Source organism: Ictidomys tridecemlineatus, chromosome 3 (genome assembly GCF_052094955.1).
Source record: "Ictidomys tridecemlineatus isolate mIctTri1 chromosome 3, mIctTri1.hap1, whole genome shotgun sequence".
Lineage (NCBI taxonomy): Eukaryota > Metazoa > Chordata > Mammalia > Rodentia > Sciuridae > Ictidomys > Ictidomys tridecemlineatus.
The window spans coordinates 17,104,800-17,354,679 of record NC_135479.1 but is presented as its reverse complement, the minus strand read 5'-3'; the positions used below and the strand labels follow the sequence as shown (position 1 = coordinate 17,354,679).

The window sequence follows — 249,880 nt, the reverse complement described above, 5'->3', positions numbered from 1 at the left end:
TGTGAAACATCTTCATCTCCCCAAAAGATCTGCTATAGCCATTAGAAGTCGAGGTGCTACTTCTTAAGGAAAATGAAAGGCAGCAACTGGCAGAATATGTTCCGGATAAGCCCCACCTCAGCCCTGCAACCTCTTTTTGTTGTTTCCTTCTCCTGTAACTTGGCTCTGAATGAGTCGCCCAGCTCCAACCTCACCCCACCCAGATAAAACCCCAAACTAAGAAAAAGAAGCCCTAGCCCTCTCCAGCCTTTAAATTAAAGCAAGTCAGCTTATAAATCAATTAGCAGCATTTAATCCAACTGCTCAGAACCAGACACCATGGGTGAAGAGGCTGGAGATGCAGTCAGAGGTCTCGGCTGCCAAGAACAGCCTCCAGTGGCCCAGACAATAAGGGAGATGTATTTTTTCACATCACAAGAAGTTTCAAGGCAGGACTCTTCTGAGGGCATTGATTTCTCAGCAATGGAGTCAGAGACCCAGTTTCTTTCTTTTTAAAAAAAAAAATTTTTTGTTTATTCTAATTTGTTATACATGACAGCAGAATGCATTTCAATGCACAGAACACACAGAGAGCACAATTTTTCATGTCTCCGGTTGTACACAAAGTGGAGTCACACCATTCGTGTCTTCATACATGCACTTGGGCTAATGATGTCCGTCTCATTCCACTGTCTTTCCTACCCCCATGCTCCCTCCTTTCCCTCCCTCCCGTTTTCCCTATCCAGAGTTCCTCCATTCTTCCTATGCCCCAACCCCCATTATGGATTAGCATCTATGAATCAGAGAAAACATTCGGCCTTTGGTGTTTGGGGATTGGCTTACTTCACTTAGCATGATATTCTCCAGCTCCATCCATTTACCGCAAATGCCATGATTTTATTCTCTTTTAATGCTGAGTAGTGTTCCATTGTGTATATATGCCACAGTTTCTTTATCCATTCATCTATTGAAGGGCATCTAGGTTGGTTCCACAATTTATCTATTGTGAATTATGCTGTTATAAACATTGATGTGGCTGTGTCACTACAGTATGCTGTTTTTAAATCCTTTGGGTATAAATCAAGGAGTAGAATAGCTGGGTCAACTGGTAGTTCCAAGAGACCCAGTTTCTTTCCCACTCTTTGCTCTGTCTTCCACTGCTTCATCCTCAGACAGCTCTCCTCATAGTCAAAGGATGGCTGCTGCAGCTCCAGACCTCCTACCCAGACAAAACAATGTCCAAAAGCAAGGAAGAAGGGTGTCTTTTATAACATCTTATTTTAAAGTCCCAAAAAAACTCTTCCCAGAAATTCTCTTATACACTCCAGCTGACCTCTCCTCATGTTTCACTGAGACTACTTGGGATTTAATGTCTAAGCCAGGTGGAAGAGGAATAGATAAAGAGCAAACTGGGGGCCTCTGCCCGTCTGAAGAAACTAACCCTAAATAAAGTCTTTGCCCTCTTGAGGCTCAGAGAGGAACAGCCGATAGTCATAACAGCATGGAATGGAGGACTCCCTATCACTCAGCTCATCCCAGGAGTCATTTCAGACAAGGCAGTCGCCACTCCATTCAATAGGCAACGTGTGTTATCATACCCATTTTGCAATTGAGGAAATAGGGTCAGAGAGGTTACGTAGTGTGTCCAGTGCCACACAGTAAGAGGCAAAACTGGAATTTACTAGAATTGTGGTGCGATTTGTGGGATCTGAGGCAACCACTCAGAGGGGGGTCTCTCCAGCCAGCTCTGTGAAGCTCCATTTGGGTCTCACCTGGACACTGAGGCAGAGGCGCAGAGGAGGTGGCCCTGCTGGGATGTGGGCAACCCCAGGCAGGTGTCCCTGGTTTGCCCAAGGACCTGCCCATACCTGTGTCGGCCGCAGGCCTGTGGGTCTTGCAGGTGAGTCAGCTCTGACCTTATTGCCAGCCCCCTGGACTCCCATCCACGAGTCCAGGCTCCCAGGACCCAGGGCCAAAGCTGGGTCAGCCGGGGCTGCCCCTGGCCATCCTGGTCTGTGAAAGGGAATTCGTTAGCAGAGCTCTGACAAGTGCAAACCAGGGCACGAATGGAAAAATTCTGCGCCATTTCCCAAGATAGCATCAGGCCAGTTGTATCCCACCAAAGTCTCCCCACTAAGAAAGAACCTTCAACTCTTACCTCAATTTTTAGAAACATTTATTTGATTGTCCAATGAATGACTGTCCCCAGCATATGGCAAGCTCGTTGCAGGCCAAACCTGGGCTTGCATTTGCTCATGAGGGCTTACCTGGTAAGGGGCTGCCTGGGCACCGAGCCTCCGTGAATGAGCCATCCTCCGGCATAACATGCTAACTGCGTGCACCAGTGACTGATGAAGGCGTAGACAGACTCCTGCAGGAGGGACCCGTTCATTCCTCCCTGGAGCTTCACCTGCAGCAGGCACACTGTCAATGTTTGCAGGTGACAGGAAAAACACAGGCATTATCCGGCCCACAGAGGCCAGGCAAAGGTGTGAGGGCTAAGCTTGGCTGAAGCTGCAGACGAAGGAGATCAGAGATGTCCCCTAGCCCTTCTTGGGTTGCCCCTTCCTTCTCACTCCTGCTGATGTCTCACTCACAGGGCGGCACTGAAGGAAAACCCAGGAGCTTGTGTCCTGTCCAAGAGACACCACAGCAGCCACACACAGCCACACAGAGGTCTGGACTTCCTTAGCCAGGATCACACCTAAGCTAAGAACGGGGCTTGGGTCAGAGTCCCAAAGGCCTCAGACAGGTCAGCCATCTGTGGGGATCAAGGTTCTGAGATAAGGGCAGGAGAGGGGGGTGTGGAAGAAGACTGAACAAGAGCAGAGAGAGGGAATGCAGCGTGGTTGGTGGTGGGGGTGCCCGTATGAGAATGACTTTTAAAATATATATATATATAAATATATATATATATATATATTTTAGTTTTAAGTGGACACAGTATCTTTATTTTACGCTTAGGTGGTGCTGAGGATCGAACTCGGTGCCTCAAGCACGCTAGGTGAGCACTCTACCACTGAGCCACAACCCCAGCCCCCCTCCCATAATGACTTTTTGATGGACCGTCAATCCCTGATCTCTCCCCACTGAGGCATGCAGGCCTCATCTTACCCTCACCTGACTGAGGGTAGCTGGGGTGGGCAGGAGTTCTAGGGGCTGAGATCTACTCCAAGGAGGGCAATGAGGACCCTGGAGGACCGTAAGGAGCACAGACCTGTGGTCCTCCTGCCTGAGACCTCAGTCCTGCCTCCTGGCTAGGCCAGTCATCAACAGTGTGTACATGGGACCACTGTGTGTGGACCCTACTCTAGGTGTTGGGGGGGTTCTGCAGCCTAATGGAGTTTAGATTTCAGAACAGGAAATGGGCACCGTATGGCAGTACGTCTGGTACATCATACATGTGATATCGAGTCAGTGTAAGGGGCTATGACGGGAAATAGAGCTGGGCAAGCCACCCAGAGTGACAGGGAGGGGGCACTGCCAGGAGTATGTTGGACTCCCCTAAGGAGATGTGGAGGTCAGTCTCAGGCAGGGATGTCAGAGATTTTCCTGGAGAAATCCTTCGGGAGAAGGCTTTGGTCGCCTGAGGAGGGACCACTTGGCTGCATGGAGGGAGAGATCGGAGCTCAGTCCTCAGGTCGAAAGAAGAAAGAAACCCAATATTTCTTACTCACTCTCTGTGGTCTGGCATTCTGTTCTCACTTAACGCTGACGACTCCCTGAGAGATGGAAAGTCTTATCTCCGCTTCCCAATGGAGGAGAGCAGGCTCCCAGAGGATGGGCAGCCACAATGGTGCCCCATTTTCTTTCTGTTGCTCACCCCCTTCCAAGGACTCAAGTTGCTTTCCAAAATTCTCTGGTGACCTGGGATCGACTGAGACAGACAGGGAGAACTGCTGTCACCTGTGGTCCTAGGGTCAGGGTGGGCCCAGGCCATGAAAGACTGGTGACGGGACAGCTGTTCTCAGGTTCCAGCATCTCGGTGGAAAGTCAAGGTTGTCAATGCTGGGCAGAGGCATCCTGTCGTCCCTGCTTGCTGGTGCCAGAGCCAACTTGGGTCACCTGGGCCTGAGTCCTGCCTCTAGGGTCTTCTGGGCCCTCCCAAGGGAACCACCTGGGCAGGGAGGGGAGCCAGAAGCCACACACACCTTATCCTCAGCTAAATTTTGGATTGTTGTGGAGATTTAAGTTACTCACTCAAGAGGATGCCCACTTAACCAGGATCCCCAAAGATTCTGACAGCTCAGTACCAAAGGCACCCACTACCCGCTGCATAGAGCAGGCAGCGTAGGACCACCTCGCTTGCCTGCTGACTTCCCGCCTCACTATCAACTCCACCGCCAGGGGGCGTGCCAGGGTGGCGCGGGAGAGGCAGGGAGCCCTGGAGAAGATACCTGTTTGCCTTTGTGTGTTGGATTTGTCGCTCACCTACGTTGTGCTTACCTGGTGCAGGTCATGGGTTTCCTGCATGTCCAGGACTCTACATTTATGCCAGAGAAGGGAGTTGGACATCACAGAAATCTTGTCCAATTCATTTCTGTGCCCACCACTCACTGTGGTCCTCCTGCTTCCAAGGTGCCCACTATTGTCCAACCTTGCAGTGACCTCCAAGGAGCTGGTTTAAAATGTTCTGGAGCCCTTATAGCTCTTAGCAGAAAGTTCAAAGCTCCTCTCTCCGGGTGAGCGGTCTTGGAGACCCCTATGCGCCCCCCTCGTGGTGTTCCCGTGAGTTCCTGTTGCAGGCCTTGGGACCTGGGCACTTGCGGTTTTCCTCGCCTGCAGTGTCTTTTCCTTCTCCCTTCATCCTCCCTAGGCTGGTCGGCTCCAGGCTCCAGCTCCTCCATCGCTTCCCCCCATATGCTGCCCCCAAAGCCCCTGGGGATATTCCAAGCAAAAATGAATGGCACAGTCAGTGCCTGGATTGGCGACTTCCTTCTCCCTCCCAGCGACAGACGGGTAGCCCTTTGAGGGCGAGCGGGCCTGGCCGCCGTATTCTTTGTCTTGGAGGTGCCGCGGCAGGGGGGTCCGGTGGAGCGGCGCTGAATACGCAGCCAGCGGCAGACTGCACGCCCCGGGGAGCGCACATCAAAAGGAACCACAGGCCAGCCACAGAGGTGGGGGTGGGATGGGGTCCCCATCCCAGGTCTAAGTTCCACGCCATTCACACGTTCTACATAAAGTGCTTCCTACGTGCTACCTTTTTGCTCCCAGATCCCCGGGCCCCTGTTGCCTTCTCAGCCCCCATTCAAGAGACCACCCTCCCATTCGGGGCGGAGGCCTCCGGGTACACCGCGCTGACTCCTCCACCCCGCCCACCCTTGCTGGCTTTGGAGTGGATTTAACTCTTTCTCCACCAAGTGCAACCTACCTTGAGGTTCGGGGCGCCTATTAGATGTTTCCATTTGTGACTCGTGGCTCAGGGGCGCTCTCCATGCCCGGGGAAGGGACCATACTTCGGTTCCCACCGGCAGCGCTGGGCGGGCAGAAGGAAGGAAATTAAGCTTGTGTTGAAGGAAGGACACCTGGCAAGGGAGAGGAAGGGGCTTAGGAATCCCCTTCTCTGGGGAACTTTCAAGTGGAGGGAAATCCCCACACAGGCCTCCATTCTCCCAGCCTCCTGCCGACATGCCTTCATCTGACAGGTTCTAGTCCTCTCTGCCTCTATTCCCCAGGCTTCTGGGCCAGCAGGCTCCTGGATTCACCCTCTCATCCATTTGTTCCTTGCCCACTGAACACCAGCTGGGTGTCCACAGTGTTCCAGGCAGCCCAGAAGAGGCATCTGGATATACACAGCCCTTCATGAAATGACCAGTTTTGCCAAGGCCAGCCAGGATGGCTTGCTGGGCATATCACAATCAAACCACACACCACCTAGAGCCACTGGGATCTTGTGCTCTTGCTTCCTAGGGCTGGCACTTGTGGAATATCTTGAGGCCCTAAATCACTCCAAGAGCCCATCTAGTTCAGCCCCTGCCTTCCCACTACATTGCATCCTCGGTGGTGTCTTGGTGATCAGGGAAGGCAGTCTCCCCAGCTCTCAGAAAGTTGGTTATGGGGCTCTGAAACTCCCCAGGTGTTTTTTGATTGTTTGTTTTGTTTTGGGCAGAATTTGCACTCCAACAGGCAGCTCTTTTCAGAAAACCACCTGGAAGCCATGGGAAAGACAGCACTCCTCCAGGTAGGTTCTAACAGGCTTTGATCCATGAGGGGTATGTAGAGGGCTCTCTATTCCTGCAGCCCTGGTTCTGGGGTTCTGCATTCTGCAACAACGGCAAGCCCACTACCACCTCCTTTGCAGGTGAATCTGAAACGGGGAGCCTCAGAATCAACCCAGCCCTTAGGGCAACTGTGGAGATGCCCGTCTCTGCAGCTTCCACCATGCCCCCTGCTCTTTAGTAGGTTCAGGAATTTTCATTCCTTGCTGCTCCTGGGCCCTCTCTGTCTTTCCCCTTCTCTTTTCTTCCCTTTCTTCCTTCTGTTGGTAGCTCCTCCCCCCCCCCATCTCTATTTTTGTCTCTCGGGCTTCTATCTCTCCACTTGGTCTCTCCCTTTTCTCCCCTTCCCTCCTCTCTTTCATCTCTCCCCCCACCCCACCCCCTCCAGTCAAGCACTGGGTTAGGAACGCAGCAGAATCCGTGACAAGCCCAGGCGGCTCTCCCGACCCTTGGTGCCCCCAGGGGCCAGTTCCTTGCTCTCCCCGCACCAGGAGCGGCCCTGTGCGGAGATTGGGCCAGCAGCAGTGGGTTCGAACTGTGGATACCAGCAGCCCAGATCAAAGACCAGGAATGTCTTGTCCTCCTCCTTCAGCCTTGCCCCCAACCCCCCAGTCCCAAGGAGAGCTCACCATTCCCAGCCTGGGCAGGATTCAGGTGGGCTTCTTCCCTGCCCTTTCTGCCAGAGTTCCCTAAACTTGCCTGCCTCTCATCGGCCATATTTCCTTCACCCCCAAGTCAGGGCTGCACCAGAACCCTGAATCCTCCCAGAGCCCCAGAGAAGGGGTTAGGTGGAATCACCCAGGTGATGGGATGAGTCTCCCAAATCTCACTTCGGCCTGAGACCTAATTCCTCAGCTCTGGAGAGGAAAAAGAGGACCCTCCGGCCCTGCAGGAGAACTGGAAGGATTCCCCCCCCCCCCATTGGGAGGGATGGGGTATTCGGATGAATGTGCTGTCAGCTCAGGATAAGAGCTTAATCACCAAACCCCAGGATACACCTCCCCATCAGCAGAAAGGCCCAGGGATCAGGACCGGAGAGTTGGACTGAGAGGGGGGTCCGGGAGGCTCCCAGTAGCTCCTGGGCAGGGCGGCCACGTTTCAGTGACTCCAAAGGGTTCGACCTCAAGATCCAAAAGAGGCTGCGGGTCGGGCTTCTGAGGTCGGGCCTGAACGCCTTGAGGAGGAGAAAGTGACCCGACTCCGCGAGCAGGAAATGCAACTGGCCGCTGGTGTCAGTTGCAGGAAATGCAAAGGCAGCAGGAGGTCCCGATACCAATCTGATCCCTGACAAAAGACTCAAATGACACTCGGCTCTGTCCCCCGGCGCCGCCCGCAGCCAGACCTTCGAGCTTCCGCGGACTCTCCCGCGTGCCTCTCGGACACCCGGGAAGCGACCTCCTGCGGCCGGGTGGCGGGGCCGGCTGGCTGGCCCGCGGGGCTGGGAAGGCTGGAGACTGGGAGGGGTTGCATTTCCCAATCTCTGGTCCTGACCGCCCGAGCTGGGGTTCTGCAAACATCCCTGTGCTTTCTACTGTCGATTCCTCGCGGGCCTAAGTCCCAGGGGATCACGGCCTCCCTACTGAAAATGTGCCACTCTGTAATGCCCACACCAACCCGTCACCACGTGAACGCGGGGTCGGTCAGAACTCGAGCTCCCTAAAGCTGACTTGCGGGGGATTGCGGCCGTCCCAGGCCAAGAGAAAGTCCGGCGTGCCGTGTCCCCTCAAGGCCCCACTGTGTCCGGGGCGCGGGCTTTGCCCAAGTTTGCTGGGCGATGCCCTTCCCGGAGCCGGAGTTGTGGGCCGGGCGGGAGGGGCGCGTGATTGACAGACTGAACTACAGACTCATCTCTTACCTTAGGCCGCGGGCGCTGATTGGCTGCTCGCTGACATCCTCAAACCCGGCTGCTCCGCGCTGGGCTCGGGAGGGGGGCGGCTGCGGGTGGAGGTGCGCTTCTGACAAGCCCGAAAGTCATTTCCAACCTCAAGTGGACTTTGTTCCAACTATTGGGGGCGTCGCTCCCCCTCTTCATGGTCGCGGGCAAACTTCCTCCTCGGCGCCGCTTCTAATGGAGCCCCACCTGCTCGGGCTGCTCCTCGGCCTCCTGCTCGGTGGCACCAGGGTCCTCGCCGGCTACCCAATTTGGTGGTAAGACTCGCCTCTTGTCTGCCCGCGGCCCGATCTCTCCGCCGCGCCCGGGGGAGGTGGGGGGCGCTGGTTCGGGGGTGGGCGGCGGCAGGGCTGGGGCTCCTTTCTCCTTGCCTCTCTCCGGTCCCCCAGCTGCCCACCCCTCCTGGATTTCTGCTGGTGTCGCCTTCAGAATCCAACTCCTGGTTTCTCCGATAATCACCATTTTCCCTGCTACCCGCCGCAGAGGCTGGAGGACTTTCCCCATCTCTGAAGGTCTCTCATTTATGATTCCGACCCTCCACCCATCCCAATCTGAGGGTGGCTGAAGACCCTCCATTTGCTTGCAGTTGGGTTTCTGGAAATCCAGCGCTGTCCCTGGGGCCCAGCCACTCCTCTTCTCCATTTTGGGGTCTTCATGGGCAAAATCATCCTGTTTCTTCATTGCCACCCTACCTCCGCAGCTCCTTGGTCAAGAGATTTCCCCACAATAACCCCCGTTTGCCTTCCTATTTCAGACCCCCAAAAGCTGCCCAAAGGGGTCCCTGGGGCAGAGGAGTGGGGGGATTTCATCAGATCCTCCCCACTCTGCACTAGATTAATTTTGAGCTTCTGAAGTGAATATGGTATTTGCTGATCCGAGATGCCATTGAATTCGGTTGTATTCATTTCTTGCCTGACCACCCTAGCAAAAGGGGGGCTCCTTGAAAATGTAGTTGTCTGGGAGGGGTAGGCTTGTTGTTCTTTGACCAAAAACCAAATTCTCCATGTCACATTTGTTCCTTTTGGAAAACCGAGGGCCGAGGAGAAAGGGAGAGGGAAAGGAGAAATCTGTCCCTGAGAAATGCGGATACAAAAGGCATTTTAGTAAATAAGACTAGGGAACCGGGCGCAGGCAGGGCTTGGGGGCTGTGTGTGTGTACCGAGGGACTGACTAGGGAATAAACAGCCTTTTGGGAGCCCCAGCTCTAGGGAGTCCCCTTGTTTTCCAAGCCGCCCCATCTCCACTCCCCCCTTCTGCAGGTCCCCGGGGGCCAGCGGGGAAGACACTGAAACCAGTTCTCTAAATTACACCCCGCCTCTCCCCAGTCTCCAGCCCCCTGCATTCCGGAAAACTTTAATTAAAGAATCTTCCCCTCCTGGACTAGGAGGGACTCGGCCTGGGGGTGGGAGGTGAGGAGGAGGAATTTGGGATCTGTGAGGAAGAAGGGGGCTGTGGCCCCTGAGGTGAAAGTCAGAGGGACGTGCCGCCAGGGTGCAGTGCTGCCCGCATGCCCCACTCTCCCTACCTGCCACCTTGAGCCAGGAGCAGAGCCAGGGAGATTTGGGGGCCACACCCTGAGTCTTTTCCCAGTTGTTTGGGGGTGGCAGCATTTGTGTCTGGGTGTTTGGGGCCCCCAGGAAGAAAGGAGGGACAGAAGCAGGAAAAGGGTTATAGCCAAGGGACTCTATTTAGAGGGTCCCAGAAGTTGCCCAGCCTGTCCTTCTCTGTGGCCTTGGGCTGGCCTGAGGCCTCTTGTACAAAAAGAAGCCCACAGGGTGGCCAGGGCAGCCAGGGATTCCAGGGCGGGGGAGGCTGCTTCACTGGCCATTCTTGACCCTCTTTCCATGCCTGGGCCAAGGCCATGCTGTTCTTGGCCTTCTCAGAAGACCCTGGCAGGGGAAGGGAGGGAAGAGCTTGGCGCCCCAGAGGTGGCAGGGACTGCAGGAGAGAGAGCAGGCTCCCTGCCCTGTGCACTGGAGGAAGGCACTTCCCGGGGCAGTGCTGAGGGGAGGTGGTGGTGGTGGGTGTCCGAGTGTGATGGTGTCTAGGGGGCATCTGGATAGGGCCCACCCAACAGACAGAAGCTGTGGGAAAACATGGAAGGTCAAGACATGGGCCATAAGGTAATGCTAGACACCGGGGGCAGACACGCTGCTTTGTCTGAGCCAAGGAGAGATTTTGTGTGTGAGTGTGTGTGTGTGTGTGTGTGTGTGTGTGTGTGTGTGTGAGAAAGAGAGGGGGGGGGTGGGCAAGTTCAAGTGGACCCATGTGCTTGTCAGTGCCTGTGGCACCTATGTGTGTGTGTGTGTGTGTACGTGTGTGTGTGCATGTGTTATGGATCTAGGACCCTATGAAGTGTGTGGTCACTAGTGTGTCTGTGTGTGTAGGAGTTTTTGTGCCAGAGACTGGAACACTGTGCATGTGGAATCGTGCAGGGTGTGCCTGGGGGATCCGCGGCCCGGGACGGGTTATGCTTGTGTCTCTGCATACAAGTGTCAGCAAGGGGCTGATTTTGGGATCCATGTGTATATGTGTGTGACACACAGAGAGAAAAGTCTAGAAGTATCTTTGCCCATGTAAAGGTCAGTGCCTGTTTGTGCTTGTGACGCTGTGCATGACTGTGTTGGTGACTGGGTTTGTGAGTATGGTTCCCGGGTGTGCGCGCGCACATGCTTTCACAGCAGTGTAAAGGGGAAGCCCCACAAATGTCTTTGTGTGTGATATCAGTGCTCATGGCCATGACCTGATTGTGTTTCTAAGTAGGAGAATGAGACCTGTGTCCGTAGCTGTGTGAGTGTTGTGGCTAGGTCAGCTTGTGATCCTGTCCCCAAGTGACAGTGATGTGGCTGGACTCATGGCTGTGTGTCCGTGGACGAGTTTGCAGATGTCTGACCTGTGGGTATGAGCGACACCTGAGCTGGTGTGCATGTTGGAGATCCGTTCTTCTAGAGGGAAGGTCCAGCAGGAAGCCAAGGTCTCAGGAGGTGGCTATAGGGCATAGCTGACCTGGGATCCCATGCTGGGGTGGGGGGACAATGTTCTTTGACATCAGCTTCTCCAGTCTGCTTGTGGACTGCGGTCACTGGCCCTGTTCTCTGAGGTAGTTTGATCTTGGGGTGGGGGTAAAGGATGAGTCCCCTTCTTAGGGCTGGGACTGGAGAGTGGATGAGCCTCAGATTCCTGATCCCACTCTGCCCCCAGGCAGTCAGATTCCAGACCTTTGAGGATGGAGGCCCCTGGTGGCCTGCCCTCTTGGGCTCACCTAGCACAACATTCCCCAAGAGGGATTTACAGGGAAGTCACTTAGCTGGGATTTCTGTCCTTGCCATCCTCGGGAGGGAATCCCATTCTCAGGCGCCTGCCTTGTTCAGGCCCCCATTGAGAGAGGGTAGACATAAGGGGCCCCCCGACAGATGCTTCTGAAAGGAAGTGGTATGCTCCAGGCCCTCCCAGCCAGGTAGTTGGGGGCACTGGGACAGGAAGCAGTGACAGCAGCTCTGATTTCTAGAATTCTCCTTGTCAGTTCCAGTTAGTGCCTAGTGGAGAAACTTGTCTTTCTTCTCCTTATTGGGGGAAAAGGAACCTACCTTCCCAGGGCCCAGCCCAGTCCCTGCTGCGTTCCAGAGCAGACACCCTGATGGAAGAGGCCTGGGCTGGGTGGGGTCAGTGGCTCACCTAGCTGTCACCGTCACTCAGGGCCACGACCCCTCACCCCACCTGGCTTGGAACTGTCTTCTCTTCTTTCACCCAGGACCACCAGCACACCCTGCCTGGAAGCTTGAGGGAAGGTGTTTTGCTCAGGACACAGAGTGAGCTGGAAAATAGGCCACCAGGGTTTCACTCCACCACCCTGCCCCATGCCCTGCCTCAGTTTCCCCGTGTTTCAGATGTCCTGCTGCCTTCCCCATCGACTCCCACCCCCACCTGTCTCTCAGAGGCTTGTGAACATGTTCAGTCAAACCCCGTGGGGGTCAGTGGGCTGGGCCCAGGGAGGCACCTGGAGACTGCGGGGGAGGAAGGCCCCAGGCCAGGTGTTAACACTTGTAACAGGCAGGAATTACAGCTGGCTGGGGCTGGGGCTGGTGAGGAGGAGTGAGGCTGGCTGGAGGCTGTTGATCCCACAGACAGACAGACAGACAGACAGATGGGCAGATACGAGATCGGATGGCCAGGGTTGAGCAGGGTGGTCTCTCTTCCAGGACAGACTTTGCCCTGGAGGGATGTGGCAGGTGGGTAGAAATGAATGCAGGTCCCCTGGAAGTGAGTTCATGGCCCTCCTGCCCACCCTACCCCCCATGGTGGGAGGGGCTTTGGGGTCCAAAGGGAACAAAAGTGTGGTTAATCTGTTGGTATTCTTCCCATGGGATCACATTTTGCTTAGGAAAGAAAAAAAGGAGGAAGGGAAGGAAGGAAGGAAGGAAGGAAGGAAGGAAGGAAGGAAGGAAGGAAGGAAGGAAGGAAGGAAGGAAAGAAACAGGTCAAACAGTAAGAATTCTGGGAATAACAGCCTTGGGAAAACCTTCTTCAATATATCGGGGCAAGGATGGATGAAGGGGCAGTTGTCAGGGCAAATTCTCTTTAGAGGCCAGAGGTGAGCACTGGGTAGAGCCTGAGCCCTCTGTTCTTAGCATTACCCCATTTGCAAGTCGGGGATCCTGAGGGTCTGGGTCTGAAACTTCTTCCCTGCAATTAATTCTGCCTGTGGGAAGACCTTGGGGGACCAGAAGAGGCAGGAGCTGGACCTGGGTGCCAAGTCCTTCAGCAGGTACTTGCCACAGCAGCAAACCCAGGCAGACCTTCCTGTACCCACACTCTCTGGCATCTGGGTATCTGCTCAGCCACTGAGAAGTTGGAGACTCTGAGGCAGACAACACCAGGTGGAAATCCCCAGAGAATAGACTCCGCCAGGCTCACGTGGCCCGGCCCACTTGCTGCAAGCTTCATACTAATAGATACTCATGGAACTTTGGGCAGATGTAGAACTAAGAAGGTGGCATGGCAATGGGGCGGCGGGGGGAGGAGCTGTGACACTGGGGTTTGTTTTCTCTAGACCTGGAAGATCACTCTTTGGTCTGGGTAGAGGACAAGGAGCCTGGGGACCGGGCAGGAAAGGTGTTTTTTCTTAGAGGTTGCAGCTACCAAGCCCGTCCAGGGAAAGGGTGAATTTTGGGGCCTTGGAATGGAATGAGGTGAGCCAGGCACTGAGAAGGACCTTTTCCCACCACCCTACAGGAGCCCTCTTTGGCTCACCTAGCACAACATTCCCCAAGAGGGATTTACAGGGAAGTCACTTAGCTGGGATTTCTGTCCTGGCCATCCTCGGGAGGGAACCCTTCCAAAGCCTGGGAGGAGAGAAAGACACTGTCACCTCTCACTGGGTAGAAAGAGGAGGTTGCCTAACACCCTTCTCAGACTGGGCCATCCGGACGTCACATCACTCATGGTGTCTGAATGACAAAAATGGTTGTTGCTAGGAGTGGAGAGACCCCTGAGTTTACCACCCACTGACTGTGTGACGTAGGATGAGTCCCTGTCCTTCATCCACTTCAAGCCCCTGTCTCCCTTTGGGCTTCTTTTCTTTTGACCACAAGGAAAGAAAGAGGGGTCCCTGCAGCTTCTTAGCATTACAGGGCTATGATGTGGACTAGACTCATTGCCGGGAAGCATGGGCTTCCACCACAGATGCCACACACCTTCTATCTCTGCAGCTCCCTCTGATCTACACCCCAAAGCTGCCTGCTCCCCTGCAGCCACCCATGGCATCTGAATGACAGAAATGGTTGCCACGCTAACCTGTCTGCACTACCAGACCTGCCCCAGACATGATTCTCTGCAGCCAGCCTGTTCCGTTCCCATCCAGCTTCTCCTTGTACTACCTGGATAACCTAGGGCGAGATAACCTCTCCGTACCTCCGTTTTCCCAGTCTGTCAAATGAGTCTAGTGATTGCCGCTACCTCACAGGGTTGTGAAAATCAAATGCAGGAAACACATGTGAAGGTCTTAGAATGATGTCCACTGTGCAGGAAGTACTATGTACGTGAGAGCTATTTTCACCCCCGGGGTCCGCAAAATGTTGGCTAATTTAATTCCTGGATCTAAACTTGCCTCTCCCAATCAGCCCTCCCAGACTGGCCCTACTTTGGTTATTTTCTGCTTAACTTCAGAGCCAGCTTGGCCACAATGCTTGGTACAGGTGACCACAAGCCTGTAGCTTTATTCTTAAGTTGAAGGAGCGTGGTCAGGCTGACTTAACCTCAGCTCCTTGACTGCCTAGGAAGAGTAGGGCAGGGTGGAGAGGGCTGTGGATCCTCCCTGATCCTCCCCTGACCCCACAGTCTGCTAGACTCTTGTGGCCGCTGCTACTGCAGCTGAGACCTGGAGCCTCCTCGGGCTGGTCCTGGACAGGTGGGAGGCAGGCTCCCTGGGGAGTGGCACCCAGCTGCTGGAGCAGCCTGAATTGAAGTTGCTGCTCCAGGAGCTGAGGATGATTCAGAATGTGATTTATAGACGGAAGGCAGAAAGCTTGGCTCCTGGCAGAGGTCTGCTGCTTAATTACATTCTTGGGGGGGGCAGGGGTGGAGGTATGCGTGGGGCTGTAGTAGGGGAAAGACTTCCACCTCCTCCCTGCCACCTCGTCCCTGTGCTGTCCCAGCTCCAAGCAGGGTCCTTTTTTAATCCTGCTGCCAGAGAGGGAATTCCCCGTTCTCAATGAGAGGCCAGACAGAGCACAGGGAAGGTGGGAAAGAGGGGGGCGCAGAGGCTCCTCTGGGACTCCCCTTGGCAGTCTGCATGGACCTGGGTTGGAGAACAGGATGCTGGAAGAATCACTGGGTCTTCACCATGCTTCCGGGCAGGTGAATAGTTGACCACCTGGGCAAAGGGTTTCTAGAATCTTCCAAGTATGGCAACTCTCCATTTTCTGTTGCTGCCTGAGGGCCTTCCTTCAAGTTCATACCTTTTCTGCTTCTTAATTCTCAGTGGACCAAAGGGGCTGGACATTAAATCCCCTGTGTGGGGGCTGAATCCCAAGTGTTGGTGGTAGGTGACTTGTCATATGTGAGCACAGTGGCTGACTTAGATTCACAGAGGTCCTCCAGGAAGGCTCAGCCTTGTACCAGAGGGGAGGAACTTTCCTGTCCCCATGTTAAACTATTATCTCAGGGAGCCATGACAATTCAACGGGCTCAGTCTACATCACCAGTGGGCACTGCTGACAGGCAGGCCCCCACTCTGTGGAGTTACTTGCTGTTACCACTGACCCGGGTGGGGACACTCTAGTGGTTCTTCAATCCCATGGCCCTGAGCTACGCTTTGGAACTCAAATGCTTCACTTCTAGTTCCTGAGGCTGGAAAGGTGTGGGGTGGGCAGGAAAGAGGTTGCTGAGGCCCACAGCATCTATTTATCTGTTTGCAGTTGGGTTAGTACAGCTGGGAGGGGTTGGCAGGGGTCAGGATGGGGACACTAGACAGCTCTCCGGTTCCCCCTGAGGCAGACCTGCTCAAAATGGCCTCATTATGTGTGTGGAGTAAATTCCAGAAATGTCAGGCACACCCATACGTCTAAGGGAAGGATGGAGACCCAGAAGCGTGCTCAAGACAAGGGCAGGCAGCCTTGAGGGGTGGAGGTTTCCGGGAAGGGAGTCAGGGGACCTGAAACCCGGCTCTGCCACCAGAGCAGATGTGATGTCAGATAATTCCCAGCTTCCCTGGGCCTCAGTATATAGGGGAGATGGACAAACTGCTGGCCACGAACTTGTACCTCAAAGCTATGTTTTGTTGTCCAGTCATTTAGATTATCTCCTAGTGTGCGGGGTGGAGGGGGGAGGCAGTCATTGAGGGCCCATGTCAGGGCAAGGTGGAAGGTGTGTGGATGAATGAGTGCAAACCACTAAAGCTTCCCTGGGCCTTAGTTTTCTCATCTGTGAAGTGGGCCAGAGCAACACATCCTCCCTGTCCGCAGGGCTGGTGAGAGCTTCAGATGGAATCATCTTCATACCTTGAGAAGGGTCAGTTCTTTCCAGAGAAGTCAACTGTCATTGCTACTCCTAAAAACAGGAGTAAGATTGAGCCCCTACCTGGCGAGGGTGCTAAGTATAGACACAGCAGGACCCTTTGAGCTTTTGGGCTTGAGGAGCTGGTTTTTCCAGCAGAGGAGCAAGAAATGGGTCAAACTGGGGAGTTCTCTGCTCCTTCTTATAGGGTTGTAGGGCTAAACAGGGAGCGCCCAGGAGAGGGAGCAGAGGCCTCAGGTTGGAGGCCAAGAGGTCTTGGGGCATGACTGGGTGTCCATCGGGGCATGGGGCTTGGTGAACCTCCTGGCCTGATGCAGAACCCACAGGCCTGTCCCCAGCTGAGCCAGATACGGAGTGGGATTTTCAATCAGGGATGAGCGTGAAGGGCTGGTAGCTGAAAGGGCTCTTCTGAGGCCTGTGGTCATTGGGAAATCCAAAGGAGAGGATAAGACCAGTCAACCCAGAGAGAGACCCAGGTCATTGCCTCAAGTTGGGCTGGAGAAATTGGGAGGTCTGAATGCACGTCTGTGTGTGGGGAGGGGGATGGGAGCAACAGGACCCAGTGCCCAGGTCTGAAGGAGGGCCTTTCTGCAAAACCTGCCCCTGGGCACAGAGTCCCACTTATCTGCCAGAGCCAGCTGGGCCAGCGAGGAAAACCAATCTCACGGGGCCTGTTAGGAATGCAAATAGGGGCTTGTGTCAGTGCAAGTGAACAAGCATCCCTCCTCCCGTCCAGCTCCTCATCACTTATCTTCATCACGGATTTCTGAGGGTGTCACAATCTCCCATGGCTCCCCACCTCCTGTCTGGCACGGAGGCTCCCTATGCTTTGGCCTATACCTACCTATGCAGTTGTGCTCTGCATAACCCCTCTGAAGTCCCCCAACATCTCACTTCAACAGGAAATAACTGTCCTTGTGCTTATTCACTGAACTTCTTCCTCCTCTTGTCTCTGACTTTGAAAGGCTGTTGAACTTGGTCCCCAGGTTGACCAGGGATCCGGCTGCCCTGCTGAGCTCAGGCCCAGTGTGGCTCAGGTCATGTAGCTGCCAGCCCTGAACTATGGAGGGCACCTAGGAGGGTCGCCCATGTCGAGGGGACCGTTGACCTGGGCAAGCTGCTGTCCCAGAAGCTGAGATATCTCCAAGATCTCAATTCCCCTGGGTTTCTTTCTTCCATTTGCAGATATTTTCTATTGGTGTTGTATTATTATTATTATTATTATTATTTTACTGGCTCACATTATGCTTAAATGTCCAAGCCCTTAGTTTAAAGATTCCAGTTTGCAAGACTTGTTTCTCCTCCCAGGAATAGGTCAGTCTGTTTATCGACCATGTGCTATGTGCCAGTCCGTCGAGCTCTGGAACCTAAGTCCCTCCATCTTAGAGATGAGGAGTCACATCCCGTAGCCTGTACATGGTAAAGGAAAGTTCTGAGTCCATGTCCTTTTGGCCCAGATCCTTTTCCTTCCACCACCATTCAGGTTGAGATGGACTTCTTACTTGAGGTAGGAATTTGCTTATTCATCTAGTACCCTGTTCCCCAAGGGATAGTTTTGAGGCAAGATTCTACTTGACCTTCAACTTCAAGGCTTCTACTTCAGGTTTATGGATACTGTTTATGAACCTCTGGCAGCTATCTTATTTGGGGCTATGCACTAGCCACAGGCAAACTTTCCGCATGTCATATTCTGTCCTCTAAGTGGGATCGTGAACTACTGGCAGTAGCAGCCATGTGAGTATTTCATTGCCCTTGGAATGAAGATGGGGTGCCCTTGGTCAAATCACTGCTTCCTGGGCCTCTGTCTTCTTATTTATGAAACAGAAGAGAGATAGAGCAAGGGCCCTCCATGGGTAGTTCTAGCTAGAGGCTTCATTATTCTTCTTGGTTCTTTTGGCTTCTTGGCATCTGGTCTCTATCACACACATGCCAAGATGCACCTCGACAGAATCATCTTTCTCTCCCAAGTCCTATTCTCATCTTAGCATCTCTGATAAAGCTGATCTTTCTCTTGACTTTTGCAATTTGAAATCTAGCTTGTTTTCTCCCCAAGGAACTCCTTTCTGATGAAGCATGTTTACATCCTGGCTGTTGGAAAGCCGCAGCCAAGTACACTGTTGGCTTCTCTGTGCCTGGTGTGTACATGGACATGGTGGACACTCCAAAAATATTTGTTGTCTATGAACTGAATGTTTTCTGCCAGTTGTGTCCAGTCTTTTCTGGAAAGAGGCAAGACACACGAGAGAATTTAAAAACAAAAAAAAATTTTTTTTTTTTTTCTCTATCAAGGAATTGGCTCTGAAGGGATGGTTGGTGTTGGGAGAATTCCAGCCAGTTGTTTTACTGTCCAACAGCTTTCCCCCAGATCACAGAATCCTCGACCTCAGGGGAGTCACCAACTTTACTTTCCTCCACGATCTGCTTCATTCTAACCCTCATCTTCCTCCCAGGGATCTCATTTCTGGCCATGCGATGGTCTTCCTGTCCCCTGTCTTCCACCACACCTGGCTCTTTCTACCTTCCTTTGCCTTGAAAGCTCTTGCTGGCATTTTGCAGGTGACCCAGGAGTGCCCAGGTAGCATTCAAGTCTCTCCAGGGGGACTGCTCTTGCTCCCAGCAGCCGTGGTGACAATTGCTATCCTGTAAGGCTGAGGAGTGGGCAAGGAGGAGGAGGAGAGCAGAGGAGCTGGGCCCAAGATCATTGCCCCTGGTTACCTGGCCCTCTCTACCAGCCCAGTCTCTTCCCATTAGCAAAACCCTAGGTGGGGCCCGGGTTAGGCCTGGGAGTTCCATCAGCGGTTGGAGCCTCAAGGAGGAGCAGAGGAGAGCATCCAACCAGGGGACCAGGCCAGCTTCTGCTATCCACCCAGGAGAACATCTCACCTCCTCGTTTCTCTCCTTGGGTAGCTCCCTGAAGACCACCCCACCAGGCCCTTCGACTTTAGCAAAGAGAATGTCTAATCTCAAAATGGGTGGTTCTCTATCTTAACTGAAGCTTCTGCAGGAAAGAGATTCTGGAGTTTTCCAAGGATGGAATCCATGACTTCAACACCGTCCTTGAAATAACTTTAATATATTGAACCCAGGGCCTCACATGCACTGAGCAAGCGCTCTCCCACTGGACTACAACTCCAGTCCTTTTTTTGTAATTTTATTTTGAGGCAGAGTCTCACTAAGTGGCCCAGCCTGGCCTCAAACTTGTAATCCTCCTGCTTCTGCCTTCTGAGTAGCTGGGATTCCAGGCGTGAGCCATCACGCCTAGCTGAAATCAGCATTTTCCCTTCCAATTTGCTTATGAGAGCATTGAGCTTGGAGGCTTGTCCAGGGTGGGATGGAGCAGGAGATGAACAAGCTGTAGGATCTCCCATGTTACCGTTTTCTAACATGCACTCCACAGAGAACCTTCTAGGTGACAAGGTATTTCACCAAGATAGGAGGACAGAATGGTTTTTTAACTTTTTCTCCAAAAAGCACACAACTCATAAGGGTCCAGGTCAGTGAGTTTATATATATATATATATATATATATATATATATATATATATATATATATATATATATTATATCATATATATTATATATATTATATATGACAGAATATATTACATTTGTTAACCTGACATGAAACTTAAATATTGGAGACTTGGTGAATAAGTCTTGGTTTAATAGCCCCACCCCAGGTCCTACACATGTTCTCAGGCCAGTCAGATGGGAAAGCAGGTTTGGCCAGCATCTGCCTAGCCCAGAATCCTAAAGGAGTCCTGCTCCCCCCGTTGCTATGGTGTGATATGACGTCCCTACCTTGGCAGGTGCCTCTCCTGCCCATCAGCAACACGGCCAGCTCCTTCTCAGCTTGTGGTCACTCTTACCTTCAGATCCCCTTCCTGTTAAACTTGAACCTTGTCTTATTCATTCTTAGCTGTAAAGGATCTTCCACTTGTTGGTCAGTTTTGTCATTTTTAAATGATCTAATCAGAAATGCATTCAGGTAGCAGATATGACCATGTTGTCCCCTGCTCCCCAGGCTGGACTCCAGGTCCTGCACCATCCTGCCCCTGCGTGACTCTCCGTCGAACTCTCCCCAGCCCCCAAGCCTGCCCTCCAATTCACTTTCATTTGCGTGGGTAACAGGTTGGGCTCTGGGGACCGCAATCTTGAGTTCTGCTTCTGTTTTTATAGCTGGGTGACCTTAGCCTGTGTGAGGCTCAGTTTTTCTGTCTATAAATTGGGGATCACGAGGGCAACTGTGAGGATTAAAGGATACAACACACATGAGACAGACAAGGTCTGGCGTCTACATCGTGAGTAATCCGCCCATGCGCCATCATTAATCTGGTTGTACGGTTGGTACAACTCTTGTTCTAGAGCTCAGCTCCAGGCCTTTGCCCCTGCCCCTCTCTGGAAAGCCTCTCTGGACTCATGTCCATTCTTCAGAGCACAGTTAGGTACCACTTCCTCTCTGCAGCCTTCCTTCAGCACCCAGCCCAGCTCAGCCTCTCTCAGGAGTCTCTGCTCCACTGACTGGACTGGAGTCACGTGCAGACAGGACCAGGTTCTCAATCATCTCTGTATCCACACGACGAAGCAGAGCATGCGGCTCATGGCTGATGCTCAAGGACAGGTCCCAGGATGAAAGAACACTGCTGAGAGTCACCTGATGGACCGAGGCGCTGTCTTTCTGCCCTGGCTGATTTCCATTGCCTCTTTGAGGACTTGCTCCCCTGCAAGAGGGACTGGCCCTGGGCATGTTTTTTTTTTTTCCTTGTGTCCCTAGTTACCTCCTCAAGGGCATCTCTCTTGTCTTCGCAAGGAGAGGGTCAGCCCCTAGGGGCAGGGATTCTACTTGTGTCTGTGTATTCCTGGGGAGCCCTGCACGTCAACCCAAGTGTCGCAGGAACAGAGTCACCCAGTCTGTGGGTAGGTGGGCCCATGAGTCAGGCTCCTTCCCAGGAAAGCTCCGGGGCAGGCTCAGCTGGTTCTCACTGCCTGAACAGCATCTTCTCCCTCCACCATCTCCCAGTGGGACCAGCCCTGAGCGTCCAGCCTGTGTGCTTGGGAGATGGCATGGCCTTTCAGAGAGAGGGGTGCTCTGGGCCCCAGAGACTGGAACTTTGGGTGGTTACTTAAAAATATCTGAGGGAACAATTCTTCCTCTGCACAATGGGGGTGAAAATTACACTCTCAGGGCAGTTGTGAGGATGACCGGAAGTCACTCACAGGGACTGAGTGGAACATGAGTAGTCGAGGGTAATCTGAAGGTCATTCCAGTGTAGCGAGGATTGTGCCAAGTCTCTCCCAGGCCAGGTTTCTGTAGAGCAGGAAGATCTGAATTCCTTCAAAGCCATGTGATTGATGTTGGTTTGTCTCAATAATTAACCTATCTGAAGACCAAAGTGGGGGAGGGGTGTGGGGCAGGAGTCTGGTGGTTCAGTGGGAGCCACTGGCCTGACCTTGGGTCCTGTTGTCCTGTTTAGCCAAAATCCTCACAGGGGCCTCTGGTTCTTGGGAAGGGAAGGGTAAATCAGATGTGGTGGCTTCAGGGATTTTACTGGGGTTCTGAGGACTGGTCTGTGCAGGTTTAATATGGCTCTAGTTAATGGCTGAGACACTGGCCATTTCAGCCCTGCCGAGCAGAGTGAGTAAGACTGGCAGGGGTTTCTGGGAGGCGCAGGTCACTGTGTGCATCCATCTTTCAGGTGAGAGAGGCCTGCTGACCTGCAAGGAGGAATTTCATGGGAAGGGCCAAGGGCATGCAGGTGGATGGCTGATATGCACCTTCCGTAGACACCAGCTGCTCTCCTCCAAGATGGCTAAAAATATTTTTTATTATATAATACTTGACACTCACAAGCGAGTAAACACACCATATATAGGATATAAAAACAAGATGAAAACTTGGACCTTCCCAGTCCTGAAGAACCAGAATACCTGTGTCTGTCCACGGGCTCCTCCCGATCCCAGCCTCCACCTCCTCCCAGATGTGAGCACATCCTGAATTTTGCACATTTGCTCCTTTGCTTAATAGTCTGGAATAAATGTCCAAAAACTAATAATAGTATTCCCAGATAAAAGAATGCCTAACTGTATTTTTTATTTTGCTTACTTTTAGCGTTGAAGAAATGGAGTTTTCCTGTATGTGGTGTTCTGTGATTAGCTTTTCCCTCTATGCGTTAGAGTTGTAAAGTTTCGCACTGTTATTGCATCTTTCTCTAGTTCCTTCATTATATAATAGTCCATTACTAGAATATTCCACCATCTGTCTGGTCCATATCCTGTTCATGGACATGTGTCTCTCAGTGCACTTGGGGAAGAGCTGTTCCTGCCTAGAGCAGACCCATGGGTCATGGGGTGTGTAAATGGTGGGTGCCCCTCTTCACAAGTGGATGCCACACTGTTTTCTAAGTAGTGATTCCATCATTCCTCCACCTGACCATGACCTTCCCAGGATTTTTCAAAAATCCAGCTCAGAGCTGCCATCATCCTGGGTCTGTTCCCAGCCTCTCTTCTGCTCTCCTGGCTCTTTTGCATACCTTTTGGGTCAGAATGTGACCTCACAAAGTGTGTGACTTGCAACATCGGTCTCATGTAATCCTGCTGAGAAAAAAAGATCTGGGGTCAAATAAATTTAGAAATTGTCACCTGCTCTTGGGAGCCTCTTGGTGCTTACTGCGCTCATTGAAATCTTAGTGGCACAGAGGGGCTTGTTAGGGTGACTGACCCCTGTTTTCATTTGGTCAACCTATTTTCCAAAAGTAGTGAACCCCAGAGCCTTTTCTTCCCCTTAGGTATAAACTCTCACCCATTTGGAAAATGTGGTCTAGAAGATGCTTCTGTGTCTTTCATGTTTTACTCTGTCCTTGGGGTCTTATTTTTCTTAGCAACCAGGCTGTGATCATTTCAACTTTTTTTTTTTTTTTAATTCCTCCTATGTGAACTAGCTCAGTCCAGATCCCCCATCCTAGAGGGACTTGAGCTGAATTAACGAACTTAGGCCTGATGCTGTTGGCCATTCTATCAGTTCTCTTGCTGAACCCCCTCCACCAGGAGGCAGTCAGAAACTGGGGACTTTTCAGGCCCCTGCTGAGTTTTGCACCCTGGTGACACCTGAGGCTGCCTGATCAGCATCAGCTCCTCTGCACCGCATTTCTGTACAGGAGGTGAGGTCAGTAGGCAAGATTCCCCACCAGGCAAAGATGCTCATGAGCCGAAAGAGCCAGAGAATCTAGGGGAAGGAGGCTGGCAAAGGGAAGGAGTCCTCAGGAATCTGTAGACTGATTGGTCTTTCGAAAGTCTGACTATGTGAGAACCTGTTAAGGTATTGAAGTCTTTGTTTGTTTGTTCTCCACAGTGGTGTAGTTTCTGCTCACAAAGGAAAGTCTGAATTCCACAGAGATTTGGAAGAACTCTATCTCACAGTTGGCGCCTCAGGCCCATAGTAGGCTGGGCCAGATGACCCTGAGGATGCCTTCCAGTCTGACAATCTCCTGTCTTGGGGACTTCCTTCAGGCCCAGGCCCACAGATGGTCCTCACTTCACTACTTGACAGGGGGACTCCTTCCTTCTGTGCCCCTTGTGTTTTGCATTGTGTCAATGTCTCCAAAGTGCCCTGCTTCTTTTTTTTTTTTTTCCCTCTGAGGGCATGAAAAATCTCAGAACACATCTTTTGAAGGCTACCCATTCTCCATCCTGCTCTGTGTCCTCCTTCTCTTGGTCTCCCCTGCCCAACCAGCATGGTTGTAAGCTGGCTGGCCCCTTGCTAACCTCCTGCTGCCTGGTAGAGTACACCCTCCTCTAGGTTGAGGTCCATGAAAATGTCTTCGATATTCCCATCATGCCCAGTTCAGTGCAGAGCACACAGTGGGTGCTAAATAAATGCATTCTGCTGGAATGAACTGGCTATTACCAGAGCATGGGATCTAGACCAAAAAGCAAAAGAGCAACGGTACAAAATATGAGCTCAAACTCTGCCTCCACTTCCTGACTTGAGTTCTCTTCTGAGCCTCAGTTTCCTCATTTATGAAGGGGAAACAGTATTTACCTTCTGGGCTTTTGAAAAGACCAAACAAGGTGCTGTATGGGGAAAATCAGCAAAAAATGGAAGGTACCAGAACAGGACATCAATCCCACTGACCTCTCTTAGGAGCTCAGTGTGCACATTGATCAACATCTGCTGGGTTTGGCATCTTGGGAGAGGTCTTAAGAATCCCTGTCCCCTGGAATTCTCTGTGGTCACCTGAATTTACATACCCTGACTCAAACACAATTCCTCCACCTGTAGGAGAGGAGTCTCTTCTTCCTCTGAGGATGCTTTGGATGTAGGTCTGGCTCTGAGACACAGAGAAATAAACACCAAGTGGGAAGATTTGTGCCCACATTGAAAAGTAGAAAGATGAATGGGCAGGGGTCCCGGGGTTGGGATTTAGAGGGCTGTTAGCCCAGTGGGCAACCTGAGCATCTCAGCCCTCACCAACAGGCCTCAGGCAGATCTCTCACCTCAGCACCACCATCTCCCAGCCGCATGGCCCCAGACACATTTCCTGTTCTCTCTAACCCATGTCATCTGTCAAATAGGGATAATAACGTCACTGGGTTCTTTGGCTAATTAAAGGATATATTCTATGTAGAGGGCTTTACGTGGTACCTGGCACGTAGTCAGGCCTCAATAAATGTTAGTCATTATCAGGAATAATAACAGCCGTCCTGAATGCCCTGGAAAATAGGTTCCCTCACTCTTTATTTACAGCAGAGTTCAATAAATAATTTCTTCATGACCTTATTAACTACTGTGTACCCAAACAAACACACCCCATGTTTTCTTATTCACCATTGAGTGTGTACCTGTGAAAGTATTCCCCTGGATTTCATTTATAGCTCTGAGTGTCTCCATAAAGGTGCCCCCATTACCTCATCTCCCTGGGTTTTGTGGGCACCTCCTTCTGCCTGTGGTGACTCTGGCCTTCCCTCAAGCCAGAGCGATCCCTGAGAGAGTAATTGGCTAGTCTGTGCTGATATTCTGACCCTCATGTTGAAAGTACGCCCATTTGTACAAAAACGGGTAATCAAAAACTTTGATTTTAAGTGTGTGTGTGTGTGTGTGTGTGTGTGTGTGTGTGTGAAAGAGAGAGAGAGAGAGAGAGAGAGAGAGAGAGAGAGAGAGAGAGACAGAGACAGAGAGAGAGACAGAGAGGTGTTGATTTGTCTTTCCTACCCAAAGTGTGTTTACCCCAGAAGAAAGGCCCCTCTACTTTTGTAATGAGTATGAATAAAGATGAGACTGAAAACAGAAACTCTCTGGGGCACCAGCCCTCTGCTGGGATGTGCTGGCTGTTTGGGATGACAGTGGGCAGGGGTGAGGGAGTAGGAGGTGAGAGAACCCACTGGGAGGAGGTGAGTGGACAGGAAGGGCTCAGCAAGAACAAGGGACCATTTTATGGTCAGCCAGAGGGAAGGAAAGGTCTTGTGGGGTTGGGGGAGTGGCTATGGGCAAGAGACTGAGAGAGATGTGGAACCTCAGTGGGAGGAAGCCCTGAGACCTTGAACCCTGAGAGCATCTGCCAGCATCTTGCAGATCTGCTCAGAGTTTCTTAGACTCACAAGCATATAGGTCCCATTGCAAGGCTAAGGAAATGGGGTGGGAAAAATCAGGGAGGAGGGAAAAGAAGGCCCAGAGAACCAGGAGGAAGGGAAGATTAAAGGCCTGAGCAGGGGGTCACCAGACAATGCCTTGGACTGGTGGAGGAAAGGATTTCTTTTGAAATGTATTTTTTTATCTTGTCTTTCCAATGGATGGTAGTGTGCATTTTGTAATGCACATAAAATATGAGTACAAGAGGCCTGTGTGTGATTTATACCTACGTGTATGTAAATGAGGGGCATGCCCAAACACTTTTTGCTCATGTGCTGCTGATCAAAAACATTTTGCTGCTGTGGCTGTAAAGATGGAGATGGAGAGGCCAGGAGAAAGAGAACTAGAAAACAACCAGGGGTTGGAAAAGGAGGGAAGGGCTGACCTGGCTATTTAGAAAGGATGCAGTGGTGCTGGGAGCAGGGGAGGCAGCCAGGAGAAGCCAGGCTGAGGACCCCAGGTGCCGGTGGGCAGGGCTCCAGCCTTGTCTTGTGCTGCTTCTCAACCTCGCCTGCTCCTTAAAATGGAGGGGCTACATAGACCACCGGGCGCCTAGACCATTTAAATCCGTTTTGAGGGTGGGCATTACTTTTAAGCTCAGCCAAGACAGTTCCCATGCAGCCTGAGCTGGGAACCGGTGACTGGTCCCTCTGAGGGCTGGAATAATGAAGTCCTGCTTGGGTCTGCAGAGGCCGAATAGGGGTCCTAAGAGCCTCTTGAGTGGCTGCTTTCACCACCCAGCACCGGTGACAGGGAGTCCCCTTGAGAAGAAAGGACAGAGGGTGTGAATGTAGGGACATTGCAGAGGAAACACTGCAGAGGAACTGGCGACAGGGCCCGGGGACTAACGAATTGGGGGTGGGGGTGGGGCGAGGGTGCGAAGGAAGATGTTGAGGCTCGCTCGGGAACGGGCTGGGAGGGAGGGCAGCCAGCGCTTTGAACTTGCGTGGAGCCTCCCTAAGGAGGGCGGGGGAAGTCCAGGTGCCGAGCAGGGCTGCCTTCACCTGCGTCCCAGCGCCGTGGGGGGACGAGGCGCAAGGAAGACCTCCTGGGAATGTGGTGGAAATACCCACCTTGAAAGGCAGGGAGCGGAACGTTGCCCTGAGCGCCGGGTGTGGCTCGGACCCCCACGGGCCGCCAGCCCCGCCGCCGCCGCCATCCGCCAACTCCTGCAGCACGCACCTGCCGCTGTGGGTGCTGGGGCCGCCCCGGGTCCTAGTGGTGGCCAGCAAGTCGGCCACCGCCGGAGGCCATGGGTTCGAGCCCGTGCGGGTGCCATTAGAAGTCCCTACAAGTTAGAGGTTTTGTGGATGTCCTCCAAAGTTTCATTCTGAAAAACGTTAACCAGGGCTGGGATGTGGCGCAGTGGTAGAGCCTTTGCCCCACATGCCTGGAGGTCACATGTTCAGAGCCACCGCACTGCAATATTAACGACAACGACGACAACTAGAAAAAAATAAACGGTACAGGAGGAATCAGACATTTCCTGGTGCAGTTTTGCAAACATTTTGGCAGAGACTTTTTTTTTTTTTTTTATATTGCTATAGTCTCTTTCCTCTGAATACTTACATGTATTCAGTTTGTTTTGCCGAACAATTTGAAAGTAAATGATAGTGGTGATCCTCGAATTTCCAAAATGTAAGGATGATTCCTGACCACCTGTGATCACCAGGAAATTATTAACGATTCTTAATAATTCAGCTTTCCAGGCTGGGGTTTTGGCTCAGTGGTAGAGCGCTCACCCGGCATACACGAGGCACCGGGTTCCATCCCCAGAACCACAAAAATGTAAAATAAAGATATCGTGTCCACCTAAAACTAAGAAATAAAATAAATATTAAAAAAAGAAATTCAGATTTCCCCAGTTATCCACCCCCCCATATCTTTATGGGGGATAACTGATTCCAATTATTTGATTGTTATGTCTCAATTTCATTTTACTCCAAAACAGTTCTCCCTGGGTCCCTACGCTTTAAAAATGACGCTGGTGGTTTGAAGAGTTCCCGCCTGTAGTCTTTCAGAACGTCCACCTTTCTGAAATGAGCCAACTGCTTCCCCACAATGTCATTTGATTTGTCCCTCTATTTGTCACATGTCCTGACAACTGAAAGTGACCTCTCCAAGTGGGTCGGAGTCAGACTAAACATCTTTGGCTAGTGAGCTTTATAGGGGCGTTGGGTACCTCATATTGCGTCACCTCCTATCCCCTTGTCACTCCTGGGGGAGGTTTTTAATGAGTCAGCTTCCTGGACTCCTCCCCAGATGGTCTGGTCCAGCAGGTCTGTCGCTGGAGCCCAGGTGTCTGGATTTTTCAAAACCACCCTGAGTGGTCTGGCTGCTGAAGCTCACCACCTGCCTCCCTGACCCTGGTCAATGAGCGTCCTTGATCCCTCAGAAGGCATAGTGTAAGGGAATGGGTGGGACAGTAGGGGTAGGTGAGGTTCTCGGGACTCCAGCCCTGGTGGTCACTGCTATCTGGGTGTGAGGCAGGGCAGGCAGCATCTAGGTCTCCCTAGGGGAGGAGGATGGGCCATCTCAGACAGCTCGAAGCCTTCTCTTGAAGCTGGGAGCTCCTGTGAGACCAGGAGTGTCCCCACACAAAACTCTGGCTTCCAGAATCCAGCACAGGGCCTGGCCCAGTGTAAATGAAGATACACAGCAGGTTAGTGGCCCTTCGAGGAGCCCTGGGGAACCAAGCAGTAGGGTTCTCTGTGCGTTCTACTGGGCTTCTCAGAAACAAAGGATTTCCAGCCCAAAGAGCAGCTGTGTAAAAAGACCCAGGCAGGACACTGCCTGCTGTTAGGGTGGCAGCCCACAGGGTCTGGGAGATGAAGAGAGGCCGGGGTGATCGGGTGGAGCCACTTGGTACTGCAAAAAGAGGCAGGGAGGCCCTCACAGGGTCCTGCACCCATTGGTGAACCAGGCACCCAGCTCAGTGTCTACACACAAATGAAGGAATTTCTCCTCTCAAAAGATTCATCCTTAGTGGAGAAAGAGTCAATGGACAATTCAATTGAGCACGTAAGTTTATCCTGGAGGTAGGCATAAAAGCTGGAGATGGGGCTGGGGCTATAGCTCAGTGGTAAAGTGCTTTGCCTCACCTGTGTGAGGTTCTGGGTTTGACCTGGAAACCTGCAGACTAGGCATTTCAGAAAAAGCAACCTGACCCTGTAAGGCTCTCATTTCCTCGTCTATAAAAGAGGACACTAACTCCTGCCATATAAAACTCGAGAACTGGAGGGCCAGGAAGTGGTATAAAGTTAAAATGAGCTAAAGATGATGCAAATATGAGTTTAGGAAGATTTTAAATTAGGCTTCAGTTGGTAGAGTGGGAAGCAAAGGAACAAAGATATCTAAGGAGAAAAAAAAAATGTCTAAGCTGAACTTGACTTCAAAGCCCAGATCAAATGTCAGTTCTCTGAAATCCCTTCTCCCAGCTCTTCTCCCCTCAGCACATAACATGCAAGTACTAAATGAAGCCCCAGTCCTCAGATGGCAGGTCTGGGAGGGCTCCAGAAGGATCTGTCCATGTGAAGGAGATAGAGCTCTGGCTGGGAGTCAGACACCTGAGCTGTTCCCTTGCATTACCTCTAACCTGATGAAAAACACCTGGGCCTCAGTTCCCCACAAGAAACTGGACTAGATGGTGCCCAAGGTCCATCCATCTTTGCCATTTCAAAGCTGTGATGGAATAACTGGCATGTGTGGCCTTTACAAAAGCCTTCTGGTGCCTTTCCAGGCCACTTTCTATGTCCTACCTACCCTCCTTCAGCTAGCCAGAGGCCAGCAAGAAAACCTGCTCAGGCAGAGATTTCTATTCAACAGGTCTTTTTTTTGCCTACTTACTTGTACCCAATGAGACATGTAGTCCTACCAGGGTTTCTGGAATGTTCAGCATCTCTCCATTAGAAAGACTGGACTGGATTGGAGGAAACTAGGAGAGAGTCATCAAATCTGATGGGCAGGAATGTTGTGACCCTGAGCATGTCCTTGGTCCTCAGTGCCTCCTCTGTAAAGAGGCCTGACTGCTCACCTGTGGACTGCTTGGCAAAGTGGAGAAACCCACCAGCTCTTGGCCTGCACCCTTAGGAGCTGTGTCCCCAGTACATGCTTGAAGAGCTGTGGTCTTGGCGTCTCCCAGGGAGACCCTCTGCGGGTCCAGGGTATGAGGCGTCTCCTGGCCCTGCCATTTCAATCCTCCAGACAGCCTGGGCTGCCCTTTTCTCTGCCCCCAGTTGAGTCTGGGTGAATCCTCTGGAAGCTCTCTCTAGCTTGTGGTATAGGGGATCTTCAGGGGGTCCCTGTGGGGGACCAGGCAGAGCCCCTTCCTCCTCCTTTCCCTAGTCTTTCTCCTTCACGACTACTGCTCTGGCCCCTTCCCCATTCTTCCCCCCAGGTCCCACCCTCCTTCCCTCCTCCCCAGGGCCCACCATCCTGCTCTTACCCCCACCCCCCCCAATTTGGCCAAAGGGGACAGACAGTCCCTCTCTCCCTCCCTGCTCCACTCTCATTAACTCCACTTTCCTGTGAGATGGGGGGGGGGGCTTCATGCTCACAACACCACAAAAAACAGGTTTAAACATTTCACAGGTTTCAACATTTTTCAGACCGCCTTGTCTCATCTTATCAGTGCAGGAGCCGCAGGCCAGGCCGGGAGCTGTTATAGAGATGTGGAGAGCAGAAGCCCAAGCATTCCAGCCGGGCTGCCGCCCCCCACTCCACCCTCCCTTCCCTTTGCTTCCCAAAGAAAGGCCTGCAGGACGCCCCTGGATAGAGGCAGGGCTGTGACCAGCGCCTCCTGCTGTGGGCAGGGGTGGGGGGTTCTGCCCACACCCTTCTCTTCCTGCCAGGGGTTGAGACCCTTCTGGAACTGAGGGGTACATGGCTTCCTCTAAGGGCCCCATTGGCCCTGAAAGGGACTCTCTACAAGTTGAGGGACACAGGGAGTTAGCAAAGTCACTCACAGCGTCCCTGGGCCAGCAGGGCCAGTGAGGTCCATGGGAAAGCCCAGGGAGGGCGGGAGGGCGAGCTGTCCCCTAACAGGCTCCCGTGGCCTGTCCTCGCAGGCTGCTCCCCTACAGGAAGGAGTGGCTTTTTATTTTGGTTTTCTTCATGCTTGTGACCGCTGCTCTGGAATATTCTTCTTTCCCTCCATTTTCCCTGAAGCCCCTGCCTTCCTGTTCCTGTCATGGTGATCTTGGTGACACGGTGCAGGGTGAAACACCCGGGAAGGGCTGGACAAAGCCCAAAGGCCCAGAGTTCAACCAAGTCAACCTAAGGGTCAGACCACACCCTGGTCCCCAGGCCAGAGGGCACCGGGGCAGCTCATGGTCGGGGAGAAGTCAGGGCTGTAGTCAGAGAGGTGTCCCCACAGGAGGACGGGCTGGGGACTAACAGTTTAGGACCTGCCAGAGCTCTCGCCCAGTGAGAATGCAAAGTGGCAGAGGGACAGAGAAGAGGAAGGGGAGGGCAGGGTGACTGCACACTGACTGTGTGTCCCCTGGGAACCTGTCAGGAATACCAGGAAACGGGGGGGAGGGGGGGGGAGGCTGGGTTACACTAACTGCGCCTCCTGCGGAGTTTCAGGGGTGCTCTCTCCACCTCTTAGCCCAAGGTTCTGGTCCACGGTGTGAGGTTCAGGCCCCTGAGGCTGGACCAGCCTGCCAGGGCCTCCCCGACTTGGCATGTGGTATCTGCTGCCCCACCGACTTCCAGTTGGCACAGCGTCCCCGGGGGCCCAAAGGGAGATCAGGCCCGAGTGTCATTCTGCTCTAGCTCCTGGTCAGAAATCCCCCAATCTGTTTATGTCCAGCCTCTACTTCCTCTTGGCTGTAGCTCTGCCCCTCCCCACTGTCTGGACACAGGTGTCTGCAGGTGTCTCTGCAGGTGACTCTGCAAACTTCCTTTCATCTTTGTTCTCAAAACTGCTTCGTGGGCTGGGGATATATCTCAGCTGGTAGAGCTCTTGCCTTGCGTGCTCAAGGCCCTGGGTTCGATCCCCAGCACCCAAATAACCAAAAAACAAAACCAAACCTGCTTCTCATGTTCCCAGCCTTGGTTGACACCCGGTCCTCCTGGCTCAACGCCTTCATTACACTTTCCTTTCCCTCCTGTGTCCCTGATCCTAATTGATGGCTTTCCTTCTGTTCCTAAAGCCACTGTTCTGAGAACCTAGTCCGCCCAGCTGCACAATGGGCTCCCCCCAGACCAGTGACATCTGGGCCCCTGTGTGCTTGCAATGTGCTGCCAGCACCAGGACTCCCAGCTTTGCCAGCCTTTGGTCTCCAGTGCCAACCCTTTGTCCTTTTTCACAGGTGACTAGCAGATCAATAGTCCAAAGTCCACCTCGGGAAGCTTCAAGGGCTGCCAGAAGGCCTGGTGCACCCCACCCTCTGCTTCTCTGTATGGCTGGAGCTGGTAGCTGGGGCAGTGGGGTGGGGGGCGGGGACCAACCGCTGCTCCCTTTTCTGCTTCCTGGCCTGAGGCTGTTCCCCTGTTGGGGGTGCCTGAGGGACCCCTGACCACCTTCACCAGCTCTACAGCTGCTCCTGATCATGGCAACTGGGGCCCCCTCCGGGAGATGGTGCCCTCTTAGTGTGGCGGTTACTCAGCTTGTAAGTGACAAGAGTCTTGAGATTCTTACTCACTGATGGCACCCACAGTGCCTGGACCTACTAGGTGCTCCCCCAAAGTCGGTTGGTCTGTTCCTGACGGATGCCTCCAGATCTGGACCTCATGGGGCATGGCGTCACTCATCCCCATGTTCCTGGCACCTGGAGCTCTGCCAGATTCGGGGTCATCACTCAATAAGTGCCAGTCAAGTGAACAGACGGTGAGTGAATGTGTTCACCAAGGAAAGACTAACCTGCTCTGTAAGGCCAGGCCCTTCCATTTGTGGCACATGTCTGCGTCCTTGCTGGGCCCCAGTCTGATGGCTAGCACTCAGTCAAGCTGGGACCCCAGCAGGAGACCTGGGGCCCTGTGGCTCAGCAGGCCCTGACATTGCTCCTGCCTTAGCTTAGCTCTCTTTCCTTCTTCCCTCCTTCCTCTTGCCAGAGATAGGGACCACCCGAGGGCCCCTCTGTGGCTGTGGAATGAATAAGCCAACAACGCACATAAGAGAGGTCCTGAGCTACCTCTAGTTCTCTGATGACACCCTCTGTGGGCCACCAGGCCAGAGAACCACATGAGCCCCTTTGGCTCAGAAGCGACTCCCTCCCTTAAGATCGTTTTCAGATCCCTCCGTCCTGCTGAGCTATCAGGAAGGGTGTAGACCTGTGCTTGACACACACAGGGCCCACCTGTGCTCCAGACAGGACCAGTGGAAGGCAGCCTGGGAGACTTGAGTGAGTGCCCTCTTCTCACTTTCTCACAAGTTTCTTGCCAAGGCATCAGAGTGAGTTGCCCAAGTACCAGGCCCGGGGCCTGTGGTGTCAGGGGCAGCTAGCCATGCTGCAGGGTCCACCAGGCCCAGTGCCCTCCCTGCCCCACTGACATGGGTGTCCCTGAATTTGTTGAGCTCGTCCATCTCTAAATGGCCTCTTGACCAAAGTGGAAAGGTAGCATGGCCTTAGTTCCAAGGCTGACCCTTGGCTCTTTAGTTCCTGCCGATTCCTCAAGACTTTTCTTCCGTTTTTGGAAGTATCCATCTTGTCCCAGGTCAGGATGGAGTCCCTTTGGACCCAGGAGCAGGTTGGGCCTCGGCCCAGGATTGCCTAGGATCCAGCGGGTGGAGCACAGCACACGGGGCCACCGTGGCCACCGTGGGCCTAGGGAAACAGCATGGTTCCTGCAGGAGAGACAAGTGACCACAAAGGAGGGCTTTCCAGCTCCCTCCCCTTTAGCACCCAAGAAGTGATTTTGAGAGAGACTAGGTCTTTGGATCAGAATCTATGGTGCCCTCTCTTTGGCGCTGGCAGAGATGATTAGGCCTCCCTGTGGGAAAAGGAGAGGGCACGGTGCCCGTGTTTCCATGAAAAACATCATGGGTGGCCGCTGGGCCATGGAGCTCACCCCAAGACTGGGGAAAGGAGAAGGGGAGCCCCGGAGCCTTTCTGGGTTGCAGCCCTGGGGCCCACCTTCTAAACCCCTATCCATACGGGGACCACAGGTGGCACCTCCGTCCACTCTGTGCCAGTGCTAGAGAAGCTTCTGAGAAGATTTTATCATCCCCTAGGTTAGGGGCCTGGTGGGTCATAGAAGGGTGCCATCTGCCCCCAGGGAGGGAGGATGTTGCAGGAAGAAGAGCCCGGATATCATTTGAGAATCCTGACTTCTATTGTTGCTCTCTCCATAGCCAGCTGTGTGACCCAGGAAAATGACACGCTGTCTCTGGGCCTCGATTTTTTTCATGTAGAGAAGGAAGGGATTAGACTTGATCCTTGGCTTTCCAATTGTATCCTGCAGAGGGGCCCTAGTTTGGGGCCAAAAGGGAAATTGAGGGAATCAGGTAGATACCCCTCCTCTTTTTTTTTTTTTCCTATTTTAACCGTTTTTAAGTATACAAATCAGTGACATCAAGTACTTCCCCAGGTTATGTGACCATCACTCTATTTCCAGAATTTTGTCATCCTTCCAAACAGAAACTCTAGTCTCCCTGCCTTCCCTCAGTCCCTGGGACCCTCTAATCTCCTCCTGTCTTATGAATTTGCCTGTTCTAAACATTTCATACAAATGGAGTCATGCCACCTTTGGCTTTTGTGACTGGCTCACTTCACTCAACATTTTCAAGGTTCATCTGTGCTGTCACGTATTTTGGAACGTCATTCCTTTTTATGACTGAATACAATTCTGTCACGCGTGTCTACGGCAGTTCCCTTCATCTGTTGATGGACACGGGTTGTCTTCACCTTTTGGCTACAGTGAATAGCTTGAGTACTAGCGTGCAAGGATTTGTAAGGGCCTCCATCTTCATGTCTTTGAAAAAATATGTAGCTATAGATATAGATATGGAATTGCTGGACTCTATGATTATGTGGGTATGTGGGATTGGGGATTGATCCCAGGGGCATTCTACCACCGAGCTATATCCCCAGTCTGCCTATATCCCTATTGAGACAGGGTCTTGCTAAGTTGCCTAGGCTGGCCTCAAATTTGTGATCCTCCTGCCTCAGCCTCCTGTGTTACTGGGATTAATGGATGCATAGCACCACACCTGGTGCTATGATGATTTCTTCTTCTTCTTCTTCTTTTTCCATGCAGTGCTGGGAGTTGAATCTGGGTCTTGGCCTTCTCCCACTGAGCCACTCCCCCAGGCCTATGATAATTCTGTTCAACTTTTTGAGAAAAGGGCTCCTCTTCGTATCTGTTTTCCATACGGGGACGAGGAGGGTGGTTGGGTATGAGCCCATTTGGAAACAAATGGCCAACAAACAAGAGAGAACCTGAACTGGATGATCCCCGGGGTCCCTCCAATCTCTAAAACTCTATACTGGAAGGTTCTAAGGTAAAACAAGCATATAAAAAGTATTTTTTAAAGAACCACCAACTTTGGGTGCAGGGGAGGCTACCCAGGTGGGTGAAGGACTCCAGACCTTAACGGGTCACGGAGCGGAGTGTGGTGACAGCAGCACAGTGCGAGGCCCATGCAACGCATGGCCAGCGTGCCCTCACGGCTCAAAGACGCAGAATCTAGTGTCAGCAACGCCAGCATCAGGCCAGGCAGCGCAGACACCATGGGGTTCTGCTCAGTGTCTCACTGGATGTTGTAAGTGCAAGTCAATCCCACGCCTGCGCCCACCTGACTTGTTCTGTTGAATGTTTTGTCTCTGCCTTGTGCTCACCGGGCAGATCCACCCCCCGCCCTCTGGCCACAGAAGGTGTCGGTCCATGTAGTGACAAAGAACTGGGGTGACAGGAGTCTGATAAGACCAGGGGACATGTTTTAAGTCTGGCCTATTTGACGGGGGCCATTTCACCGTGGAGGTCAGCATCGAGGTCTCCAGCAGCAGCAGCCTGTGGCTTGCTGGCACCTGCTGCCCATCTGCCTGGCTGCCTGTGTCCATCCTGGGTCCAGCTGGGCGGTGGGTGGTTGGGGTGGAGGATGAACTGTCCCAAGGGAAAGGCCACAGGGCCCTTGGGCAGGGCAGGACAGGGGTTGGGTATAAATAGCTCGTGGCCCAGCTGGGAAGGCCTGGCAGGGCCCTCTGCCTCCCCCTCAGCAGCTGCTGGTGCCAGGCAGGTCCTCAGCTCCCTTGGGAGCCTGGCCATCATCTTAGATCCTAGCTTGGGACTTCCTTAACGGCCCTGGGGAGTCTCGTCCTGTGTGTAGGTGGCACCTCCGGATGCCTGGAGCCTGGGGAGTGGGGGGCACGTTCCTCTCCTTCTGGAGTATCAGCAAGTGGGTATCACGTGCACAGCCCCGTGGAAGGCCAAGTGTGCTGGGGTGTGTGTGTGGGGGGGGCTTGGCCGAGGAGACACACCCCTCCCTATCCTTGGGGCAGTTCCACTAGCCCAGGCAGATGAAATTGGAAAGAAATCACTTGAGCACTTTGTGATAAGGTTTGAACATGGAACAGAAAACCTACAGAACAAGGAGAGGTTACTTCTGGCTGGGAGCCTGGGAGAGTCTTTAGAACGGAGGTGACCCAGCAATCTGGTTTTGAAGAATGGGGAAGATGTTGGCCCAAAGGGTGCAAAGGTTGGGGTGGTGAAGCCCCAGAGGTGGGAAGCAGCAGGTGAATCTGATCATAGCCCCTCACGGATGGGTAGGAAGCTTTGAGGGAAAAGAGGCTCATTGTGTTTCCTCCCCCTCGGGGCACGTGTGGCTAAGGTAGAATGTCACACGCAGCAGTGTGTGGCCAGGAGCTCAGGTCAGGGGTGGCGCGCGTTTGGGGAGGCAGTGATCCTGCAGAAATCAATCCCATGGGCCACAGCTAAATCTTCATCCCCAGGGGCCCTTGCTAATTACAGGCAGGATGTCCAGATCCGAGTTGGAACTTTCGAGTGGAGCCTCCTGGGAATGTCCTCATGCCCTTTGGTTACCTTTAACACCCAGCCAGATCCTGAAGGTCTTTATCCAGCCAGCCCTGTCAAGACGGCAATGCTGGGGACGGGCCTTTGCTTTGATCCAGGGCGTCCTTCCCAGGGTAGATGGGAAGGGGATTTGGAAATTCTGATGTCAGAGGTTCATTGATGGGAAGAATGTGGTTGGTGACAAGGCAGGGACACACAGTAACTGACCACCATTTCTGGAGGGCTTCCTATGTGCCAGGCACTGGATGATACCATTCACTCCTCCCCCATTAGGTCTATTTTGCAGATGAAGAAACTGAGGCATGGAGAGGAAATTGCTTGAGATGAGCAGACTGGAAGTGGCAGGCTGGATGTGACTTGTGGCAGCCTGTTCCTGGGCGCACAGTTGGTTGGAGCTGGGCAGTAGGGAGGAAGCAGGGTTCGGAGGGAAGAGGGAAAACAAACCGGGATGGTGAGTTATGGGACGGTGCTGTGCCAAGCCCACTACCCCGAGCCTTCCTTCGCTTTTCTTTTCTAGTGGTGGCCGGTTGCCCCTGCAGGGCAGGCTGGACACTGGACATGCTGGTCAGGAGCGCCAGGATGGATTTGATCTGGAGGAGGAGGCTCAGTTCTGGTGCTTCACAGTCCTGCAGATCCAGGCAGATTACTTAGCTCCCTGGCCTCCGTTTCCTCATCTATGAAATGGGATGATGATGGTGATGATGCTGACATTCCCACCTCACCTACTTGTGAGGATTAAATAAGGCAACAAACACAAGCACCCAAAACCGTCTGGCCCAAGGTGGGCACACGACAAACCACAGATATTTTATTGCTCTGGTTATTACTGTAAATGGAGTGGGGGAGGATGACCTGCAGCGCCCTGTCAAGCGCTGCATGGGCCACATGCCCATCAGGGACCTGGGCGCCCCTACTCAGCTGTGGGCTCAGGGCTGAGGCCCATGGTGCAGACAGGTAGGCCCAAGGCCATCCTCAGCCAAGAGGCAGGGTGGTAAGCCGTTTGCCCTCGGGTCTCTGGAATCAAGCAGCTGGGTTCCAATGGGTGACTCCCCCCCACACACATTTTTTATTGATGCATTAGTAGTATGTAAAGGTGGACTTTGATGTTCTTATGTGCACACAGTGTACTATAATTTGGTCAATATCATTCCCCAGGATTTCCCCTTTCCCTCCTCTCCTCCCTCCCCCTGGTTCCTTTCCTCAATTCTACTGATCTCTCTTCATTTTTTTTTTTTTAGTTGTATATGGACACAATACATTTATTTATTTATGTGGTGCTGAGGATTGAACCTAGTGTCCCACGCATGCGAGGCAAGCACTCTATCCACTGAGCCACACCCCAGCCTTCCCTTCCCTTTTAATAAGATCCCCCCATCTGTCTTTTCTTTCCCTCCTCTTTAGCTTTCACATATGAGAAAAAAAAAAAAATCTGACCCTTGACTTTCTGAGTTTGGCTTATTTCACTTTACATAATGTTCTCAGGTTCCACGGCTCTCTAGTTGTTCTGTGGTCTGGGCTAAGCCGTCGGTGAAAACAGGTCTGCTCGTAACGACCCTACTCTGTCTTAGGTTGTTATAAGGATTAAATGAGGTTTACCCAAGGAAAGGGCTCAGCCTGGCACAGAGGAAGTCGGTAATTAGCCATTATCAATGACAAGCCACAACTTCGGGCTCCTCCTTCCTTCTCTTTGAAAGGGCTCCGTGGTTGAGATCACATCAGTGCCACCATCTGAACTCCCAGACTTCATTCCCTGGTTCCTCCTCCAAGTTAAATCAGTGGACTAAGGAGGGCCGGCTTCTCCCCTTATGACTGAGCCCAGAGGCAGCCCAGGGCGGATAGGCGCACACCTCTGGGGTCCTGGAGAGCCCCTTTCCTTAGAATCTCTGTCAACTGACCGAAACCAGGAGCTAGCCCAAGGTCAAGGGAAGGATTGGGGAAGGCGGCAAACAGCATAATCTGAGCTGCCACAGACTTGGCACCAAAATGCCTTGGGGGAACTCATTCCTCTGCGAAGCCCCGTTTCTGCACCTGGGAGAGGAAATACTCCTCTCACTCAAGAACTGACCGCGTCTGTGGCGTCCAGAGTGCCAGGCACATAGCAAGAGTCCCTAGATGGCAGATGTTGGGTTCTTCCTGGTGCCACGCCCAGAAAGCTTTTGTGTGCTTTTTCCTGACCCACCCCTGGGGTCTTCTCCGGGACCCCCTTTCTCGAGGCTTGGTAGGTGATGGACTCAAAAGAAGACAGGACTCCTGGCTGCTCCTTCTTCCTACTCACTCTGCCCCCATCACAAATGACTGATCCTACTGATCCACTGAGACCTACTGATCATTTTCTTTGCTTCTCCCTCAAAATGTCGTTTCTGCTGTTCCTGTGCTGAGGGAATGGTGGAGATTCCCACAGTTCCTTGGCTTTCTAATATATTCTATTTGCCTATCCACCCTTTCCCTACAAGACTCTGAAATTCGAGAGGTTGACAGGATACTGATTGAAAAATGAGGGGCGAAGACTGAGGTGGCTTGATTCATGTCATCTAGTATTGGGTGAGAGCTGAGGTCTAAATAGCCCAGGTGAGAGGAGAGGTGGCACACTGTTAACTTCCAGGGAACTGGAAAGATGGTCATGTATTCCCTGGGGAGTCACAGGCAGGAGTGAGGCTGAGCATGCAGCCTCTAGGGAAGAGGCTGACGAGCACTGCAGCGGTGTGTGTGTGTGTGTGTGTGTGTGTGTGTGTGTGTGTGTTTGTGTGTACATGTACACATGTGTACTGACTCCCTGCTGGGACTGATGCTTCTTTGATTTTTCAGAGATAAATTGGGGTCAAATGAGCCTCTGTGGTTTCCTCTCTTTAGTTTTGGCTTCTTTTCCAGGAATCTCTGGAAGTTTCCATGTGGCCCCCAAATTCTGAATTCCCAGAAGAGCGCAGAGTCAGACCCCTTCAACACCTGTCAGGGAAAAATGGGTCCAGATCTGGGTCCCCAATTCCATCTTTCCACTCCAGGGTCCTTTCTGTGGCTATGATATGTCTATGCTAGGAGCTGACATTGCTTGGATCAGAGCTCTGCCCTTTGAGGGGCAGTGTGCTCCCAGGAAGCCAAAGGTGGCACACGCAGATGCCAGGTTTCTTAGGGCCTTAAGTTGAGGCCCACAGGCCCTCCATTCCTCCACCTACCCCAGAGGGTCATGAAGTGAAGCCCGTGCTGGGCCATGTGCTTTGTGTCTACTGTGCTACCTCCCTCTGTCTGCCCACAGGTCACTGGCCCTGGGCCAGCAGTACACATCTCTGGGCTCACAGCCTCTGCTCTGCGGCTCCATCCCAGGCCTGGTCCCCAAGCAACTGCGTTTCTGCCGCAATTACATCGAGATCATGCCCAGTGTGGCCGAAGGTGTGAAGCTGGGCATCCAGGAGTGCCAGCATCAGTTCCGGGGCCGCCGCTGGAACTGCACCACCATAGATGACAGCCTGGCCATCTTCGGGCCCGTCCTGGACAAAGGTACTGTCTCCAGGCCAGGTGGGAGGTGGGTGAGGCTCCGGGGAGGGGTGTGGAAGGCATCAGGACCCTCCTACCTCAGGGTGCTTCAGGTTTGAGTGCAGTGGAAGGCAATAAAACTGGTGATGACCAGTGGCCTCCATGGAAAGTGGGAGTGGGTTGGGTCCTCCTGAGCTGTCTCCAAGTCCCGCCACAACTTTCTCCAGTGTTGCTGGGGGCTGGGCAGCCCTCGGATGCTGCAGGATCCAGGAGATTTGAGGGCAGGCACTATGAAACCCTGCAGCCTTCCTTCCTGTCTTGCACAGCAGGTACTCCAGGCTTTGATGTGGACATTTGGGACATTTCCTTAAGGCTGTGCTAAGTGCTATGCAAATGCCCCTTTGGGGAGGGGGTGGGGCTTTGCCACCCCACAGGGAAGTCCTCAGGAGCTGAGGAAGCTGCCTGGTGCTGAGCACATTTTATTGCCCCCAGGTATCCCCTGAGAGTTTCTGTTAGTCCCATGCCCTGCAAACTAGATGCGCCCACAAACCACGATGGGCACACTGGCCTTTAGGTAACTTTCCAGCAGTCTTGTAACCTGGGGTTCTAATTGGCTGTGCTTCAGGTGGTTAAGAGTAAGGTGATTTGAGATTGAACTTGGGGGTCCCAATTCAATGGAGGGAGGGCTGCGTGGGACAACTACTCCCAATAAGGGGCCTTTGGGTCTCTCTGGCTCTGGGCAAAAGATGGGCAATTCTTGGAGGAATTGCAGAGTCCAGGAAATTAGTAACTAGCTGAGCCTTGCCGTTCAACTGGAGTTTTCCCATCCAAACTGTTCCTCTCCTTTTAGAAGAAGGCATTGAAAGCTGCATTTACACCAGAAAGAACAGGTATCCGAGTGCCAGTCCTCAGGGTGCCCAGTGGCTGGATGGGGGTGGGGAGACTGACTACTCCCATTTTTTTAGTGTAATACCCCTTTACCTATGCCTCAGGTGCACAGGGTCTATCAGACCTACAGGCACAATGTTGGCTAATATCACCGGGATAGGAGGGTAATTAGCAAATCAATGGATGATGATGATTCTGTTTACGCTTCTATTACCAAAGCTAATTATTCCTTGTTTAGATAAAAGGTTTGGCCTCTAATTGGGGCCAAGTGGCTGCTGCTTGCATTTCAATCCCGATCTCGCTCTCACCGGCTTCCGCTGCCCCACCTTGGGCCAGGTAGCGCTTAATCAAACAGCCTGGCGTCGCGACGCGCTCCCCAACCTTCTGATTGCTCTTCCCGCTGCGGACATTAGCCGGTGAGAAGCGGGTCTTTGAGCTTTTGGCCCGCTCACATTGTTTGACGTTCTAAATCACCTTTGTGGGTCTGGCACATGCCTTCGTCCCTAAACTGCGAGGGGGCGGGTTTGTGTTGCGGGGGCAAAGAGTGTAGGTCAGAGATGCTGGGACTTTGATGAAAGCGGTGGGGTGAGTCTCCGGGAAGCACCCACGCGCCCCCGTGCCTGGCGCGCGGGCGGTGAACCCGGGCTCCAACCTGCCTCCACCCCACGTTTGAACACCGCCCCCCCCCCACACAAAAAGTTTGCACCCGTTGGCAAGCCCGCGGCCTCCGGCTATGTGGGCAGCCAAGGTTGAATCTCTGCCCACCGCCTTGAGATCCAGGCGACCTAGAGTCCAGCTGCTCAGGGCGCGCGTCGTAGGTGCCAGCCCCGTGCAACCCCAGGGTCTGGGCTGGTCCGGAGGGGAGCCCTGGGGCTCCCGGTGAAGGCCGAGAGGAGCGGCCCGGAGGGGCTGGAGGGGTCGGCGGCCGGAAGGGACGAGGCCGCCGTGGTCGGGTGCTGGCCGCAGCGCGGGAGCCCGAGGCCTCTGTCCCTGCGCAGCTCGAAAAGGGCGTGAGCGCCGCCCCCCGCCGCGCCCCGGCCGGGCCCGCCGCGGCCGCCGCGCCATTCACACGCCCTCTGGCCACTCGGCGCGGAGCGGGGGCGGGGGCCACCGGCTCAATGGGGATCGCGCGGCCGGCGCCGGGGCCGGGGGCGCGGCCCGGCCGCGGGAGCCGCCCGTTGCTACGCGGTGGCGGCCGGCCCGGCGGCCGGGGCCCGGCGGCCGCATTATGCGGGTAATGCGGTGTGACACCGCGCGAACAAAGGCGGATTGAGCGGCCCAGCGGGCCCCGCCGGACGGGGACCGGCACAGCGGGGCTGTCAGCGCCGCTCCCAGGCTAATCCCCGCCCCGCCCCCGCCGCCCCCGCGTTCCCGGGGCTGGGAACCGAGCGCAGCCCGGGGCCGGGCGCCGCCGCCGCCGCGAGAGGCCGCGGGCCGCCGGAAGCCAGGGGCACCCGCCCGCGAGCTCGTCCTCGGCCCCCTCCCAGCGGGCGCCCAGGCCCGGAGGGTCGGGGATGGGGCGGCGGGGCGCCTGAGGCCGGGATGGACTCCGGGGCCCACAGTCCCATGCCGCGGCCGTCGGGTTCGATGTGTGGACTCGGGCTCGCACTCCCTGCTAATTGTTGGTGCCAGTGGACGGGCGCTTGCTCTGCAGGTGGCCCTGGAGGGTGTCGGGCCCCGGGGAGGCAGCCATGGCTTCAAGGGCTACTTTCTCCTCTGTGGAGCTCCATCGCCCCCAGCACTCTGGACCGTAGTCGCGGCCTAGGAAAGGAGGCAGGAGTTCTGGCTCCGCGGCCGGCCTCCTGTCTTGCCTCCGGTGCAAGGTTGCCCGTCCCCTTCCCCCTCTAGGGTCCTCGTCTACAAGGAGAGAGATGTTGGACTGCAAGTCTAGCAGCCCTCTGCCTCCCTAACCATCAGCGTCCGAATCTATAAAGTAGCCTTAAGAACATTAAAATGGAAAACAAACACGAAGCGCAGCATTTGTGCATACCCAACATTTGAAAGTGCCTTGTATCAGGGGACACCCCTGAGAATTACCCGTGGGGCAGAGCCAGAGTAACTGACCTGTGCCCAGTTATGGGAGGCTCTTGACCTTCTCAGTTTAAAACCTTGGTTTTGGGGTGGGGGTAGGGAAGGGAGAGGGGAAGACGGACGCACCAGTCCCCCCCCCCCCCCCCCCCCCGTCCTGGTGATAAGGCAGGGAGAAGCTGTACCCATTTTACAAAGGGTGTAACCGAGGCACAGCCAAAGTTTCAAACGTCTGCCAAGCACATGCAGGTGGGAAATGGGTGGCTTGGGTATGTTTAGGCTCAAACTGTCCTGGAGCAGAGGGCTCAGGACTGTGCTGGCTTGTCTGGAGTTTGGGAGGGTGAAAGGCAGGTGGCCAGGGGCAAGACAGCATGGCTACCTTACCCCCTCAGCGCCCGCCAGGAGCTCGGTTTGTACAGTCTGCTCTGCTTCGTACCAGCACTGGAGGCCCTGGGATTCAGGTTGCTCATTGGAAAGTTGAGGATACCCACAGGGTCTTGACCAGACAAAGAGGAGGTTAGCAAGGGCACCGCGGTTCCTCCCTCTTCCTTAGCGGCTGGTGAGCTCTTAAAGGCTCCACTTCCCAGCCTCTTCCTCCTCCTGGCTGGGGAGGTGGAGGCAGGGCTGGTGCATCCCAGGCTCGGACCTGAGCCCTGCCTCCCTACATCCTCCCCGCAGCCACCCGCGAGTCTGCTTTCGTGCATGCCATCGCTTCAGCCGGTGTGGCCTTCGCTGTCACGCGCTCCTGCGCCGAGGGCACCTCCACCATCTGCGGCTGCGATTCTCATCATAAGGGGCCACCTGGTGAAGGCTGGAAGTGGGGCGGCTGCAGCGAAGACGCCGATTTCGGGGTGCTAGTGTCCCGGGAGTTCGCAGACGCGCGTGAGAACAGGCCAGATGCGCGCTCGGCAATGAACAAACACAACAACGAGGCAGGCCGCACGGTGAGCCGTGGCTGCCCTCGCCCCAACCCTGCTGGGATCTCACCTGGGACCCTAGTCTTGCCCTTGGCCTGGCTTTGACCCGTTCAGAGGCCCTGTGCATCTGGCTCCCCTTTCCCTTTGGCCAGGCTTGGCTCCCAGCCACACCCCACAGCCACCCATTCTGTCCACCCTCCTTCCTCCTTGGGCTGTTCTTGATCTCTAGGGGATGAGTCCGCTGGGAGGTGTGGTCACCCTATAGGAGCAAGTACCCCCAGCTTGGGTGTGTAGTTGTGGAGCTGTCTTGGAATTCTGCCTCCATCCTTTCCTGTGGGTGTATGACCCCAGGCTAGTAAGGAAAGCTCCCAGCCTCAGTGTCCCTCTCTGTTTAATGGGGATAACAATTCCTATTTCCTACCACTTTGAGAAATGAACTGTCATGTCTGCTTGGGGTGTGATGAGGGAAAGCAGAACCTTCAGATCCATACCTCAGTCCCCATCCAGTCTCTTCCTGGCGCAGAGTAGTAAAGGAGGCTGGGAGAATGTGGGTGGGTGGGCAGAGTGGGAAGGTGCTCCTGGATGGGATCAGTTTGGGAGCCAACTGCTACTCCTCTTCCCCAGACCATCCTGGACCACATGCACCTCAAGTGCAAGTGCCATGGGCTGTCGGGCAGCTGCGAGGTGAAGACCTGCTGGTGGGCCCAGCCTGACTTCCGTGCCATCGGGGATTTCCTCAAGGACAAGTATGACAGCGCCTCAGAGATGGTGGTGGAGAAGCACCGGGAGTCCCGAGGCTGGGTGGAGACTCTCCGGGCCAAGTATGCGCTTTTCAAGCCACCTACCGAGAGGGACCTGGTCTACTATGAGAACTCCCCCAACTTTTGTGAACCCAACCCAGAGACGGGCTCCTTTGGCACCAGGGACCGGACTTGCAATGTCACCTCCCATGGCATTGATGGTTGTGATCTGCTTTGCTGTGGCCGAGGCCATAACACGAGGACGGAGAAGCGGAAGGAGAAGTGCCACTGCATTTTCCACTGGTGCTGCTACGTCAGCTGCCAGGAGTGCATCCGCATCTACGATGTGCATACCTGCAAGTAGAGAGCCAGGTAGGGCTCAGGGGCGGGAAGGGGACACTTGAGCTGCCCGGTCTTTTTTTGCTCCATCCATAGCCCTTTTTATTTTTTTGAGACAGGGTCTCTCTAAGTTGCTGAGGCTGACCTAGAACTTGCCATCCTCTTGCCTCAGCCTCCCGAGTCTCTGGGATTTCAGGCATATGCCGCCTCGCCCAGCAGCCCATCCCATTTATGAGCCACCCAAGACACAAAAGTTCCCACAGCCAAAATTAGAAGCCAGGACTTCCCAAGTTTCAGTAGAAATGGTTCTTGGACAGCAACTTGGTGGATTATATAAAGCACAGATAACCAAGTAGGCCACAAGCAACTGATTAAAACTCTTTTATAAATTAGTAAATTATGAGCCAGATGAGATTTTTGCTTGGCCACTGGCCTTCGTTACTGAGCCCTTGTGGAGTTAGAAGAGAGGCACTATGGGTTTGGGAGCTGGGAGACCTGATGTCTGGCCCAACTTTGTTTCTAACTTCCTGTTCTTTTACTTCTTGGGCCTCATTTTTCTTGCTATCAAATGAGGAGGTTAAAATACCTGAAATAGTGGGCCGAAATCTCTTTTAACTGGGGTAGAAGAGATTTGTACCTACCTTGAACTTAGAGGGCAAGTTTTTGCACAAACATGAACCCTTCCAATGTCAGGGAGGTGGGTGGGGAGTGTCGGATAAGCCTGACAGATCTGAAGCTTGGGTGGAGCGGGGAGCACGCTGCTCATGGAGTTTATGGATGATGATGATGGGGAGGAGGAGGGATTCAAGTTCAGAGTGACTACGATGAGTAATCAAGGGATCAAAGGCTGGTGGACTGTGTTCCCAAGCTTCCCAGAGGTGGTCTGCTTGGGAGGCCTCATGCCCTGGCCCTCGGACCCATAGGACACCAGGATAGGTCACCACGGATGCAGAGTGGTCCTGGAGCCTTGGCCTGGCAGGTTTCTAAGGCCCGAGAGGCCTTTCTTCCTCTTCTCTCCTGAGAAGGGCTCTGGTACATAGAAGCGTGAGCATAGGCTTTGGGATTAGGCCCAGCCCTGGACAAGTAACCATGTGACCCAGACAAGATCTTCCTCATCTGTCATCCTCCCCAGAGGTGCCATGAGCAGCAGGTAGAAGAACACCGAGGACAGTGCAGGGTCAATTGAGAAGCACTTGCCTACTTGGTCATGGCTTCCAGGGCAGGTTTGGGGGAGAGTAGCCCACTTGGTGCCAGGTGCCTTGGAGCTGGTGTGCTTGTCTGTGCTGTGTGGGGCTGGGAGCGGGATGGGAGGTACCTGACATCATGGGGAATAGCTCGGTTGAGAGGTGACCCTCTTCCCAGGAAGTCACTCTGGGAAGGTCAAGTTATGCCCTGACAGGGACAGAGCCCAGGAAGGCAGCCAAAGGCATGACCGTACTTGGCATCAGGATAAAAGCAGTGTGGGGAGGGGAAGAGGACAAAGGTGAGCTCTGGTGCCACCACTTGCCAGCTGTCCAACCACAGATCCCCAGCTTCCTCATTCGTATGGTGCTGGTGATATTGGGGCCGAACCCAATTTATAGGAGGCTCAAATTAGCTAACAGATGGGAATGCTTCTCTGAACACACCACTAATGAAGGGTGATAAACACTCTCAGAGCCTTGACACAGGGCAGGCATTGTGCAAAGGAATGGCAGCATTACTTTGGCAGCCTCATTTACTGCTTTGCAAAACGATAGAAGAAGAGTCAACGAGGAGGAGGACTCACTGGCCAGCTGTAGCCTGTCGAGGAGGAAGGAATGTTTGAAAACCACAGTGACCAGCTTCTGGTGCTCACCAGGGCCAGAGGCAGCCTCTATTAAGTGAGACATAGCTCTGGTGATCCTGAGAAGAGGCTGTGGGGTCAACAGGGTTTCAGGACACTAGATTGGATGGGGCCCGAGAGGGCCCTTGGTCAGCCTGCCTGTTTCCCCGATGGACACAGCGAGTTATGGCTGCGGCGAGGCCACAGCAGCAGTGCCCAATCCCATTGGTGGCTCCAGGGGGCAGGGCGCAGCTCTGTTCCTGTCCTTTGTGGCAGCCAACATCTGCCAGGTGAGGAAGGAGGAGTTGTGTTGGCCCTCAGTGTCCAGAATATCCCCCAATTCCACGTTCTCTACTAATACCTACCCTATGAAGAATAAAGTGTGGCTTGGTGAGGACACTTTCCTGGCATTCAGAGGCCCTGAGTTCATCCTCTGCACCACCACCTCCCCCTCCCCACACACAGAAAAAAACAACAAAGTAAAATAAAATCTGTGCTGTTCATCAGGCCTCTTTTCTCCGCACATTCTTAGTCCCAGGCCCCCCTACATGGGGACAAGTACATAACATTTCCCACTGTGGTGGCTTTTTCATAAACAGTTGGCTTGTCAGGTGATCCAGGCAAGCTCTTTCGCTCTCTCAGTCCTGTTCTCCTCATTGTGAACTGAGCCACGTCTCTCTGGACCGTCCCTTGGACTCAACCATGTATATGAAGAGCTTGGTCCATGGTCCTGTGTTCCTGAAGAGGCAGCTGAGATTCCCAGGCCAAGCAGAGTGACCAAGAGTGGCTTTTTGCTGCTTGGTTTGGAGCCACAGGCCAAAGATGAGCTGAGTCCTGGTTATTTCTTCCCATCCTTTCATCCATGTGGACGCTGCTGTGTGCCCAGGAGATAAACTGACAGGAACCACAGGGGACACAGCCTCCAGATTTCTCTTGGCTACCCTGTGAGTGTCGGCAGTGCAGGTAGAAAAGGTAATCATAGAGCCACACACCCGCTTCACACTTGGGGGAGAGCCCCAGTCACATTGGCTTGGTCCAGGAAGGGAAAAGACCTGCCTGGGTCCTTCCTGTGAGGTGAACACTTTTCCTATCACTCCTAGTTATGTCCAGTGCCTCCAGTTAATCACTGGTTGGTACCTTAACACTGGTACCACAAGTACCAGATTTAGTCCTTATAATTCCCACGTTGGGACCACAGTGAACTAGAAAGACTCTGGACATGTCAGGTGGCCTGACCGACCCTAGGCCCTGGGTCTGTCGCTGACCTGCTGTGGGACTTTGGGCGTATCCTTGTAATCCTGCTGAGCCTGTTTGACCTCTGTAGAGTCTGGTCCTGGCCCTGTCAGCCCCCGGAAGAGCTGAGGGTTGGCTGGGAATGCTTGTGAAGTGGCGTGGTGCCTCCATGCTTTGTGAGATAGAACTCCACAGGTGAGTGAAGTGCACGTACCCCTTGGTGCACGCACGGGAAGGAATTATGCATAGTTAGACTCTCTGCCATTTGGACAGCTCATCATCAGGCTACCTAGTGCCACACAGCACTTTGTGTGTGGCACTTGCACAGCCTGGGAGTGGACTCGAGGTTGGGGACCAGCACTCAGATGGGCAAGTTTCTCCATCTCTGCACAAGGCGAGTTCCTGCACTAGGGTGGTCACCTGGCCTCCTGGTGCCCAAGGCCCTCAGCTGGCAGTGGAGACATAGGATTTCTGTGTCCTCCCTCCCTCTGGCAGGCTGGAGGTCTGAGCATGGGGAAGCCAGGGCCCCTCCTCTCTAAGCATAAGTGTCTAGATCTCCTGTCATTGCCTCTGATCTTTGCACCCCTAGGGGTGTCCCTCTGGGAGAGGAATGAGGTTTCTGACTCTTCCCATTTGTTTTCCCAAAGGACACTGGGAAGGGGTAAAGTGTGCGGCTGGGCGGATTCACCGAAGTCCCACGGGAAGCAGGACCTAGAGCCGGCCAACCCTTGGCATGCGCCAGCAAGGAGCATGGACTGTTGCCAACTGCACGTGGGAAGTGACCTGGACCCCGCCAGTCTGCCGATGGGAGGCGCTCCCCCCTCTCCCATCTTCACATTTCTCACCCTGCTCTGGACGGTGTGTGGTTTTTACAGAGGGGCTTTCTTTTTAGTTCTCCAGGGTCTGGTAGGAACAGACCCGAGGCTTACCTTTGCACATGTTAAAGAAAATAAAAATGAAAAAAAAAAAATCTACTCCAACAGAACAGGCTGGGCTAATGCGAGCTCTCGGCCTGGTGGGAAGGACATGAGCGTGGGCAAGAATCTGTCTCCAAGCTGCTTCTGATGGTGACATTCCAAGATGCCTGTGAGGTGGGAGTTACAAAGTAGGACAAACCCCTGCAGTCTCCTTTTCTGTCGACTCCCATTCAAATCTGATACACTTTCACATTCTGATAAAAGCCATAGGTTTAGCTAGGATGGAGTGGTGGGGAGGTCCCGGCGATCGTTAGAGGAGGATTTTGAGTTTTGAAGAACTAGTTCTGGTGCCCTGGTAAGCTGTTTGAAGAGCAGCCGAGTTCTTCTCAGTCTCACTTTCTCTATAACCCTGTTCTGCACGAGAGGCCGTCAGATCTCAAAATCTTTTTCTACCATTCTGCACTTTCCATCGTTAATGCAGTAGATTTTTTTTTTTTTTTTTTTTTGGGTAGTGGGCATTGTAAATAGGTCATGTAGGGAGGCAAGTCTTCTCCAGCTCAAATGGCTTCCTACAGCAACAAGCAGTGTCTTTGGAGGGGACTTTTCAATCCTAGCCCTGCTCACCTGCAGATTCTCCATAAAAAACAATTCCAGGTAGAGCAGAAGGACTTCAGGTCATCAGAGAGAGAGAGATAGAGAGATATCAGGGTTTCCTCTCTAATCAGACCAGGTTCTCCTGCCACCTTCTCTTTATGGTCTCCGTGAATAAACAGAAATGCAGAGTTCTTTAACGTGGCTCTTCCCTGTTGCCTGCATGTGAGATAGCATCAACCCTTATGGTTTCAAGGATCTAGATTAGGTGTTCAAAGCGGGCAAGCAGTCACTTGCTCCCGGGGGGAGATCCCCCAGCAGAGTGCTCCTTGATGCACACCAGTCCTGGTGAGTGTCCTGGAGGCAGCGAACCAAATGGAAGCAGATGGCTTTGACAGTCCTGATCAATCCGGCGACTCTCTTAAGGAGAATCACAACAGGGAAACAGAGCAAAATAAAGATGTGTCTTTCCTTTCTCCCTCTCTCTTGGGTCTATCTAACCCTCACCTAAGGTACCTGGTCAGTGATTCCCGGTTTGTGCAGGCAGGCTTTCCAAACTGTCATCTTAAAGCCTGCCTGGCCTTTTGCACCTGCCGGCCATGAGCCCTGCTAAAGAACCACATCCCACCCCTCTAGAGTCCCACACGCTCCTCCCCATCTCATCTTAGACTGAAAAGTTTTAAATCACATCAACCGGTTAATGCTTGCTTTATGTGCGAATATTTCAGCAGAATGGATACAAATTTTTAAAACAGTCTTTTCATATCTATGTATTCTATATTAAAAGTGATAAAGTCATGTTTTGGGGACGTATTCAAGTAGCTGACAAGTAATTATTTAATAATAGTTCATGAGTGCATTGTAATTATTCTCGCTGTAGTCAGGTCATAGTATCCAACGGAAATTTCCTACCAACCTGCTGTATCCAAAGTTTTGTAAAAAGTTGTAGAAGTTGTTGATCTTTTTGATTTTATATTCAAAAAGTCTCTTTTTATAAATATTATTTATTATACAATGTATATACCTTTGAGTTAACTAAGATTATATATTATATAAATATATATATATTTGGAGAAAATATATTTCATCATGCAGTTTTTTTCTGTTAAGCCATTAAAGAGAAGGTAAACAAACTTAAAATGGATACATTGTACCATGTGTGGAGTTTCCAGATTCATGCTCAGGTCAAGAATATGACATTCTGAATGTGGTAGCCTAAGCTAATTAAGTGACCAAATTAAGATCTTCTATTCTCTAAGCAAGATCTTCTGCGATGTCATGAATAGTAGGTCTGATCTACTTCAGGACTCTCTTAAGGGCTTATTTTGCTGTAAGTCAACTTCTATCAAGGAATTTGGGCTGAAATTAATTTCACTGATTCAAATATTTAAAAAAATTTTTTGGTTATAGATAATACTTTATTTTGTTTACATATATATAATTTTATGTGATGCTGAGGATGGAACCCAGTGTCTCACTCATGCTAGGCGAGCAATGTACCACTGAGCCACAACCCCAGCCCAGATTCAAGCATTTTTGATGTACACATTAATGTCCCAGATATTCCTAAAAGAAGTGGCCCAAGGCCAGCAGATCAGGGGGCTGGATACTGCTTTAATTCTTTCCTCACCATATTTTCAACTCCATTTGTTGGAGTTTGCGCAATTGAAAATGTAACTTGACTGGAGATGGCCCCGTCCTACTAGTTCTCCTGAAGAAGCCAAGCTGTAGAAATAGTAGGTTGGCCAGCAAGAAGAAATGGTGTGTCCTGGGCTCTGGGTGGTCGGGAACAAGTGTCACTTGAAGTTGTAGGCTAGTTTGGGCAGAAGGACGAACAGGTGGGTATGTTCCAGGGAAATGGTTTTCTCTCCTTGGACTGGGGCTTCCAAAGGACTCACCTGAAGCTCCCAAGTTCTGAGTTTTCAATGGCAGAATGCTTTCACTCAGTTTTATAATATACAGTCCTTTAGTTTCAGACCTGCCCGTAAAATGCCACCTTCAGTTTGTTAGGCACATTGTTTGAGAATAGCTGAATTGTTTTTTCTCTCTCTTCATCTACCTCTATTAGGAACAAATGTTACCTCACTTCATAAAAACATAAAACCAGGAAACCACTGTCTACTTTGGGCAGTGGAAATGGGTTGTCTGTGCCCCCCCCACACCTATTATTGCTATTTGTTGTTGTTATTATTTTGGAAGCCTGAGGATCAAGTTCAATGTGCACTCTACCACTGAACCACATCCCCAGCTCGTTTTTAAATATTTTTGAGACAGGGTCTCACTAAGTTGCTAAGACTGGCCTCAAACTTGAGATCCTCCTGCCTCAGCTTACTGAGTCACTAGGATTACCGGTGTGCATCACTGTGCCAGGCCAAATCTCTTAACTTTAGGAATGGCCACTCAAAGTTCATGAACTTCATACACATACACACACACACACACACACACTCACACACACACACACGCACTTAGTTGTAGATGGGCACAATATCTTCATTTACCTATTTTCATGTGGTACTGCAGATTGAACCCAGTGCCTCATGTGTACTAGACAAGTGCTCTACTGCTGAGCTATATCCCCAGCCCTCAAGCAATATTATTTTATAAAGAAAGAAGGGAAGAGTGCATGAGTTTAAGGAGGAGGTAGAAATATAGGCAAAAGGAGAGAAGGTAAGGAAGTAGAAAAAGTTGAGAAAAGCAAGGGGAACCCTGATTGTGGGATTATTCTAGATGTATCTCCTTCAGTCTCCATGTGGCCCTGGGTACGTGGACTTGTGCTGATGTGGCAGCTGCTTTACACACAAGGAAGGTCAGTTCAGCTAAGTACGGATGCTCTGCTGTCCTCACTTCTGGCTAAATGGAGAACTTTCTAAGACCACCAATCACTCTCACAAAAGAGTGTGGCAGAGTCAGTCATGTGGAGACTGTGTGCTGGGAAAATCTCAAACCTGAGTACTCCTTGCAAATTCCATCCTCGCCTACTTGGGATTCGAGACAATCACAGGTGCTATCTCTGCATCTCAAAACCATGGTGTCCGTGTGGCACACGCCCTCTGTGGGCTCATCCCTGGGATCCAGTCTCGGCACAGTCTGCCAGCTGATGAGAAACTTTAGATCGTTTTGCAATAACTTCTGAAATTTACATGCTTTTTTGAACTCTCAAACACACCTAGCCTAGTCACTTCTTTGAAGAGGCTGCAGACCAAGTTGCCAGGCAAGGAAAACGAAAGCCTGCCTCTGCCGCTGCCCTGTTCAGGCTGGACAGGTGATCAGAATGGACTCAGTGCTTTGGCAAGGCTTCTGACCAGGATCTGATTACTATACACATTTGAATTTATTCCACGATTTTGTGATACATGGCCAAAACTTAGAGGGCTGACTATTGAATAATTTTTAAGCTATAGAAAGACAGCCTTAAAGCAAAACTTATATTGGATATTAACTACAATTAGTTTTTTTATTAAATTTTTTTAAAAAAGTATCACCGTGAAGATGTCAAAATCTAATAAGGATAAAATACCCCTTTCCCCCTTTTAGTGACATCTTTTGGCAGCCCAGTGGCTGCTTAAGCCACCCACAGGCAATGGCCTCCAAGGCAGTGGCTGGGTGGATTCTGCCTGTGTTCACCAGCCATGCCGCATACCCACGCACTTCCAGAACCCACCTTCTGAAGGCAAGGTGGGGACCAGCCGGCCTCAAGGTCCTCCCCTCTAAGGTCCTGGGGAGCTAACTCTGCTGCTGAAGTTCCTGCTGATTTTCTGAGCTACCCCTTGCCCTAATCTGGGCCAGTGTCAAGCATCAGGGATCAGCCTGGAACATAATAGCTCAGAAAAAAAAAGTAAAAACCATGAAGGACACCAAAATGACCCACGGAAGAAATCTCACTGAGGGTGCTGGGGTGCACATCTCACAGGAAGGAGCAGTTCTAACAGAAACAGCCTTCTCTGCTCTGGTTTCTTGCTAAAATTTGTTTACGGCTCTATTTTCCAAGATAAAATAAGCGTAAAGCACAAGTATATAGGTTCTTGCTGTTTATCAGCATTTTGGTATGCTAGTGATCTCTTTTTCTTTTCAAATAATTGTACTAAATAAGAGATTTTTAAAACAAAAATCCTCTACCTCCTTTGGCTAGCTGTAATAAAATAGAGAGGTTTCTTTTTGGACCTCCTTCCTCTTCATAAGCGTCTGTCGGATATTGTTTTATATGAAATACTGTCTACGAACATTTTCAAGTATATTTACTCTTTATTGCATTCCTTCATTTGCATTAAACAATATAATATTTATCTTTTTCAATATAGTTTTGGACAGAACACAAAGACATTATCCTTATTTAACAAGAGACATAAGTTAATACAATGTGTGCTGCTTCTCGGGAGGAGGGAAGAGGCAAGATGGCAAACAGGTTGGGGATTCAGGACATGGGCCACCAGGGATCACAAAATTCCACAATAAATCCACTGTCATAAAAGCCACAAAATGAGCCAGGGATGAAGACTCAAAACAAAAGTATACAGAGAACAAGATTTGGAGATGATTGGCCTTCTACTTGCCACACCCAAGTGCCACTGTGGCAACAAACTGGTCAGAAGTGGTGGCTTCTGACCACCTGTCCTCGTGTTTTAAGCAGCAGTGGGAGAGTCGTGCTCCATATGTCTCATCACCATATGTGATAACCTAATTAAATTCCTTCCAACTCAGTGATAAGACAAGTCACCCTCAAAAGGACTCAACGAGTTCTCCTTCCCTTTGGAAGAAGCGTGTAGAGGATGAGGGAAAGGATCAGACGGGTGTTCAAGGGCTGAAGGGAGAGGGTGAGGACGTGGCTTATTTCTCTGGATAATAGTGTTTTATTTGCATGCTAGATAGTAAAGATAATTTAAAATAAAGGAAGGACAAATTCTAAGTAAGTCATTAGGCTAAGGAAAAGAGAAAAGTGGTGATACTAATAAGCCTTTTATATTATCCTAAGGAATTGACCCACTTAGAGTTGGACACTAATTAGTGCTGAGAGGTTTGTAAATTACTTTATTTTAATAATTCCTTTCTGTTTAGGGGTGTACATTTTTCCATACATATCTTTCATAAGTTTTTAACAACATCTTCTGAGTGGTAATAATTAGCATATATCTTACCACAGAGCAAATTAATTATATCAAGGGGATGTCACAGCCACCACAGTGACAATTGGACTTTCTAATAAGAAAGATCTCCTGATTGCAACTTGAAAATATCCCTGAAAATGATTAAGAACAGCATCTTAGATATTCAAAGCCCTGTTTCTTCAGGCAATAATAACCAGTTCCATGGGAATACCTTTAACCAAATACCAATTACCGTTAGTGTAAGCGTAGGGGAGTTGTATAGAGTCCCAGAGAACCCACGCCTCTGCTCACTGCTCTTGTTTTGCATGCAGAAAGTCGACCTTCTAACAAGGTCAAGTGTTGTCCTGCAACATTTGTTACCTTTACTAATAGTTTTCAGGTGGTACGGAGCTTCAAATGTGTAGTGTGCACAAATACAGTATGGCTCCCACACAGACTCTGAGTAAGAAGGAACCACCTCAGCTCGGGGGAAGGTAAGCACAGCATCTTAAGCAGATTTACACTTTCCACAAAAACACCAGAATATCTCAATAAGCATGAAGAGGGGAGTGTTTTTGCACTAATCATGCAGTGAGTGCAGGTTGAAGGTAGAGAATGTTTCACTTAGTCCAGTATCTCCAGCAAGATGAGTGAAGATCCCAGGCCATCTTCACCTTGGTCATGTCCCTTGGTCACCGTGTGTTGCAAAGAGTCCATTTTCAATCAAAGTCAAGAGGGCTACTGCAAAAGAAGCACCAAACACATACACATAAAAACAGATGAGCACCTGCAAAAAGCCATTCATAATGGAATCACTAGCAGCTTCTTAATGTTTTTGCTACATTTTCCACTATGCATTTGCTATAGAAGGGCAACTGACAAAAGAAAATGGTCACAACTCCATGCATTTAAAAACAGGTTCCAATAAATATGTACCATCAAGTTTTTCCCTGCATTGTGACAAGGTAGTTTTGCGAAGCAGGACAGGGAGAGCAAACCAACAGAACAACCAACCTCCTTGCTTGGTCTCTCATACCTACAACACAGTGAAGAATTCTAATAAATGAAAACAAAGTTATATTGGAAAGAAACTGTCAAATTCATATGTACTGTATGCAACTCTTAAGTAGTTACTGGGATTTGACAGAGTGAAGTTTAGTCTGTAGTCTTAAGTGCTGTGTGTACTTACGCTCCTTCTTCTCTCAAGAGGGCCAAGAATTTTCTCACGCGGTATTCAGGATCCATCTAAATACATCAGAAGAAATAAAGAAGACAAGTTAATGGTGCCTTCTAACAACTATGCACTTACTTCATGCCAAGGAAATGCTTGGTTTCATACTTCCAGTAGCACTCTGCTGACTCACAGGAATGTGTCAACTGCTCCTTGACCACTGTTCTGATGCACAATAAAGCAGATTATATCATTTAGGAGAGTGGGATTTCCCAACATGGAGAATGGCTGAGTGCTGGGTTCAAATGACCTGATCCAGGGTCATTCATGGTCACCTCAGCCAAGTGCTCTCTCAGCTGGTGCAGCATGGGGAGGCACAGCACACCTGTGAGGCATCATTGTGAACCAGACGGTGGTCAGTCCAAGCAGTTCAAATGACATCCAATTCCCAGGACTTCTCTAAGGCATAAAAGTCTCATTAGATAACCCAAATATGGCTTATTAACTCTATGTCAATCAACCATTGAGCTTTTCTTAGCCTCAGTGCCCTTGCACAGTTTCTTCTTTGCAATTAATGGAACAGTTGCACTACAAATAAAACAAGAATACCGCTGACTCTGATGCGCTCTCTAGGTAAACTCTCTCTCAGGGACCTAGAATATGTCATGGGTCTAAGGAAAGATGGCAGGGTTCTGATTCAGGTGTTGGTTCAGGTTGTTGCTATTAATTATCTCTCCTGGTTTTCATTTTATATTCATATGTATAGTAATTTGTTAAAATATATTTTATTCTTATTGGTCTATCAGAGATGTGAAGTTATCTAGATAACAATCATTAAAAACATCCTTTAATTCTTTAAGATGGATTTTTTATTGTAAGAAACACACCTCACTTTTAAAACATGTTCTAGGACAGAAGTCTATTCCCAGAAGGGAACTCCCTACCCTCCAGGAACGGTTTTCAAATGCTCAGTGCAGCTGTGGGCAAGTGTGCAATTGGATTCCCCCCTCCAAACACTTAAAAAAAATTCTCTTCTATCCCAGAAAAACATTGAACAGAAGTTTCAAATGTATCAAAGTTAAGAGGTCAGACTACAAAGGACTAAGAAAAAGTGTGAATAGCTAACAAAAGAAACATTTTTCCTCTTTGGGAATAGAATTACATATGAATCAATTGTCAAGTTCTTAAAAAAAATGGAACTAGCTGGAGCTCAGTTGTAGTCAGTACTTGCAGGTCTTTGCCCATTAAATATATTTAATATGTGTGAGCAACGACTTACTGACTTGCCTGTAGCTATGGAATTAAAAGTCAAGAGAAAGGGAGGAAAAAAGTAATCTAGATAAATGACTTTATTCCCTCAGGTGACATCCAGTCAGAGCAGATCCTCAGCACTGTGCAAGTTTTAACAGAATCATGCTCGGGGAACAGAGAGGGAACATGACTTACATTCTGCTAAACTACATGCCTCTTCACTGGGGCTCAGTCTCTCTAGGCAGATCTAAAGAGAAGTCACTCAGCTGCACAGAATCCATTTGACATGAAGGGGCTCAAACTTGGAGGCCTATGAAGTGTCAGTCGCTGAAGATTAGGCCTGAGCGCCCCACTCTCACTTTCTACCCCACATACATAAGAAGCATTAACTTGATCACTGACCTCAGGCATTAAAGGAAGAGGAAGAGAAGGGGGCTGGGGTGAAAAACCCACAGAGTTTCTTCTGTGCAATTATTGAAAAAAAAATTGAGTTGAAACTAGAAGAAGAAGAGGAGGAAGAAGAAGAGCAGAGCTGGCTTTCCAACAGGTTTGTCTTTTTTCAAGGAAAGTGCCAGTACACCTGTATGGGAACCTTTACCAGAAATAAGCTTCAGCAAAGTGCTTGGTCTGTGACTCTAATTTATTGCTCATAATGGAAAATAAATTAAAGTTTCAGTAGGCTGAACTTTAGGTTTCTAAAAACCACAAAAATATTATTTTAAACTAAGCTTATCACAAAGGATTAAAAAGTACTCACTTCATGTTTCTGATTTGTTATTGCTCCAACGGCCCCCTCTGGATGTAACTGAGAAGCTGAACTCCCGCTCTGCCACCCCCTCTCACACTGGTGGATGGGTAAGACCCCTCAGCAATGCGCCATGCCTATAGCATTCCACCCAGGACCGGAGATGGAATCATGCATTCATTAAAAGTTAACTGAGCACCCTACTCTGTTTAGCTCTGTTCCAGGGCTTTAGATAGTGCATCTGAACTCACTTAGCTTGGTAGGGAGAAACTGATCTAGTATGTCAGATGAGGGCCAGGAGACAGGATGGGCATGAAGCATGGAGTTCCAGAAAGAGTAAAGGTAAGTTGCCAATAGTTGTGAGAAAGTTCCAAAGAAGTTTCATCTGTTTCTGCCCAGGAAGCAGAATGGGGCTCAGTTTTCCATGAGATCCTAGATGCTTTAACCCTATAGTAGTTTGCATGAAATTTCTAGGAGTCCAGTCAGGGAAAATTATACACAGCCCAAGTCCACTCTATGCAATGCAACCCACCTGTTCTTTACAGAAGTCTCCCAGGCCTCCTCTCATATACATGCAGTAACTTACTGATTTCTGATGATAGCACATTCTTCCTCCATCACTAATTGGCTATGTGATTTTGACTAATTTGCTGACAACCTGAGTGATACACAGCTTTCTTAAAACAAGAGGGCAGCAGAGCAATTGCTATTTTTTTGGTGGTGCTGGGGCTTGAACACAGGGCTTCATGCATGCCATGAAAATACTCTATCACTGAGCTATATCCCCTGCCTAAAAATCACTCTTTGAAGTCCTTTCTAGTTCCAAGATCTAGTGATTCCTTAAATTAACAGCTTGAGTTCAGAAATAATATCAGAGAATTATAACAAATGAATTAAAACCTTAGTGAAGGAAATATTAAAACCTCTTGGATCTGGTGCATGGTAAGGCACGCCTGTAATCCCAGTGACTTGGGAAGTTGAGGCAGGAGGATCACAAGTTCGAAGTCAGCCTTGACAACCTAATGGGGCCCTAAGCAACTTAAGAGACCCTGTCTCAAAATAATAAATAAAAAGGGCTAGGTATTTATTTTAAAAATAAAAAATAATAAGTGGCTCAGAGGTAAAACTGCCCCGGGTTCAATCACAATCTCAGAAACAACAAACAAATAAAAAACTCTAGGTGTATGGTGAACTTGTTTCTCTGGATCATGTGGAGGAAGCTCCTTACCTGCAAGGACATCTCGATCAACATCAGTAGCTTCTTGATTCCTATCCAGACTTTCTTCCCTTTGACTTGTTGTGCAATTGTGGTGCGTTCCTTATCTTTAAAATTGCCCAAAAGCTACAAAACAATAAACAACAATGAAGTCCCTCTAACATCAACAACATTAATTAATTCTCACATTCATCCTGAAAAGAACAGTGGTAGGAAACATCTGACTGAGTTAAGCTGATAGGATTCCCTCCTATTTTAAAACCAGTCTGACCTTCCTGAACCCATTAGGTACAAGCACAAAAGCAAAAGCTGGTATCTTAAACCCTGTTTGTCTTTGGATCTCCATTGTTACTCAGAGATATGTTTGCTGGGGAAAAATAGCTCCAATCCATAATAAATACAAGTTAAAATTTTTAGCATTCCTTTCTGGGAATAATCTGTATGTTGTCAAAGCAGACTAGATTTAATTCTCTTGCCCAGCCCTGCCACAAAAACTGCTCAAACAGGCAACCTGGAAACATTTGTCGTAAGGATGATTTTGTTGGGAGCACGCACGCACCATGGGTGGGGAAGGCTGTGAGAGCTTATGGCCTCCACCACTGCTCAGCAACTTGCTAAATCACCTTTTCCAACAGATCTCGTCAAGTCATCTGTGCACATTAATATTAACCAAAGGTTTACTGCAGCATGTATTTTTTTTTAAAAAACTAAAGACTTTATCATCCTCAAAAAATTTCAGAACATTTCCACATTATAAACTCATTAGGAAACTTCTTTTTATTTCTGTAGCTTTTTTGAAGTTTTGAAGGCTTTAATTACTGTTCCAATCTACTAAATGCAAGGAAATGTGCTGATGGCCACTCTAAATAACCAGGTTTTATATGCAATGATTATCTTACTCCCCACCTTACAGCTTCACCCATCCAAGTCCCTGGTCATGGACTGTGTATGCATTCTATGCCTGTGGGGCGCAGAGTAACTCATTCCTGCAGTGAGTGCTCTGCCTACCCTGAGGAATGGGGAATTAATGCCCTGATACTTGTATTCCTCTTCTTCCTCTAATTCCTGAGAACAACTGAAGGTACTATCTCAGGGTTCCATGTTCTAGGTTAAGTTAGAAACCAGACACCAGGTATTCTAGCTGTGTACCCCTCAGCATGATCACCAGCCTCAACTCCTTTCTTAAAAACAGAGTGTAACCCATTGACTCATTTTCACCTCCAAAGCTTCCAGTAGCTGCTCTCCAGTAGCAATGTTGGGCACGTGGATGGTGGTGCTGAAGGCATTAAGCATTTCCATTTCCAGAAGGACATCTTTGCGGCTAGTGGTCCCAATGATAAGAAGCTTTCGGCCCTGAACACAGGAAGAAAATGTGTTGGAATGCACAGGTTAAGACTATTTAGGAAACTAGAGTACTAAAGACTGAACAAAATGTGCAAAATCTATTTATTTAGTTGTGCAAGTGTGAGTGCTTTGGCCCGAAAAGAAAAGATCAGGAGTTCCCTCATGAAAATCTGAAAAAAAGATGTCTACAACATGATTCAAAAACAGCATCTAAACATCTTCTCATTCACAACAGTAAAACAATGGATCGTTAAATCAGAGAGACATGCAAACTGAACAGAAAGACACTGAAGTGGGTGTCTGAAATTCCTTCCTCAGAGACAAGATGGCACTATATGGTGAGAACTGGGGGAGAAAATGAATGAATAGAAAGTCGGTATCTGCGGTTTAACAAGGCTCTATTAGGTTTTCTAGAAGAAGCAGGGTATGACAGTTTACATGTGAGCAACACTTAACTGTGAAACGCAGAGACTAAGAGTTCTACATAACTGTCTCATTTAACATTTTTAAATCTCATTTTTATTTTACCAAGATTACGTGAAAAAATTTTAAAAACCATGCCAGGCTAGTGCCACATTTCTGACTCCCCTCTCCAAGTCAATCATTTCTAGCTCCCCTAGCCTTTTTTCTTGAATTTGCTCTCTTCTCTTTTGATAGCAAGGTGCTATTTTTAGATTTTTGTGAAATACCATTTCTTGATGCCTTACTATGGGAGACGGGGCTTTTCCAGTTACTTGTGCACACTCCTCCCACTGCTTAAAAATATCAGGTGATTTGAAATTTGGGTTTCTTTTCCCTCCTGGTGTCCATTGTCTTCATGGTTCAATCTGAAATGCTCACTCTGTACATGTGCTATACATATGTAGTTCTAGAACTTTCCTCCTTCCTCTGTGAGATCTCCCGTGTCCTAGACTTCCTTCTCTTCATTTATTTCCCCTTTTCTGAGGTGCAGATACCCAGAAAATTCCAGAGGAAAGTTGCATAAAAGGTAAAAGCGTAGACATTACATTTCTGGAAGTTCTTTATTCTGCCCTTTTCTTTTCTTTTTCTGTTTCTACTTGAAAATCATATACCTTGAAATGGGTCTTTCTTTACTCATTTTGCTGGCACTAGATGAGCCCTTTCTCAAGTGGAAATTCTAATCATTCGGTTCGAGGAAATATCTTGGATGGTTTATTTTCTCTGTGACTCACCCTTCCCACTCTCCATTGGGAACCTCCACGAGTTGGATACTGACCCTCTAAGACAAATCTAATTTTTTTTCTTTTTGTTTGTTTTTTACCTCTGGTTTTCATTTCTCTAATATTTTGGGGGTTAACATTATCTTCTAATCTTTAAAATTCTTTCTTGTTTCCTGAAAGCTTTCCTTTTTAACTATACCCTATTATATTTCCTTCTTCTCTTTATTGTTATTATTGTTTTGCAGCACTGGGGATCTAAGCCAGGCCATCCTGCATACCAGACATGCGCTCTACCGCTGAGACACACCCCCAGCTATTCACCCTATCCTATTTCCCAGGTACAGTATCTTATTTTAGGTCTCTGTGAATATTGTAGATTTTTTTTTAAAGTCTTCCTCTGTTCCCTGCTTTGTCTGTTTCCTCTGAGTTCCTGCTCCCCTACTTGTTTCCTGGAGGCTTTCCTCAAGCATCTGGTGATATCGGGCAACTGTTCAGTTAGGCTAATAACTGGAAGCTCTGTGTTTGAGGGCCTCACTCCAGGAAGGTCAGGAAGACTTGGTTGATTATTGTGGTTCTCTCAATGATCAGTATGTATACATTTTTCCCAGAGAAGAGTATTCCAGTATCCTTCCTGAGGGCCACCAAGCCTTGATACCAGCATGCTGGAAGTCGATGGGTCAGGGGTTTGAGAACCTCGCCATTTAAGGCGAGGAGACTACCACTTAATCCTATTTGCTGTATACTGTCTCTTCAGATCAATTCTCATTTAGTCTTCCTGTAATCACACAAATTAAGTACCAGGACAATTCCCGTTTCACTGATGAAGCTATTAGTCTCGCAGATATAAGTGATTTGTTTAAGGTCATATAATTAATAAATGAAGGAGCCATAAATAGATACCAGATCAAATTGTATGCTTCTGCTCTTCATGAAGAAAAACACATTTTAAAAGGTTTGCTTAGAAAATGGAAGATAAGTAAGTATTAAACTTATATGAATTATACTCTTCTTTCTTCTTCTTTTTCTTCTTCTTCTTCTTTGAGTGGAGACTTGAACCCAGGGCCCCCTTCATGTGTGGCAAATGTTCTACCATGGAGCTGTACATCCTATTTATTTCATGAGTACTATATCTCATTTTAGATTTCTGTTATTATTTTTTTTAAAAATTATAATATATGTGGATTTATGGTACATACTCAGACCATATATTAAACCTATTTGTGGATCTTAGAAACTCAGGACATCAATATTACTGTGCTAGTAGGGAAAGATCTTAAGAAACCAAAGAGCAGATGCCAAATAACTTGTTTGGATTTGTGAACATTATCTCATTAGTGTCAATAAGGCATGCTACCCTTTCTGAATGTATTTGCTTATCTGTGCAAGGAAAGAACAGGGTACCACCACGAACAAACCTTTAAGAAACCCAGTCAGGGTTCTCTGGTACAATCAGCCATTGGTATAATAGATGACTGCAAAGATTCTGAGATGGAAGTGGTCTGTGAAATATACAGATTAAAGGCTAAGCATTAACAATATTCAACCAGCTAAAAATCAAATGCTTAAAAACAAACATTTACCAAGTTCCTAGATGAGAATGGAATGACTATATAGAGGGAGACAGATACAAAAGGAAACCACAATGCAGTACAGAAAGGCACAGTGTCATGCGCAGTGATGTCAGGCAGAGGGAAGAAATATGTGGCAGAGAAAGCGGCTTTCTCTTGAGGAGCTAGGACCTGGATTAAAATGATGAGTGGGCTGATTAGGAAGAGGAAGGGGAAGTATATTCCAAGCCCAAAGTAGCAGAAATATAGACACTGGGGTGATTACAAACACGTAAAGACATGTACATTTCTACTATAGCAACATAAAAATGGTGGCTATTTTTTTTTACTCAAAAGTTTTTTTAATTTTTTTGTTTTTGTTTTGTTTTGTTACCAGGAATTGAATTCAGGGGCATTTGATCGCTGAGCCACATCCCCACTCCTTTTTTGTATTTTATTTAGAGACAGGGTCTCACTGAGTTGCTTAGTGCCTGGCTTTGAAATCGCAATCCTCTTGCCTTAGCCTTCTGAGCCACTGGGATTATAGGTGTGCATCACCATGTCGAGCAAAAGTTGTTTTTTTTGTTTTTTTTTTTTAAATACTAAACTGTAATGGCAAGCTTGGGAACACATCCCTGAAGGCTAACAGGTAATAAATGTACCATGTGCTGGTATATTCTCATTTCAAAAATAGTAATAATAATAATAATAATTATTATTTGAGGTAAAGGTTATTGAACCCAGGGCTTTGCACATGCTAGGCAAGTGCCCTACCCCTGAGTTACATTCCCAGCCCTTTTTATTTTATTTGGTATTGAAGACTGAACCCAGGATGCTTACTACTAGCTACATCCCCAGTATTTTCTTTCTTTTCTTTTTTGTTTTTTTGAGACAGGGCCTCCCTAAGTTGCTTAGGCTGGCCTCAAACTTGCAATTCTCTTGCCTCAGCCTCCAGATTGCAGGCATGTACCACTGTGCCTGACTTATTATTTTTTGAGATGGGGTCTCTCTGTGTTGCTGGGCTGTTCTCAAACTTTAGGGCTCAAGTGATCTTCTCACCTCAGCCTCATTACAATTAAACATAGATGATACTTCTCTTTTCCCTTAGGTTTTAACACCCCACAGTTCTAATTCAAACTCTCTCATCGTGTTCTCTCTGGCAGAGGACAATGTATGGCCCTGAGGAAGAATCTTCTTGCTCATTACAAAAGCTGAAACTTTCTCTCACAGTAGTAACAGTGACTACACTCTTTATAGTGTTGAAAGATTGGGAAATGCACAGCAACTTATAATGGAGACGCTAATTTATGTTTTGCTTTTCTTCTTGTTTAACAAGACTGCAAACACTGCAAAGAGGTCACGACCCAGGCAAGTTCAGGCCTTGACTTACAAAGCATCATCTTTAAGAAAACACCGAAAAACATTACTGAATAATTAAGTTGTGCTGGGTCATTTTGTATATTAATTAGTGGTAACGCTCAGATGGAAGCTTTCTCATGAAGAAGCTGCTCTGAATGCACTCACGCTAACAAATGCCACTGGATAATGTGACTGGATAATGTGACGGGAAAAGCCAGCAGTAGCACGCAATGGGGGTGCAGCTCTAAACAGGGCTCGACCTAAGATGGGAGATTCATCTTGTTCATGTGTGGCTACTGGTCTTAAGTCCACAGTGCCCAAACATACCCCTGATAGAAAGAAGAACAGCAGTGATAATTTTTTTTTTTTGGGAAAAAAAAAAAGTCTCACCCAATATATTCATTATTGAGATTAGCTAGTCCTGATGCTGTAAAGAAAAGACCTCAGTAAAATGACTATCTGCCAATAGGATTATGATAAACATTGTTCCAAGGTTAAATAAGTATTAGTTAACTAATTCTCAGTTCCATATGAATTAACTCAGGTGAAAACATTACCATGAAAAAGGCAGGGCTCAGTTAGGTGTTGATCCTTAAAAAAAAAAAAAAAAAAAAAACCCACTTCTTTACAGGATGAAGAATGAGCAACATCTAAGCCTTTTGCCACACAAAGGACTAACCAGATAATCCACACCCTTTCAGAGGTCTTGCCCATTGATTGGCCCCAATAAACTGATTTGTAACAAAAGTTCATGTGGAAGAAAGCTCCCCCCTCCAAATAAAAATACCACCAATATAATACCGCAGTGAAATGGAAGGGCTGATTTCAACCTATGAACAAAAGTAAAGTCAGTTATGCAGAAAAGAAAGGCCATTCTTTCCATATCATTCAATGCTGAGCAAGTGTAATACACCCTTGGTAAGAAGAATTAGCTGAACAATTGGAAACCCTGAAGTGGATTAAGAATCGAGTTTAAAAGTGCAACTCAAAACTGCTGTATGCTGTGGGCCTTAAACTTTGTGTTCTGATTATTAGAAACTGATGCTTTTGAAAACGAGAGTGAAAAATGACAGACTGCTAAGAATTTGTAAATGAGAGTGAAAAATGACAGAATGCTAAGAATTTGTAAACTTAGTAAAAGATAGAATTGACATTAGTTGATCGAACCATTAGCAAAAGTTTCCTCTTTTTTAGGTACTTATGGAATTAAAAGATTTGGTGGGTACCTTCAAAGTGTTTACCATTTAGCTGGGAAAATGTGTAAGTATTCAGTGGCTACTACCAAGGAACATATCAACAAAATGCAAAACCATAATGGCTGCAGGGACAAAGCCACTGGGAGTTTCCTGGAGTAGGGTTATCTAGGAAGAGTCCTGTAGTGGTGCAGAGCCGCTGGCAAGGCCCTCTAGGAGAAGGCCAAGTCCCCAAAGCTACTAAATCCCAGGTGGGTGGTGCAAACAGCTGAGCTAGAGCACCAGGGGGAGGGAAAGCCAAGTCTTTTTGGAGAAATAAGAAGGGGGCAGCCAACAAAAGGAAGACCCAGAACACCTAACTAAGGAAGGAGATTTAATATAAAAACCAACAGGAAATCAAAGAAAGTCCTTGAGGAGGAAGAACTGTGATGGAGAGAGAAGCCTGGCAGCTGCCTGCAGGATGGCCCCCTTCTCCAGGCCTGGGAGGAAGCTACTGCCTGATGCTGCACCAGTTCTGAGTGAGCATCCCCAGGGAGGAAGCTGCACCTTTAAAGCAACATCTTACACAAATAAAGTCCTTTTAATGCAAGCCTAGGGAGGGGAGAAAGCAATGGGGGAGAGACAAGTCCCCTGATAAACAGGGGGCTTGGTGCAGTGGAAGAAGTGCAGGCCCCATCATTCACAGTGTGTGATTGGGGTTAAGTTAACTTCTTATCCTCTGTTCCCTCCTCAGCCCCAAAAATGGAGTTTAACAACTCCTACTCGTGAGCTAGAGCACGAGGTGAAGGATGCTGGGGAGGGGGCTCTTTGCCATAACTGTCAGAACAGGCAAGAATGAAAAGAAGCGAAAGTTGACAGGGATGGTCTTGAAAGAATCCTGAAAAATCACCCTCCATCTGGGGTATTAAGATCCAAAATGTGAGGTCAGGTGAGTGAGCAACGGGACCTCTGAGAATTCTCTTCCAGAGAATGGAGCAAGTGATATGCAAAGCACTTCTGCCAGAGGGCAAAGGTTTGTGTGTGCTGGAAGACAGACCTCCAACCTTCAGGTGAGACTCAGGAGAGACCTTCAGCTTCCGGTTAAATGCTGGGTAGGAAGGAGTCATGGAAGTGGGGGTCTGGGGGGCCTCCCTAAGAGGCAGCAACTTCTCGGGAGAAATGAGTTCAGAGTAACAGCCAGGAGGAAGATCTTCTGGCAAAAGGTACTTCCACCCACCATTTATTCTGGCTTTAGCCTTGCAATGGGAATTTCTTATATACATTTTTTTAGTTTGTATTATTCACTACGGAGACTTTTAGAAATACTCTGGCTGACCATAGTGCTTCACTGCATTTATTTACATGCCTGAATCTAGTTTCTAGTCTGTCTCCTTCCTGAGGGTGGGAGCCTCGCCTCATTCTGTGGTGTCCTTGCTGTACTCAGCTCAGTGCGCCTGACGCAGAAGGTACAGCATGGTTTGTGTGCCTGGAATGCTCTTCAGCTTTCGTGTCCACATGGGCACTTCCCCCAGTCAAGGATCTGCTTAAGGTCAGCTTTTCTGAAGACCTACTCAACATTGTCCCCATTCAAAACTGCAGCCCCTACCCTTCCTCTCCCTTTGTCCTGTTCTTTCCCCCAAGTTAAGAATTACTTTTTTTGTATATTATGTACTTGACTCACTCCCTGTATTTATTGTAATTTCCTGCAGGTCTTCCTTCAGGAGGCCAGGGCTTAGGTCTGGTTTTACTGATATGTTCAGGGCGTGCACTGAGCCTTGTACAAAGTGCAAAGTTAATAAGTATGTGTTGAGTGAGTGATGATCCCAGTGTAGGTTTCCAGGTACGAGATCACTCCTTCATTGTTACATTCTTTCTTCTGGCCCTAGAAAAAGGTACATTATATCAAGTGTTCAAAAGGAAAACATTTACCATTTCAGAGAGCCTACATCTCTGAACCCCAAGCATCAAATGCTATGATAGCAATAAGTTTTAAAGAAACTACTCTAGAATGAATGGCATGTGTGCTTCATTCACCATATAAATTGATGCCGAAGGCTGTTGTTATATCCCTTTCTTTTGACTAGCTATTGATTGCATAATACAGTCTTCTCTAACAGAGGGAAGGGAAGATTCATGGGAAACTATTAACTTAAGCTAATGAAATAAGTATTATTAAGTGTCTTCTACAATTCTCGTTTTCCCTAAACCAAGGGAAAAGATTGACTAACGTTAAGAACAACACAGAGGGGAGTGAGGTGTAGCTCAGTGGTAGAGCACTAGCCTAGTGTGCATAAGGCCTTGGGTTGTATTCCCAGCATCACAAAAAACCAGCCAGGGGAATTATGAGGGAGAAATGAGGCTTCTCTGCATGTCTTGCCTGCATTTTTCATTTCTTGCTCAAATGTCTGTAACTGCTGCTGCTGTTTCTTCTTTTTATGGAGTTAAATGTTTCAGTTGAATACCAAAGGAAGGATGTTTCAAATAAATCATGCTACAACTAAGCAGACAACTACACTTAAACTCTCCATTAGATTTTACCCTGAAGCAAATTCTTAGTCTAACTCTTTGCAACCATCCTCCTGGTGCTGCAAGGAGAGCAGAGGAGAAAAAGAAGGGGAATTTGTGGTGCAGATGGGAAATGAAATGAGAAACTTAACCTCAAATAATCTTAAACATTTACTATAGGCAGAGTGGATTACTCTGTGATATTAAAGAACATTGAGTACCAATTTATGAAAAAGACTGAACCATCAGACTTTACACTTGGGACAGTTCTTAATGACTGCCTTATTTTTTCCTTTGTCCCTTTCCTCTCTCCCTCATCCTCTCATTTTGTAGTCAAGGAACCAGGGGTGAGAAGTGAAGGGATCTGAGGCTCTTACATCAGATGAGGAGATGAGGAGATGAAACTAGAGTTCAGACCTTGCTAGTATTTTCACTGTTTCTGTGTCCATTGTTTTCATCTGCATAGCATAAGTTAGTTAATTTTTGAACTGCTGGGAATCAAATCCAGGGCCTCAGGCAAGCTAGGCAAATGCTCTATCATGTGTAATTTTAAACTCATATCAGCAATGGCTGGTCTGTCTGTCCCCCCCCCTCTTTTTTTCTGGTTCCAGAGATTGAACCTAGGTGCACTTAACCACTGAGCCCCATCCCCAACCCTTTTTTTTTATATTTTATTTTGAGTAGGTCTTGCTGAGTTGCTTAGGGCCTTTCTAAATTGTTAAGGCTGGCTTTGAACTTGCCATCCACCTGTCTCAGCCTCTTGAGCCACTGGAATTATGGGCATGTGCCACTGTGCCCAGCCTGATCTCTTTAATTATGAGTTTGGGAGATGTATCACTAAAAATGATGACTTTAGAGCTCTAAGGAGAAAAAGCTAAATAGGTTAAAAAATTAAAATTGTATGACCACACCATAGTCTTCTTAATGCGGAAAGGACCAATTTTGTTAAGTGCTTTTTCTCACCAGAAACTTAATTAAGATGACCACAGATTAGTCAGCCAGCCCAAACTCTCTAATCCACAGACTGTTCCTACCTATCTCAGCTTTTAGCTTGGTATGCCCCGAGTTAGCCCTGATGCTCTAATCAGGTCTTCTTTCTAATTTATTATTTCTATCTCTGTGATTTTTATCCACAGCATTCCTCTTTATTACAAAATCTTCCAAGAGTTTTCTACCAATTATTTCATCAAAACTTTCCTTCTTTCCACACTCTGTCCTCATTTAACCCTACATAACCCACCATACTCCTTTGGTCCCAACCTTTCAGAACATGGATTCAATGTATCCAGTGATAATACTGTTATCAGGGGATCAACTTACTAAACAATTTCAACTATTCAGAACACAGACAAAAAAAAAAACAACAAAACAAACAAGAAAAAGTAAAGCCCTCTTAAGGTTGAAAGATCTAATGTGAGGTTCAGGTAGCTTTACTCAGTGACTTGTCCATTAGGCACAGTGTCTAGGCCCATAAGACTTCACGGGGCCCACAAAACACTTTAATTTCTCTTAAAATCAGAAGCGCAGAAAAATCCAAAATCTTTAGGTTGAAGATGTTTTACTATAGTAATACATTAATCTTTATATCAATAGAAAATATCATTTAAAATATTTTTCAAGGGGGCTGAGGATGTGGCTCAAGTGGTAACGTGCTGGCCTGGCATGCGCAGGGCACTGAGTTCGATCCTCAGAACCACATAAAATAAAAATAAAGATGTTGTGTCCACCGAAAACTGAAAAATAAATATTAAAAAATTCTGTGTCTCTCTCTCTCTTTAAAAAAAAAAATATCCTTTTCTTTGGGAAAAAAAAATTTTTCATGGACAAAGGGGCCCATGAAAATCACAATGTAGCTTGTTCATACAGCAGCCCTTGGTTCTCATTACTGTAGAAATGGCACATGTGTCCTGGTGGCTGCCCTTCTTAGTTCATGCACATGGAAGCAGCAAATTAGAAGAGGGAATTGTCATGGGGAGGCAGACTGACACACTCACATAGATTCTGTAGTAAGAGCTGATAGCAAGATCATTAAAAAAGAAAAACGGGGGCTGGGATTATGACTCAGTGGTAGAGCGCTTGCCTAGCACATGTGAGTCACTGGGTTCAATCCTCAGCACCAATAAAAATAAATAAATAAATAACATTCAAAAAACTGAAACACAGGGTCTCCCTAACAACTGCCATGGCACAAGTCTATCCATTCCAAGTCCTTAGTGGGTGCCAATGACTAAAGGAACCCAAGGTTGGTAATGATGATCTTCATTCATTAACAAACTGTTTTTATACTTTGTTTTTGGCACCAAAAATAGATGCAACAATTCTTTCCTTTTTAAAAAGACTAAATTTTAACAACATTTGATATTTAGTCATTAAGAAAAAAACAAAGCCTCTAATGTCTTATAAATTCCTATTTTCCCTCAAATAAAACTAAGCTTGTCATATGAAGACTAAGGTAGTAACTGTACATAAAAAGCATCCTCCAGCTCCCAAGTATCACTCTGTATGAAAAGAACAGAAATGTGCTAATCTGGGTACTGCCACATGTCCAATATCCAGGGCTGCATAGCCGGAATCTCAGCAGGGCACAGCTGCCCCGACAACATTTCCCTTTTATTAGGCTTTCAAGATCTGGATCAAGAACTACTTTTTGTGAAACATTCTCAGGTAATATTCCACTGGAACTGTTTAACGTATGAAGCCTAACTACATCCATCATGTTTTTACATCTTTTCTCCATGCTGGTGGTCACAGGGACACCAGTTACCCTCTACGTGAATCAGAAAACAAAACTCAACAAATCCCTAGGTGGATAAATTAGAGAACAGAAATCTAGGTGAATTCAGCCACCCTTGCCTCTGTCCCCCAAATCTCAGCACTTTTGTAGGAGCAAAAACGTACTTCCTTACCTCTTTCTCAGGACTAGGGTTGCCAGATAAATCCTTATGTATTAATATCTTTCAAATATTACATGGGATATGCTGACACTAAAAAAATTTTGACGTCTTTCTGAAATTCAAATTCCACTGGGCATTCTCTATTCTCATCCTGTAAATCTTGACAACCCTGCTGGTGGCAGATCCAGTCCTGCACCAGGATGAACTGTTGGTATGAGCGAGATGTGGGCTGGATGTTGATCTCTACCTGCCACTTGACTTGTGTACATCTCGTGTACAAACTGCACCAAGTGAACAGGTGTACTGGATTTCGAGCCCTGGTCCATCTTTTCATCTTTGTATTTCTATAGTGTAGAGTAAAGGCTTACTAAACATACATTCTAAAAAGGCAGATGTTCCTTAAAGTAATAATTTAAAAGAAATATTCTGGACTAAAAAAATTCCCCATTCTCCCTTCCGGAAACTTATAATTGTCACCATTTATCCGGGTCAACATTAGTCACACTGGCACTCAACCACAATAGGTTGAGACTGGAAGCATGGCACCCAGCTGAATTCCAGGTGGGTTTCCAAGGGCAGGTGTGATAGTCATGAGGCACTCTTGCCACCTTTACTTTCCGGATCACAGGGTATCTTATAGGCATCACATTAAATTAGTTTTAGAAGAAAAACCAACTATTAGAAATATATGTTACACATGGACAAAGTTTAGATACAAAGTGGACTCTAACTCCAGGGGGCAAACTAAAATTTAGTAGCAAAGCAATGGGATTAAAGAATTTTGACAGTTGTGCTGTTGAGTTAAAAATAAACATAACTGGATACATATTAAGTTTTCATATTAAGGTAACACATGCTTATAGTAGAAAATTTGTTTTTTTTTTTTTTTTTTAAAGAGAGAGCGAGAGGAGAGTGAGAGGAGAGTGAGAGAGAGAGTGAGAGAATTTTTATTATTTATTTTCTAGTTCTCAGCAGACACAACATCTTTGTTGGTATGTGGTGCTGAGGATCGAACCTGGGCCGCACGCATGCCAGGCAAGCGCGCTACCGCTTGAGCCACATCCCCAGCCCCGAAAATTTGTAAAACATTGGAAAACAATAAAGCAGAAAAAAAATCACCTATAATGCTACCATCTAAAATAGAGCAGTTGTTTTCAAGATGAAGAAACAGAACTTCCTTTTACTTTCAATACCATTCTTTATAGCATTTATTTTTTGTATATGTTTAAAAATGAACATCACATGTACATAATGTATGCACAAAAATATTGTGATTGGCTCATTTTTTTTAACTTGTTGGGGGTATGTAATGAGAAAGTTTGGAGGCCAATTGATAAAAAGGCAATTACAGGGCTGGGGCTGTAGCTCAGTGTAGAGCGCTTGCCTCGCACATGTGAGGCCTGGGTTTGATCCTCGGCACCACATTAAATAAATAAACAAACAAATAAGTAAATAAAGCTATTATGTTCATCTACAATTAAAAAATTTTTTAAAAATAAAAAGGCAATTACAATAAACCATCCTGGCATATATCCTCTAGTCCTTTAACTGAAATCACACTGTCAGAATAACTGGAAACTGAAGTGATAGGCGATTGGATAGTATACGTGCAGTTTCTGACACAGGTTTAGTTTATACAGACATGGGACTACTGTGAGCTAGGTGACCACAGAGCTTCCCATAGTACCCCTGTCACTTAGCACTGCTCCTTCTCTTGCCTTTCTGCCATTACTGTTCTCATTCCAGCGTCTGGCTCCCTGCTCCAGGGCTGGCTAAGGGAGGGTCTGGAGGAGCTGGGGCAAAGGAAGTGGCTGGGCTCTTCCCTGTGACTTCTGGGGGCTGGCTTCATCAGCAGCACATCTCTTTTGATGGGCTGCTTACTTTGTTGCCTTTTTTTGTGTGCAAGGAGTTAGTTTTCTAAAATTAATAATAAACTAATCACTGAGTTGTGCTTTGCAGTATATGTAAAAAACCACAATGAACATTTACTTAATTCTCACAACTAAAATAAACAATTTGGAAGATTGTTCCTACTTTACAAATGAGAAAATTGAGACTCAGAGGTTCAATGATTGGATTCAAATTCAAGTCTTCTGATTTTAACTCTCTCCTCTTATTTACATGCCAGTGACAGTTCTATGTGCATGCAGTAGAGATCTACCATCTTCAAAACAGACATTAACTAATATTATCTACATTGCTTAAATAGGTTAAAAATAGGTGGGGGTGAACTCGGCAGATTTTTTTTCTGCTTTATTGTTTCCAGTGTTTTACACTTGTTAGAGGGCACTCTTTCTACTCCTTAGTGTAAGAAGTAGGGCTGCCACAATGAAGTGGTTACAGACCAAGTTGTAACTTTAAAACATTAAGTTCTAGTTCCACCTACATGCCAATACACACAGAAATAGTGAAGGATTGTTCTGGGCCTTTTATAAGTTTTCTCTCTTACCCCATTGCTATTATGCACATATTACATAGCATAAATCCTAGGGAATCTCCAAAGATCTGTGTTCTTACTTCAGGTATAGGAAGATGGAAAAGAAACTATAAAGTGACCATTTAGTTGCACTTGGAGTCAGGAGAAAAGAGCTGTGGTTATACTCTATAAGTCGTTGCAAGGGAAAGGAAGGAGGTGGGCCAGTCTCAAGGCTGAGGACAAGTGTGACTAGGGAGTATCCTCAGGGATCTCACTATGACCATGTCTATGCTATTGAGCTCTGAAATTCCTGGGTCTCCCCTTTATTCTTCCCTGTATAACAGAAATCCCCAATCCCGGTATCAGAGTATTTGTCTTAGGAAGCTTGTAAGTCTCACTGAATGTAAGATTGGGAGGCAGGGAGTCCCATGTTTCTTTCCCTGGTATTACACATAAAGGAAGTGGGGCACTGGAAATTGAAAGTCTAAGTTCACTTTCTATGGAAACTTGCTTTGAATAGCAGTTATATTCTTCAGTCATCCTATTTTACAAACTGAAAAGGTCCTATAGACCATCTACAGGCATCTCTTTTCTTTAATACCTTATACATGTGTAGTCCACAAGCTTACAAAGGCCTTCACTATATCATAGTTGACCCTCAATAGTAGGTAAGGCAAAGAAATACACTTTGTAGATGAAGAAACAGATGCAAATAAATTAAGGGACTAGTTCAAGGCAATAAAGCCAGGAGATAGGTGAGCTAAGACTTAAACTCAGGTTTCTTGACCCCCAATATAAAGAGTGGGATCTGTCACTTCATGATACCATAGAGTACTAGGAGAGTGTAACCAAAGCTTTCTAAACATGACATTCTGGCTGTGAGAAAATATTTTGTCTTGACACTATCAACACTTCTCTGAGATTCAGATATTTTGAATTATCTGAAAATAGCATTTATATGCCATGTATATGTATCTTATAACTTATTTTGATATGCATTAGTGCCTATTATAAATGTGCTCTTCCAAAACCAAAACAAGCCAAACCAAATTCTTTTCTTAAAAAAATATTTGCTGATTTCACTTAGCAGATGTTTGTAGCAATGTTTTATAAAAGGATTCTTCTTTTTTTTTTTTTTGATGTATTAAAATTTGTCTAGGGCTCGGGATGTGGTTCAAGTGGTAGCATGCTGGCCTGGCATACATGAGGCACTGGGTTCGATCCTCAGCCCCACAAAAAAAAAAAAAAAAAAGGATATTGTGTCCACCTAAAAAACTAAAAAATAAACATTTTAAAAAATTGGTCTACATATATGTGTATTATAAAAATATGCATATATCCATATATATAGAACTTTCCAAGAAAATATGCTATACTAACCAAAGTAAACCTAAAGAAATTTTATAAAATATAGTAGCCATCTAACTTCATTGACTCATTGACTTAATAAGTGGGAAAACTGGGCCACTGTCAATCATCACATATTTTTTTTAAATAAAAAATGAAGTTCAATGCAGAAGTCACCACATCAGTGATTACAATTAATGTGTCTGGCAAAATGACTAACCCTCTTTCCTAAAGTGGTTATATATCTTATTGAGTCATATTGTAGTCATTAGCCAGAGTTAATTTTAAACAGATAGATGCAGAGATACTCATGTTTAGGCCTGCACAATTTGGAGTCTCTTCATTATCTGCTTATTTCACTAAAGCAACCCAAAGCCTGAAGAGTTGCCTAATATTACCAAGACTTCCTAATAACATATATGAAGTAAGACTGTACAAAGATGTCACAAAAGTGTCACACAGAAAGCAGCCTGTCTACACAGTGGTGATGTTGAAATAAAACTCATATTTGGAGAAACAAATATGTCTGCCTAGTTGAGCCCCCCCCCGCCACTAGTACTCTACAGTTTCCTACTGGCTCACACATTATACCTTCCCCAGCTCTAAACCTGTTTTTTCTTACTTATTAGGCAATATTATTACTAGGTGCCAGAGCAGTGAGGAGGTTTTTTTCAACAACTTTATAATTAAAACAACAAACAACTTTAAGTTCTGAGCTCTTCTTCAGTAATACTGCCAGGGATTTCAAGTAATATTCTTCTTTTGTAGAAGTGTAAGTTTCCAGAGTATTCTACTGGTATGCTGCCAATGAGGGATATGTGGATTAAAATAGCCACTCCTACCAGCTGAGGGGAAAGCAGGGGGTCCTGGGGTGGCTGGGCCAGTTTTGGGTGTTCTTGCCAAATTACCCAAGTATATCATCAGATGTTATCTTTTTCTATGTATAAAAAAGTTAGAAAGCACTGAAAAAGGGTTGGTTCTCCATAAACTACCAGATTATTCTGTTATATTCAGATGAGGTCTTCCACTTTGATTTCTACCACTGCCAAGAATACCCAGAATCAAATAGTCAAGTTAAAGGGTTTTGACTATTCCTACACTTGTAGAAGAAACTGGAAAGTCACATCATTTTAAGTCTGAGGTGCCCCTTTTTGGGCAATTTATTTTGCCTCAAAAAAAAAAAAAAAAAAGTGGCAGAAGAGACCCATGAGGGAAATAATAAAGCCCTGGTGCTGCTGGCTACAGGATCTACCTGGCCTTCCCTTCTTACTGCTGCTTCTTCCTTGACATTAAGACCGAGGCTTTCATCCTCCTGATCTGGAAAAGCACATCCCCCTCAACTTCCATAAATCTGCAAAACTTGAAAAGAGCCCCAGTGTCATCAAGTAAAAGAGAAGGCTTTAGGAATCTCATGGAAGGAGGGGTGTCTTCAAGCCTCTCACTGCTAAGCCGGACATTTCCTAACACTGGACAAATTGTACGTCCAGCTCAGGGAGGGTGAACTGCAGTGGTCTTTTACCCTCCAAGCCAATTGTTAGCTTTTCACAGGAATCAGCAGGGAAGCACATGTGAAACCTCTGTGTGCCGGTGAGCGCCCCCATGCCTTGTGTGACTCTGCATGTAGATGAAGCAGGCCGGGAGCTTTCTGAGCTGCTGCTGCTGAGTTCTCAGAGAAGCCTTTTCTCCGGCTGGGCTCCCTGCTGGGACAGCCCTTTTCAATTTTTCTATCCCCCCTCGATCTCTTCTCCTGCAGAACACAGGGAAACTTGATTGAAATAAAGACCTAGGGAACATGTTTTATTTTCTCCTGTTCAATCCATTTTAGAAAAGCTTTTAATTGGTTTTAAAAAGATGCTAAACAAAATGTGATGATGTTTTTCAGTCTTCATGAACTATGGATACCACTTTTTATACTTTCAAAGGGCTAATAAATCAATCATGAAATTAACTCTCCAGCTAAATTTAAAGCAAATCCACTGAATACCAGGTTCATTAAAAATCTATGCATTTACTTAGAAAAATTTAAAATTCAAAGAAAATTATCCTAGTAACTGAAATCTGACTTGAATTTTTAGTTCTACACTGAAAATCCAAGAGCAAGGCAATCACAAAGGGAAAAAAGGAGGGCTTGTGAACCAGTTTTAATAAGCCAATTTACAAGAAGGGAGGGGTGGGGGAGGGGTGGAAGTGGAAAAAGAGAATATCTTGATACATAACAACATAGTGCCCCTGGAGGGATTCTTTTATTTGAGCATGTGCACACATGCACACACAATTTTTCTGTGTGAAAGCTAGATTTACAACAAATGCAACATTAAGGATAACTTAATGTGACTGATATGATTGGTGTATTGTAATCCATGTACAGTTCTCTTTTTAAAGAAAAATGCCCACATCTTTTGTTTTCTTGCCAGTGGTAAATAATAGTTTTCTACCTTTATGCACCTTATAACATTCAGATGCATATATATATTTTAAACTGAAAACATCTGAAAAACCTACGTGATAATGGACTGGTGAAGTGAATCCTCCCACTTTAGAGTTACAAACATTTTTGATATTAGATCAGCCTGAACATTTTTCCTTTATTTTCTTGAGATAATATAAACTAATTTTACAAAACAACATGATACGGAAAAGACATTCTTTATTTTCTTAAATATGTTCCAATTAAAAATATTACAAATATTAATTTCTCCTGCTACTTATACCACAGGTCATCTTAGGCAGACCAGGTCAGAGTGAACAAATTCTAGATTAATTCCTTTAAAAGAGAATCCCTGCCATTTCCCATCACTAAGGCAACCAGATCTCTTGCTCCTATGTTTCCTATATCCTTTCTCTTCAGTCCTTAGAGAAGTTTGTTCCACATCCCTTTTTAATGATCTAATTGCTGTTTCTAACCAAGCTGAGCCATGTACCTTGGATGCTCACCCTTCACTTCTAACTCTCCATATAATTCTCTTTTCATCATTGAAGTAGCATCTGAAACCATATTTTAAAAACTGTGACCAATTTATTGAGATGTAATTCACATAGCACACAACAAACAGTTTTTAGTATATTCACAGATAAGTGCAACTGTCACCATAATCAATTTTAGGATATTTTCATCAGTCCAAAAAACAAACTCCCTACCCACTGGCAGTCACCTCCTAGTCTCCCCATCCACCTCTCTCAGCCCCAGGCAGCCACTAATATACTTTCTGTCTCTATAAATTTGCCAATTCTGAGCATTTTGTATAAATGGAATTGTATAGTGTGGCCTTTGGGACTGGTTTCTTTACGTGTTTTCAAGGTTTGTCCATGTTGTAGCACATTCAGTACTGCATTTTTTATTGGTAAATAGTATTCCACTGTAGGGATACATTAGATTTTATTTTATTTGATGAACATTTGTATTGTTTCTACTTCTTTTATGAATAATATTACCATAAATATCCATATACAATAATTTGTATAGGCAAATGTTTTCTTTTTGGGTACCTACCTGGGAGTGAATTGATGAGCCATCTGCTAACTTGATGATTAACCTTTTAAGGAATTACCAGATTATTTTCCAAAGACTGCACAATTTTTACATTCTCACCAGTAGTGTTAGATGGGTGTCAATTTTTTCATCGTATTATTATCTGACCTTTAGACTAGATCCAACCTAGTAGGTATGAAATGGTCCCTCACTGAATTGGTTTTGATTTGCATTACCCTGATGATGAATGATGTTAACTCTTTTTGTGTACTTATTGGCCATTTGATCTTTACTTATTTTTTAATGTTTCTACTTTAATCATACCCTGTTCTAAATATAAACTCAAACAATACTAAAACACTTAAGCCCACCAAAATGAGAAGATATAAAAATTTATATTTAATAAGATATATTTTTTGTTGAATAACTTACTCATGAAACATATATGTGTAAGTCTCTATGCCAGATGTGAGATTTAAAAGCATAAGATAATGTTCCTTAAGAATCTTACAATTATTCTAATAAATATAAAGTTCTTAAGTTTTTAATCAAAATTTAAACATTTTCTGTTTATTTCTATATTAGAATCTATTTTGGATTACAAAAAACTTTCAGCCAGAAGATGTATCTTATTTAAATCAAGGTATGTAGGATTTAACCATGTAAAGAACAAGTTGTTCAAAATAGCATTGAAAATTATTTTTCCTTCTCCCAAGTGACTCTTAGCATATTTTTTAAATAAAAACCTGAATATTACAAGAAATAAGTTTAAGTGCCCAGAAGACATTTTTTTATTCTAATAATTTTAAATATGTTAATTTCATTAAAAAAAAGATTTTTGAGGTTGTGATACCTACATAGGTATTGGGTAGAAATTATAATTAAAAATTTTTAAATTTGTTCTAATTAGTTATACATGACAGCAGAATACATTTTAGAGATTATTGTTGTTTCATCAACCTTAGACATATTTACATATTTATAAGAATATTGAAGGAATCAGAAAAGGGAAAAATAGAGTCACTTCTCCAACTTAAGCCTTAGTATAAGCTCAAATTCCAGTACTGGGAATAATGATTTATGGAACGAGGGTTTAAAAATCCTCCCACAGTGCATATATGTAGCAAATTTTCAAGGTTAGATTTCTTTCACTACTTTAGAAATTTTTAAAAATTCCCTCAATCTAGAAAATCAGGATAGTCCTTTATCCTTAAATGTAAAATATACATACACATTATTTTAACTGTTAAATTAAAAATTAGATTCATCAACTTAACATTAAATATTTTCCCTATAGATATATATATTCATGTACAAAATTCCCATATAGACACTAAGATGTTTTCCAAATTAATGCTTAAGCCTTTTGAATATGACTTGATTGGCATTTTGTCAAGGTTAGGGTTAGGGTTAGGGTTAGGAGAATCAATCAAGAGAATTTATCTTGAGACATAACCAAACATGCTCTGGCAGCCCCTATATAATTACAATATTTAACCAACCTATAAAGATTGGTTTAAATTTGTTAAGCTAAGAAAATCACCAGTCTCTAGTAGCCACATCAGTAGAAATGAGCCTGACTATAATATCATTCCTTAAAAGTACCATGTGACTACAGAAGACTCTTACAATGATGACTCAACATCTGTAAAAGTTAAAAAACAAAACAAAACAAACAAAAAGCCTTGCCTATAGTAAATAAACTTAAAAGCCCTCAAATAAAAACTCTCAAGTGCAACAAACAGGAACACATTTTGAATCCCTTCTACATTAACATCATCATCTCTCTTGGGAGGTAGAGTGGGAAAAGATGTAGAATATGTTGGAGAATTTATAAAGCACGAAACAATACTAACTGAAATTGTCAGATTTTGATATTTTAAGAATTGGAAAAGAAAAAAAATCAGTTAATAATATAATTTACCGTTAGACAGAACACCTCTGGTATTCAGAGTAGGGCTTTTTTATTTGTTTTTTTTTTTTTTTTGGTTCCCTCCTTCAAGGGGAAAGGTATCCAGGTGTTTTTAACAAACATTTCTAAGAAATTGCTGCAAACCATGGCAATACAGATGACCTTCAAAATCCTTTCAACAACAGAATTTTATGTTTATGACAACCTGGCTTATTCAGAAACAGTACACCACTAAATGGAATTTACTGAAAGAGACTGTGAAAATATTCCTTATTATTATTATTATTTCTTTTACCTGAGGAGGTGCCTTTTTCAGTAACACAAGAAGAGCCTGTAATACCAGATTAGAAAATCGGGGGCCAATGGGGACATAATCTGGAAGAGAAACATGGTTATGATTAGGCATCTTATACACATTTACACACATCAAAATGTTCTGATTTTTCTACATCAAGAGTAAACATCATCCTAAGTAACAGGCAACTATCTATAATAAGAAAAAAATACCTCTAGTAACCTAAATGCTTAAAATGTCACATAAGAACACTTTTCTGTACATTTTTTCAAAACAAGCAAACTAAAAACTTCTAAATATCCATTCTGAATTCAGGTAGACATTTTAGCTGGTTTTCAGAATTTTTTTTTTTTTTTTTAAGGGGAAAGCATCCAAGTGTATTTATCGAGCATTTCTAAGAAACTGATGCAAACTATGGCAACACAATAACTGAAATGATGGTGATGAAGACTGGCCTCAGATGACTAAAGAACTAAAGAAACTAGTACTTTAATGGGCTGGGGTTTTAGCTCAGTGGTAGAGTGCTTGCCTCACATGCACAAGGCCCTGGGTTCAATCCTCAGCACCACATTAAAAAAATAAATAAATAAATAAAAAGATATTGTGTCCATCTACAACTAATTAAAATTTTTTTTTTTTTTTTTTTTTTTTAAAGAAAACTAGTACATCAAGATTCGCATAGTGGCTGAGGTAGGAGGATCCTCAGCAACTTACGGAGACCATCTCAAAGGAAAATAACAGGGCTGGGGTTGTAGCTCAGTGGTAGAGTACTTGTCTAGCATATATGAGGCACTGTGTTCGATCCTTGGCATCACATAAACAAATAAAATAAAGGTATTGTGTTCATCTACAGCTAAAATAAATATTTTTTAAAAAGGTAAAATAACAAAAAGGGCTGGAGATGTGGCTCAGTGGTTAAGCCCGGTATTGTGTTCATCTACAGCTAAAATAAATATTTTTTAAAAAGGTAAAATAACAAAAAGGGCTGGAGATGTGGCTCAGTGGTTAAGCCCTGCTGGGTGCTATCCCCAACCCCCCACCCCCACCCCAAAAAAGACTCAGTATAAATGGTACTTCTTTAGCTGTCTCTGAGTATTATATATTCAACCTAGACCTGGGCGTAGAGCTCCCAGTAGGCATCAGCCTCCTGATGTCAAAAGCGATCCCTTTGTTTTAAAATATCCAGAACACATGTGCATTTTCTTTGCATTAGTTTTTGCTGATATATGTTATAACAGACAGGCAGAATCTTATTTATTTTTCTGAGACCCTAGTAATTCTAGCACAGTAGTAAGGGTTCAGCAAATGCTTGTTGAATAAATGAACAAACATGAACAGAAAATAACTATTCATACAAGTGAAAATATACTCAGAGGGCACACATTCCTGACATAGTGGTGTTGCTATGACCACACATCTCAATTGTGTTTAGATAAAGGAATTTACACAGAGCTATGAGTATGTGCCTAAAAGCTTTTAAAGAAATAATCCTATAAACTGGGCTGAGATGTATCAAACATTGCACACCAAAACCAGGTCATCAGATAAAACTATCAATTTAAGGAGACTTCACGGATACCTGCTTTTGCTTTATGACAAACACTGTCAAAACTTAAAAAAGAAAAAACAGAATTTAATGCCAAGTCTGAAAATCATGGAGAAAACACAGTAAGAACAGTGAATCTGAAATCATGACTATACAATTATGGAAGGTTAATCAGATGTTGGGTAGTATTTTCAGATGTTTATTAAGTCACCAGGTGGGTTTTTTTTTCAATGGATTTTATTATTCTATTCTGATCCACTGTTATAATTTATGCTAGATTGATTTAATTTTACAATGAATAAAATGTAACAGTACAAGAATTTTCTGGCAATTACTATGTTGAGTGCAGAGACTCAGTCTTACTCATCTTTGTGTCCCATAGGACTGCACTTCAACATAAAAGAGGTTTAATAAATATTTTAAAAAATTACTATAGAGCACTTGAAACTTTCGGAATGTTTTCAACATTCATTTTCCTATTTTTGTTTTCACAGTTACTCTGTGGTATTAGCATAGAAAGGATTATAAATTATATTGTAAGAATAGAAACGGATGTACAGAGAGCTTACAACTTCTGCCCAAGTATTCTAGCAAATTTGTGGGTTTTACTACAATCCTAAACTCTTCTTTCTTTCATTCTGTCAAAGTTTACAAGTGGACTTCTGAGTTATAGGCATCTCAGAGATAGATACTGAATAGCAAATATATCACCCCCCAAAATACTAATAATTTATTATGAAGGACACACTGTACAAGATAGAAAATAACATGAAACGTGGGTCCTTAAAAGAAAGCAGTTTATAACAGAGTAAAGGTAACAGGCATTTTACCATGAATGAATATTATGACTGACAGTAGACACAAGAAGTAGAGTTATATTTCCTTGTATGATGAAGAACAATATTTCTCTTGCCCTAAAGTTTATAAATATCCATTATTTGACTCTTAATTTTTTGACACGTCAGCTATAAAGTGGCAAAGAGAGTACATGGCCAAAGTTATGACTCACCTAGCAATCTCTCAATGTCATCCACAACCACACAACTGAGTTGGGATTTGTATGCATCATCAAAGATCTGGAAGAAAACAGAACCATTTATTATCTCACTGCCTTCCATAATTATGTCAATTTCCAACAACATTAAATGTAGTCAATTCCTGAGCAAACCTAAACAAAGCACAGTAAAACACCAATACTTCAGATCACAATAAATTAGAATTTAGTAGATTATAGGATTTTAGAACTGGAAAAAGACTAAGGTCCAAAGCAATTAAATGACTTGCCTGAGATAACACAATTGGATCATGGCTACATAGAGATTAGATTAAGGCTGTTTTCAGCACTCAGAGCTGCAGGTGTCACACCCGGGCATGCCAAAGGACAACTGATCATTAATCAACTAACAGATCCTATCATGTTTATCAGTTGGTCTCTCATATCTTCCAGGAGCATGGCTTCAGTGTTGTAACTCAAGTGCTATATGGAGCCACAGTGTGGCCCTGTTAGGCAGGAGTAAAGTTGAAAGACCAGAATCACATCAACTCATGTCAGATCATAATGGTAAAACAGTTTACAAGAGAATTAAAACTTGGTTATGAGTCAGGCACAATGGGGCATGTCTGTGGTGCCAACTTAGGGAGGATGAGGTAGGAGGATCAACTGAGTCCAGGAGTTCAAGACCAGCCTGGGCAACAATCCACCCCCCCACCCCCCCAAAAAAAAGATGGGTATGAAGGATCAGATAGATATACCTATAAAACTAGACAAAAGACAAGAAGAGTACATTAAGACAGCCAAAGAAATGCAAATTAAAACAATTGTGAAGGAAGTTATATTCTGGCAAAGACACAGCAATTTCAAAGCAGTAAGATAAATTAGTTTTTGTATCAGTTGAATATATAAGTGCCCACGGCCTCAAGAACAGCCCTTTTGAAAGAGATGGTGGTTCCTAGTTCAGGAACTGTTAGTGGGACTTAGTGCATCCCGCTTGAGTCACGAGTTAGAACTAACTTTTGCATCCAGCCCAATCTCTCTGGCTGAAAACCTTTGTGCACAAGATGGCAAAGCCTGCTCTGGTTCCCACCTGCATCTTGCTTGAGGTATCATAATATTCCTTTATCCTTAGAAGATTTAGAGTTAGGTAGAGAAATAAAGTAAATTAAACACATAATACTAATATTTTTTATATTAAGTTGAACGAGTGCCTCATTACATCTTTCCTGGCATAAATACCAACACTAATTTCTGCCTCCAGATATTTAATCAAGTGGAACCCTCTGGTGGAAATGTTTTCCTTTGCTCCCTCCTCATTACCTCTCAATCACTGTCCTGCTCTTCATCAAAACCTCATCTATGCTGTTTCCTTAGCTACCTGTTTCCCTACTGGATTGTAAGGTGGATAAAAACTTCACTTTGCTCATGCTGTCTCTAGTACCCAGCCCAGAACGCTTTTCAGTAATGATGTTGGCTCAACAGGTTGGATAGTTGAACCAACACAAGTTCTAACTCCATCCTGCCCAAAGTCATTTGTCTCTCTTCTCTTTAGAATCAGTGTTTCGTACATTGTGAATGTATTACAGACTCACTGTATTATTCCTTGTATAATACTGAATTGTTAGCACTCAGAAGGTTAAGTACTATTAATTATTTCTGTATCCTCATATCACTTATCATGATCCTTACCAGAAAATAATCTACAAGTATTTACTAAATGAATAAATTCAAACTTATGCATTATAAATTCAAGTAGAAATATCAAGTAAATAGTTGGAGATGTCTGATTGAAGTCAGGGTATGGAGATCACTCTCTGGGAAGTGATTGCTGAAATCAAGGCAAGGGATAAGATCTTCAAGGAGAAATGGTAGAGGAAAGAATACAGGACTAAGAACTTATAAAATAAGAAGTTCTGCCATATTCATTCATTCATTCATTCAACAAATATATTTGACAAGCTTCCCCCACTCATAATTGTATGAGTGGAAATATATCACTTTCTAAAAGAAATTAAGAGTCACTGAATGATTCACCATATTTCTTTTCCTATCTTGGCTCTCATGAAATCACAGGTGAGAAAGAATCTCTACTAGCTTGAGTCTCTAAGAAATTACAACGAGAAAAGCTCACCTTCTAAGCCATGACAGACATGTAGCATGAGTAAGAAATAGTCACTTCATTGTGTTAAACCACTGAGTTTTAGGGCTTGATCATTATGGTAGCATAACTCAGCCATCCTGACTCATAAAGAAACTCAGGGAGTCAAGGATGGTATCTTCAATTTAGAAAGTGACACATAAACTGAGATCTGAAGGATGAATATGAGTTAATTTGTAGAAAAGGGGGAAGAAATTACTCTAAAACAGGTGAACTTGGCAAATGAGTGAGCATAATGAGGAGAGAGAAACAGAGGTCAAGGATCCTTCCTGGTTTGGCAAGTGAAATGAAAAATAACATGGAGAAGTAGATTTGGGAATGGATCATGAGCACATATGAAGAACAAGAAGAGAACAGCCTTTAATCTTCTCCCCCCAAAAAGGGAAGAACGGATGAGAATAGGATATTTCAGTCTCTTGATACAAAATGATGGCTCCTTTTGACTTTGAGCTGGGGAATTCAAGATACTGGGAGAGTCTGGCAGTAGCTCCATTGTAGTTACTTGCTAATTTTTGAAGATTAGGCCAATATGGCATCCAATGTGGTAACTTACAAACTCAGGGGATTTCAGGGAATCCCTTAAAATGATGCTTTGCTTTTCAAAACATTTTTCATAATTATACTATAAGTTCTGAGGCAAGCATATAGTTCTGTCATCAGACTGTGAGATTATGGATTAGAGCCACAGGGGCCTGAGAGACCAGGGTCTGGCTTGTTGCAGTAATCCTACATTTTTTCTTGAATCAGCCTTTTTTTTTTTTTTCTCAAAACAATGTATAGCTTATATGGCTACAGAGACCTTATTCAGGACATTTCTGGGATCTATATTGATGATAAATTGCTATGTGGTATATAGTCTTACCAACTTATCTCAGATATTATAATTCATAAAGCATTACAAATCACTTCGTAGTTGATTGCCTGGGCTACCTAAAATATTTTAGAAGAAAAACTCCTATGGTTGTCATTTAATGTAAAGTAGTGGGGGTCCTGTTGTTGTTGTTTTATAGACAGCAGTCAGTGCACTAATTACTACTCCAGAGAGAGGAGCACTCATAGCTAAGTCTCTTAATGTGCTAAGCATGACAAAGGCAGTGCAATTCTAGTCGTAACTTGACCAATCTCAATGACTGGAACTCTTCTGGGAAGTGACTCTGCTCTAATTTAAATATACATACCCACACCCCTTCCACGTATATTCTCTTCCTTATCTAGTCCCTAGTGGAATATGAGGTCATCACTCTTCCCTTAGGTCCATGATTTCTGTCTAGTCTCCTCAGAAACTCATGGATTCCTGGCCTGAGGCCCCAGCAGAATGATCACTGAGACTTAGATTTGATGGGCAAGCACAAGAAATTAGATGCCAGACTAAAGTCTAGTGATAATATATGCATACTGAGCTGAGAGACTCTACCACCACTTTAGGTAGTAAACCACCAAAGGAGGAGGTACTGAAAAAAAAATGCAGAAAAAATAATATTGTGGACTGGCCCAGTCAGAATACCATGACTTGCCACTGGTAATAACACAGAACAGACAGACATGTGGTGCCTGCACCAGATCAAAAGATGCCACCTAGAGTGCCAAGGAGGGCTAAGCTGGAGCTGGGCGCTGTATGTTACAGATGCTTTGAAAAATTCATCTATGTATGATCATATAAAATTAATCTATGTATGATCATATAAAATTAATCTATGTATGATCATATGTATGACCATCTTAGTTTTATCAGGGAGTTTCCTATAGAGCTAGTAAATTTATCACTATATATATATGTTCTTAGAGTCAAGTACGAAATCTGAAAGAAAAGATTAAAGAAAGAAAATGGGAAGAGTTGAAGAAGGAATAGTGGGAAAAAGTGGCATCTGTCGGCATGGAAATGATGAGGCCTATTCAAAAGGATGAAGACAATCTTGAGAAAACAGAATCTCATGGTCTATTTCTCGCTGTGCGTGTGATGAGATTGCCACTGTTAAAACCCTCTGGTACTACTTCTCTTGCTTGCAAAGGCAGATAACATAAACCAGACTCAGGGGTCATAAGAGACAACCTAGAACATGGGGAACATGAGCTCAAGGCAGGAGTGTGTTGGATGTGCTCTGTAAGCACTGAGTAGCAGAAGTGGGCTCCTGCCATGGAGAAACTGGGGACAGGTCTATAAATGGTGCAGGACACTCTTAAGACAGAGTCCACTCCAGGAATCTTCAAATGCACTACAGCCACCTGTGAGTAGGGGAGAAATGGCAGCTGCAGGCTCTGGAGTCTACATGAATGCGCACCTGCATTTGTTCCATGTTAATCCCAGACTTTCAGAATCACAAGCCACAGAGCAAAGTGTGTTCCAAGTAGATTCCAAAATCCGTTTTCTCTAACTTCTTTGTGCTCTTAGGTAAGTGAAGCCAAGTTCTCTGGTTCTTTTGGGGGCTGAAAGAGTTCATCTCAACTTTGGAGCAGTTGGCACAAAGTTAGCCAAACCTAGTTAGTAGCAATCTGATGATAGTAGGAATCTAATGGCTTAGAAAATCCCTAATGTAGTAAATCTGTCAGCAATTAGTTGAAAGCATACTCTAATCATATTTGGTAGCATATAAAAACGTAAATGAGCAAATTTAAATGGGTGCCATCAGTGATAATCTCTAGTTTCTAAAAATAACTTGGGAGTAAACCAAGCAAACATCAGCTGTCTTCTAATGAAATTGCCTCAGGAAGTGGACCTAAACTTTTGGCAAAGCACTAAAGCTTCTTGGATGACCTTAAAATCCCTTATTTGTTCTCCCTGCTTTTCAGGAAAAAAAAAAAAATCTTACATTTTCATATAACATGAACCTCAGAGTGAGTATGCTTAATAATATAAAAAGTTACAACAAAGTCTGAAAGTTTGGCACCATCCTCCTTTATATGCTAAACAGATACAAGTAAAAAAAGACACAGTTCATTAAACAAAAGGAACCACCCCCCCCTCCCCCGCCCCAACCCAGCCATACAAGGACCTGTAGTCACTTCCGGAGTATCCACATCTCTGGGCTAAGACATGCAAAAACTACAACAAATCAGCTACATGATATATTAGGATGTTAACCAAAAACATCCAAATTCTGTTGCTTAGTAACTGCTGTCAAAAGATCCAATTTCCAGCTCTGCTCTTTGTATAGACTAAACCATGAAAAGAGGAGGATTAGGCACCATGATTCTGTTCTGTGCAGACTACAATTTGCAGTGGGATTTACAGAAGGATATTCAAAGAAGATTATTTCTTTCTTGCAAAGCTAGTGGAAAGGAAAATTTCTTCCATTAATTTTCAATCCTTTGAAAATAAGACTATACCATGTTATTAATGGATGTAGTTTTAGAAATCACTGATATTTTAACTTAATTTTGTTCAATTTAGTTGTATACAATTATTCTATTTCATCTTTGTACTCATTGCTTACTTAGAAAGCATCAAGATTAGATAACTGTTAAAATCAAATTCTGTTGCTTTGTTATTTTTTTTCATTTAATGTTACTAATAGAACTGGCAAAACAGATGTTTTCAGATATTATGCAAAAGTGGATAAGAGAGTTAAAATTTAAAAGCAGAATGAAGTTTAGGAATCAAACATAAAATGGGAGAGAAAAGCAGTATCTGTGAGTTCTTCGAATCTCTTAATGGAACATATGGTATTTCCCCTCCCCCCACAAATAAGGCTAATATCTCATATGTACTTTGTCAGTGATGAGGAGTTTATCTGTGGAGAAAGGATTTATTAAGCAAATTGAGAGAAACACATGGTCAATTCTAAACTAATTGAGAATAAACTACTTTCATGTATTTTTACACCATTTGTGAAAAAGAAGCAGTAGCATAATTACAATAGAATCTCACATTCTCATTAAAGCAAGCCTAATGGCCTTCTCCACTATCCCACACTCACCTCTTGGTTTGAGTAATAAATGCTCATAAAGATACTCTATGTCTTAACTAATTCAGACCACCCCTCTTCAACAAAAATTAACATGTTAAATTATTTTTGAGTTGCACAAACTATTGTCATTATAAAATATTTGAAAAATCTTTAAAATTGAACAGTTAATCATTAAAATGTAGCTGAAGAAATACTTCAGGGCCAACTTTTTGTCTAACAAACTAGCAAAAAAAATTTAATACTATCAAGTGGGGTGCAAATCCTAAGAACTCATTCTCAAATGACACAGCTGCAAGTGCAAATTAGTACAACTTTCTGAAGAAGTGGACTTTATAAATCATTAGTATATTTACATAAGAATTGTAATAACAATATGCATAAAAATCCTTCAAATATTAATATTTTTGCCTTAGCAGTCCCAATTCTGAGAATTTACACTAAGGAAATAATCAGAAAGTATGTATAATAAGTAAAAACAATTGCTATACTTTATTGAGTACATATTATACGTTACAGGTACTCAGTGTTACTTTACATAAATTACCATATCATTTAATTCTCATAATAACCCTAAGAAGCAGCTATGAATATTACCTTCACTCATAGCTGAGAAAAACAAGCTTATAAGGTAAGGAACTTGTTCAAGGTTATAGAGTAAAACTCAGATCTATGTGAATCCTAAGTCCAAATTCTCACTTATAACATGCTAATATACCGAAGAAAAATCTAATAAGAAATAGTGGTTTCTCTAGGTTGGTAATTCTATAGAATATTATTTATAATTGTGAAAAACCAACCTGGGTCAACCTGGATACAACTTAAATGTGCAACAAAGTGGGACTATTTAAAGGGTTACTATATAGCTATTAATTTAACATAACATCGAGATACATTTTAGTGATATTTTTAAAAGTTCTTAATATCTTGAGTGAAAAAAAATCAGGTTTAAAGCAGTATATTTCCCCAGGTGTGGAGGTAATCCCAGTTATTCAGGAGGCTGAGACAGGAGGATTACAAGTTTGAGGCCAGCCTCAGCAACTTAGTAAGACTCTGTCTCAAAATAAAAAATAAAAAGGGCTGGAGATGTAAATCAGTAGTAAGTTAGTAAGTGCCCTTGGGTTCAATCCTCAGTATGTATGTATGTATGTATGTACGAACGTTATATATATATATATATGAATGAACGAACGAACGAATGAATGAATAATAGTATGTCACTGGATGTGGTGGCACAAATCTGTTAAATCCCTGCTACTTGGGAGGCTGAGGCAGGAGGATCATAAGTTTGAGCCAGCCTGAGGCAACTCAGGGAGACTCTATCTCAAAAGAAAATAAAAAGGAATAGGGATATAGTTCAGAGATAGAGCACTTGCCGAACATGTGCAAGCCCATGGGTTCAAAACTGCAAAAAAAATTAAAACCAACAAAAAACAGTATGTTCAATGTGATCCCCAATACAGTGTGTGTGTAGAAAAAAAGAATTGAAGAAGATAGGTATTTATGCTTTTCTGTATTTTCTAAATTATTTTTGTAATTAGGAAAAGCTATATTTTGGGGGTAGCACTTAGAAGGAAAGAAATATTTTCTCCAGGATGATAAAACATTATAAATCATTTGTGCTCTGAAAAAAAAAGTTAAAAACATTTTCTTCCCACTGAAAATGTAGAGAGGAGAACAGTGGTGGGAAGTAGACTACAATAACTAAAGAATGGCATTTATATTTCATTTTCAAAAACAACTTGGAAGACTGAGCATCTTTAGACTGGTTTGAGCCCTCAGGCTTTTGTCAACCTATCATTAGGTAACAATGTGAAAGCTATTTGCAGGGAAAGATTTTGTAATATTTCTAATATATTTTTAAGACACCTATGCTTCATTCTTTTTTCTGTTCTGAACTTTAGTTACAGGGAATCATATTTTTCCCCCTGAGGAAAACCAAAAAGTCTAATGTGAATTTATTATACTGCTGAAGCAGAAATAATTTTTGTAACTTTAAGAGTACATGGATGATCCAGACAGTGAATCATGAATTGAAATGATTTTGAATAAGCTTGTATAGACACTTATTTTTATATTCTTTAGCCTTCTACTCATCTAAAACTCTACCTTGAAAGGCTTCAACAATTTAAAGATTAAATCATAAGTTATTAAGCCATTAATTTAACCATTTAAGCCTCTAAAATCAGCATATATTACCTTCCCCCCTCAAGTCAATTTGCAAGAGATTAAATTAATAAAAATGATAATATCTCACACTCACAAAGAAGCTTTGATCTGCAGAAGCCTAAAGTACTTTTTAAAAACTTTATAGAAAAACTAGGCCTATCCACCCACATCCCACAGTACATCTGAGGTAGAAGCTGGCAGCTGGTGAAAAGCAATGGAGCGTCTGCAGGGAAGACTACCACTTTTGAACAAGCACAGGAGCAGACAGTGTAGGGAAATGCAACAGAATTAGCTTCTCAATTAAATAGGGAAATTCAAAAGGCTATTATTTAAATTTTCACTAGGAGTGGCTTAAGGGAAAATAAAAACCAGAAAATAAGGACTGGAAAATACCTTAGTGGTAGACAGCTTGCCTACCATGCTTCAGGTCCAGGGTTTGATCCCCATCACTGAAAAATAACAAAGACAGACAGACCCCACCTACTCTCAGGAGTTACTAGTCATGTTTATTTTCTGCAGATATTCCTGAGAAGGACAGATACTACTCAGAAATAGAGTGAACTATGATAGTCTGAGGTCTTTCCATGGCTGGCAACTTTCCTCTCTCATTCACACCCAATTTGAAAGATCTTTATATAGAATATTAACTATTTTGGGGGGGAGCATTCTGGGGATTGAACCAAGGACCTCACACATGCTAGGCAAGCACTCTATCACTCAGCTACACCGCCAGCCCTAGAGTATAAATCTTGCCATTTCAGGGCTTGTGGCTCAGAATCTGCTTCTTCTATCTACTGCAAGTACCCATCACCAACAATTTTCTGCAACCTACAAAAACAAGAGACTAACTTCTTAAACTTCGATTTGGAGGAGTCTGGGATTTTGGAATGGGTTTTTCCTTTTTAGTCCCTTTCCTAACAAAAAACTAAAGCACTTCTACCATCTGGGGTAGGTTAGAAGTGAGGGCCTATGAGTAAGATCAAAGAACACCCAGAATCATGTTTAGTAGGCAGCACTCAGTTTTCAGGATTTTCTTCCCCATGTCTTTTACTTTTATCAATTCATATGAATAAAAGATCAAGCATAAAAAAGGTTTAAATCAAAGAAATACTTTAGTTGGATATAAAATATAATTTCCTCACTGTCTGTTTGGTAGGATGTCAAATTAGCCTACCAATGACAACATTGAAACATTGACTACCAAGTGAGACAAATAGGTAGAGTCTTCATTGTGAGACTTTCAAAAAGGTGTTTTGTTTTGTTTTGTTTTTGAGCAGTAGTCTATCTTAGATAACCTGCTTGTCACTTTCTTGAATATAAGAGAGATGGACCAGATGATCTTAATGTCCTTTCAGCTCTAGGATCCTATTCGATGTTGTTTTAGCTTCACTGATGGTTCAAAGTAGCCATATTAAGAAAGTGTTAAATGGGGAAAAGAAGATTGAGGACTGAGTTAAGTTGTCAAGCAGACTCTATTACCTAACATACAATCATCCTTTTGTAGGGATTCTTGGGAATATCTTCCCAATGATCACCTCTTTTCTTTCCCAAACTATCCAATCAACTTAATTGGCCTTCAACTGTTCAACTTGATACATAAATAAAAGAACTTAAAAGAAATCCTATATGAGTTTGCTCTATTCCACCTGAATACTCTTAACAATTCTTCTTTTAATCAAGTTGATATAAAGTTAAGAAATGAAAATTAATCTTAAAATGTACTAAACAAAAAAGATAATTTAAAAGGTAAAGACACCCTTAATAAAAATGTATTACAGAGGCTAGGGTTGTGGCTCAGTGGTAGAGCGCATGTCTCACACGTATGAGGCACTGGGTTCAATCCTCAGCACCACATAAAAATAAATAAATAAAGATATCATGTCCATCTACAACTAAAAAAAAATTTTTAAAAATGCATTACAAAGTTAAAAAAACAAAAACAAAACAGTTAATGCCCCTCCCTTACAAGTTATGCTGATAATTTTATTTCATTTGAGAAGAACAGTGTACAAAGGCAGATATATGCATGTATATACATGTATGTACAAGCACACACACATCTAAGGGACAGGAAATTAAAATAAAATTACAAATCTTGATACCTTCTTCATGGCCTGACACTTGGCTGTCTCAGAAAAGCCAATCATCTTATCAGGAGAACAGATCTTGATGAAGGGGAAGTTGGATTCCTCTGCGATCTTTGCAGCTAATGCAGTCTTCCCACTATGAGGAGGGCCTGCATAAAGATATGAACAAGTCAGAGGAAAAAAAGCCAACCTAAGCAAAGGAGAATCAAACAAGTTTAAACTTTGATCCACAATGTACTGAGGTCTCAACTAGTTGCTCATTAACATTTCCTGACACAGTTTCATGGCAGACATGTTTCCTTTTATTTATTAGCAACTAAACTTAATGATCTGATTAGCATTTTTTAAAAGTATGGTAAAATAACATGCCTTCTTGCTTTTTCACATTGCCTTAATCTTTAAAAATTCTCACTGTGTTTATAAAGTGCCAGGGTTTTGTTTCTTAAAAGAGAGAAAGGTGGGAGGGAGAGAATGTAATGCCTATCAGCACTTGTGATATTAGTTCTATCAAATTGTTTAACAAAAAATACTATCGTGTTAGGAGATGATATTGTGATTAGGGAAAAACTGCCTTATTATAAGTAAATGTTCTATAAAAAGATAGAATTCTAAAGACACAGGCCTTATCTAAAGGCAACCAAATCTACAAATTTACCTGCATTTAGACAACCCTTCCCTCCCCTCATGTGTATTGGAAGATACGTCCTTCTTCCAACCATAAACCAATAAATTTTTCCCTACCATCTTCTCAGGAACCTGACATTATCGACCCTTCCTCGTTCCAATATGTTTAGCTGCTTCCTCTTCCCTGAAGCTTTTTCAATAGTGTTAAACATAATCTGATCTGACAGTTAAAAAAAAAAAAAAACACTCTTTCTGGACTTCATTCCACTCAACAATACCCTTCAAAATGGAACTTCCCTAAACAATCATCTCCATTGGCAGCTTCACTCTTCATCTTTCCTTCATCTGTTCATCACCACCAACCATACAGCTTCCACTGCATGACATGATCAGGCTCCCATCAATGATCTCGGTGCCACCAATCAAGAGAGATATTTCATCTTTGTTGACCTCTTAGAAAATTTGATACAACTTGTAACTTCCCTCTTTCTTGAAACACCTTTCCATTTCTGGCTTCTGAGACAGCATGCTCTCCCTTGGCCCCTTACCCCCAAACAAGACTCTTGCTCAGTCTCCTTTGTCAGCACTTCCCACTTTTTTTAGTCCTAAATTGTTAATGCACCTCAGAGATAAGTTCTAGGTCCTCTCTTTATCTCAACCCTCACCCCTTCTGTAAGTGACTTCATCCATTCCCATTTTTCAAAGTCAGTCTCCATAATGACAAATCATGAATCTATTGCCAGCTGGGCTACTCTTCTGAGTGCCAAGCCTACCTATGCAATAGGCTATTTGCCATTTCTTTTTTTTTTTTAATTTTTAATGTTTTTAATGTTTAGTTCTCGGCAGACACAACATCTTTGTTGGTATGTGGTGCTGAGGATCGAACCCGGGCCGCACGCATGTCAGGCAAGTGCACTACCGCTTGAGCCACATCCCCAGCCCGCCATTTCTAATTTAATTCTCCTACAGAAGCCTAGAATTTATTCAAAACTGAACTCATGATCTGTCTTCCTCAAACTGCTTCTTCACTAGTATTCCTAATCTTAGTAAACAGCACCATTTACCAGGTTCTATAATGCCAGAAATCTGGGAGTCATGTGTGATAACTGATATATGTATGATAACTAAACAATCAAACCAATATTTCCAAGCTTTAGCCCCCACAATTACAAGATAGGGATAACAAGAGCATCTATTCCCACAGAATTGACATTAGGCTTAAATGAGATAACTCATATAAAGTACTAACAGAGTGACTGGCAAATAGGAAGGGCTTGAAGAATGTTAACCCAATTATGGTTGAGAATTAATAATAATGATTTTGTCACACTTTGTTCTACCTCCTAGATATTTCTCAGATTAGCCCACTGGGCTCCAGCTCCACTCAATCAGCACTCATTAAGACAATGCAACTGCTTCTTTTTGATTTTCCATCCATTCTCCATGATGAAGCAATTATGATGATATTCTGAAAACACATATCTGCTCACATGACTTATTGCTTAAAACCCAACAAATGTCTTCCCATTGCCCCTAAGATGCAGTCTTTTTATTTTTTTTAGCTGTAGATGGACACAATACCTTTATTTTGTTTATTTAGGTTTTTTTTTTTTTTTTTAATGTGGTGCTGGGGATCAAACCCAGGGCCTCATGCATGCTATGCAAGTGCTCTACCAACTGAACCACAACTCCAGTCCCAAGATGCAGTCTTTAACATCGCCAGTGAGGCTTTGTAAGAAATGGCTCCTACATACACTTCTTCAGTTTATGTGTGGTGAATTTTTCTGTTTCCAGATCTTCTCTGCTCAGGGCTTTTTCACATGCTAGTCACTCTGCCTAGAACACCAATTACAAAGCCCAGCCAGCTTCTGTGCATCCTTTGGGTCTGGGCTTAACATGCTTCTCTCAAGGAGCCCTTGCCCTCTGACTTTTGAGGGAGTTAGGCTCCTGTCATCTGGCCTCACTGAATTTTTCTGTCCTCATACTAATCATAATTGTACATTAATTATTTGTGAATGGAATGTCCTTCCCCTGTTGTCTACTTGATAAAATCCTAACTAATCCTTCAAGGCCTAAATGAACCATCACTTCTGGTTTACTCTGACCACCCTTGGGCAAAATTTCTTGCATTAGCACACATCCTTACACACAAATGCTGTAGTTAGGAATTTCTTTATAAGTCTTTTTCATGACTAGACTGAACGCTTGAGTGGAGATGCTTGAATGTCTCTATCTCCAGCAACTAAGTAGCCTAAAACACAGCAAGTATTCAGTAAATACTCTTGTAACTGAATGAGGTCTATTTAATACCAGAGAAATTTAGATACAATCCTACAAGAAAACTAATTGCTATCAGTAACACTCAATCCCAAGGAAATTTTAATTTGTGTATAATATTGGTATACAGACTGGGGAACTATTTTCAGATTATGAATAAGGTTTAGAACTGAAAATCAATTCTGGAATGTGCTAAATGGCTTTTTAAAAGTGCTGCTGTTCTTAAATGTTTTAAGGCCATCTCATCATTCTTTCTCACCTTCTAAAAGGACGCTAACCAGTGGTGTGCGGTCACTGTTTTTAGTCTGCTGGACCAGCAGCTCCCCATCATCCAGAACTCGAGTAACTGGGTCACCCCATTTGATGATTCCATTCATAATATAACTTGCATAATCCTCTTGATTTGTGCCAAATGCCTAATGAGGGAAAGGATAATTTAAAGCATTTTGAACATTAGTATTAAAAAGTAAAATATTTAATTTCTCCACCATTGTGTTATTTGTGCTTGGTTCTATTCCTCACCATATCTTCTCACAAGACTTTCAAGACAAGCAATACCTGACTAAGAAAAAAAAGCAAAATTGTTCCATTCCCCAGGGGCTTGAATGAAAACAGGTAATTAAATCATGTGTAACTCTTTTTTGGGGGGAGAGGGTACCAGGGAATTGAACTCAGGGTCACTCAACCATTGAGTCACATCCCCAGCCCTATATTGTATTTTATTTAGAGACAGGGTCTCATTTGAATTCACAATCCTCCTGTCTCAGCCTTTCAAACTGCTGGGATTACAGCATGTGCCACCACACCCAGAAAATCATGTATAATTCTTAAGAGGACATATTAGATAAGAACCAAACTGGGTCTACATAAAGAATTGTACATGAGGGGCTGGGGTTGTGGTTCAGCGGTAAAGCACTTGCCTAGCATGTGCAAGACCCTGGGTTCGATCCTCAGCACTATAATAAAGGTATTGTGTCCAACTACAACTAAAAACAAAATATTAAAAAAAGAATTGCACATGGAATGATATACATATTTATACTGTGTCAAATCACTATCATCTTGCTGTAGTAAGCTGAGAATGTCACCATTGTCTGGACAGTTGGACATGTTTTATTTTATTTTATTTTTAAAGAGAGAGCAAGAGAGAGAGAGAGAGAGAGACAGAGAGACAGAGAGAGAGAGAGAGAGAGAGAGAGAGAGAGAGAGAGAGAATTTTTTAATATTTATTTTTTAGTTTTCGGTGGACACAACATCTTTGTTTGTAGGTGGTGCTAAGGATTGAACCCGGGCTGCACGCATGCGCAGGCGAGCGCGCCACCGCTTGAGCCACATCCCCAGCCCAGTTGAACATGTTTTATGGGTCCAATTTTTCTTTTTGTTTCTATATTTTGCGCTAGGAGGTTGATTCAGTAATAAATGTAAAACCTTCTGAAAAAAATAAAGTAAAATACTGAAAGGCATAAAAGATGAGTAAAAATTCCTACACACCAAGACTATTAAACACTATCTTGTATTAACGTTAAGTCTGAAAAGCCAAAACAAAAACAAAGAATTAGGGCATGAGTTGTGGCTCAATGGTAGAGGACTTGCCTGGCATGCATGAGGCCCTGGGTTCAATCCTCAGCACCGCATATAAATAAATAAAGTGAAAGATCCATTTACAACTAAAACTAAAAATATTTTTTTAAAAAAAAACAAAGAATAAAGCCATCTTATAATTTCTCATTTAATGTTTTTACCCAATCAAAACAACAGCAAAAAAGCTACTTTAGATGACTTAATGGAATAAAAACAATAGATTCTAGGCTCAGATTCTACCAGAACCCAAATCCTCATAATCCCTGAGCAAATGAGTACATTCCAACATGCTTGTTTCTATAGAGTATATAGGTTGTAGTCATTCTGTCAAAAAAAAGAGAGAAAGTAATTAAGGTCTTAGAAATTAGAAATAGCTCAGCAGATAGAAATATTATCTTAACACTGACTATGTTAGGTGCTGTTGATTAAAATGGGAATACAAAATAGAAATTATGTGTCTACATCAACTTTGTGATAGGGGAGACAAGTAAAATGGTACCAAGGTAAGGATATATATGTAAATATAAGGTTTAGAATGAGATAGAAATGAGAAGCTGTGGCTGGGATACAGCTCAGTGGTAAAATGCTTGCTAGCACAAACAAGGCTCTGGGTTTAATCTCTAGCATCACACATACACATACACACACACACACACAAAAAAAAAAAAGGAAAAAATAAAAGACATGAGAAAGTATAGTGAATTTTTTTTTTTTAAAGAGAGAGTGAGAGAGAGAGGGGGACAGAAAGAGAGAGAGAATTTTAACATTTATTTATTTTTTCTTAGTTCTCGGCGGACACAACATCTTCGTTTGTATGTGGTGCTGAGGATTGAACCCGGGCCACGCGCACGCTAGGCGAGCGCGCTACCGCTTGAGCCACATCCCCAGCCCCGTGAAAAATTTAAAGGTTAGAAAAAGAAAATAACAGCAATAATTCTTTTTTTTTTTTTGAGTTCATCACATATTGAAGCTTAAATCACATTCCTCTTCATTTCCAACTTCTAATCACAAAGATTATAATTCCCATCAAAATAGCTGCCCAAAGTAGTCAATAACTTTAGTACAAATAATTGAATTGGATTTTCATGATTAACAGGAGAATAAATGTGTTGAAAAAAATAAGTTTGTGTTCATGTATAGTCATATATTTTGAGAATTTCAACATTCCCCCCTGCCCAACAGTACTGGGGATAGAATCCAGAGCCTTGCACACTGAGCTATATCTCTCACCCTTTTTAAGAAAATTTTTTTTTGGAGAAAGGGTCTTGCTAAATTGCCCAGACTAGCCTTGAACTTTTGATCCTCCTGCCTCAATCTCATGAGTAGCTGGGATTACAGGTGTGCCCTACCATGCCTGGCAGAGAATTTAAACTTTTTAAAGATTATCATATCCCTGAAAAAGTCATTTTTGATTACCTGATGTATGTGTTAATTTTAACAGTTCTTATAACTTCCATCTTGCAGAAAGTCATTTTGTAATATTGTCTCTAAAACAGTGCCCAGTTCTCCTGTTTCCATTACTTTACTACAAAGTAATTTTTCAGATCACTCTCAGTACTGCCATTACCTACTCTGTACTTTCATTCCTGAGTACAGAGGAAAGTTCTCATTTTTTAGTCTGGATATGTAAATTCAGTGGTCCCGTAAAAAGTTATAAAGAAGAGCCTAATAAAGACCAATTAAATGGCTTTTCGAGGATATATGTAGTAGGTTGGCTAGCTTTTGTCTTTAATTGTTCAAAGTATATTTTCCAAGACTTTTAGAAGCTGCTTTAAAATGCCTAATTCATAAAAGAGTGTAGCCTCTAATCCCAGAGGCTCAGGAGGCTGAGGCAGGAGGATCAAAGCCAGTGTCAGTGACAAGATGCTAAGCAACTCAGTGAGACCCTGTCTCTAAATAAAATACAAAATACGGCTGGGGATGCAGCTCAGTGTTCAAGTGACCCTGAGTTCAATCCCTGGTACCTCCCCGGCCCCCCAAAAAAATTAAAAAGTGATTGTCTGAGGCTACATAGTAGTTATATCTTCATTATGCAGTCTATCATTTCATTTTTTTCTTTTATCCTCCAGACCCTTGGAATAAATAAAAGTAAATGTTTTGGTCTTATTTCCTCATAGCCAATTTATTCATTATTAAACAAATCTTGCAATAGATCAGTTGGCCAGGCTCTAACATTTTTGGTAACTATTACAAATGATAATGACAAAAGAGTAAACCATTTCCATTGTTCATTAACTTTTGAAAATAATTTGTGTTTTAAAAGTCATAAAAAGTACACAGGGCTAAAACAAATTGACTTACCTTTAAAGAAGGTACTTATAACAAATAATTATTTTTAAAGACTATATAACAAATGGCCAATAAACATATAAAAAGATGTTCAATATCACTAGTTATTAAGGAAATGCAAATCAAAACTATAATAAGACCTCACACATATCCACTGAAATGGATACTACTACAAAAAAAAGGAAAGAAAGAAAAAAGAAAATAATAAGTGTTAGCAAAGATATAGAGAAAATGGAACCTTTGTACATTATTAGTGGGAATGTAAAATGGTATAAATGGAAAACAGTATGGTGATTCCCCCCCAAAAATAAAAAACCAGAAACATATGATCTAGCATTTCTGCTTGTGGGCAAATATCCCAAAGGACCAAAAAGTGGGTCTTGAAGAGATATTTATATATGTTCAAAGCAGCATTATTCATAATAGCTAAGATGTGCAAGCAGCCCAAGTGTCTACTGGTGAATGAATGGATAAGCAAAATGTAGTAAATACATACAATGGAATACTCCTCAGCCTTAAAAAAGAAAACTCTGATATATGTTGCAACATGGATGAACCTTGGGAATCTCCGTCACCAAAAGACAAATACTGTATGCTTTCACCTATGTGAGGTACTGAGAGCAGTCAAAATTATGGAGACAGTAGAAAGATGTTTGTCAGACTCTGGGAAGAGAGGGAAAAGGGAGTTATTGTTTAACAAATGTAGCGTTTCATGGGCTGGGTATGTGGCTCAAGCGGTAGCACGCTCGCCTGGCATGCGTGCGGCCCGGGTTCGATCCTCAGCACCACATACCAACAAAGATGTTGTGTCCGCCGAGAACTAAAAAATAAAATATTAAAAATTCTCTCTCTCTCTCTCTCTCTTTAAAAAAAAAAAAAATAGCGTTTCAGTTTTCTGAGATGGATAGTAATGATGGCTGCAAAACATTATGAATTTAATACTATCAAATTGATGACCTCAAAAAATAATTAAGACAGTAAATTTTATGTGTAATTAACACAATCAAAAAAGTGATGGGCTGAAGTTGTGGCTCAGAGGAGGAGCGGTCTTCTAGCAAGTGTGGGGCACTGGGTTCGATCCTCAGCACCACATAAAGTAAAATAAGGACATTGTGTCCACCTATAACTAAAAAATAAATATTTTTTTTAAAGTGAGAAAAGAATACTATGAAAAGAACTGGTGCAGGTCAAACAAAAATAAACAATACAACAGAAAGATAGGCAAAAGACATGAAAGGCATTTCACAGAAGACAGGCATGAAGTCAATAAGCATGAGAAATGCTTAACTTTGTAAGTAATGCGTGAAATGGAAAACAAGACCAAAATTAGCCCCCTTAGAATTTACGTTTAACTGGATGGCAAGACTCAAGTTTGAGAATACCAAGTGTTGGAGAGGATGTAGAGGAAGCGTCTTTCCTACATTATTGGAGACAGTGCTAATTGGTTCAACCTCTTGGAAAATGATTTGAAATTACATATATATATATTTTTAAAGAGAGAGTGAGAGAGAGAGGGGGACAGAGAGAGAGAGAATTTTTTAATATTTATTTATTTTTTCTTAGTTCTCAGCGGACACAACATCTTCGTTTGTATGTGGTGCTGAGGATCGAACCCGGGCTGCACGCACGCTAGGCGAGCGCGCTACCGCTTGAGCCACATCCCCAGCCCATGAAATTATATTTTAAAGTTGGAAATTCATATAACCAAAACCCCAGAAACTTTATTTATTGACAGGAAATGGATACACTGTGGTATTCAATACTTCAAAGAATGCTATTTAGTAATGAAAATGAATGGTGTATAGTTATAGGAAATCATATGAATGACTCTTGGTAATTGAAATATTTAATAAAATAGCAAGTCCCAGAAAGTAACAAACAAATAACACATTTTATTTTACATACACTATGTACATGGACAAATGACAAAAGTGTGTCATGAATTAAAAGAATAAGATTAATATACTCCTGTGTAGATTTTCCATTTAAGAAAGAAAACAAATCTTTAAGAACTGGGCCTTTCTACAGTTTGTTTTTATACTAACAAAAGGACTCTAAAAATGGCTACTTGAAGTCGTTAGTGATTGTTTTGTAGAAAAATGAGCTAATGACCTTATCCTATATTCTGAAGCTCCGACTCTGTTTTGAGTACATTTTTAGAAAACTCTATAAAGTACTTAGGATTGTTAAGAGCTTAGAAGCTACAATGGTCAGAGAACTAGAGGAATTGAAAAAAAAGAAGAAACCCTTAGAGGAGGTGAGGAAAAGTAGAAAGGAAGAGGGGGGGAGGGTATAAGAGCTAATAACTCACACATGAAGGATGAACTGAATTCAGGTTTCTATATCTTGAGATTATATGAAAACCAATAAGAAAACTAATTCTAGTTCAATATAAAATAAGAACTAATAAAGTCTCAAAATTGAATGGGCTGCCATATAAGGTGGTAAGCTTCTTATCATGAAAATATTTAGATAATGGTTAATCATCCAGCCACCAAGAGACATCGTATAGATGTTTACTTTTATTTATGATGCTGGTGATGGAACTCAAGAGTGTCCAGTGAACTGGGTCAGCAGCCCCAGATATTTCATATATTGGACACTTCTAGTACTAAGATTTTTTTCATTTTATAAAACTATATATGATATCATCTTCTGTAATACTGGGAAAATGGCACTTATTTTTCCTGAATTATCATCACTATTATTATGGCTTATATATAACTCAGTTATCTATACTCACTGGTTTGATATCATTCTCCAAAGAAGCAAGGAAGTCTCCTCTTGTCACCTGCAGGCTCTCTGCTTTCTCCATGTCCACTTCCACTTTAGTACTTGCCTAAGTCAAAATGGGAAAAAAAATATAAAAACTTTCAAGATTTAGAAATATTTTCAGCCTAAGAAAATAATATCTGAAGATTAAAAAGCATATTTTTACAGACAAAAGCTCAAATTTCTGCAAATCATATGTATTTAATAGGATTAATATGCAGAATTTATAAGAAAAACTATTAAAATTCAACCACAAAAAAATCTAGAATTTAAATAGACATTTTTCCAAAGTAGATGTACAAATGACTGAAAACACATGAAAAGGTGCTCAACATTATTAACCATTTAGGGAAATACAAATGAAAACTACAATGACATTTCACCTGATACACATTAGGATGGTTACTAACAAAACAAACAAACAAACAGAACAAAAATGATATGTGCTGGCAAGGATGTTGAGAAAATAAAGTCTTGTGCACTACTTGGGGAACATGAAATGGTGCAGACATTGTAGAAAACAGTACAGTGGTTCCTCAAAAAATGAAAAATAGAATTAATATATAATCTAGCAATTCCACTTCTGGGTGTCTACCCAAAGGATGGGAACGGGGTCTTGAAGAGATATTTGCCTACCCATGTTCATAGTAGCATTATTCATGATAGCTAAGATGTGGAAACAATCCAAGCATCCACTGATGAATGAATGGATAAGCAAAATGTGGTAACTACATACACTGGAATACTACTCAGTCTTAAAAAGGAAGGGGAGCTGGGGTTGTGGCTCAGTGGTACAGTGCTTGCTTAGCATATGTAAGGCACTGGGTTTGATTCTCAGCACCACACATAAATAAATAAAATAAAAGGTTCATTAACATCTAAATTTTTTTTAAAAAGGAGGGAATTCTGACACGCACTATAACGCAAATGAATCTTGAGACTATTATGTTAAATGAAATATATCCATTACAAAAATACAAATATTCTCTGATTCTTCCTATGTAAGCTATTTAGAGTAGTCAAAATCAGTCAGTCAGATGTTAAAACAGTGGTTGTCAGGCTAGGGAGAGGATAGAATTAAGAGTTAGTGTTTAATGGATATAGAGTTTCAGTTTTACAAGATGAAGAGTTCTAGAGATGGACAGAGGTGACAGTTCCACAAATGAACTATACATTTAAACTTACACTCAACTGTACACTCAGAAGTGGTTAAGTTGGTAAGTTTTATGATACTCATGTTTTAATATAACCAAAAACTTAGAAAAACAAATTTTTAAAAATCTCTTCAATTTATAAATATGTACATCCTTTGAACAATTCCACATCTAGGAATTTATTCCATAAATAATTCACAAATGTGTACAAAGCTAAATATACAAGGATATCTACTAGAGTGATTTGTAACAATAAAAGACTGGAAGCATACTGAATGTCCACCAACAGGGGTCAACGAAGAAAATTACAATATATCTATACCAAAGAATACTTTATAGTCCTTAAACAAAACAAAAACAACAGTAACAACAGCAACAACAACAACAACAACAAAAAAGTGAGGCATAGTTGGGTGTGGTGGTACATGTTGTAGGCCCAGCTACTTGGGAGGCTAAGGTAGGAAAGATCACTTGGGCCCAGCAGTTTGAGGCCAGCATGGCCAACACAATGAGACTTCAAAGACATAGATGCCCAGCCCACCCACCTCAGGATTTTGGTTTCACAGGTCCCATGGAGGGTCTACACCTTTATACGTTTATGAAGTGCCATGGAATGATTCTGATACTGAACCAGGTTTAAGAATCATTTGTCTAGGAGACCAGGGACTTGGAACTGATTTATAATCATAGTGTGTACTTGAGAACCTAAGTGCCAGCTCCAAATATTCTGCTTACTGCACCTGGAGCTAACACTTAGACATCTGGAGAAGCATCAAGGTCTTTATCAGCACTTGGAGCTGCCTGGACCTGATGAGTGATTAAGATACCAACACATTTTTTAATGTGACTGGGCTCACTACCAATAGCACAAAGCAAGAGTCAGTCTAATTTTTAAATTGGTATCATGGTTTTTTTTAAAAAGGCATCTTCAAAAAAAGCTGACTATAAAACAAAAGTATGTTAAGCAAATATCAACCTTCCATCAATATATAAAATATGAGTCATATTCCTTTAGGAACTGACTCCTGAGACAAATAAAACGACAGACATTAAAAAAGGGGGGGCAGCCTTAAGGGATAAAAAGAACTATGTCAAGAAACTGGATCAAGATGGCAAAGAGAACACATGTATTTGTTTCTTTTTCTGCCCCAAATTTCAAGAAATGAGAAAGATTAAAAAGCATGGAAGATATATGCAGAAATCTTAACACTGACCTAACAGGAGTCTGAGCAGCAGAGAACAGAAAGACTAATAAAGAAGAAACAAAAGACAGAAGAGAAAAAAATTCCACAGCTACAGAAAGGTGTGTCTTTGTAGTTTAAGGGGTTCAATGAGTGCTGATCAGTATAAGTGAAAAGCAACCACATCTGTCTAGACACACTGTTGTAAATTTTCTGAGCACCAAAGATGGAAAAGTCTAAGAACCTTTCTATGAGACAAAAATGGGTGGCCTGTAAAAAATTGGAATAAGATTGGGATGACACCTTTACTGGCAATACTAGAAACTAGCAGACAATGAACCTATGTCTTCAAAAATATGTCTGGATATCTGACCTAGAAATGACTCCCGAACGAACACAAGGAGGCACGAGAGAGCATTTTCATATCAGTATTGTTTTTAATAGACACAACCAGAAATATCTTGGATGTTAAACCATTCATTCATTCATTCATTCATTCATTCATTCATTCATTCATTCATTCATTCATTCATATTTACTGAGTGCTCTAGGAACTAGAGACAACACTAAATAAAATAGACAAGTCTCACCCTCACAGATCTTACATTTAAAATCATGTGGTAATATTCTAGAATACTGTGCCTTTGTCCAAAATAATAAAGGGAACTTATATGTACCGACATGGTAGGTTATCCAAGACATACTAGCAAGTAAAAAATGTAAACTATAGTCAAATTCATTAATGTTCATTTTTTTGAAAGCACATATGTATATGAATGTAAATATGAAGAAAGCAAATTACAAAGGTATATACCAAATGTTGGCTACCTCTGAAAAGGAGAAGGAAGGGATGTTGGACATGGTCTTTCTCATTTTTCCCTATATACTTTGGCATCCTTGAATCTTCTAAAAATAGAGTGTATTCATTTATGACTTCTATGATAGTCTATTTCGTGTTAACTATAACTTAACACCTGAGGCAGGTTAACATTAAAAAAAAAAAAAAGAGGTTTATTTAGCTTACAGCTTTGGATGCTGAAAACCCAAACACCATGGTGCACACTCTGGCAAGGGCCCCATGGCAGATGAGAAGAGTGTGCAGGATAAAGAATTCATCTCTCTAAATAGGAAGCCAGAGGGAGACTGGGTGGAGGGGGGCTTAGACTTATGGGAATACTCTCTCCAGAACTAATCAGGGTCTGAGAAGAAATACTTCACCTCCTTGGGAGGGTAGGGCTCAATGTCCTAAGGACCTCCCACTAGGCTCCACCTCTTAAAGGTTTCATAGCCCCTCTCAATACTGTCACTGGGGCAACAAATTTACAACACCTGAATCTTTGGGGAGACAACATCACTGAAACTATATCAGGTTCCATATTTTTAAAAAGAAAGAAAGTGATAAGTAACATTTAAATAGATGAATATTCCACTTAAATAGAACAGTTGGCATTTAGATTATTAATAAGGGTTTCATTGGTACATATTAGGCATTCAATAAGTATTAATCATATTTATTTAGCATTTCTAAGTTTAAAAAAAGGGAAATGTATTATAGGAAATGGGCATCTCCATGAAAAAAAGTATGTTAGCTCAGGCTAGGGATGTGGCTCAGTGGCAGAGTGCTAGGCCCTGCATTCGATACCCAATACCACCATCATCAAAAAAGAAACAAAAAAGAATTCTGATAACTCATAAAATATAAATCTCTACAGCCAACTTTGTGCGTGTGTGTGTGTGTACACGTGCACGCGCGCGTGTGCTGGGGACTGAACCCAGGGTCTTGCATGTGCTAAACACACACCCTTGACACCTCCAGCTCTAGAGTTCTTCATCAAGTAGGTTCATATACATTATCTCATTTCATCAAATTACATTATCTCATTTGATATAAACCTGGAGGCTTTCATAAGTCAATAAGGGCAGACATAGGATTTCCTTCCTGAGCAGCTTTACACAAAAGCTTTAACTGATTAAAACTTTTGACACATCTAAAAGGATTCTACAAAATGCAAACTATCACATGAAGGTGAAGAAGCAAGCTCCGACAGAATCATATTAAAATCCCAGTGAAGCTACCAGCCTCTTTTAAATGGCCCCTCCTTGTGTAGTCTTAAATTTTTACTATGATATTTGATATTTTGATTTGCTCTTATAGTAAAACTGAATTCAAATGACAGAAACACACAGTAATGTGAAAGAAAAATCTTGTCCATCTTTCAGTGCTTCTAAAAAAAAAAAAAAATCAAAATTCCAGGAAGGAAGGTGGTTCAAAACATCTTTTGACTAATTATTATTATTACTGTGATTATTATTTGGTACTGGGGATTGAACCCAGGAGTGCATTACTACTGAGCAACATCCCCAGCCCTTTTTGTTTTTATTTTAAGACAGGGTCTTGCCGAGTTGCCCAGGCTGGTCTTGAACTTGCAATCCTCCTGTTTCAGTCTCCTGAGCTGCTGGGATTATAGGTGAGCATCACTGTGCGGAGCTTTTTACTTATTATTAAGAAAGAATTCACTTCAATGAATTAAAAGTGAAATAAAACAGATACAGAAAAACAAATACTACATGTTTTCATTTATATGTGGAAGCTAAAAAAAATTATCTCATAGAAGTAAAGATTAGATATAGCAGTTATGGGAGGCCAGGAAGGGCAGGGAGGGAACAGAGAGAAGATGATTAATGGCACAAGGGTGCAATTAGAAGAAATAACCTCAAATGTTACCAATCATGGAAGGGGAACTATGGTTGACAACAATAACTGCATATTTCAAAACAGCCAGTAGAGAGGATTTTGAATGTTTCAAATATGAAGAAATGATAAATGCTTGAGGTAACAGATACACCAATCATTCTGATCATCACATACTATACACATGTATTGAAATATCATATCTTATCTCATAAATATGTACAATTATTATGTGTCAATTAAAAATTAAATTTTAAGTGGATTAAGATGGTGGGAAGAAGAGTTATTTTAGAACAAGTTGTTTTCAATCTTACCAGAAATTTTAAAAGTTACCTAATTGTAAATAATAAATATTCCAATTGTAAATTATTTCTATTTGTTCATTAAGTAAAATTTTTAAGGATTTCTCTTTTTTAAAGAGTTTCTTTTTTTAATGTTTATTTTTATTTATTTATATGTGATGCTGAGGATCGAACCCTGGGCCACACATGTGCTAGGTGAATGCTCTACCGCTGAGCCACAACCCCGGCCCTTAAGGATTTCTCTTAATCAACTTTTACTATTTTATAAAAATAGCAAAGTCTTATTTTTAAAAGTCAAGAATTCTGAATTTTTACTCATTCAGAAAATATTTTCTCATTTGCTTGAGTTAGTAAGATATTTTCTGCAGTTTATTTATAACACCTAATCAATATAGAAGAGGCAGCATCTTTCAACTTATACCTGCAGAAACTCATTAGCTTGTATTTCAACACTAGCAAATATCAAGTGGTCACCATTAAATTTCATAACCTTTTAAATCTGACCTTTCAAAGTTCTTATCATTCTTCTCTTAAAATAAGGGTAGAATAACCATAATCAATCAAAAAGTCTACATAAAAGAATTAATTTTATTGAAATTCAGTAAATATAATTCAGAGCTTTGATTTAATTATAAAGTATTTGTGTCCTTGATTTATTCCTTACAGCAGATTAGAGAAGAAATTTGGATTATGAATCTTTTCTACCTGAAGCAGAAATTCCTTTCAAGACAAAAACAACCAAATGTCACATGAATTTTAGTTGACCGAAAACATGGGTTCAAGTATAAATGACATGAACCTCAGGTGTTTACGGCTGGACTTTCCACTTGTTTCAGAAAACCTGAAAAAATAGTGTAACAGCGAAGACTTGTTTACTTAATTGGCTAAATCTTTCTTTAGGTATAATCTTTTGAAAGGGAAGCAAAATATCACTTAAAGTGCATTTTTAAAAATTATTTTTTATTTTTATATTAAAGTGCATTTTTTTATACTATGAAGAAAGAATGTCATAATAGTTGAATGTTGTGGATGTTTTAAAGTTCTACCCAACTTTAAATCCTAAGCTTGAAATTAAAAACTTATTTATCAAATATTACAAATAAAGCTATGAACATCTACAGCAGTGGAAAAACTGAAACTATGTCTTTTGTTCTGCTGAGGAGTCATCCAGTTGGGAAAACAGTGTTTTGAGACTCTTTAACAATGCAGACTGTTAGAAATAGAAATAAAGAAACACATGTTAGTAGTATGCCTTTTGGGGGGTGAGATTAGTGATGTAATCTTTCTCTTTCCTAAGAGCCCACATAGTGCTGCACATTAGCTATTTTATTGATATTGGGAAAAATTGAAACCTATTTTATACAAAAAGCATTGATCACAAATTAATATGTATCCATGAAGCTTTTAAGAATATTCAACCACATGAAAAAAGTGAGGGAAATAACAGTCAACTGTTCACACTACTGACTTGCAAATCTGAAGAATAACATATTCTATACAGTGTAACAAACATTTTAGCTCTATAATTAGATAAATTATAAATGCAATATTGAATAAGTATTGAGTGAAAATAATGAGTAAAAATCAGAGGGCTGAGGTTGTGGCTCAGTGGTAGAACACTTGCCTAGTGTGTGAGGTACTAGATTATATTTTCAGTACCACATTAAAGAAATAAATAAAATAATGGTCCACTGACAACAACACACACACACACATGAAACTCAGATATTGAAAAGGATGTATATGACATTCTCTAAAATCAACCAATAATACAAAAAATGTATGTAACTAGCATTTATATAGATTATAGTACTTCCCCTTGACAGGTCAGAAACAAACAGCAAAAGAACTGTGTAATATATGACCACACTTCTTGACTAAGAAATCTGAGACCTTCCTACCAATCTTCTTGCTTCCAATATAGATAAACCCAACATGATTTGAAGAACACTTCTTTGTGAGACAATGGTTTAGAGTAACATTTTGGGAAAAGATTATTGTGGTAAAAATGACAAATGATTAAATCTGTGGCCAATGCACATGAAAGTCCAATAACTAGCACATTAACTATGGTGGACTATACTAAGACATCCTCCTGTGGCCCAAGTTGAAGGATCATTAAGGAGCAGTTTTCATATCACTTACATAATTTTTTTTGAACTCACCACCACTTTTTACTAAGGCTTATCTATGGCCAGGAAGAAGAATGGATTTATTTCTGCAGGTATAAGCTGCATTAATGAACCTAATACTGTATTCCCACAATGATCAAACTTTTGGAAAAAATGAGCTAAAACAAAGTCACTTCTATTATTTAGAGAAACTATGACTCATGTATAGAGTTTCAGACTACATGTTTAGTTTACTCATTGAAAAAATATTTTCTGAATATTATCATATGCTCAGTATTTAAATCTATATGGGATACTGCAGAAGATTCCTAGATGAATTAAAAAGTGGACTTGGGGCTAGAGTTGTGGCTCAGCAGTAGAGCGCTCACCTAGCACACGTGAGGCCCTGGGTTTGATCCTTAGCACCACATATAAATAAATAAATAAAGATATTTAATTAAAAAAAAGAAATAGACTTAACATTTAAAGGGGTCAGCAAACTTTTTTTCTATAAAAAAACAGATAATAAATATTTTAGGCTTTGGGTAGGCCATGCAGTCTCTGTTGCAAACACTTAACTCTGCCATTACAGCATAAGAGCAACCATGCCCATGAATAAGTGTGTGTAGTTGTGTTTCAAAAAAAGTTTAATCATAAACACTGGTGGCTGACCAGATTGGGCCCACAGACTACGGTTTGCTGACTTCTGGTCTAGAATCATTGACAGGATGTACCCCAGTAGTTTCAACAGACTTGACCTCTCTCTTCAGGCTTTTATTATTTCCTGCCTGTTATAAAAGTTCCCTTCTCTTGTCTTATGTCATTGACTCTACTCCCCTAAATACTCCACTTGACACTGCTATTCTTAAAACTCTTCAATGGCTTAGCACTACTGGCAGAAAAATAAAGTCCATATTTTTAGTAGAGTATAAAAGATTCTTTGTGCTCCATCCCTTGCTTTAGTCATCTGACTTACACAACAATGTTTCTCTCCTAGTACCCCTTCCCTAACTTCTGTGCTGAAGCAGTACCAAATTATTCAACACATCATGCTGTTTTATGTCCCTGATCCTTGGCATATGGTTTTCCTTCTACCCACTAAGAGATATTCATATCCACACAGATAATTGCTGTGTGGTTTCTCTCACCCTATGTTGACCACACCTGATACTTTTTAACTTCCTTACCTTGCATATACTTTCAATGACTGGATAGGGAGGATCAGACTGGGAGCTACTCAATGGCAGGCAATTTACTTCTCTGCAATTACAGCATTAACTCCTAGCACAGTGCACAGTATACTGCAGACACTGAATAAATCTATTTGGACCAAAGTCAACTGGAGGCATTTTAATAATACATTACTATTTCAGGAAGAAAGAGAGCACATCATTCTTGGAAGGGAGAATCAGAAAAAGTTGGAGGACAGGGTAGCATATGAGACAGGTAAATATAGGGGGTAAAGATCCTCAAATAAGGGGGAAAAAAAGAGCAGAGATGTTGAAAAATAAATTAATGTCTGATAACTAGTAACCATCAAGTATTTTGGTTTGGCTGAAGTATATGGAGAATAATCAGGAAAACACCTGGAAGGGCTAATTATAGGCAGACCTAGAGAACTTTAAAGACCAGGCTAAGAAATATTTATTTTGCTCTGAAAATAACAGAGTCATGAAGGGTAGAATGATCATGATCTGAGATGGGAAAGTTAGTCAAAGAGAAGATGGGTGGTGGCAGTTGTTGAGAGCCATAGCCGAGTTGGGATGGTGCAGTAAAAACTGAAGGATACTGAACAATACCTGCAAATGACATGATATGGGACACAGAAGTAGCAGCAATTAAAGATAATCCTGAATTTTTAAGTCTGAGAATAAACAGTGAAATAGAAGCAGGAAGAAAAGTAGTAAAAAAGGGTATTTGGTTTTGGAAAATTAAATATGAGACATGAGAAAACATGGGTGGGAGCATTTAAAATGAATCTGAAAGTAGGAAACAGATATGTTCGAGAAATGTGATATAAATCTGGGAGTCATCTGTCTACAGTTGATAACTAAAAACTGAAGAAAGGAGCTAGGATCAAGAACACTTTATTTATCAAACCTATCAAAAGAAAAGCATAGAGGTATGTATTTCTGCCATAGTGTCTATAACATTATTGTAATAATTTGCAAACATGTTTGCTTCCCTGACTTTGAACCCTTTGAGAGAAGAGGTCATGATTTATTATCTTGCATCTCCAGCCTATTATTTCAAAATTGCAAGTATTTGGCATATTTGCTAAATGTAGCAATCTCTATAGTTCTAATATCCAACTTGTGGTATATTAAGGTACAAATGAATATGGTGCAAAGATTTTTTTATTTTTTATTTTATTTTTTTGGTACTGGGGATTGAATCCAGGGGCTCTTAACCACTGAGCCACATTCCCTGCACTGCCCCACCACCTTTTATTAAATTAGAGATAGGGTCTCAATGAGTTGCTTAGTGCCTTGCTAACTTGCAGAGGCTGGCTTTGAACTTGAGATCATCCTGCTCAGCCTCCCGAGCCACGGAATTATAGGCATGTGACACTGCATCCAGTCCAGTGCAAAGATTTCAAAAAACTTCAAAATCTTTAATTCAAGGGCTAGGAGTGTGGCTTAGTGGCAGAGTGCTTTCCTAGTGCACACGAGGCCCTAGGTTTAATCCCCAATAACACATACACAAAAAAATAAGTAAATGAAACCTTTGCTATATGCATCTGTGAAGATGAAGGCAAAATAAGGTAGCATTGTCTTTCTTTCTGGTATTCTAAAGATTGAGCAGTGGACACTTAATTCTTACTTCTTTATCATCTCTTTTCTCTATCAGAAGTCAGTCTACCTGCCTTGGCATGCTTGATAGGAAAAAGAACGTGAGCATGGTACTAAGAGAACTGCAAACACCTAGTTGAGTTGGTTTTCCTGACCTTTATGTGTCTGTTCATAGCAGTGGATTGTGCTGCTCGCACCAGACCCTCCAATTCAGCACCACTGAAATTCTTGGTCTCCACAGCTAATTCTTTAATGTCTACATCAGCAGAGAGTAACTGATGTCCTCTCATTCTTGCTGTGTGGATGTGAAGGATCTGTAGTCGACCTTTCTCATCTGGCAAGCCTGAAAAAAATAAAATAGACATACATTTGCTTTCTCTCGAGAGCCCTTAAGACATAATTATATGGGCTGGGGATGTGGCTCAAGCAGTAGTGCGCTCGCCTGGCATGCGTGCAGCCCGGGTTCGATCCTTAGCACCACATACAAACAAAAATGTTGTGTCCACCGATAACTAAAAAATAAATATTAAAATTCTCTCTCTCTCTCTCTCTCTCTCTCTCTGAAAAAAAAAAGAAATTGTCTTTAAAAAAAAGACATAATTATAATCCTAATGCTTTTCTTCTAGGTGCTCAAGCAAGATATAGAATTTTTTTTTCTTTTCCATAGATATAAAATTTTCTAACAAAATTTAAATTAGGTGTTATTGCTCCTCTTAATGAACTCTAAATGCTATAAGCATTTACATGTGCACACAGAACACATGGGTGCATGCACACAGCACAGCCATCAGTGACAGATCTACTTACCTATCTCCATTTTAACTTCCAGTCTTCCAGGTCGAAGGAGAGCCTCATCTATCAGATCTGGTCTATTGGTCATTCCTGAATGCAGATGTGAAAACACAGTGACAAACAAATGATCAGAGTTTGAAAATAATATAAAATGTCTCTTCAGTATATGTAATAGTAATTTCTCTAACAAGCTAAGAAGACATTTTATAAAAGTCAAATAGTAAACCAACTTATTCTCAAATAAAAACCAACATTCAGTCTTGATCTATTCTAATGAAAATATCAAGAGATTTTGCTTTAGTATTTCACTACTTTACAAGCAAACAGAATACAAAAGTAATGAAAACTTTCAATAATTAAAAAGAAAATTTCAGGTTCAGAGAAGGTAAATGACCTGTTAAGGTGATGGGGGCAATGTGAACATAAACTCTCTGATTTCAAAGTCCTTCCCATTTTTTAGGCCAGTCCTAAACCTTCATAAAACAGCTCTGCACACACCATCCAAAATCATCAGGAAGTAGCTCAGGACATAAAACAGTTAAAAAAAATAGTGACAATAGTGATGTAGAATCTGAGGGCCTTGGGGGCCTGCTGTAATGCAGGTTGAAAACCACTGCATCACACAGCACTGCCTTTTTCATTAAACCTACAATTCACTAAAACTCAACTTTTATTTATCCTATTAAAATTCAACATGCAAATAGTCTTCAACATCACTTGATTCTAATTTGGAGACAATGACACAATTACAACCTACACAGATCTCATGTTTTTGGAAGACTAGAACTTTTCTAAATGAAAATATACATACCAATGACAAGGATATTGTTCAGCTGTTCTACCCCGTCAATTTTGGACAGCAACTGGTTGACGACAGTGTCATGAACTCCAGTGCTACCAGCCATGCTCCCTCTCTGCTTGCAGATGGCATCAATTTCATCAAAGATGATGATGTGCAAACCACTGTTAGCACCAAGCTATTAAGGGAAGAAATTATGTTAAAGGTCACAATTTAAATGTATTATTAAACAAATTAATCAAAAAAGCAAAACAAAGCTTTCAACAGTTTGATTTCACTCTAGTACGACTAATAAATGTAGCAAGTATAATTTAATCACAGTTGATGCCCTCTCAAAGGTATTAGAACTCTATTTTCAGAATTCTACAAACCGAAAAGACATCCCTGAACCTCACATTTAACAGTCATAAAACAAAAATAAACTGTTATATAGTATTTATATACATATATATAAAGTAAACAGTCCATCAAATAACTAAATGTGAATTTATATGTATGTCTTATCTTACTACTTGAAAGAAGAATTCTTACACCTCTCAGATGCATTTGTTAAGTCAGTGAGGAGCCATTTGTTAAGTGGGTGAGAAGACTGTCCCAGAAGCAGTAAGTTTATTGTTTTGCCATATTATATAGCTAACGATTAATTCCACCCAGGGGGTGGCTGGGAATTGGGCAAATGATGAAGAAACTGAACGTGATTCAAATTTACTTACATCACATGAAAACAGATTATTTTTCTCTAAGAGTAAAGTGAGAACAGAGAAATGGTTTACAAGAACATGGTAAAGGGGTTCTATTTCTTCTGCATAGTGATTTCTGCTTTGATATTATAAACAGCCATCATCAAAAGACATTAGTTTATGTTTATGTATTTCTGACCTTTAATAGATACAAATACTTTTTTGGGGTGTGGTGCTGGGGATTGAACGCAGGTCCTTGTGCATTCGAGGCAAGCACTCTACCAACTGAGCTGTATTCCTAGCATGAAACAAATACTTTTGAATGTTAATTTATTAGACTAAATTAACACAGACCTTCTAACAATTTATATTCAATTAAGCCACCTATTAGGGACCAAAGGAAGAAGAACATGCTAGAAATGTTTTCTTTTTCTTAAAAATTTTAATAACTGCACATGTTTATGGGGTACAGTGTGATACTGCAATATATACATACAATGTAGAATGATCACACCAGGGTAACTGGCAAATCTAACACCTCAAACACCATTTCTTTGTGTTGGAAATACTCAAAATCCTCTCTACCAGCTATTTTGAAATATACAGCTAATTCTTGTCAGCCATAGTTCTTTTTCTTTCTTTTTTATTTTTAACACAAAAAAGAACCTTAGGAGCTGGGCACAGTGGCACATACCTGTAATCCAGCCACTTTGGGAGGCTGAGACAGAGAACTGCAAGTTTGAGGTTGGTCTTACCAACTTAGTGAGATCCTGTCTCAAAATAAAATAAAAAGGGGTGGGGATACAGCTCAACGGTACAGTGGGAGAGCAGCCCTGGGTTCAATATCCCAACACCCCCCCCCACATATTGGGGATTAAAATAAAACAAAACAGAAAAAAATAAACATAACCTAAATATAACAGTACATGAATAATATAAATTAAACGATGAGCATAGTGAGATTGAGGATTATGAGGCTAAAATTGTTTTATTATAAAAGTAATAAGTGTGTTAACTGAGAAAAATTTGTAAAATACAAATAAAGTTTAAAAATAAACTACATTGGATCACCTAAAGATAACTGCTATTAACATTCTACAGATTTATTTCTACATTTTAAATTTAATTTAAAAATTGAAATTGTTAACTATTCTTTAAGAACAATTCCAAATGGCTATTTTTATTTCTAATTGCAAAATATATGACTATAGAAAATTTAGAAAAATATAAAAAAAATTGAGATCACAATCACCTCAAAGTCAATCAGCCAAGATGCTGCTATATAATATTTTATATTCTGCTCTATTAAGTCCAGTCTTTATTTTAAATCCTTTTCCATATCTACCCAATGATTTTTAATAGCTTTATACTAGTTCATTATGACTAGTTCCACGGTTTAACTCCCATACTTAATACCTTATTAGATATTTATATATATGTTGCTTCATAATATATATGATTATTTTCTAAAGGCAATTGTTAGGTCAAAGGTTTGTTGAGTATTTTAAGGAACCTGAGAAGGGTGTCAAACACTTTTCCAGAAAGGTTTTCTCAATTTATAATCCCACCACGGACTATGACAAAACAGTGCCTGTTTTGGCAGAGATTCACAAATAATGAATATTAGAAACATTTAAAAAGTAATTCTCCAGCTGGTGTTGTGGCTCAGTAGTAGAGTACTTGTCTTGCATATGTGAGGAACTGGGTTTGATCCTCAGCATCAAATAAAAATAAATAAGTAAAATAAATATATTGTGTCAATCTATAACTAAAAATGTTTTTTTAAAAGTATTAACAGTGGCATCCTTTTGTGAGTTTTTTTTTAATTTTATTTTTCAGTGCTAGGGATTGATCTTTCTATAAACCTTTAAATCACATTTGTCTAAATACAGGCTGAAGAGGCTAGAAGTTTTGCATCCCCCACCACCACCACGCCGTGGCCTCACACCTGCTGGGCAATACTACTCAGTGCTCTACCACTCAGCTATACCCAGCCCTGTAAATTACATTTTTCATCATTGTGAGTTCTCTTATTTGATGTCTTCTGTACATTTTTCTACTAGAATTTAAAGTTTTTATTATTGCTTTATAAAAGGTGTTTTATGAAGAAAATTATTATATCTGTTGCACATATTTTATCCCAGTTTGCCATTTGACTTGATAAGTGAAAGTTTTTTGTTTGGTACCAGGGATTTAACCTAGGAGCACTTAACCTCTGAGCCACAACCCCAGCCCTTTTTTATATTTTATTAGAGATAGGGTCTTGCTGAGTTGCTTATTCCTCACTATTTGCTGAGGCTGACCTTGAACTTGTGATCCTCTAGCCTCAGCCTCCTGAGCCACTGAGATCACAGGTGTGCACCACTATGCCTGGCAAGTGAAGATTTTCATACTATTTAAATAGTTAACATTATTAGTTTTTATTTTTTCTATGTTTTCTGTTACATTAAGCCTTAAAATTCTTCCCCATTATAGACACTAATGGTCACCTACCTTTACTGCTCTTTAAATTAATTATACTACATATAATCATACAATTCTTTTTTTTTTTTTTTTGGCACCAGAGATTAAACCCAGGGATGTTTAACCACCGAGCCACATCCCCAGCCCTTTTTTGTATTTTATTTAGAGACAGGGTCTTGCTGAGCTGCTAAGTACCTCACTAAGTTTCTGAGGCCAGGTTTGAACTCGTGATTCTCCTGCTTCAGCCTCCTGAGTTGCTGGGATTTCAGGCATGCACCACTGCACCCGGCCATTACATACAATTCTTTATCTGGGATATTTTATTTTTGAGCCACATCTCCAGCTTACCCCAAGAGAGGTAAGAATTCAAATAATTCTTCAAATAGTTAACTAATTGACCCAATACTATTGACTAAGTAACCTTTCCTTTCTCCACTGGTTGAGATGCCATCTTTACCAGGCTTTGGATTTTATGCATTCTAGATATTACCAGTTCATCTGTTCTGTCCTGGGATTCACAGATGTTAATATCTCTGTAACTATAGTAGTAGGTTAGGCAGTTTTTTCAAGACTTTTTCAAGACTATCTTGGCTCTTTCCAACCATATGTACTTCTATCAGATAAAAAACAGCCTCCACCAATTATAAATAAGAAAGAGAGTAAGGAAAAAAAAAGAGGAATTCAAGCTTTGATTAGAATTAGACTAAATCATGAAAATAGTTTAGGAAACACTAATATTATATCCTTATTTGAGTAGTGGGTCTATTAATCTATACACATGTTAAAATTCATAAAACCATACACCAGAAGAGAAAAAAAACAATTTTACTGTATTACAATAATACTCAAACTGGTAAATATCTTATTGTAACATTCATATTTGGAGTACTGTTCATTTTTAAGTGCACTTCTATGTGAGATGATAGTCATACAATAATAAACATTTCCAAAATTTAACTAGGTTTTATTATTTTTTTCCCTGAATATTACTTATAAATTGTTCACCTTCCATAAATATTTTAAAAATTAAGTTCAAATCTGAAAAAAAATACAACTTAGTTTCTCAATATCATTATATTTATCTAGTGTAGATGTCTAGTGATAAATGAGAGCTTGCTTCCTTAAAAATTCAACACTAAAAATATTCATCTTTCCATCTGTAGAAAAGATTGGGAATGAAAAATCAGAACAATAAGCTTAGACTTGCCAAAGAAATTCTATGTAGAAGGGTATTAACTCTTGCCATCTTTAGTGTAAAAGAAGGATGTTCTTGTTTGTGACTGAAAATTGTGAGATTTTACTTAATTTTTAAAAAATATTTTTAGGTGCAGATGGACACAATACCTTTATTTTATTTATTTGTATGCGATGTTGAGGATTGAACCCAATGCCTCACATGTGCTACTACTGAGCTACCAAACCCAGCCCTTTATTTGATTTTTAAAAGACATTTTTATTCATGTTTATCTGCTCGATATAGCAAGAAACAAAAAAGTGGTATAATGTATGAATTTTACTGTCAGTGTGCCTTGTGTTGCAGCTGGAATCACAACTTCCTTTTTAGTCCAACCTCAAAAATCACCTATGTGGACAGGGAAGCCAAAGACAATAAGAACACTGTGTGTGATTAAATGATCACAGGAGTAATCTGTCCTAAACATATTTCAGTACAATTCTGACCTTTTCAAAACTTACTAATCTTTTGACCTGTCATCAGGTCCCTTCTCCAACCTAGTCTGCACAATAACATCAATTTTTACAGGTGTGTTACTTAAATAAAGGCAAATTCTTATTACAATAAATTAAAAATCAGGTAAGGAAGGATATCAAGATTAATGTTCACAGATTAATATAGCTGAATCATCAATAAAGCCTTTACCAAAGGATCTGAATTTCCACAATGCAATCTACTTTAGTTCATTGGCTTCTAGCTCTGTTTTTAACCATCTGCAGTCTTTCCCCATAGAAACAGAGCCGATGCTGTTGAGCCCCTGGCAACAGCCTTTGAAAGTGGCTGTTCTATATTTAACTAGTTTGACCTATATGCAAGTGTTCATCTTCGTCAGCCTGGACTGTCCAGAATCACTGAGGGGATGCTTCTTATTATGTAACACATTTATCCTCTGTGGGATTACTTGGGTATAGCAAGCCTTTTCTGGACATAAAGATTTGAGAAAGATATCACTAAAAAGGCTGGCTCTGATTAAAATCTATCTAGAAAATCTTTGCCAATTTATGCCCCACCCCCCGCCCACACCATTACAGGGATCAAACCCAAGGGAGCTTTACCACTGAGCTTCTTCATTCCCAGCTCATCACCCTTTTTAAAAAAAATTTGTGACAGGGTCTCACTAAGTTGTTGAGGCTGGCCTTAAGCTTGTGATCCTATGTTTCAGCCTCCCAAGATGCTGGGATTATAGGCATGGGCCAGTGCACCTGGCTGTCAAATGTTTATCATTAGTAGCATCATATTCAAATTGCCTGCAAGTTTAAAAACAACACCCAAGTTACCTATGTGGCCAAGTGGAAACTATCATAACTAAGGTTTTCTTCTTTACATGGCATTTTAACTTACCTGTGCCTATAACCATCAGGGTCCATTAGACTCATTTCAGGTTTTTTCTTTTTGAACAGTTCAAACTATTTATAAAGACTGATATTTTGTATCTTTTCCTTTTTACAAAACTTCCAAAAAATAAAAAGAAAAATGTATTTTTTTAAAATAGAATAATGCTCATTCTATCTTTCAATAACCACTGAATCTTCTTATAAATCTAAAATACATTATGCTGTTGCATCATCCTAAAAATTATGTCATTGTCATTAATTATTTCCAACTATACTAAAGTAAAAAGAAAATGGTGCACTCCTATGATCCCAACAGCCTAGGAGGCTGAGGCAGGAGGATTGGAAGTTTGTAGCCAGCGTCAGACCCTTTCTCAAAAAAAAAAAAAAAAAAAAAGTGTCCTGACTGCTCCTCAGTAGGAAATGGAATACCATACAGATATTAAAATGACTTATATGAGGCTGGGGATGTAGTTCGGCTAATACAGTGCTTGCCTTGCATGCATAAGGCCCTGGGTTCAATTCCTAGCACCAGGGGGGAAAAAAAAGACTTATATTTATCAATATAAATAGAACCCAGAAACATAATATCTCATATTTTAAAAAAATCTAGTTATTTCCTCTCAGCCCCTTAAAAATGATATTCAATGGGCGTCTTGTTTCCATTATTTCTGTTGAGGAGACAGCTGTTAGCCTCACACTGATTGGATGGGGCCTGTCATCAGGAGGGCAATCTGCTTTACTCAGCCTACCGATTCAAAAGTTAATTTAATCCAGAAACACCCACGCAGACATACCCAGAATAAGGTTTGACCAAATACCTAGTCACCCTGTGGCCTAGTCAAGTTGACACATAAAATCAAGCATCACATTAGTAAACTCTGATTTGATTTTTTTTTGTACTGGGAATCCAACCCAGGGGTGCTTACACTGAGTTACATATCCAGCCTTTTTTATTTTTTAATTTGAGACAGGGTCCCACTAAGTTGCTGAGGCTATCTTTGTACTTGTGATCCTCCCCTCCCAAGTCTCTGGAATTTCAGGTGAGCACCATCACACCCAGCCTCTGGTCTGATTTTTAAGTTAATTTTATTTTTTTCTAAGACTCAAATCCTCTGACAACGCAATCCTGCCATTCTACTACTCTACTACTGAGCTGACTGAGTGTAAGTAAGCTAGCTTTCTGATCATGGACCTTGTGTGTGTGAATAAAATTCTGTAAGTCTATACATGGATTTACCAACCATCACCACCACCACCACCACCACCACCACCCCCCCGTCCCCCTGCTTCAAAAAGATAAATGAGTTCAAGTCTTTGAAAGTAATGCAGTATAAAAGTGTCACTTGAAAATATATTCATGATCTGTTTTTGCAAAACCTTTGACTTATACAATCATCTCCCTTTATGTTATGAACATGTAGGTAATGACATCTGCTCACATCATGTAAATCCCACATAATCTCTGGGGTAGTGTAAAATATAAACTAAGTACTAAGTAAACCTAACCTATAAGCTGTTTGAAAATAGAGAACACAATAACAAATTTGCCTCCATAACTCTGATTTTATTCATCATATAAGTGGGAACACATTTTTACTAAGTTATAGTTACATTACCCTCCTTTGCTCCTCTTCAGCATCAGCAAAAAGTTTGCGAATGTTAGCCTCTGATTCTCCCACATATTTGTTGAGGATTTCTGGCCCATTGACCACTTTGGGCTCTCTTGCATTCAACATCTTGCCAATCTGTCGAGCCAAGAGAGTCTTACCACAACCTGGGGGCCCGTATAACAGAATGCCTTTAACATGTTTACAACCTGAAAAAGAAAAGAAAACAGTCTTACACCATCTAAAATACAAGTAAGACATTTAAGGGAAGGTCTTCTTTCTTCTTCATACGTATTTAAAGTAAAACACAGTAGTGCTATTTACATATATTAACATCCAGGTGCCATGAACAGAACAAGAATGAACAGTGTCTCTTTCTCTCTTTAAAATGAAATTCAGAAACCATTCCTAATACCAGCATTAATGTTTGAGGGAAAAAAGCTGCCAGCTAAAGGTCTTTGGAAAAATATATTAGAACTAACACTTAGAACAAACACTCCTAACTTGGAAAATGTCTCTTTGATCTAGATATGTAATTATGAGATATTAATTATTTTCATTACCTTTTAAGGTTGGGGGTGGTTAACCCAAAACAAATCTGTCATGATGTAGGCTATGGAGAGTATAATGCATAGAATTTTGGGTCTACCTGTCAAGACAAGCAGTTGAACAAAGGGGCAAGCATGCTGAGTTGGATGAACATTAGAGGAATTCAAGGGTCCAGATGGATGTCACCAACTCTGTGAACAAAGCTGAATTTCTTTGTGTGACTAATGTCAAATGAGGAGCATGCTTCTTTAGAGCAATCCAGGTGAAAATATAGTTTCAAAAGCAGCATTCAATTATTTTCTAGGTAGGAATTGCTAAATGCCTTAAAGGTTCCATTAACAATCCAAAACAGCACAACTGAGGATAGAGACTCCCCAGGTGTCTCTAGCCAACTCATCTATTTAATTTCTAAAATGAAGATCTATAACCTCTGCCTATTCCTCTGGGTACCCTCCCCCTTCTAATAGCTGCACAGTTAAGGTGCATGGTCTCTTTCTGATGAGTTTTTTCTTTCTACTACATATACCCAAAAAAGCACTCTGAAATAATGTGACTTCGGTGTGACAGTTATAATTACGGGTGGAAAAAGTCCTCTGGAAATGCTATATACATATGTGTGTTTCCACAGAAAATGGTTTGTCTTTATTTGAAATGTCAGTCTGAAAAAGTACATCTTTAAGAAAAGAGTACAACAATGTATTACTTATGCAAAATAAGTTACAACTATTAGCAACTTTAGATTCTGAGGAGGAAGACCTTTGGTTTGCCAGTATGGTCTTTACATCTATCCTTACTTCAAGGAAAGATTTCCTTTTAAATCCTCAAAATAACTATGATCTGTGCTTAGAGTTTAGCTTGTAGAGAGAAGGGGGCTTAGTAAAAACCCTTGAAGACTCAGAGACATAACCCTTCTCATCACAGGTTAATCCCTGCCCCAAGAACCATGGCCCAAAATAATGTATTCATCCTTTGACCCACCCTTCAAGCAGGAGTGGTAGGGAAATGAGGGAATAAGCCTTGAGCTTCTCCTAGGGGCCAGTACCATCAAGCACTGTCAGCATCCAAGTCACTGTGACCCATGGGCTGAGGACTTTGGAACCTGGCTCCTGATCTTCTCCTCTAAGCCAACTGCAAACTATTCATATGTCTGAACCACAGCAGAGGCAGATGGGGGTAGAGGAGGAATAGGTACAAAGAAAGGACAGTCAGAAAGCAAAAAGGGAAAATTTGTTGAGGACCTGCAAAGTCCCAGGCCTTATCCTCATGCCTAGTTTCTTGACGTTTTACTTTCTCCAAGTTTATTGCCTCTCTCTTCAACCTGCTTCCATATTAAGCCATACTTTCTTGGAAGGACTCTTAATTCCCTGGCCTTTTTATATTTTGTCATGCCTATCCTGTGAACTCTGAATACAACATGGCTTTATTTATCCACACACTGGCCACAGAGCACCGCCAGAGAAAATTACACCACCATGCTGACTGACATCCCCTCAGTGTTATGCTAGCCAATTTCAGTTCCATACTCGCTGCTTTCTCGATTCTGCATGCCACTCTTTACTTGTCTTTGTTAGCTCCTCTCTAATTCTCCTTATTAAATCTTCCCTGTTCCTTTCTTCTCAAGAACTACTCCATGCCATTAATTCTTAGAGATGACCTAGATTCCTGATTCCTACTTCACATATTAGAAGGAGGAGGAGGAGGAGAAGGAGGGTGGGGGGAATGGGAGGAAGAAGAAGAAAAAAGATTATCAAACACAAACTCCCTTCATCTTTCTGCTTCTCTATCTACCAACTAACTGTTCAGCAGATGCATCCATTTTCAACTTCAACTTCAGTTCTCAAAAGAGTTTCCTTTCTCTTCTCCAAGGCTCATATTGTAATTATTCGTTTATTCGCCTTCTTCTCTATTACCTGATGCTCTACTATTCAAGGGCAAGTACTATCTTGAATTGAAAATGTCCAACATAATGCCTAACATATAATGTATACCTAATAAAGGACTGAATAACTAAATGGTGGAAAACACTCAAAGAATATGATGAAAAGGCGATTTTTCAAAATTATCTGATGCTTTTAATTTATGGAGCAATGATGTCTTTCATTGCTGAACTAATTAAAATACTGAAAGAAAAAAGACATTTTTAAATAATTGAGACTTCATTAATTTAGCAAAACAAACTTTATAATGTATAAATAAAAAAATCCTAACTTTGCAATTCTTTTTAAAAAATTTTTTTTAGTTGTTAATAGACCTTTATTTATATGAGTGCTAAGAATCGAACCCAGGCCTCACACATGCCAGGCAAATGTACTACCACTGAGCCACAGTCCTAGCCCCAGCAATTCTTTTTGTACATGGAAAATGCTCAGTTTACTGCATTTCGAATTCAACTGACTCAGATCTTAAAATAAGTAATTCACAAAGTATTACCCTGAAGGTAAAGAGAAAAACAGACAAGATGCATATATGTAGATCTTATTTTATATGTGTGTGTGTGTGTGTGTGTGTATGTGTATAGATAGATAGATAGATATGTATATAAGTGACAGAACATATTCAATATAACATCAATAGGGATGTCTCAGAAATTCTAGTCTGCGTTAGTACTATAATTCTTTTAGGATCTCAAGTAAGCACTTCAAAAATATACAATGACATGTGAAGATTTTCCAAATCCACTTCCACAAAGGAACTGGTTACTTGAATAAGCAGTGGAAATGGGACTTTGTTATGACTATTATTATTATGGTCTATTCTGACTTATTAAATAAGCATTGGTCTCTAATTTTAAATGAGTCATAAAAACTAATTCCATTCAACAAAAGTGTATTAAGCTCCTGTTTAGACTAGGTACTAAGGTAGGTGTTAGGGATACAAACATGAAAAAGACAGTCCCTACCTGCAGGGCATTTATGGCTTAGTAGGAAAGACAGAAATAAAAATAAGTTATCTATAATTTAATATGACATATCAGAGATATGTATGAAATGGTTTTGGAATCTAGCCAGGAGAGACTGATTCTGCCAGAGTGATGGCAGAAAATTAGGAATGGACACAGGGGAAGAGGTAACATAAAATCTGGGCCTAAAAGGATGAGTAGGTTTGTGGTTGGACAGCAGAGAAGAAATGACACCAAAAAGGGAAAGACTCACACGGTCAAAGGCATAGAACTATGGATATGGAAGCTGTTCTCTCAAAACAGCCAGTGGCAACTAGAGCTTTTGAGCGGAAGACAGTCCTAAGGAGACGGGGCTGTGGCAGGTCTTGACACCCTGAGTTTTTAACTTGTTTTGTAGGCAATGAGATGTGATAAAAGCTAACTCTGGTGGCAGAATAGAGGAAGGACTAGGAAACAAAGGTGCAGAGGGTGGAAGGCTGGTTGGAGGAATGTTTTTAACCTTTCCTCTAGAGACACTGACTCTCCATTATTTTTGCTAGTTGAGTTTTCATACCACTCCTAGACCTCTGGAAGCACTTGAGCAAACGGGTCCAGAGGTCTCAGAAGGACACCTTCCACTGTTGCTGACACCCCAGCTTTCTCCTGAGCTTCTCCAGGACATCAAAGCCTGGTTCTGATTCTGGGCAGCCTCTGATCTTTAGCTGCTGGACTGTCTGACTGCTGAGCTGTGCTGACTGCTGCTCCTTTTTTTTTTTCCTTTGCTTTATCTTAATATCATGCAAGTCCCTCATAACACAGAAATCAGTACCTGGGTTAGTGAATTAAATATAAATAGCAAAGGGAAGGTATAAAAGTAAAAAATCAGTGGAACTGATTTAAACTGTCTCATTCTCTCATTCTGTTTCTCACTTCCTTTTCAATGGAATAGTCTAATGGAGCCCTCCACGCCCTGAAAATGCACATGTACAAAATTTGCATATAATTTTGAGGGGATTCTTAAAGTCTTTGAGGTCAGTCTACGGAATTCAAATTAAAAACCATGAAAGTACTATAATTAAGACAAGAGAGAGACTAGGAGTAGAAAGTCAATAGTCATAAAAAAGAGTAGGAAAAGAAAGAAAAGGAAGACATGGAAGCTATTCATTGCAGCACAGAGACAAAGGAGAAATCAGAGAAGGAGAAGTCAATGTTGGCCGTATGGTTTCTAGCTGGGGCACAAGAGTAAAATGATGACAACCTCAGAGATACAAAAAGATGGCAAGAGGAGGAGCCAGTTTGAGGAAAGTATCACTTTGTTTTTGGCTATAAGGCATTTGAGATTTGGGCAGTAATGCCCATTAAAAATATAGGCTGAAAACTCAGAAAAGATATCAGAGCTACTGGTTCTGACATCTTAAAATATTTTTGGATGCTTGCTCTGGGCACATAAAAAGCCACAAAATGTTTTAGGCAGAGAAATGTGATGAAAGGGACACATGCTGCAGAGATAGGTGATGAGGCATGGGACAAAGCCACTGGATATAAAAATTCAGAAGTTAATACTGACTGAGGCCACAGGATCTTAGATCAGGTCAGAGCATTTTGGGTTGAGGTACCCTTCTTTTTACATAGAAGGAAGCTGAGGAGTCTAAGCAGGCATGGAGATCACATTTTCAGGAACTCCAGCAACACAGAGGGATTCGGAGGGTGGGTGAGGGGACCAGCTTGCCAGGATGCCTCTCCTTCTGAGACTAGTTAAATTCAGGAAGAATAGGAAGCAAGCTGAGGTTCACTATATGAAGCAGGGGCCAGCTAGATCATCTACAATAAGGCATGAGAAGAGAATATTGGGTGATGTGGTAAAGAACACAGGGAATTAGGAAATACATGGGGAAATGTGCCTGAGCAGATGGATGCCATTATGTAAGTGAATTCAGCATATGAGATTCAGGTCATTGAGGGACTATCCTCTTGTAATTATATAAGCAAGTCAGTGTTAGGTAAGGTGTAGATTCTTATTCAACTCTATAAATGTAAGTTTCACGTAAGCATGCATAAAAATCTTGACTTTTTTGGTTTTAGCCCTCCCCCATACTTTTCCAAAACTAAGTCCTAAAGATTTGCTACAGGAGCTAGGTGCAGTGGCACATGCCTGTAATCCCAGCAACTCAGGATGCTGAGACAGGATTGTTCAGAGTTCAAAACCATCCTCAGGAGTTTAACAAGACCTTGTCTGAAAATAAAAAATAAAGAAAAAGGCCTGGGATGTGGCTCAGTGGTTATGTGTCCCTGAGCTCAATCTCTGGTACCCATCTCCCTGCCACCCCACTCCCCCCAAAATTTAGCTCTATGAGGTAAATAACAGGATTAAATTAATTTAATTTGAACTTAACATATTTACAACTCAATTTTATGGCCTGATTTTCCCACCACAAGTATAAGGTAAGGTAAAAACTATTATATGCCTGTCCTAAACATTTTTATCATTTCCACAAAAATGAGGCTTTAATCTTCATTTCCAAGTTATTCCCATCTTTTCTCCTTCCTCTATAACTTAATGTAAATAAGAACTATTGTGAACTATTAGTATAATCAAACAGCTCCAAAGAATCTCTTTTAATTTCCTGTGTCCAAGTACTTCACTGCTTATTTTACTAACTGTTCCTGTAACTTGGAGGAGGTGCAGACACATTGTCAATTCTTTTTTTTTTTTTTCATTTTTTTTATTATTGGTTGTTCAAAACATTACAAAGCTCTTGACATATCATATTTCATACATTTGATTCAAGTAGGTTATAGGAACAGAAAGGCAGGTAGAAGCAAAAAGCATAATTTAAAATGGTCAAAAATAGATTTATATATGTGGTTTTGGAATTCGAGTTGCTAATTTTACTCATATGTAGATAAGATAATAGGTAATCACTATCTGCTGGTGAAATGGAAGATGGGAAAAGGCAGTGTTGGGGGTTTGAGAGAGTAAAAGAGGAACTGGTCCTCTCAGAGAATAGGAGAGTAAATGTGTTGGAACAGGAAAGCACAGAAGGAATATCAGGAAATGTCTATACCAAGAAATACTGAGGGCTCACTTGACATATGGCTCATAAACTTAAAATAAGGTCAGACACCATAGTTTTGCATTTTTCTAAAACCACATTTTAAAGGCAGAGAGTACTGGCATAGAGTAGGCAGGCAGCTGAGAAACACTTGCAGCTCTGACCCACAGACAATGCAAAGCAAGGCCATAAGAGGAGAGATACGACAGACAGACAGACAGATATGTGGAATCTAACCTGAGTAAAGAGGGAAGAGAGGACAAAAGACCTGGGAAGTAAGAGGTAAACAAACTGGAGTGAGTGAGAAGTAAGTGAGGAAAATGGGAGGAAGCTAGTGAGCAGGAAGCTCACATCTGAAATATGAAGAGCTGCACAGCTATTGGTACTGGCAAAGTGCTGGGTACAACAGAAGTGGGTGGCTGAGATGGACTGAAAGAAAAGTTCAATATACAAGAGGAGATAAAAAATTGAGGATAGACTGTTGGACAAATCAACAGGATGCAAAAATCACCAATAACATGCTAAAGATAAAACACACAGTGTAGACTACACTTAAGAGGAATAAGTAAGGCCTACAGCTGTTGTCTGGCTCTGCCACTCTTTCTTTTCTAGAAAGGTTACCTATCCTCACTCTTTCATTTTGTTCTCCAAATGTTCATGACAATGAAAAGCACTGATGTTGATTACTATATCATTAAATAATAGTTATTATTGAACGTATGAATAATATTAAATGCTATAAAAATAGAAGAGCAAAGGATGATACCAATATTTACTAAGGATCTAAGTTAATGAAACATTGGAACCTCACTGTAAGATTGTATTTTGTAAAGAGTTTAGTACAAGATTAATAGTTTTTTTTTAAATCTCATTCTAGACCCCTTGTCTTAAAGTATTTTAATAATTTCCTAGAATTTGAATCACAAAGCTGCATTTTAATTATATTTCACAACAGACTCCTGTCAAAAAAGGCTGAAAATATGACTTGTGATCAGGTGCAGGATAGGTGAGGATTGACTGGATTAAATAGGAAATAAATCAGATGAAAATCTCCAGAGAACATTAAAAATTACTAGAAGCCTCAATTTCCTGACAAGTGATTCTCAGACCTGAATTTCACAAACTAGCAAAACCTCATTTTTTTTTTAAACAGGGAGAAGTGCTGTCATTGAGCTGCTTAGTTTTTATTTCATAAGGTAATTTTTTAAAAAAATCAAATCTGACACTATCAGTCACCACCATTTCATATAAGAAAATATATTTTAATATAAAAAAGTAGAACAGTAATAATCTCAGAATAAAGGACAGTTTTTCGCATTAAATAAACACAGTTTTATGTGCATTGCTAAAAGTGAGGACTCTAGAGTCAACCTGCCTTGATTAAAACCCCCTTTTTTTTTAGGAAATAATAACAACAACTACTTTTGAAGGTTGTTATGAAGATTAAGTATAATGTCCACAAAACACTTAGCAAACTTCTTGGTATATAGTAAAAGCTCATAAATACTGGATATTAATATTAGCCCTTTTTTTGGGGGGGGGTACTAGGGACTAACTCCAGAGGTACCTTACCATTGAGCTACCGCCTCCACCCTTTTTAAATTTTGAGTCAAAGGTCTCACGAAATTGCCCAGGCTGGCCTTGAACTTGTGATTTCCTGCCCCAGCCTCCTATGAGATTACAGGTTTATGCCACTGTGCCTGACTAATATTAGTTTATTTTTATCATTTCCTGTAGATGGATGATGAAATCAAACCAGAATTCTAACTGATACATGAGAATTAGATCACTGTTAGGTGACCATAAATTTTTTAAAAAATGACTATTTTGCTTTCCAAATTCCAAGATTGACTATTGTGACTATCTGGCCCCTTAAAACTTTATTTAACACTATTGTCACTGAACTTTGCAAATAACAGTACCCATTCTACTGACGAACATCAAGCTCCAAATTTAACACAGTAGTAAATGAGTTAGAATATAACATTTTCATAAATATTTTACTAGTATTTCAGTAAGTCAGAGTCCTTGGTAACTTTAGTTGTTCTTCCTCTGGACTACCATCAGAGTTGATCCTATTTGCTTCTTATGCATCACGCAGAGTCAATTCAACAGATTTCTCAAGCCTTCCACACTCTTGTAGAGTGAACAGGTAGCCCCTTCCTAAAAGCCAAGCTAGCACGACCATCAGTTCCATATGTACAGCATTCCTCTATCTTTTCTCCTCTCTTTTGTATCATGTTTATTCTCCAAAATTTCCCTCATTTCCCCAACTGCCTCTGTCTCATAGTCCCTAATTACTAGACATTAGAAAGCTGCCACTGTCCCTTTCTTAGGGAGCATCACATTGCTCTGTTGGCATTCATCATTGGTATATAGTAAAATTACCTAATTCTACTGGGAGCAACTGGGATTATTTCTGGGTACTTCACCTGAAAATGTATTTACAACACACTGGATCAACACAGCCTGTCCTTTGCCTCTCAGGTTGAGATAGATTAGCATTATATTCTTTCTCAGCTTCCAGTTACCACTTTCTTAGTTGAATCACAGTTAACATTTAAACAACATAAGAATTTTGGACACTGAGCCATGGGTGTTGCTGTCCAGTGATTATAATCATGCACACTTTGGTGGGGACAACTTTGAGAGGCTTCTGGGTATGTGCTATGGACAGCTTGAATGATTTATGTTCTAAGATTCTATAAAGAATAGGGTATATACATGACCATGAAAGGCATATCCAGCCCCACTGATGAAAATGAAATAAACTAATTATAGCCAATAAACTAATTATGATCTCTTTCTTTAAAATTTCCCCAGAATTACATAGCCTCACTTCTTAAACATTAGGAACAAATAGTAATGTTTACTGTTTGCAATCTTTTAAAATATTAGACAAAATGTGACAAATTTGTATTTGCTAAACTTTTTTATTTTATAAAGTAGTAAATTTTCTTGTTCTTCCTAGATGTTATCAGAGGCCAGCTGTATTAAAGAAAAATTGCCAGTCAACTTTTGGTATTCAAAAGACTATAGCAAACGCTAACTTTATATCAAGGTAAATGGAATGACAAAAAATTGTAAGTAATCTCTGCTAAATTAGCATCAGGACAGAAGTGTTTAATCCATTTAATGGGAAACATGATATATAAGGACATACTGGGAAGTGGGTTTTTAATAAGTAGTGAAGTTTAAAGGGGAATCCCAATTGACTTCCAATTCAAATGCAGACAGATCCACCATTTGCCAAAACAAGAGGCTATCAAAAGACTAGTGACAAGTCAGGATAGTCATGAGCCTTGCAGGCTTCTCCATGCAGTTGTGCAAACCAGGTTTGAATGCTTAATTTTAAATAGTACACGCACTTGTAGAAAATACAATCATAATTAATATTTGATATTTTGATTTAAATTTTTCATAATTTCAATTTCTCTTCTGGTTCTTTTAAAAATTGTTAATTAGAATTACAGTTATGGGTATTTTCTTAGTTCTCTTTGACTTACCATTTTAGCAGTACAGTATGAATATTAACTAAGAAACAGTTGTCTTTTCTAGTCAGGCAATGAAGATTTGGCACATAGTTTCCCTCCACTCATAATATAGGTAAGAGGGCCTTTCATTTATTTCAAAAATTGTCAGTCAGCATCTAAAATAGGTTATCATCTAGATTTACTTATCTGTGCACTCACCAAATCTTCAAAAAAATTTTTTTTATTGGTAAATATTAATTATAGAGAAGAGTGGGTTTCATGGTGGCACATTCATGACACATATAATAAAACTCGGTTAGTATAACACCCCAATAGTTCCTCTTCCCCTCCCCGCCCCAGTGCCCCCCCACCCTAATAGTTGTCATGACATTCTTGGTTTTTTCCTTTTCTTTCTAGCTTCCACATATGAGAGAAAACAACTACTAAATATTTTAGACTAAGACAATTACTCCTGACCCCATTTGGACAGAAAACGGATCATCCATTCTCTGGGTATCATTCTGGCTAGTACAGACTTGCTGCTGCCCTACCGCCTTGAAGATGCCAAGAGCACTGTGAGTTCTGCTATGATAAAGCCCTATGAATAAGGCCTATGCCCTAAGCACCAAGCAGCTGTGCAAGATGTCTATCCCTGACTGGTTCTATATCCAAATTAGTCAACTGAGGTTTAATAAAGATCTTCTCATTAGATAGCCCAGAACTATAGAAGGGTTGTGTGGAACAACTCTCCAAACTAATCTTTGCTGACACCCCCACCCTTTTACACTCCCTCTTAGGGTGTTGCCTGGTATTTCATGAATTCTTGATGACAAAGATCATGCTTCTTCTGTAGCAGGTCCTGCCTTGCTGACATCTGGCAGCATGTATCATATTGGTTTCAAAAGTTTACAGTTTTTTCTTTCTTTGTTCCCTCTATCCATCCCTTGGTTTCAAATTTCTTTTGCTTACTGCTCTACCAGGACCACTGTTTGAGTTGAGCTTGTATCTTGTTTTCTCTAGCAACTTATGCCTTCTTTTTCAAACCTGGAACTTCAGGTCAGTCTAATGGTTCACAGTTTTCTGTTCCTCAGAACATCACCTCCTTATTCAATACTACCTAAGCAGAATCAGATCTTTGGGTTTAATTCTTCAATACTTACAGTAGCAGTTGTTGAACTTTAGTGTGCACCAATATCCAAAAGAGCTTGTAAAAATGTATATTTCCAGGCATCACTCCTAGAAATTTGAATTCAAGTCTGGAATGAAGCTGACAATGCTGACTATTAATAAGCATTCCCTGGTGTTTCTAAATGCAGGTCAGAGGACACTCTGAGGGCAGTTACAACTGACTATCTTCAGTTGCCTTCTAAGAGTTCTGGTTTAGATTTTATTTAGTGTATATGCTTTATACCTCAATTAAATCATAAGTGGATATGGATAGATTTTCTAATTCCTTGACAAGTTGTAGCTGTAAAAAAGCAAAGAGCTTCTCTAACAAGATAAAACTTATCAAGAATAAATGTAATTTTCCTTGTACTTGAGTGCAGCTGGGAGAGATAAGGTTTTGTGAGAGATGACGTGAGTTTTACTCAATGGTAAATTCATTATGAGTCGAGATAGAATGAGGATATCAAAAATGTTAATGCAATTACAGCCTGTACTAAAAGAAGACAGTGTTTTGAACAAACAATGGTTAGTCCTGGTCTTTTGTACAACAGGGACCACACTTGCGGTATTCTACTAAGTCCCAGGTTTCACAACTTAAGGTGAATACAAACAAATATTAAGGTTCAGAAAAGTGAATAGGATGGTAAAGGACTAAAGAACAGGGACCCAAAAGGAATGGTTGGAGGAATCAACCAAGCTGAGAGATTTAACTTAGAGCAAAGATAAATCTGAGGAGAGCTGAAGTCTGGACAGAATAACCTTATGTATACACTAGAGGGCTTTCACAAGGAAGGAGGATTGTTCTTGTTCTGTTAGTCTCCAGGGAAAGCTAGAACTGTAATAGAAACTACAAGGACATACTTCCTACCTAAGCAAAGGAAGACTCAACTTGAACCTACAGTTGTCCAAAAAGGAAATACAGCCTTAGGAGAATGAATTTCCTGTCATTGGAAGATTCAAGCTTAGCCTAAGGTATTTGGCAGAAATTACTAAGCAGAAATGTAGAGAAGATTCAAACAAAAGACAGGTATATGACTAGATGACTCTTAAGATCCCTTCCAATGCTAAGATTCTACAATTTCTCTGGCATTGTCTGATAGAACCCGCTGGTTTTGCACAGAAAGATGTGAAATAAACATTCAAGGGTGGGAAGGAAGAAGGAGACTGAAGCCTAGGAAGATTATAATAAAGAGGCTACTGCTCTTTACTGAAGTGATGGAAAAGGAAAAAGAGGGGCTGGGGCTGGGGCTTAGTGGTAGAGTACCTGCTGTGCACGAGTGAGGCACTGGATTTGATCCTCAGCACCACATAAAAATAAATAAATAAATATAAAGGAAAAAGAAAAGATCCAAAAGCACAAATCAGAAAAAAAAAATAAGTATTCAGTAATGGATCTGAAAATACATGCCAACTAAAGAAAAAAGGGGTGAAAACACAATTCCAACAACATAGAAAATAAAGATAATTTGAAAGAGATTCCTATATAGAAGATGGGGGAAATGTTTAATAAATGTAATAAAAGTTTTGAAAATTAAGAATTCATTTCAGTAAGAATTCTTATGAGGTATGGTGAGAGCATCTAGAGATGTAAAGTAAAAGGTAAAAATGATCAGTAATTGCTTAGATAAAAGGAATTAATAAATTTATATGAAACACTGTCTTTTGGAAATGGAATTATAATTATTTTGTGGTACTGGGGATTGAACTCAGGGGTGCTCTACCACTGAATCTACTATCCCAGCCCTTCTAATTTTAAGAGAGCCTCTCACTAAATTGTGGGGCCTGGCCTTGAACTTGCAATTCTCCTGCCTCAGCCTCCTGAGTTGCTGGAACTACAATCATGTGCCATGGTGTCCAACTTGGAAATGGAATCATTAAGCCTTCTTTTTAGTGGTACAGACCTGTGCTTGAGGACAGAGGGAAAAGAAAGAAGTGTAAGAAGGAAGAAAGTTTATGTCAGAGTGTTTGTAATAAGACAAAACTGTCTTGTTCAGAATGCTCTGGGCACTTTATTCTACTTTGCTGTGTTTATAGTGTACACAATAGACAAATGGGTCCTGATTTTATACCTTGTTGTCTAGATGATAAAGAGGTTGCTAGTATTTGTGAAAAAGAAGAGACAGTAAACTAAAACATCTTATATAAGTATCTTGATGCTTAAAAATTTCATGGGAAAGACTGTCTTCTGAAAACAACTTGTGATGCTAACATTTGCCCATAGCCTGAAAACAATTAGAAGGGAGTGGGAAGGGGAAAGGTTCCTGACCATAAGTTCGTGTTTACAAAATATTTTCATATGATTTATTCAATGCTAGTGTTATGCAGTAGTCTTTTGAAACATTGAGTCTGTAAAATAACATACTAAATACTTTTCTGTCAACTCACAGGACTATCTTCAGAACAACTATTAAAGTTTAGCTCTTTGTTGGGTACTGGGTGGTGAAGAGGCAGGGAGAGAAAGGAAGTGAACGTAAGAGTTGTTCATGAGATAAATTCAGATTATTTATTTACTCATTGCTGTATAAGTGCATTTACTTACTATTGCTGTCCATGTAAAGGGCAAACAAGGCTTTGGTACTGGGAAGTGCCCAAAATATGCTGAAAGCACAAATAGTAAAATGACCCCTTTATAAATGTCCTTTTGTTAGAGTTTCTAGGAAAGGAAAGCTTGTCTTCTGGGAGTGACCTTTATTAACCCATCTCATGAGGTTATTCACTGAGTGGACAGAAAAGGGAAAAGGCAAAGGGAAGGTTCTTTGCTAGTATTTTCATATCTAGAAATAATTTCAAATTGTATCCACAGTTCTATAGGAGCAATCATTTTTTTTTTTGGTAATGTGCCTATCAAACCTTATTTTAAAATGCTAAGCTTCTAGATATTTTGAGAGGACAACATATGATAAAAGGAGAGCTAGTGAATTAAACAATTAGTAAATTCTTTTGTTAAAATTAAAAGAAAAGAAGCACCTTAGAAATGGCATTGTTAAACTACCTCTGAGCAACTAGGTTGTTACAGAAGGGGTAGAAAAAGGGGTAAGGAAGAGACAGATTCAGATATACCCATATTTACAATCTGATTATAACCACTGACAGAATACATTCTCTCTCCTACACTACATGAATGTATAGAGGTGGTTAACATATTGTTAAACAATTAAATAGAAACATCACTTATGCTAATTTTTAATAGTGTAGATCTGATACTAAACTGTCTAAAAAGCATTATATTTATTTTACTCTACTGCTTTGTGTTCATTTTAAATTGGGCATTAGGTGAATACAATATTTTTTTATTCTTTTTGATTGTTGTTGTAGATGGACACAATATCTTTATTTATTTATTTTTTAAAATGTTGTGCTGAGGATCGAACTCAGTGCCTCAAGTGTGCCAGGCAAGCGCTCAACCACTGAGCTACAACCTCAACCCCATGAATACAGTATTTAAATTACAAATTTGCCAATATATCTCTAGAGGTCTGCTGCCATTTTGACTTTAAGATATTTTTGTTCCGATGAAAGATAAAAAAAAATATATCTTAAATCTCATTAGTATTATATGGCTTGGTTTTCAAAATGCTCAGGGCTTTGGGACTTGAACACTGATAAATATGTAAAAAAAAAACATAATATATACTATATGAGCTCAGCCATGTTAAAAAAAAAAAAAGTGCATACTCAGGGTTGGGGATGTAGCTCAGTGGGTAAGTGCTTATCTGGTATGTACTAGGCCCTGGGCTCAATCTCTGTTAACATCTCAAACAAACAAACAACACCCCCCCACACACAAACACAGATACTCTCAGTTATGTATATGTGTTTAAACATATAAGGACAATACTGTACATTAAAATGTATATTGCCTATAAATATAAATGATTTTTTTAGTGGTTTGCTTTTTATGTTTTTCAATTTTCTATGAACATATTAATATCTAAGAGCTGAAAAATATAAATGCTATTTTAAAAATGAATGCATTCAGGACTCAAGAAGTTACAGATCAAGGTCAGAACTGCAGATATGGGAAGGACTACACTAAGTCCTTTAATAGGTTTTCTTATGCAATCACTTAAAAAACTCTGAGTCAGGTATTATTTTTACTCTCTTTTTTAGAAAAGAGGCACACAGGCTTACAGTGGCACAGTGACTTTCTCATGGAGATGTCGGGTAAGTGGCAGACTTGGAACTTGAATACCAATCTGCTGACAAAGCTAAAACTCCAATAACAGTTCAGCTACTGTTGGTGCAGGGTCTCAGCTTTAGCCGATTCTCAGATTCAGTGTACTTGAGGCAGAGCCTAGAAATCTGTATTTCAAAGAGTCAAAAATTCCTTACACACAACTAAAACTAAGAGAACCACTATGTTACTGAACAGAAAAGATATGAGATGGGAGAGACCTTGGGATAACTCCCAAACTGAAGAAACATGGTTAGTGCTATGGCTTGAATATACTGTGTCTCCTCTGAAACTCATGTGGAAATTTGGTCCCCAGTATAACAGAGTTGAGAGGTGGTAGAGTCTTTAGGGGTCAATAGGTTGTTAAAAGGAATTAATGCCTCTCTGGAGGAACTGGATTAATTCTCTGGTAGTGGGTCCCTCTTGCAGGACTGGATTATTTACCACAAGAGTTCTTTTATGGCGGCCACCCCTCATGTTTTGTCTCTTCTGCATGTGCCTGCTTGCCCTTCTGCTTTTGTTCCATTAGGATAGAGCATGAAGCCCTTGGTAGACATGGCTGCCTCATCTTAGACTTTCAGCTTGCACAATCATGAGCTAAATAAATGTCTTTCCTTTATAAATTACCCAGTCTCGGGTATTCTTGTTATAGCAAGATAAAATGGATTAAAACAGTGAGCTCTTTTTAAAAATTTATTTGTTCTTTTTAGTGTACATGACAGCAGAATCCATTCTGATATAATCATACAAGCATGGAATATATTTATTCAAGTGAGGATCCTATTCTTATGGATGTACATGATGGTGGAATTCACTGTGTTGTTTTCATATATGTACATGGGAAAATTATGTCAGATTCATTCCACTGTCTTTCCTTTTCCTATCCCCCTCCCTTCCCTCCATTCCCTGTTGTCTAATCTACTACACTTCTATTCTTCCCCCTCAACTCCTCCCTTTATTGTGGGTTAGCTTCCACTTATCAGAGAAAACGTTCAACCTTTGGTGATTTGGGACTGGCTTATTTCACTTAACATGACAGTGCCAGTAGCTCTTAAAGTGGGAAAAGACAATGCTCAATAGGAGAAAGTTGGCTGTCTACTTTTACACACTAGGGACATGTGGTCAAGGTACCACTCTCAATTTCCATAGATAATTACTGAGTCTCCATTTTATATCCAAGAACTAATCTAAGCAAAGTTCTTTCAGGAGATGAATAAGATAGACTCTGATACAAGTAGTTTAATATTAAAAATCAAAGATAGCTGGGCGCAATGGCACATGCCTATAATCTCAGGGTTTGGGAGGCTAAGGCAGGAGGATGGGGAGTTCAAAGCCAGCCTCAGCAACTTAGCAAGGCCCTATCTCTAAAGAAATATAAAAAAAAGCTGGGGATGTGGCTCAGTGATTAAGTGCCCCTGGGTTCAATCCCTGGTACCACTCCCCGCCAAAAAAAAAAAAAAAAATCAAAGGTAACTAGAGAAAAACAAAATTTAAAAGGGCTATGAGAAGCCAAAAAGAAAAGCAATTACTTCTATTGGGAGGATATACACATGTGATTAATCTTCCAAAGATAATCAAGTTGAAACTTGAAATATGAGCACACACAGGGCATCTCCCCTCTCAGAGCTTCACACAGACCTTCACATCTCACCAAAACAATGCATTCATATGAAGACTGCTTTGGAAAAGTTCCTATCTCTGGTCTATCTTCCCAGTTTTACTAATGGGGAAACTGAGACCTCAAAGTCATAGTAAGTCAATGACAAATCTAAAACTAGACTCTAAGTCCCTGGACCCTGTATCAGTTTCCCATGAAACTATTATATTCCTATTTCTCTTTCAGAGTTCTTCCTTAGAGGTTTCTTTTCTCTATTTTCTATGAGAAAATAAAAGTAGTGTGTCTATAAATGCAGATTTCAATGAATTAAGATAGCTATATATCTGAAACAATTCTTAAAACATTTAACATCTTCACTTTCAGAAAAAGAAAGAAAATTTGGCAGTGCATAACAAAAATGTTTACTTGCTCTTTGATTCAGCAAGTCTACTTCTAGGAATTTATCTTAAAGAATTATGAATGTGCAGAAATATTTAGCTCCATGGATGTCCATCATACATAATGTTTAATAGTGAAAAGCTCAATGCAACTTACATGTTTTATAGGGAACTGATTTAAAAACCACAGCATAATCATTCTATGAAATAATGTCAGAAGAATATTTTAAAAAAACTGTTCAACTTACTAAGTGGGAAGAAAGGTTAAAAAACAGAAAATACTTTATTAGACATGTGTGTATACAGACACATGTGCACACATACAGCAAAAACTGGCAGATTGATATGTTCCAGAACATAAATGGTACTTTTTCATTTTTTTATGATGAATTATTATCTTCTTCTTTTTAGACATTGGTATTTTTGAAATTTCTACAAGGAATATGTATTACTATAATCAAAAGAACAAAAGTATTTTCATAAACAGAGATTTGTGTTTTACCCCTAAAAGCTGGGACAACAATGACTAGGTAAAAATAAATGTTCTCAGACCCCCTGGACCCACAAGGGAGCCTGTAGTGATGCAAGGCGGTTGGGGATTTCTGAATTAGAGAAGTTTATTCTGGAAAATGGGAAGCAAGGTTTCACATTCAAGTTGTAATTCTGGAATTAAACAAACAAACAAACAAACAAACCAAGAGCTCAGTGTAGCTCAGTGGTAGAGTGTTTGCTTAGCATGTGTGAGGCACTAGGTTTGATTCTCAGCACCACATAAAAATAAATAACTAAATAATAAACGTATTTTGTCCATCTACAACTAAAAAGTTTTTTAAAAAAAAAAAAAACAACAATAAATCATTTTAAGTGGCTGAATCACAAAGTCTAAAAGGCACCACCAGACTGTTAGTAAGGCAACACAGATTCTAGCTCACACTGTGACTATAGCCTAAATAGAGTTACTTACTTTTCTGGGACCTCAGTATCCTCATCTATAAAATAAAAATAACATAGATAAGATAAGCATTTCTCAAACTGATGTTCCTTGGAATATTGATAGGTATGTCATTCATTTTGTAGGTATGCTTGTTAAGAAGGTTAAGTAAATTTGGGAAATGCTAGACTAGATCACTCCCACTCTAACATAATATGCAATTTTGATTCAAATATACAGCTACCTTAATGCACTGAAATCTGGTTATCTACAGATACACTGTCTACTCTTGATTTTCTCATGAGGGAGGAATATTAGATAAGCAAAATGGATGGCAATCTCTTGAGAAAACTCATACTTTTATAGCAGCAAGTGAAAGTAGAAGATAAAGGGTTTAATAGCAAGACGGGTAAAAAAACAGTGTTTGAGAAAGATAATGAAAGCATAATGGGGAACAATGTCTTTCATTATGTTCTGTCTATCCTTCCAATTGATCTTTCTCTTCAAGTTCTTTTATTTATGAGTTGCTAAAAATAAAATTATTCAAATACAAGCTCAGCCCATTCAATTTTTTAAAAAAGATATTCAATTTTAGATAATATGGGAAAAGGGGTCAGTCTTTTGACCATGGCAGTAAGCTATCATCTTTCTCTCCTCATGCTGAATAATATCCTAAAGCTATTATTACTTACAAGATATATCTACATCTTGAACAACTGAGTTCCATGTCACTTAGTGTTACCCACAATCAGCCTGCTGGCACATAAGGAAGACCAGACTGTAGAGAATATATAACTCACGAATATGAGTTTTCACTATCTACCTTTCTTTTGTTTCTTTCCTCTCTTTCCTCTTCTGAGTTTCGCTATATTGCCCAGGATGGTCTCAAACTCATGGACTTAAACAATCCTCAGCCTCCCAAGTAGATAGGACTAGGGCACATGCCACTATGTCTGGCTTCCTGTCTCCCTTTCTCTAAGTACATCACAGTCACCATTGGCTACCTAAATAAAGAACAACAGAGGAAGCCAAAGTAATTTGGTAGAAAATCAAGTGCCAATGAAGACAAGTTTTACAGAAGAGAAGTCCAGGAACATCGAAGATTTGTCAAGCAAGAGTACTTATAGATCAAGAAGGAAATGTCCCTGGAACGCACTAATAATTTGCAATGTGAATAATTCTCCTATGTATAGTTGAGAATTGACTGAATATATTTAGTGTGTGGATTAGCAGCATACTAATTATAGGTTTATCCTATAGTAACCATTCATTATCAAAAGGCTCTTAAGTCTTGCTAAGATCCCCATGACACGATTCTAGATAGACTTTAAAATTAAAGCACTTTTTAAAAAATCATATAATTGTGGACAAATTCGAGTAAATACATGTGTAAACAGTATAGAAGTTCAAGCTACAGATGTTTACATCTTTATATAACAGTTTTCAATTACTTTGGAATAGGAATAGGACTCAAAGTTGTACTTGCTCATTGGAAAAATACCGTATTGAAGCCAAAAGCATTACAAATAAAACTTTAGAGTAGTTGGTACACTATCTACAACAACTTCCAATATCAAATTCTGCAGTATTAATAAACATGGAGGGGATTTACTCCTGTCTACTCTAACTTAAAAAACCTGAAAAAACAATGTGATAACTCTTTAGAAAGCAAAAAACCAAAACCCAAGTTTTTATGGGTATTTTTCTAAAAGCATGAAGATATTAAATATGCTAAACATATTAAAGGTGAATCACTCTAAGTAACACATCATATGGAACTCTAAGGAAAGTCTTATTTGAATCATGGTAGAAATTCTCTCCTAATGAGAGAGAATAATAATGTCTACATTTCAGGCCACTTTTTGTGGGCATTACATTACTGATTTTTTCTTCCACTTCACTTCCCCCAACATTCATTCTGTTGTATCTACCAAGATGGTGGTTGTTTTTCCAAGTCAGTATATCACATATAAGAAACTGACAAGATTTATAGAAGCAGAGAGCATTTATCAGCTCTTCTCTGATGGAATGTGATAAAAAGTAAATATAAATCAGCCAAAGTATGAGTTCACAAATAAAGAAAAAATATTCCTAAGTGTCCCCTTGACTACCTATCAACAAACACTGCTCAAAATGGGTAATTACAAAACAGCTTAAGAAGATAATCTCAGGTGTTAACTTTTTTCAAGAGCAAAATTAAATTAAAAGGAAACATATCTTAATATTTGATTAAAGAGGTCAGGTTATAGAATTTTACCTTTTACAGAGCTATAAAAGCACCTTTTGGCAATACAGCAATACCAGCTATCCTCTATGAAATGTTTTACAGTGATCCAGGTACTATTTGAGAAAATACATTCTTCACATTAGACTGTCAATAAAAAGTTTTGCAGGTAAGGGAACCAATGCTCAGAGAGTATAGGGCTTAGTGATCTGCATTTCTAAGTGCAGGGCATGGAAGCAATGAGTAGCAAAGGGAGATTCTAAGCCAACTATGTTCTAATGTGTCCAAAAGCCTTCTTACTGCTGAGGAACAGATGCTAATTTACCACTATAGGGCTAAGGAAGACACAATTTTGCCAATATTATTAATCCTTAAAAATAAAATGGTATCTACATTTTTTATACCTTTATTTTATTTTTTTTTATTTTTATGTGATGCCAGGGATCGAACCCAGTGCCTCATGCATGCCAGGCAAGCGCTCTACCACTGATCCACAACCCTGGCCACAGTATCTAATGTTTTATCGTGGAAAAAAAGCTCGGGATACACTGTTAGTGTTTAAAAAAAAAAAACACAAAAACACAGAACAGTGACTGATATGATCCTATATAATTAAAAAATAAATCTATACACGGGTAGTTACAACAAATATACATAAATGCATAAAATGCTTAGGAAAAGGTCTGAAAAGATTCATGCCAATATCATTACAGTGACCACATCTTAGAAAGACTGGAGTGGGTAAAATGAGGAAAGATATCACTTTTTACTCTGCATTATCTATAATATTTCAGGAAGATGCATTATTTTTACAGTTGTGAAATAGAAAATGCATGTGTTCATGCAGGCACGTGCCCACCACACACACACACACACGCATGTGTGCACACACACTAAGGTCCCAATGCCCTTATATTTCAATACTGTCACAGCATCCTTACATAAGAATGGCAGTTCCCAGTGAAACGAGGGATAGCTGATAAGTACAAAGTATTTTTGCCCTTATTTCTGGAGTCAAGTTCCATTTGGGACTAATCCAAGAGGTCTTTGCCAATAATATCTATCCTTTAATAAAAGGATTTAAGTAGACTTAATAATGACCTATAACCATCATATCTGCTTTCATTTTTTTTTTTTTTTTTGTGGTGCTGGGGATTGAACTCAGGGCCTCACATACGCTAGGCAAGCGCTTTACCACTGAACCACAACCCTGGCCCTATGCTTTGACTTTTAAATAACATGGCTCAGTGCTTACTCCTTTGATACCTCTGCTGTTTCCCTACATGGTCATGATATATGTATACTATGCTGTACATAATACTGCTCTCCGATGTACAAACAGTGTTATTGTTACAAAGAGACTGTAAGCATCTTGAGGGCAGGGCTTGGGCCTAACTGTCCAAGTGTTCTACTAAATCAAGTTCTTGGTACTTATGCATTTCTATAAATTTTATATTTTTAGCCAGGCACCATGCTGGAAGTAGTAATAGCAGTGACCAAAATGAAGAAGGACTCTTACTGAATTTACATTGTGTTCACAAAGGTAGAAATATGGGGGTATACATTGAGAGTCTGGAACTTATTCATGTAATAAGTAACTGTAATACAATGTAATAATGCATAAAAGAATTATCAAATTGTTGGGATATATAGGAAGAGTATTAAAGTCCAAGCATTCTGGAAAAAGTAAGATCAAATCTAAGGCCTGAAGGATGAACAGAAATCGAGACATGGTGAAAACATACCCTAGAAATCAGAGGTAAGAGACAGAGCATGGCAAATTAGAGGAACTGAAAATAGCACAGGTTGGCTGGAACCCAGAATACAGGGGAGGGGCATAGGCTGAGATGAGGCGGGGAAGTTTGGCAGATGCCAGATCACACAGGGCTTGTAAAGTGTGGAAGGAGTTAAGGGCATCTGCTAAAGAGTTGAACCAGTGGAGTGACAGGATCAGACTTGCCTTTTTTATAAAATCACTTCAGTTACAGTGTGGAGAATGGATTAGAGAAGGGCAAGGCTGAAGGCTTATGGAGCAATTCAGGCAAGAGATAATGGTGTCCTGAAGAAAGAGTGGCAGGGTGAGATGGAAAGAACTGGGTGGATTTGAGATACAGTGAGATTACAGAATTGACTGTCTATTCTGTGACTTACTGAAAATGAGGACCGAGGGAAAGAGAGGAGGAGTTATAAAAGCCCAAATCTTTAGCTAGCATATTACCAGAGACAAAAACACAGAAGTGAAAGCATGCCTAGAGAGAAATAGGAGGCAACTGAATGAGATTAATTTTGAACTTACTGCATGCTCATGAGATAGACAACAGGTTATGCTGGTGAAAATCCAACCTCTACACTTGTGACAGAGTAAGAATATGCATATTTGAGAGTTAATGGCAAAAAGATACTATGGAAGTACATATGATCAATTTGGGGAAGAATAATTAGAGTGAGGAAAAAAGTAGGTCTAAGACTCTTGAGGAACCCAAAGATCTAAAGGGACAGAAAAAAGACAGAAAAAATGCAGCAGAGAGGTAAAGGGAAAACCAGAAAACCTTGAAGCAAAGGAAGTCAAGTAAAGAGGATATTCAGGCTGGGCGTGATGGCGCGCTCCTGTAATCCCAACAACTGGGAAGGCTGAGGCAGGAGGATCATGAGTTCAAAGCCAGTCTCAGCAACTTAGCAAGGCCCTAAGCAACTCAGTGAGACCCATCTCAAAATAGAAGAAGGGCTGGGGATGTGGCTCAGTGGTTGAGACCCCTGGGTTCAATCCCTGATGTGTGTACACACACACACACACACACACACACACACACACACACACACTATTTCAAGAAATAATGGTCAACTGTATGCTTCCTAAACATGTAGACTGATTGAAGCTAGCCTCCAGGAAATTGTCAACAATTGTTCCTTGCTATCTTCAAGTCAGCTTCTACTTCCTATGGGACTGAAAATATGTGTAGGGACATTCTTCAATCCTCCATAATTGGGTCCTTGTGATTTTCTTATTTCTAACATTTTCTTGCAAGACCTGAGTTTTGCCTCCAAATCGGTCACCCACAATAACTCATCACCAAATTTGGCCAATTTTATTTTATAATATTTCTCATATCAGTTCTTCCCATTCCATTCTCAATACCATCGCCCTAATCCAGGTTCTATGTCCACACTACCAGTCTACTACAGTCCACTGGTCTCCCAAACTATTCAGTTCTTTACCTCTTCCCCAGGGCAATCTTTGCCAGACAGAATAATCATCTCAATTATCCTACAACATTAATTTTAATTGCATTATTCCACTGCTGAAAATTCTCAAATAGCTTCCCATTAAAATCAATTGATCAAAAAATTCATTCTCTTTTTTAATCAGTGCTAAATATTGAACCCAAGACCTCACATGGGCTCTAGTTAAGTGCTCTACCACTGAGCCACCCTTAGACCCTAAATTTTCATTTTTAAATAGATATTTATGTATGGCAGAATTTCTTGAACTAAGATCCAGACGTTGTTTGTGTTTCCTTTAAAATTTTCAACAAATTATAATATTTTTGTAAAATACCATTTTAAAACATTATAGTAATGTGAAATTGCCATGAAAGTTTACCTTGATCTCCAATATTTACCTATCATGCACTGGTAACAGTGGTTCTTAGTCCAACAACAACCTGTAGATCTCGAACAACCCTGAAGTTGCAAAGAAGACATTATGGTTGTACCTCCAAAGGCCTTTGAATAGTGTCTCTCAGTGCAGGATGATTCTGCTACCCATAATTTTTTTTTTAATTGCTACATGGTATAGGGTACTGGGGAACAACTCCTGGTACTGAGTGGATAGAAGACAGATATACTGTGAAACATCCTACAATACACAAGGCAGGCCCCCACAACAGAATTATCCAGCTAGCCAGATACGGTGGTGCACTTCTGTAATCCCAGCAGCTTGGGAGGAGGATGACAAGTTCAAGGCCAGTCTTAGCAACTTAATGAGGCCATAAGCAACTTAGTGAGAACCTGTCTCAAAATAAAAAAAATAAGGGGGGTGGGGAGCTGGAGATGTAGCTCAGTGGTAATTGTCCCTGGGATAAATCCTCAGTACCCACAAAAAGGTTGGGAAACCTTGCCTTAGGAGTATAATGCAAATGAATAATTACAATACACTAAGAATTACAGAATGACTAGATTTTATGAATATAGATGTGCAGAAGAAGCACAGAGAAGCCTGACTATAAGCTTTAACAGGGATAGTATTTAGGAAAAAAATGTCATCTTCTGATTCATCAATTTCCACAACACAACTCCAACTTGACTTTCAGCCTTACTTTCTGTTTCTTTCCAACAATAGGGCTGTAAAACTGGTTTAAGTTGTAAAGTCTATACCTTGCTTAGTGCGTCCCTCTTCCCAGAATACAGAAGGCAGTCTCTTTCTTCCTCCTATTCAAAACTACTCAGCATTTAAGACCTCACTCAAGCTCTCTCTCCTCCAGGAAGTCTTCAGTAATTCTCTTTAAACTCCTAAATAACTTATCATCTGTATCACTTAGTTGGTATTTAATCATGTTCTGGCTTTTGATATCATTTGTTAGGTTATGTTGCTTAACTTTTAAATAATTATTTAATATTTATATTTCATCTTTAGATTGGCAGCTCACTTAAGACAGAACTTAGCTGGCGTACGTGTAGCAACCACTGCCTTTGTATATTATTCGATAATAAGTACTTCAAAAAACATGAAAAAATTGGTACTATGTGTTGGGCATTACCTATCATAGATTCTTGGTGTCTCTTGAGCTCTTAAGCTCATAACAATTTGAATATATCAGATTACTAGAAAAGTAGTTTATTTACAATGCATAGGCAGTCAACCTCTACAAATAACCATCTGACCCAACATGTCCATGGTGCCATGATTAAAAACTCTTGACTGGATTGAAAACCTCAGAGTGCCTCCAAGTTCCCCCAAAATGGGGTTAGTAAGACCCACTGTAATGGTTTCACATGATGGGCTTCACGAAAGTATAGTATAAGGGTTAAGGGCATGGACTGGAGTCCAAAGCACCTGGGTTCAAATCTGATACTACCACTTACTAAGTATAAACCTTGGACCAGTTACTCCACCTTTCTGAGATTCAGTTTCCTGCTCCACAAAATGGGAGCAATATAGCATCTACCTCATAAGGTTTTTGTGAGGATTAAATAAATTAATTCACAAAATAATAAGTAAAGCACTTAGAACAGTGTCTCCCACTAAACATCATCATTATCATCACTGACCTAAACATAAGACAGAAGAAAATATCATTTTACTGAGGAGTCACGGAAGTGAAATTTGTCGATAGAATGATTTTTTTAGATTGAAAAGAAATTTGTGAACAGTTCCCCACAAGATACCTTCTCCCTTCTCCCCTCCACTGATTCCTCAGCCATCTAAAGACCTGGATGCAAAGGTTCCCTTGTTTGGAGGGAAGACAAACTACTTACAACCATCACTATAACCCAGACAGTACCGGGAGGAAGCCGTTTGTTATGAATGGAGAAACTGCTTTTCTCTTTTTAGTAAAGTAGGATAGGTGTCCTTTCTATCCTCTGTCATCAAAGTCCTTAACCCTTGGCGCTTCTCTTCCACTGAAAGTTTTGTGAAGGTCACAGGACATACCTGTGCCCTGCCTGCTCTGTGCCAATGGCCGCTACAAAAGAGAAATAGCCTGTGACATTATCTTTTTGTTTGTTTGCTTTTTAAGTTATACACTAGAGATATAAGACCACAGTAAAACACAAAGAGAGGGATAATATAGTAAAAGAACAAAAGTCTCCCTTCATTCCTCTAACTTCCTTTCACAGAAGTAAACAACTTTTTCAATTTAACATGTCCTGAGTTTATGATGCATTTACTTTCAGTTTTATGTATTTATTAACACAATTATGTCTGTTCATTTGAAGCTATTTCATTTTAAGCTAGGCTCTGTTATATTCTATAATGTAGATATATCATAGTTTATTTAATCATTTCCCTACCAATGGACATTCAGGTTAAGACTTAGACTTCAACTTGGTAGTGACCCAACTGCTTATCTGTAAGTAACTAAACTGTAGTTACCAGGAAATCTAATCCACTGGTGACTCTGTAAACAACTCTACCCCTCCAAAAGATTTATTTCTTGAAGTCTGTCCATAACTAAAAAAAGGCCAAATGAATTTACATAGTTTGACTTTGAGATACAGGCATAACTACATATTTCTATTCAAGTATAAATTCAAAGTAAAATTTTCAATTTATAAAAAGTTACCTATAATATTTTTAGGCTATATGCTTTGTCTCTAAACCCTGCTGGAGAGATTTTAGAAATCACATAGTCAGAAGCCATTTTCTTCTAATTAAAAAATTATATAAATTTCTTGATCTAAAGTAAGAATTAGTAAATTAGTACATTCTTCATATTCAGGTATCATCTATAAGCAGTTAATGAAAAATCAGAAGCGAAAAGTTTTGTATATCTTACTACTAAGCAACTGCTTTCTTTTTCTCTGCTAATAAATTGCAGGCAGACTTGAACAGATGTCAGGCTGGCATTCAAAACCTAAAATATAGCTGAAAAGCAAGTTATGACTAATACAAGGAAAAAAGATGAATGTCAGAAAGCTTCATTTTTTTTTTCTCTTTTTTTCAAATTTCAGATAAGCTCTTTAGCCTTAGGGTTCCTTTTACAGAGCCCTGGAGTTCGGCTAGATGTCTTAACCCCCATTTAAATTGCAATCTCTCCTCATGAGTGGGGGTGTGAAAATGCATTTTAAGAGTGTCAGTGTTTATGTTAATCTTAGCCAGAACTCCCTTTCTCCCAAATATGGCTCACACAAAACCTTGGTGCCCTTTCTTCCACTACGTTTTATTTGCACTGTTCTTAGCATGTGAAAGATGTCTGGGTGTGATTGAAAGGCTCCTTATCTTCTCCACAGCTCTACTTCATAGATGAACTACAGTTTTACTTATGATATCAGAAAAAAGAGTTGCTTTCCTCTTGAATTTCAAAAGAAACCTTAAAAATACAGATTGAAAATGGGCTTAGAGAGGAAAGCACAGGGAAAAGACAACCAAAAGAACACAGCTTCAGTTTCAAAGAATGGGGGGACAAGACCACAACAAGGGGCATTCTTCCCCAATAGGTGGCCTGCGCTTGTCCAGAGCCTGAAGATTCTAGAAAGACAGGGAGGCAGAGACCTACAGTCTCTATACCCTTTCTCTTCTAGCTCTTCTGCCAAAGCTCCTTTCTTTGGGTAACTACAGACCTACTCTCCAGATTACATTTAGCAGTTATTCCAGTATTCATTGAAAAGAATTTAGCTTTTTGTTTTGACAGTTACTATTCAGAGATTATTGCCAGGGATGCTGAAAAATGAAGTTTCTCTGCAGAAATTCTCTTTGCCAACAAAAGAGCTACAATGAGAATTCAGTAATTCATCAGTCAGTTATTTATCATGAGCATTCTCTACAAATTGCACGTAGGGAACAAGTGTGGTAATATCTGAACAGAAGAAAATATTCAATTGTATCTGAAAATGCTCAAGGGCAGCAATCCGTTTGCTGCTCTTATTTACCTGAACTTTCAGATGCCAACTTCTGATGCTCACTTCTATCCTAGGATTCATGGCGCTGAATGTTATCCCACAAAGTAATAATTTAAGGTCATTTCTAATTAAACATCTATTGTTGGGGGATTGAAGGACATTTTAACTAAATACCTACTTAGTACTCACGAACATCAAGGTACAGGTCTTGTTTTCTTTGCTAATATTTCCACATACTTCCAAAGAACAGCTGCTACACTTGGGCTACAGACAAGAAAAAAGTAGCTATCCTGATTAAAACAACAACAAATGCCTCAGGTGATAGTCCCCCAAAGTCATTCCTTTCCTATTTTTACAGATAACCTCTATCCCTCTGTCTGTCTGGCTTTATGTGATTTCCTTTTCTCTTTAAGGATTTTCTTGGTTTTAATTCTTCAAATATATAACAAAAGCAAGAAGGTGTACACTATGTATCTGAAAGTACTTCAAGAGATTGAAAATTCTATGACAAAGTTATTTTTACATGTGTCACATCATTTGATCCCTAATTTTCCTGCATAATTGTGTGCCTCTGGTTAAGTCATTTAGTCTTCTTTACCCCTACAGCAATATTTTGTGTGTATCTAACCTACATTTTTAATTTTGAAAAGGAAATATGAAGTTTTACAAACAAAAGGAAAGAACTATACTACCCAGAAGCATTGTGATCAATCTCATAAACACAATGACAGAAGAAAATTCTAAATTTATTACTTTGTAAATTTGAAAAACTGATATATATAGGCAAAAACTCCATTTGGTTAAAATTCCTGTTTACAAAGTAGAAGTTCTCCAGATTACATGTAAGATAATGACTTGTTCTTAGTCAAAAATAAAGTTATCTGCTTAAAGCAAAAAGCTTTACAACCTACATAAATTATTCCTTTCTAATATTTTTATTTGAATTGATTTAACCGACCATACCCAGTGTCTAATTGAATCCAAAATCATAGTTTTGCCTATTTAGTTAACAAAGAGTAAAGAAAAAACAATCAGCCAATTTTGTTCCTACTTGGCAGAGTGAAAGAATGCAGGGTACACATAAGAGATACTTGTATAATTTTATTTATATTCTATCCAAATGCAGCAATTTTCATTTTTACATACCTTTACCAACTTAATGAGAACTTTATGACCACAGTGTATCTGGAGTGCAAGGAAGAATTTTACTGTCTAATTCCCCCAGAATTCAAAGGGGGTGGGGAGAAGCTTCTATTGGATAACGAGGAATGACACATACATAGCAAAAGAATTATTTCTCAGTCATTTAGCCATAAAAAAAGTAGCTTAATTTTTTTTAGATTTTTCAGAAACTTCATTTAGAATAAAGAAATAATGATTATTCTATTTAGCTAAAAAGCCAAGGTAGCTTTACACTAACTGACTTTTAAATCAAATTGATAATGCATGCTTCTTAAAAGCAAAAAGCCATAAAGAGAAAATATATGACTTTTGTTTAAAAACAACAAAACTTATATTTTGTATAATTGAATTAATGTAAACATCTTAGAAAAAACAAATCCAAAAGAAAGGTTCTGGACAGTAGCACCCACAAAATTCAAATCCACTATCCTTAGTTAAAAAGCACATGAATAATAAAAGGCATACAACCATAATTTAACTCATTTAGATACAATACTAGAAACAGGTTAAGTTCACTAATAAATTCTAAACCTATTTTTATTGAATTTCAAACTCTTGTACAGTTGACAAAGTCACAGACTGGTAGGAGTTTTACTCTTTTATGTATTAACTATGTATGTTACCCCAGACAGGCCCTCAGGAGCAGGATCTGGATAACATACCAACAAGAAACTAACGTCTAATAACGAAATCCTCAAGAGCTTCCAAATAGAAAATATTTATAATCAAAGACACAGCTTACTACAGATGTAGTTATTTTTTTATTTGTTGGCTGGATAGTATAAATGTTCAGAGATTTAATCACTAGGTCTCAATCCTGAAAACCAATAAAAATATTTCATATGAAAAGTTTAAAACATTTGGAATCATCCTTTCAACTCTGCTTTCACCCAAATACACTTAAACAATATTTCCATGTCTATATCAAAAACTTTTCTGGATTTATTGTGCCTTAAAATACACTACCATGATAGTGAGTTATCCCACTTTTTACTATTTTCCAAATTAGAATTCTGTTTTTTATGGACTTGGCCTTTGTATCTTTCAGATAAAAAGTATGCTATTGTCATTTCAAGGTGTATAAAACTCAGGTGATGAGGGTCTCTGTCATTTTCTCTTAATCCAATTCCAAACTCGACCTTTACCCAGTGAACAGGTGTGTGCCGTGCCTGTAATTTCTTAGAGTGAGCGACCAGGCAGAAAAGCTATCAACAATAGGGGGCTAATACAATCCAAGTACTTAGTGCCTAAAAAGCAGTTCTTATCCCCACCATGATGAATATACTTTTATCTCCCAGTAGCAATTTAAAGAGAAAGAATGATGAGGGAAGGGGAGTAACATATTTGTATTCCCTCTGTTTTTCTAGATCCTGTTTTTACACTAATAGACTGCCAGAAGCTATTATGTTATAAATTCCTTTCTCAGATATTCTGTTGCTCACATTCCAATCCAGAGGATGATATGGATATGAAAGCAGTCATGACAGCATTTCCACTGGGCAAATAAAGTCACTTCACACAGATAAATTAAATAAACCTTCAAGAGGAAAATGATAAATGCATAGAGCATTTCTTTATATGCAATATGGAAACCCCTGTGTATATCCTGAATTTGTCTTTTTGGATCAAGCTTATCTAATTTAAAAACATGCCATGTATCCATCTATCAGGTATGAAGATATACTAATGAGATAATTCAATAGTACAAAAAAAAGAAGCAGCATAGATAATGATTAATAATAACAATAATAATCATAGATAATGATTATTCAGCAGGGTAAACCTGACCCATAATGAATCGTTAGAATCAGGTAAAATTTCTAAATATGCCCTATGGAAAAAAAATTCTAAACTAACTAAATAAGTTGAACAACCCAAATATTATTTCTATGATTTCACCATAAAATTAAAGATTTTGAAAAATTTTCAGAAAACTTATTTTTTAAAAAAAGTTAAAACTGAAAAAAATATTTTGGCAGATTTGAATAATTTCAAAACCACTGAAAAGAGATTATCATTTAATTTTTTTAAAATATAAACTTTTATGAAATTTTCCCTTTTGAACTTACCCATCTGCTCCACAATCTCTGGAGGAAATACGCGCGAAGCAAATGCTCGTCGAAAAATGTCTGAAAATTCTTTGTCCAGACCTCCTATTCCCATTTTCTCAAAGTTCCAGTCAGGATTTATGATAGATTGGCGATTTTCCTTGGTTTTAGATTTGCCTATGTCAAATAAATATAATCAAATATGAAACAACAACTTCACCTCCAAGTGTAAAAACACAGATAGATACTCTCTGGTCATCTCAAGTGAACAGACAAGCTACCCTTATTCAAAGAAGAACATACCCTTGGAGGATTTTCTAATAAAAAGAGTGAGTTTGCTTTATCTACTTTGGTTCCCACTTATGGTCAGTAATAAATTTTCAAAATGACTAGCTAAACTTATGCTATAGTCTACTTGTCATCAATTCACAGAACTTGTTTTCACTAGCCTTTAATCTAACCAAATTAATTAACTTGGCTGATTAGAAGAAACACCACATGCATATCAGATGAAGACAACACTAGTTGCTAGAAAGGCAACAGAAATCTAGCAATCTCTGAAAGCTTTTAAAAAGTTAAGTTATATTTAAAAATACAAGTACTTGTCTAGATTAAGCTTATAATCAGTACGTAACTCCCCCTTAGCCTAAGAAGATACACTAGTGAGTTTGATGTCTTATTTGCTTTTTTTCAAATGTCCACAAAAGTCTAAAATCACTCTAAAGACCATTGACTACAAAATTCATGTTTACAGATTCTCTTACAAGGGTAAAAAATATCTAATTTAAATGTCAGAGTGCCACCTAAAGTAACTTAACAGAATCACATTTACTATTTCACATACAAAGAACAAGCTACCTTAGTACACTCTACTATCAACAACAACAACAAAAAATAAGAACATAGTTTTTATACAGTCAGGGAAGAAAATATCATATTTTAAAAAGTTTAAAATATCACATTAAAGAAATTTTATGGTTAGAGTTTTGAGAATTCTTTTAGGCTATCAAAAATATTTTGCTTACATTCTACTGCCCTCTTGTGGTCAAATTCACTGCAAGCCTATCACACCTTTGCTTGGATTACTTGGAAATACCTGCATTGTGTGAAAGTTATGCAATGCCCTTAAGATAAAATATCTTAACAAAAGTTGTAAAAATAAATAAATAAATAAATATGTGTGTTGGATCAAAAATATATTGGAACATACCCAGCATTTATAAAATGACATTATATAGTCATAAAAAATTATATGTAGAGGTATACTTAAGATGCTTGAAAAATGTTAAACCAAAAAAAAAAACACTCAAAAAATTATAAAACACAGTATAAAAATAAAAATTTAGAATATGAGTTGTTTTCAAGGGAATGTCTATCTATATTTTATAATTAATATAAACAATAAGATAAAATAAATAAAAGATAAAATAAAATTGATAGACCAAGAAAATAGGCCACACATGTAGAGAAAGTTACATAAACTTGAAAATGTTAGTGTGCAGTAGTGTGCAATCAATGAAAACCCTCTACTTTCTAATGTAGTAGACATGAACACAGTTAAATTGATCAAAAGTAAGAATTATTATTCAGTTAATAGCACTGCTATTTTGATGAGCTACTGTTCTTCAATACTAAATTGCATTATTTTAATATAATAAAAGTAGGGCTGGGCTGGGATTGTGGCTCAGTGGCAGAGTGCTTGCCTCACATGTATGAGGCACTAGGTTCAATCCTCAGCACAACATAAAAATAAATAAAGGTATTATGTCTAGCTATAACTAAAAAAATATTTTTAAAAAATCAGGGCTAAAGAACAAGAATGGGACTGGATGGACTATGAACATAGTCCAAAGCATTCATCCTTTGATCACTAATAAAAGTGATGACAGTATCTCATTTAATACAACCACCAGATGACCAGTTATAATTGACCAGTTTTCAAGGTCATGAAAGATAATAAAATTCTGAGAAACTACACTAAATGCAATATCAGATGATCCTGAATGAGATCCTGGACCAGAAAAAGAACATAATGGGAAAAACTGGTAAAATCCAAATAAAGTCTATAGTTTAGTTAGTAGCATTGAAACTGCTATTTTAATGAGCTACTGTTCTTAATTTCTTAATTTTGTTAACTATACAGGGTTATTTAAGATGTTCACCTCAGAGGAAGTTTGTGAAAGGTAGATAGTAGTTCTCTGAGCTATTTCTGCAAATCTCCTATAAGCCTAAAATTATCAGAAAATTTAAAGTTAAAAAATTAATTTCATTGTTTTTTTTACTTATTTTTAGTATAGCTATTAGGAAATTTAAAATTGCATGTTTCATATTGTATTTGGATATTCTATTTGGATAACACTGATCCAGATGAAGATTTTAAACTTTTTCATCAGAATATCTGACAAATATGAAATATGCCATGATTTTGGGATAAGCCATCTCACAGGAAGGACATTCCCCTCTTTTCCTCCCCTGCTTGAAAATCACTTTAGTTGAATCACATTTAATAATAGTCCCATTTCACTTGGAATTTTTTAAAACTGTATCTCTTACCAATAAGATTGAGTGATGAATTTTCTGCTTTTTCAAATGCAACTTGACTATTTCCAACAACCAGTCCTACTTCAATCTACACAGAAAGATAATAATTAATAGGCTAATAGCAGACTTTTGGACTTCTCAATGCAAGGCAAAAAATGAAGAGAAATTGAACTTTCTGTGCAAAGCAAATCTCCCCCATTATTATTTGAGTCACTTTACTTTTTTTTAATATATATCCTATAATTGCTACATGCTTTATTTCAATAATGCTCTTCTTCTTTATTTATAATAAATATCTTTAATTAATATTGTTTGTGTGTAAATACAAATATGTAACAAATCCCACCATTGTGTACAGTTCTAATGCAACAATTAAAAAATGGGAAAACAAAAATAATATCTTCATTCAGCTAAGATTATGAATACTTATACAAACCTCAAATTACTATTAGGTCTGCAAATAACTATATTTTAATTTGTATATTAGTAACAATGCTTTATGAAAGCATTTTCTCCCTATCAAAAAGAAAATTCACCATATGAAAAAATGCAAAGCAAGTAAATAGTTAGGAAAATTATATTAATCTGCACAATTCACATCACAAAGTCACAAAGGTTATTAATAAAGATTAGAAACAAAGCACACCTTCTGTTTTTTACCAGTTGCAGGCTCTCCCTTCAAGATGCTAGGATCCATGGCTTCAATATCCTTCACCAGTAAACCAAAAAGCTTTTCATTGAAGCTAAACACAAGCTATGTAGAAAAGAGGTAAGGGGAGAAATTTTATTTCATGATATAATGGCCTGATTCTCACATTATCACCAATGTTTTCCAAATGCAGAAAACCAGTTTTTACCTCTCTCAAATATGCTCCACCAGCACACTACTCACATAGCCAATGAGAATAAAGGGGAACTACAATTTATTATCTGCTAGGGATCAAACACTTTAGGAGGTTACATAATGAATTCTGCCAAACATTCTCGGGAATAGAAATTCTAAGCAATGGGGCTCAGAGTCACAGTAAACAATGCCCGGGTGTATGACTCTAAAATTCATGCTTTAGATTGTACAAAATGCCTGCCACACAAATGCAGAAACAGCTCTGAATGCTTAATCATTAATTCACCAAGTACTTGTTGAGTGCCTTCTACAATATAGACCCTCTTCCATGAGTTGGAGTACAAAAGTACTACTACTAACCACTACAAATGAGAGTAAATACTAGGAATAGTGATTTGGGCTAAGATATTTACTTTTCTTTATTCTGGAGTGTTTTCTTTCATGTATTTATTGACACATACATGTTATTGAGTTTACAAGGAAAACAAACACCAAAGCATTTTCTATTAAACATTCTTCTAAGCATTTTTTACTACGATACTAAAGCTAAAGGCAAAGGTAAAAACAATAAAGTTTAGGTAGGTAATCTGCATACAATTATTAGCCAAAATATGCAGGAATCCGTAAGGGATAAAGCATAGCCCCCAAACCAATGGACAGGTAGTCAACAATTATCAGCTAAATGGCATCAGGGGGAGCATTCCAGACCATTCAAAACAAAACTGCACCAGTGGAGCACTGGGTCCACTTACGTCAGAGTACTTCCCACATGGCATTTCTAAGCCATTAGGGATCAGAATGCTAGAGAACAGCAAATCTCAAGCATTTTAATCTCAGAATGCCTTTATATACTACTAAAAATTCTGAGGACTCCAAAGAGCTTTTGTTTATGTGGATTAGACCCACTGACATTCATCATATTAGAGATTATTAGAACAAAAAACTTTATCATTAACTTAAAATTAATAATGATAAATCTATTATGCGTTAACATAAATAACATTTTTAATTTAAAAAACCCTATTTTCTGAAACAAAAATAAGAGGAGCTTTGCACAGAACAGATATATCCAAGATATGTGATTAAAAAGTAAGGGAGTTATACTTACTAAGCCTGCACAATTCTAGTCAGAAAAATTCTAAAGTAGCTTTCAGCTTAAGATGTCATATGTAGTTACAGTGAGAAGAATGGTGCTGTCACATTTTTCTAAATTTCTTTGATGTCTGGTGTATGGCAAACACCTCACATCTGCTTCAACAGTCAGTGCACTGTGCTAGCACAAACCACGTAGTCAGCAAACCTCCACCACACACTTGTGGAAGAATACAAGGAACATGACAAAAACATCTTGGCACTATTATGAAAGTAGTTTTGACTCTGTAGATCCCTGAAAAGGTCTCAGGGAACCCCAGGGTCTCTGGACCACACCTTAGAACTGCTGCTATGGAGCTAAGGTATGAGGAAGGAGTCTGAAATGACTAAGAAAGTCACTAAGAAGGAGACAAATGTGATGGGAAGGTCAAAAGAAAATGCTCATATGAACTCACATTTAAGTAAAATTTTGAAAAAAAGAAGAATCTTTCTTAGGAGGTTAATTATGTGATATTAACTGAAGTCCAAATAAAGGACAATACTGACAAATGTCTTCTTTTATTTCTTTGTTTGGCAGTGCTTGGAATTGAACCCTGGGCTTCGCACAACTTGGTGAGGTATACCCACAGTCCTTGGCAAATGTTTTTTAATGAAGGTTTTGGCTTTAAATTTTCTACAAAAAAAAAAAAATTGAATATATACACAATTTTTTTAGATTCTCAAATCCATAACCAAAAGATATCATGAACTACTTTTTGTACAGAAATACATTAGGAAAAGATATCCCAGAAATAAAACAAATGTCCTGCAATTAAAAAAAAAAAAAGAAAGAAAGAAAAAAACTCAGATTTATAACTGCAATATTCCTAAATTTGCAGAGGGAAAAGCAACTGTAACTACATATGACATCTTAAGCTAAAAGCTACTTTAAAATTTTTCTGACTAGAACTGTGCAGGCTTAGTAAGTATAACTCCTTTACTTTTTAATCACATATCTTGAATATATCTGTTCTATGCAAAGCTCCTCTCAGTTGTTAAAAAGTAGAAGTAATTTTGGATAACAACAGGGATTAGAATACCTATTAAATGAAAGGAAATAAAGAAAACTTAGACCTACCTGCTGCCCCACTGAGAAGGCCTGGTTGTTGAACTGTTGAATAAATTCTGCTGCCATCTTGTCGGTATCATAAGGGTTGGAGTCGATGTTTTTTTTCTGCAGGAAATCAATCTCGATGGTCATTGTGCCAATACACTGTTTAGCTTTATCAAATGTATACAAGGAGACTAAGGGGGAAAAAAGAAGCATTTAAAAAAAATTATAAGGTCACAAAACTCTTTCTATGTTTCTAGTAACTTAATTTTCAAATAAATGAATCATAACAGCACTTGATCAAAAGAGGCTTAATACAGCCTTCATTAGAAGGACACACAGGCACAGATTTAAAAAATAATAGCCACTAGAGATTTTCTTCCTCATCTGAATTCATTAGAAAATACTGAACAGCTAGGTGGGGTGGCACACACCTTTTCCTCCTTCTCCTTTAAACAGAGGACAATGTGACAATATTAGAAGTCCCAGTAGAGTTGGCATAGCAAGTGCTTTCCAAAGAAGATTTTTATTTGACACAAGAAAGAACCACAGTTAGAGGTAGGTAGATTCTTTTGCCCAGGAAAGTAAGATGGAGGGGGTTAAAAAGAAGCCTTGGGAAACATGTTTAATAGGGAGATTCACTCTAAAGCAAGTTAGAATGTGACATTTCTAATGCTATGATAACATTTACTGAGCACCTAACTCTATCAAGGAAATATAGTAAGTTTTACATGTAAATTTAGAAAAGAAAAAATATATATAAATAAATAAATAGATGTTCTAGAGCCTCAAAATAGAGGGAGTTGTGAGAATGTAGTTCTAAATACATATATCTTCTTTATTAGTAATTATATATTTGTCACATAAAAATAGTACTCTTGATATATTCAGTTTTGTGAGTAAAATAAATTTCAACTATGTCTTTTTTAATTGTATTTATTAAAATAGTTAAAAACTAAAAAAATAAATAAATAAATTTAGAAAAGGACAAGAGCCATGTTTTTAACTCATTTTTATATTAACAGTGTCTAACATTATTTTTCATGTGCTTAATACATTCATGAACTGCATAAATGAAACAACAGCAAAAATTCCCATGATATCCATGCTAATAACAAAGGAAGCAAGACAAGCATATATAAAAATCTTTAGATAAGAAAATTTCTATTCAAGCCAAGTAAAAAGTTCTAAAATGGCTTTTAGGTTACACTGTCATCAATTTAAATATTAAAGCATACATGCAATTTTATATCATATAATAACTATTCAACAAAAATCTTTAATTACATAACACTCAGTTCAAATAACATAGCTTTAGAAAAATAGGTAAAAAGAAATGTTCCTAAATGACATACCATTACAAAGAAGCATTTCTATAGGACAAAGTCTGATTTTTGTATTTTTGTTGTTGTTGTTATTGTTGTACTGGAGATTGAACCCAGGAGTGGTTAATCACTGAGTCACATCCCCAGCCCTTTTTTTATATTTTACTTAGAAACAGGGTCTTGCTGAGTTACTTAGGGCTTTGCTAAATTGCTGAGGCTGGCTTTAAACTTGAAATCGTCCTGCCTCAAGCTTGGGAGCTGCTGGAATTACAGGCTTTGTCGAATGTATATTAGGAGTCTAGGGGGAAAAAAGGAGGTGGCATGCACCTCCCCCAGATTTTTAAGTCAGATTGAAAAGTGTATTTTTTTAAAAAAAAAGTATCACATTACATCATAATGTATTGGGATCATTAAGAAAGAATAGAATAAGCTACCAAGAAATCTTCAAGGGAAGTTTGCATTTTGAGTTTCCCCAAAAAGAAAATTTGATTATGTCCAGTAAAATTTTTTTTTTTAAGTTTATCACTGGGCTGGGGTTGTGGCTCAGCGGCAGAGCGCTCACCTTGCATGTGAAAGACCCTGGGTTCTATCCTCAGCACCACATAAAAATAAATGAATAATAAAGGTATTGTGTCCAACTACAACTAAAAAATAATTTTTAAAAAGTTTATCACTGCTTTTTGATAGGGCTTAATGCATACAAACTTTACATTCCTCCTGTGTTCCCTATAGATCACTGTCCTAAAATTTGCCAATGGTCTCTTTAGAATACAGTAGAAGTTCTTCTAAGCAGCCTCCCCTGAGCTGACTCACAAAAATTTTTTACTCCTCCCATGTATACCACTCTGCACGTGGCTTGCCTAATGCTCAGTTTGCAAGTTCCTCATGTGCCACTGGAGTGCTACACAGCATGGATTAACTATGTTCATCTTCTAATCTGTTTATGCTAGTTTTATTATTACAGGAACTATGCCATACAATTAAGTAGTATAATAACTTAACATTTGGGCATTCTAGAATTGGAATTATAAAACTAAGTGGAAAGTTTCAAAGAAAACCTTAAAAAAGTTTTTTTTTCCTAAAAAGCATCATTAATATGAACAAGAAAATCAGAAAATATTAGAGGAGAAATCCACAAAAATTCAAAAGGATTCTGCACTTCTAAATGATTCAAAAGGTCTAAGCTCTACTTCGATCTCAAAAAAAAATCTATATAGAAATTATAGTTGAAGTTTTTATGTACAAAAGACAACACAAAAGTTGTACTCCAATTGTGTATAATGAATCAAAATGCATTCTGCTGCCATATATACCAAATTAAGATAGATAAATACAATTTTTTAAAAACCACAGGCTTTACAAATATTTTAAAAACACAACAACAATAACAACAACAAAAACAAAAAGACAACATAGAACTCCAATCTATAGACCAAAACTACAGGAAAAGGCTTTTAACCAAGTTTACAATTAACTTCTAGTCCCAGTCACATCTGATAAGTTTCTACAGTTGTCAAAAAAAAAAGATTGTATTTTTACATTTTCTTTGGACAAGAGATATGACACTTTTGTGAGTTAGCATGGTAAAACAGCAAGAAGCTAAACAGAAAAGTCACTGTAGTATAGCTTTCAATTGATCTATCATTATTACAAAACAAGTGTTGCAAAGATTCTAGTGGTTTGCAAACCTAAATATTCTCTTCAAAGGGGATTTTTGAGTCTCTGAGTTTCCATGGATCCAGCAGGAATCCACATAAATCATTTAAGCTCTCTGTGCCTTCATTCATCACATTTGTAAATCAAGAGGACTGAACTAGGTGAGTCTTCATGATCACTCATACTCCAAATTCTATTCTAAGCTTATTTCTTATATTCTAACCACTTGAGTTATGTATAAGAATTTTCTGTAAATTCTTTGAATTAAATGACTTGTGTAATCATATTTTTATATTTGGCTTACTATCTTAAAGGGGGCAAACATATTTAAATATTTCAAAAGCAAAGTAACAAAGCCTGATTATAATGGAAAAAGTATCAAAGATCAAAGAATAAGTTTGAGTCATGTCTGAAAGTTTCAGAATACTCTCCTGCTCCAATTCTGGAAGTTTTATTTCTTCTTAATATTTCCTAGAAAGTACAGGTTATTTGCTAAGTAACTTTTACAGGCCAGAGAGATTGTTTCCTCTATATCATGAAAAAATACTTAAATATTAATGTAAAATATTAATGAGTTACTTAGGAATTCCACTGTTCTAGAAATGCCCTTGAGCTTTGCCTAAAAAGGGATTTATAGAAAGGCTCATTGCAATACTTTTGTCAAACACTGAAAAACATCGGTAGGGAAACAATGAATAAAATGCAATAGATACAGAATGTGGAACACTGAATAGCAATTTTTATTAAAATAAAAACTTTATATTTAATAAAGATGGATGGCCCATGACTCAAATTATTGAGTGAAAAAACATATTTCAGAAATATTTTCATAGCAAGAATTAATTTCAAAAATCAATAAATGGTATGGATTCAAACTAAAAAGCTTCTCTCAGCAAAAGAAATAATCAGTGAGGTGAATAGTGAGCCTACTAATTGGGAACAAAGTCTTATCACACGCCCATCAGCTAGAGCACTAATGTCTAGAACATATAAAGAACTCAAAATCTTAACACCAAAAAAAAAAAACCCCGATCAATAAATGGGCCAAGGAACTGAACAGACACTTCTCAGAAGATGATATACAATCAACAAATATATGAAAAAAAATTTTCAACATCTCTAGCAATTAGAGAAATGCAAATCAAAACTACTCTAAGATTTCATCTGACTCCAGTCAGAATGGCAGCTATTAAGAATACAAACAACAATAAGTTTTGGCGAGGATGTAGGGAAAAAGGCACACTCATATATTACAGGTGGGACTGCAAATTGGAGCAGCCAACATGGAAAGCAGTATGAAGAATCCTTGGAAAACTGGGAATGGAACCACCATTTGACCCAGCTATCCCATTCCTCAGTCTATACCCAAAGGACTTAAAAACAACATATTACAGGGACATAGCCACATCAATGTCTATAGTAGCACAATTCACAATACTAAACTGTGGAACCAACCTAGATTCCCTTTAGTAGATAAATGGATAAAGAAAATGTGGTATATATACACAACAGAATATTATTCAGCATTAAAAGAGAATAAAATCATGACATTTAAAGGTAAATGGATGAAGCTGTAGAATATAATGCTAAATGAAATTAACCAATCCCCCAAAAAATCAAATGCCAAATGATTTCTCTGATATAAGGATGCTGATCCATAATATACTGTTGGTGGGTGGGATGGGAAGATTAAATGAACTCTAGATAGGGCAAAGGGGAAAAGGGGAGGGAGGAGGCATAGGGATAGGGAAGATGGTGGAATGTGATGGTCATCATTACCCTAAATATATGTAAGAAGATATGAAGGATGTAAATCTTCGTATCTGGTTTGTGTACAACCAGAGATATGAAAAATTGTGCTCTATATGTGTAATATGAAGATGTAAATCTTCGTTATCTGGTTTGTGTACAACCAGAGATATGAAAACTTGTGCTCTATATGTGTAATATGAATTGTAATGCATTTTGTTGTCATATATAACAAATCTAAAATTTTAAAAAATGGTTAAAAAATAAAAAGAAAGGGCTAGGGTTGTTGCTCAGTGGTAGAGCGCTCGCCTAAAATGGGCCAGGCCCTGGGTTCAATCCTCAGTACCACATAAAAATAAATAAATGAAACAAAGGTATTGTGTCCAACTACAACTAAAAAATAAATATTTTCTTAATATTTATTTTTTAGTTCTCAGCGAACACAACATCTTTATTTTATTTTTATGTGGTGCTGAGGATCAAACCCAGCGCCCCATACATGCCAGGCAAGCACGCTACCGCTTGAGCCACATCCCCAGCCCCTAAAAAATAAACATTAAAAAAGAAATAAGTAAAAAAGAAATATCTGCATACTTATGCCACCATTTTGTACATTAAAGACTCCAAAACAATGCCAAAATGTCATAATGTATATATATGTGTGTGTAAATACACATATGGGTACATGTATGTATGTCATCTTCATACTGAGAAATTTGAGTAAGTATACTAAAATACCATCATCACTGACTCTAGTTTTCAAGTGTATTTTACTTTAAGGTTGGAGTTCCTAAATAGAAAAAGGAAAACAAAACAAAACAAAACAAAACAAAACACAAAAAACCTAGGCTGCTAACAATTTCAAATGCTATCTATGGGCAGTACTATGAGCAGTACCATGGACAGTAACATAGGCAGCACCATGGTCAGCACCATGGTCGGTCCCAAAGAGACCACAATCCTGAAGAGATTTCATCCAGGACCAAAGGGGGACACGATAGAGAATGTTTTCTTATTTTATGACTAATAGTAATTTAATATCAAAGACTAGTTTAAAATGTTTTTATAAGCAAAAAATGTCATAGCAAATGCTTAGGATAAATATTACAATGACAGGTAGAGTAGAATGGCCAAAAAATGTGTGAACATCAGTCTACAATACTTAAGACAGACATAGTAGATGATTCTTCCAGGAGATTCTCTCACATTAAAATCACTGACTCAGGGCTAGGGATGTGGCTCAAGTGGTGACACGCTCGCCTGGCATGCACGGGGTGCTGGTTTCGATCCTCAGCACCATATAAAAATAAAAATGTTGTGTCCACCAGAAAAAAAAAATAAATATTAAAAAATTCTCTCTCTCTCTCTCTCTCTCTCTCTCTCTCTCTCTCTCTCTCTCAAAAAAAAAAAAAAACAAAAAACACTGACTCAACTAAAAAGTCTCACTTTATAGCCAAAACTCACATTCCAGAATCCTTCAACAGTCCTCCTTCAACCACATCTCCTATCCTGTCTTTACTTAGGTTGAACCAGTTTTCTCCCTTTATGGCTACATCATCTATATCAAACCTCAAATCCTGCCTAACCTCAAGCCTACTCCATCTATCTTAGTCCCCACTCATAACTTGGTTTTACAATTTTACCCCTAAGTCTGTTGGTGTCACCTCTTTAAAGATCTGAGGAAGGAAGGAAGGAAGGAAGGGAGGGAGGGAGGGAGGGAGGGAGGGAGGAAGGGATTTCTTATAGAAAGAGAACACCTATATAACATAATTTAAGCACAAAACACATTTCTCAACTCATCAAAATTTATAACCTTGAATTCTCACAGACCATAAAATATCTGTGTTAAAAGTTAAATTTAAGCACACTTTTACCCTTATATTTAGGCAAATAAATTTAAGGAAATTAGATACCTAAGCTACATGCAACACTATCTTCTCATTAGATTTTTAAATAAGTGTTCATTTTTACCTGCACCAATGTCCACACATTAGGGAACCCTGATTTCATACCCTGACCTACTTTCTTTTGCTGCTAAACTTCTCTGCTTTATCAGCTTCTCACTATGCTTCAGGTGAGGAAGTGATAGTTAAGGGAATCACTTATGTCAGTGTTTCCCAAAATGTAGCTGATAAGAACCACTCAAGGGTGACTGTTAAAAACACAGATACATGAATCATATTCCCCAAGGAGCCTGTGAATCTGTTTTTAAAAAACAAACTCCCCAGATAATTCTTTCAGGCAGTGTGGAAAGCACTAATTATACGACCTTCTCCATCAACAAACCATATTGAAGGTAATCTTTATTTTTACCTTTAATCAAAAATTTTCATACTGGGCTGTGTTGTGGCTCAGTGGTAGAGTGCTTGCTTGCCAGGCATGTGTGAGGCATTGGGTTCAATTCTCAGTACCGCATATAAATAAATGATAAAATAAAGGCCCATTAATAACTAAAAAATTTTTTTAAAATTCATACTTCTTCCTACTTCCACAAAGAAAATGAAGAGCCAACTAAAGATTACCTCAATGTTTAAGCTCCCTCTAACTCAGAAAAAAATAATAAATGTCATGTTCCTAAATGAGAAGTAAGATATTCTCTTCTCGATTTACCAACTTTTCTTAGGCATTTGTCTTCTTTTAACCAGTTCAAAGCTACAATACTTTTGAATATCTTCAAAAGCATCAGGTCTAGAGGATAATGGTGTTCCATGAATTTGGATTTATGTCCTAAAACTCCATAGGAGTAACAAGGAGGATAAACAATACCATATATAACCTATAACTTTGGCACTACCACAAGACAAAGAATACTATGAAATTTAACTTATTTGAAAATAGAAAAATAAGCTCCAAAAAATACACAGAACTTCCATTGTGGGGGAGGAGAAGCTTGGTTATAAACAAAATATAGACAAAACCACCTCCAAAAAGAGAAAATCCAGCACCAAATACTTCAATGCTAAGTACTGATGTGGGACCTGGCTGTCTACAGCTCCAGGTGCTAGGAAATGACTTGAAAGTATAGAGGACTAGAGTTAGAATTATCAAAGAATCATTGTTAAGAATCAGACAAACAGAGAACCAATTGTGCTCTTAAAGATATAGCAATGAGGGGTCTGGAGTTGTAGCTCAGTAGTAGCACACTTGCCTTGCACGCATGAGGCACTGGGTTTGATCCTCAGCACCATATAAAAATAAATAAATAAAATAAAGATATTGTGTCCATCTACAACTAAAAAAAAATTTTAAAAGATATGGAAATGAGGAAAAGAAGTCCATTAGAAAAAAATTAAGAATCATACAGAAACAAAAGAGAAATAAGCTATGTCAACTAAACTCTCTAGCTCTCCATCTACTTCATCAGTATTATTCATGAAAGAAATTGTAGTTTCCTATACTGACAGAAAGTAATACTCTTCAACTAGTGATCTTGTCTACAAATTCATGAAAAGTACAAAAAGACTAGTTTCATCCAAGGTTATTTTTTTTAAAAAAATAACTTAAAACAAAATATTGCAGCACTGTAGCTGATGAAATGTCTTCCCATAAAAGATCAACATGAAATAGAGAAATCTATAATGTAATAATTTAAACTAAATTACCTATTTGCAAACAAGCACTTAGATATAACAAAACTATCATGAGAAGATGAAATACTAAAAACAGAAACAATAAAACAAATGCAATGTGAATTTATTGAATTCAGAAAAACACTGAAGAAAACAAAAAAATTTTCAGGAGTGAAGAATAAATTATTAGATATCTAAGGGAGAATAAATTTCAATGAATTTAATAAGAGGAAAGCAAGAAAGAAAACAACCAACATTTTAAAAAAGATTTTTTTAGAAAATATTTTTGTGGTAGATGAACACAATAGCTTTATTTTATTTTATTTTATTTTTATGTGGTGCTGAGGATTGAACCCAGTGCTTCCTGTGCTAGGCAAGTACTCTACCAACTGAGCCACAGGCCCAGCCCTTAGAAAAGATTTTTTAAAACTTAAATATCACTGAGAAAGCAGTTAAAAATGGAAGATAGGCAAAGAAGGTCCAACATACATGCATAATTAGGACCCCTGAAGAGAAAAGCAAAACAACTAGATCAGAACTAATATCTTAAACCATAAAATAAGAAAAAAAGTATGAAAATAAGAATTTAAATTGACACATTGAAAGGACTCATCATATACATCTACATGAGAAAATGAACCCAGAATCACCAATTTCAAGATATAGTCTAATAAAGACATTAAACTTCAAAGACTGAAAAATCTTCAGGGTTTCCAAGCAGAAAATCAAATTCCTCCTAAAGGTAAGACAATTATACTAACATCAGACTTCCCAAAAGCACATAAAAGACAAGGCAACTGTGATGCAGCATTTTTGATAAATTCAAGGAAAGAAAACAGGTCAAGAATTTTATATTTATTCAGCTTGTCCTTCAAATTTCAATGATACAGAAAATTAGTTGACTACATAAGAACCCAAGGAACAGTGTATTTGCATGTATGCCTTAGAGGAATGTACTAGAGGGCAGCTTTCATTCAACCAAGAGAAACTGGCAAAAGAACTGATTGTGGTTGTTTGAGAGACTTAACTGTAGAGTTAAGACAAGTATGGGGTCATGTAGAGAAGAATGACATGCAGATATCATATGTTCTGACAGAATGGGAAAAAAAGGGAGAATACAATATGATTACTGACTGTTGTGCAGATAACAGATAAGAGTTAAAGGTTTTCATTTAGAATTGACAAAGCACAGCACATTTTTAAGAAGATTAAGTAAGGGGTGGAGTTGTGGCTCAGTGGTAGAGCACTTGCCTAGCACACCTGAAGCACTGGGTTCGATCTTCAGCACCACATAAAGATAAATAAATAAAATAAAAGTATTGTGTCCACTTACAACTAAAAATATATACATAAAAGATAAGTAAGGAAAAAAGGGGAGACAGGGCTTTCTGAGAGGTATAAATACAAAGTAATCACTGGCAAAGATATAAACATTCTTAAATCATTTTTTAAGACTAGCAGGCATTGGGCTGGGGTTGTGGCTCAGTGGTAGCGTGCTTGTCTGGCATGTGTGATGCACTGGGTTCAATTCTCAGCAGCACATACAAATAAATAAAGGTCCATCAACTACTAAAAAATATTTAAAAAAAAAGAATAGCAGGCACACCACATTCAGAAACATAATTAAAACAAAATGATAGAATTGAGATCAAACATATCAGTCAAATCAATAATTGTGAGTGACTTAACTACTTCATTAAAAGAAAAAGATTTTCAAATTAGCTCATAAAACCCAATTCTATGTGCAATATAACAGATGTATCTAAAAGTGATTCAAATGGCTAAAAATAAAGAAATGGGCAAAGTACGTTGAACAAATAAAAATCAAAAAAATAGAGACTGTAATTCTGATATCAGAGTATAATTTGAAACACTTTAAATAAAAGACACTTTATAATGCTAAAAGCCACAATGCACAACAAAGATATAATTACCTGTGCATCAAATAACATAGAAACCAGCTATGAAGTAAAAACTACAGGACATACAAGGAAAAGTGGTCAGAAAGACATTATTAATAGGCAATTTTAATGTACTACTACGTGAAACAGGTCAAACGGACAATATTCAGTAAGAAGATTAATTACTTAATATTACAATGTAATCAGTAAAGATCTTATGGGCACACAGCATAACAGAGAACAGACCTTGTTTTCGGTATACATGAATCATTTACAAAAGCTTCTCACACATTAGGTTCCAAAATTTCAGTTAGCTTCATAAAACAAACAACTTTTATCACAGTGCAATATACACTGGCATTAAAAAACGAAACTAAAAAAAAAAAATGAAACTAAATTGGGCTGGGGTTGTGGCTCAGAGGTAGAGTGCTTGCCTAGCATGAGTGAAGCACTGGATTTGATCCTCAGCACCACATAAAAATAAAATAAAGGTATTGTGTCCACCTATAACTAAAAATAAATAAATATTTTTTTAAAAAAAATGAAACTAAAAGAAAGAAAGAAAGCAAGCAAGCATCTTCCAACTAGAAAATTTTAAAAGTTCCTAAACAACACCTAGATGAAAGGAGCCACAACGAGAAAATAAAAAATTTCTGAAAAATAAAGATAATGAAAATACTGTTATCAGAATCTATTACATTTAATGCAATGATCAGAGAAAAGATCAGAATCTTAAGACTTTTAAATAAAAGCCAAAATAAAATTTCCTTTATTTTGAGGCAAAGAACCTCAATATACAGCAAAAATAGACAAAAAGGAGAAATACTGAAATATAAATATTAATGAAGTAGAAAAAGAGAAAAAAAGACCAAATCAATAAATCAAATTCTAATTCTTTGAAAAAAAATCATTAGCTAATTTAATAAAAAAAAAGGAACAAAAGAAATGGCAAATAACACAGAGCAAAAAAATTTTTTTATCATAAAAGATCAGTATCTATACTTCCATACAAATAAATCTGAAAACCTGGATGAAACAGATAACCTCTTAGAAAAGCAGAGTATGTCCAAACTCACCCAAATAGCAATATAAAATTAAAACACACCAATTTCCATATAAGACAGACTAGTATCAAGGAACCAGCACAAGTGAAGACACACATAGTTTGCCTTGGTGATTTCACTAGATAATTGTACCAAATCTTTAGAGACCAGAGAGTCTCAAAGTTATATGAATTGTTTTATGATACAGAAAATCAAGGAAGACTTATAAATCCTTTTTATGAAGTATGATATCATTAATACCAAAACTTGATTAAAATCGTACATAAAATAAAATCATTTAAATATTGTTGCAAAGATCCTAAGTAAAATATTAGCAGACAGACTCCAACACCACATTAATGATATGTCAAGAGCAAGTAGGGTTCAAACTAGTAATGCAAGGATAATTCAGTAATAGGAAACTTACTAATAAAATCTACCATGCTAATAGAACTAAGAAGAAAAATTATGATTATTTCCATATAACAAAAAAGACTTTGATAAAACTTAAACCCATTCCCAGCCCAATCCCATTTTGGTCTTGTAAAATCCTTGATCCCAAATTTTTACTCCAAAATCTCATTTCTATTAATTCACCTTGAAGATACACTTCTAACAATACTAAAATAAATATGCTTAAAAGTTATAAAGTACATTATACTCTATAATTACAAAGTAGCCTAAATGATCCAAAATAAGAGACCAGTTGAATAAACAATGGTACAGGTATATAATGGTGTGCTATATAACTGTAAGAATGAGGACGATCTCTTTGAGTTATATGAATAGATGCCTAGAAAAGAGTATCTTTGGTATATTACCATTGAATAAGAAAGAAGGGAAATATAAAGTAACATAGAGATGGCAACTTATTAAAAAAAATAGCCCCCCAAAGGATCAAAAAGAAAAAACAGTTTACCCAAAATAGGTTGGTAGAAAAAGATAAAGGGAAAGAGGAGGAAATGACACTTCTGAGTACTGTTGTTCCTTGGTATCCATGAGGCACTGGTTCCAGGGCTCCCCACCTCAGCAGATACCAAAATCCAGGAAGGCCTCTATTCATATAACTCAAAGAGATCTTCCCTTCTGTGAAATAGCATAGAATTTATATATGACCTACCCATATCCTCCTATACACTTTAAATTATCTTTAGATTACTTATAGTACCTAATACAACACAAATGTGTAATTGTTGCACTATATTTTTCAGAGAATGATAAGAGCAGAGTCTGTACAATGTTCAGAAAAAAATTTTTGTTTTCTGAAATATTCCAATCTGCAATTGGTTGAATCCACGGATACAGAAGGCTGATTATATAGGTGCCTCTGAACAGTTTAGATGTTTGCATGTTAATGTTTTATATTAAATCAGAAAAGATAAGGATGGGGGACCTAAAACTGAATGCAACATAGCCAAACAACTAAACCCAGCCACATATTAAATGAACATGACAACCACTCCAAAGCAAGGGTGAAAGGATAACTAATCCAAGTAACTTTTAAACACAGTACCCTAGCTGTATATCCAGGGTAAAAAAAGGGAACTACAAACCAATCTGGAAGTTTTTAGTAGATTTATTTTTATAGTCATGGCAATTCCAAAACTATTTAATGTATTGTAAGATAGAGGCAAAAATATTAATTTGTTGAGATTCAGGATTCTCCAGGGCAAAAAGGAAGATACAGATGTAGAATGGGGAAAGCAAAGAAGAACTCTATGGGGCTGGACTAAAACTGGAAGTATCAGTATAAATTCATGATAATATTTGTGTATGTACCTGTATCCTTTATCTAACATGTAGATGATATTCCAATTCTGCTAATTGTTCCAGCTATCTCCTCTACAGCATCTTTTCCCTTCAGTTTAGATCTGAGTCAGCATTATATAATTGCAGTTAACTGTCATTTCTGGAATAGGAACTCTTTGTTTATTACCAAAAGAGCCTAGAAATAATGATTCCCTAATTGTGGCCTAACAGCTAGAACTTGGTTTCTAAATGCCAACTCCTATTAAAAGAAACTAGACTTCTTTGGGGAAATGGCTAACTTAAAGCCTGGGGCAGGAAAGGTATGTGATGAGCTAGGAACATCTTGTGACAGAAAGAAAGTGTTCAAAACAACAACAACAACAACAAAAAGAACATGAGGGCAGCAAGCCAATAAGCCAAAGGAGCCAGGGCCCAGGTTGTATACAGTGCTTGCTTAGCATGCATGAGGCACTGGGTTCGATCCCTGGCACCACATAAAAATAAATAAATAAAAATAAAGGTAGTGTCCAACAAAAAAAAAAAAAAAAGAAAAAAGACAAAGGAGGGCTGAGGATGTGGCTCAAGCGGTAGTGCGCTCGCCTGGCATGTGTGCGGCCGGGTTCGATCCTCAGCACCACATACCAACAAAGATGTTGTGTCCGCTGAAAACTAAAAAATATTAAAAATTCTCTCTCTCTCTCTCTCTCTCTCTCTCTCTCTAAAAAAAACAAAAGACAAAGGAGCTAGCTTGTAGGATCTTGTACTGACCAAGTATGGAAAAATTTGAACACCAAATTGAATATGTACAGTGATAAATTACAAACTCATGAATAAAACAGGAATCTATGAATCCTTACTGATAATAGATAGGTAGATAAATAAGTACATAAATGGGAAAAAAGGGCTTTTTTTCTAGTACACAGACTGATAAATGTGGAAGACACCTGCAGCTGCAAAAGAATTTTGTATTTATATTAAAAATGGGGTTGCAGGGCTGGGGCTAGGGCTCAGTGGTAAAGCACTCACCTAATATGTGTGGGGCACTGGGTTCGATCCTCAGCACCACATAAATATAAAATAAAGATATTGTGTCCACCTATAACTAAAAAATAAATATAAAAAACAAATCATTAAAAAAAATGGGGTTGCAAAAATGCATCAATGAATGCTAAGACAGAAAGTTTGATCTGGAACCAGATAAGAATATGGTCTTAAACAGTTTCTCCAGAAATAGCTTTTTAGTTGCAAGGGGAAAAATAACTAAACAGTGGAGAAATCAAACATCTTGACCATATAACAAATTTAATTAAAAAAAAAATGTAGGATACCTTAGGATGGGATAACCTGCAAAAGACATAACAATCACTTCTGTGGTATTCTGAATGGGGATGAATAACCTCTATTAATCATTAGAAAAATCATACTAACTTAAGTTGGAGAATAGTCTATAAATGTATTTTCCAAAAATGTTACCAACATGAAAGCGGAGGAAAAAAAAAAACCTAAAGAACTATCCCCCAATAATAATTAAGTGCAATGTATAATCCTGAATCAGATCTAAACTGAAGGGAAAGGATGCCATAGTGGAGATAGCCAGAACAATTAGCAGAATTGGACAATCTGCAAGATTAAATAAAATGTCTCAATTGAATTTAATTGTATAAATATTTAATTAACTAAATTTGATTACCATAAGAACATAACATTTTTATTCATAGGAAATACACACTAAAGTATTAAAGATAAAAAGGAAAGATTTCTTCAACTAAAACTCAAATGGTTTAGAAAAGGAATGTGTGTGTGCCTATGTATGCTCATACATGTAAAAAAGGAGGAAGAAGGAAAATCAATAATAAAAAAATGACAACTGGTGAATCTTTTTTTTTTTAAGAAGAAGGAATATTTTTTAAACTTTATTTTATTTATTTATATGTGGTGCTGAGGATCGAACTCAGGGCCTTGCATGTGCAAGGTGAACGCTTACCGCTGAGCCATAACCCCCACCCCAACTGGTGAATCTTAATAGAGGTAGTATAATAGGAATTTTCTGCATCATGTTTGCAACCTTTCTATTAATGTGATTTTTTTAACTTGTAAAAGTAAGCAGAAAAAAACTGTCTTAATTATACTTGCATTTCCTTTCCTTCCCCTACTGTATCCATGAAGTTGACACAAAATCATTTGATTACATATTCATACTCCTGAAAGACAAGGCCAGTTTTTGTTTATTAGCTCTTTGGCTTATTTTCCATAAGGAGCTTAATCTTTTTTTTCCCCCTGAAGTCACCAATTGCTTTCTTTGCCGTTCTTTTAATGAACTATGATGATCATATCATTGTCATTCTCAATGACACACTTCACTGAGAAAAGAAGGTAAGGACATAGATCCCATAACTATTTCCTTCCAGTTCTCAGAGTTTTAACCCATACTCTGAATAGAATGAATGTTTAAGGTCCAATAACAATAGAAAAGTATATAGATCTTGATAACTGATAAAACCATATAGAACATCCATCTCAGTGGCTAAAAAAACATATACTTACCTTCTATTTCTTGCCCAATAGAAAGTCCAGCCCATTTTCGCTAAAAAATAAATGAGAAAAAGAAGCACTTGAAATAAAATCAATCAAAATTAAAGAAATAAGGAAAAGAAGAACACATTCTAAGACAAAAATATTGTATGTTGTCATGTATTGAATTCTGCATCCTCTCCAATATGGTGAAGTCTTAGTCCCTGGTACCTGTAAACATGACTGTATTTAGAAATAGGGTCATTGCAGATGTAATCATGTTAAGATGAGATCCTACTGAATTATAGTGGGCCCTAAGTCAATATAACTGGTATTCTTTTAAGAAAAGAAGAAACACACAGACACAGAGAGAATGCCATGTGATGAAAGAGCAGAGACTTCAGTGATGTATACAAGCCAAGGAGCATCAAGGATTGCCAGCAACACTGGAAGTTAGTATGGAACAGACTCTTCCTTAGAACCTTCAAAGAGAGCATGGTGCTGTTGACATCTTGATTTCAGACTTTTAGCTTCAAAAACTACGAGAGTTTTTGTCTTCTGAACTTTCTTTTTTTTATTATTGATATTTTTTATGTTGTTTTAAGAAATACAATTTGTGGTTCTTTGAAACAAAGCTCTGGGAAATTAATACATAGATTAGAGATAACTTCTGAACATCTGCATAAAACACATGAAGCTAGCCTTTTTACAGTGAAGTTGGCCCACTGAGTAGGATGCTTCTCTATACAATACTATGCTCTTGAAGTCTTTACTATATCAGATATTTCAGTGTTCTAAATATACTGCTGCAGTTAGTTTTACTATTTGTACAGTATCATAAAAAGAAATTTAATGCATGAAAACTAAATTACAACTGGTCAGATAATCTATATGGAAACCCAAGAAGGGACTCAAATCATTACATAGTCATGACTATTCTTTGTGTATGGATAAAGAATTTTCAGGTTTTACAGTCATACTTCAGCCTCTCCCTGATTCTGTCTAAAGTAGCAAGACTGTATAAAGGGAAGACAGATTATATGCAGGCAGGAATTTGGGGCTGGCTTGTTATAAATTCAAAATTAGTAATTACTGATAATATGCCAAAGAACAGTGAGAAAAATAGTTTTGGGCTGGAAATCCATAGTTTGCATATTCATCTGAACACTGGATTTTACAGTGTGAAGCTTAGAAGATGGTGCATCATGTAACAAGCACTCTCCTTCCAGCTTTCTCACCATTCTGCTCTTCATCTCCCTTAAAAAAAAAACTCTTCTATAAAATCCCAACTCACATCTAGCCAACATGAAATACAGGAACATGCTGTATATGTAGTCGCATTTAGGTTCTGTACTTTAATCCCCAAACAGCATTAAGGGATGATACTGATAGTAACTCTTGTATGGGGTTGTTCCAAGAATTAAATGAGTTAACACATTCAAAAGTACTTGAATAGTGCCTGATCTAGAGTAAATCTTGGGGGAAAATTTTTACAAAGCAGAGACAAAGAGAAATGGCTACCTCAAGCTACTTCTGACTACTGGAATCCCAAAAAGTTCTCTAAAAGCTGGCAAACCATGGGATATCCCAAATTGTTAATCTGCAGAAACAAATGTGAAAAGTAGTCCTAATAATGGAGAGGCATCCAAACAGAAAAAAGGAGAACAGTAAGATTTCCCAAAATTTTTGAGTGTTTCAGGAGATCTTTAATAGTTCCCAAGTGTTTGATCTCTTTCTCTAACCTTAAATAAATAAATAATGCTTAATTTCTTATAAAGAAATAAATCAATGTTTACTAACTAGAAAGAGGTAAGATAGCATTCACATTGCTTAGGAATGTGGGGTGACTAGCCTGGGTAAAATGATAAGTGGGAAATGATACATGCTTGTACCTGTGGTGCTCCATTGTCATGTACTATGAGCACTGGGACCCAAATAGACTCCACAGAACCCACCCCCAGTTATAACTGGAATCACAACCCTTCCAGTTGTTGGGGGAGCCTAGCAAGTTAAATTATAGTTTGAGGTAACTACTTTTTTCATGTTCTTTAGTCTGATACCATTATATTATAAAACTTCTACTATTAGATGTCAATTTTACAAATAAGATTATTTTTATATCATTTCTGTTACCCTGAGAGTTAGCATTAAAATCATTTGACACTATATCTAATGGCTGACTGGTATTACTGCTTAATTTTTAAAAATTAGAAAAAAATCAAGGCAATAAAATGTAGCCATAGTAAAAATATGATAAGAATATATCTTTAAATTACTTATATAATACCTATGTATTTTTCTTAAATATGAATAAATAATTTAGAGAGTGATGCTTGCTTAAAATGAATGGACTCTTGTATGACTTTCAAGAATAGGAAAGAATAAATGAACATCTGAATTACCTGAGGTAGGCTGAATGCAATGCTCCCTGGCACCACTGATGGATGGGTCCTCAGTGTAAATGTGTACCTGTGATTGGGAGAGGTCCTCACAATCACATGCCTAAAAGAAAACCAAAAACATAGTCAGTACTTCATATCAAAGAAAAAGAAAACATAATTTCTAAATATATTTTTTCCCAAACTGATGTCTAATGAGTACCAGATAGAAGTATCGCACCATATGACAGTCCTGAAGAAACAGAATCACAGATTTAGTTTCCAAAAACTATCAGCAATTCAAAATGTTTTCCAGACATAAAGAGCACTCTGGGCCGCCAGGCATGGTGGAGCACACCTGTAATCCCAACAGCTGGGGAAGCTAAGGCAGGAAAATCCCAAGTTTGATGCCAGGCTCAGCAATTAAGCGAAACCCTCAGCAATTTAGCAAGGCTGTGTTTCAAAATAAAAAGTCCGGGGAATATTTCAGCAGTAAAGTACCCTAGGGTTCAATCTCCAGTACATACATACATGTTTATACACACAGACAGACAGACAGACAGACACATACACATAATAAAGACCACCTTGGGCCATGGACATATCAAATGGAATCCAGTCAAGTTCAATAGAGTACATCTAATCCAAAAAAATCAACTTCATCACTTTCCACTTTATATAAATCAGAAAACAGGGATTTAGAGTCCTTGATATTAAGTAAAAAATAGATTTCCTCTCCTGAGAATTATTTCACACATCCTAACAAAATAAAGGCAGGAGAACAAGAGATAAAAGAGCTAGAACATAGCAGTAAAAAACAAAGTTAGTTTTTAGAAATATTCATTAAAAAAATTTAACAGACCCTCAAAAGCTAAAACAATAACACTATAAAATAAAAAGATGAAAAGTATGAAAAAATTTCCCCAATGACATCAGCTTTCATGTACATATTAATATTTACAATTTCAAAGAATTTTATGCTAATACCCTGCACAAATGCTACTCATAAATACATATATTTATTTTGTAATAATCTTCTACATTAAGAGACTAACAAGGACTGTTTATAAAATAGAAGTTCTAAATTCTGTTATCCAACAGCACCATATTTTCTTTTCCTTTGTGGTGCTGGGAATCGAACCCAGGGCCTCATGGATGCTGGGCAAGTACTTTACTACTGTGGTACACTGCTAGCTCAATTATCATTTTTAAAATTATCTTTTACAGCCAGGCACACAGCACACACCCTGTAATCCCAGCAACTTGGAAGGCTGAAGCATGAGAATCAAGTCCAGCCTCAGCAACTTAGTGAAAAAAGGAAAAAGGACTGGGGATGTAGGTTGGTGGTAAAGTCCCTTTATGTTTAATCCTGAGTATCAAAAAAATAAAATAATGACAATAATATTAGATAATCTTTTATGATACTATAATTTTAATGCTAAAGGTTAGCATTTCTATACATATTGCTTCAACATATATGAAAACATTTCATAAACAAATTCTCACATTGATTACCTATACTTCAGTTTATTTGTTGAAAGTCTTGTGTTCAATTTAGCATCAAAGAATGTTTAGCACTGGAAATAATGTTAATATAATCAAGTATATAATCAATGCCTCTTAACTCTAAAGCTCAATTAAAATCCTGCTCCTTTGTTCTTTATGTCCCTAGACTGACTTTTGGTACAGCCCCTTCAACTCCTAATCTCTATCAATCTCAGAAGCATGTGTATGGCACAGAACTTGGAAGCAGGGTCCTTGGAAGATTAGTGGGTGATGTGAATCAATTGAAACAAATTATGATGAAAATGCTTTCAAAGATTCCACATTTCTCATGCATCTACCAACTTTAGTCTGTCAGATTATCATAGTAATAATGTTCTAAATAGCTAAACTTTATTGAGAGCTTACTTATTTACATGCTAGGGACTATTCTAAGTGTTTTATCTGTGTAACTTAATCTTCACAACTACCCTGAGGAAGATATTAGCATCATGCCCATTTTAAAGATCAGGACACAGAGACACAGAGATGGTGAGCCTGGACCCCAACTCAGACAATCTGACTCCAGAGTCAAACACCTAATAACTATGCTAGCAATGAATCAGATAACCAGTATGTTTAGCTCTGTGAAGAAAATTAATAAAAAATTAAGAGTGATATATACAAGCTATATATGTCTTTTAAAAGTTAGATACAGTAATAATTAAAATGCCTAACTCTCATTTCCTTCATTTTCCAATTCAGGAAGAACAATACAAAAATAATTCTGAAGTTTCCTAAAAATTACTCTTTGGAGTTTCTTAAATATAACTTGCAGGTTAAAAGAAAACAGATACTCACTGGCCAGACTGGAAATCCTTCTCATTCACAACTGCACAGTTGGTTAATGACAATTCATCTGTAGGACATCTTGCAGCTTGCATGCTCTATAAAAATCAATGGTTAAGAAGATAAAATGAAGTTAGGATTTATTTCCTTAAAGATTATCTATGTCTTCCTGAACTGTATTCTTCATCACTTGTAAAAAACCTCTACTGTTTTTCACTCCTAGAATCCCTTCTGTGGTAGACGCAAACCCTTCCTTTGGGAAACAAATCCTCCCTCATTTCATGTGGGTTTATGGGACTGCCAATCACAGAATACACACATATACACTTTAACTCACCCACAGGATTTTATATGTACAGGCACTAAAAGAAAAGCATTCTTTTTGCTGCATTACCATACGGAGGAAGATTTTCTACTCAAAAAAGACAGTAAAATGGTCACAAAGAAAGCAGTCAGCAGAAACATAGACAAATAGCTTTATGGAAACTCAGACTGGACAAAGTTTAAGTCCTTGAAACCAGTCCTAAACAGGTTATAAGACAATAAATAATTTTTTTTGCTCAGCTTATTGGACTCCAATACAATAAGGGGCTTTCCATTCTATCATTTCATTCACAGAAAAGAATGTTTTGTTTTGTTTTTTTTCCTTTTTGGTATTAAGAATTGAACCAACGGGCACTTTACCACTGAGCTACATCTCCATTATTATTTTTCATTTTGAGAAAGGGTCTCGCTAAGTTGCTCAGGACCTCAATAAATTACTGAGGCTGGCTTTGAACTCTCGATCCTCCTACATCAGCCTCTCAAGCCACTGGGATTATACGCATGCACCACTGTGCCTGGCTAGAAAAGAATCTTGGCTGATGAAAGTGTTGTGAAGTTAATTCCACAAATTACAAAAAGCATCTTGTTATAAGAGATCCTAAGTGGCTATGAATCATGTCTCCTACAGATTAAGAAAACCTATCTTTTAAACCTCTTTCAACAAAAATAATTACAAGGAATACTTTAAAAGAAAAACAATTAGTGGCCCTTTTGGTTAGCAGTTACTAGCAAAATGTTCAAATGATGTTTTTAACCAATAACCCCCCCCCATTGTTCTCTAAGTTTCCGGGGAGCATGACACTAGGACACATTCCTTTTATAAGTGTTCATCCCTCAAATCTCAAACCAAAGCAGATTATTCTTAAATTTGTCTCCCAAACACAAATTTATAGAATAAGATGAATCATTTTTTGCTATGCTTTTAACTAAAAATTTCAAAATCATCATCCCAGTTGTTTTGGGCTAAAGTAGGAAACGTTCACAAGACAATCCTTTGGGATATAAGAAAATACTAGTACTTTATTTATATTTATTTTATATCAATTTTCTCATTTATATATGACAGCGGAATGCATTACATTTCTTATTACACATATAGAGCACAATTTTTCATATCTTTGGTTGTATACACAGTATATTCATACCAATTCATGTCTTTATACCTGTACTTTGTTTGGATAATTATGATCATCACATTCCACCATCATTAATAATCCCATGCCCCTTTCCCTTCCCCTCCAACCACTCTGCCCTACCTAGAGTTCCGTCTATTAAGTTCAAGAAAAAAAAAATGATTTCAAAAGTGCAGCCAAATTCCCTCATTTTGATCCAGACACTGACATGCAATTAAAATCAAGTATCAAGATAAACTAAATTTAGGGCTGGGATTGTAACTCAGTGGTAGAGCTCTTGCCTTGCATTCGTGAGGTACTGGGTTTAGTCCTCAGCACCACATAAAAATAAGTAAATAAATATATTTTTTAAAAAGTTATCACTTGTTAAAAAAAGATAAACTGAATTTAGAAATAGCCCTCTGAATACATACAGCAACATCTTAAAGAATGATGTATCACTTTGCTGTATGTATTATTAATAAAATAAAAATCATGAGATTATTGTACATTTAGTTTTAGCACATCTTTTTTATATGTTAAGTATGGATATATACTGGGGGTACATAAGACATTTTTTAATTTTGGGATTCATGATCAAATGTTTGGAAGTCACTAATTTAGCATATGAAATGAACAGCCAAGATCACAAATCTGCTTGCTGAATGAGATAGCATTTTGCCAAGGTCACACCTTGACCAGGTATCTAACACCCTCCCAGGGTCTCTTTAGCCTGTGAGTTTCTTCCTTTTGTATTCCTTCACCAACCCTCTGCCCCTTGCCTGGGCAATTCCTACTCATTCTACCATTTTCAGCTTAAACATTACATTTTCTAAGTGGGCTTCCTAAACACCTTCCCTACCAACTAAAGAGATAAAATAAACTTCAGTTGGAAGCACCTGACTATATTTTTGCTATCTGCCTACATGTTTGCACTGCATATAAGAAAATAAGTTTCTGAAAGACTGAGACTATATTTTGCTCATATCTATAGTTTCTGGAACTAATACCTGGTCTGACAGTCAGTATTCATTAAACACCCATTAAATATATAAATTTATTGATCAATACCTATCTGTCTCAACTGAAGAATAAACAATCCAAGGAACATGAATGCAAAGTACTGATCACTTCATGGTTATTTAGGAAGTAATACAATTGTTCAAAGTTACATAGAACTGATTTTGCCAACTGTGGGCAGTGGCATACACTGGTAATCTCAGCTACTCAGGAGGCAGATACAAGAGGATCCCAAGTTCAAGGGCAGCTTCAGCAACTGAGTGAGACCATGTCTCAATAAAGGGGGGTGGCTAAGGATGTAGCTCAGCAGTAGAGGGCCCCTGGGTTTAATCCCCAGTACTGCAAAACAAGCAAACAAAAAACCAACCAGATATTCCCAAGTAATAAAAAAAATTTACAAAATGCCAAGTTAACATTTTCATTTGTAAACTTGTTTGCTTGTCAGTGTCCTTTAACAAAGAGAGAATAAAAATCTATAGAAGTCATCTGGCTAACCTACTAAAACAGATGCTGCGAGCAAAAGGCCTCCCTACTGGAATCTAGAAGCATCTGTGTTTTTATGGTAAGCCAAGCAGGATATCTCATTTTTTTCAACAAAGTGTAAATCCCTATAAATAGTAGCTGCCTACTTACCACAGTAATGCCAAGGGAAAATTCCATAATTTTTCTGACATTGACCCTGCCTCTAGGAAACAGTAATAAAAAACAACCACTATAGCTATACAAAATTGTTAGTCAGTTTTATGTAAGTTTAGTTATCTGAGTTACTGCAATACTGAACTGCCTAAACAATGAAGAAATGTTTTCATTATAATAATCTGAATTATCAAAAATTATAAACTACTTGCTCTCTAAAGAATGAAAATTCCACCAGGCACAATGGCCCATTTTTATAATCCCAGCAATTTGGGACTCAGCAAGAGGATCACAAATTTAAGGCCAGACTCAGCAACTTAGCGAGGTCCTAAGCAACTTAATGAAAACCTGTCTCAAAATAAAAAGGGATGGGGATGTGACTCAGTGGTAAAGTGCCTCTGGGTTCAACCCTGAGTACCAAAAAAAAAAAAAAGAATGAAAATTTCAAGGGAAGGGGAGGGGGGATAGTAGGGGATAGGAAAGGTAGCAGAATACAACAGTCACTAATATGCCATTATGTAAAAATGTGAGTATGTAACAGAAGTGAGTCTGTATTATGTATTTGGGGAGTTCAAAACCCAATTGAGTCGAATGTATGAAAGATGATATGTCTTGAGCTCTGTAATGTTTTGAACAATCAATAAAAAAAAAAAAGAAAAGAAAATTTCAACAAGCCTTTAATAGAAACTTTAGTGAAAATAATTATATCATTATTTATTGAGAGCCTTGAAAATACAGAAAGGCAATTTGCTTCTGTTCATCAAACAAAAATTGAGGGAATTTAGCCAGGATTCCTTTGGGCAACATTACACTGCTTTAGCATTTAAATAATACACCCTTTACCTAAAGGACCACTTTAAAAATTGAATGATTTAATATTTAATGCTTTATTGTTTACCAAATAATTCAGGAGGACAAATTCAACAGAAAGAAAAACAGAATGTGGTTCCTGACTTATTACTAAAGGCTTATTTTGAGTTTGAAATCACTAAGTTAGCACAATTAGCTACCCCTACCCCAACTGTAACCTTGGTGCATCTGCCAGTCCTTCCTCTGTGGTGCTTAAGAGACTGGTTAAGAGACATCTCTTGAGAGACACATATCCCCACAGGAAAGAGAAGGACAAACCACATGAATTTGCCCCAGGGCCAGCTCAGCTGACAATCTCACTTACATCTCCTCTAAAAGGATCTTTCCTAAAAAATAAATAAATAACATTTTAGAACTGCACTTTCTGATAAAGGAACCACCAGATATAAGACTGAAAATAAATTAAAATTATGGGGGCGGGGGGAGCAGGGGATCATAGCTCAGTGGGTAGAGTGCTTGCCTCAAATGCACAAGGCTCTGGGTTTAATCCCCAGCACCACCAAAAAAAAAAAAATTAGGACTGGGGATGTAGCTCAGTGATAAAGAATACTTACAGGCATGTGGGAGGCTCTGGGTTTAGTTTCCAGTACCACAAGGAAAAAAAATTAACAAATAATTCAGTTTTTAGTTAGATTAGCCATATTTCAAGTGCTGCTAGTGGCTATAAAGTTTCATGGGGTAGTGCTGGTTTAGAACAAACAAAAAAGACCACATGTAATACCCACCTTCAGCCTATAGAATCCCTCTGCTATAGATTCTTATAATACTTTCTCTTAAAATTCTGAAGCCATGTAGGACTAGGAGTGAATGGCATAGAAAAAGTTGAACCTGTGTGTCCTACAATTATCTCTCCAAGAGTCTCTAGGGATACTATTAACACTCCCTATCTTAGACCGATAACTATTCATACAATGAATGAACCTTCTGATATCATTTAAGTCTTTAAATTCCTTTAATTTATAAATTATTGAAAAAGGAAAAAAGTTGTTGGGTAGAAACATACAAAAAAAATGTAAAAGACTGACAACGTCAAATATTGGCAAAAATGTGATGAAGTTTCCTATAGTTAATGTCACCCAGCAAGTATACCCCTGAATTTTTCACCAAGGAAATGAAGACATGTCCACAAAAAGACTTGTATGTAAACATTCATAGCAGCTGTATTCATAATAGACTCAAAATGTAAATGACACAAATATCTTTCAAAAGATTAATGCATAAACAAATTGTGATACACTCATAAAATGGAAGAGTACTCAGCAATTAAAAAGAAAATAGCAGCTGGGAGTGGAGGCACATGCCTATAATCTCAGCGGCTCTGGAGGTTGAGGCAGGAGGATTTCGAGTTTAAAGCCAGCCTCAGCAAAAGCAAGGTGCTAAGCAACTCAGTGAGACCCTGTCTCTAAATAAAATACAAAATAGGTCTGGGGATGTGGCTCAGTGGTTGAGTGACCAAGTTCAATCCCCAGTACCAAAAAGAAGAAAATAGCTATTGATATATATAACATGAGTAAACCTCAAAAACATAATGCTGAGTCCAAGAAGCCATATGCAAAAATGCCTCATATAATAGAATTATGGGGTAAGAAAAAGAGCTGGGATAGGCAGATAGAAAACTTGAGCCCCGCCAAGTTCATAATACATTTATGCATGGATGTTCATGAAATTAGTAAATCTCACTTCTGGATGTATCTATGAGTGTGTTTTCAGAGATGATTAGCATATGGGTCAGTAAACTGAGGGGAGAAAACGTGCCTTCTGTATGTGTGGCACTGTTTTCTGTGTAACAGTGCTAAGAGACCATAAACACAAGCCAGGTCTCAAGCTCAGGATGATTCCTGTATAAGCAAAAAAAAAAAAAAAACCCTGATATCTGTTGACTAATGCCCAAACCTCCTCCAAAAAAGGCATGGTAACCTGACTGGACAAAAGGGCACCTGAAGAGCTCGTGGATACAAGTGCCTTAGCCAGGATTGGGTCAGAGACTAACTTCCTTAACCCTGTAGATTCATATAAACCCCTAGATAACAGCTACTCACTGGCAACTGTCTTCACCCTGCAGGAGCTTTGCTCTGCTCTCTATTACTTTAATAAATCCTGCTTCTTTGCTCTCACCCTTTGTGTTCATGGATCTCATTCCTTGAATTCATGAGACAGAACCCATTCAACCTCATGCTGTGTGCTACAGTTAACAATATTTGTCCTTTTGTCTGGCCTATTCACTTAGCATAATGTTTTCTAGGTTCATCCAGATTGTAGCATTTATACAGACTTCATTCTTTTCTATGGCTGAATAATGTTCCACTGTAAGGATATACCACATTTAATCATTTCCTCAGCTGATGGACACTTGAGTTGTTTCCACTTTGGGGCTATTAAGAATAATGCTGCTATGAACATCCATGCATAAATGTATTATGAACATGTTTTCAATTCTCTTAGATATATACCTACAAGTAATATGATGGTTAATCTTCAATGTCTACTCAATCAGATTGAGAGACACCTAGGAAATTAGTAAATCTCACTTCTGAGTGTATCTGTGAGTGTGTTTTCAGAGATGATTAGCATATGGGTCAGTAAACTGAGGGGAGAAGACCTGCCTTCTGTATGGGTGGCACCAAGCAATAGACTAGGGGCCATGGAACAAAAGCAGAAGCAACACATGTAAGCTCAATTCCTCTTGAGCAGGTTCATTTTTGCTGCTGCTGTGGAGAACATCAGACTCCAACTTCTTCAGCTCTTCAATGTTAATTCGCACAGTGACTCTCCAGGGAGCTTCCAAGCCTTCAGGTTCAGGTTAGGGCTACATCATTAGTCCCCCTTGTTCTGGGGATCCCAGCTTTTGGGGCTGAGCAGCTACTGGTTCCTTTGACTCTCCAGTGCACAGACAGCCACTGTGACCTCTGACCATATAAGCCAAACTAAAAAATTCCCTTTTAGAATTATGCATATATTCTATTGATTCTATTCCTCTAAATAACCCTAACACAAGTACACAGATATGAATGCTTATCAGATATATAATTTGCAAATATTTTCTCCCATTCTGTGAGTTGTCTTCACTTTCTTGATAGTGTCGACCCATCAAAGTTTTTGATTCTGATGTGGTCCAATTTACATATTTTTCCTAATTGCTTCTGCTTTTATATCACATCTTAAAAAAAACACTGCTTAATCCAAGGTCATGCAGATTTTAATGTTCCCTTCTAAGAATTTTAAATCTATTCTGAATTAAGTCTCTTAACTTCATTTTTTAGATTGCTCGTTGCTAGTGTATACAAATGTAACTGATTTTTTGGATATTGATCTTATATTCTACAACTTTGCTAAACTTGGTTATTACCTCAAACAAATTTTTGTTTTGGTAAAATTTCTTTGGGATTTTCTATATATATAAGATCATGCAATCCACAAATAGAGTTTTCTTTCTTTCTTTCTGTCACAGATGTCTTTTATTTCTATTTCTTACATAACTGCCCTAGCTAGAACTTCCATATAGTATTGAATAGAAGTGGCAAGAGTAGACATCCTTGCTCTTAAGACACCTTTCCTGATCTTAAGGGGGAAAGATTTCAGTCTTTAGCATTAAGTATAATTAATGTTAGCTGTGGGTTTTTCTGTCAGTTGAATTTTGTTTGTGAACTGAATTTTGAGAGTGCCAACTCATACGGTTGCTCTGAGAATCTAACAAGAAAAGATCCGTGAAGGTGTTTTCAAAACTGTAAAATACCATTTAATTTTAAGATCTTATTCAGTAACTTAGTGTTTTTACTCTGAAAAGTTGGCCCCAAAAGTTGTAAAGAAATCAAAACAATACTGACTCCAGTTCAAAATTAAATTTAAAAAGTGATACACAGGGCCTGGGGTTGTGGCTCAGTGGTTGAGCGCTCAAACTAGCATGTGCAAGGCCCTGGGTTCTATCCTCAGCACCACATAAAAATAAATAAAATAAAGGTATTGTGTCCAACTACAATTAAAAAGTATTTTTTTAAAAAAAGTGATACACAGAGAATATCAGAAGGTCTAAAGTCTAACAAACTTCAAGGTCTTCAAAGCTGCATGATCTATTGACTTACACCCAAAAGTCTCCACTATAATGATCTAAATTGCCAATTTTGAATCCCTATTATTAAACATAATTAAAATTTCATGTTATAAAATTTCACACTAAAAATTCATGTTTGTAATATTGAGAAGTTCCTCATTTAATAAATGGAGCTTAATAAATATAAGTAAAATATAATATTATTTTCCTATTTTATTCTTTAGAAATAATTCAGTAGAAATAATTATTTACAAATAATTGAGTAAAAAATGGCTGACAGAAGGCAAAAAGGAACTACTAGCCTACTACTCTTTTTTGGAAAGAATATTTTAAAAATATCTAAAATATGATAGATGCAGCAGATACTTAAATTAAAAACAAAGTAGTGATTACTTTTTATGTCATTTTTAATATTGAATAGGAATAGTTATAAAATACAAGATCTAAAACACCATCATACAAGTTTCATGTACCTATCATCTATTTCTTTTAAATCAAGTTTTTATTGAAGAAAACATGCACATAGAAAAGTACTTTGTGCTTGGTTCCTTTTATACAAAGTGAACATACCCAGGGACAAAACACCCAAATGGAGAAAGAGGACATTACCAGCATCCCTTACTGTTCCCACTGTCCCTCCTCCCCCAACCATAGATAGCTGCAATCTTGATTTCCATCAGAGAGAGAAATCATAGCTTTACTTGTTTTTGAAAATGTCATATAAACAGAATCATACAGCATTTGTTCTTTTGTCTCTGACTTGTACCCTTCATCATGACTGTGATTCATCCATGTCATTGCATACAGCAATATTTTATTCATTTTCATTGCTTTTTATAGCATATACTTTCATTACTTATCCATTTGTTTCCAGCTCTGAATTACTATGATACTGTTGTTATAAACACGTTTGTATATGTCTTTTGAGTAATATTTGTATACATTTCTTTTGGATACAATCCTTTCCCCTCTCCCAATGAGCAGAATGGCCAGATAATGGACATACTTGCATATGCTCAGTTTTAGCTAATTTTGCCAAACAATTTTCCGAAGACATTGTACTCATTCATTTTCATCCTTGTCAACAGTGTATGAGAGTTCCAGTTGCTCCACATCATCACCAATACTTGGACTCTGTTCTTGATCTAACTTTTGGGTAAATGTGAAATGATATCTCTTTCAGGCTCAAAATTTTTATTTCGCTGATAAGTAATGAGTTAATTAAGCACTTAACAAATGCTTCAGACACGGTCATTGTAAAATGCTTCTTTGAATCTTTTGTCCATTTTTATGCTGGCTTTCTGTCATTTTTTAATTACTGATTTGTAGTTCTTTATAAAGTCTAGGTACAAGTCCTGTCAAATATAAGTATTTCAAATTTCTTGTACTATATGGCCTATCTTCTGTCTGTCTTTAAGTGGTATGTGCTATGGACTGAATTTTGCCCCCTACTCATGACACAAATTAACACATAAAAGATTCACATCTACCCATCCCATCCCTTGTACTATTCTGGAGATAGAGCCTTAAGGTGGTAATTAAGGTTAAATGAGAGCAAAAGGATTGGATCCTAATCTGACAGGACTCTGGCCTGATAAGAGAGAAAAAATATATATATAAGGATTTGGAAAATATTATTTCTTGTCTTCTGGCTTTCATTATTATGGTCAAGAAATCACCGGATCACCTAGTTATCTGCTGAAGATATTATCTTTTTTTCTCTGATGGCTTTTAAAACTTCTCTTTCTTTGACATTATGCAGCTTCTTTAAAAGATGTCTCAAGGTGAATTTGTTTTCTTTTGACCCTACTCAAGATTCTTTAGGCTTTTTTGAACTTGTGGGCTGGTGTTCTACACCAGTTCCCTGTCATTCTTTCTTCACATACTGCCTTTGCCTCAGTATTTTCCATGCTTTTCTCCCTAGAATTCTTTCTATTAGACTTGACCTTCTTATTCCCCCTTCTGTGTTCTCTAAACTCTTACATTACTTTTCATTTTTTTTTGTTTCTGTACATCATTCTGAATGATTTTTTCAGATCTTCCAATTTCCTAACTCTATCTTTAGCTCTAATCTTTTATTAAACTTACACATTGTGTTCTCAATTTCAATTATAACTTTTTTTAAGCCACTGAGTTCTCAATCTCAATTACAGAATAATAGTTTTTCACTTTCAGCTATTTTGCTTGATCTTTTTTTTTTGGGGGGGGGCGGGCGGTGCAGTGCTGGGGAATCCAACTGAGGGCCTAGCACAGGCTAGGCAAGTGGGGAACACCAAGATACACCCCAGCCATCATGTTTGATTCTTTTTCAAATCTACCTGATCATTTTCAAATACTTGCTCTTCACTTCTATTTTAAATTCTCACTTTCATTCCTGTAAGCATATTAAATGTATGCATTTATGTATATTTGTGTCTGCTAACTCCAATATTTTAAGTCTTTGCAATTCTGACTGCCGTTTGGTCTTTCTGTTGGCTCTCATTCATTGTGTCTTGTTTCTTTGTGTGTTTTGTGACTCTGAGTTCATATTTCTTACAACTTTATGTTTAGGAATTCTTTAAGTCCCAGGAAGATGAGTTCTCTCATAAGCTTTGTGCTTGCAGCTGCTTAAGCATTCTTGGCACTTTGAGGCACTGTCACTTTGTATCACTTTACACTTAATTAATTCCTTAAGACTTCATAACAAGGGGCATAAAGTTGGGATTCAAATCTGCATGGAGGTCAACCTAGGGGTGAAAATTCTCAGGGTAATTTTTTTTTTTTTTAAAGAGAGTGAGAGGAGATATATATATATATATATATATATATATATATATATAGAGAGAGAGAGAGAGAGAGAGAGAGAGAGAGAGAGAGAGAGAGAGAGAGAGAGAGGGAATTTTTTTTAATATTTATTTTCTAGTTCTCGGCGGACACAACATCTTTGTTGGTATGTGGTGCTGAGGATCGAACCCGGGCCGCACGCATGCCAGGCGAGTGCGCTACCACTTGAGCCACATCCCCAGCCGGGTAATTTTTTTTTTAACCCTACCTAGCAACATCAAAGTTGGAGATAGAAGATTTCCCTGATTGGTGACAGTAGAATGAATCAGACATAACTTTCCTATGTTCATATATGGATACATGACCAATGTAACTCCACATCATGTACTCCACATCAAGATTGGGATCCCAATTAGAATAAGTTATACTCCATATGTGTATAATATATAAAAATGCATTCTATTGTCATGTATATCTAAAAAGGACAAATTTTTTAAATATTTTTTTTAAAAAAGAGAAAATTTTCCCTGGATGGGAAAAGTTTATTCTTTGTCCACATTTGTTACAAGAGATAGCCCCATAAGATACCATCTTTACTGAGGGGTTTCTATCCTAAAACTTACTAAATTTTATCTTTGTTCTCTTGAGTTTCTTGAGAAGGAAGCACAACCAAATTTATAAATATCTTCAAAGCAAAAACACTTGGCTTACATCTCTGAGTTTCCACTTCCACCTTGTTTTGATGATTCTTTACTTTCTGATGAGTAAGCTCTATGAATTCAATTTTTAATTTTTTTTAACCTAGCATTTTAAATTTTTCAGTCAGGGAACCTAATCCAGTATATTACAAGAAATAACTAGGCTTTCTTAAATATTTGAAAATTAGTTATAGGTGAAAGTATTAAAAGGCAGAAAAAACAATAACATTGAAACCTAAAAATAAAAAGTTTGCATATATATTTAGAAGAAATTTGGAAAAAAAATCTACAAATCTAACTTGTAGAGCTTGATATACAGAGTCAATGGTTCTCAACTTCACCTTGTAGCAGAATCACCTAGAGAACTTGTTAAGAGACTGCTAGGCAGGGTGCAGTAAGGACATGCCTATTATTCCAGCTACTAGGAAGACCAAGCAAGACCCTGTCTCAAAAATAAAACAAAAAGGGGGTCTGGGGTCGTGGCTCAGTGGTACAGTGCTTGACTCACCACATTGCAGACATGGTAATAAAAGATCATTTATTGAGGTATTCAGAAAAAAATGTCATGTTCATTTATTAAACAATCATTTAGTGAATAATAACTCCATACCAGGCTCCTTTGTAAACAAGGGGAACCAAATCTGTTATCATCTCACAAAATTTTGTCATTATTATTCTCTAAAAGGAAAGTAGCTAGGATAACTAATTTTTTAAAAATTCCCAATACAGAGGGTTTTTTTTTTGAAGACCCACAGTTAGTGATAATTCCTATTTTCATTGCTTGTCAAACCAACCACAAAGTGTTATTTATTCATAAACACATAACATTAAAAATACTTTGCAATAAAAAAATGAAGCCCCAAAATGCTCTTTTCTAGTGATTTTTAAAATAAAGGTTAGATTTCAAAAGTTACTAATTTATTTCTTACCTGAAATTAATAACTTTCCTATCCATCAGCACATTCACGCCTCATTCTGAATATAGGAAAGGACCAAAATACCCTGCATTACTCATAAACAGCTGATGTTAGTTCATATGGTTTCAAATTTATAGCTCATAATTTTGAAAAATTTTTAGCACTTTTTGGCTAACAATAAATCAAAACATAAAGTTAAGGAAAAAAATAAGCTTTCTAAAGTTATTCAGCTGAATTTTATTGAAGTACTCTTTGTGTCAGCCCTTGTAAAATATGAGGAAAAAAGGTCAAAATCCAAAGGAATAAATAGTGTACATTTTCTTTAAAAGGAAGAGAGATTAAGTTGCTTCTAAAATTTACATGGAAAATGGCCAAAAAATACAAAATTAAGAAAAACGTGGGTTAGCAAGAAAAATTTTAAAGCTGTGGCCACTAAGACAGTGTTACCTATACATATATTAACAAATAAAAAATGTAACAGGGTAAGTAGAGTCCAGAGTCAGACCCACATATATTGGAATTGGATTTAAAATAGAGATAGCATTACAAACCAGTGGGGGGAAAGAATGGACTCAATAAGTGATAGTGGGAAAACTGATTACACATGTGGAAAAGATAAAATTAGCTTTATAATTCCCGCTGAACACAAAATCGAGTTCCAGTTGAATTAATCAACAAAATGTGGAAAATAAAATTTTAAACTGTTTTTTTAAATATTTTTATTAGTTATTGATGGGCCTTTATTTATTTATATGTGATGCTGAGACTCAAACCCAGTGCCTTGCACATGCTCGGCAAACCTCTGCCACTGAGCCACAACCCCAGCCCTAAAATTTTAGACTTTTCTTAAAAAAACTTTTATAGTCTCAGGATGAGGTAAGATTTCCTGAAAAACACACAAAAGCATCAATCTTATGTTTAAAAAAAAAAAAAGTTAATTATAACTATAATAAGGGCTGGGGATGTGGCTCAAGCAGTGGCGTGCTTGCCTGGCATGCGTGCGGCCTGGGTTCGATCCTCAGCACCACATACCAACAAAGACGTTGTGTCCGCCGAGAACTAAAAAAATAAATTAAATAAATAAAATGTTAAAATTCTCTCTCTCTCTGTCCCCCTCTCTCTCTCACTCTCTCTTTAAAAAAAAATAACTATAATAAAACTTATATCTAAAACTATGAACAATATGAATAAAATCACCTGGAAGAAGCTATTTGCAACTAACAAAGGACTAGAATCCAAAACATGCCCTACTCCAGCCACCAAGAAAAAGGAAAAACTACAAATCAGTAAACAAACAAACAACAACAACAAAAACCCAACCAAAAAAATGGGCAAAAACTCCTTCATTGTTATACAAAATTACATATAAGAGGTTGTGAAGGGAAAGGGAAAAAAAAAAAAGGGAGAGAATTAAATCACAGCAGAGGGGATAGAGAGAGAAGATGGGAGGGGAGGGAAGAGGATAGTAGAGGACAGGAAAGGTAGCCGAATACAACAGTTACTAATATGGCATTATGTAAAAAGGTGGATGTGTAACAGATGTGATTCTGCAATCTGTATACGGGGTAAAAATGGGAGTTCATAACCCACTTGAATCTAAAGTATGAAATATGATATGTCAAGAGCTATGTAATGTTTTGAACAACCAATAAAAAAAAATGGGCAAAATCTATACAATAATTTATAGAAAAGAAAACTGTCAATGACCAATAGAAAAAATGCTTAATCTCACTAATAATCAGGAAAAAATGCAAAATTTAAACAATATTGAAAAATTTAAAATGTCTGTGATATTAAATATCGAAGAGAGTATGAGTAACAGGCACTCATATACTGCTAACGAGGGTGTAAACTAGAATAACTAAGTAAAAATGAATATAACTTTTCACCTAGTAATTCTACCTCTAGACATATACTCAAAAGAAACTTTTGCTGTGCATGGAGCAGTGGCTCTTGCCTCTAATCCAAGCAACTCCAGCAGCTGAGGCAGGAGGATCATGAGTTCAAAGCCAGCCTCAGCAACTTATCAAGGCCTTAAAGCAATTCGGGGAGACCCTGTCTCTATTTTTTTTTAAGGGCTGGGGATGTGTCTCAGTGGTTAAGCGCCCCTAGGTTCAATCCCTGGTACCAAAAAAAAAAAAAAGAACTCCTACATGCATATGCAAGGAGACAGATACAAGAATGTAGACTCCAGGAAACACAAAATTGGAAATCATCCAAGTTGTTCTCTAACAGACGTATAGATAATTATAGTATATTCAATTACTACTACCCAGTAGTTAATCATAATCAACTAGTACACACTCTCTCAATGTGTGTACATACACACACACACACACACACACACACACACACATGCATATCAACAGAGCCAAATCTCAAAGATGAACAATGCAGGTTGTAGAAGGAAACACAACATGACACACTATATATATATTTTAAGACACACAAACTATTATATTGTTTTACTAGAACAAACACATAAATATAGAAAGAATCTATACCTATGTTAGACTAATGGTTAGTTCTGGGAAAGTTCAGTGGAATCAAAAGGGGATACAAAAAAGGACACAAGTGGATCTGTAATATTTTATTTCTAAAAAGAAAAAAATCAGGTGTGTGTGGAGGGGGCGCAGGCATGTGTACACAGCTGTAATTCCAGCTACTTGGGAGACAAAGGCAAGATTGTAAATTCAAGATCACCTGGGCAATTTAACAAAACCCTGTCTCAAAAAATAAAAAGGGCTGGGGATGCAGCTCAGTGGTAGAGTGGCTCTGGGGTCAATCCCCAGTATCAAAAAAAAAAAAAAAAAAAGAATAAAAAAAGATCTAAAGCAAATATCACAGTTGATAATTCTTAAGTGTGAGTGATCACATGAAAATGTTATATTATTTGTTGTACTTTTCATCATGTTGGTATCTCTTAAACTGTATATGAATTATACTTGTTTAAAATGCTTAGAGCTTCTGAAAATAGTTAAAGCGACAGAAGGAATATTCAGCTCAGCTTTCATCATAAAAACTAAGTTGGAAATTATGAGGTTAAACTACTAGGAAACTGAAGTCAGTGTAAGGTAGGTCTCGGAGTCCTATTAAGAACATAATACTAAAAGATGAAAAGGATCTAAGAGATTTTTATTTAAAATACCATACCATACATGCATTTAGGTTCATAAAACAATTGCCCAGGGTAGGGATGTTCAACAACAGCACTATAGCAAGTGTTCAGTGTACTGTTCACTGGCCAATTTAAGAATTTTCAATAGTAAAATAATATACTTTCACCTTATACATTTGCATCTTAACTTAAATACTTGAAAAAAGAATAAATCTGTGGAGTGTGGTTGTGCATGCCTATAATCTCAGCAATTAGGGAGGCTGAGGTAGGAAGAATAAGTTTGAGGTCAGCATCAGCAACTTAGCAAGGCCTTTTTTTTTTTTTCAAAAATTAAAAGAGCAAGGGATGTGGCTCAGTAGTAAAGTGTTCCTGGGGTTGGTTCAATCCTTAGTACTGCAAAAAATAATTTTTTAATTAAAAAAAAAGAAGGAAGAAAAGAAAAAAGAATAAATCCACTCCATTCTAAGCATGAATACCTCTGGGTTTCAGATAAAAGCTATCTAATGGTGTTTTAAAGAATTAATTTTTGTGTGTGTGTGTGTGTGTGTGTGCTAGGGATTGAACCCAGGGCATTTTACCACTGAGCTACATCCCTAGCCATTCTTTATGATGATGATGATGATGATGATAATAATAATAATAATAATAATAATAATATAATTTTTGCAATAGGGTCTCACTAAGTTGCTGAGTCTGGCCTCAAACTTGCAATTCTCCTGCCTTAGCCTTCTGAGCCACTGCACCCAGCAAGAATTCAACTTTATTTTCTAAAATGTATTGCATTTGAAGACTTTAAAAAAAATTTTTTTAGTTGCAGATGGACACAATACCTTTATTTTATTTATTTATATTTATGTGGTGCTGAGGATCAAACCCAGTGTCTAACACATGCTAGGCAAGTGCTTTACCATGAGCTACAGCCCCAGCCTGCATCTGACTTTTTAAATCTCAATTAAATTAGTAAACAAAAACAATAATGCATATAAATTGCATAAAATTGATATGCTTTGGATAGCAAAACTTTTATTTAGGAAATAAGACTATCAAACATTTTATAGTATTTGTTTTGACTTGTGTCACTGCACATGAGTTATTACCAATTTACAACTTAGAGTTCCAAAAATTCATCTGGAGATTGGTTAGTTGGTAATGATATAATTTACCCATAAAGTGTTATAAATGACTAGATTTTAAACAAATCTACAAAAGCTTCTTCAGTATCCCAATAATGAACACTGGTCCATCCTAGTCAAAGCATTGGATTAGGTAAAATTTTTCCTATAACAACTGTCAACTCCTAAGAGAGTTCATTCCCTTAGGTTCCTATGTAATATAATCTCTCTCACATTTCTTCTCAACAGATTATCTCAATGAGATTTAAGGACTTAGGAAGAGATCCACTGGTTTTATTTGCATTCATGTGTATATATTTTTACAAAGGCTTGTCGTTGTTGTTTATAAAAACATTTCTTCTTTTCTTCTCTATTTCAGTAGTGGGTAGGTGGTAGTGTATAAAGTATGAGAAAGCAAGTGTCAAGGAGAGAAGTTTTATTAGGGAACCTCCTCCTACCCAGAATCAGCTCTTTCCTAAATTATAATTGCTGCACTTTGGATTCCATCTTCCTCTACTTTTGATTCCACAGTTCCAGAGCAGCTGAAGCATAAGACTTCTGAAAGAGGATGTATATGGAGGCCTGGAGCAGTGGCAGCCATCTGTCTACGCTATTCATTTATGAAAAAGAGTCAGTATTTAAATGTAAGCAATGAAAAATATAAGTTTAGAATCTGCTTTATTACTAACAATTTTTTTTATTTAAATGGGTAAGAAAACTTATTACCTAATTGAATCTTTTTGAGATGTCAAATCAATTGTTTTATTATAAAATGTGAACAACTTACCATTTTATATTTTAATCATACAATAAATTCACAAATGACAAAATTCTTGTTTTTTTAGGTTCTTTACTTCTCAGATTAGGGACTTTAATATATTTAGGAATTAACCAAATTCTGATGACACAGATGGTAATAATGCTGAATAATATAACATTTCATTCCTCAGTACTTTCTCAAATGAACTATGGTGTTGTTGGCCAGAAAGACAAGGACAAGATAAACAAGTTACTAATACTATCAATGGCAATAATCAGCAATAGAAAAAAAAATCCTCAATTATACAAAGAATATAAATACTATTTACAATACAATGTCAGAATGTCAAAATTAACTAAATATAACTCAAAATATCTTGTCTCCCATAAAAAGGAAATACAGAAGCCATTTTAAGAGTATTGCAGATAAAAAGACAATATTTAAAAAGTACTGTAGCAAGATGAACTCTTAAGCACCAATAAGTAGTTTAGCCTAAAAAATTAAGGCTCTCAGAAGAATTGATAGAGATAGGCCAAAATTGTTCAGATTTTCCAAAAGATAGAAGGTAAATTCTACAAATTAAATTTTGATATCAAAATCCAAAAAGTTCTAGGTAAAGTAAATCTAGTCTTCATTATGTCCTTGCAACTAATTTGGTGAACAAGGAAACAGTGTCAAACTGACCTGAGTTCAATTCCTTATCCTGCTTCTTGAGAATTACAAGAACTTGACAAATTACTTAGCGCACGAACCTGCCTCTCCCTCCTTCCTCCGCCTCAGTAAAACAAAGATAATACTACCTACCTTAAGGATTGATTTCTCAGGCAAATGAGGAGAGATCACTAAGAGCAAGCTCAAGGGGTATTTCTGACCCTGTCTTATTCTACACTTTATAAATGACTTGAATGTAGACACAGAAATTAAGATTATTAAACCTACAGATGAAACAAAACTGGAAGAGAAAACTATTTTGTTCCTAACATGAAGAAATTAAGACCTTCAACAAGTAGCAGACATGCCCTGACCTAAAAAGAATGAATTATAAAGGGGTAGGTCATGCATTTAGGTTCAAAAAAACAATTGCCCAATACTCAGAATGGGGGTGGAAGAGCTTATTTTAAAACATGAGAGCTGGGCACAGTGGTGCATACCTGTAATCCCAGCAATTTAGTAAGACCCCTTTTCAAATAGAAAATAAAAAGGAGTGGGGATATAGCTCAGTGGGTTCAATCCCCAGTACCCCACAAACACACACACACACATGCACACACACACAAGAATGTTACAGTTTTGTTTGCAAACAACATATGAGCCAAGAGTGTGATTTATTGCAGGAAAAAAAGCTAAAACAATTTTAACCTATATTAATAATGGTAGTGTCCAGATCAAGGAAATAATAGTTCAAGTACATTCTTTTCTGATCATCATGTTCCACCACTGTAGACACCTTTTAGAAGAAAGGTTGACAAAAGTATTTCCAAAGGAAGATAACCTCTGAAATACTGAATATGTGATAAATTGGAGATGTTTACTTGCATATTTGAAAATCTGAAGGGATCTGGAACCTGTCTTCAAATATTGGAGAAGCTATCATATAGAAAAGAAATTCTATGCAGTTCTATGCAGCTTTAAACAGCAGAAATAATACCTATGTGTAAAAGTTACATGGAAACTCCATGTAAAAAAGACCTTTTGTACAGAGCTGTGTGACACTAAAATGGGCTAGCTATAGGGTGACGCACCATTGCAATAATTTGGATACTGAATGTCCCCCAAAGGTCCACATGTTAAAAGGCTTGGTCCCCAGGATGGCTCTATTGGGAGATGTTGTGGACCTGGAGGAGGTAGGATCACATTAGGTTATTGGGGATGCGCCCTTAAAGGGAAATGTGGGACCCAAATGACCTCCTCTCTCTTTGCTTCCTGGCTAGAGAAGAGAGCAGTTTTGCTCTGTCCAACATTCTTGCCATGATGTGCTGCCTCACCACAGGCCAAAACAGTGGAGTCAGTGGATCATGGACTGGAATTGCCGAAACTGTGAGCCAAAAATGAATCTTTTTTCTTGCTAAGTTAATTATCTCAGGCATTTTTTTATAGTGATGGAAAGCTGCCTAATACAACCCTCTATTTCCTGAGCATTCAAATAGACAGTAGGCTCATGGTCAACAAAATGTGTTGAGCAGATGATCATGATGAAGTCCCAGCCACTCATGAAGCTGAGCTGAGAGGGTGGCTTAAGCCCCAGAGTTCAAGACCAGCCTAGGTAACATAGTGAAAATCGATATCTCTCTCTCTCTCTCTCTCTCTCTCTCTCTCTCTCTCTCACCAGGAATTGAACAGGGCACTTAACAACTGAGCCACATATCCAGCCCTTTAAATTTTTTATTTTGAGACACATTCTCAGTAGGGTGCTTACAACCTTGCTAAATTGCTGAACCTGCAATCCTTCTGCCTCAGCCTCCCAGATAGCTGGGATTACAAGTGTGTGCCACCACACCCAATGTGAGAACTCATCTTAAAAAAAAGCTTACTGAGTGACAGGAGGTGTGCAAAGCACAGATGATGATGAGTAAATGACCAGCACAATCTCTTCTACTCTCATGGAAGGTAAAGTCTACTGTGCAAGGCAAATAATAACACTAATACATTTTAAATGAGAAAGATAAATCCCTAAGGAAGGAACACAGTTTTTCAAGCGTATGTAACAAAAGATCCTAACTTACAGTGTGAGGTCAGGTTTCCCCTGCATGATCTCTGAGTGAGAGGCAAATGGTTAAGGGCAGAACATTACAAAGAAAGGAAAAAGCACAAGCAAAGACCTGTGGAAAGAGAAACTACTGTAGGTTCAAGGAATTGAAAGGCTTATATAACCTGAGCACAGACAGTAAAGAAGTGAATGGAAAGAAGCAGGGGGAAAACCACAAAGAGCCTTGAAGGCCTTGTTAAGTATTTGATCTTCTCCCAAAAGTAATGGGATGCTACTGAGGAGGAATTTAAGTACCAATTGGCACAGAAAGGAACCATCAATGTGGAGAATGAATTGGAAGTCAGCCAGAATGTCAAAAGGAGACCACTCAGGAGCTTCCTGCAGTAGTCCATACCAGAAAGGAGAGGAGTTTGGAAAAAGAAGTTAGTAATTAAAATGTAGAAAGGTGCACTTATTGGAGAGAGTTTTGGGAAGTTAAATGATAGAAAATGGGTGACCAGGCCAGGGGGTGATTTCAGTGGTTGGGTATGGTTTAAAGCAACAATGTTCCTGATTTTTTGGCCCTAATTAAATACCTTTTTTGTTGGGGAGGCATAATTAATTCAGTAATTATTTTACTGAGAATGCAGAGGAGGATATAGATAAAAGGTATAAAAGGTGGACCACACTCCCCACCCCCATTTTGCAGATTACATAACTGGATGGATGGCAGTACCATTCAATGAAGTAGGAAATAGGAAGATAACAAGTTAGGTGGGCTAAGACCTTGGATTCAGATTTGAGCAAGCTGAATTTCAGTGGCCTTGGTTTTAAATAGGCAATCTAACATATTATTTTAGAACTTAAAGGACAGGTCTAGACTAGGAATAAAATATTGAGAATCACTGACATGTAGATAGTTGTAGCTATGGGTCTAGAAGGGATTATCTAAGGAGAAAACAGAGAGTGAGAAGAAGGCCTTTGAGGAATAATAGTATTGAATAACTGGGTAGAGGAGGGTGAGTCTGCAAGAGAGAGTATGAATCAAAACAGAAACAAGGCATCAGAGAAGCCATGGAAAGAGTGTCTTCCATTAAAGAGGCAATGGTCAACAATCCCAAGTACATATAGGAGGATTGAAAAATATCAATTAAGGTTAGGGACACGTTTCAGTGGAATGACAGAGCCAGAATTCAGAATGCAGTGTTTTGAGAAGTTGTAAGTAAATGGGAGACAATAAATACAGAGTCTATCCAAATTTCTAGCTGTAAAATAGGAAGAAAAGGTGACTGGTGTGCAGGTGGAAGGAGAAGCCTGAGTAGGTTAAGAAGAAGTGATTATTCAGGAGAAAGGTTCGGGAGGAGGGAAAAAATGGAATCTGAAATACAGGTCCAGGGACCAGCCTTAGAAAAAAGGAGAGGTGATGAAGAAAAGGAAGTGAAAGAGGCTGAATTAGATGACCTTTAAGATCTCTTCTGACTCTAGAATCTCATGACTTACAATTCCCTTTAGGCAGGACATCTGCATATATGCATAAATTTATGCAAACTTATTTAAATATTCTGGTATAAATGAATCAGTCAAGCACATCTTTAGCCCCTAATGACGCAGTTAATGTCCCCAGGTTTATGACCAGTGTAATCTCTGGGCAGGATCCATCCCTCAGAGAGCTTTTAGCTCTCTGCACACTGCAATACAGCACTGGACGGGCCCTATCTTTCCTCACCAAACCCATCCTACACCGCGATTGTGGACGCTAAAGGAGGAAGTAAAATTTAAAACCCTCAAACTATAACATATCTTGCAGTGTTCGGACCAGCTGTCATTTATAAAAACAAAACGCGACACCCCAAATCCATCTCCTTTCCAAGCTAATGCCATTCCTGCCTGACTCCACAGTTGACAGGTCCCCCAGATGGCCGGGGGTTAACCCGAAAACTCATTCGCACCCCATCGTTCGTACGATCTTTTATTCGTGAAGAACCAGAATGTGGTTCCTGAGGGATCCTTCCCCTGGCCCCACTGCAGCAGACGGACTCCCCGCAGTCATTCTGGCGGCGCCACCTAATAAGCCCTCCACGGGAGTGCGGAGGAACCCCCAGAGCCCGGAGTCGGAGGGGCTTGGGAGACAAGAGCCGGAGGCTACCTGGACGACCAGGGAACCGAGACCCAGGGGAGGAAGAGGGAAGATTAAGGAAGGCGCAGGAGACCAGGAAACGAGGGTCACCCTCCAGGGGATGGAGTTTCTGAGGACGGCTAATCCCCTGCCACCGGCCCCCCTCTCGCCTCAAGCGCTGCTCCGTACCCACGCTCCTCCAGCGCCCCATGGCTCAGTTTCACTCCCCCTCCCCGGGCCGCCTGGACCTCGGAGTGCCCGCGAGCCCGGCGCCCCCGACTCGAGCCGGGGCTTCCCGGCCGGCACTCACCCGGCCCGCCATCTTCGCGGACACGTCCGGCTCCGCGGCTGCAGCTGGGTGCTCGACAGAACCCGCCCCCGCGGCGCGCGCGCGTCCCCGCCGCCCGCCCTCACGCAAGCGCGCAGCCGCCGTGAGCCCGCGCGCGTCCCCGGCCTAGTCCCCGACGCCCCTCCCCGCTAGGCGCGCGCCGGCTCGCCGACGCCATCTTGAAAGCGAGCAGTCTGTGGGCTGCGTTCTCGCGGGTTGCTTTTGCGAAGCTCCTCGGTGCTGGCTGTGTTCGCCTGAACTTGTTGCAAGGCCTCTGATGCTGTTAATCGCTTACCTGTTTGCCAACTACAGTTCTCCTTTTAGTGACCTTTTCACTTTAGGCTTCCAGGCCCACTTAAATGTCAGTGTCCCGAGTGAGAAATTGGTTCTGAATTCTAATTCTGAAGAGTCCTGGTTTTTCTTTATAGGTGTACTGGTCGTCCTACTTCCTGGAAATTGTCAACGTTGACATTTTTATTTAGCTTAGGAAAGCCTGGAAAACTCGTACTTTCTTCAAATTTGAAAGTAAATCGATATTATTTTATGAATTTGTTAACTTTATGATTAAATCTATTTAATTATAAAGGCATTTATTTCCCAGTGTTATTTTATTGTAGGCTACGTGATGAATAAAATATGCCCTAAATTCACTTTTTTTTTTTTTTTTTTTTAACCTCAAGGCTGTCTTCCTACCATAATGTTTCTTCACTGGAATCTCAGAAGAGCACCCTACGAGAGGATGATACGAGTGAATTCTCTGATGCCTGTACTGCACCAGCTAGCTTATATTTCTTTTCATATTTGCACAGGACAATAAGGAACAATAAGATTTATTTTTTATTTCTCACAGTTAATTAAGGGGGGGAGGGGGAATTTGTTTTTCCCAAAACAAGGAAGAGAAGGAGAAAATTAAAGAGAGCTAAGCACATTTAGTGATTTAAAATGAGGAGCTGAAGATGGCCTAGGGACGCAAGAATTCATTCCAGTTTCATAAACTTTCACACTGAATGGGAGAATCATGGTACTTTGTTGGACAGATCAGATAATAACTAAATAATGGGTGAATCAGAGGGGTTATCAGGAAGAATGGGAAACCAGTCCAATTCTCATCTATTAGCTTACAAAAGCTATAAAAACAACTAGAGTGGGTTGGGGATGTGGCTCAATGTTGAAGTGTTTGCCTAGGATGCCTGAAGCCCTGGGTTCAATCCCCACATAACAACAACAAAAAAAACTAGAAGGCAATGGAAATAATCATGAGGCTTAGATCTTTGTCCTTATCTGGAGCTCACCTACAATGTCCCTTCCCAATTCCAAGTCCTAGTTTCCCTATTTGTAAAGTGAGAGGAATAATTAGATAAGCTTGATGGTTGCGTCTTAAATTTTTGGTACTTTGAATTTGAACTGTTAAGTCTAAGAGATTTTTGCCCAAAGAATCACCAGATCCAGAAAAAACATGGCTCTCAGTCCAATTGGCTCTCAGGTCAGAGAATAATGCAAACATATTTACCTATACTACTGGTTTGTTTGTCTGACTTTAGTAGGTAAGTAGATTGCAAGCAGGAATGTCCTCAATCTCTCCAACAAGGAGGAATGTTTATCATCCTGTAAAGATAGGCCTGCTGAAGAGGTTCCAGTGTGACAGCTTATGCTCTTATCTATCCATGGTAAGAAGCCCTTTGTATCTTCCCCCAAATGGTAAAAATTAAATAGAATCACATTAACAGTCTTGCAGGATCTACCAAATAAATTGCAAGCAGGTATAGCACTTGTCCTTAAGGTGCTTAGCCTCCAGCAGGAGGTGAAGGACTCAGAGACCTTGTTCCAGATTGTCCATGTGTCTCTGCAGCCCATCTGTGCCTTGCTCTGACATTCAAGGTCTTATTAGAAACAGAGTGGAGCTAATTCTGCATCTACCTTCTGAACAGTCCTTGCAGTGAGAGTTGATAGGTAACAAATATTTTTGTTCCCTCCTTTTCTGGTAACAACTCTCCCAATTCATTCACTCTTGTCAGAGTAGAAACCCTTTTCTTCCCTGGCTAGCAATGAGGACAGAACCATGACTCATCAGTCAGATGCTCTCTCCCCCAAACTGTAGTCTCAACTCTCCTTGAGGAAGATAGAAATATCCAGAGCATATATACTGCCAGGGTGACACCCCAAAGAGATACCCTCTGGTTTTCTAGATCCCTGGAGCTCATTTCTTCTTCTGCAAAATCTGGTGTTGTCCCTCTTTGTTTTGATTTCTGTAAGTTACTCACTTTCCTTCCCTTCCCCAAAAAACAAAAACACAGGGTCAGGATTTTGGCTCATGAGGCACTGGGTTTGAAAAAACCACAAAGGTACTTTCCTTACAGTGAAAAGATAGGTAAGCCTCCTAACAACGATTTTCAATTTAACCTAAAGTATTAAATGACTAACATTTTCTAGAGGCTGGAGGGCTTTTGGAGGGGACAAAAGATAGACTAGGGATAGGAACGTACCTGAAAGGTGGGAAGAGAAGATGATATAATAATGAAAAAGAAGAGTGAAGCGTCAGGGCAGGAGCAGGGTTTGATGGAGGCCTTTTGTGACCCAGTATGATGATAAAATTTATATGTCAACTTGGTTGAGCCCATGGTATCCAAATACTTGATTAAATATTTTTCTGGCCATTTCCATAAGGGTGTTTTGAAATGAGGTTTATATTTAAATCTGTGGACTTTGAGTAAAGAAGATTGCTTTCCATATGTTGTTGAGCCTCATCTAATCAGCAGAAGGCCTGAATAGAACAAAAGGCTAATCTCATCCAGACCAAGAGAGAATTCTCTAGCAGATTACCCTTGGACTAGATCTTCAACTTTTCCCTCCGTCTTCAGTTTGCCAATCTCCTCTATCAGGTTTTGGACTTACCAAGCCTTCACAATCACACAAATCAATTCCTTAAAACAAATCGCTTCCTATATATTTACACATCCTACTGGTTCTCTTCCTTTGGAGAACCCTGACAAATATTCTCAGTCTCCTGTCAGTGAGAGACATGGAGTGATTCCAGGCTTTTACACAGTGAAACTTTATATTCCCTTGTTACTATTTGACAGATAATCAACATTTAAAGATTTGATGACAGTGCATGGATAGAATTTTATGTTCAAATTATGTCCCAGCACATTGCCTAATAAGTGCTCCATTGGACTAGGGCTGAGTAACATTTTGGTTACATAGAAATTTTGGTTGTAACAACTGTGGTAACAGAATTTAACTGAGAGGAAATAAATTTTGCCTGTGTAAATTGAGGAGTGAGGACAATATTAACATAAAAATGAGCTGACTCACTGTAATGCACTTTATTTAACAAAGCAGTACTTTGTTTTTGGTGCTTTCCATATTAACTGAAAGAGAACTACCTGAGGTCTGTGAGAACTACAGGGTTAAATAAATGGTTTGGGGACGGATAGTTTTCAGTCACTGCAGGACATGCATTTCAAAGGTAGTTCAGCAGGATGGTAGGCAGATGTTTCAGGGAACAGTCCTATTCACCACTGCATTGTAACTGTCAGAAGGCATCTGCAATGTGTGTGTGTGTGTGTGTGTGTGTGTGTGTGTGTGTGTGAGAGAGAGAGGGGGGGGGGAGGGAGGGAGGGAGGGAGGGAGGGAAAGGGAGGAGGATCTGCACTGACTCTTTACAGAAGATATTATTGTGAGACAAAAATGGTTTTCATGCTGGGCATGATGGTGCATGCCCTAATCCTAGCAGCTCAGGAGGCTGAGACAGGAGGATTGTGAGTTCAAAGCCAGTCTCAGCAAGGGCAAGGCAAAGCAAATCTATGAGACCCTATCTCTAAATAAAATACAAAATAGGGCTGGGGATGTTGGCTCAGTGGTTAAATGCTTCTGAGTTCAATTCCCAGTACAAAAAAAAAAAAAAAAAAAAAGAGTCTTCATGTTTTCTTGTATTAGTAACCTAATGAAGTAGTCCTCCCAGGAGTAGTTGCAATTTAAGAGAATATTACTGGGAAAACAACGGCTACCCTAAGGAAACAAAGCTATAATGGCAAAATTTCAGAGACTGATATTGCATAGGAAGCCATCTGTAGATAGTCTTATTCTTTTTTTTTTTTTTTTTCCTTATATCAGGGATTGAACATTGAACCCAGGGACTTTCTACCAAGGAGCTTCATCCCCAGTCTTCTTATTTCTTATCTTGAGATATGGTTTCACTAAAATTGCCCATGCTGGCCTCAAACTTGCGATCCTCCTGTCTCAGACTTCCCAGTCACTGGGGTTGTAGGTGCATGTTACCATGCCCAGCAAGAGCCTTATTCTTCCACCTCCAATGCTAGCCTTCAGGGCAGCTACCGTGCCAGGGCAGCATGCCTTATGATCTCTTAATTTTATAGCCTCACACAATCAGGTTTAGGATGATAGTGTTGCCATATGTTTGTTTTCTGTCAGAAAAAGCTATTCCCCAAAATGATGGGTAAGTCAGAGAAGAGAACAAAATGGAGAAAGGATATGGAATTTTGAAAGAAGCAGGATCAGCTGATGCAGTGCAGCATCTAGCTGCAGTCGGGTTTTTGTTTGTTTTAAATGTAGGTGTTTTTTTTTTCCCCCTCTTTGCAGGATCAAAGACAAACACCCTATAGTCACGAAAATCAATTCATTCTGGAAAGCCTGAGTGGGAAGGAGAAATGATAGGATCCTCTGTGGAAGGGAAGGAATGTTGCTATGGAAACCAGATGATCCTTTAGTGCCAGCCCTAATGTAATGCATTTGCCAGGCTGACTAACCCGGCATGTTCACATCGTGGGGCCGGAAAGCTGCCAGCTGCCTGAATCCCTTTGGAAAGGGAGTTTTCCCATATTGGTCTGATGAGCTTTTCTGCATCTTGAGAAAATGAAGTCAGAGTCTCCTGGGAGGGCTGAGTTGCCTAGAACCTAAAGATGCTAGAAGCCTTCAAGTCATTGCTGATTGGGGTGATGACACTGACTGCTAGGTGTATCTTTCAGTTTCTCCTAAAGGTAGATAAGTTTCTTAGAGGGCTGTTTCTAAGGTAAAGGATATGTACAGAATGGCTTCTCAAAAGAGAGGGATGGCAGTCCCTGAGTGGAAGTTTGACCGGACTAGAGGAATAGACTTACTGATATCTGGAGGTAGGTAGTCTGGGTATAATCTTGTTTTCTGGTGCTGGGGGTTGAACCCAGGACCTCCTGCATACTAGGCACATGCTCTGCCACCAAACTACACCCCTATCTGACTTTTAAAGCCCCTAAACTTCAGTGTTTTATATGAGAATTGGTTATCATAGAGTACTTACACATTCTGCAGCTGATCCAGCAGATACACAGTAAATACTTATTACCACACCATTGCTACTATTACTACAATTAATCCCAATAACACTATTAACCAATTTTAAAGCTTGACATAGGGCTAGGGCTGGGGCTGAGGCTCAACAGTAGAGCGCTTACCTAACACATGTGAGGCACTGGGTTAGATCCACCACATAAAAATAAATAACTAAAAAAAAAAAAGGTATTGTGTCCAACTACAATTAAAAAAAAAAAAAAAAAAAACAAACCGTGACACAGAGTGGGGAGCTTCCTCCAAATAAGATTCTTAGCATGAGGGCTGGGGATGTGGCTCAAGCGGTAGCGCGCTCGCCTGGCATGTGTACGGCCCGGGTTTGATCCTCAGCACCACATACCAACAAAGATGTTGTGTCCGCCAAGAACTAAAAAATAAATATTAAAAATTCTCTCTCTCTCTCTCCTCTCCCACTCTCTCTTAAAAAAAAAAAAAAAAAAAGATTCTTAGCATGAAATTCTCCCCCTGCTTTCCCAAGAGCACTTTGTTCTTTACATGCTTTGCAATTAATGTAATATTGACAAGAAATGTCTTCTATTATGGAACCCCTCCCTACTAAATCAATGCTTAATGAGTCACAGCAGTTTGAGATTGATAAAATTCCCCTGAATAGCCACTGTGATTTTAGTTAAACCTCTTTTTAATCAGTTTTTTATCTAATCTTCTTTTATTTCTATGGTTCTGGGTATGGAACCCAGGGCCTCACACATCTCAGACAAGTTGTTCTACCACTGAACCATGTCCTTGGTGTCCCCCCTTCTTTTTAATGAGTTTTCTATTATAAAATTAGTGTACTGTTTTCTCTCAAATGCTTTTTAATAACCACTCTTCCTCCTCAATATAATCACTTGTAAATTAGGCCTATTTTCTTCTAGCCTTTCCTCACCATCCATCATCCATGCATATCTTCATGAAACTATATACAATATTGCCATAGTTTGGGTCTAGAATGTCCCTTAAAGGGTGATATGTTAAAGGCTTGGTCCCCAGTGTGTGGTGCTATTGGGAGATGGTGGACTCTTTAAGAGGTGGGGCCTATGGGAAGTTCAAGATCATTGTGGGTATGCTCTTCAAAGCGCTAGCAGGACCCCAGTTTCTTCCTTGCTTGCTCATTCTCTTTCTCTTTGCTCCTGCCAAGAAGTGAACTGGCTTCTTTGGTCACATACTCCTGCCATGATATATTGTGCTGCCACAGGCCCAAAGCAGCAGGGCCAATCTTCCATTGACTGAAAGCTCCAAAACCATGAGCCAAAGTAAACCATTCCTCTTTTTAAGTTGATTATTGCAGATATTTTGTTATACTAATGCAAAAGTGACCAACACAAATATACGTGTATAAAAGTTATACATTATTGTGTGTATGTTCATCTGATTGTAATTATTCCACACCCAAATGTGACATAGTCAGGGACTTTGTTTTATTCAGGCTTACTGCAGAACTTGGGAAAATAATGAGTATTCTCAGGTTGTCAGGGGTAAATTTCCATCACTATCCACTCCAAAATTCTTTCTGTAGATACAAACAATGGTAGGTAAAAATCTTCCCTCTACTATTTCAGCTTCTTTTCAGGTTATGATGACCCCATTCAAACAAACAACCTTTAGAGTTGCTAACAATTTTACATCTTTGCCTTGGAAATCAATAGATTTTCAAGTTAGCAAAAAAAAAATAAATAGATTAATAAATAAATAAACAAAACCTTTCCATTTATGTATAATATGTCAAAATACATTCTACTGTCATGTATCTCCAGAAAGAACAATGACAACAAAAGACCTAGTCCGGTCATTGGACAAAAAACAAAACAAAACAAAACAAAATTCACGTGTGTGTGTGTGTGTGTGTGTGTGTGTGTGTGTGTGTGTGTGTGTGTGTGTTTTCTGGGAATTGAACCCAGAGGTGCTCTACCTCTGAGCTAAATAAAGGCAATGGAATTTTATTCAGTACTAAAAGAAAATGAGCTATCAAGCCGTAAAGAGACAAGGAGGAAACTTAAATACATATTACAAGGTGAAAGAAGCCAATCTGAAAAAGCTACATATTACATTGTTTCAACAATATGACATTCTGGAAAAGGCAGAACTATGCAGACAGTAAGTAAAAAGATTAGCAGTTTTCAGGGATTAATGGAGAGGGAAGAAGTATGAACAGGTGGAACACAGAGGATTTTTAGGAAAGTGAAACTATTTTTTTTCAGCACTGGGGATTAAATCCAGGGACACTCTCCCACTGAGCAATATCCTGAGCCCTTTTTACTTTTTTTTAAGTTGCTGAGGCTTCCTTGAATTTGTGATCCTCTTGCTTCAACCTCCCAAATTGCTGGGAGTATAGGCAGTGAAATTATTTCTGCATGGTAAATAATAGTAATTATGTAATATGTATTCAGAACCTTAAACTTCATGTTTTGACCAAGTGATTCCAATTTTGGAATTCTTTTTTTTAATATTGATTTTTTTAGTTGTAGTTGGACACAATACCTTTATTTTATTTATTTATTTTTATGTGTTGCTGAGGATTGAACCCAGGGCCTCACATGTGCTTGGGCAAGTGCTCTACCACTAAGCCACAACCCCAGCCCTTGGAATTCTTTTATACAAAAAGTAGTGAGGAATAGAGGAAGGAAAAAATTATGTTTACTGCAACATTATTCATAATAGAAAAACTTAGAAACCAGCTAAATGTTGAACTGCATGAAAATTATTATTTAATTAGGATACATTCATATGATGGAATATCATGCATCTATCAAAAATGATGTCCAAGGAAATGTTGAATAGTGTGGAAATGCTCAAATTAAAATAAATGGGAAAATACAAGAAAAATTTAAAAACACACACAAAAAATACAAATTGTATATATCTGAACTATGTGAAACTTGCATAGAAAAATGATGATAAAGAGATAAACCAAAATGATAGAATTGTTTTTGGATGGTAGGATAGGTAATTATTTATTTCCTTCTTTCTCTCCTCCTTCTCTTCACAGTGCTCACCTCCGCCCCTCAGAGATGTCTTTTTCCCCATGTACTTTAATCAATGTTTGTCTCTTTTTATATACATAAATATATACACTTAAAATTTTAAGAAATCATGTAGAAAAACTCATATATATTTATATTTACCTTTATATATTTCATTGTAACAAGAAGAGAAAGAACTTGATTAAAAGATTGAAGTGGAATGGGACTGTGGCTCCGTGGTAAAGCACGCTTGTCTGTACGTGTAACACACTGGGTTAAAACCTCAGCACCACATAAAAATTTAAAAAATAAAATAAAGGTAGTGTATTCATCGACAACTTTTAAAAAATTAAAAAAAAAAAAATCTAAGTGCCAAACAGACCCAGGCTTGAATAACTTCCAGGCTACTTAACTTTCATCTTTGTAAAATGGCAGTGATTGTTTGTAACTCGTTGGAACGATATGGTCATGCAGGTAAAGTCCTTGACATAGTTCTTGGTGCATATTATACGTTTAATAGTTGTTATTTTGATCGTTTCAGTTATATAGTATTTATAGGCGTTTACCTTTCTAGCTAAACAAGTTGACAGGAGACTGAATTACTGAAAGCATTTCTCAAGGAAAGGCTATGGTTGGGGACCTCTGGACATCTACATTTTCTCACACCTGTTGAAAATCCGTTTGCAAGCAGAGCGGCAGTCAGCCTTCAGACTGAATAGGAAACCTTCTTTAGGACTACTTTCGGTGCTAGTGTCTGAGTATTTCCCGTAAGGAACACCGCCCAACTAGTTTCTACTTTTAGCTCAACCCGGCAAATTTCCTTAAATATCACAATGAATCCGGCCCCGCCCACATACCTGCACCGGGTTGGTCTACACGTTCCCGGGGTTAGTTCAACCCTTGAGAGTTTTCCGAGTTCATTGGCGGGGCAAATCGGAAATCCTTTGACTTTTCTGATTGGTCGCGCTTGCCACCGAGGTGGGGCACATGGGCGTGATTTGCCGGGACGCGGGGAGCTGTCATTGGACTATGAACCCGGCATTTCTAGAGCTTCGTGCCGTCGCCTAGGTCGCGGGGGTCGGACCTCCTCCCGCCCAAGCCCTTATTGTCCTTTGCATTGGTCAGACGTGTCGTCACTCACGGAACTTGGAGATCATTGGCGCAAGGGCTCCACAAAGCCGTGGATGATTGGTTGATTACTATTCCCGCCCCCAGCTAGTCGCCATTTTGCTGAGGGGAGCCGAAATCCTAAAGGTAACAGAGTCAGTAGGTGTGCCTGTATTGGTGCTGACTGAGGCGACCGGTGAGTCGTGGGATGGAGGGGGACAGCCGCTCTCAATACCTGGCTAGGTTTCCGACCCACGGCGGCCGAGAAACTGGACAACAGCGGTGGCCTGCCTGAAGGGGTTGTGGTCTGCTGTTCCTTCCCCGCCCTCTGTAGGGCCAGGCAGCCGGAACCCAGAGACGCCGGGCTGGCTTCGTCGCGTAGCCCTCTTGCTTTCCCAAGGGCCCATAGATTGAGAGGCAGCGGCCTGGCGGCCGGGGCAGAAAGGGTACTCGGCTGCCTTACCCGGCCCCACGCCCCCGGCCGCTGTTCACTCTCACCTTGGCCATGGCTCTCGCTCATGCCCTTGAGGTCTTGCCGTCGTTTCTCCCCCGTGGTCATTTGCTGCTTGTGTCGAGGGAGGGTGAGCATGCCTAAGAGGCTCTGTGGTTGACGATGTCTTATTTTAGAGGGTCTCCAGCGGAGCCTGGGTGTCTGGGACCTCGCGCATAGGAGTAGGAAGGCGAGGGAAGAGAAGCAATGGGGGAAAACCGGGAGGATTGCAGTGTAGGGTTGGGCAGGGGTAATGTGACATTACCTGCCTCTAGGGACCTCTAACGGGAAGTACCTTACCTCCCACAGCGTGTTCCTTACAGTTTTCCTGTCTGTGGGACTTGTCCTTATGTCGGAAACCAGGGAAAGGGATCACTAGTTTTGTTGACCAACAGATTCTGAATGTTTCAGTCACTGGACTGTTTTATTTTAGACCTGTAATAAACCTTTTATAAATGATTAAAGCAGTCATTCTTTGGTCACTGTTCCTCATTTGTGTACAGGAGAAATGCCATATTCGCTTTCTCCCCTAGAATGTAATGGTGTGTACTTGGACATAATCCATGATGTTAAGCTATTGTAGGAAACTTGAATTTCAGAGGTGGTGCCTCTGGAATTTAGTGACTTCCCCTCTGAGGTCGCTGGTGTCTGGATGAATAGGAGTGGCTGACCTGACCTTATTGCATCTTTTTCTCCCTCCCCTTAGTAAAGCTTTCTTTGGTTAGCAATTTAAAAGGAAAATCATACACTCTGGAACAAGGATGTATGTCGTTTGTCTTTTTGAACAGCCTTTATCGACTTCCAAGAGCTTAGTTAGAAGTGTAAAAAATGTACTATACTACTTTTTGTGGGGGTGGGGTGGGTACTGGGGATTGGACCCAGGGGCGCTTAACCACTGAGCCACATCCACAGTCCCTTTTTATATATTATTTAGAGAAAGCCTCACTGAGTTGCTTAGGCTGCCTTTGAACTTGGATCCTCTGTTCTGTGGAGCGGCTGTTCTGTGTGCAACTGCGCCCAGCTTTTTAAGTCCTTCATTGGAATATCAGGCTGATGATTCAAATAGGTTGATCTATTAAAGAATAAAGAGTGTAAATTTCTACAAAGCTAGCCTGACTTTGCTATTGCTTTTACTTTATATATCCTGCCAGGTGCTTTGCTGAAAAATAAAATATTGAATATTTATGCTGTTAGAAGTCAATTTAGTAATTAACTTTTGGGGAGTAATGGAAGGGTAGAACACAAGGAGAATCTGTACTGGTAATCATCTTTTTTTGATCTGGTAACATAGGTGAGTTTGGTTCATGAAAATTCATTGAATTTACAGTAATCTGTAAGTAAATTATACTAAAATAAAAAGTTTTAAAAACTGGTGAGGGTTACCCCATAGAATATTGGATACTACCATTACTCCTCAACTCTGTCTAGTTAATTTTTCTCTTGGGAATGCAGTATCAAGTGATGGATTTCATCAACTCAGAAATTTCTTTTGGTTCTTTTCTGGGTACTGGTATTGTGTGTTAGCCAAAGGCAGCTGCAGTTTCCAAGAAATTGTTATTTACCTGCCTTAAGGACTTAGCTTTATATTGTATAAAATAGCCAGGTATACCAATAATTCCAGGCTGAGGCAGAAGGATCACAATTCAAGGTCAGCCATGGCAATTTAACAAGACCCTGTGGCAACATAAAAATAAAAAGGACTGGGGATGTAGGTCAGTGGTAGAGTACCCCTGAGTTCCATCCCTAATACCACACACACACACACACACACACACACACAGTTCCATGTTATATAAAATAAACAGATTCTCGGCTTCCTAAATTCTCATTTCAAGAGAGTTTAGAACAAGGTATAGATGTGTATGATGTGACATTGCTTTCAAACTTAAGACAACTAAAGGTTACCACAATAGTATAGCATTGAGGCTGTGTTTCTACATATCCCACTTGGAAGCTTCTGTGGAAAATAGAATTTTCTTTTTTTTTTTTTTTTAAACATCAGTGGACTTTTATTTTATTCATATATTTGTATGTGGTGCTGAGAATCGAACCCAGTGCCTCACACATGCTAGGCAAGTGCTCTTCCACTGAGCCACAGCCCCAGCCCGAAAATAGAATTTTCTGGCAAGGCATCAAAAGGCTTAGTTGAGTTTCTCTTTGAAAATGAGATACACTATTCCTTATTGGCCAAACTGTATTTAACATTCTTTAAGTTTACTAGGAGCTGCCTCTAAATGCAACCTAGAGTTTATGTATTTTGCTTTTATATCTCAGCAAAGAATAATTATTTGACTTGTTTTTCTTTTCTTTCAGTTACAGAATTAAATTACAATGGGGAATGTTTTTGAAAAGCTGTTTAAAAGTCTATTTGGGAAAAAAGAGATGCGGATTCTTATGGTGGGTTTGGATGCAGCCGGAAAAACCACCATCTTGTATAAATTGAAGTTGGGAGAGATTGTGACTACCATCCCTACAATAGGTATGTGAACAAATGTGGGGAATTCCAATTTACAAGTTTACAATATCGTATATAATACTTTAACACGCTTCTTATATTATTGAATATTTTGTTTTGGAAATCTTTTCTGCTCCAAGAGCATAAACAACTTCTTCTTTTTTTTTTGGTACTGAGAATTGAATCTGGGAGCACTCTACCACTGAGCTATATCCCCAGTCCTTTTTATTTTTATTTTGAGACAGGATCTCGATAAGTTGATGAGGTTGGCCTTGAACTTGCGATCGATCCTCCTATCTTAGTGTACAGAGTTGCTGGGTTGCTGGGATTATAGGCATGGATCACTGCACCTAGCCAAGAGCATAAACTTTTTGAGGCCCCAAACCAGGTTATATATATTTTTCCCAGTCGCTCTTCAGAGTCTTTAGAACATTCCTAGGTTTATAGGAGAATCATATGAACATATTTAGGCTAAGCAAATCTAGCCCTATCTGCTTGGCAAAGAAGAAAAGGATAGTAATAATTAAAACAGCGAGGAGAGTTCTGCCGTTTCTCTCAGTGTGGGTCCCAGCATAAACCTGAGATGAGAGCTGGGCATCTGCTGCTGCCTCCTCAGTCAGCCTCCATTCCAGCTGGCCTCTCTCAGTGCCTCTCTCTTCCCACTAAGTGCCTCCTAGTGTTTAAATGGAGTGTGATTTCTTCTCTTCACTCTGGCTCAAGCCAACTACTCGAGATAGTGTCCAAGTAAGACAGTTGACAATCTGGTGTGTTGGTCTTACTGTGGATGAGCACTGATTTTATGGGCTCTTTAAGGGATTTGCTAAGACAGTTTTGACAGAACTTAATCTTTGTCTTGTGAACTGCCTGGAGAACCAGACTCCTGAGTAAGGATACACTCCACAGGACAACATGTGAATGTTAGCACTGGACTGGGCCAGGACCCAAATGATCCACTTTTCCATTAGGCAATAGCTTCAGAGATTGCAACATTGGAAGAAGACAGAAACTGATGAGAATGTTCATATACACGATTTGAAAAATACATTAATCTTAAATGAAAATAGCATGATTACTTAACTTTCTCCGATTATAAAAAAATAGTTTCATACGTACAAAAAAATAGACAGATTTTGAAAAATGTTCAATTAAGATTTTTGTAAAATCGTATGCATGCTATTTTCCCCACTTACTTTGCATTAGATAATACATTTGATCCACTTTCTGTTATTTCTTCCCTAAAGGACTTTCCTGACTTCTTTCTTCCCCTTTCTTCCCTTTACATGGTAAGCATCATTTACCACTGGTGAATGAGTTCAATACTGATGTTGTGGTAGATTGTTAAACTAATGGCCCCAGTGAGTCATGACCCTCAGCATCTGAGCTCTTGAGCAGTCTCCTTCCTCAGTGATACTGAACTTGGCCACATGACTTGCTTTAGTCAGTGAGACATTGGCAAATATAATTAAAGCAGAGACTTGATAAATGCTTATGTAGTGGAACTTGCCTTCACTGAAAACTACCACCGTCATCAGTTGAGGAAAGCTGCTTGCTCTTTGAGGATGAGCCGGGTGTGGTGGCACACGCCTGTAATCCCAGTGGTTCGTGAGGCTGAGGTGGGAGGATTGTGAGTTCAAAGCCAGTCAGCAGTTTAACAAGGCCCTAAGCAATTTTTTGAGATCTTGTCTCTAAATAAAATAGAAAAATGGTTTGGGGATATGACTCGGTGGTTAAGTGTCCCTGGATTCAATCCCTAGTATAAAAAAAAAAAAGACCACTGTGAAACAGACCCAGCACCCTTCTGGCTTATTAGCTAAAAGTGGCTTGGGAAAAAGCCTAAGTAACCCAGAGAAGTGTCTCTGATAAATAATGCTTACATTGAGACCAAAAGAATGAGCTGATGTTCACTAGATAAAGCAAGCAGGGACTAAGGAAGATGTTGATACAGATCAATGTCAAGTTTTAATAACTGATTAGTATTTCATTATATGGCTATATTTTTAACTAATTTCCATTGATGGCTAGTTGGGTTATTTGCCATTGTTTTTTTGTAAGGATGCCAAAGTAAACATATTTCAAATTTTTATTTCCATGCAGTGATTCTGGAGGTGGATTTGCTAATATAACAATGTCTATTTTAAATTTGTACACAGATTGCCAGACTATTCTCTAAAAAAATTGCATCTCCTTTTTAATGCTAATTTCTCCTGGAAATTTGTCAATCTCATAAAGGATAAAACCACTTATATTAGGATGTCTTTTTTGAGGGGGACGGTTTACTATGGATTAAACCCAAGGAGGCTTTACCACTGAGCTACATCCCCAGCTATTTTTATTTTTTGTTAAGACAGGGTCTTGCTACATTGCTTAGGTCTGTGCTGAGTTGCTGAGGCTGGCCTCAAACTTGAGATTCTCCTTCCTCAGCTTCCTGAGCATATGGGATTACAGGTTTGTGCCACCACACCTGGCTAGGATATCTTTTATGATAAGTGAATATATTCAAATATACATTGGTTTTCTGTAACTTGTTTTTGATACTGTTCATTTATTTTTTTGTTGGAATGTTTGTCTTTTAATGATTTGAAAAGACAAACTGACTCATGAACTCTTGTCATGTTCATTTTCCAGTTAGTGGTTTGTCATTCAACTTCGATTTTTTCTGTATTTTGCTATAGGTAAATTTTAAATTATTAGATAACCAAATTTACTAATTTTTCCTTATTCAGTTTTGATAATTTTCTTAATTTTTTTGGTTTTAGGCATTGAACCCAGGAGCATTTTATTTTTTTATTTTTATTTTTTAAAGAGAGAGAGAATTTTTTAATATTTTTCAGTTATCGGCGGACACAACATCTTTGTTTGTATGTGGTGCTGAGGATCGAACCTGGGCCACACGCATGCCAGTAGCCACATCCCCAGCCCCCCCAGGAGCATTTTATCACTGACCCAGCCCTTTATTTTATTTTGAGACAGGTCTCACTAAATTACTGGGGCTGCCCTTGAACTTTCTATCCTCCTGCCTCAGTCTTCTGAATGGCTGAAATAAGAGGTGTGTGCCACTGTGCTGGCTAGTTTTGATCATATTTTTAGAAAGGTCTTACCCACTTTGAGATCATAAAAGTATTCACCAATATTTTCTTCTGCATTTATGTTGTTATTATAAGCAAGGTGGGTATTTGATTATAATTTTCAAGTGGGTAGACTAGTGCTGCCCAGTTGCTCTTTCTGTAATGATAGAAATGTTCTGTGTGTGCTGTCCGTTGTGTTGATTAGTAGCCACAAGTGGCTGTTGGGTACTTGAAATGTGGCTCATGCAATTGAGGAGCTGTGCTTTTAATTGTATTTAAATAAATGAATTAGCCACACATGACTGGTGGCTATGGATTAGACTTTGCAGAGGTAGACAGTTACCCAGTGCCATTTATTGAATAAGTTTTCCATGCTGATTTTAATGTCCTATCACATACTAAATTCTCACTGGTATGTGTCTTTTTCTCGACCACTTCCTGTTGTGGTCATTGAATTCTATTCAGGTATTACTAGGATTTGGTAATATCTTTAAGAATCATTCATTATTTTCAGAAATTTCCTGGCCAGATTCACTTATTTATTCAGGTTGCCAGGTAATTTTGGCAAGTTTTCTGCAAATTTACCTACTTGCCCTCTGTAGGATTGGAATGGCATTAAACATATATTTATTGGGGCTAGGGATGTGGCTCAAGCGTTAACGAGCTTGCCTGGCATGCGCGGGGTGCTGGGTTCAATCCTCAGCACTACATAAAAATAAAGATGTTGTGTCCACTAAAAGCTGAAAAATAAATATTAAAAAATTTTCTCTCTCTTTCCCCTCCCTTCCTCCCCCCTCCCTCCTCCTCCTCTTCCTCCTCCTTCTTCTCTCTCTCTCTCTCTCTTTAAAAAAAACAATCAAACATATATTTATTCAGCAAGAATTTAGCTTGTTGCAGTGTAATGAGTGTATCTCACTAAACAAGGCATGACCAAGGTGAGACTAGAGTGTGAGCAGGTCCACTGTGTCCACTGTCGCTGTGGGCCTCAGTAGTCAAGTTTGGGGTTCAGGATATGGGACGCCAAGGAGAGATTATTATTGTTGTTGTTATTATTTTTTCTGGTACCAGTGATTGAACCCAGGCCTTCACACATGCTAGGCAAGTGCTCTGCCACTGAGCTACATCCCTAGCCCTTTATTTTGAGACAGGGTCTCATTAAGTTGCCCAGCTAGGCTTGAACTTGTATTCTTCCTGTCATAGCCTCCCAAGTAGCTGGAATTATAGGTAGGTACCACTTTGCCTGCAGAGATATCCTTTCTTTCTTTTTTTTTTTTAATTTAAAATATTTCAATCAAACAAATGTGTAGAAAATAATGCACATTATGTCCACATTATGTGTTTTTCTTTCTTTCCCTCTCCCCTTGGTACTGGGGATTGAACCCAGTGGTACTTTACCACTGACTTAAGTCCCTATCCCTTTTTGACATTTTATTTTAAGACAGGGACTTGATAAATTCCTGAGGCTGACTTCAAACTTGTGATCCTCCTACTGCAGCCTCCTGAGTCACTGGAATTACTGGTGTGCGCCACCATGCCTGGCTCTACATTGTATTTTTTTTTTTTAATTTTTACTTTGTAGTAGTGGATGGACCTTTATTTTATTTATTTATATGCCGTGCTGAGAATCGAACCCAGTGCCTCATACGTGTTAGGCAAGTGCTCTACTTTTGAGCCTCAATTCCAGCCCCTACATTGTATGTTCTTAACAGTTGCTCTGATTGGGAAAATGGTGAATGGCTGGAGAGAAGAGTGTCTACAGGGAGATTAGTTAGATTGTTTCAGCAATTGAGGCTAGAAATGATGATTTCTTGGGTTAAGGTAACTATCAGATATTTAGGAAGTTGAATGGTAAGGTTTGGTAGTGGGATTTTGAGGGTGAGAGAGGGTTGGAAGTGTATGGGATGCCTCCCAGGTTTTCAGCTTGTGGAGCACAGTCAATGAGGAAATAACTGTAGAGGAATAGGTTGAAGGAGTAGGGAATCTTAAGTTCATTTTTGACAGATTGCTTTATTTTGGGACCTTGCAGACATCTAATTGAAAATGCTGATTATGAGCTTAGGACAGAGGTCTGGGCTGGAGGACATACAGTTGAGAATTGTTAGTACAACTGTTAGATTGCTTAGGGAGGGGTGTGGAAAGAGGAGAATGGATGTGGCAGGATGGACTTGTGGGAATCCATCATAAGGATCATTTGATGTGGATTTACTCATAAAAGAGGATGAGATGGTATAACTATGGAAATAGAAAATGGGAAGCCACAGTAAGAGTTTCAAGGAAAAGTAAGCAGTAGGGTCAGATATAAAATCAAATTACCTAAGAACTGAAAAGCATGTGTTTGATTTATTGAAATTAGGATTGTTGAGGACCCCCAGTGAGACTCAACATGGTGGAGCAGGTGCTCTTGGGATAGAAGTGACAAAGTAGGCTCGATAAATACAGCTGAACTCCGGGATGTAGCAAAGCATCCTGAATCAGAGATACTTGACTTTAAAAGTGCAAAGAGAAGCTGGGAGCAAGCCTGCAATTTCAGCAACTTGGGAGGCCAAGTCAGAAGGATCATTAGTTCAAAGCCAGCCTCAGCAATTTAGTGAGGCCTTAAGCAACTTAGTGAGACCCTATCTCAAAATAGGAGAATAAAAAGGGCTGGGGATGTGGCTCAGTTGTTAAGTGCCTCTTGGTTCAATCCCCAGTACCAAAAAGAAAAAATAAAGTGCAAAGAGAAGATGATAACAGGTGAATATGTAGAATCAAGGAAGGGATTTTTTTAAAAAAATTATTGATTGATTGATTGATTGTGGTACACAGGATCTAAACATGGTATGCTTCACCGCTGAGCTATGTCTATCCCCACCTTTTCCTTTTTTGAAACAGAGTCTCACTAAGTTGCCAAGGTTGTCCTCAAACTTGCAGTCCTGCCTCAGCCTCCTGAGTCACTGGGATTCTAGTTGTGGGCCACCATGCCTATCAGATTTTTTTTTTTTTTCAGTGGGGGGAGATATAAAAGACTTAGGCATCCTGAGAACAAATAGGAGATATTTGGATAGGGGAAGAGAATAGCAATAGCAAAAGATCCTCCTCTGTTTGGGTGGATTGCATCTAGCACATAAGTAGAGGAATTTGCAATTAGATAGTTGCTTCTTTCCATTCTTCAAAGATGGAGGAAGAAAAGTGTTGCTGTAGGTGTAAGTTTTTACACTGTGTGGTGAGAAGTGGAAGTCAGTTCCACAGGTGACATCTCTTTGCTCTGAAATACACTGAAAAGTGTTCTGCTGAGAAAAAGGGGAGAAGGGGATTGGATTTTGGAAAGTCAAGAAGGTTTGAGACACAGGCATGATGAATGGCAGAGTGAACCAGCACATTCTCTTTTGTAAGCTATGGTCTTCACATAGCAAGCTGCTTTGTAAATTGAAAGTACTATCCAGGGCTGGAGTTGTGGCTCAGCGATGGAGCGCTTGCCTAGCACATGCGAGGCACTATTTGATCCTCAGCACCACATAAAAATTAATAAGTAAAATAAAAGTATTGTGTCCATCTACAACTAAAATATATAAATGTATTTTTTAAAAAGTACTGTCTAAATGTTAGTTGATATTTTGAATTGGTCAATTAACAGAAAATCATAACAGTTTTTCTATCTTCCCAATTTAGGTTTCAATGTGGAGACGGTAGAATATAAAAATATCAGCTTCACAGTCTGGGATGTTGGTGGCCAGGACAAAATCAGACCTTTGTGGCGACATTATTTCCAGAACACTCAAGGTAAAGTTTTGTATTGTATATATTCAATGTATCTAAGATGCTGGAAAAGATACCTGGTGGTGCTCAGCTTTATTTGGACTCTTAACTCATTTCCTCTTTTCTGCTAGCAGTACTTACTAGATTTTTTATTTTTTATTTTTTTGAGATGTGGTCCCTGTGTTCCTAGAGAACGAACTTGAGCTTTAACTCCTCTTAATTTGGAATGGCTAGAAAATAGTAATCCTGATGAATTTCATCTTTCAGTTCATTGAGAGTTATTTGTACCTTAAATGAATTTCCAGTCTCTGAAGAGTTTAAATTCAATTAACTCTCTTAAATCTGTTGAGATTATCTGAAAATCATCCCTCTAGAGAAAACGAGATGAACAAGGATGGCTGGAACCCAGAATCCTAAATCCTGGCCACAGTTCTTCCCTGCTGCCTTCCTGCTCTACACATACCTGAACAGGCATGAATATCCCAGATCATCACCTTATTGGAGTCTTAAAAGTAGAGATCTTAATGTACTCATCCATCAATCTAAATATATTACCTATATTTTGGATGAACAGTGCCTTACTGCATATTGCTTATTAAGTTGTAACTGTTCACATCGTTTTTACACCCTGATTCTCATGTAGAGTCTTCACCATATGTCATCTGCAGATTACTCATTTTAGAATTTACTTGGAGTATATTACTTTTGAAGATTCTGCTGCTGATGTGGTTTTCATTGCATGTGTTTGATTGACTTGAACTTGCCAATCTTTCCAGTCCAAACACCCAAGTCCACCTATCCCTTTATATTTTTCATCATTGTCTTAGAAGTTACCTTTGGACTTACTCTATTTGCAGTTATCTTCTCAGCCTATAGATTTTAGAATGTCTTAGAGGATGATGTAATGGACCCCATATACCCATGACTCAGCCTCTGCAGTTACCAACACTTTGCCCATCCCTGATATAGTGCCTTTTACTCACACATTCTGCAAGATTCATTTCTGATGAAGTCTTTTATTGTTTTGTTTTTAAACATAATCTATATTCAATTATTATACTTCCAAAATTAATGATGCTTTATCTCTAATACCAGTCTTTATTCAAATTTCCCTATTATCAAATGTAGCCTTTCTGATTTATTTGTTTGCATTTCATTGTTTTGTCACTTCAGTATCTTATTCTTACAACAATTCCCTCTCTCTTTCTTTTTCCTATGCTGGAAGTTTTGGTTTAATGCTTATTCCACATTGTGGTTCTGTCTAATTTGTTGTGGTGCCATTTGGCTTGTTTTTCTCTCTGTGGATCTGGTATAAACTGGTAGCATGTTATAGAGGCTTGATCTAGTGTTCAGTTCATTTTGGGGGGCAAAAATACTTAAGTATTTATCCTGTTATATCACACAGAATGTATATATTACAAGAAGTTTGATTACTGAATTTAAAAAAGTATTTTTTTTTTCCATTTTAAAAAATGTTTTTGTAGCTAAGCACAGGGGCATACCTGTAAACCCAACTACTCAGGAGGTGAGGCAGGAGAGTCACAGGTAATGCTGCTTTGATTCAGGTACAAGTATCTGTTTGATCCTTGTTTTCACTTCAATCCCCCCCACCCCCACCCCGGTACTGAAGATTGAACCCAGGAGCACTTTACCACTGACTAATATCTCTAGTCCTTTATATTTTTATTTAAAGACAGGGTCTCTCTAAATTTCTGGGAGGCTGGTTTTGAACTTGCCATCCTTCTCCCTCAGCCTCCTAAGTAACTGGGATTATACCAGCTTGTTTCATTTATTTTGGGTATATGCTTAGGAGTGAAATTGCCAGGTAACTGTTTTTGTTTTCTGTTTTTTGTTGTGGTGGTGATGGTAGTGGTAGTAAAACACATAAACTTTACCATCTTGATCACTTTTTTAGGGGAACTAGAGATTGAACCCAGAGGTGCTTTATCATGAGCCATATCCCCAGGGGGCCACATCCCCTTAAAAATTTTTTTTTTTTTTAATTTTGAAACAGTCTCAATAAGTGTCCGAGGCTGGCTTTGAACTTGCCATCCTCCTGCCTTAGTCTCCAGAGCCATTGGGATTACAGGTGTGTGCCACCATGCTTGGCTTAATCACTTTTAAGTGTACAGTTCTGTGGAATCAAATATACTTCATAATATTGTATAATCATGATAATCATCTATCTTTATTACTCTTTTCATCTTGTAAAACTGGAATTCTGTATCCATTAAACATAACTCCCTATCCTCCCTTCTACCTAGCCCCTGGGGACTACCAAGTTTTCACACTTTCAGTAATGCCAGATGGGTTCATATGGCTTCAGCCTACTTCCCTCAAAATAAATTTCCCATCAACCTTTCGCCTCATGATTTTAGCTTCCATTGAAGGCTGTTGTGTAGATCTGTTAATTCATTAGGAGTTACAAAATGGCAATTTCTCTAAATCCTGTTATTCCTTCTTGAACTTATTAGCCCTAATCTTTCTAAACAAAGAATTCCCTCATTGAAGATTTGGTTTCCCTGAAAATAGTTTATTCAAGGAAGGCAGGATAAATGCTTCATTCTTTTATTGATTCTTTTTTCTTTTTCCTTTTTAGAGAAACCACTTGATAACCCCAGTGACTTCCCTGGTGAGGCTTAGATTTTTTTATATTTTGTGTTTCAGTCTGTTGTAGATTTTTTTTTTTTTTTTTGATAACTCAAGAGTATCCGTTTATCTTGGACTGACACTTCCCAGTTTGGCTAAACCTTTGCAGTTTCTCATCTGAATTAAAACCAGAATACTTGGATTTGAACCACAGACAGCTCTATGAACCTTGAGAAACTTAGCTGATCTCTTCTCTCTCCTTTTCCTTATCTTCAAATGGAGACACCTGCATCACTGGGCTGAAAGGAGATTAATTTTATAAAATGTTTAGTTCTGTGGCTGAGGTAGCAGGCACTCACATTGAAAGCCCAAATTGTTTGAGGCTTTACTTTGTCATTCTCTGGCAAGATTCTTTTTTTTTCCTACCCTGCTCAGGTTTTCACATTCAAACACCACATTGAAGTTCCTTTTTTTCTTCAGTCTTCTGTTTATAACAAGCCTAATTTTACTGAATTTCAGTCACTATTGCTTTGATGGCAGAGGGCTGGCTTTTTTCTAGGTTCTTATTTGGGTGGGCAATTTGGGCTCTTCATGAAATAGTAAATGGGACCAGTTTGAAGAATGGCTTTGTTGTCTCTGGCTGGGCCACATGTCTCAACCATGAGTAGTTTTGGATGCTGCCCTTGTTCTTTCTGCCAACTTTCCAAAAGTCAGGCTATCTTTTAAATTTTCTGTATCAGTGTGTCAAGTGTGACAATTCAATGCATGCTTTTAGCACTCTATTAAGACATTTTATTGTGTGTTTATTACCTGCATAGATTGGAATTTGTTTATGCAGTTTCTTAATGGATATGTTTTATTTTTGTTAGGAATGGCAAAGGGATAACATGTCAGCTTTTGCTCTGTCAACGTGGTATAGAATGCATAAAGTGGTCCATTCACATGTGGAAGGTTTTTTTTTTTTAATCCTTGATTATAGGTCCAGTTATTTTAATTTGTTGAATGACAATACATTTATATGGTTTAAAATTCAAAAATAAGGAAAAGGGTATACAGAAAAAAATCACCATTTTATTCCTCAGTTTCTCTCCATATATAACCACTGTATATTTGTCTAGACATATTTAATGTTTTTACAAGTGTGTGTGTGTACACGCACGTATGTATGTATACACTCATGCTTTTAAAAACAGTATGCTACTCATGTACAAATGTATTTTGTCTAGATTCTCTTAGATCAGAAGTGTAGTCAGATAATGCTAGATGCTAATTCTTAGGTAAGGGCCTATGTTAAAACAGTATAAAATAGGATCTAGTATTAAGAAGTTTTATTTTTGGTAGGAATGGTAAAGGGATAACATGTCAGCTTCTGCTCTGTCAGTTTTGCATTAAAGACTAAGAATCTTCTTGGCTTGTTATGATTAAGAGTCCAGAATTGCTGGTAACATATCAAACATTTGGAAGAGTTTTGAATGTTTTGCTTTCTCATTGTTAGCCTGATGTGACGTAATTGTGTGAATTTAACTCACATGCAGAGGTGTGGGCACTCGTACCTGCCCCCCAGGTGAGTCAGGCAGCTATCGGGTGGGTGTGGGACACACAGAGGCCGGGGTGGAGGGGCATCCCTGGTTTCTTTCCTAGACAATTGTGAAATCTCACTGACGGGGGGAACCAAGAAGTCAACTTGTCCCACTCCCCTTCAGCAGTGTCCCCAGGAGTTGGGCCTTAAGCTGGGTATAAATATCCCTGTGGCAGGAGAGCCTTCTGACACAGCCTGTGACATCTGCAGCGCTGCTGATCCTGTAATGCTAACTTGCTGTAGGTTTTACTACCGGTTTTCAGTTTCCTTATAGAGCAACATGAAATACATTGAACCTTTTTATGCCACAGCCCTTCAGATGCTCAAAGACTACGCTCAACCCCTTACTGAGTCTTTTTCTCTAGGTGATATCTTCCCTGTTATCAGTTATTTTTTATATGACCTGGTATCTGAATGTCTTGACTGTCCTGGTCGTTCTTCGAGTTCCTCCAGCTTGCTGGTGTCTTAGAGTACAGGGTCCAACGCTGCCCTTGTAGTGTTCCCAGGGCAGTCCGGCTAAGGTACCTGAAAGTCCGCTCATTATCACCAGTGCTCCAGAACCTGAACTGGGACAAGTTAGTGCTTTGAAATGGCTCATTTCAAATAGCTCACTGTCAGACAAACACCAAGTTTTTGTTACTTTCACATCGATGACTGCTGAGTCTTCTCTATCCTGTACCTGGATGGCGTGTCACATGCCTCCTGTGCACCTTCTCTGCAGATTCTTTTGGCTCTGCTTCTTCCTGTCTCTGGTGTAGCAGAAACTGGGTTTGTGCAGGTTTCAGCCACCTTTATGCAGGCGTGATATGGTGGTACCTTCATTTAGCCTGCTCCAGGTATCTCACTTCCTGGGATTTCTCTTAATGTTATGGTATGAGCTGCAAAGACTTCTCACTATCCATCATCCAGAGTTGGGCCACATTTCTCATATTAATGTCACAGTCTTACGTAAGATTTCCTCACCAGCTATAGCAGGTTCAGGGTTCCCAAACTACCCTCACTTCTAACTAGATGGCTGCAAATTTTGCTGTTTCCTACCATCCCTACGGATTTGATAATTTGTTAGAATGACTTACAGAACTCCTGAAAACACTGTACTTAAATTGACTTGATTATGGCAAAGGATACAGATGAACCAATTAAAAGGAGAGAGACAGACCTGGGAGGGTACCAGACACAAAGCTGCCATTGTCCAGTCCCCATGGTTCAGAATATGTTACCTTTCAGCACATTGATGTGTGACAGTATACAGATGGCCAACCAGGGAAGGTTACCTGAGCTTTCATGTACATTGTTTTTTTTGTTTTGTTTTGTTTTTTTTTTTGTTTGTTTTTAATCAAGGCTTCATTGCAGAGGCAGGATTGATTGAATCATTGGCCAGGTGAGTCCAACCCTGTGCACCCTTTCCCAGGTGATCTTTTTTTTTTTTAACTACCTCAGGCCTACCATGAATCACCTCATTAGCATAGCTCATCAGGTGTGGGCCCACCATGATGACAGATACTTCTCTCACTCTGAAAATTCTGGAGACAAAGATCAGCCAATTTTTTTTTGTACAGATGCCCATGGAAATCTCTTGACCTAGGGAGTGTGACCCAGAAATGTGAATGGCTTAACACCCTGTGGAGTTCCTCTTGACCACTGGGGGATGAGTAGAGAAGAAGAGTAACCCTGGGTGGACAGTTCTGAGAGTCTTTTCATATGACTTCTTAGAATGTCCAACAGTATCAAGCACTGGTCACATAGAAGTAGCCAAAGGGATGACTCGTCCTTTATCTATCTATCTATCTATCTATCTATCTATTTATAGTTGTAGATGGACAAATACCTTTACTTTGTTTATTTATTTTTATGTGGTGCTGAGGATTGAACCCAGTGACTCACACACTTGAGACAAGTACACTACTGCTGAGCCACAACCTAGCCCTGTTATGGCGACTCCTCTGTATAGTGGCTGTTGCCCCTTCTCTGGTTTGCTTCCTGCATCCCCTACTCTTGCTCCCTGGGATAATGTCCCAGAGAAAACACCTGTTCCTGGGCCCTGGCCTCAAGCTTTGCTTTTTGAGAACCAGCCCTAGAACACTATTTTATTAAACTTTAAATATTTTTCAAAATCCTTTTTTTCTCTGATATAGAAATTAAGTTACTAAGAAACAAGCCTAATCTTTTCTCTGTGTTGTCTTGTTATGGTTAGTCTGGTGAAGAGCTGTAATACTTTTGGAAAAGATACGTGAGGTGAGTGTGTGGCAGCTTCCTAACTCTGGAGATCACCTGTCCCTTCATAGTGATTGCTTTTGGTGAAACTGCACACACAGGCAGAGAGAAGACACTCTAAGGATATAAAAACAGCTTCTCTCTCAGATTCATGTTACTAACATGCTTGTAATTTCTTTTCAGGTCTGATTTTTGTGGTTGACAGTAATGACAGAGAGAGGGTCAATGAGGCCCGGGAAGAACTAACCAGAATGTTAGCGGAAGATGAACTCAGAGATGCAGTTTTATTGGTGTTTGTAAATAAACAGGTATCTTGTTGGTTTTCTGAATACTGAATTCAGAAAATTTACTGTCATTTACAGAAATTTACTGTCAGAGCTCTCACCTAAATATCTAGATATTTAAATTAGAGATCTGCCTCCCTCTTTCCAGTCTTAACCATAACCTTTTCCACCATCCCTTTTTTTGCAATGCGATGTATTCAATCATTCATTCTGTAAATAGCGGATTGAGCATCTACTAAGTTCCCCATTTTATTTTAGGTATTGGGTAAATGTGTGGCAATGAGCCACACAGACAAAAATTCTCTGTCATGGAGTTTACATTCTATGGGAAGAGATGCAGTCAGTAAATGATCTGTGATACCTTGGGGGGAATTGTGGAAGCGACATTCTAAGCCAAGAGGAAGGGAGCCACATGGTTCTAGGAGCAGATGAGTCGGGGAAACAGAGGAGAGATTGGACCCTATAGGGCCTGAGCTTGAGGAGGAAAGCGCTGGTACATAAATGTAAAGCAGTAAAAGAAGAGCACTGGGCTGAACCCAGCATGAAGGACCAGTCCCATGGAACTGTGCCAGCCTGAGGTGACCACTGTAAACAGGCAGTGTTGGTAATGTAATTGGTTTCATGCTATTCTTACGATGTTGCTGCCTATTTTGTCCCTTTTTTGGGGGGTCCTGTGACGGCTCCTCTGACCTAAGGGTCTGCAGAAAGAGAGCGAGCGTGTCCTGAACCATTTTATTGCAGAGAAACCATTCAAATGAGGCAAGGGGTCAGTTTCAGGGGGTTGAGTCTAGCTTCTTGATGTCTGCTGTCAGCAGGTTAACTGGCATCTAGGAAGGCCACACCCAAAGGCGGAGCAAGAGAAGGGGACATGCAAAGGGTGTTTCCATGGAACATTCTATCCCAAACAGGGCAAAGGGGTAATATCACAAAGGAACAGGTGAGCGTAGCTCAATCCATGGGGCGACACGCATCCTCAAACTTCCAGGACCAGGGTATTGTCCATATCATTACAAGATGTAGTGAGGGTCAAAACCTCGCCAGGATGGAGAATGGCCTCCCACACATACCTTTGAGGTCCTTCCATTGCCAGTTTGTGTAGATAATCTTTGTTCTTCAGTGCTAATATAGTCAAATTTAATTTGAGTCAAATTTAATTTGAGTGTGCCAGGCATGGTTTTAGGCTCTTGGAATACACCAGGGAACAAGACAGAGTTTTCTGCCCTTGTAATACTTTAATTAGGGGAGACAGATAATGCATAGTAAACATATGAAATAAGTAACTTTTATAATATGGTCATGGAACGTGCCAATTAGAGGTCACAGGGTCTTGGGTCCCACTCTAAGAACTCTGGCTCTTTCTTTGAGAGAGAGTTAGTAAGACTTATGATCGGATGATGCTATCTGGCTTTCACTAGCTAGGTTGAGAACAGGCTTTACAGAGCAAAAGCAGAAGCAGGGAGACCAGTTGGAAAGTCATTTCAGTAGCCAGTGAGAAACTGGTGGGATCAGACTGGGAAGTAGTGAGAAGTAGTCAGATTCTGCAGATAATTGGTGTGGACTCAAGAGGGGAAAAAAGTTAAAGATGATTTTTAAGGTTTTTGGCCTGAGAAACTAAGAGAAGACTGGTTTGGGGAACATTTCAGGAAGAAGAGCACATTTTGTTGTATGGATACAAAAATAATAAACGGACTTTTGCATTTTCTTTTTCTAGGACCTTCCCAATGCTATGAATGCAGCAGAGATAACGGACAAGCTCGGCTTACATTCCCTCCGCCAGAGAAACTGGTACATTCAGGCTACTTGTGCTACCAGTGGAGATGGGCTTTATGAAGGCCTGGACTGGCTCTCCAACCAGCTCAAAAACCAGAAGTGACCCGAAGCAGTCCATCCCCTGTGCATTGTGGCAAAGCCAGCTGGCCTCCTCTGGGTGCATGTGCACTGTGAGGAGCCTTGGTGGCTGTGTGGCTGGGAGTGGGGGCAGCTTTCTCACACCGTGCCTTATACACGCTATAAGAAAATCAGTATTATGTTTTAAGAAAACCAGTGTTACGTTTTAAACGCTACTTTCCATTTCAATAGCTTCGATGACCATTTTTGCAGTTGATGGAGGAGTCCTGAGGGCTCCCCTGGTGCACAATAGACAGAGTGATCTTGAGGGTGGAAAGGGGAGCTGGAGAGGAGTAGAGACAGGTCCAGTTACAGCCCTGGGTCTGGCATCTCTGCATTCCTGGAGTCCTGTTAGACTTGGGTGTCATTTGTAAGAAGGAAGGAAGGAAATGCCATTTTTTCCCATTACTGCCAAAATTTGAGTGCTTTAAAGCAAATGATCCTCAAAAGAAAAGGTACTTACCATAGTGTGAAGAGGCTCTGATTGGAACGTTGCTCCTAAGTTCTACTTTGGCCCAGACTTTCTGATTTTAACATGCTTTAGATAAAGAAATCAGTGGTTTCTTTGAGTGCCAAGATTCTGTAACTCTAGGATATTCTCCAGTCCTTTCCTTAGGCTAGTCCTCCCATTACTTGCCAAATGGAGACTGTTGGGGTTAGCCCGTGTGAGGCCAAGGCTCTTTCCTGGAGCCTCACAGTCCCTGGTGGAGCAAGGACTCTGCAGGGGAGGGAGGGTGAGGTTGGTTTGTGTTCTGGTGTTACTGCCTCAGGTTGTAGGCCCCGAGGCTGCTGCTCCCACTTCTCTTCTGTGTGCTGAATGTTCTACACAAAGCAGGGGGTTCACTCCTGTGTGGAGCTATCCATGCCTCACTGTCTTAGTCCACCTTTAGGATGTTGGTTAGTTTCTATTCCCAGAATCTCACACCTGTGAGTTGTGAGAAAGTCAAAAGGTTAATCTTGGGGAGGTAGTTCCCTCACTGCCGCCCCTGGTATTGCCCCCAAGCTGGTGCTAAATCTTTTTTAAAAAACATCTCTTGTCTAGATGGCTCTCCCTGCTCTGACTCCTGCTCTGGATGGAGTAACATCTTAGGAACTGTTAGGAGACAGCTTTATGCTTTATGTTGCCTCCAAATATCAATAAGAATGAGACAAGCTAGGTTCACTCAGTCTTGAGGTCTTTTGCCCAAATAACTAACTGTTGGCCACATTTGTATCTGAGCACTTCGACCATCTAAGGTTTTAAAAATCCTTTTTCAAAAAAACCTTGATTGACATTATAGAGATGGGAGCGTAAAGTGAATCTTAACAAGAGTAAACCTTTGATAACAATGAAGTTATAATAGGAAAAAATTCCTGCCATGGTAAATGTGGGGCATAATGTTTTTCTTTAAAGAATGAATGCTCATTGCAATACTGGCAAAGCCAGATTTGATGTTTAACAGTAATTCCTGAGAAATATTTAGATTGTACGCCTGAAATGGCAGGGACTGTATCTCATACTTTTGTATTTATGCTTAGTCCAGTGTACTGGGTATGGTGCTAGGCCTCATTGAATACCTGTGGATTGGTTGGACAATAAAGAACTTGCTTTGGAAGGAGGAGAGGATGGATACAGACTTCTTGAATATAAAATCTCTTCCCCTGCCAATTTGGAAGGCACATGTACCACGGATCCCTGTGGAAGTACTGCCCCCACCCCAGGACTTAGTGGTCATTGGGACTCACACACTTTTCATTGCAGTCTCTCACACTGTGGCTTTGGAGCTGGGGAGTCAGGATAAAGGTAAGTGGAAGGGGGCATTTGAGTGTAGTGGTTTCACGCAAAGACCCAGGTCCCTGAAAGCCATGTTCCTATCCCTGCGATGTTGCTCACGAGTGCTCTTAGCCTCCATATTTTTGAGCCTCAGTTTATTTAACTGTGAACTTGGGATACTAATCCCTACCGCATGGGGTTGTGAGGACTGGCTGTTGCATGCCTTGGAATGCCTTGCTTTGCTCTTTTTCTGGAATATCTTGATGTTCGGTGCTGGTGCAAACTTATTTTTACAAGTGGCAGGAGTCTTACTTCATCTCTTTCCTGCTTTATCCATCTGCTTGATGGCACTGAAAGTTCTGTCCATTCTAACCATGCTAAGTGCTTAAAGATCAGTTGGGAACTTTATTTTTATTTATTAATTTTTTCAATTCTTATATTTTTTAAACTTTACTTACTTATGTTTATTGGTTGTTCAAAACATTACAAAGCTCTTGACATATCATATTTCATACATTAGATTCAAGTGGGTTATGAACTCCCATTTTTACCCCAAATACAGATTGCAGAATCACATCGGTTACACATCCACATTTTTACCTAATGCCATATTAGTAACTGTTGTATTCTGCTACCTTTCCTATCCTCTACTATCCCCCCTCCCCTCCCCTCCCATCTTCTCTCTCTACCCCCTCTACTGTAATTCATTTCTCTCCTTGTTTTTTTCCCATTCCCCTCACAACCTCTTATATGTAATTTTGTATAATAATGAGGGTCTCCTTCCATTTCCATGCAATTTCCCTTTTCTCTTCCTTTCCCTCCTACCTCATGTCTCTGTTTAATGTTAATCTTTTCCTCCTGCTCTTCTCCCTGCTCTGTTCTTAGTTGCTCTCATCATATCAAAGAAGACATTTGGCATTTGTTTTTTAGGGATTGGCTAGCTTCACTTAGCATAATCTGCTCTAATGCCATCCATTTCCCTGCAAATTCCATGATTTTGTCATTTTTTAGTGCAGAGTAATACTCCATTGTGTATAAATGCCACTTTTTTTTTAATCCATCTATTGAAGGGCATCTGGGTTGGTTCAAAAAAAAAAAGAAGATGGGAGTTAGAGAAGGGACATAAACCAGAAAGTGACCAGATACAGAAAGATGAAGGAGCATGTGGATTTAGGAGAGAGAACCCACCCAATCAGTTGTTGAGGCTGATCTTGAACTGGAGATCATCCTACCTCAGCCTCCTGAGTCACTGGGATTACAGGTGTGCCACCTTTTCTTTTTTCCTTTTTGTATAATTCTGTGGGTTTGAGTATCTTCACAGAGTACACAGTCATCACCAGTAACAGACTATTTCCATCACCACAGAAAGAATCCTTGTAACCACTGGTCTCAGCTCCCCCACCCTGAACTGCTAACTCTGAATCTGTTTCTCTAGATTTTATTTATCTGCGCACGTGAGGGGTCTGGGCAGCTGGTGGGTGCTATAAAAGTCCAGAAGTGCTATAAGCCTAGTCACAGCATCAGTCCTATGGCTACAGGGTAGCTGGTGACGCAGAGCCCCAGAGAGAAGCCCAGTAGTTCTGGCCATGGACTTGAGCCTGGAGAGGGGAAGGGGTACGTTACTAATTACAGTGTGAAGAGGGATGTGTGGTCACTATGAGAATGGAAGAGTTCTGAAACTGGAATCGGGCCCATAGAGCTCCCACCGTCCACCCTCCACCTGCTGGATTCAGCTGACCATTAAACCTCTGACCCTCGATTCTTCACCCAGAAGCAGAAGTTACCTGGCTTCTGGGGGTACAGCTCTGAATACCCAGAAGATGAGATTGTGTACAGTGGGGGCTCTGAGTCAATTCTATATGTCACAGAGCATGTAGTTTGATCTGTTGTAAATGCCATAAAAGTGCTATGGATATTTATACCTGGTACTGGGACAGAAAAGGTTTGTTGTTTAAGCTTTGAAGTTGGTTTCCTGTGTGACACTTTAAAGTGACCTAGGGTCTTTCACGTGTCTCAGGTAGAAGTAACTGAGTGGTACATAGAAAATCTAATAATATGCTACATTGAAGGGTTTTTTTTCCTTAGACATTTTTTTTTCTTTCCTGGGGAATGAACCCAGGGCCTTGTGCATGTGAGGCAAGCACTAACTGAGCTATATCCCCAGCCCCAAATTTTTTGATATTTATTTATTTTATTTTATTTTTTTTTAAAGAGAGAGTGAGAGAGGGGGACAGAGAGAGAGAGAGAGAATTTTAACATTTATTTATTTTTTCTTAGTTCTCGGCGGACACAACATCTTTGTTGGTATGTGGTGCTGCTGAGGATCGAACCTGGGCCGCACGCATGCTAGGCGAGCGTGCTACCGCTTGAGCCACATCCCCAGCCCAATTTTTTGATATTTAAAAACAAAACAACAACAACAACAAAAAAAAAAAAACAACGGAGGTTTGGTGATACATGCCCATAATCCCAGATATTCAGGAGGCCGAGGCAAGAGGACTGAAAGTATGAGCCCAACCTAGGCAATTTATTGAGACCCTGTCTCAAAATAAATGATAAAAAGGGCTGAGTGTAGAGGCTGGGGTCGTGGCTCAGCAATAGAGCACTCGCCTAGCACATGCAGGTGCTGGGTTTGATCCTCGGCACTACATAAAAATAAAGGTATTGTGTTCAACTACAACTAAAAATATTTCTTAAAAGGGGGGTGCTGGGGTTGTGGCTCAGTGGTAGAGCATTTGTCTAGTGTGTCTGAGGCCCTGGCTTCAATACCCAATACTGCAAGCAAAAAATTGGTAGCAGCTTTATTGAGATGTAATTCCCGTACTTTACATCTCACAAGTTTAAAAGTATACTCTTTAGTAGTTTTCAGTATGCTTACAAGTGTGTGCACCCGGCACTGCAGTCAACTTGAGAATATTTTCTAAAGACGAGGCACCTGTGATTTTTAGTATTCACCCTACATTTTCCCCATACCCAGACCCAACAACTGCTAACCACTGATCTACTTTCTGTAGGGGATCCTTTTTTTTTTTTTCCCTTGGGGATATACTAGGGATTGAACCCAGGGGTACTCTACCACTGAACTACATCCAAGCCCCTCTTTTTTTTTTAATTATTTTTTATTTGAGTCAAGTTCCCCCTAAGTTGCCCAGGCTGACTTTGAACTTGTGATTCTTCTGCCTCAGCTCCCAAAGTAGCTGGGATTACAGGTGTGCACCCCTGCAGTGACTGGGAATGTTTTTAATTTTTTTTTCACCACCCAAGAAGCATCATGTTGAGAACTTTTCTTTTTAATGCATGGCACAGGAAGTCCTCTCTAGGAGGATGCTGTGGCCACACAAGCATTGGTGGACGATCAGGCTAGGTGACTTACAAAGATGTCCAACTATTAGAACAGCTACTGTATTTGGCCAGGGCTTGCTTGCTGTGGCTTATTGCCACTAGGTGGTGCTGCTGCTCCACCCCAGTGGCCCCACACAGTCCTGGCTGGGGTGGGCTATGAGGTTTCCAAGTGTGGGGGATTCCATCTCCCTGCCTGTGGTAGGTGTCAGACACCTGGAGTAACCCAGAAAACAGATACAGCCAGGGATGTGTCTGCAAGAGAGAAGTGAAATAGGCACCCAAAGCAGGGACATTTGAGTGCCAGTAACAACAGTAATAAGGCCAGGGTCGGGGGCGGGGGGGGGGGGCCCACAGCTGTAATCCCAGCAGCTCAGAAGGCTGAGGCAGGAGGATCTGGAGTTCAAGGCCAGCCTCAGCAAAAGTGAGGTGCTAAACAACTCATACCCTGTCTCTAAATAAAATACAAAATAGAGCTGGTGATGTGGTTGGGTGCCCCTAAATTCAATCCCTGGTACCTCCCCACCAAAATAAGGTGGAGATGGCAGCAGGAGCCCCAGCAGCTATGCTACCATCTTAGGCTCAGAGGATATCATATTAGACATTTTACACCCATCTTCTCCTAGGCATTTATTACGTTTATGTTACCAAAAAAAAAAAAGTAACCTTAACTTGCTGGAGGCCACGTGGGCATGATTTGAATACAAGCCTGGAGCACCTGCTTGAATACCCACCCCCCACCATGCCAGGGAGCTCCCAAGCCAACTATTCCAGCTGACTCAAATCCTTAGAATGGCAAAATGGAACACCTTATCCTCTGTGTCAGATGAACCTCTTTGCTTTGCCATGGGACATGTCCTTGAGAGCTTGAGGATAGTCGCTGCATCTTATCAAGTCGTTTTTTTCTCTTAGATAAATCCTCAGTGGTTTTCCTTCAACACGGTTTCAAGACTTCCATTGTCCACTGGCTTTGAGTTGTCAGCACTCTTCAAATGCGGGGGCTTGGAAATCTGCAGGTGCCAGCCCGGTACTTGTGGCTAACAGTTTAGATCCCAGAGTAAAGATTTTTGGGTTTAAATCCTTGCTGCACCACAGGCCAGCAGTGTGACCATGTTAATCCCTACTTCTCTGAGCCCTATGTCTTCTCCCGAGTCATGGGGATTGTGCGAACCCTCATTTTCTGCCATACAACCCTTTCAGGTGGGCTCAGCCTGGCTTGGTGACAGGCAGGCAAGGGAGAACAAACAGCAAGCTGTCACAGTGCTAATAAGCTGGACAGATGACCAGAACCATTAGGAGAAGGGGTTCCTCTCTCAGGGACTTTGGGTCCTTGGTAGAGAGGGTCAGGCCATTGGGAGACATAAACACCCACTGAGATGCCTGACTCGGATGATCAGAAAGTAATTGGCTTATAACTTAGTTTTTCCTTTCTGTTTCTTCCCCCAAACTTATTTTTTCTCTGCCCACCGCCCCCATACTGAGGGTGGAACTCAGGGGCCCTCTACCACTGAGCTGCATCACCAGCCTGGTGTTAAGTAACTGAACAATGTAGAGGAGGAAAAGTTTATTTTGACTCTTGGTTTTAGAGGCCCAGTGTATAGTCAGCTGACTTGGGTCTGGACCCAATGTGAGGCAGAACCTCATGGCAGAAGGTTATGGCAGAGAGAGAGAGAGAGAGAGAGAGAGAGAGAGAGAGAGAGAGAGAGAGAGAGAGCGCGAGTGAGCGGGAGAGGGGTTATGGCAGAGGAAAGCTGTTCAGTCATGGCAGCCAGGAAGCAGAAAAAGCAAGGAGCTGGGTGCAGTGAATTCTCACACGCCTGGAATCTCAACAGTTCTGGAGGCTGAGGCAGGAGGATCACAAGTTCAAGGCCAGCCTCAGCAATATAGTTAGCCCCTAAGCAACTTAGCAAGATCCTGTCTCAAAATTTAGAGAAAAAGCTGGGGATGAGGCTCAGTGGTAAAAGACCCCTGAGTTCAATCCTCAGTACCAAACCCAATCAATCAAGCAATCAAAAAGAAAAGAAAGCCAAGGAGTCCAAGGACAGAATATAATCCCCAAGAGCTGCCTCCAGTGACCTTATTCCTCCAGCCATGCCCTTCCCGCCTACCCCAGTAATTCATTCAAATTATTAATCTATCAAATGGATTAATCTACTGATTGAGTTCTAGCTCTCATAATCTAATCATTTCACCTATGAGCATTGCTACATTGGATAACCCATGAGCTTTTCAGGCAATGCCTCATATCCAAACCACAACAAGTCCTTTGGATGTTTAATTTTATTTTATATTTATATATTTTTATGTGGTGCTGAAAATGGAACCCAGTGCCTCACATGTGCTAGGCAAGTGCTCTACCCCCTGAGACACAACCTCAGCCCCCCTTTTTATTTTTTGAAATAGGGTCTCACTAATTTGTTCAGGGTTAGCCTTGAACTGGTGATCCTCCTGCCTCAGCTTCCCAAATCCCTGGGATTATAGGCATGCACCACAATACCCTGCTTTCCCAATACTTATATTAGAAAAATTTCCAACAGGGCTGGGGATGTGGCTCAAGCAGTAGCGCGCTCGCCTGGCATGCATGGGGGCCCTGGGTTCAATCCTCAGCAACACTTACAAATAAAATAAAGATATTGTGTCCACCGAAAACTAAAAAATAAAAATATTTTTAAAAATTCTCTCTAAAAAAAGAAAAAAAGAAAAAGAAAGAAAAAAAGAAAAATTTACAACATAAGTTAGGTAGTATTCAAAAAGCCTAGACACAATTGTTCACGTTTACCACTTAGGCTCTGTAGATCTCCATTTACGTATATTTATTTTGCTACTTCATTTGATAATGACAGTCACCATAACCCTTCTTCTCTAAGGACCTCCTAAGCAAAAAAACATTCTCCAAAAGAAACAAGATTGAGCTCACATAAGGAAATCTGTCATATTTTCCTAATATCTAATTTCCTGTTCATACTCAAATGTCCTCAATCATCTCCTACTGTCCTCCCCAAAAGTAGGATCCAATCAAGTTTCACCCATTGCATTGGTTATTTATTTATTTGGGAGTGTCTACCAGGGGTTGAACTCAGGAGCACTCAACCACTGAGCCATATCCCCAGCCCTACTTTGTATTTTATTTAGAGACAGGGTCTCACTGAGTTGCTTGGTGCCTCACTTTTGCTGAGGCTGGCTTGGAATTCAAATCCTCCTGTCCCAGCCTCCCGAGCTGCTGTGATTACAGGTGTGTGCCATGGTGCCTGGCTTGGTTATGTTTTTATTAATCTCTTTCCTTCTAGAACAGTCTTCTCAATGATTTTTTTTCCATTACATTTTTCCCAGAGAGTCTCAGCTTGATCCTCCCCTTTTGTCCCCTCCCCAAAGCAGAGCCACGTATTGTTTCTTCAATTACTATTACCATGGCTTCTCTCATTATGACCCATTCACTTGCAGAAGGGGCTCCTGAATTGGGACGACCTTGGTGGGGCTACTCAATTAGGTCTTAGACCCACCTATGGCTCCATTTGATTGCAATCTGATTTGATTTTTTCTGCTCCCTCCCCTAGAAATTCCCAGGAATGGAAACACCCAGCAGCAGCCCCTTCCACCAACATTGTTTGTCTCTTCTGATGTTGCCCTCAATGCTCTGACTCTGCACATTGTATTTCTGTTAACTTCATCTTTCCTACATACAAAACAGACATTTCCTCCCTTCCACTGCAATAGATACCTCTTTCCATCAGAACTACACCAGAGGTATAAAGAGATTGTTTATATGAACACAACACAGTACCAGCATACAGTAAGTGCTCAATAAGTACAAGCTATTATTGCCAGGACGGTGCAAATTGGGGCTCTCCTCTCCTTCCTCCATCCTTCTGTGAGGCCTAAGTTCCTAGTTGCGCTTTGGCCACCCTTTCATGCTAATGAAGTGCTTTGAATTTGTCATTATTTCAAACCTGTAGATCTGTGTGTGACATGCTGTGAGGCCTGACCTTCCTCTTCCGCCTGTGCACAGTTGCCTTTAGGGACCCCATGAAGGACTTGCATTTGTCCCTTCATTTCATTTAGGCTTTGGCCCATAGTCCTAACCTTTTGACTTCATTTCAAGTCTTGGATTTCCTTATTGAACATATTGGTGCTCCCTCCGAATTTTGCTTTCTGCAAATGTAATACCGTGACTCATAAGTCATCATCTGAACCATCGATAAGAAATATTGAAGGAGACTGGGGCATGCCATCAGAAACCTTCCCCCGGCTCAGTTTCTTAGTGGAAAAAATATTTATCGAACACCTGTAATGTGCTCTTCCATTGCTTACACACACACAGATGGCCACCATGGATCAAGCTAGTCACGTTTAAATCTAACCCTTATTCCTTCTTCTTGCCCACCAAGAATCCTGAAAAATTCTATCAGGTGCTTTGCTAAAATTAAGCCTATGCGCTGGGGATGTGGCTCAAGCAGTAGCGTGCTCGCCTGGCATGCATGTGGCCCGGGTTCGATCCTCAGCACCACATACAAACAAAGATGTTGTGTCCACCGAAAACTAAAAAAATAAATATTAAAAAGTTCTCTCTCTCTCTCTCTCTCTCTCTCTCTATCTATCTCTCTCTCTCTCTCTCTCTCTCTTAAAAAAAAGTTTAAAAAAAATTAAATTAAATTAAACTAAGCCTATGGTATGTATAACAGTGCCTCCTGGTACCAATCTACCAACAATGGAAATGAGGCTGATTTGACAAATTATCTTTCCTGAGCCATACTGGCCATTAGTAATGCTGCCATCTTTTTAGAGGACTCAAAACCTGTCTGCCAACAGAGCTTGGTCAGACATCTGTGATTTCTAGAATCCTTCCTGCAGTCTTTCTCAAACCTGGGTAACATTGGCCTGCTCCAGTTTCCCCCCACCCCTCTCAGCTTCCTGATTTCTTGGTATTTACCAGTAGGGGTTCTGCACTCTTGACTGAATTTGTACAGTTCTTGATTGCATTTGGTTGGAATCAAGAGTTGAGCTCAGGCGTAGCAGAAGGGCCCTCCCTGAGTGCTACATCAGCCATCTTAGGTCCCAATTTCCCTATGATCATTCTTACAATCCTTTCCAGGTTGCCGATTATTCTCTTTAGTAAAAGAAAACAGAAGGCCGGGTATGGTAGCACACACCTGTAATCAGTGGCTTGGGAGGCTGAGGCAGGGAGATTGCAAGTTCAAGGCCAGCCTCAGAACAAAGAGAGAGCCTGTCACAAAATAAAATAAATAAATAAAAGGGCTGCAGATGCAGCTCAGTGGTGAGGCACCCCTGGGTTTGCTCTCCTTTACTGTAAAAATAAACAAAAAGAAAATGAAAGAACATTGGGAGAAAAGAGATTTTAGATTTTTTTCAGACTTTTATTACCATCACATCATCTATTTTGAACAATGAGGTCTATCTCTTCCCTGTTATTCTTGCCTCTGGAGGAAAAAAAAATCAGCTTTTAAAGGCTTCTTTTGTTACATTTGCATTTTATTATAGCTTCCACCATTCTGGCTTTCAATTATGATAGTATTAATACCACCTAACATTTACTGGGTACTTGCATTTTAGGCACTGTGATAAATGTCTTACATATTCATCTCATTAGTAAACACTTCTGAAACTATTCATTCTGATAATTTGTCCTTTAGTTTCTCTCATTCATGTCCTCTTAAAATCTGTGGCAGCCACTCGTATTTCTTTAAAAGCTGCTCTTCTACTTCCTTCTAGATAGTGGGTCCCACCTCTGAGGTCAAGACACTCACCTGGGCACCTGAGAGTCCAGCCTTCCAAGATCTGCAGGAATGGGGTTCCCTGGGACTAGTTGATGGTACAAAGTCCAGACTCAGGGTGACCTGTGGCTATGTGAGGGGAGGGAGATGCCCAAACGTCACCATAGAGGTCTGCAGAGGGTGGCTATTGGGGCTGAGCACGGGGGTATTCAGGAAGGAATCTGTCAGTCACAGCTTTTCATTACTGTGACCAAAATATCCTACAGGAACAAGTCAGAGGAGGAAAAGTTTATTTTGGCTTTTAGAGGCTCAGTCCATGGTCAGTTGACTCCATTTCTCTGGACCCAAGGTGAGGCAGAACACCATGGCGAAAGGGCATGATGGGGAAAACTGTTTAGTTCACAGCAACCAGTAAGCGGAGAGCCGGGAAGGGGAAGAGGAATCCTTCCAGGGCACAGCAATGACCCACCTCCTCCAGCCCTCAGTCACCAGCTGCCTACAGTGAACCACCCATTTAGTCCTTTCAAATCATGAATCCGTCAAATGGATTAATCCACTGATGAGGTCACAGCCCTCATTATCTAATCATCTCACCTGGTCACACAGGAGCTTTTCGCGGGGAACACCTCATATTCAAACCTAACAGAACCCAAAGGTTAAAGTCTGGGGAGCCTGGGCAGGTCTGGAGAAGTGGAGAGGAGGAGGCTGTGGATGGGGCTGTGGGCTGTGTGAGCCCCTCATTCCTTTTTTCATCAGTGAGGGTCAGAATTGGGTCTAGAAGAGTGGGCCCGTCCTCTGCCTCCTCAGTAAGACACTCCACCTTTAGCAAAATGAATCTTTGTGACAATTTCCCAAGAGCCAAACTTCCTTATCACTCCTGGATCTTGCTTCTGTTCTGCTCTGTGATTTGCATATTAAAAAAAAAAACAAAACAGACACAGCCTCCCCACCGTGCTGTCAAATCTTTGCACCAAGAGACTGTTTTTGCAAAATCCTCTCCTGGGGCCAAACACAGGGGAGGTGTTCAACATATATTTAGTGAGTTAATTAATGGAATTGTAGGGGCAAAGGGAACCTTTGTCCTCTGATGTTTCAATGAAAGGAATCGACAGATTAATCCAGAGGAAAAAAAAATATACACATTTATTTAAGGTGCACAAGGGAAATCCGAGCAGAGTGATCACATTGTTACTAGGGACATTTAAATGTTTATATACTTTCTTCATTTGACAGAGGGAGGTAAGGGAACGTAGGTAATTTTAAGGGATAGTAAATAATTTTTAGGGGCAGCAAATGTGCCAAGAAGAAGGAAATAGTTTGTGGATTATTCTCTTTGGAAGAATGGATGGATCTAGGAGGAAAAGTCCATCCAGGTGTGGTGATGGCTCTGTTTCCCTTCCTACCACATGAATTTAGTTAAAAAACAAAACAAAACAAAACAAAAAAACCTTAGAGACAGGACCTAAGGCAATTGTTTTCCTCTTTGGCAGGTCTTTAGGCAGGAAAGGGAATCTCAGATTAAAGCATTTTCCAGTGCCTCTGGTCTCCAAGGGCCTTTAATTTAAAATAATCAGCTTAGGTAGCGCGCTCGCCTGGCATGCGTGCGGCCGGGGTTCGATCCTCAGCACCACATACAAACAAAGCTGTTGTGTCCACCAAGAACTAAGAAATAAATATTAAAAAAAAAAATTAAAAAAAAATAAATAAAATAATCAGCTTAGCGAAGTGTCACATTTTGGGGTAAAATTCCTTGAGCTCCTTCAAAATCAGAGTACTCTCCTTATGGTCCCCTGGTGGAGTGATGTAGAGAAGAGGCCCAGAGCAATAGAATTAGGGTTTCTTTCTCCTTTTAACTGACCCTAGAAATTCTTCACCAGGCATCTCTTCTCAAAAGTGTGTGCGTTTCCAGGCACGTGTTTTGTGCACAAAGACTGTTCAATATCTATTACTGATCGGTTCACTGAAGGCCCCCATAGAGACCAGCACCCCAAAGGAGCACATATTTCTATTTGCAAACCACAGTAAATATCTTAGGGATGTGTATGCAGTAGGCAGTTACCAAAAACTAATTAGGGAACACAAATATGTAAAGGTGGTAAATTGGCAAGAAAAAAATTGCAGCAGAGATAATCAGATGACCAAGTCATATGGTGGAATCCACTTCCCAGGGTCCTGCATACAGGAAGAGGTAAGATCTGTCTTCTAATCGGGTTTCACTTTGGATAACCCTGGAATTAGCAGGAGGAATGGTAGCTGTTCGTTTCTATTTTTTGGAACAAACTCTTCTGATATGTAAGTTGGGTGTTAGACGTTATCCCAGGATCCATTTACCATGGGCCATGGCTGAGTGGATACTTCACAGGTGGCTAATTGAATGTCAACTTGGCTGGGTTGTGACAGTTTGTGTCAACAACATTTAAAGCGCAGAAATTTAGATGGCCGAGTAACAGAACACAGCTTCAGAAATTACAGGTTTCAAATTTCAGAAAAATTGGTGAATTCAGACAACTTGAGTATCTCCTTCCCGTCAGGGGAGACAGACTTGGGCCTCTAAGTTCTGGCCTCCAGGGGCTTGCTGCAGAGACAGGCTCTGAAGAGAATAAAAATAAAAAATAATAATGTCCTCAATTATCTTGCCAGCTAGAGAGACGTTTAAAAAATCCACCCGTCAAACCTCCACAATCTTCTTTAAGTAGCTCAATTTTCTGTGTTTTGGCGACAGAGTCGGGAGGCTCTTCTGTCTGGGGACGTTTGCTCTCCCGGGCTGCAGTGGGTGGTGCTCACAGGGAGAGGCTGTATGACAGACCCAAGCAACAAACTGTGGCTCTCAGCCCCCTCCGACCCGCAAATCTTTGCTTCATCTTCTGCCTTATACCTTTCTCCACACCAGGAACGACGACAGCTGTAGAGTGCAGAGATTTTGGACAAAGGGCTTGGGCGGGAATTAGGGCCAGCACTTCGGCCAGCTAGTTGGGTGACTCTAGTTTCCCGGGGCTTAGTTTTCCATCTATAAAATGGGTATGATAATACCTGCCCGAATCATTTCTGGCGGCTGTGGAAAACAGACGATGCCTATCTGACTCAGCTGTAAAGGGCTGTATCGGATGCGGGCTGTTGCCCACAACCATCACATAAAGCTGATGATCACCTTGGACCTGCCTCAGTAGCCCTCAAATGGGTGCGGGGCTGTCCTGCAGATGGCGCTGTGGCACGAAGAATCGTGCTCTCCATAAAGCTGGGCAGCTGCCCTTTAGATCCCAGGGTTCTGGCAATATAGGAAGGTCCACCCTGGATTTCTTCTACCTGTATGTCCTGCGTGGGTGGCCCTCACAAAATGTCCCCAATGGTCATTTGGTACCTGTGACCCTTTTTTAAAAAATAGTTTTTAAAAAGTTGTATATGGACACAATGCCTTTACTTATTTTTATGTGGTGCTGAAGAGAAAACCCAGTGCCTCACACAAGCTAGGCAAGTTCTCTATCATTGACCTAAAACTCCAGCCCTCAAGTGACCCTTTATTTTCTTTTTTTAGGCTCTCCAGTGCACGGAGCCCTGGGTCCTTCCTTCCCTTACCCATCTGCGGACAGGTTGGGCCCATCTCCCTAAACTAAGACGCCCCTTTGGCTCCTGGGGACTGCATCACATTGGTCTGCTGCCCCTTTGACCTCTGGAGAGCACCTTCTCATTTAGATGACTCCCTTGCCTCCGTCCACCTGAGACAAGGCTCCACTCTGGGAAACACCCGGGTTGTGACTTAGTTTTGCTGGGGAAATTGACAATCAGGCAATGCAAAAAAGAAGTTCCCAAACGCCCTGTCGTGGGGCTCAGAAGACAAAGGCCGACCTTTGGAACCTTTCAGACTTTATGGCCCAGACCTGGAGAGCTGGGCTTTTGGAACCTGAGCTCCATTTGATATTTGTGTGACCAGGGGCCTCTCAAGGAATGCCCGAAGTCTCCCTCCCTGTCTACAGAACAGTGAGAAGATCCCTGCCTCCGAGGATGCAGACCTGAAGATTGGCTGGAGGAGGGCCAAGTGTTGGTAATTACTATTCCATGAGAAAAGTAATGGGTAGGTGGTGTCAGACCAGGGAAGAGAAAAGAGAGCTAGTGAGGGGGAATTCTGGGGAGGAGGGCTTCTTGGGTGACCCTCACAAACTGCTGTGGGGGTCCACCCTTACGCTGCTGACCCCCCAGGGGCAGCCACACTGTCAGGGATCTGGCTAATGAGCTGACCATCTGGATGGCTATTTCTGAGGCTTTGAGAGCTGGGCTCCTTTGACCACAGTTGACAGTGGAGACCACCGCCCTCTCCATCAGCAATATTGCAGCCAGAACTGCAGGGCCAGTGGGCACAGGGTCCCATCTCTAGGAAACCAATGTAGAGGCCAGCGGTCACAGCCTGTGCTGAGCAGATCAGGAGGGATCTGGGACTGCCACTGCTTCCTGGTCAGATTTTGTGCCCCTGAGACACTGTCTCCTCCCTGTCCCATTAACACTGTTCCTTATCAGCCTCCTCTGTGTGTTGTGTGTACTTGTCATACAGCTGGGGTAGAAATGCAGGTTCTGAGGCCACCATCTGGGTTCACACCCAGCTCCCACATGCATTAGTTGTGGGACTTGGACGAGTTCCTCAACCCCAGTGTGGCTCGGGCTTCCCAACTGCAGAGCGGAGTAGTGAGCATTCATCAGATTCATGCTGGTAAAGGTGCTTAGTCCTCTGGCCCACTGTGCATGGGGTCTGGGAGTGGGGTCATCTCTGTTGTCCTGGTGCCCTGTGAGCCCCAACTTCTTATCTCTTTCTTTTCTTTCTCATTTATCTTTTTGCCGTGCTGGAGATTGCACCCAGGACCTCGCGCGGGCCAGGTGAGCTGTCTGCCACTCAGACGCACCAGCCCTTCTCCCTTTCTCAAATCAATCTAGGTCCCTGTCTCTGTCTCTTGTTTTCCTTTTCTCTTTCTTAGCACTTATTCATTCAACAAACATGTATGGAGTGCCTGTCATGTGCCAGGCACTGGGGAGGAGGAGGGTGTTGGGGACACAGAGATGGACTATATAGTGAGCCCTGTCAAGGACCCTCGGGGCCCCCGGCCAACCAGAGCGGAGGTTAGTCTGTGGTTTTCACCATTACCAGGGTGAAAGAAACCCACCCTAGTTTGGAGAAATCCTGGTCTAGAAGACCAAGACAGCCCACCCCCTTCCCCCAAAAGACGGGGCTGCAAGGTCCTCAGCCTCCAGCAGGAGCTCGGGGGCTCTGGTGGGGAGAAGGATCCTCCTTCCTGAGAGGAGACCAGAGTCCGGCTGGGAGTGAATGAGAATCATGGTCGACAGGGTCGCTGTCGAATCCGTATCTTATCCAGGGAGCTCCATCCTGCTAAGGACAGAGCCCTCACTCCTAGGGCACCATGAATTGGATCATGCAGGACCAGACATAGCAGGTGACAGATGCCATGGGGGCTTGGGAAGTTGTGGACAGAGTTGGATATGCCCTGCCCCACATGTCACATCCCCACCTGTCACACAGATATGCTCTTATACATGTGGTGACCTTACTTATGGTGTTCCTCTGCCAAGCCTGCCCTCCCCTATCTATTTCAGGTCTTGTTGATCTGACAATGTCCCCCTATGCTCCAAGACTCAGTTCCCAGCCACCTCCTCTGGGAAGCCTACAATGCTCCAGAAATGGTATGTGTCGGGGGGGGGGGGGAGGGAGGGTAGTTTATCTCCTGCAAGGCTGATGCCTTTGACTTACTTTAATAAAAGTACCACAGTTATCCCATGGTTGTTTAGGTGTCTGTCTCCCCACCTAGACTGAATAGCTGGGATTACAGGTGTGTGCCACTGCACCTGGCTGACCGTGAGCTCTTAAGATGAACAGCCAGGCCTTAGCTTTCTCTGCAGGGCTGAGCACACAATAGCACTTTTGTGTCAAGGGACAGATGGTCATTAGAGTCACCATCCACCTCTGCACAGGTCTGCACACTGAACAGCATCCAGACCATGCTCCAAGCCTGGCTTAGAGCAACAGACACAATTCGAGGGGTTAGGGCTTAGAAGTCCAGCTAGATAGAAGGATCCAGAATAGGAGATCAAAAGGTTGAAGCTCTCTCTCTCTTTTTTTTTTTTTTCCTAATGAGTAGGAAAAACTGTTATAGAAACTGTCTCTAAATATATGGAATTGAACCTCCTGTTTCCATCTGAGGCCACCCACAAACCTTGAACTGCTCCACACTGGAGGGGAAGTGAGATAGGTCTTCCCAGGCAGAAAGCCAGGGGGACACCTCGGAGGCCACCAAGGGAAACCAAAAAGCCATTTAGTTCCAATTTTCTAATGCAGAATCATTAAGGGTTCCCCTGGTTTGCTTTTAAAATGGAGAACAGAGAACATAGAGTGATTTAATAAATGAAGGAAATAGAAAAAAAAATTCGTTTGGTTCTGTCATCCTGTTCAGACAGCAGGAAAGAGGGAATGCAGAGGGCCAGGGAAGGAATGGGAGCAGCCTGGGGGTGGGGTGGGGGGGCGAAGGAGGGAGGGGAAGAGGGAGGGAGATGAAGGTAGAAACTCCGGCACCCACACACTGGCTCCCGTTTTGATCTCATCAAAGCCTTGTTTTTTTTCAAAATTAGTGTTCGGTTTTGTTTGTATTTTGTGGTTTTGGTCAGAGTAGGAGAGCAATTTTGAACACATTTCTCGGTTGCTTTCTGAATTCTAGAGTTAGAAATCGCCCATGAGAAGTTCCATGTCTTTCTTAGTACTGATTTTTTTTTTTTCCTCTCTCAAAATTTTCAAGATCTTCTTTCATCTTCATATTCATTACCAAGAAGTTAGTGTGGGCCTTTCTTCATTCCTTGTGTTAAGGGCTCATGGGCTCCCCCCCCCAACTGTTGGGAGAGACCCCAGGGTCTTGGAAATGCTAAGCACCTGCCCAGGGAGCTGCACCCTCAGCCTCCACGGGCTCTTAAACTCCATCAGTGCAGGCTGTTTAGTCCTGGGAAACATCTTTAATATTATTCTGTTGATAATGGACTCCCTTTCATTTTCTCTGTTTCTTTTGTTGGGTGTCCTAAGTAGATTTTCTATTTTTTCCTATTTTTTTTCTTTCTTATCTTTCATACTTTACTTGTTTCCACTTTGAATAATTTCCTTGATAATATTTCCCAAAGCTCTCTATGGAAGTTTTTATTTCTGTTATCATGTTTATAATGTTTCCTTTCTCTGATAATTTTTAAAAACATCTTTTTTGGGGTTTGCACACTCCACATAACATAAAATTCACCCATTTTAAGTGTAAAATTCAGTGATTTTTAATACATTTCTAGAGGTGTATAACTGCAACCACTATCCAATTTTTTTTTTTTTTGGAGTGGGGGGGGGTACCAGGGATTGAACTCACTGAGCCACATCCCCAGCCCTATTTTGTATTTTATTTAGAGAAAGGGTCTCACTGAGTTGCTTAGGGCCTCGCTAAGTTGCTGAGGCTGGCTTTCAACTCTCGATCCTCCTGCCTCAGCCTCCCGAGTCGCTGGGATTAAAGGCGCGTGTCAAGACATCCAGCTCCAATTTGAATTATTCTCTTGCACATGGTATTTTGTCCTAGTTTCATGTGTGAAATATCTTCTTTTACTTTCTGTATTTCTGTAGCTATTAATGACCGATTCTTTGACATTTTCTTTCCTCCAAGTTTCTCTCTGTTCTTGTTAGTCTGCCGGATTTAGTTTCTTTTATGCTGGAGACATTTCTCAAATTCTTATCCTTTTTGGTTCATTACTATTTAAGAATCACATATTTAAAAGCCAGATAATGCCGCCTAGGGGGATGTCACTTGTCAATTGATGAGTTTCACCGTAGGACTATAAGTACTGGCCATTTCCTTGGGGATCCCCAAATATCAGTAGCAGTGAGTCTTTTCTAAGGGCCATCAATTTCTTTAGTTGCTTTGGGGTATAAAATACAGTTGGATAAAAAGAATCAGTTCTAGAAGGGTAACTATAGTTTGCAATAATTTATTATGTATTTCAAAATAACTAGAAGAAAAGATTTTGATTGTTCCCAGCCCAAAGGAATGGTAAATGTTAGAGATGATGAATATGCTAATTGCCTCGATTGGACCATTACATGGTGTATTGACATATCACATTGTTCCCTACAAATGGGTACAACTTCTTTTTTCTTTGCTACACTGGGCATCAAACTTGGAGTCTCACATGTTCTAGGCAAGCACTCTTATCACTGAGCTATATCTCCAGCAGAAATGGGTACAATTATTATGTGTCAATCAAAAAAAATTAAGTACTTAGTATAATGCCTACCACCAATAAAGAAAAGAATCCATGAATCCACCAACCTCCTATCTGAGGGGTTGGTGCACTCTGATTGCTGATATCTTTGGAGATGTATGGTGGTGTAGGCTGGGTGTGACTTTTGAATAAACTGTCATTTAATCCTTTTTTTTTTTTTTTTGGTACTGGGGATTGAACCCAGGGAGACCTAACCACATGCCCAGCTCTTTTTTGTATTTTATTTAGAGACAGGGTCTCATTGAGTTGCTTAGAGTCTCGATAAATTGCTGAGGCTGGCTTTGAACTCATGACCCTTCGGCCTCCACTGGGATTACAGGCTGTGCCACCAGCTGCCTTCATTTAATCCTCTTGTTGGGGCTCTGGCCCTTTCCCTCCTGCCCTTCCTGTTCATGTGGGCTTTGGACCCTCAATTTGTCCACAAAACAATTCTCCTGTTGGTTGGGTCCCCTAGCTGTGCTGGACAGCGGAGGAGCCTTGGGATGTCCAACTGCTTCTTGCACCAACTTTCAGCCCGTCATGGGCTCTCCTATTCTGCAAGTCCTCCCTACCCCTCCAGTCCCCGGTGCCTGCAATTCTGTGCCTTGCCAAGACTTGGCAGCTTGAGTTGGCTCCCTTCTCGCTGGCTTCCCCCTGTGTGGGCACATGGCCTTCAGATGCCTCTGTGCCTGTGCTGCCCCCCTCCCAGCTTTCCAGCTTCCAAAAATCTGTTAATAGCTTTTATCTTCTGCTGAGTTATTCCCTCTTATTCTTTGTGTTCTGGTGGGCGTGTCCCTTTCTATTCCTTAACTGAATACTTGAAGTACTTGAAGTCAGGTTGCAGAAAGAACCGACAAGAAATCCATGGGCTCCGTTTGCCAGGTTTGCGATGTGATGTTAGAGACTTTTTTAAAATCTGAATTTCAATGAGGCTTATCGTTTTAACTTACGCAAGTATAAAAATAGTACTTATTTACAGGGTGCCCAGGGACGTTTGGGTACATGTATACACTGTGTAATGTTTGAATCAGGGGAAGACAGGTCCATCTCCTTGACCGTTGATGATTTCTTTATGGTGAAAAACGTTCAAAATCGTTTCTTCTGCTTTTTGAAATTTACAGTGCTGTCGCTGGCAGCCGCCATTCGCTCTCAACCTCCAGAAGAGCAGCATTTTTAGATTCCACATATGAGCGAGATCACGTGGGACTCGTCTTTCGGTGTCTGGCGTAATGTAACCATCTCCTGTTCCATCCACGTTGGATGACAGAATTTCATTCTGTTTTTAGGAACACCTCGTCTTCCATGATGTGTATGTGCCACGTTTTCTTTACCCACTTGATGGACACGTAGCTGTTTCCATTTCTTGGCTGCTATGAATGGCACCGCAATAAAAAACGGGAGTGCGGATCCTCTCCAACCTACTGATTTCGTTCTTTTGGCTATCTGTGCAGGAGGATTGGTAGATGGTGTGGTAATTTCTATT

General features: G+C 40.7%; 3 protein-coding genes across 7 annotated transcripts; 2 read left to right on the top strand and 1 right to left on the bottom strand.

The window, feature by feature from the left end:
* Positions 1 to 8,107: 8,107 nt before the first annotated feature.
* Positions 8,108 to 50,708, top strand: Wnt3 (Wnt family member 3). Of its 2 annotated transcripts, XM_005328150.4 has the most exons (5): positions 8,108 to 8,345; positions 39,951 to 40,192; positions 43,763 to 44,028; positions 44,626 to 45,113; positions 48,765 to 50,708. In XM_005328150.4, the coding sequence occupies exons 1-4, from the start codon at positions 8,266 to 8,268 to the stop codon at positions 45,103 to 45,105; spliced, it is 1,068 nt and encodes a 355-aa protein (XP_005328207.1). In that variant the 5' UTR covers positions 8,108 to 8,265; the 3' UTR covers positions 45,106 to 45,113; positions 48,765 to 50,708. The 2 variants fall into 2 exon arrangements, with proteins under 2 accessions (XP_005328207.1, XP_040124597.2); XM_040268663.2 differs by lacking the exons at positions 8,108 to 8,345; positions 39,951 to 40,192 and adding an exon at positions 42,218 to 43,600.
* A 3,142-nt stretch (positions 50,709 to 53,850) lies between these two features.
* On the bottom strand, positions 53,851 to 201,693 carry Nsf (N-ethylmaleimide sensitive factor, vesicle fusing ATPase). Of its 2 annotated transcripts, XM_021728362.3 has the most exons (22): positions 201,574 to 201,693; positions 179,096 to 179,181; positions 176,777 to 176,876; positions 174,408 to 174,447; positions 158,899 to 159,065; positions 156,492 to 156,599; positions 155,858 to 155,933; positions 153,326 to 153,481; positions 122,083 to 122,282; positions 114,768 to 114,933; positions 113,972 to 114,046; positions 113,320 to 113,507; positions 102,904 to 102,999; positions 96,550 to 96,706; positions 93,405 to 93,538; positions 83,089 to 83,155; positions 80,534 to 80,613; positions 60,311 to 60,445; positions 59,105 to 59,218; positions 55,899 to 55,954; positions 55,646 to 55,745; positions 53,851 to 55,450 (listed from the first exon to the last, which is right to left on the bottom strand). In XM_021728362.3, the coding sequence occupies exons 1-22, from the start codon at positions 201,583 to 201,585 to the stop codon at positions 55,448 to 55,450; spliced, it is 2,316 nt and encodes a 771-aa protein (XP_021584037.1). In that variant the 5' UTR covers positions 201,586 to 201,693; the 3' UTR covers positions 53,851 to 55,447. The 2 variants fall into 2 exon arrangements, with proteins under 2 accessions (XP_021584037.1, XP_005328208.1); XM_005328151.4 differs by lacking the exon at positions 55,646 to 55,745.
* A 9,316-nt stretch (positions 201,694 to 211,009) lies between these two features.
* Positions 211,010 to 230,903, top strand: LOC101960968 (ADP-ribosylation factor 2). 3 transcript variants are annotated; one of them, XM_040268665.2, is made up of 6 exons: positions 211,010 to 211,151; positions 213,808 to 213,973; positions 220,663 to 220,773; positions 223,349 to 223,381; positions 227,315 to 227,439; positions 229,127 to 230,903. In XM_040268665.2, the coding sequence occupies exons 2-6, from the start codon at positions 213,826 to 213,828 to the stop codon at positions 229,286 to 229,288; spliced, it is 579 nt and encodes a 192-aa protein (XP_040124599.1). In that variant the 5' UTR covers positions 211,010 to 211,151; positions 213,808 to 213,825; the 3' UTR covers positions 229,289 to 230,903. The 3 variants fall into 3 exon arrangements, with proteins under 3 accessions (XP_040124599.1, XP_040124598.1, XP_005328209.1); XM_040268664.2 differs by having other exon boundaries at positions 211,089 to 211,200; XM_005328152.5 differs by lacking the exon at positions 223,349 to 223,381 and having other exon boundaries at positions 211,089 to 211,200.
* The last annotated feature ends 18,977 nt before the right edge of the window (positions 230,904 to 249,880 follow it).

Excerpts from the sequence above, each read along its gene's own strand:
- Wnt3 (XM_005328150.4), top strand. The coding sequence starts at position 8,266 with ATGGAGCCCCACCTGCTCGGGCTGCTCCTCGGCCTCCTGCTCGGTGGC. Across the intron at positions 8,346-39,950 it reads GCCGGCTACCCAATTTGGTG|GTCACTGGCCCTGGGCCAGC; the intron begins GTAAGACTCGCC and ends GTCTGCCCACAG. Across the intron at positions 44,029-44,625 it reads ACAACGAGGCAGGCCGCACG|ACCATCCTGGACCACATGCA; the intron begins GTGAGCCGTGGC and ends CCTCTTCCCCAG.
- Nsf (XM_021728362.3), bottom strand. Across the intron at positions 114,047-114,767 it reads GAACAATATCCTTGTCATTG|GAATGACCAATAGACCAGAT; the intron begins GTATGTATATTT and ends ATCTGCATTCAG. Across the intron at positions 96,707-102,903 it reads TGGAGAATGATATCAAACCA|GCATTTGGCACAAATCAAGA; the intron begins GTGAGTATAGAT and ends TTCCCTCATTAG.
- LOC101960968 (XM_040268665.2), top strand. The coding sequence starts at position 213,826 with ATGGGGAATGTTTTTGAAAAGCTGTTTAAAAGTCTATTTGGGAAAAAA. Across the intron at positions 213,974-220,662 it reads GACTACCATCCCTACAATAG|GTTTCAATGTGGAGACGGTA; the intron begins GTATGTGAACAA and ends TTCCCAATTTAG. Across the intron at positions 220,774-223,348 it reads TTATTTCCAGAACACTCAAG|AGAAACCACTTGATAACCCC; the intron begins GTAAAGTTTTGT and ends TTTCCTTTTTAG.